General features: G+C 41.2%; 11 protein-coding genes and 2 long non-coding RNA genes across 35 annotated transcripts in view; 6 read left to right on the top strand and 7 right to left on the bottom strand.

The window, feature by feature from the left end:
• Nucleotides 1-7,705, bottom strand: part of LOC129604260 (uncharacterized) — a 15,045-nt gene extending 7,340 nt beyond the window's left edge. Inside the window, exon 1 of the long non-coding RNA XR_008694994.1 lies at nucleotides 6,802-7,705. This is a non-coding gene — a long non-coding RNA (uncharacterized LOC129604260). The remainder of the gene's footprint in view (nucleotides 1-6,801) is intronic.
• Nucleotides 7,706-41,764: 34,059 nt separating this feature from the next.
• Nucleotides 41,765-108,355, bottom strand: kiaa1549la (KIAA1549-like a). Of its 3 annotated transcripts, XM_029152626.3 has the most exons (24): nucleotides 107,845-108,354; nucleotides 82,080-82,796; nucleotides 80,477-81,280; nucleotides 79,965-80,080; nucleotides 77,112-77,334; nucleotides 75,337-75,470; nucleotides 74,364-74,532; nucleotides 69,863-69,922; nucleotides 69,190-69,350; nucleotides 68,145-68,316; nucleotides 66,966-67,126; nucleotides 65,269-65,304; nucleotides 60,295-60,485; nucleotides 56,855-57,000; nucleotides 52,587-52,711; nucleotides 51,035-51,255; nucleotides 49,635-49,767; nucleotides 47,911-48,152; nucleotides 47,559-47,727; nucleotides 46,496-46,593; nucleotides 45,519-45,664; nucleotides 45,295-45,449; nucleotides 45,142-45,213; nucleotides 41,765-44,761 (listed from the first exon to the last, which is right to left on the bottom strand). In XM_029152626.3, exons 1-23 carry the CDS (start codon nucleotides 108,089-108,091, stop codon nucleotides 45,184-45,186), a joined length of 4,656 nt encoding a protein of 1,551 aa, XP_029008459.1. In that variant the 5' UTR covers nucleotides 108,092-108,354; the 3' UTR covers nucleotides 41,765-44,761; nucleotides 45,142-45,183. The 3 variants fall into 3 exon arrangements, with proteins under 3 accessions (XP_029008459.1, XP_029008460.1, XP_029008461.1); XM_029152627.3 differs by lacking the exon at nucleotides 65,269-65,304 and having other exon boundaries at nucleotides 107,845-108,355; XM_029152628.3 differs by lacking the exon at nucleotides 82,080-82,796.
• On the top strand, nucleotides 56,943-60,287 carry LOC121202286 (uncharacterized). Its single transcript, XR_005897788.2, has 4 exons — nucleotides 56,943-57,053; nucleotides 58,473-58,554; nucleotides 59,925-60,036; nucleotides 60,128-60,287. It is a non-coding gene; the product is annotated as an uncharacterized LOC121202286 (long non-coding RNA).
• A 1,963-nt stretch (nucleotides 108,356-110,318) lies between the features above and the next one.
• Nucleotides 110,319-130,939, bottom strand: LOC114857152 (homeodomain-interacting protein kinase 3-like). 4 transcript variants are annotated; one of them, XM_055509976.1, is made up of 18 exons: nucleotides 130,829-130,939; nucleotides 127,792-128,822; nucleotides 127,507-127,698; nucleotides 127,113-127,294; nucleotides 122,341-122,464; nucleotides 120,147-120,266; nucleotides 119,891-119,977; nucleotides 119,579-119,763; nucleotides 119,270-119,435; nucleotides 118,707-118,827; nucleotides 118,426-118,520; nucleotides 117,742-117,881; nucleotides 117,406-117,567; nucleotides 116,899-117,261; nucleotides 116,527-116,688; nucleotides 116,173-116,447; nucleotides 114,760-114,890; nucleotides 110,319-114,446 (listed from the first exon to the last, which is right to left on the bottom strand). In XM_055509976.1, exons 2-18 carry the CDS (start codon nucleotides 128,818-128,820, stop codon nucleotides 113,865-113,867), a joined length of 4,116 nt encoding a protein of 1,371 aa, XP_055365951.1. In that variant the 5' UTR covers nucleotides 128,821-128,822; nucleotides 130,829-130,939; the 3' UTR covers nucleotides 110,319-113,864. The 4 variants fall into 4 exon arrangements, with proteins under 4 accessions (XP_055365951.1, XP_029009167.1, XP_055365952.1 ...); XM_029153334.3 differs by having other exon boundaries at nucleotides 130,520-130,882; XM_055509977.1 differs by having other exon boundaries at nucleotides 110,319-114,440; nucleotides 130,520-130,882.
• A 1,800-nt stretch (nucleotides 130,940-132,739) lies between these two features.
• Nucleotides 132,740-138,904, bottom strand: tcp11l1 (t-complex 11, testis-specific-like 1). The gene is made up of 10 exons (XM_029153945.3): nucleotides 138,591-138,904; nucleotides 138,096-138,245; nucleotides 136,999-137,131; nucleotides 136,785-136,905; nucleotides 136,369-136,589; nucleotides 136,135-136,271; nucleotides 135,606-135,784; nucleotides 135,285-135,466; nucleotides 134,197-134,369; nucleotides 132,740-134,104 (listed from the first exon to the last, which is right to left on the bottom strand). Exons 2-10 carry the CDS (start codon nucleotides 138,235-138,237, stop codon nucleotides 133,884-133,886), a joined length of 1,509 nt encoding a protein of 502 aa, XP_029009778.1. The 5' UTR covers nucleotides 138,238-138,245; nucleotides 138,591-138,904; the 3' UTR covers nucleotides 132,740-133,883.
• A 532-nt stretch (nucleotides 138,905-139,436) lies between these two features.
• On the bottom strand, nucleotides 139,437-144,214 carry LOC114857444 (DEP domain-containing protein 7-like). 2 transcript variants are annotated; one of them, XM_029153944.3, is made up of 12 exons: nucleotides 144,019-144,214; nucleotides 143,588-143,773; nucleotides 143,356-143,497; nucleotides 143,146-143,241; nucleotides 142,632-142,816; nucleotides 142,311-142,503; nucleotides 142,021-142,148; nucleotides 141,661-141,852; nucleotides 141,366-141,508; nucleotides 141,129-141,251; nucleotides 140,669-140,744; nucleotides 139,437-140,364 (listed from the first exon to the last, which is right to left on the bottom strand). In XM_029153944.3, exons 1-12 carry the CDS (start codon nucleotides 144,083-144,085, stop codon nucleotides 140,153-140,155), a joined length of 1,743 nt encoding a protein of 580 aa, XP_029009777.1. In that variant the 5' UTR covers nucleotides 144,086-144,214; the 3' UTR covers nucleotides 139,437-140,152. The 2 variants fall into 2 exon arrangements, with proteins under 2 accessions (XP_029009777.1, XP_029009776.1); XM_029153943.3 differs by having other exon boundaries at nucleotides 141,988-142,148; nucleotides 144,019-144,212.
• Nucleotides 144,215-144,227: 13 nt separating this feature from the next.
• Nucleotides 144,228-179,304, top strand: LOC114857443 (myosin-3-like). 11 transcript variants are annotated; one of them, XM_029153929.3, is made up of 21 exons: nucleotides 144,228-144,246; nucleotides 146,888-146,992; nucleotides 147,201-147,335; nucleotides 149,114-149,185; nucleotides 149,274-149,345; nucleotides 149,428-149,463; nucleotides 149,569-149,643; nucleotides 150,614-150,652; nucleotides 151,598-151,733; nucleotides 156,159-156,238; nucleotides 156,395-156,520; nucleotides 156,597-156,656; nucleotides 156,789-156,893; nucleotides 157,600-157,710; nucleotides 157,798-157,911; nucleotides 159,190-159,373; nucleotides 159,555-161,167; nucleotides 161,396-161,486; nucleotides 161,653-161,792; nucleotides 163,019-163,104; nucleotides 163,385-163,810. In XM_029153929.3, the coding sequence occupies exons 2-21, from the start codon at nucleotides 146,951-146,953 to the stop codon at nucleotides 163,470-163,472; spliced, it is 3,405 nt and encodes a 1,134-aa protein (XP_029009762.1). In that variant the 5' UTR covers nucleotides 144,228-144,246; nucleotides 146,888-146,950; the 3' UTR covers nucleotides 163,473-163,810. The 11 variants fall into 11 exon arrangements, 10 of the variants coding, with proteins under 10 accessions (XP_029009762.1, XP_029009768.1, XP_029009770.1 ...); XM_029153930.3 differs by lacking the exon at nucleotides 144,228-144,246 and adding an exon at nucleotides 144,729-144,793; XR_003786230.3 differs by lacking the exons at nucleotides 144,228-144,246; nucleotides 163,019-163,104; nucleotides 163,385-163,810 and adding exons at nucleotides 178,348-178,474; nucleotides 178,674-179,304 and having other exon boundaries at nucleotides 144,707-146,992.
• Nucleotides 179,305-181,480: 2,176 nt separating this feature from the next.
• On the top strand, nucleotides 181,481-199,239 carry wt1a (WT1 transcription factor a). 4 transcript variants are annotated; one of them, XM_029154715.3, is made up of 9 exons: nucleotides 181,481-182,414; nucleotides 185,020-185,142; nucleotides 186,257-186,365; nucleotides 189,464-189,547; nucleotides 192,399-192,498; nucleotides 195,654-195,798; nucleotides 196,290-196,379; nucleotides 196,801-196,884; nucleotides 197,149-199,239. In XM_029154715.3, the coding sequence occupies exons 1-9, from the start codon at nucleotides 181,943-181,945 to the stop codon at nucleotides 197,268-197,270; spliced, it is 1,329 nt and encodes a 442-aa protein (XP_029010548.1). In that variant the 5' UTR covers nucleotides 181,481-181,942; the 3' UTR covers nucleotides 197,271-199,239. The 4 variants fall into 4 exon arrangements, with proteins under 4 accessions (XP_029010548.1, XP_029010551.1, XP_029010547.1 ...); XM_029154714.3 differs by having other exon boundaries at nucleotides 181,484-182,414; nucleotides 196,801-196,893; XM_029154718.3 differs by lacking the exon at nucleotides 189,464-189,547 and having other exon boundaries at nucleotides 181,483-182,414.
• Nucleotides 199,240-202,318: 3,079 nt separating this feature from the next.
• On the top strand, nucleotides 202,319-208,045 carry LOC114857650 (probable E3 ubiquitin-protein ligase HERC4). 2 transcript variants are annotated; one of them, XM_029154325.3, is made up of 23 exons: nucleotides 202,319-202,599; nucleotides 202,669-202,780; nucleotides 202,847-202,923; nucleotides 203,000-203,221; nucleotides 203,295-203,386; nucleotides 203,534-203,664; nucleotides 203,844-203,968; nucleotides 204,052-204,119; nucleotides 204,194-204,309; nucleotides 204,409-204,468; nucleotides 204,589-204,694; nucleotides 204,789-204,984; nucleotides 205,068-205,216; nucleotides 205,290-205,391; nucleotides 205,541-205,639; nucleotides 205,735-205,857; nucleotides 205,938-206,084; nucleotides 206,273-206,439; nucleotides 206,531-206,597; nucleotides 206,679-206,749; nucleotides 207,000-207,183; nucleotides 207,270-207,372; nucleotides 207,494-208,045. In XM_029154325.3, the coding sequence occupies exons 1-23, from the start codon at nucleotides 202,374-202,376 to the stop codon at nucleotides 207,700-207,702; spliced, it is 2,952 nt and encodes a 983-aa protein (XP_029010158.1). In that variant the 5' UTR covers nucleotides 202,319-202,373; the 3' UTR covers nucleotides 207,703-208,045. The 2 variants fall into 2 exon arrangements, with proteins under 2 accessions (XP_029010158.1, XP_029010157.1); XM_029154324.3 differs by having other exon boundaries at nucleotides 206,270-206,439.
• Nucleotides 208,046-208,409: 364 nt separating this feature from the next.
• On the top strand, nucleotides 208,410-217,711 carry LOC114857652 (probable E3 ubiquitin-protein ligase HERC3). Of its 3 annotated transcripts, XM_029154326.3 has the most exons (23): nucleotides 208,411-208,797; nucleotides 208,890-209,004; nucleotides 209,105-209,181; nucleotides 209,321-209,542; nucleotides 209,616-209,707; nucleotides 209,855-209,985; nucleotides 210,199-210,320; nucleotides 210,407-210,483; nucleotides 210,589-210,683; nucleotides 210,800-210,859; nucleotides 210,940-211,042; nucleotides 211,122-211,317; nucleotides 211,713-211,858; nucleotides 211,965-212,069; nucleotides 212,164-212,256; nucleotides 212,379-212,525; nucleotides 212,611-212,751; nucleotides 212,840-213,009; nucleotides 213,085-213,148; nucleotides 213,251-213,321; nucleotides 213,423-213,606; nucleotides 213,731-213,830; nucleotides 217,150-217,711. In XM_029154326.3, exons 1-23 carry the CDS (start codon nucleotides 208,596-208,598, stop codon nucleotides 217,374-217,376), a joined length of 2,940 nt encoding a protein of 979 aa, XP_029010159.1. In that variant the 5' UTR covers nucleotides 208,411-208,595; the 3' UTR covers nucleotides 217,377-217,711. The 3 variants fall into 3 exon arrangements, with proteins under 3 accessions (XP_029010160.1, XP_029010159.1, XP_029010161.1); XM_029154327.3 differs by lacking the exon at nucleotides 212,379-212,525 and having other exon boundaries at nucleotides 208,410-208,797; XM_029154328.1 differs by lacking the exon at nucleotides 208,411-208,797 and having other exon boundaries at nucleotides 208,940-209,004; nucleotides 209,620-209,707.
• Nucleotides 217,712-218,575: 864 nt separating this feature from the next.
• Nucleotides 218,576-228,743, top strand: snrkb (SNF related kinase b). The gene is made up of 5 exons (XM_029153600.3): nucleotides 218,576-218,906; nucleotides 219,825-220,249; nucleotides 220,431-220,825; nucleotides 225,543-225,684; nucleotides 226,200-228,743. The coding sequence occupies exons 2-5, from the start codon at nucleotides 220,014-220,016 to the stop codon at nucleotides 227,218-227,220; spliced, it is 1,794 nt and encodes a 597-aa protein (XP_029009433.1). The 5' UTR covers nucleotides 218,576-218,906; nucleotides 219,825-220,013; the 3' UTR covers nucleotides 227,221-228,743.
• An 809-nt stretch (nucleotides 228,744-229,552) lies between these two features.
• Nucleotides 229,553-237,187, bottom strand: ano10b (anoctamin 10b). Its single transcript, XM_029153599.3, has 16 exons — nucleotides 237,034-237,187; nucleotides 236,907-236,957; nucleotides 235,914-236,200; nucleotides 234,953-235,126; nucleotides 234,085-234,222; nucleotides 233,691-233,807; nucleotides 233,476-233,592; nucleotides 232,742-233,068; nucleotides 232,473-232,655; nucleotides 232,336-232,391; nucleotides 232,167-232,241; nucleotides 231,769-231,933; nucleotides 231,505-231,696; nucleotides 231,275-231,412; nucleotides 231,086-231,202; nucleotides 229,553-231,006 (listed from the first exon to the last, which is right to left on the bottom strand). Exons 1-16 carry the CDS (start codon nucleotides 237,162-237,164, stop codon nucleotides 230,992-230,994), a joined length of 2,283 nt encoding a protein of 760 aa, XP_029009432.2. The 5' UTR covers nucleotides 237,165-237,187; the 3' UTR covers nucleotides 229,553-230,991.
• Nucleotides 237,188-238,786: 1,599 nt separating this feature from the next.
• On the bottom strand, nucleotides 238,787-258,473 carry fa2h (fatty acid 2-hydroxylase). Its single transcript, XM_029152657.2, is given in 8 exon segments — nucleotides 238,787-240,746; nucleotides 240,836-241,088; nucleotides 241,329-241,501; nucleotides 241,587-241,687; nucleotides 241,870-241,996; nucleotides 241,999-242,011; nucleotides 244,037-244,150; nucleotides 258,189-258,473. Coding segments are annotated over 8 exon segments (1,134 nt in total). The 3' UTR covers nucleotides 238,787-240,678.
• Nucleotides 258,474-260,351: the final 1,878 nt, after the last annotated feature.

The following is a 260,351-nucleotide window of genomic DNA, read 5'->3' as shown; positions in this document are numbered from 1 at the left end:
TTATAGTGAAATGGGAACAAATACATTTCTAGAACTGCAAACAGTATGATGCTGGAGGTGGACGGTTTCCTCCTCTGCTCCTGTGTTTGTAAGGAATCTCCCTGTAGCTAGTGTTTTATTCATGATATCAACTCAAGCTTATTCATATTTGTTTTTTTTATAGAAAGAGGGGTGTCGGATTGAGTGCCACACTGATTTTACTATTATTTCCCTTATCATAAATTGCTACACATTATTTCAGTGAATGACCACTTTATTTTCTGCAATGTGAGCAGTTTAAAAAAGGCTGCATGTGGTGTTTCATCCCTCCACTGATCACAAGCTCTTTCCAAAGAAAAAAGTCAAACCTTTGCACCAAATACAAGCAGTCGGCTACTAAACTGTGTTTTATTGGGGAAGAGCAAACTGATTTCACAGCTGATATCAGTGATGTGTGTTAATGCATACATGTAAATCACACATGGGTGATGCTTAGTAGAAATACATTTATGCAAGACTCATACTACTCTGATACCCAACACTCGACAAATCTTTCTGCCTACTTTTATATTGTCATGTTGTTTTAGTCAAAGACAAGCGCTAAAAAACGCCTGGAAGTTATTGTTCTCATCTTCCCTGACTACAGTAATAGAGATCTGATGGAGACCTTCATCAGGCACAGAAGGGAATTTGAGACATGCATCACTCAGACGTGATCTGCATGAGGAGTGTGTCTACTCTCAAACTGGTCAGTAAAAACAGTGGGCTGCATTTAGTTTTTGCAACAGTTCAACAATATCAAAGATCCTCTTTCATTAAAGCGCCATTAACTAAATCTATTCTGCTCCCGGTTCTGTAAATCTAGAACAATTCAGACAGGACACACTGTCGTGAGCTGTAGTAATTTAAATCCTCTGTACAGTACAAGCAAGAGTTCTGAACATCCTGATAAAAAGAGGTGTGAAGAACTCAAATAATTCTGTCCAGCCTTGGTCAGAGTGATGAGCTGGAAATTGGCCTTAGTCGCTTGTCAAACAACTTTTTCTGAAAATAAACAGCGCAGCCCCAGCCGTGATCATGAGTTTAGTATGTGACCACATGCAAAAAGACATCTTTAAAAATCTTTACACGCCTTCATGCTAACCTGTCTCAATGAACACATTTTTATAAGAGAACTGGATTGCATGATATATAAACATATTTGTTGGCAGGTAACATTTTTTTACCAAAATTTGGGCTCTAAACAAAATATCTATGGTCTTATTAAACTTGTTATAGGATGATTGATTTAGCCATTACAAGTTTGATATGGTATTCACAAAACCATTTAGAACCTTAAATGAAAGATTTCTGTTCTCCTGATGGTTCAGAAACAACCAGGACAGGGACATTGTAGAGTATTATCATAGAGTACAGAGAACTGATTCAGAACTTTGTGGACTGGTGCCAGCGGAACTACAGATTAATGCAGGGAAAACCAAGGAACTGGTGGTAGACTTTCGCAGGCACACACACTCTGCACTAACACCGGTGAACATCCAGGGAAGGGACATTAAGAGAGTGGACTCTTACAAGTACTTGGGTGTTCACCTCAACAATAAACTGGACTGGTCACACAATACAGTCGCACTGTATAAAAAAGGACAGAGCAGACTCTATCTGTTAAGGAGACTGAGGTCTTTTGGAGTCCAGGGACCACTCCTAAAGACCTTCTACAGTATGACTCTGTTGTGGCATCACCCATCTTTTATGGAGTGGTCTGCTGGTGCAGCAGCATCTCAGCAGACAAGAAGCGACGGGATGTATGAAAACGGTGTCATCACTATGCATCTCCTTAGTGACAGACTGATACATCCTAAGTGTCTGAAGGAGCGACACCATGCAGTAGGTCGTTTCTACCTGCTGCTGTCTTTACTTTACAAGGCTTTACAACCTAAGGTGCTCCTTGTAAATCACTGTTATTGTAACTGTTGCTACAATTGTCACCTTATACTGTGGTCACCATACAAAATGTTTGAGCGAACTTTTACATGTGCAATATCCGATCAACCCATGGTGGGATTACCACCGCCTTATCTTATCTTATCTTACAAAATTTTGCTTTACACAGCACTGACATTTGCACACAACAATGTGGACTTTCAGATGCCTGTCAGCGATAGCCACACAATCATTAACATGAAGCAAAATAAAATAAATACGTCTTTATATGTATATTATATGTATATTTCAGAATAAACTCATTCCTAGAATCAGCTGTATAGTTGTTAGGTATGGACCACAGGTAGAAGTAGAAAATGATTGAAGTTACTTTTGATTGATCCATTGAACAAATACTATAAATGTTTATGCCATGTATGTAAAACTAGATTTAAGTGGAACACGATGGTAAAATGGGAAACATTCAGTCTTCTATTGTTTTCATGAACCTAAGACAACTGTCCATGTGTCTGACTCTGAACAGATGGGGAACTGGTGAAGGAGTAAAGTTTTTTAAATATTCTGTTAGCAACTTGGAAGATGGCGTTACAAAAATGTGATTCGATAAAAACTTAAGATGAAAATACACCAACACAGGTTAAGCTGTGAGCTGGGCTGAGTAGCTGATAAAGAGGCGGTCTTCACAGAGTTATCACTATTTTTATAATCCAGGAGCTGCTGGCTCTTATTTACAATGTGCCGGTGCCAAACAGTTTTATTATATTCAGGAAAAATCTCTCCAAGCAGATTTTATTTTTCACAACATTTCTTACACACTTGTTCACTATTAGACTCTCACTGTAAAAATGGTGCATTCATCCTCATTCTGAAGATCATTTCTACAGTCAGACCAGGTGCCCCTGGCTTTAAATGACATCTGTTTTAATCTAGGCTCCATATCAACAGCTGATTTATCACTGCCAGCCGTCAGGGTGTCGCGACGGTAGTGAAACACGTGCCTTGATTAAACATTTTTTTAAACAAAAAGATTAATTGACTGAAGCGCAACACAGATGTAGACACAATGTGTTTGTCGTGCTTGACACTGGTAATTGTAGCCGTGATTGATTGCGTTAATTAAAATAACAATCGCCTCCTTTTGTTTCGCCAGCTACATAACCAAACTTTTTTTATTTTTTGTGTCTGCGTGTCTGTGTTGTTGCAAAAACGCAATATGAGGTTTCCGATTGCAGCAATTTGAGGAAGTTCTTCAAAGCTCTTTCACTGAACCAGATACTGTACGTTGATAGCACAATAGCTTATCAGTGATCACAGTGATTTGCTACACAGGAAATCAAACAATTCTCCGAGTTATAGAAAAAGGCTACCTCAGTGTTTGACATGAATAATGCATATGAAAATCTTGTAAGAAGGCTTTTCATGCAAGATTTATTTCCAACAAATTATGCCCATGTTTTTGCAGCTGTTTGCTTTGTTTCTTTCACCAATACCAGACAGTGTTATGCTCCTGACCCTGCCTGTGTCACTCACATTTTCCCTCTGTTGGTGCCTCTGATTCTGGCCACTCCTAGTTCAATTCAATTCAATTTTATTTACATAGCGCCAAATCACAACAAAGTTATTTTAAGGCACTTTACAAAGTAAGGTTTAAAACCTCACACAACTAAACCCAACAAATCCCACATACAGCAAGCATTTAATTTGACAGCAACAGTGGAGAGGAAAAACTCCCTCGCTAACGAGGAAGAAACCTCCAGCAGAACCAGACTGGATTTGGGCGGCCATCTGCCTCGACCGGTTGGGGTGAGAGGATAGAGAGATAGAAAAGCACAGCAACAGCAACAAGCAACAACAAGGTACCTGTAGGTGAGGACAGAGAGGGATAGAGAGTGGGGGGGGAGAGAGGAGAGAAGCACAACTACTGGAGAGAAAGAGACAAGGTTAGTTAAACATGGGACAATGATGGAAGGTTATTGGACAGAGGAGGTAGAAGGAAACAGAGGAGCTCAGTGTATAAATTAAGTCCCCCAGCAGTCTATGTCTATTGCAGCTTAACTAAGAGATGGTTCCTGTGACTAACAATAATTGCCAGTGACCTGAACCATCTCTAACTATAAGCTTTATCAAAAAAGAAGGTTTTAAGCCTGATCTTAAAGGTGGAGAGTGTGTCAGCTTCTCGAACCTGAAGAGGAAGCTGGTTCCAGAGGAGAGGAGCTTGGTAGCTAAAAGCTCTGCCCCCTGTTCTACATTTAAACACTCTAGGAACCACAAGTAGCCCAGCGCTCTGAGAACGAAGTGTTCTGCTGGGAGCATAAGGAACTATGAGGTCTTTAAGATAAGAAGGAGCTTTATCATTGAGTACTTTGTAGGTGAGTAGGAGAATTATAAATTCTATCCTACATTTTACAGGCAGCCAGTGCAGAGAAGCTAATGTAGGAGAAATGTGATCTCTCTTTCTAAGTCCTGTCAGAACTCTGGCTGCAGCATTTTGAATAAGCTGTAGGCTTTTTAAGGAGCTGTTAGGACATCCTATGAGTAAGAAGTTACAGTAGTCCAGCCTAGAGGTAACAAATGCATGGATCAGTTTCTCTGCATTGCTCTGAGAGAGGATGCTTCTGATTTTAACTAAATTTCTAAGGTGGAAGTAGGCGGTTCTGGAGATTTGTTTAATGTATGATGTAAAAGAGAGATCCTGGTCAAACATGACACCAAGGTTCCTCACAGTAGAATCTGAAGCTAATGTTATGCCATCCAGGGTGGCTATCTGACTCAATAGTGTCTCTCTCAGATTTTTAGGCCCAACAATAAGAATCTCGGTTTTATCTGAGTTTAGTTGAAGGAAGTTTTGGGACATCCAGGATTTGATGTCTTTTAAACAACCCTGACTTTTGACTAGTTGATCTGTTTCATTTGGTTCCAAGGACATATATAGCTGAGTATCATCTGCGTAAAAATGAAAATTAATAGAATGCTTTCTAATAATCTCACCTTGAGGAGACATAAATAGGCTAAACAGAATTGGACCCAGCACAGAACCCTGTGGTACTCCATAGCTAATTCTTATGCATGTGGAGAATTCATCATTAACATGAACAAACTGGAATCTGTTCAACAAATAGGATTTAAACCATCCCAATGCTGTTCCTTTAATCCCGATTCTATGTTCTAGTGTCTGTAATAGAATGTTATGATCAATTGTATCAAATGCAGCACTAAGATCTAACAGGACAAGGACAGAAACTAGACCATTGTCCGAAGCTAATAGAAGATCATTAGTGACTCTAACCAGAGCTGTTTCTGTGTTATGATGTTTTCTAAATCCTGACTGAAAATCTTCATACAGGTTATTCCCAATCAGGTGGTCAGATAATTGTTTAGCTACGATTTTTCCCAGAATCTTGGAAATAAAGGGTAAATTTGAAATGGGCCTATAGTTGGCTAGTTGTCCAGGGTCAAGGGTTGGTTTTTTCAATAGAGGTTTGACCACAGCCACCTTAAAAGCCTGTGGTACATAGCCTAGTTGTAAAGTTTGGTTGATTTGATTTAATATGGACGAGCTGATTAAAGGTAGAACTTCTTTGAGTAATCTGATTGGGATTGGATCTAAAAGACAAGTGGACAACTTGGAAGAGTTAGTTATTGAGGTTAACTCCATATGAGTTATGGGGAAGAAGCTGTCTAGGTAAGACAGAGGATTTAATAAATTTAAAGTTGATGGATCTATACAGTGCTTTCTGTCATTTGGAAGAAGTCAATGCTGAATGTTTTTTCTAATGATGATAGTTTTATTAGTAAAGTAGTTCATAAAGTCATTGCTGCTGAGATTTAAGGGGATAGTAGACTCAATACAGCTATGACTCTTTGTCAGCCTGGCTACAGTGCTGAAAAGAAACCTGGGGTTGTTTTTGTTTTCCTCAATTAGGGAGGAATAATATGTTTTTCTAGCAGCACAAAGTGCTTTTTTATATTTCATTAGACTGTCCTTCCATGCAATGCAGTTTACATTTATTTTGTTGGAACGCCACTGTCTTTCTAGTTGTCTAGTCCTTTGCTGTAGGCTGCTGATCTCTGAGTTATACCACGGAGCTAACCTCCTCTGATTCACTGTCTTCTTCTTCAGAGGAGCCACTGTGTCTAACATTGTACGTAGAGAAGCTGCAGCATCATCCACAAGACAGTCAACCTGTTCATAAGGATTAAGGTGACTGTTCTCTGTGTATCTACAAGACATTGAGGCAAAAGATGATGGAATCATCTGCTTGAATCTGGCAACAGCGTTGTCAGATAAACATCTGCTATAGTAACATTTCTTTCCAGCTGTTATAGGGTCAGTTGTGCTAAATTCAAAAGTTAATAAGAAATGGTCAGATAACAGAGGGTTTTGGGGAAGAACTATTAAATTATCAATTTCAACCCCATATGTCAGGACAAGATCGAGGGTGTGGTTAAAACGATGAGTGGGTTCATTTACCTGCTGTGTAAAACCAATAGTGTCTATTAAGGAGTTAAATGCAGTGCTGAGACAGTTGCTGTCAACATCTACATGAATGTTAAAGTCTCCCACTACAATGACTTTATCTGTGCTAAGAACTAAGTCAGATAAGAATTCAAAGAATTCAGTTAAGAACTCCGAATATGGAGAAGAAGGACGGTAAACAATACAAAACACAACTGGCTTCTGAGTGTCACGATCGCACGGATGAGGACCCACATGCACAGCACAACACAGCGTTTATGATGATAAGAGGACAGTTTATTCCAGAATACAGAATCCACTTCAGGCAGCGCCATACACGGAAGATCAAGCGGAGTTTAAGCAGGATCAGGCAGAGACGGCGTCAGGGACAGGCAAAGTCATACACAAGAGATGGATTACAATACCGAATCGTCGAGCGCAGGATCGTGGTCAGGCAGGCAAGGTTGGTAACAGGCAGCGGTAGATAATCACGGCAGAGAAGGCAGACAGGGACTAGGCAGGCTCAGAATCAACGGTCAGAAACAGGGTACACGATATACGGCAGGACTAGAACAACGAACTGGAATAATACGGGAACACACAAACAACGATGTGGCAAAGAGCTAGGGAAACAGGTGGTGGTTAAATACAAAGTGACTTGATTACTGATAACGTGCAGGTGTGGATAATGACCAGGTGAAGCAGGGACAGCTGTGACAAAACGTAAACCGGGAGTGAAGCTAGAACAGAAACAGAAACCAGGAGACTACCAAAATAAAACAGGATGATATGGTCAATGAACAAAGTCCTTTTCAAAATAAAACTGAGCACAGAGCCAGAACCTGACACTGAGTTTTAGAGTCTGGGTGAGAAAGGCTCAGAGTGGGGCTCTCAAATGAGTTATAACTATGTTTAGGTTTAGGAGTAATTAATAAATCTGATTTATAAATTGCTGCTACTCCTCCACCTCTACCTGTACTTCTTGGAACATGATAGTTGATGTGACTCATTGGAGTCGACTCATTTAAAGTAACATATTCATCCTGCTGCAGCCAGGTTTCAGTGAGACAGAACAGATCTATGTGATGGTCACTTATCAAGTCATTTATTAAAAAGGATTTAGACGAGAGAGATCTGATATTTATTAAACCACACTTTATTAACTTACTGTTGCTTTGTTCTGTAAGAGGAACTGTTTTGAAGTTTATTAAATTCTGGTAAGTCACTCCTCTTTGATTTGTGTGTGACTTTTATAGTTTAGGTGGTCGAGAAGCAGACACAGTCTCTATGCGATAACCAAGACTAAGAGTGGGTCGGGGCTGTAGAGAACGTGCAGAGAGGCGTGTAAGACTGCGACTCTGCGTCCTGGGCTCCACTCTGAGTTGTCACAGAGTGGGGAGGCTAAGCAACATGGCCATGTTACTAGAAAGCAGAGAGGCTCCGTTCAACGTGGGATGGCCAGGAAATATGCTGAAGCGCCCAGTCTCAAAGTCTCTCCGTAGTGAAGTTGGCCATTGAAATACTGGAGGACGGGTTCTGGTGGCGTGAGTACCCCGGGGTGCAGGCGTTCTTTGATGGACTCCGGCTAATGCGGAGGGACTTGACACGCGCTCTGCGCGCATCGTCTGGTCGCGTCTCCGTCGCCGCTCCTGTCGCCGCTCCTGTCGCCGCTCCTGTCGCTGCTCCTGTCACCGCTCCTGTCGCCGCTCCTGTGGTTCACGTCGCCGCTCCTGTCGCCGCTCCTGTCGCCGCTCCTGTCGCCGCTCCTGTCGCCGCTCCTGTCGCCGCTCCTGTCGCCGCTCCTGTCGCCGCTCCTGTCGCCGCTCCTGTCGCCGCTCCTGTCGCCGCTCCTGTCGCCGCTCCTGTCGCCGCTCCTGTCGCCGCTCCTGCGGTTCACGTCTCTGTTCCTGTCACCACTCCTGCGGTTCACGTCTCTGTTCCTGTCACCTGTCCTGCGGTTCACGTCTCTGTTCCTGTCGCCGCTCCTGCGGTTCACGTCTCTGTTCCTGTCGCCGCTCCTGCGGTTCACGTCTCTGTTCCTGTCGCCGCTCCTGCGGTTCACGTCTCTGTTCCTGTCGCCGCTCCGGTGGTTCACGTTCCTGTTCCTGTCGCCGCTCCGATGGTTCACGTCTCCACTCCTGTCGCCACCGCCAATTCGGCATCAGACAAGGGCACGAGGGAACAATTGTTTGAGGAGGCAGCCACTCTCGTACTGAGGGAACCTGCCCTACGTGGAGTCCTGCAACTCCCAGGCCTGCAGCCAGCAGCCACGCCAGTTCCTACGTCTCAGTCAGGTCAGTCCTGTCACGCTCAGAGCGCAGTCCAGCCTTGTCACGCTCAGGTTCCTGTTCCCGTCGGCCCGGTAGAGGTCGTTCCTGTTCCCGTCGGCTCCTGTGAGGATGCCGTTCTAGTTCCTGTTCCCGTCGGCTCCTGTGAGGACGCCGGTCTAATTCCTGTTCCCGTCGGCTCCTGTGAGGACGCCGTTCTAGTTCCTGTTCCCGTCGGCTCCTGTGAGGACACCGTTCTAGTTCCTATTCCCCTCGGCTCCTGTGAGGACGCCGTTCTAGTTCCTGTTCCCGTCGGCTCCTGTGAGGACGCCGTTCTGGTTCCTGTTCCCGTCGGCTCCTGTGGGGACGCCGTTCTAGTTCCTGTTGGCCCTGGAGGGGCTGTCCCTTTCGCAGTTCCGGCGGCGGTTCCCCACGACCTCCAGGAGGAGGTCGCGCTTGTCGCAGTTCCGGCTGCGGTTCTCCACGACCTCCAGGAGGAGGTCGCGCCTGTTGCAGTTCCTGCTGCGGTTCTCCACGACCTCCAGGAGGAGGTCGCGCCTGTCGCAGTTCCTGCTGAGGCGTAGTCCAGCCTTGTCACGCTCAGGTTCCTGTTCCCGTCGGCCCGGTAGAGGTCGTTCCTGTTCCCGTCGGCTCCTGTGAGGATGCCGTTCTAGTTCCTGTTCCCGTCGGCTCCTGTGAGGACGCCGTTCTAATTCCTGTTCCCGTCGGCTCCTGTGAGGACGCCGTTCTAGTTCCTGTTCCCGTCGGCTCCTGTGAGGACACCGTTCTAGTTCCTATTCCCCTCGGCTCCTGTGAGGACGCCGTTCTAGTTCCTGTTCCCGTTGGCTCCTGTGAGGATGCCATTCTGGTTCCTGTTCCCGTCGGCTCCTGTGGGGACGCCGTTCTAGTTCCTGTTGGCCCTGGAGGGGCTGTCCCTGTCGCAGTTCCGGCGGCGGTTCCCCACGACCTCCAGGAGGAGGTCGCGCTTGTCGCAGTTCCGGCTGAGGTTCCCGACGACCTCCAGTAGGAGGTCGTGCCTGCCGCGCCTGCATCGGTTCCTGGTGGCCCAGCTCCGGCCGCGCCTGCATCGGCCGGAGCTGGACTGTCTGGAACCACGTTTCTGTATTAAAGCCCTTTAATTATACCATCTGTCTGCTGCATTTGCACTGCGCATTTGGGTCCTCTCTCTGCCGTTCCGTGACAATCCCAGTTATATAGTTTAGAGTCTGATTTATGATGGTTTCACTGCCACTGCATTCCAAAGCACAGACATTTATCTTTAAGACATTTGCAGAAAGAGACCAGGGTTTACCCTCTTCTACAGTCTCAGTCCTATGCAACCCATTGAGTCGCTATAACATCATCATATTATCAGAACGCTACCATCTTACAGCCAGCACACTGTAACACTAATCCAGTTTCCTCCTGGCAAATCAGTACAACATAAAAACAGGGTTTTCAGGGAAGTTCTTAGAAGCATTACCAAGGCGGCTGCAGAGGGGCGTCACAATTCAATCCTGGCATCAGCAGGAAATTTGAACTACCAGGATACTATCGTGATATCTGTACAGTAGCAATTGTAGGCTGATCTTTCGGCTGCAGTGTGCATTCTTCGTCTGAGCACATCAGATCCCAACATACTATACGGTAAACTTTCCCCTCTCTTCAGGTAGTGGAAATTTGGGTTTTCTTTCTACCGCTAAGAACTGGATGTCATTCAGAGCATCAACAGTTGTGTGGCTGAGGTACTGTAGCAACTGTTGGATGGTGGCAGTGAATATAAAGGCTCTTCTGCACGTGTGCTCTTTCATGTGAGCGACTGAATTTTAATCAGTGTGCTTGTCCCAGGCCGCCGATGCTGAGTCCAAATGTGTTTCATCAGTCAGCTTTTCCAGCATCCAATATGTCAGCAGATGATAACAGTGTCCCACTGAATGGGCCTTATCTGAATCACTACAGATCGAAAGTTTAAAAAAGGGCAGCCCTCACCATCACAGAAAGACAATTTCTGTCCCAATTTCAGACGAGATGAGGATCTGAGATGAGATATTCAAATTGTTGAGCTGACATAGCGATTAAGTACTGATGGGGGTTCATAGTCAAGTGGCTAAATTCCCTGCATTTCATGCAGTAAGCAGTCTGTGACATTCTTTTTGTCTCCATCTATGTTGTGCCTGAGTGATAAACAAATACCCACTCTTGACAGTCAATTTCAGCCACTTTATTACAAAATGGCAGTTGAGCATAAGTAGAATACGATTACAGTGATCAGACAAATGATGTGCATATTTTCCATAACTTGTCTTCACAAAACAATGAATAAATAAAGGACCAGGATGAAATGCTAAACACTTCAACATTTGCTTTAAACTACACATAGTGTAGCCTGAACTGACTGGACCTAGTTTAGAAAGCTACAACCCCATGTATATGAAGCTACACATCACAATGAAAAACAAGATCTGACAAACTCTCTGTAGACCTGCACAGTAAAGCTGCAGCAAAGAACAGATCATTACTAAGAAATTAAAGCATTTCTAAAGCTCCGACTGTTCTCAGGAGAATTGTGGCTTCAATTATTGGAAAATGCAAGAAGTTTGTAACCACAATGAATGCAGAATTGTGCGATTGGGCAAAGAGGGCTTTAGAGAGAGGAAAATAAATTAGCAGCAAGGAAACACCAGTGTAAGAAAGTTGCTGAGCTGCAGATGCGGCAAGTGACTGTTGTCGAAACAGTAATGGAAAATGAATAATAAATCTAGTTTGTATGTAGAGTACAAACTGAAACTGAATCCAGTCCAGCTAAAAGAAACAAACTAAGTACAATGGGAAATTAAATTTAAGATTTAAAAATGTGTCAGTGTATATTTGCTGTTGTTAAATACATAGTTTGTTTTGGATGACAACTGTCTTAACCCAGGGGTGTCAAGCTGGGCCAGTGTCCCTGCTGGTTATCCAACTGTCCCTGCTGATTACCTTGAACAGCTGTGTCAGTTGGCTCATTCAACTGCTGACTGACTTAACACACGTGATTAAGGTAATCAGCAGGCTCTGGGGAAGGGAGAGTTGGAAAACCAGCAAGGGACTTGTTTGAGTTTGACAGCCCTGTCTTAACCCTGCAAAAGAAGTGGAAGTGAAAAGACACTGGACTTCAAAACAATCTGCCATAAATCATGCCAACAGCTGTAACAAAGTGTACAAAAATTAACAAGGGAGGCATTAGGATTGAACCGACATATTTACATCAAGCATGCACACAGACAGACTAATTTCTTATAGAATCAGGAATTTGTTAAAACAGAATAGCAGAATAGCTTTGTTAGGAAACATTTTTGTCTTCTGTGTAGGTGCCATTAAACCCCAGTCCTTAAAACTGATTTACAACCTTTGCATCTCATGATAGGGTGAAATGGAAGATTAATAGCTTGAACAGGGTAAAAAATCACAGTCCTTTTCAACTGACAAAACCTGTGATTCATTGTTGCAAGGAAACTGTCCTCAGGTATGAGAAAGAAAGCGCACTGCCAAATAAATTCTACAGTACACACTGTTGCTCTGGAAGAAAAGCTGGCTACTTCTGAAACAGCTGTAACATTGTCGACATCTTTGTGCAGTCATGTAGTCTCTACGCTTCTCATCCTACACCCTCGTTCCCCCATATCCTTTCATCCTCCTCTCCCTGGCTTTGCAGCTTATGTTCATGCTTAAAGGTCATATTCTGTGCTTGATGTCTTACATACTGTATCTGCTCCCTGGTTTGGAGAATTCCACTGTCTTCCAAAAGGCCATGAAATGTACCACTGTCACCGTTTACTTTCAGACAAGCAGGCTGCATTTATACACAGGGATTCACACTGTAGCTGGCTCATTTGGAGAATGTTTAGAATTATTTTGCAAGCGACTTTCAAGCAATTTTCATGATACAAGCAAGTTGTGTCATGAAAATTGGATATTTTATTAGCCAAAAAATGTGCAAAAATGTTTACTAATCATGGTCTGCGTCCAGAAAAAAAGTATCTAATCACTCTAATTATCCATAATACACGTTAACGACGTGTGGTCGTCTTTCGACTGTGGCAGCCTTGTCCTTCTCCACACGCCATAACTCGCGCTGCTCTCTGGCTCATACAACTAACCACAAATATCAGACTGTACTAATACATGGTAGAACTGCATCATAAATAATCCAGAGCAGGCCCTCCGGTCATTGAATATTAGTGTTGTATGCCTATGCAAGGCAAAACAATGGCAGACAGAGCAGTTGCGCTCCATCAGCCTGGCTCCGCACCCTCTCAGCCCGATCATCACTGGGACAGGCACAGCGGAAACCAGGAAGCGCTAGTTGTATTTTTTGAGCCCACAAAAAGTCGCCAGGGCAGTTGAGAATGATGTTTTACGTCATCTTTAACTGCCCTGGTGACTTCATACATAGGAATAAATCATAATTTATCTGCATATAAAATTATGGAGATAGCGTTCCATAAATCACGTTTTAGCTTTTCAAACACAGGTGGAACTAACAACATAATGGCTGAATTCCACTGGCACCACAGCCCTGCGATCACATGCTGCTTCCCTGGCATAGCCCATTGGTACAGATGTTGTTGTTTTTTGCCAGTACAAGTCAAAATTCTGCAGCGATAAGGGTCTGTTATTCTTGTTTGGAACCAATCAATTTTAGCAGTAGAGCACACTGTAATTTTCTACATGGGGATGTACTGTAATATGAATACTAATCAAGAAACGAGCACTAAAAATACTTACTGTATGATATGTTCCAATGTGTTACATGTGCGTCTTATCATGACGTTTGGGTCAAAGTAAAATACAGTATTAGGACAGATTGAATTATATTGTTCTGTAAAAGTTCATGGAGCTATGCAAGAGGTGCCAATATATATAGAACTGTAGCATTAGTACAGACACCATCCTCACTAACTGCAGCATCTCCCACAAAGGTCTGCTTATTTGTCTCTTACCTCAGCATTACAAGACAGATCTGAGGACACATAGTTAATGCATTATACATACACACAGCACAAATTATATATGAGAAAATCTATTTACCCACTTGTCACTGTACTGTAGCACCTACAGTATCAAACACACAAATATGTGCTTTGTAAAACTAATTAGCGTAATTACTAATAGCTAGAGCTAATGAAGTCTCTCAGATGAAAGAGTGTGTCCAACCTCTAGCTGTGTTGCTGTTAATTCCAGTGTTGAAGACTCTAGTAATGAAAATCAACACTAGAGTAAAAGATGTTGGGCATGCAGCACAAACCTCATTATTAAAATATTATCTATGTTACTGTAATTGCCTATAATTATAGTAATTACACAAATAATTAATCATTAATATTGTTACAAGGCAGCACCCCATAACCAAATTAAGAAATACAGTCTCACAATGTTTTGTTTGCTATTTTGTGCACTGTCAAAAACCACATCTGTTTTCAGCTTAACATGTGATTGACTAAATTTGAATGCAACTCACATAACTTTATTATTCATATTCTTTAATATATTAAAATTGAACATCTTAAACAAACAAAGCCAAGATGCACTCATTATGAAGGTATATGGTCATGCTATACTGTCCATGAGGTTAACCAACTGAGCCTGAGCTTTGCTTTAACAAGAGGAGTATATAAGAAATTTATATATACTCTTCTTGATTAATATTTTATTTTATTTTAATGTTTTATTAAGCTAATCCTAAATATGTGTGATGTTGTTGTGTTGGTGGACCCCCCCCACCACCAAATACATGGTTAGTGTGATTAACCCCCCGAGGTTCTACAGTGTGACTAGAAATGATTGAAAAGCTTTTTTGTCCTTTACAGTGTAGACAGAAGGCGTGTTATCCGCCGTTACAAAAGCAGATAAAGTTATATAAAGCAGGACAATAAGAACTGGATTTACATTTTTGCTGCCTTACTGTAGCTTCTCTTGCTTTAGGTACTTTTTACTCAGAGGACAGCGCTGAAAGGTATGATTACATTCACAATGCTGAATTGTCCAGTACAACCACAGACTGTGGCAGTTTACCACTTCGGCCTGCCGAGGCTCCTTGGGTTATAGTTCAGTTCTGCCTTTTTTGTCCCATGTCACTTCTAGTCTGCTGCAGCAACAGTACAATATTTCTTATCTTTTTTTAAACTGGCAATGCTGATTGTCATCAGGCTGATTTTATTTTAATAGAAATTCTTTCATCAAAGAAACCTGCCAAAAAGGTCAGAGCCATGCAGAGTCTGTAATGAATGATTTTATGATAACAAGATAGTAAGCAGAACATGGATCAGAAAATAGATGGAATTAGGTGCAGTATTGCATCCTGTCTATTTTCATTCTGTCACTTAATAGTTAAAGTCAAAGCAACAGTTTAAGATACAGCACAGTGTGATAAAATGCCATATTGCATGTGTGATGAAAAATGTATTGTAGTGTTTGAGAACCACAGGGTGCTGTATGACATTACTTCATTAAACATGGGAAAACAAGGGGACACAAAGAAACACAAGAACATTCACATTCTGTTTCTCAGAATGTGAAGCTGAAGACTTGTGCAGTTTCATATGTCCCCTTCTCTCTTGTACTGGTGTGTATATTTGCTCAGTCTTCAGCAGCTGTGGTGCCTACTGTATACAAAAGAATACAATGTGGAGCACGGCAACATCATGGAATTTGTAGTTTGTCTTTTGTACAGTACAAACATGTACAATAGCAAGTGATGAATTGTGATTCCTTGACAAAATTGAAATAACTCGCTATAATAACACTATACTCACATTGTCTGTCGAACCTCTGTTCTATCACTGTAAGTAATCATGTTTGAGCCTTTTTCTTGCGTTTGGAAGGTTTCTTTCGCTCTGTTTGTCTACTCTGTGGTGCAGTCAGCCTTCACCCGGGCATCTGCCTGTATATGAAGCACCTCTTACTCAGTTGCTCTGCCAGATTGTCTTGCTTGTTACTTGGCAGAAGACTTTACATCCTGATATTGATCAATACAAAGCTTTCTGTGCAGCTGTCTGTGTTCCCTGCCAGAATAAGAAACCGAATAAAAAAGAAATGCATGCAGACTTAATCTGACACCCTCCCATGCCGACAGGGCTGGCTGTTTTAAAGGCAAAATAAATTGTGGGATTGCCTTTGCTTTGATTATCAAGGTCTGAATCCCAAGGAACAACAGCAACAGTACAGACACAATACCTATTTTACACTTCTGATCCACCATTGCCCCCAAACTGGATTTGAGAAGTGTCTGTCATTTCCTCTGCATCAGGGAGTGAGAAAAGACTGTGTCCAGAAACATAGCTGGGAAAAGGAGTATTGGGTTAGCCCACGCAGGCATGTGATGTGGTTTGTTTACAGTTTTTATTGATCGCTTTGAACTGTTTTAAAGAACTAGGATCCACTCAGTCTTCATCATCACTATTCCAGCAGAGCATCAGATACCGAGCAAATGTGTAAACCCATTCTCATTGGACTGACACATGTTCTTCATGCTTTTGTGAAACACTTTGATGGCATTCAGACAGTCTAACCGCCATTATTTAATTATTTATTCTTTCAAACATTCATATATCAACGCATATAACTTCACACATATACTATATGTATACTAAGAAAGTGCTAATTAGCTTTCAATTTACCTACAGTAGTACATGTTTGAACAGAGTAGGAAGAAGTTTGACTACTTAGACAACGACTAGTTTTAGCTTTGGTGACCAAACAGAAACAATCTAATCCTAACTATTAGAAACTAGCAAGAACAGTATAAAATCACTGAAACGCCTGTTTGACACTCCTTCATGTAAAGCTTCAATTTGCAGTCAGTCTTAGACTTTAGTAATACTGTAGTGCCAGGTCTGTGTTGGTCTTTGCAGCATGGGTGGAGAGGGTCTAAGGCAGAGATTGAGGATGTCACAAATGCAATTGTGTCTAAGATGGCGGACCCAAATGCACGGCTCAGGAGACAGCCAGGTAAGGAAAAGGCGTTTTAATACTGAATCGCAGTGAAAGTACAGGCAATGGTCAAACCAGGTAAGCAGAGTGGCAGCAGTACAAAAGGAGCAGGCAAGTGGATTTTCAGGAGGCAGGCAAAAGGTAATAACGAACAGGCGAGGCTACAGTACAGGCAAGGACAATCCAAAACTCCAAAAGGTGTACAGGCACCAGGAAGACTGCAACCGGTAAGCAGGACAAAGTAAATGCTGAAACGGGTAACAATACTCATGATCTGGCAGAGAACTACGGTAAGTGCTGGTTGTTAAATACTGTTGACAAGATTGAAAACAGCTGAATGATCACCTGACCGGAAGTAAGGTGGGATAACAGCATGGTGGCACGGAACCCGGAAATACAACAAAATAAACTAGGAAATGCAGACATGAAAACCCTGGATAGTGACAGAGGATCAATAGTGGTTATGTCTTATTAAAGTATCACTTTTTTATTATAATAGTACTACTGGTACTAAAAGATTACAGAAAATGCATATACTGTAAACCAAAATACAGTCAAATCTATTTGAGTATATTTCAGTTTTCAGCCACAGATTGAAGAAATTAATGTTATGGATTAAAAAAATGCAACATTTCTTCATCTGGATCCAATTCTTTGGAACTAGACAGTTTTGACACAACCTCTACATGTACTGTATAGAAACACACCAAATGGCAACAGGGTACAGTGACAATCAATGATTCACACAGAGTTCAGTGTTTTGTATTTTGTTGTCGTATAACTGATTGGACATGTTTATATACTTGTTTGCAAGTTGTGCTGTTTAAAGGTAGAATTAGTTTTTGTTGCATGTTTTAAATGTTATGTCACATTTGGGAGCCTCTGCAAACCAAACATGTCATTTTGACCATTGAACCATTTAAGCCTGTGTGTTAAATAGTTTGAAAATGTGGAGTTTCAGCTGACTGAATCTGTTTGTCAATAATATGTAAAGGGGGTCAGACAAAGAAATCCAACACTTTGTCCAGGCTTCATTAAATGATAGTAATCAGACAGCAGGTCAGGTTTTGGTAGTGTGGTTGGAAGGTGTGAGTCTGGAGTGGAACTGACGAAACTGGAACTGACGAGGATAAAGAGAAAAGACAGAGACATAAATGAGGGTGGAAATGGTATAAAACCAGGACAGAGCCTTACACTTATCAGAGCTAGGCCCAGAGGAAAGCTATGAGGTTACTGAGTGCCTGTCACAGTTGGATATTGAGACCACCCTGAGCAGCCAGTATTACTGTATGACTATTATCAGTCTGACGTCCATTCAATGAGGCCAGAATTTGTAGCGTTCTTTTCATTTGAGAAGACTTCCTGTGTTTGGAAGATTCTTCTTCCACTCTGGTGCAGCTTATCCCTGTGCCTACAAAAGCAGCACCTCTGACTGAAGCTCTCTGTCAGATTGCCTCAGCATATTCTCAGTAAGAGTTTTTTGTCTTTAATTATTAGCTGACTCTAACCCTCTCCCTGCAAGACGCCTCTGGCTGTGGCTTTTGTATTTTTTTATTGTGGATAGGAAGCTGATTAATCGCCAGATAAAGTAATGTAAAGTAATGGCAGAGTTAATTGTGTCAGCCTCATTCTTCAGTTCCGTACATAACGCGGACACTTCATTGTCCTCATATATCCACATCCTACTTCTTTTTCCACATGGAGAGCCATTATTGTTGCCATATTATTGAGTCTAAAGATAATAAACAGTATACATTAGTACTATTACATTACATTACATTAGTACTACATACTATTAGCACCATTTTCACATGTGTGTGCTTGTTCTTTTGTGTGTTACTGCATTGGGAGGCAGGATCAAAACCCCAGTGCAATTACTTTTTAATTTCCTTGAAATCAAATTACATGGAAGGGCAATAACCAGCGCATTGGACTATGGGAAAGTCATCTTGGAGATTATAAATCGACCTGTAATAGTATGTGACCGCAGTTTCCTAGTTTGCAGGCCGTACATGAGCATGTACAGTAAACCAGTGGTACCTTGTAGGAGGTACTGAACCCCACCAGTTTCATATGCGCATTCACCGAACCCCCCTCTATGAAAATTTTTTTTTTATTTCAAGACATAGATATATGTTTTACTGGTTCACAAATGCATTATCATCAATGTGTTTAAAGAACAAAACCAAAACAATGCATGAACTCAAAAATTACATACCAAATTGCCATGACCTTTTGTAATACTGCCACATTGAAATGGTTTAATTTTTTACCTTATATGTTCCAATAATGAACTTATCACTAATTTCCATCAGGCTACACTGCTACAGTACAATAATAATGAATAAAGCTGACACACTTGCCACCTTTAAGCTCAGGCTTAAAACCTTCTTTTTTGATAAAGCTTACAGTATAGTTAGAGAAGGCTCAGGTCACTGGCAATGATTGTTAGTCACAGGAACCATCTCTTAGTTAAGCTGCAATAGACATAGACTGCCGGGGGACTTAATTTATACACTGAACTCCTCTGTTTCCTTCTAAAGCACCTCTTCTGTCCAATAACCTCCCATCATTGTTCTATGTTCAACTAACCATGTCTTTTTCTCCAGTAGTTGTGCATCATCCCCGCTCTCTCTCTCTCTCTCTCTCTCTCTCCTCCACTTTGTCCTCACCTACAGGTATCATTGGACTCAAAGTTTGGTGTCTGTGATGGGCAGCTGCGGATCCAACCATCCTGCCTGTATCCAGTCCCTGGTCCAACCATCCTGCCTGTGCTCTGTTGTTGCTTTTTGATGTTGCTGTGCTTTTCTCTCTCTCTATCCTCTCACCCCAACCAGTCGAGGCAGATGGCCGCCCACATCCAGCCTGGCTCTGCTGGAGGTTTCTTCCGGCAAAAGGATTCGGCCTCTTTTAACAGGTTGACTCGGTCCCTGAACCATAGCAGGCAGGCTTATAAAGCTGCTTGGTTTACTCACCAGCCTTAAAAATCAGATCCTGTAAGAAATCAAGCTTGTAACATAAACACCTGACCGTTGTACCATCTATGTACTATTAATTAAATCATTAAAAAATAACTACTACAAGGCAATGTCATGCAGTTTGTATTGATCTGCTTCAACCACGGCAGTTTGTGACACAGTAGTTAATGAAAAGGGTTTTAACTGAATGCTAATTGACAACAAGTCTGACAAGACTGGAGTACTGCTCCCGCTGAGGGTGGATCATTCTGCCAGTGAAGGAGCTGATCAGAGCTCCCACAGTCTGATGCAGTGGGTAAGAGGGATTGTCTATGATGGATGTCACCTTTGCTAACATCCTCCCCGCCTTCCTCACCAGCTGGTTCAGTATTTTCCTGTCCCGGTCTGTGCTGCCTGCTCCCCAGCAGGCCACAGCATAGTAGATGACTGAGGCTACCACAGAGTCAAAGAATGTCCTTAACATGGGCCTGCACACTCCAAAGAACCTCAGTTTGCTCAGCAGGTGGAGGACACTTTGGTGTTTTAGACCAGTCCAATTTGTGGTTCAGGTGAACACCCAGGTACAGTACTTAAAACTGTTCAGAGTCTCTACTTTATGTCCAAGCCCTGGATGTACACCGTGTGTGAGGTTGTGTCTTTATCACACAATCACTATCTCTTTTGTCTTACTGGTGTTTTACTGGTTATACTCGCACCATTCCACAAAGTCAATGATGTGCTTGATAATTCAATGTTAATACCAGTTAATAAATGATAATTTTACTGCAGCAAACAAATATTAGTTATTTGCATGATCCTAGCATTGGACTGATTGCACTGGTGAAGGACATTTAAGGCAGCAGTCTGAATAAGTCCCTCTGTGTCACTTTATAATATATCATTCCCATGGCATTTGTAGACATTTCAAATTACAAGGCTGAAAAGATTCAATTCTGATGATTAAATCTGTCAATATGTGACATTTTAACATTTCCACATTGATGGGCCAGTGTGTGACACGTAGAAAGATAGACACTGAAGCTATGCGATAATTGCTCCACATCTCATTGCCATTCCTAGCCATTCTTACTGTATTTTGGAGAGAATTATTTCACTTTGCCTTCAAAGACTGCAGCAGTGATGCCTTCTCATCAATAAACTGTGTAGATTGTTGCACATGTAAATATTTTTTTACAATTTAATTAAGCAGTATTCTGTAATTTAGAGCATCAGTGAAACCCAATACCTCCCTCTGACCAGCACTGGAGAGGAAAACTCTCTAAGGAACAAGGCCTCCAGCAGAACCAGACTCAGGGTGGACAGCTATCTGCTTCGACTGGTTGGAGTGAATGGAAAGTAGAGGTAGATATATATCTAGAATATGAGTAATTTCACTATGCTTGATCAATTTTTAATTAGTGTTTAGTGTATGTTTTGATTAAAAATGTTTGCTACGAAGTAGGACTTAAAATTAAGTTCCCGTCTCAGTTGCTGCCGGCCTCTCAGAGAGCATGGTTTTTGCCCATGGGCACTTATTTTGTTTCTCGTGCTGTCACCTTGTCCTGTCTTTGTCTTTTTGTTCTGTTTGTGAATATCCTGTTTTGTCTGTCTGTTTTCTTTTGAGCTCTCCTTCAGACCTCCCAACTGGGCTCCTCTGACCAGGGGTTGGGCCTTCTTTGTGAAGGAAAATCACATGATTTATTGATTATCATAGTGTGTGTGTGTGTGTGTGTGTGTGTGTGTGTGTGTGTGTGTGTGTGTGTGTGTGTGTGTGTGTGTGTGTGTGTGTGTGCGTGCGTGCGTGCGTGTGTGTGTGAGTGTGTGCAGGTGCACAGCAGGTTTAGAGTCTGTCACTGTCTCAATCATTCAGTTTAGAGCGTTTATAACTTCAGTAATAAAAGATGAGGCAATACGTCTGAGTATTAAATGTACATTACTTAATGTACAGTCTTGATCTACAGTTTAAGGCTTGGACTGACTTTACAGTATATAATTACACCAGAGTCCTGTGGGGTTGCATCTGCAGAACTCACACATTTCATACATGTTAATCGTTTTTCAACACAGGGAATCTTCCACTAAAAAAGAAAGCAGAACTTCAGTTTCCACTGTTTTACACGACCTAAGGATTTTTATCATTTCTAAAATCAGTCCTGACAAAAATCTACCACCACTCCCACAGCAAGAAAACACCTTTGTCTTATAAATTTGAAGTGTCACTCTGATCCACAACCCAGCCCAGAGCTTACCTCTAAATGGCATGACCAAATGAATTTGTATTGAGCTAGCGCCGTGGGCTATAAGAACCAGGTTAAGCTGCTTATTTCAGAGCTGATGCAAAGCCCACACAGGAAAGTAATGTGAGTCGAACTGTGCAGTGAGTTAAATGGGTAAACATATCAGCGCCTGCCCCAGGGGCCAGAAGATTGGTTGCTTCACTATCTGTAAATTTCCTCTTCAGCTTTTAAAGAATAATGTCCCAGGATAGATAATCTTTTGATATGATCTGGAAGAAAATGTTGTGGTGATCATATATACAGTACATCTGATGTATAAAGTGCACATCCTTCTTTTCTTTCAGCTAATGCAGCTGAATCACATCAGCATGATTGCTCCACTGGGAAACAGTCAGGAGGGCTTTTCAAAATTCCTCATCCTTTAGCACCAGGTTCTGTTATTATAGAAAGTACAGACACTTTGCCACAGTCACTGAACAATTCAAATAATGGCTGTGGTTATTATGGAAGCTCCAGCAGCGTGGCGAGTCTCTTTTTGCTTGGAATTGTTAAAACACTACTTGCTGTGTAATGCCAGTCTCAGACCAAAAGCCTTAAACCAGTCTGCATTACTAATAGTGCTCTGTTAGAGTGTGAGGTGGAGATAACAATATGATCTTAGTCTGTTAACAACTGGTAACAGTTGCAGCTGTTTTAACGAAGCTGAAACACAGCTGATACTATACTACTACTGTAGCTGCTGTCAAATTATTTTGGTGAGAGCAAAGGCAAGAGGTCATGGTGGGATGTTGGATCCATTCAATCCATCCAATTGGATACATTCAAGTACACATTGCCTAAAGTTGGAAGCACAGCTTGACCTTGGGCTTTAAGCCACCAAACAAAACGTGCTGTTTTCAAGAGTGTTGCTTCGTATGCAGTACAAATGAGACTCAATCTGCACAAGCGCATTTGATGTAGGGTAAGTCAGGTCACAGCATCCTTCTTGTCACCGTAACACCAACATACACCAAACCCAGTCTCAGCTGAAGTTGATGTGCCCACCTGTACAAAAATACAGCTGTTATATTTACATTGTATTTATTGTATAATAGCTATGTTAGAAAAAAGCAACAAATAAGCATGAATGACAAAGAACAGTTGACATAAATCTTAATAAGTAAATTAATAAAATAAATTTTTCTCACCATAACCAAAATCCACAATCTTACTTAAGCTTGTGCCATACAGACACAAAACCATGCGTTTGTGCAGTTGTATACAGTACATAAAACCAGGGTAGAACATATGGGATCAAAGCATGCACTGATAAAACAAACCAAGAACATATGAGGAGGACAACCCAAAATACTAACTTACAAGAAATGACAACGATTACAGGTCAAGGAACAGAAACAGAAGTCACATGACACCATAAACAAAGACTGAAGTGTAAACAAGACACAAGAAGTGGGAGGAGTTTAGTTTAGTCAGATTTAGCCTAAATAGAGCTTTCCTTTTATAGAAATCAGTTTTAATACATGTTTGCTCCTCATAAGGATAACAACAAAAATATAATTTACAAAATTTGTAAGCACAATCTTTTGGAAAACTGAAAACCATCAGTGGTCTTACAGCATCGTGGTGAGTCCCTGTGTTAAAGGACGACAGCTGTAAGAACCTGTTTGCTCACAACAACCCTTCAGGTTAAGGCACAGTACACTGTCCTGCCTCACCTGCAAATTTTTTTCAGATTTCTCTATATTTTCTATGCAGAGAAATTCAGAGAAAGCGGTGAAGCTGATATTGCCTACATAATGAAGTAGTAATATTGAATTAGTTGTTGCCAGCCAGTCAGAGCTAATATATAAGCTAGCATTAGCAACGTAGGCTAACGCTATGTCCGACAGACTTAAACAGCATAAACAGCAGCTCGTAACTTTAGTCAATCTTCACAGCGCAAGTCATAACAATAAAAGGTCGCATATATTACTTACTAAGTGCTTACTTGACTATTCTGTCCTGGATGTTTTTTCTGTTTTTTTTTTAGCTAGATTCGAGCTTCTCTAAACAAATGTAATCAAAACCTGATCACAGCATATACAGTACAGTCAACAGTAAAATCCGCAGCTTCATCCAAAAGGAATCGGCAGCGGTAGATTTATTGCAGCACTGGGATATTCAGTTGTGCTTCTATCGGCGCAGAGAGACGATGCATCTGGCGGTCTTTCGTAGGATGCCGGCCTTTGGCTCTGCCCGATGCCGGCTTTGGGCTCTCTGCTGCAGGTGCCAGTTCCTCCTCCACATGGTGTAAATCGGCGGTGCTGTACTCTGGCTCATTTAACTAACCAAGAATATCAGACTGTGCTGAAGTACTTACTGTCTTTTAAACAATCTACAGCAGGACCTCCGGCCGTTGAATATTAGTGCTGTACACGTATGCCAGAAAAAACAATGGCAAACTGAGCAGTTGCGCTCCAGCAGGCTGTCTCCACCCACCTCCTATCCTGGCTACTGGCACCATTGCTGGGGCAGGTACAGAGTAAAACAGGAAGCACTAGTTGTAATTTTAAGCCCATGTCACAACCTCAGCCAATTACTTCACTGTCTTAGTCATTTCCGCTTTTATTTTGTCACCACTTTCTGTTTAGCTTCCATATCCAGTCAGACCAGCTTTACTTCCAGCCCTTGTTAACCTCACCTTTGACCTCTGCCTGTTTTTTCACCACGTCTTTTGCCTACGCCTTGTCGGATCTTGTTTTTGCCAACCTGTGTATTAAAACCCTCATTTACTCAAGCCTCGCTGTGCATTTGGGTCCTTCCACCATTGTGCCATTGTGACAGCACACAGCAAACCATCTGCTGAGGCACCTTACCAGAGGAATAAATGATAACTTCTCTGCATAGACATTATGGGGCAATATGGGAGTCCCTTCATTCTTAAATATTACCCGAGGTTGTTTTGGTCAAACCCCACAAAAAATCTGTGAGGTTTTCATTTAAGCAGGTTATGTTTGTATTCTGCAAACATATTAGTGACAAGCTGTGAAACAAAAATGGACATCTCCATGTATTAACCCATTTTGTGACAGTTTGAGTTTTCAGGGGTGAGACTCTGCTTGTTTTTTTATTAACATATACTGGAACACAGATCAGAGGACATTTTGGATTGCCATTTTATTTTATCTTAATCATATCATACTTTTCAGGAAGGTGAAAGGGAGTGTGTTGCTTCAATTATTTGCCGTATTAATTTTTCATATATGAGATGACTAAATTATGAGTGAACCGTTTGACTGAATAAACACTTTGATTAGTTTACGTAATGAGTTTTCTTGCTGACTAATGTTCTGAATCTTCTCCCAACCTCAGAGGGCGGCACTAAGCAACTGGTCTCTTGGGTGCACTCCGTCCAGGAGCTTCATTGACTGGAGGACTATTTAAGTGGCGCCTGAAGACTCCTCCAGTTTTCAGTGTGTTTTCATGGTGGACCTTGTGTTCGTACCAGTCTAACCTCGATCTCTGGCTTTATTGTGCCACAGTTGGTTACGTGTGAGTTTGTTTGTGTGCAGTTCTGTGATTTTCATTTGTTGCATTAGTGTTTTTGGGGTTGATAGGCAAAGAGCCCAGTTCAGAAGGGTTTGTTTTTTTACTTGCTTACAATTTTTAGTTTAACCTGTTTAGATCAGTGACTCTCAGTTTCCTTATTGGTTTGTGTAGCAACTCCTGCTTGGCAGTGTATTTCTGTTACAGTTTTTGTTTAGTAAACCTTTTCCCTGCTCTCGTAGTGGCCCTCAGTTTGTTGTTATTTTCTGTGTGTTATAAATAAACGCCAATTGGAATTTGCCCATCCTCGCCTGTTACTGCATTTGGGTTCTATGTTCATATGTTCTGTAAAAACTAAAGCCCTAATGCAAATCTCTACTTGTGCTCCAGTGCTGGGAAATGTTTGCTGCCATCTATCATCCTCACAGACAATCGCAATTATGTCCCGAACCATGCAGACAGCAGGTTCTTACAAAACATGACATCAAGCCACTGACATAATTGAATCTTGGCACATTCACGTCTCGCTTAGCTTTGTTCAAATGGTCGCCGCCCCCTTTCTCCTCCAAAGGACTCCAGTTCATATCTGATTGGTTCGCAGTCACTGCAGTATGAGGGAAAAAATACAAAGGGAGATATCTCTTCATAAACATGTCACCTTTCCTATAACAGTAGCAGATTTAATCGTTTTTGTGTTGGCGGTAGATTTGTTTTAAACTATGTTTGGTATTAGTCACATGAAACAATGATGGACACTCAACAAGGTCTTCCAAAAAACGAATTCCAAAATTTGAAACATCCACCATTCAACAGCTTCTTTTACAGTAATCCAGCATAAATTACTTCTGCGGGCTAGTGGTGTTAATGGAAAACAAATTTCATCTCTCAATCATCATTAAGATAGAAATGTTGAATTATGCTTGTAGAGTTATTAAATTTTTGTCAGTTATTTACATCAGATTACACAAAGGATTTATTTGAACCAGCTAATTGAAAGTGTTTAGTACTAATTCATGACTGTCCTTCAGCTGCTATAATTTATTTCAAACTATGTAGTATTAAAAAGCTTCTCTACGAAGCCACAGTTACAACTTCGGGTTTTAATATAAAGTCATTTAACAGCTCCCATTGATTACTAATGTAGCAATACTAAATGGAATTACATTGAGTTTTACATTGTAGAAGTGGGCTTACAGTAACAGTTTCTAAAAGAAATCACCTTTTAACCAACATCTACAACATATACAGGTTATACAGCCATTCTGGTAATGAAAACCCATTATCATCTGAGTCTGTGCCAGAGCCCTCAGCCCTGAGCAGCTTACCAGTCCTTCAGAGGCTGCATACAACCACAAAAAGCAGCATTTATTTATTTATTTATTTATTTAATTATTATTCAGTCAGATTATTACATAATCAGATCATTCTTAAGCATATTAACAGTACTGTTTTTTCTGATCCATTTTCACCATTTATCATTTTCATTTGGCTGCATTAGACCTAAGAGAAATTGCTGGCAAAAACAAAAGAGGGATTGTAGGAAAAAGTAGATCCACATCATTGCATCTGACCTACGTACGATCAGCTAATGACATCATTGCCTGATGGTAAAATCTGCAGATCAGAAAGAAAATTGCACGCAGCTGTGGGAATGAGGCAGAGAAAACTGCTGGGTGAGATGTTGCTATTGTTGCTGGCCTTCCTTCCTTTTCCATCTTGTTTTATTCTTTTTTTAACCGCATCTATCTCTCCATACCTCAACTATGGTATAGAGAGATATATACTATTCACATCCATTAAAAAAACTTTGCCTCCCTGCTTCTTTTTCCAGCCCCATGAATACATTTTGCTGACTTTTATGTATTTGTGAAATACGAAGCAGTCTGGGGTCATGTCACTGACAGTGAAAGACTCCACGAGGGTCCACTCTCTTTTTCTGACTCAATTTTTGGCCTGGCCACTGAATCTGGGTTCATTTAGAGAAAAAAAATACTCAGGTCATACTTCAAAATCTGCAACCTGACAGCTATGAATCTGCACTGAATAATCAGGCAGGCTCACCTCATCACAGCCTGGGGCCTGGAACCAACTCAGCGGGGCTGGCCTCTGTTCTATTCTGGAGTTGTCCACAGTGAGAGGCGGGGGGCTTGCTCATATCCTGTCAGTTTAGCCGCCACATGTTGGAATTTTCCCCGGTGTCATAAATGTGTCTAAGCGTCTGCCAAGTCTCCAGTTCACATCTCAACTCCGGTTTAATGTCCATCTCTTTTTTCTTCGACACGCTTTTCGTCTGACTCCAGGTGAAGCCTCAGCTCCTGTTCCTCGTCCAAGTCCAGTTCATGTTTGTCTCCAGCTTCAGTTCCTGTTTCAGGTCCATCAGCTATGGTGCACTGTCTGGGGCAGTGGACGGAGCCATCACACTGATGGCTCTGTCTGCTGGACCCCTCGGAGAATTCACAGGGTGAATCCTCCATCTGAATTAAAGTAAAAAGCTGAAAATCAAAACATTCTGACTGAAAACCACACTCCCTGCTACTTAGGGCGCAGAGCACCAAATCGCCACAGTTTCTTAGATGAGTTTATCAATGCTATGAGTGACTTATATGTCTTTGCCAGAGATGCTCTTTTCAGTCTTGATTAACATTTGGCTGCCATATTATATGAAACTGCAAAAAGTGAAGCAAAAGAGGATTGAAAATAAATTTGAAATAAAGACACTTTACCACTTCAAATCCCACTGGCCTATGCAGCTTTCTGTCACCAAGTCTGTGTTGTGATGGAAACCGAGCTGCAGTGGATGTTAATTGGGCTGGTTTATTAGAGGGCTGCATTTTTTTTCTTAATGCCTTCACTTTTTTCATGGTCCATTACTCCATTAAGATTCTATGATCCTGTTGTTATTTAAATAATTTTCCTACCTAATTACATAATCGCTGCTTCTGAATGCACTGATCATGTCACCTCATGTCACCTCATGTCTGCATGTTGATGTGCTCCAACCTCCAGCTCTGTCAGCTGCATGATGGAAAACTAAAGAGACAAATTTGTCATAATAATAATAATAATAATAATAATAATAATAATAATAATAATAATAATAATAATAATAATAATAATAATAATAATTTACAAAGGTAATAGTCAAGAAGTTCTACTAGAAATTGAATCAACTTTTGATTTTGTTTGTGTTTTGACTGTAGCAGACATGTGGCATCTCTCATTTTCTGCCTCTTTTCCTGTTTACTGTTACTTTTTTCCCATCTGAACCAGCCATGAACCAAACGGGTCTCAGCAGGAAAGGTGTGGACATTACACAGATAGAAAGGAAGGAGGACATCAGAAAAATAGATGCAGATGGAGAGAAATTGAATTTACCAGAAGAAGAGGTTTAGACGCAGAAGCATGAGGCAAAGGAAACAACAGAGGGGACAGAAAAAAAGGGAGTGACAGACAGTTCATGTGGTTCTGAGGCAAGCAGCAATTCACTTTAGAGTCTCCAGAGGAATCCATTTACCGCCTTCCTGCAATTATGGAGCCTTGTTTCCTCTCCTGATTCATCTGAATGTTTCTGTTTGTTTCTGGTGACTATTAGAGCGTGCACACACACACACACACACACACACACACACACACACACACACACACACACACACACACACACACACACACACACACACACACACACACACACACGTAGTAAATCCCTCATTACTGGCAACAGTTACTTTTTTCTTTTTTCTGTACACTGTGAAGCTGTTGAGACCTCCATATTGTAGAAACACAATATGCAGCCTCCTTTAAACAGGACCGTGTATGAGATAGAAAGGGGATTGAGAGGAGGGGATGTACATTATGAATGTGAGGCTACTGGTAATGACCTGGTAAATAATCAAAAGAATTTTAATTTACTTGACAGTTTTCAAACTATAGTCCAGCTGTTTCACTTGACAGAGGGCTAAATGCTGTAGAACACTGGACTGCTGCACTTACTGTAACATAAAAAACAGAATAAAGCCTGTGCATGGATCCAAGAAAAATAAGTACACTGCAGAATAATAATAATAAAAATGTTACTACAAACCACTGTTTCCTTTTATTTATAGTGCCATTTTAAGAGATTTGTTGCATTTCTTATCTCTGTTCAGATTTGCATTGATTGCTAAGTTCTTTTATTGATTATCGGATCCAAACACTGACTAACGTCCTCTCCGGCACATCCAAACGGTTCTCAGTAGGGTTAAGGTCTCAACTGTATGAGGGCCACATGTACAAATGATGCCTCGTAGCTGCAGAACCACTCTTCCACATTTTGAGCCCAATAAATTCTGTCATGTTGGATTGTGTCTGTACCACAAGGGAAAAAAAGGAATGATAGATGGAAAAGCTTGGTGAGTGTGTGCATTCAGTTACCAGGTGAAATATATTAATCATTGCGGTATTATTGCAATTAATCATGTAGTAATTATGCATCAAGCACCAAAACATAGAATACATGTGTTAAGATTGTTTTAACATATTAGTAAATTCCTCAGCATAGTAAAGTTTTTAACAATATATGATTAGAAACAGAAACATTATTGCTTGTTACAACATGTCACTTATCACAGGAAATATGAGTCATTTCTAACCATTTGTGGCTGAATCTTTGGGGACTATCTGTCACACCAGAGGAAAACCTGCAGCTGCTCCGTTCACAATAAACCTGACACTTTTTAAACTTGGACTTTTTGTGAACCTAATAATTATCAACAGGACCCAAAGGATATTTGACCATATAGATTCCAAGGCTAAACATAACACCAGCCTTTTGGTCTTTGTGTATCCATGTTTGGTGCGTGTCAAATATAGGAATGAGAGAGTGTGATGTGGCACAGTGTTATTGTTTCTCTGTCTTGATCAGTGCCTGAAAGTTCACTTCAGTGAATTTACATGTGTTTTAAGGAATTTGTCTTTTTTAGGTGCAACATATGGAAACAAGTATCCAGTTTGTCAAGATTTTCAAGCAACCTAAACAAATGTGTTGTTTTAAAAAAAAAGGTAGACATTCTTCCTTGCATTTCTATGTACGTGTAGGTGAGTGTAGCATGTGTCATTTGTAGCAAATTGTAGCTCAGGAACACAGAAAACAGCTACAGTATGCTAGCTGCTACTGCCCATGTTAATTACCTGTTTTGCTGCAGGCAAACCATATCTGTGACACAACACATGAAGACTGGTGTAAGAGTCATAGTTGTAGTGCTATCCCTTTAACTCTGAGCAGTAATGACTTTATATGTAACAACTGCCCCTTCGTTTCGGATGAGGGACTCTTGTTGTGGGTTTTGTTGGTCATTTTCTGTGTTGTCCTTGGTTCTAATTGTGTCAATGTGATTCACCTGGGTGTTGTGTGTATTTAAGCCCTGCTCTTTAGTTCTTTCGTTGCTGATGTGTCAAGCTGTAAGCTCAGCCGTTACAGAGTGTCGAAGGAGTTTTAAAGACGTTTGTACTTTCGTGGTGTCTTTGTGTTTAGTTGGGTAGTTTAGCTTGTAGAACAGTGCTGTCTTTAGTTGTAGTTAGTTTTCCTGCTAAGCAGGGATTTTCTGTTTGCTCTGTAATCATTTATGTTAACCTTTATGTCCTGTTTGGGTCAGTGCATTTGGGTTCTATCCCTCTATTCTAGGAATCGGTACAGGGGGAGTTCGTAACAGCATGAATTTCCTTAAAAACTTAAACAAACATAAACTAAACAAAATAAGAAATTATTATTATATAAATTGAAAATCCCAATGCCACGTGAGCCAGAGGGCACTCTGGCTCACGTGGCATTAAGGCCCTTTTGGCTAGTTCTTAGATTTCATTTCCTGTCATGTCATGTCCTGTTATTAGGTTAATTAGAGTCACCTGTTTTAGAAAGTATTTAAGTTTCTGGTTTGGGTACAGTCTTTGTTGGTTCGTTATCCCTATCCCTTGTTGTCTATAGGTGTTACATGGAGGTTGTTGTTTGACGTTGTTTCTGTCTTGTGGTCCAGTCCTGTCCCTGATCAAGGTTTGTCTAGTCTTTGTGCTGTCCTTGTGTTTTGTGCATTGCATGTTACATGTCGTCGTGTCATCGTGCTCTCTGTCCAGGTTTGTGTGTTAGTTCGGAGTGTGTTAGGTTTTGTTGCTAGCATGTTTTGTAGTGATGGGTAGATGAGGCGTCATGAAGTGCTTCGATACATTGCAAAACTGTATTGATTCTGTGCCGAGACTGTGTCACTGAATACTGACACCTGCTGGAAATCCCTACAGGCAACCTAGTTGACGGACTCAGCTGACACTGATTTGATGACCTAATATATACAATAATATAATTTAAGCCATTGTATGTTACATAGTATTTTTTCTTTTCTTCATTTAAATTTAAAATTGATTTTTTTAGATACAGTCGATAAAGTGGACATGTATCATAACATGACAATCTAAGTTAACATGTTGTGAATGAGGATGCCTTTTTTAAACAAATTTGGTCTGCCTCCCCACTGCAATGAGGAGATCTTGCCAAAGGTTATCTAGAAACAACAAACTGGCATTTTAGTACATTTAGTACTAAGTAGTAGATTTTCAAACAACAAGAAACAAATAATGCTAAATAACATATCTGAAGTAGGTGTAGACAGCTGCTGTTCTGACTGCAGTCTACTGACGGCCTCATTGCACTTGGAGGAACCAGGGTGATTTAAATCTGGGGTCTAGAAGTGTTGCTGGGGTCAACACACTGTGAGGTGGTTTTGTTTAAATAGGAAAGTGCTGTCGAACAAATGTGACATTTAACCTGCATAAAATACTGTTATTAGTAAACTAAGAGTCATTTTGAAATTAATCTGAATTCAGATAGCTCAAGTGAAAACTTTTAAAAATTAATTAATTATTTTATGAATACACTTTCACTTTATTATAAAATTAAATAAAAAAATACACCTTATTTTCCGATATGAGATTAATTATAGATGAATTTGACGATGAACGGCAAACGCTCATGGATTCCATTCGGCAGATGCATCCCGACACATGCGCTTCCTTATAAACACAGTCTGGCGCGTCAGACAGTGACTGAAACAGGAACTGTATCGGTCACGTGCTTTCCCAACGCGATGCGCGCACGGACACAGTGTTTCGCTATATGAGCTCGACACAGGCGCCGACGCATCGGCGTTGCCGGACCCATCACTAATGTTTTGTGTTCTTAGTAGGATCTTTTTTTACTCAGTGAGTTGTATGTGTTAGTTTGCATTCATATTTCTGCCCTAGCCTGCATACGCAGTGACTTTAGTTTGTATTGTCCTTTCTGTATGTTTTGATTATTAAACCATTTATTGTCAGTCCTGTCTGTGGGTCGCATTTGGGTCTTTCCTCCTAGTACGGTTTGTAGGCCTTTGTAGCCCATTTCCCACTCATAGTGAGTGGGTTTTAGAAAATAGTTCCAGTCCAGTTTGACCCTCGCCTGTAACATTAATCAGCACGTTCATATTAAACCAAATCAACCAACCCCTGCTAACAAGTTAGTTACAGTACCACAGGCATCTGTCGTCAAACATTTATAGAAAAAACTTACTTTTGACCCTAGAGAGCTAGCAACTATAGGGCAATATCTAACGTACCCTTTAATTTTATTTTTCTTGAAAGAAAATCAGACCTAGACAACTATGTGACCATAACCTGTACAAAGATTTAAGTCAGGATTTAGAAAACATCATAATTTAGCACAGAAACAGCTCTGATTAGAGTCACTAATGATCTTCTATTATCTTCAGACAATTTTCTAGTTTCTGTAATTTTCCTGTTTGATCTTGTGCTGCCTGGGGCGTTCTTCACCCACTGAGCTCCTCTATTTATTTTATCCACTAACCTGCCACCATGGCTCTACTGTACATGTGACGAACTGTGTCCCTTTTTATCTGTAGTTGTGTTTCCCCCTTAGAGCTGTGTTTCCATTATTTAAGTTTCAGGAGTCAAAAAAATTTATTGATCCACCCATCCTAACCTCTTAAGATAGATGGCCAATCACATTAGCACAAAGTTAAGAAATTAAAGTCATAGCCAATCAGGGAAACGTGAAGGAGCAAATGCTGACAAAATGATACTGTCTCACACAAGACTAATCAGAAACAAACCAACATTGTTCACAGAATTACAAGTCATCAGTTAAACAAAACCTTGAGTAGAAAAGCCTAAACTCTACAGTATACGGAGAGCAGGTAAATGGTTTACCAAATTAACAGAAAAAGACATCACATCAACATTTCACTTTTTTCACAGTCTATTTGTCTGCAGTGTGAACACATGCAGAGGAACCAGATAAAAATGTGCTTAGCCTGAAGGTTATGCGTTTTCTTCTCTCCCATGTTTCTTCAGCGCTGCCTATTGGAATAAACTCCATGACCCTGAAAATCATTAAATAGGTGATGAAAATTAAAGTTTGCTTGCAAATGGTATTAGGCTTTTCAACAACTACGCTGTTTTTTCTATACTTCAAAAGCCATCCAAGGTTACTGGCATTGATCTACAGTAAATACAGCCTTCGGCGCAAAGCAACACATTCTTTTGTGGCTGTGAGCGTGTGTGTGAAGACATGCCCAGGCAATCAGATACTGAAAGGTAACACTTTGACGCCAATTAATACGATCGCACTTCACCTTCCTGTCAGAGCATTAGGCTCCTTCCAGCTGAGGACACAGTGGCAAAAATAGAGGAGGATAAAATAAAGTGTTACACTTATAGATAGATGGAGACGAGTGGGGGGAGCTGAAGAGTGACAGATGAAAAGATAATGTGTGACTGTCTGGTTAGAGGAATAAGGTGGTGAAGTGCAGTAGAAGGAGCGCCTCAGGGACATCATGGGGCAAAAAGAGGCTGGTTTCTACGGTACATCACACAGTGCCATCTACTGGGCAGCATTTGCATGTTTGAAATTACCAGTGCAGGGCTATTTAGTGTAAACACAACTGTAACAACCAGGGTTAATAGAGTAAAGGCCCTGAGGGTCATGAAAGGCAGCTCTGCCTTTGTGTACAACAGTGTTAATTATAATCAACAAATATATCAAAATTAAAAAGGACCTCAGAGCCAGAATAAGCCACAGGAGAGACTAAAACAGTCCTTGTTGAATCAGCCAGTGCAATATGAGACATCAGTTCTTTCATACTACAGAGAAATCATTAGACATTGATCAGACATTTTAGCTGCTTCCTAATAGCAAAAAATCTGTTTATTATGGGGTGAGATGTCTATCTTTACTCAAGAGCGTAGTTTTTCAATTCGAGAGTGCACTTTAGCAATTTAATGTTAAGATTTTGTCATGCTTGCTCTAAATACCTATTCTTCGCTTTAAAAATGTCTCTGCTGGCGCTCAGATTTGCGTTCTTTTTTCGTGCTCTCAGATTTCCAGCGCTCGTTCTCAAATCCTCCTCCTCGCTCTCTGTTCTTGCTGCTCACTCCCAATTCGTCTCACGCTTGCTCTCGCTTCTACGACCCGAGACAATACTATCCAAAGTCACCAGCCAATAGGAGACCAAGGCTGCTGACCAATGACATTATTGCTTACTTTCCCATGCGGAAAAGAAGCAATGTGACTTTAGAACAGGTATTTTAGAGTCCGTGTGTTAAAAAAAGTCAACGTTATTGTCAATTTCTACAATATGTTTTGTTTTGGATCTACAGATATTTAAAATCACGTTACTCTCAGACCCTCGGTATAAAACAACGTACGAACACAGAACAGACCACACCCGACCACAAATCCAACCCTCCGTCCCCCCAAAAAACAAAACACAAAGTGGACTACTAGTACATCGTATGATGCTATGATGCATTCATTCTATTTTTCATAAAAGCTGACCTGTTTTTGCATAATCTCATTTTACCTTGGTACAGAGAAAATAAATAAATTCATCCGGGGTCAGGTGGCTGCCTTTAGACTTGTTGATGTCTGACAGAGAGATAGTATAATATAAATAAACCTGTCACCCTGTAAAGTGTAGGTCAAGCCCAACAACATCAGCACCAGGGTTAGATCGCTAAACTGATTTAACCAGTCAGACTGAAAAAGTGATCAATTGCTACTGCAGATCATCGGGTGCGATGGATCAGGACAGACACCAGCTGAAGTCAACGGCAACAACGGCAGATTCTCTGTGTAGATCGTCAACTGATTTGTGTATTTCGCGTTTCGTCTGACCTCTTTCTGCGGCTAGTGTGGGGAATTGAATTAAACATTTGTTTTACATCTGTCTGGAGAATCAAGTCGCCTTGGACTTTGCTCAGCTCAGAAAATACATTGTATTTCCCAGTTAACTCCAAACATCACTAATCTCCCCTTTACCTTCCACATCCATTAAAACAATGAATCGGTTTCCTCCAGTGTAATAAACGGGCGCTGCATAAGGCCCTGTGTTCTGATGAAGTTAAACAGTTTTGCTAAACAGGTTTAAACATATCAAAAATCACAGCTTTACTAATGGTTTGATGTCTCTTTATTGCTCCATTGTGCTGAAACCAACGCAAGAGCTAGATAGACAAACATACATCCTATTAAAAAAAAATCATGTTGGACTGATGCTTTGTATCTAATTGCGTTTAGCTAGCTTAACTGATTACCACAGTTAGCGATGTAATTAAATACAAAATAGCTCAACGATGTTTATAATTTCTATAATAAGTGATATTACTGCTTTCAATTGGAGTTTTAGCCAAAATACCATCACCGTGTTCCTTTTACCTTCTCATTGCTTCTCTTGCGCATGGGAAAAGTAAGCGATAATGTCATTGGTCAGCAGCCCTGGCCTCCTATTGGCTGGTGACTTTTGATAGTATTGTCTTGGGTCGTAGAAGCGAGAGCACGTGTAAGACAAATTAAGAGCGAGCAGCAAGAACTGAGAGCGAGGAGGAGGATTTGAGCATGAGCGCTGGAAATCTGGGAGCGCGAATAAAGATTTGAACGTGAGCAGAGTGAATGTGAGCGCGTGCAGAGACATTTTTAAAGCAAAGAAAGCAAGCATGACAAAATCTTAGCATTAAATTGCTAAAGTGCACTCTCGAATTGAAAAACTACGCTCTTGATTAAAGATAGAGATCTCACCTTATAGTTTCTGAGTTAAATATTCTGACAAAATTATCATAAAAGCACCCAGCAGCTGTCTCCTACAAAGTTATTATAGAATTGAGAATGGAATGGATTTGAGTTTATAATTCAGTGTGTGTGCCTCTAATGGGATTATTGATCACAGGGTAAGCAAGAAGTTAAGCAACCACTGTGTAACCAGCTTCTAGATTGGAAGCTGCCCCTAAGGTGCATAAAAACTCTTTACTTTATTGTATGATGATGGGGCATGTGGATTAGGGCCCAACAGAAGTGTCATTGTGTGAGTAAATGTTTGATCATCACAGCACATGCAGGCTTAAACCTCATGGCCACATTTCTGCAGTACAAACCCACAGTGAAGCTTTTACCCTCAGTGTAGCTGTGAACTTGTCTGTGTGTGCGTTTGGCTCAGGGCACCAGAGGAGCAGAGGGCAGCTGGGAGAATTTCTGACCATCAGACTGTTTCCAGCCGCCTACACACACTGAGTGAAAGGGCATGAGAGTAAATGTAGCTGCACAGACGAGGAGGATTATTGAGTTCACAGTCTGAGGCAGCAATGGTTGTGTAAGTTTTATATCTAAAATTACTTTGAGACGAGTTGGGTGATGTACAGTAACTATGAATTAAATGTGTCGCTCTGGTATTTTGCTACACACAGAAATCGTTTAATAACAGAAATCTGTGATATATTGTATGGGAAAAATCTACTGTGCGTCATTTCTGACATATATAGATTTAGTTATATATTGAATAGTCAAGCAAGACGGTTTTGGTTTTGATTTCTAGGGGTCCAAGACCTCTTGAAACAAACTGTGTTATTAAAGCTGTACACACTAGCTTGTCAAATAAGGTTCAGACTTGGACCAAATGAAGACCAGGACCAGGACCTGCAGTAAAAGCTGAGTCTCTTTAATTTGTCAAAACACAGTAAAATAACAATATGGTCTCTAACAAACTATTAGCGAATCGAGTGTTACAAATAAAGAGATGCATTTCAAGCAAGTATTAAAATTGCTAAACATACTGTACAAAGAAACTGAAAAAAGGTCACAATCCACAATTTTTGTATGTTCATTTCCCATTTATTTTTGTGCATACTTTTTGTCACATCAGGTTTAGTTCTCACTTTACTTACTGTCATTAGTCTCCAGCTGCCATTAATGTGTAATCAGCCTCAGTATTTAGTCACCTGTACTCACACCAGTCCTCTGCCAGATCATTATGTTTTGTACCTTGTTCCAGCGTTAGTCAGCGTCTTTGGTTACCAAAGTAGTTGTTGGATTCTCCCTGTCTATACCATAGCCTGACCTTATCACTCGGCCTTCCTGCCGCTGTGACCTTTGTCGTTTTGTCTACTTCTTTGTGCCAACACCGATCTGCCTCTGTGTACTGAACCTCGCCTGTATCCTGACCACGAGTGTGCATTAAATCCTTACCTTTCACCTGTCTGTCTCCTATGCTGTGCATGTGGGTCCACCATCTTAGAAACTGCCCCCTAGACACAAAAGCTCACAGACTAACTAACCAAGACTAATTGGAAAGCATTGACGAGATACAACACAAAAACTATGGCCAGTGGCTGGTGGATCGAAGACCACAGCAACCTCCCTGAACAGAACCCAGTGACTATCACAGTGGCAGACATCCAACAAAGAGTCTCAGGTATGAAAAACTGGACAGCACCGTGCCCTAACATGCCTACTGGCTAAAGAAGCTCACTGCAATCCATGAGCACCTGGCAGCACAAATGAACCAGCTGCTAAGGGATGGGACCACCCTGAATGGCTAACCGAAGGGCGAACGATCCTGATAATGAAGGATCCCTCAAAGGGTACAGTTCCATCCAACTACTGGCCAATAACCTGCCTCTCCACAACATGGAAACTCATGTCAGGCATCATCGCAGCTAAGATAAGTGGGCACATGGGTCAATACATGAGCGAAGCACAGAAGGGCATTGGTAAGGATACCAGAGAAGTCAAACACCAACTTCTGGTAGACAGAACAGTCGCCCAAGACTACAGAATGCGACACACCAACTTGTGCACAGCCTGGATCGACTACAAGAAAGCCTATGACTCAATGCCACACACATGGATCACTGAATGCTTGGAGCTGTACAACATCAACAGAACTCTAAGGGCCTTCATTGCAAACTCGATGAGGTTGTGGAGAACCACCCTTGAAGCCAATGGGAAGCCACTTGCCCAAGTATCCATCAAATGTGGCATATACCAAGGAGATGCACTGTCCCCACTGCTGTTCTGCATAGGTCTGAACCCCCTCAGCCAAATAAAAAAACAAGACTGGCTATGGATACCGACTCCGGAACGGGGCCAACATAAGTCACCTCCTCTACATGAATGACATCAAGCTGTACGCCAAGAGCGAGCAAGACATTGACTCGCTGATCCACACCACCAGGATCTACAGCTCGGACATTGGGATGATATTCGGGCTCGAGAAATGTGGAAGAATGGTGACAAAGAGAGGCAAGGTAATCCACACAGCAGGCGTCTCACTCCCAGAAGGAACAATAGCAGACTTTGAGGACAATTACAAGTACCTTGGAATATTACAGGCGAATGGCAACCTTGAACAGGCAACAAGGAACGCGGCAACAGCCAAATACCTCCAACGAGTAAAGCAAGTCCTAAGAAGCCAGCTCAATACGCCCTGCCAGTGATCAGATACCCTGCGGGATTAATAAGGTGGCCAAAGGAAGAGATACAGACCACAGATGTTAAGACACGAAAGCTCCTCACCATGCATGGAGGGTTCCACCGCAAATCCACCACCCTGAGACTGTACGCTAGTCGCAAGGAAGGAGGCCGAGGACTAGTGAGTGTGAAAACCACTATCCGGGATGAAACATCCAAGATCCATAAGTACATCAAGGATAAGGCCCCGACAGATGACGTGTTGAGTGAATGTCTCAGGCAGAGGATGAGATGCTGGAAGAGGGACCATCATGGGAGGACAAGCCCTTACATGGGATGTACCACCGGAATATAACTGAAGAGGCTGATCTCAACAAATCTTACCAATGGCTTGAAAGGGCTGGGCTGAAGGGCAGCACAGAGGCACTCATCCTGGCCGCACAGGAGCAGGCCCTGAGCACCAGAGCCATAGAGGCCCAGATCTATCACACCAGACAAGACCCAAGGTGTAGACTGTGCAAAGAGGAGGAGTGGCTACAACAGATCCCTAAAAAAACATCCGACATCTTAGTCCAGAAAAGTGCAGTCCTAGGAACAGCAAGGATACTGCGCAGAACCCTCAAGCTCCCTGACCTCTGGTAGAGGACCTGAGCTTGGAAAGTGGATGAGACCACCCGCGGAGGGTGAGAATAGAGTGGTATAATGATTCCTTACCCACTTCGTCTTTACTTCCCTCCCAGCATCTTCTCCCCTGTACTGTATATACAACTGTAATTATAGTGTCTCCTTTTCCTTATTAGCAGATAGCACTTTCATAATGCTTCCCCGGAGAGCCTCTATAAACCTAATTACTGTAGCTCAGGCTAAACAATCCTCTCCGCTCTCCCTCTGTATTATTCTCTTTTTGCTTCTTGTCCTCTACAGTATATGTCTTGCTCGCTCTCTACCTCTTATTCTGTTTGTGTCTCTCCCTCTTATTAGTGACTGCAGCAGCAGGTAGAAGCAGCCGACCGCGCAGTGTTAAGTACAGAAAATAGAAAGCCCCTTAGGAAATGAAACAATGAAACACTAGACAGAACTGGACAGACTTGACAGAAAACACTGAACAGCAATTTTGGGGTCACAGTTGGTGACACAGTAGGTTGCTGTGTGTGTGTGTGTGTGTGTGTGTTTGTGTGTGTGTGTGTGTGTGTGTGTGTGTGTGTGTGTGTGTGTGTGTATTTTCTTACCAAAGTGAGGACATTTCAACAAAGCGAGGACATTTCGGCCGGTCCTCACTTCTTTGAAGGCCTGTTTGAGGGTTAAGATGTGATTCTAGGGCTGAGGTGAGAATTGAGTTTTTGAGGTTCTCACTTTGATGGAAGTACAAGGATGTGAGTGTGCGTGGGTGGGGGAGGGGTCTCTCCAATCTCTCTGAGTAGTGTACAGTAAGCCCTGAAATCCTGCTCTGATCTTCAGCTGAGTAACTTGCTTTTTTAATTCCCAATTGTTTCACTTAGAGAGATTATCCATTAATTACTGGCTAGAGAACACACACATGCACACACCTCCAGACTACACTCAGATGTAACATAGTGCAGTTAAACTGCACTGATTACACCAGTGCAGCTACACAGGCCAAAAAGTCAAAGGTGTAGAGAGCTGAGGCAGCAGCAGCTACAGGCCTTGCACACATGGATGCAAAGACACAGACATACACAGGCCACTGGGAAAAGTGCTCTGCAGCTGCTGAATTGGGAAGGTTTTAGCTGAGTATAACATCAAGTTCTCGCAAGGGATTAATACCGGAGAGACAGGCTGACCAAAGCCAAGACAGGATGAAGAATATCACAAACACCAGACACCTGAGCCAGCACAAACACAGACTGGTCAGTGCTCCGTAAGAGCGCTCCAAAGCCCTTTACATCATGCTGAGCTTCAATACACACGCCCGAACAAGCCCCCAGCCCCTCAAATAATACAACAAAATTTAATAGAGCTGCACAATTACATTTTTTATGTTAATATTGTTTTGTATGATTGTTTTTTTTTAATTGTTTTCAAGTATCAGTCACGATAAAACTTGTGTCAATCGGTTAGGAGTAGCTGAAGGTACAGTACACAGCTCCTCTACTGTTTGTTTTTTTTCATTCTTCATCTTACAATTTATTACTTTGTCTCCTATACCGTACGTTTCTACAGGTACCATCTCTCTCTATCACTTCTTGCTTCTCCCCTGTTTTTACTGCTTGCTCAAGAGGGAGTTTTTGTACATAATTGTACTCTATTTAGTTGTATTTTTGTTGTTAGGGTTTAAAGCTTTTTTTTAAGTGCCTTTTGAAGGAAGAAGGTAGAAGATAAGCAAGTGAGTGAGTGAGTATAAGTAAATTTATAAAACTAAGCTTAAAGAGTTAATAATGGCTTTATTATTCAAACTGGTCTAGTCTAGTTTATCTGCCTCACCTCAGAACAAATTGAATTTCATTCCTTCAGAGCACAGCTCCTACCAGACACAACTCATAAAGATGAAGAAATAATATGTTTCATTAACTGATTTAGGCTTTTCCAGAGGGTGAGAAAAACTGAAGCACTGTGGAGTCTGAAGGTGACGAGTACCGACGGTCGCTGCTTCCTCCTAGTGGATACAAAATCTAACAGCAATCACACTGTCACTGCTGTAGACAAATACACTCATACAGTTGTCAAAAATTTTGTTTGTCTTTATTGTTTTAATTTACCAAGTTTCTCTGCATCCAACAGCGTTCAAGGTTGTAGTCAGTGTGATCTCATCAACATCCACGTTCTGATAGTATGACATCATCAGAGCCACCTTGATGTCCCGGCATCACGACATGGTTCAAACAGCAGAAAGAAAAACAACTGACAGCCAGTAACTCTCAGAGTCCATCATCATTAAAAGCATCTTGCCACTACCCGTGTAAAGCACAAACATTGCACATCAAGTTATAGCATAGAATTAAGTCCTTGTCTCCTTTTATCGACTGGAGTCAAAAGCCCACCATGCTTTCTTAATATGGAGTGACAAAAAATATAATAAATAGGAGTGGTTCTTTATTCAACCATAAATGGGACTATACACAGAGTGTGATTTAAAATACAGTATCATGGTTGCTGTTCCAGCAATGAAAATGCTAAACACCAATAGCACCGTGTGCATTCATGCTGCTATAATTCTGTGGTTCTGTAACACCACACCACCAGAATCTTTTCTCCAGTATCCACATCAAACTCAACATATGCAGGTGTCGATTCAGACAAGGAACAATTTATCAGCAAATGTTCCAAGTAAAGGAAGACAACTTGTTATCTCTGCTGTTTTCTAAATGCAGGTTTCATTTGACAGACCTTGAATTTGCTTACACGATACAATGAACAGGTCCTTGGCCCCTGCTTTAAGTGTTTTGCATTTTGCTAAAATACAATATTTTAACATTCTTTTAACTCTGATTGTGACTTTAGTCTTTAAATTTGTGTCTCATGCTCTAAAAGAGCATTTTTTTTATTAAATCGGTTCTGTTTCATGATTTGGTGTCTGAATATAAAAGTGCTCATGTCATGTTAAACTACTGTATATGTATTTTTCATTCATCTTTACACTTCTACACTTGTTTCTCTATTCTCCTCTCCACTATCTTTCATTTGGCATCATTTGCACTGTACAGTATATCTGTTTTATGTCCACTTGGTGAAATTATTCATATGGCTATAAACTCCTTTAGTATCACCTAAATGATGAGGAGTCCAATGTACGGTGTGCACACAGATTTTTAGTTCTCCTCAGAAAGACATGAGGGTAAATATAATTCCAACTTTGACATTCTTTGTACTAAAACTTGAAATCCTTTCGACTACTATGGCTACACAGTTTAAGATTAGTTTTAACTTTATGAATGGAAATGCAGGATTAGATATAATGGACAATTAATGCCTTCCTGGTTGTCGATCCTGCCCCTCTCTCACTTCTGTTTAATGCTCCTCAGTATGTTAGCAGGACTATGAAATAAGATGATAGAGAGAATTTCAAAGTGTCAAAACAGTCCATTGGAAATGCAACAAAACCAAAAGAAAAGAAAATGGCATCAGAACAACATCAAGCAATTTTTTCCTTCAAGACTATTTGCATAAATCTCTCTTAATAAATCATCTGATATATACAGTAATACTATTAACTGTTACTTATGCAAGTCCAGCAAGTCTCTTGAACAGTACTATATCATAGTCCTTTGATCAAGTACTGATTCCAACTTCATCAACAATAAAATAAACAAAAGTCATTGGTTCTTATACAGTAAACATCTTAAGGTAAAACAACTGGTTTTTTTTCCTAAAAATACTGGCGTGTTTACATAATCGGAACAGACCTGAGTCAAATCAGAACTTAACTCTATCTTAACCAAATTAATTTCATGATGAATGTACAGATTGGAATGTGGCTTTGTGATGAGTAGAAGAACAAAGACGTAGAAGTAAACCACAAACCACAGAACTCGTCATTAAGGATTCATTATGAACACTTGACTCAGGTCTGTCTATGGTCAATGGACAGAAACATTGTACTCAGAGAGTCGACAGATAATAAAGACTAAATCTTTTCCATTGCTGAAATTGATGAAGGAAAATGATAAAGGAAGAAATTATTTTTTAAATACAGAAATGCCATCACAGCCACAGACATCTAAGCCGCCGTTTTCTCTGCGTCAAAGGTTGTAATGTTTTTTTTGCCTTAAATTAAGATGAGTAAACGCAAAACACTCACTACATCTTTTTGTACAGTAATCCATTGATAATAATCAATGCACAAAAAAAGACAGAAGCACACAAATATCCAAAAACTAAAATTGAGACAGTTCAAGACGAGATTTTTTTTCCTTTTTTCATAAATTTTCCTCAATTAAGTTAAAAACACAAATATTACCAAGTCCTAGATGGTTTACACACTGTAGGAATTTGGATTGATCGAAATAAAAAGCACAGTTTTAAGTCAGTCCAGCTTTCCTGGCTTCATGATGGACCTTAGGGGCGAGTCCAGGATGGTCTAGTCCAGTCCAGCCCAGTCCAGGAGGAGCAGATATTGGCCATGGCTGGGGCACTGCTGTACTCTGAATGTTTTGCTGGGTGCCATCATGTTCTGGATAGATGGCAGTTTCTTTTTGATAACTGCTGGGGAAAGAATTGTACTGTAGTCACCCTGTTCATCCACACCACATGTACTGTATGTGATTCCAGGCAGGGAAGCTCAGTACATCTTAACTCAGCTCAGCTTTGTTCCCCTTAGTTCCGTTCAGCAGTGTGAGGAGCCTCTGGCTGTAGAGTGGTGGTTAAAACAGAAGAGGCAGTCCACATAGTGCCAGTGAGAGTCTGGGGGCTCAGGGAGCAGGATATAAGAAAGAGAATTATGGCTAACGCTATGCTTTGATAAAGGGACTTACTGTATAATGGTTTGAACAGATGAGCGGGGCTTTTAGAATACAGGGGGATGACTCAAAGCTTAGATGGAAAGAAGGGGGCAGATGAAGGACAGCAGCTGCTGCAGGCAGTGTGGAGGGAAGAAGTGGTCCAAAGGTAATGGTAAGGCAGGAGAATGACCAGGACGAGGTGAAGAAGTGGCGTTAAAGCTCCAGAGAGGTTTTAGTGATTGGTTTGTAAGGAGGCCCTCTGCTCATCAAAGGATGTTCCTGTGGATCAGAAGATGATCACATGTATCAGAGTCCTGCCACAGCAATACAGGAGCATTTTTCTTTATTTAGCCTTGTCTTAATTTCTCTTTGTAACAACAGAGGCATTGCTTTAACAGTTATTAGACAGGTGGTTTGTGATTTGTTCATTGTCTAACCTTGGCTGTACTGTGAGAAATTAAAAATTTGCTAACTGATAGGAAAGTGGTTCACATTCTCACATGTAATCACATCGTATTACATTTATCCAGGAAAACAGAAAATCAGGCAAAGTCAACTAACCAGGCCAATGATTTTATTTGAGTAAAAAACTTCAGTAGAAGTTTTATTTTTATTATAACACTAATACTTAGCATCAGCAAAGCAATAAAGTGACCCACCAAGCATTTGGCAGTTTCACTCAGTGTCACAGGCAGATGAATTCAGCAGATGGTTTCAAGGTGACGCGAGTTCTGCAGGAGGACAAGAAAAGCAGTTTCAGCTGATCATGTATGAAACTGAGTGGAGCTTATTGTAGAAAGCAGCTGTCTCACCGGCGTGTCGTTCCATTGCCTCGGCAAGTCTTCTGGCTCAGGAGGATAAGACATCCAGGATGGGCTTCGGTACGATGATGGCGGCGACATCACAAAGTAGTCTGAGTAACCCGGGCGGTTCGCTGATATAGCGTAGACTGCTGTTATTGGGTTTCCTGTGAGATGTAAAAAGGATTTATCCAATTGCACCACTGCATATTTTGTACCTTCACGTTCCATCTTACCTGAGTAGGTGCTGATGGACTGATCAACAGTAACAGCTGGAAAAGGGGTCCTGGACAATGGCAGATAGGGGGCGCCACTGTGCTGTTGGACCTGCAGGTCTGAGACCTCTGGCACGCGAGGCTTCAGACTAACATCAGGAGTGGAGCTGTTTGACCAGAGGAGGGTCGAATGTCAACATAATATATTAACTGCTGCCAAAGAAGAAGTTACTCCCAAAGGTTCTGGACTAGCTTTGCTTCCTGAAGGCGCTTCGAAACTGGCTCAGTTCTGATTGACTGGACTTTACTTCAAGAGGAAAACCAATTCTTGTTGCTGAAGAACAGAACTTTATGATAAAAATCAAGATTCCAAAACAGGAATCTTTTTCTCTCTCTCTTTCCTACAGAACATTTAGTTTGTTCCTGACTACTGTACAGCCAGTGAAAGCTGCTTTGTGTGCCAGACCACTAGATGGCAATGTTGTCCCTAAAAAACACTCAGAAAAACTCAACAGTGGCTGCTCTGCACTGCAGTGCTAAAGTGCCCAGCAACACAGTGCTCACAGCAACAGCATTTAAATCAGGATGCTGTGGGGTTCAAGTGGTGCAGACTAACATATGGGTTTGAGAGATAGGTGAGTGGTATGGAGTGAGAGTGGAGGAGCAGGGCCAATTTACAAATCTTGCTGATTAACATTCTGTTTTCTCCTGTGCAGTTTCTGCTAACAGTTATTTATACTTCTTACACAGGCATCAGCCTCAGCACTGCTTTTTGATTTGCTGTGGAGTTATGACTGATTTGAAACCCTACAGCATGTGTCCCTTCCACATAGATTTTGTAAATCTTTTCTTTTTTAAAGGATACAGACCTTTCTTGGTTATTTTTCAATTGTCATTATTACTTACAAGGACCTATTATTTTTGATGTTGATGTTTTCTATAGATTTTGCTTTTGAAGTGCATGAGTCAATGCCTATTGGTAGAAGTGGGATGGGTACCGTCTTATAGAGGTTCCAGGTGGTGGTCCTGGTCTTGAGGGAATCAGGGGCGGGGGAGAACCAATGCCCATATCAGGAAGCTGAGTGAACCGGAAACCCTACAAGAACATCAAAGGTCCATTACACATGGACTTAACATCTGACTCCCATAACATTGGAGCAAATACACAACACAAGCTCATTTCACAGCTTCTAGTCCTGAAAGGTCTAAAGAATCAGATAAATGTGTGAGTAGGGAAGAACGTGGAGGACGAAACTCAAAAACAAATTTAAAATGAACAAGGTAACTTTGTTAGTGGGGGGTTGATCTCTTCAACCTCTGCAAAACTGTTCTCTTGCTCATAAGTGGCAGCTTTTCAGGACGTTCAAACTTTACAAATATGTTTAAATTATCAGAGTGCACAATATGCACAATATGGATACTTAACGTCAAAATGCTGATAGAACTGGTAATTAGGCCTGACAGAAACATTTGTGTCAAGTTCAGTTTGACTTTCAAAAGTACAATATAATGGATCTGGACGCCACCATACCTGCTACCCGCTATCGTAAAACCCTTGAAACCTTGTTTTTTTGTGCAAAACAAAGACTTTTCTTTTTTTATGAGGTAATATTTAGGATTCTACCTTAGTGGCACCGTGTAATGAGGTGTTGTACTGTGTAAAACAGTGTTTGCATCAAGCAGAAACACAAACAAATCTACGAGGCTAAACAGCACAGTGGAAACTGTGATAAACCAAAGACAGAAAAAAATCACTGACCCGATGATGTGCCCGTCCATCAGAATACATGGCTCACGTGCTGTTACTCTTAGCACAATGTGGATATATTATATAGATTCATATCTAACTGATCACATCAATTTGTTTATTTCAAACTTGTGTCTTTGTCCATGATTTTGATATTTTCATTGGTCAGTTTCGTCCTCAGTGCTGTGGCAACACACATCAATTTCCATCATCCTCCGGTATGCTGAAGTGGAGGTGGAGAAACTCATTTCTAAACCCAAACACATGTCTGCGGACTGTGAAGCCTTAGCTTTTAAGCTCTGTGTAGGGCTTACTGGTTTGGGCAGGCTACACTGATGCATGTCGTCGTATCCTGTACTTCTCTGCCTGCCTCCACATGGATGGTTCATGGTTCCTGGGGCACTGGTTACCCCATCACTGTAGTGGCTGGTGTGGGACGGATTGTATGCACTGTGGGCATGGTGGTAGTGATGGCGGCGGCTGCTAATAAGAGACAACAACATTAACAAGTTAAAGAATCAGTTTTACTTTGTGTTCAGATAAATGTAGTCTACTTTCTACAAAGAGCTTGGGAGTGGGTTTGCAAACAGCATCTCTCCCTTTTCTGTCCTACGCAGCACTGTACAGTAAATAATGCAGATGTTCTAAAAAACAATGTGAATTTACTTAGTTGGAGGGGAAGGTGGGTCATGGTCCGGAGGAGCCAAGCTGAAGGCGTTGCCTAGCAACATGTGCATCTGCGTGCGGACCTCGTCAATGGACGGCTGAGAGCTGAGTGTGGAGGAGTCGGAGCCACAGTGAGCTTTCACCCCCAAGCTGCTGTTCCCGGTGCCAGTGGATCCGCCCCCAAAACCCAGAGAGCTCATCAGACGGTCAACATTGGTCTCCTCAAATGGTTCCGGCTCTCCCTGTGAAGGAATCGTAGCCAACAAAAGACTGCCTTCATCAGCTTGTGCATGAGGTGAAGAGGAGCAAAATGTCAGAAAGCTGCATGGATCTTTGGTTTCCCACTCAGAAAAGGAAGTTAGGAAATCATAAATATTATAAAGTAGATTCCTAAGGCAGTGTGTGTGTGTTTAGAATAAACAGGCCTGCCTCTTAGCTCCTTAACAAAACACACAAACTATTTTGTAATACTTTGTACTACATTACAAGTACAATTACAGTAGTTCATTACCACAATACACATTAAGTTGGGGGTTGGGTACAGTAAAATGGCAGAACAACCAGCGGTGACCTGATCATGCCAAAAAAACATGAATTACTCCTTGTTATAATAATAAATATTTTACACTGTTATTGATAGAAAATAGCAGATTTGTTAAAATATGTCAACTCCTTTTCACATAACAAACTTCAGTTATTCATCACTGTTCTGATGAACAACAACACAATCTGATAATGTCATCTTAACAGGATTCTATTGAAGATAATAAAATATTACACATGCTGTAAATATGGTCACACACTAACCAGAAGCAAACCAATGATCAGCCCAAATGAACACAGACACACGGCGCACTCGCTTCCTTTTAGAAACCATTTAGAAGTCAAATTGATAAGATACACATCTAGTGTTCACGTAAGCATCCATGCTCTGTTCTGCTTGTGTTGTTCCAAACAGTTTGGTGCATCAAAAGCTATTAAACGCTGTCAAATCTCCAATCTGAATCCTTAAATAGGCTATAATCATATTCAGAGTCATTGACATTCAGCTAGGTAGCACAGCTGATGTTGGTGCAGCACAGCAGAGGAGCAGCATGCAGAGATTCCACTCACTCTTTCTCTTGATCAGTCCCCATTTTATCTTTTGCTTTCCCCATCTTTCTTCTTTTCTTTATGGTTTGCTATGTTTTAGTATTTTTTCTAATTCTTTGGTCATTTTCCTTCCTCTCATTTTTACTTTCTGTGTCTTTGTTTCCATTAGCTGCAGAATTATAAAGTTCACCAAAGGGTACGTTGTTACCTCTCTTTCGTGTGACTCTTTGTATCTGAATTACAGTAGAGATAGGGCAGAATGGATTAAAGTGAGAAATGCTCTCAGAAGGTTATTTAAATTGAGTTTTATTTTATTTTTGCCACAGCCAATGGCGTACTTGGACAAAAGTATATTAATCTATAGTTTATCATTAAACCTATCATGAAGCACATGGTCACAGGTCAGACCTGAGCTACTGTATTGTATTAGTGGAAATACGTATGTATCAGAATCACACTATCTATGGTCCTGCTGTTTCTCAAGTAATAAACGCTTCCATTTACAGACCTTAGGAAGGTAAGGGAGGACCTTGCATCTAACATGACCAGATGTACCTCCTTGGCCTTTTACCGTCTCTGTGATCAAACTGAAGATAATTCATTCATGTTGTTTTCTTAATCGAGTTACTTACATCGTATCCATTGTTGCGGATGCCCCTTCTTGATCTTTCTCTTAACACCAGCAGGTCCATCTCCGTCTCCACTGGGCTTGGGCTGCTTAGAGACTGTCTGCTCCAGTAGGTGGGCTCCCGTGGGTGGGAGTACCTGGGGGACAGGAAGAGAAGCCTTCCTTCACAACACTGACAGTGAAACTCACGGCCACCACCAAAACCGAAGCCTAGGAAGGGTAATTTCAATAAAAAAAAAAAAAACAAATAAAGCTCAGGTCAAGGGTTCAGGTCAGGTTCATGTTCAGGACTGGGAATCTAGCGTTATGAATTTGGGTCATGTTTGGTTTCCACAGAGCTCAGATTGGAATTGAAAATAATTATATGGTTCGGTCTATATTTTAGTCAATTAAAAAAACAACATGGATCTAGATAATAAAACATTTTGTCTCCTCTATGAATAATCATTAGACTGTATTTAATGGTACAGGACATGTACTGTAAATAATGTTATTACAGTGAACTATGGCCTGGAGGGGCTGTGATATCAGGACAGCTAGTGAGATACAGTAATGTAACTAGCTAATAGATATTTTAAAATAAACATATATGAAGATAAAAATGTGCTGTCAAATTCCCTGACATTGATATAATTAAGTAATAAGATCTGGTGTGATACAGAGTGACAGAATTCAGCTGAACAAAACAATTGTAATGGACCCAACATAATTGCAAAATTGTACGATGTAAAAAGTAATGAGTAATGTAAGCTTTTTCAGTTTGCAGTTACTGTACCTCAAAAACTGGTATATGGTGTATTGTCAAATCCAGATTTATGAATTTTATGGAATTGAATCCTTTTGCTTTTTTCCATTCCAAGCGACAAACATAAACAGATAATGAACCATGTACAGGCTGAAAAAACAGGCTAATGACAAAGAGAAGCAACAGGAGCTGTGACAGGTAAAATATGATGCACCAAATTTACCTAACACTCAACACTAATGTGTTGCTTAGCAACTACAGCTGCAGGTCTACAGTTATTTGTGCAAAAATACAATGTTCATAGTGCTTTAATTATTTAATAAATACTCATCCTATAACAATTTCATAATAAAGTACAGTCAGAGTATGACTCAGTAGTGAAGCACTTGGTTGAATTGTTTACATCTTGAATGATAATGGATTGAAATGGAGCAAAAATAGAATCAGGTCATCAATAATGAAACGGCCCCTGTGCTTTGATACTGATGTCTAATCCTTAAACTTGTGATTATCATTTTTATATAACTGTCAAAATGTGTGTGATTTGTCTCAGCATTTATAGTCTGCAGTGAGCAGGAGTTGAGGTCGTAGGTTACGGCCGTGTGCATTTCAGTATTTTACAGCTACCTCCTGCTTCTCTTGTATCCGTTCGCTCTCACCTCTTATGACATCCTGCAAACGAGGCCCTCTTCTCCTCTGCAGTCATTGGTTCCTTGCCTCCGTTGTTGTTCCGACTGTGCCTGGTTTCGCGATGACTGTAACCATGGCTGCCGCTCTCAGACAGTGAAAACTCTCCGTAGCCCTTCCTCCGGGCCTTCTGACGCAGTTTGTTCCTGTATTGCTCAATGTCGGATTTTTGCTTTAACCCAACATGGTTTGCCTGCAAACAATGAAGATACTACATTTCTTGAATCTGTATGCTTAGGGGGCCACAACGGATTCCGTTCATAGGGAATTGTTTATTCATTTGAGGTATTTTTTAGGCGTTTCTCGCTACTGTACAGCGATAATGTGAGTAATATGTTTCAACAAATGTTCCCTGCAGTTAGACAATCCCAGAGAGTGTCATGCCCTAATCATGATATTTTCTGCACCAATCAATTACAGATGAACTGGAAAACCAGAGAGATGACCCCCCAGAAGATTTTCTAGTCTCTTAACTACCAGATTGAGATGTAAATGTATCATTAGCCTGGGTATTTGATGTCTTGGCTGCAAGAGGTTAAGGTACTGTAGAATCAGAAGGAATGTGAGCGAAGCATTAGCGAGAAAGGGATGTTTAATTGCAGCAACAGCTAAAAGGTACTGTAAACTCTGTATCTGTACAACAAGTCCCAAAGGTAACTTTATGTTAATCCTACAACAAGGAAAGGGCAGGATAACAGTCACCTGAAGCTCGGGAATTAAATGAATAGCTTTCAACGTTTTTTGCCTACAAAAAAGATGTTATTAAACCCTCTTGGTTTTTGTTGCTACTAAATGTTTGTCTATACTATACGGGCCTCTTGGCTACACAGGGGTGCATAAGCTTAAAACTGAACCTATAAATTGCTTCTAGTTTTTACTTATTACCTTTAAGTAGTTCTGTGGACAGTAATTAAACCACGTGTCCAATACTGCACACCGTGCAGAATTAGATAAACACATTGATATTTTTAATCTAGAAAAGAAAAAGAATGGAGGCTCTGTTGGGACTGGGATGGTTTTCTTTTCTTTTCTTTTCTTTTCTTTTCTTTTCTTTTCTTTTCTTTTCTTTTCTTTTCTTTTCTTTTCTTTTCTTTTCTTTTCTTTTCTTTACTTCTCTTTTCTTTTCTTTTCTTTTCTTTTCTTTTCTTTTCTTTTCTTTTCTTTTCTTTTCTTTTCTTTTCTTTTCTTTTCTTTTCTTGCCATTCTGCAGCAAATGTTGCTGTACTATGAGTACAGTATCTGTGTGACTCGATGGTGATGTGCTACCTAATACTGCACACTGATACGGCCTCCTGGGGTGCACCAGATCGATTGAGGACACAAAAATGCACCAAATAAAACCTGAAACCGGACAATGACCGTAACAGACTCGCCTCAACGAGGGTGAGCATAAGAGAGCCTTGAAATTGTGTTCATTACTGCAACATCAATCTGAAAAATAATGTATTGATGAGTTCATGTCAAAAGTCTTTTCAAAATCATCCCCCCGTGTTACAGCAGCATGAGAATTTCGTCTGGACTCACCTCCCCATTGACGACCACAGAGTCTTGGCTGTGGGAAGAGGAGGAGGGGTAGGAGTACGTTGGCTGGGCCGTCATGGGCTTAATGGTGATGAGACGCAGTGAGCCCGAATGATCTTCATACGGGTCTGAGGAGACCACAAGGGCAAACAGGAAATTAGCGCACAATGTAGCTATACTTCAGACAGCAATCCTTGTCTTGTTAGTCTAACTGCCGCTCTGTGGATAAAGGCTCTTTAATGTATGTATGAGTCTTGGGCACGCTCTAGAGTAAATTGAATTTTCTGTGTCAAATGAGAGTGTTGGACTTGATCTGTGTCCTGTCCTCTGCTGGAGTGCATTTAAAGGATTACAGCTACATTTTGGGAAATGTGGCTATTTGCATTCTGGTGGAGGATTACGCAACAAGATGAGTCCCTCTGTCATGTCTGTGTAGTAAATATGAAACTGGAGCCAAACGCCAGTTAGCTTTACTTACAGTAGTACAAAGACTGCAAACAATGGCAACAAGCCTGTCTCTGTCTGTACGTAGCAACATCCACCCACTGTACCAACACCTGTAAAGCCAATAACGGATTCATCTGGAGCTGTTTGCTTATTAGGTGGTTACTGTACTGGACATGCAGAACCAGCTAAGCTGTTGCCACCAATGTTTACTGATGGTTGAGATCAAGCCAGCTCTCTGTATAGGAGGTGGAACCATTGTGGGCAGGATATGTTGAGAACCACACAGTGATGAATGTGGCGAGGACGCTTTTGATGATAGCTTGTTATAACTACTGTAGGTACTGCAGAGGGACATTCAACCAGTGCAGCGAGAGCGGTGCAACTCAGTGCTCTGAAAAAGATTAATGAGCCCTTCGGTAGCTCTATGGTACAGTACCTGAGCCCCCCCCCCCCCACAACTCTTTACCTCTTTACCACAATCAACTCCAGGCTTTTGCTCCCATCAAGCTTCGGGCTGTTTTTGTGCACAGTGATGCGATCGGTGATGCAGCATTTATTTAACTGACTCATTTTGTCCTCTGAGACATAGGACTGTCATAGCAGACTTATACAGCTTGCTAAAGGGAGGCTGAGCTGCAGTCATGTTAATGCTTAAACCGTTTCAGCCTTTTGTTTCCTTATATCATCAGTTGTGTTGGTGTGTTTTGAGGCTCATCATTTCTGAAATCATAGCTCTATGTGGCCTTTCATTTTAAAGTAGCTGTATTGATGTGCAGTGGATGCAGCAGCAGATGGACGGTGCTGTGCTCTACTGAGTCCACTGTGACTCATTGTGCGCCTGACATCATATGGCGGTGTGCTTTGTTGTAGGCCTACAACAGTCTGTCATTAACTCAGTTCGAAACACATGTTGCCACCATTCATCCTGGCTGCATCTCTGCTGGCTTCTCTTTGTTGAGGTCGTGCTGCCCTCAGACTGTGACAGTTAAGGTCAGGGCCAGTGTCACACGCAGAAGACACTGGTTCAGAAGCCACGACAACAAACATAAACAACACTGAACACAGGCTGCTGCCATGAAAGTGTACAATCAATAAACTATAGTATTCCTTAATTCTGTGTTTACACCTCATTGTGTCTGACTGGAGCAGATTCTACAGTACCAATTCTAGATGGAGAAAAATATATGACCCCACTGATCATGTGTTGACTTGTCTACTGTATTTATCAAATTGTGTATGTATTGATTTATTTTAACTCATTGAATTATTTGTAATTATCCATAGTTTGATTTGTCTTTGTGCAATTATTCTTCTCTGATGTTTCTTGTTAGATTTATATTCATGTGTCTTTGTTGAAGTAGAGCCTACAGTGTATTTCTGAACGACTTCTGCCTATCCAAGCTCTTTCTCAACAGTAATGAAAAAATGAAAGTGAAATCTCTCCTCCTCTCCTCGGAGAGTTGATTCATTCAACTGTTTTGAATGAACAGCTTTTGCAGATTACTTTGTGCAGGCAACAATCAGTGTTTCATCTTTCATCATGCCAGCGTTAACCATGTGTTTATGCTGAACACTCTGATGTTTACTACTATTTGTAACTGAACCACTATGTCTTTTGTTTTTTTTTGTTTTTTTTTTTATCCTGGCCAGCAGTTCAACAAGCAGCATGTATTAGGCTAAATGTCGTATTGTGATGAGCAGTTTTGCTTTTTCCAGAGGAGTATATGAGAAATACATATACTCCTCTCGATTATGGTTTATTCCATGTTTTTATTATTCCATCGTAAATATATGCGATATCGCAGAATGGGTGGACAGGCTGAGTTTGTGCATGTGGGGTGGGGTGAGAGAGAGTACAACCAGCTGCTGAAACCAATCACATTGATTAAGCAAACATTAGGTACAAAATAAATAAATGAATAAGGACATACAGTACCTTAGGCAGACACATTCATAACTAAATAGCTGCTATACTATATTTGGCTGTTATGTTAGATGTTAGATGTAGGCACGTGCACACTGTACACTTACTGTATACATACAATACATTAATACACATACATCTGTGCATATACAGTACTGTACTGTATATTGTATTGTTATTGTTTACAATGTTATTGTTGTCTACGTTTTATCCAGATTGAACAAATTTCTCTTTAAGCCAGAACATAATGTTATTTTGCCTCAATGTTATTAAAAGTGTGATGGTTCCATAATTTGTTGAGGACCTGAGACTATTTATGCATGGAATCACTATTAAAAAAAACTTTCAAATGTGCTGTAGGAGATTAATATCAAAGTGCTACTGTGGTGGATGACCTGTGTGTGCCCTTTACTTCGGAGATCTGCCAAACTGATTAACATGAGAGAGGCTTTTTGTTTCTCCAACTGGACATTGTATTCAATGAGAACAATACACAAGCCTCCAGGTATCGTCTATATTTCCTGCTTGCTCAGCTCTGTAGGAAAAGAATGGAGAGTAACTCGAGTGACGTATTGATCATGTTTTCTGCAGCTTGTCCTCTGGCACCATTTCCTAAAATGCTCGTGTCATAAGCCTAATTTCTTAAATCATTACTTTCTTTTATCTGAAAATGACGTGGAGAATTTTCTGATTGTTCTGATTTTGTCTAATCAATCAGAGAAGGTGAATTATATCAGACTGGTCACCATCACTCACCACCACCCTCATAGAGGTTTTGTAAGTTTATGGAAAGGTTCAAAACACAACAAAAGTTGTGAGACCAGTGAAAATAAATGCTTCCTGTGTGTAGGGTAGCAGCCACATAACCAGAGCATCTATGTTCAGGGTCCAAGTTGTCTTGTGATACTATATGATGGACACATTGATTTTGAAGCAGCCTATCCAAAACTTCATACATTTAACAGTTGAGGTGATAAATGCATAGACTGGTACTGATCACTAGTGATCCCAGCGATGGTCATGGGGCTCGTACAGCACTTTAATGTGTCCATTCCTAATGGTTGCAATGGGGTCTTAGCGTGTTTGCTGTAGACTCACTATTTTTAACGTCTGTATGCCCAATCTTTATGCGACTCCACTGAGACCAAAAGTATGAGAGGTTTTCGTTCGCAATCTAGAACACTTACATAGATTCATCAGCTGATTTTTAAAACATGCTAGAGCTTATAAAGCCTGTCCTGATGTTACCCCAGACTATAGTCATTTAATACTTAACATAATACCGTGTTGGTGCTTTTTATTAGCTGCACAGCGCCTCCACTTCAGAACCTAACCCTCTGAGTTTCACACACGTTTAGTGATTAGTCATTTTTCAAATACACAAACCATATGCTGTGGGTTCCACGGATTTGAATCATACCTAAGGTGACAGTATGCTATCACATCTCCTTCCAACTCCGCTGCTGTCTTTGATCTGTGTTTTGACTTTAATATAACTTGATGCTTAAGAAATATTCTCTAGAAAGTGTTGCTTTAATCTTCTAGGAGTTAACTGAAAACACCTCATTACAAAACCTAAAGGGCCTCTAGTAATTTGGCTACTACACTAGTATACAGTGTGTAGAGTAGAGTGTAGAGTGTGTGTGTGTGTGTGTGTGTGTGTGTGTGTGTGTGTGTGTGTGTGTGTGTGTGTGTGTGTGTGTGTGTGTGTGTGTGTGTGTGTGTCTTTAGCCATCATGTGCATGAGTTAGCTGAGTGTGTCTGTGTCTTGTTATTATTATTAATATTATTTATAATGACCACCACCTTCCACGTCAAATGATGTGACTATGTGGTGAAACCAGCTCTTTTCTCTGTCTGGCTGTTTATCCTTTGTGCTCCTCTCTCTCCTCCTTCTCACCGTTGGTGCTCCTCTTGTGCAGCTCCTCCTTGCCGTTCTTGCTGCTGCTGCCCGTGGCCGTCCTTCGGGCTGAGGAACTCTTGCTGGTGTTTAGCTTCCCGGAGCCTTTACTTGACACTGAGCCCTCCTCCTCACTTGGCAACCGCCTGTAGTCGTCATAGCAACAGAGAGGCGAGGAGAAGAAGACAGGGTAGGGCTTGTGAGTCTCTACTTACATACAAATAGACTATAATCAGAAAACACAAAATTTTCAACAACTTTAATCATAACTTGAATAAAAGTAGCATTAATGAAGCAAAGAATGATCATGGTCATACCATAACATAACATTTTCTACCAATAATGTCTGACCTCCTAACAATGACCTATTTTCTCGGTTTTCTGTATTTTTGAAAACCTTACTTAAAGATACATTTTGTAGTAAATTAATGCTTTATAAAAAGTTAAACTGTAAATTTAACTGAAATCAACTGACACTGAAGCTCCAGTTCACTGTAGGGCAGGTGGGACATACATCCTTCCTGTCCATAAGTCTGTTTGATCTCTTTGACAGCATGTAGCTTCTTTTCAAGGTCCTTTTTAATATGGTTTTGTTCCTCTAAGGTCTTAAAAACCCATCACCTATTACTTTCAAATTCAGGTGGTCACAAGGGCAACAAATGAATATGTAAGGGTGACAGAGTGAAGCTGCTTGTTCTGTCCCAGGTGGTCAGAATATTAAATCACCCTGAGCAGTGATGCAATTGTGTTTTAAAAAACCTGACTTGATTTGTTAACCAGGGACACAATATTACACCTATGCTGTTGATGTGTCTGCCTGTATTGTGGAATTCTAATGAACTGGTTGCACGTGTTGAATGTTTAAGGTATTGTTGTAATCACATAACCCTTTTATTCTGATTCTTGTTCTCTACTTGTGTCATTGTGTGTTAAATGAAGAATGAATTAAATATAAAAGACATGCAGAAGTGAAACAATGCTAACATTGTTGGGCAGGTTGCTCAGCAGCCAACAGCCTTGATAGAGTTCAGCTCACTGTACAATGCATGTACAGGTAAATGTACTGTAGGTCTCACACTCATTCACTTGTGTCTACTGTATATATAGTTGCAGCGATACTCTTTGACATGGTGCATTACTTAACCCTTACTTAACCTCTGCCATAACAACCTCTGTTAATAAATGCCTAATGCCTAACCTTTAAAAAGACCTACTGTAAACACACACACACTGTTCTGTAAACCACATGCTCAGTGAAACACAAACGCAATGCGCACTAACAACCTCGAGGCACCTAAGCCACAGTGGTTCCGCATTGTGACAGGCCTGTCTACAGGTGGTGTAAGATCAGCAAGACCGGACATTACAGAGCCACGAGCGAGGCTAACAACATATACACAGTGCAGCGTGCAGCCACTGGCTGGCTAAGTCACAGTGAAGCTCGTGTGGTATGAAGTGCCAGAAAAGCCTGAGGGAAGGAGGGAGAAATGTGGTGTGTGTGTTCCATATAAATCTGCTGGGGAAGGTCAGAGGAAGGAGCAGCAGAATCAATAATCACAGCGTTGGAAAGTCATGTTCCTCTCACTGCCTCTCTGCCTCTTTGTGCCTTATATTGTAGCTCTCTGGAGGACGCAGTGTGCAGAAAAACGACTCTCCCTGCGATTCCATCCGTCCACTCCCCTGTGGTTAGCATTCAGTCTGTATCCTTTCCTTTCATCAGAAAACAGGACAACCTGCAGCTCCAATGATTGTTCATGTTCAGAACACAGCCTCACTTTACTACAGTACTGCAAACACTGATCACATCCTTCCTACTGTGTTGGGCGCTTGGCTCAGGCTTCAGAAGCCACCAAAAATATTACAATACAGAATTAAATTAAAACAATTCATTATTATTTATCATTATTATAATATTTTATTTTTTAGGTTTTAATTAATAATAATTTAAAAAAGATATGTACTTACTGAATATGTACAGTTTTACTGTCACAAGTATTGTCAGGCATGTGTAGATGCACTCAAAAAATGATTCTCTAGCATTTTTAAGTATTATATACTGTATATGAAAAATAGGATTTCAAATAAACACAATGTGAACATGCACATACGCAAAAAACATCAAATAACCTTTGATTGAAACAGGTTGGTCAGTATACCAACTAAAATGTAATCATTTATGTAATTTAATTACATTTAATTTGCATCTTAACTATTTTATCAGTTAATGGCTATGTGAAAATATAAACTAAAAGATAAGATAATAACCACTAAAAAATTCTATTTCAAGCAGGAACAACTGGGTAAAAACTGCCAACTTCCTGCTTCACATGTAAAGCTACACTGACTGAGCCACCAGAGCACTCCTCATAGAACTGTTGAAGGAAGGAAGAATTTGTACTTTAAAAAGCAATAATGTACAAATTGTACAATTTTATATAATGTTTATACATTAGATTTTTGCTGTTATATTTCAGTGGATATAGCATTGGACTGGGAAGCAGAAGGTTGCCAGTTCAGGCCCAGTTGATCCCAACAGCTCGTTGAGTGAGTTACTTCACAGTAGCTTTCTGAATATGTCTAGTCAGATGTAGAGAATACCGTTTCCCCAAGTGAATCAATGAGGTATAATATTTAGACATACTTTTTTGATCCGCTAGGAACAATTATTGTATTATGTGATGAAAATGCGATGAAATTACATAATGACAGTATTTGGTCTGATTATATATATATATTCATTTTTGCAGTGACAGAAAAACGCTAAGGTTTCGGCTGATAAAAGCTCAGAAACACGGCACCAATTATTTATTTCTGCTCCTTATTCCTCTTAATTCTAAGAAGCCAGCACAGGCTGGCGTCAGTTCACATCCCTCCTTGTAAACCAGTAGCACTTCACCACATCCTAATTTTCTGCTCCTTGTTAACACTAGACTTATCTTCAGATCATGTCAATCTGTCAGAGTCTGAACTGCTTACGGTCGGCTTCTTTCTGGCTTAACACCGCAATGCACAAACAAACACGGATATGCAGGCCCTGCTGAAAAGATTTTTTCTTAGATTTTAATCACAGCGTGTTCACTGACTGAAGCAGCTGCTTGAGATCTTTCCAGGTCCCGTGTCATGAGGCTACAGTACCAGCTGGAAACAATATGTCTTTTCACTCACTTGCCATAATATAAAAGGTAAGATTCCTCAGCATAATGATAGATAGGTTCAAACTCCGATGCACATACTTGGTATTTGAATGTTAATTCATTATATTTATTTTTTCAGACTTCCTATTGTTCCAGCTACATTGAACGTAAGGTAATTAGTCATAATAATTAGTAATTAGTTAGTTTTTCTGCTTTCTCACTAATGTATTGAAAGCTGTTGCTTGCTGCTGCAGCAAGAGCCTATGTTCAGAGCACGACTGTATGCTGTTCAAGCAGCTCTCTTACCCTCCTTTGTGTATGTCGGCAGATGGAGGCCTCTTATTGTTGGTCCCGTCCTGGTGGGCCTTCTTATCCAAAGACAGGGACTGCGGAGCATCTCGTACGGGCAAACCCAACACTAGCGTCTCTTTAGTGACAGAGATGGCTTCATCGGTCCGACCCATGTGCTTTTTGGCGTAATCAAAGCCTTGGACAGGCTACAAAGACACAGAGAACATACAAACAGTCAGAAACAGCACTCGAGTAAAGGATCTTGCACCTTTGAGGTCAATCCATTCATTGATTGATAGTCCACCAACAACACAAAGGCATAAAGCACATGCAAAAAGGCAACACAAGCATCTGTAGAACAGGATGAATGAGAATGAAATACTGTAAGCTAATGCCATTTACAGCCCACAGTAATGAGAAATAGAGCAGCCACAAAATACACAGCACTTAGGAGAAACACCAGCTAATCCGGTGAGAGTATTTGAAACGGGTACAAAGTCAAAGCATTTAAACAATAATCAAAGCCCACAACAGCAAAGTAATTTGCCACAGTCAGGTTCACATATAAAATGTCTGACCTAAACAACATCATAGGAACTAGTCTGGAAGTACGTAGTCTGGAAGGACATAAACTTGCCACTGCATTAACAGAACAGCACCTCCACATACTGTACAGTAGGTTTTGGAGCTTATTTCTATTTACATACTGCTGCTCACATTTACTACAACCTCCCTTTGATTAGCAGCAAGATCCTGATATTGAGCTTTTCAGCGTGAGTTGGCACAGCTTAAACTTGTTTGCGACTAACACGTCGTGCTCTGCTGAATATTAAAGAAGAAACATCCAGATAAGTGTTGCTTCCGGTTTAGATAAGAGTAATTGGCCGGGCCTCCCTCCTTCAACTAGTTTTTATCAGTCTCCAAACACCATGGTTGGCATAATGAAAAAACTATGGAGAAATAAATAAATAATACAGATTAATGGCACCTTTGAAGTCAGGGGATTCAGTAAAAGAACAGAAGATTAAAAAGGCAGCTGAAGATGTGCTTTCCTCCAAGCCCAAACGCATTCTGTGTATCACCAAGCGCTTTTTAATTTACTAACAGACAACAGGAGGGAGAATAAAGAAGACCATTTCAGGTTACACAGCAAAACAGACCAATCCCAGATTTTTGCTTCCCCTATTCTATTTTCGGCAGCTCTAAAATGGGACGCCTAATGCACTTGATGATGCATGCTGAAGTCTGAGTGCATGTGAGGTTGGGTAATGTGGGCATCCAGCTGACAGCGCTCTTAATAATTCATCAGTCATACACACCGCTGTGCCGTCAGCCCGCTCCTGCACACGTGGCTGCGGACGCGCATGGGCATTGGGGAACACACGTGTGCACACGCGTACACTACGCCGCGGCAGAGGGGACAAAGGCATTAATACATAAGTGGAGTGTTTGTGCATCTGCATACGTCCTCCAGCCACTCAATGATGTGCTGCACGGTGACAGCTGTGAATCCTTTTGCATGAAAGATGTATGGAGAGTGCAAGGAACGCATTCCCCCACGGCCTGTGTTCACACGCTGAGGGTGAGTTTAACTGTGTGTGTCTCTTTTTATGATCAACAAAGAAAGAGGAGCAGGCGAAGGGGAAGTACACTCACTGAACTGCACGGGCCAATCATATCTATATTAATTTTCACTATCCACATGGATCTCTGAGGAGAAAGCACACAGAGGAGCACTGTTAAAGATGAGTCCGTGTGCATGGAACCAGTATGGATCACACAGGACTGACAGGGCCGCAGGGTGCAGCCTTAAAAAGACGTGTCAAATCTCAACTGGTATTTTACAGTTTCAAGGTCTTTGTTCTACGGTTCAAATCACATAACCTTCTTTCCTATTCAAACTATTTTTGCTTTTTCCCTTCTACCCATCCTCTCTTTGTATGTCCATCAACCTCCCTCTCTTATCCACCGACGGCCCATTGACTTAACAAATGGCCATCTTTCATCTTGTGTGAGCAGCTCAATTAAATGAAGCCAAGCCTCCGAACCCTCTGTCAGAAGACGTGAATAGTGGTTTTCTCCGCAGCCGATTCAAACAGTGACCAGGAAAGGAAGCAGAGGAGGAGACAGCACGTCAACACGGTGGTCAACAATTTCCTTTACTAAAAGGAATCATAAAGAGAGTGCGAACACAACACTAGGAAAATCTTCTGCACTTTTTTCCTTTCTCGTGCTGTGAAACACAAGCTCCTCTAATTTTAACTTTGAGCAAGAGCAAACAGCGGCATGATGAAGTACAGCAGATGGACGAGATATGCTCCGCTCCCCTGTGGCCATACTGATTTAAATTCACCTCTAGTGGGGTAGATGGCGTGATCACAACACATGGCTGCATGCAAAGCCGCATCCTGAAGAGGCGGTAGGATAAAACACACAGCACAGTACTGTAGATTGGGGTGCACATCTGCATGGGCCAGCGCCGGTTAGATAAGGTCTCGGTGGAGCAGGCTGAGGCATTAAGCAGCAAAATGCAAAACATCTTTGAGCCACTAAGTGGCAACTACTGCACTGTGCTTCCACTGAACGACTTGAAAATAAAAAATTGATCTTCTATTGTCTAATCTCTAGTGTTTAACGTGGAAGGCAGAGATGTGACGTTTTGCTGCTTACAAGGCACAGAGGAAGGAAAAAAACACTTTGAGGAACGTTCTGGTTGAGAATCGTGCAAATTGATGAAGCCAGTTGGACTCGCAAAGTCACTGTATAGCGCTTAAACACATGAAGGCCTGACATAAACCACAGTCCTGATCGGCAGCTTCAGCTTGTTTCTGGTGGCGACTCATAGCAGCACGTACAAGACACCGACTCAAGGCTTGGTTCCAAATTCTGCTCAGTTAAACGGTTCTGTGTGTTGACGCCCAGTAGGGGTTGAGACCCTCTGTTTTTGGATCCATTTCACAAAAACACCCTCCAAACAAGCGTCTTGTAGGGATAAACTCTCCCTGCAGTAACTCTGGGGCTGCCGTGACATGGTGCCACGTTTGCTTCTGTTCATCCTTTGTCTTTGTCAACACTGTTCTGTACAGTAATAAACCCTAAATGACACGTATCTCTCTAAATCGTCCCCATGCAGAAAATGAATTTATTACAGTATTTCCAATGTAGACAGATGTAGATGAATCAAAGACAATGGACTACAACTCCACTGCACTCATTTGATTCGGAGAAAAGGCATCTGAATTTCAAGCAGAGCTTCTCAAGCTAAGCGACTGTAATAAAGTGGATGTATTCCAACTGCCTTTTCAGAATAAATTTGCCTTTTGGGTCCACTGCAGCCCCGAAATCATTATCTGTGAAAAAAGGATTCACCGCCCTTCTTCTGCCTCTTACCGTCTGCCACATCATTTTTACTATGATTACAACAATCAACATGTGGACTCCTAAGTGCTAGAGAAAAGTATGACATTCACTTCAGTTCAGTTGTGTTTCCTGTAAATAACATCAGTTCACAACAAGAGTAATCAAAAGTCAATAAATTGTAATTAAGAGATATTCTGTATTTAAATGTATGTAAAATAAAAATAAACTTTGGTGGTAGTGAAGAGGAGAAACTCTCTGTAGAGGAAGAGAGCAGAACCAGGCTAAATGTGGGTGGTCGTCAGCCTCCATCGGTTGGGGTGAAGGGGTACAGTAGTAGATGCACCATAGGTACAGCAGGTATAAGGGAACACGGTGGTGTAGTCTGCACTGTGCCTCACGTGGTCCCGATTCACAGAATCACCGCCTTTTCCTGTGGCGTTTGCATATTATCCGAGGGGCTATGTGGCCCTGTGACGGACAGCTTACGTTTAACCTGCTCCCTCACAAGGATGAAGTGGTTGAAGGTGAGTGACTGAAAGAGAACACACTGTCGCACTCTCCTCGCTTACAACTGAGAAAGAATAAACACAGCTGTGGATAGAAACAGCGATTGTAGCCAGCACCACTTGTAAAATCTCACATTTCAGCGCTCTTTAATATTTGATGTGCTCGCCTCCAAAACGCAGCATATGTTAAAACTAATGTTTACAAATGGTAGTCAAAGCAAACAGAACTGTAAAGACAGAATATTGAAATGTTAATGTTACAATAAGGAGACGCACAGTAAACAGGGACGGTGGTTGGTCGCGCGGTTATAAGCTGTCATGTTGCCCATCAGCACAACCAAGCCTTCATTTATCCTTGTTCTGCCTCACGTCGCCTCCTGAGGGACAGGGATAAAAAACGCTGGACCAAAATAAGCACCACAGCAACAGTAACCACAGAGATGCCCTTTGCATGTCTTTGTATTGTAAAGCGTTTCATCACTTTTTCCATTTGTCATCTGTGACTGTTACAATGTCGCAAGCACAGTGCAGAGCCTCCTTTGAAAGGAGGCGCTGGGGTCCATCAAGGGTCCCTGCTGAGCCACAGTGGAAGCAGGCTGGCTTCATATTAATGCATAAAGCAGCTGGCTTCAAAGAGCGAGGAACTGACGGAGCGTCACTGTCAGCAGGCGACACGCGCTTGAATCAGTTTTTATGAATGCAACAGAATAAAGATGAGCTCAGGTCTGCAGGTTCTGTGCTTCTTTCCTGGTGGTGAGGTTTATTTGCAACCATTAAAAATGTCTCTTAGTGGTTTGCCTGTTTTTACAAGCCAGCCGCTCCCTGTTAAGTCAGTCCATTGACTCAATATACACCAATCTTAAGGAACATGTTAGCCATTTTACACCCCTATTACGTTTTCTTCCCTCCTCCTTTATCTCCTCACAGCCAATAAGGAGAGTGGAATAAGTCAAAGCACAGCACGCCAGCCACATGCAAGAATTTACCCAGCGACAATGACAGCCAGCACGTTCAGCAACAAGCTGCTGAAAAGGTAGTGGGGTACCAATCAATCAAAACTATGAAGCATTCATTCATTCATCCATCATTCATTCACTGACTGAGTCTGATTCTCAGTGAATACCTGGTGGTGGTAACTGCCCTCCCTTCGATATGAGGTCTAAAGAAGGAAAGAGTTAGGGCAAGGTCAGGGAGGGGTGAGCAGATTAGAAGATAGATTCTGTTAACAGTAACACAGAAAGAGTGTTTCACGAGTTAACAAAAATCTCAGAAGACAATCACATCGCTTTTAATGATGAAGGTTAGATTTTGTTATTATTTCATTGTTACCAAATCTTTTGGAAAGAGCTACTGTAAATAAGGAATTCTTCTCTGATGGACTCAACTCTGTTCCTTTACAATCCAACTGCTATCACACATACTGTAGTATGTTACTGTAGATCGTCTTTGTTGCTTATACAACCATTATGAAGTAGGAATGAACTTTTTTATTATTATTATTTCATAAGTGTAATTGAAACATATCCTATTTAAAGCTACAACATTTGTGACTACATTATAGTGTGCTTATAATTATTTCATACTGTAGTTGTGTTTAGGAGCAGCCTTTAAAACAAATCATTCAGTATATAAATTCTAATTATATATGAAACATTGGCTGATAACCACGTAAAGCAGCTGGAATCATTTTATTGCATGTTACTGTAACGAGGAAAGAGAAAACGTTTGCTGGTGACTCATTGCACACAGTTCATTTGCCATGAGGACAGTAAAACGTGCAGTCTGTACTGTACACCGACGACCACGTGCACGATCAAGGTCATGAAGAGAACGTCATACACTGTAGTGCCACCAGTCATTTTTTTATATTATGTATGGAGTTTGGTGACCTTAAGAAACAATAAGCTGCAGGTTTATGACACATTTCTTGCTCCATTAGAACATTTTTCAGTAGTACACATACATGTACCAGAAACATAACAGATATTTGTAGTGAGGCTTTTTTGTACTGCTGCTCAGTCGAGGAGGGACTATTTTACAGACAGTCAAAGCTTTTAAGTCTACTTTAAACTCTGAATTCTGTACATTGGTTTATTCGTACCACGTGGGAGTTTCTCATGCTCGGTATCAAACGTTCAGCTTGACCCGAGTCAGACCTTACAGTAAGTAGAATGAGCCCAGTGGGTGGTTTCCTAAATGCACGTGCAGCCAATGACAGGAATTCCTCACTGGAGCAGGCAGTTAATGGTGGAACTCTGAGCAACGCACAGCGATGCCAGGAGCCATTTCACATGAGGCTGACCTGCTTGTTGCTCGTTTGTCACCTCACTGACTGCAGTGACACAAGCCGCTGATGTCATGTGCTGCACTATGGGAGCAATCTGACCTGAACAAAGCAGCTGGTAGAAATTACACAGCAGTTTATTCCAGATTTCACCCTCAGATGAGCTGAGTAAAAGCTTTTATTGTGAAACCGCATTATCCTGCTGTAGGTTCACTTGTGGTGCACTGACTCATGCCCATGCCTCGCAGCTGATTAATCTTCAGTTTGCATGATAAACCACGGGCAACGAGAAATTGAGTGAAAGTACACAGAACTGAATTTTGTTCTTAATTATTTCCTACAAATAATTGTTAAATGTTTCGCTTTTTTTCATTTCTAATCTTAGTTGATATTTTACAGTAGCCTGTGTCCTATTTTACTGTTTTGGGGGTAAAACTTCAGTAACACAGAAGAGAAGACTAGAAGGTGTGATACCAACAGAGGAAATATTTGGTGACTATAAGGAGCAGGTGCCAGCGCCCGTTTGAGGGTCTTACCTTGGAGCGGGTCTTGAAGTTTCTGAAGGCCCCCGTTTTGAAGATGACCCTGTTTCTCTTACAAACAATGAAGGCCACCATGCCGATCACCACCACCAACAGAAAGACAGGCGTTAGAACAGCCATGATCCACAGGTTGGTGGGAGGCGTCTTCACAACAGCTGAAGATGAAGCAGACGTCACACAACAGTGAATTATTGTGTGTTCAGACATTTGTGAGATTTTTAGCCACAGAGTAAGAGCTCAAAGATTCAGAGAAACAAAAAACAATATAACATATTAAATAAAGCTTTACTGGTTTTCAAATGGATACAGCATCTAGTGCTCAGACAGAAAATAAATAAGACAAAAATGACCAAAGCTTTTACCTGAAATAACCTCCAAATAATTTGAACTGCTGTCTCACTGAACTGATTGCCAACGGTCTTTTTGTGATAGGTCCCAATGTAGTTTAGCCTTAAATTCAAATTCAATTCCTTTTTTAAAGGAACACTATGTTCTGTTGAGGACCTGCAGAGGTTGCTCATAGTTGCAGTATCTCTCCTATTATTAATTATGGATTCTAAGAAAAACTAGGAGATACAACGACAATCTCCTGTATATGAAAACACCATTTTTGATTTAGAATTTGTACATGTGCAATGTGAAAAATACTCATGGAAATTCATACAAAGTCAAAATTCTGCAGAATGCCAGATCCTACACTGTTACAATTCAGTTTATATTAACCCCACAGGATGCTTCAGCTGGGGGTGTTGTCCGATGTGATGTCTCATGTACATACAAGTACAGTAAGTACTGTCTGCCTATTATTTAAATAATGTAGAATTTGTGAAATAATAATAAATATAACTAGAAACATTTAGATAACACATTAACTGTAAACATAAAATAAATATATATTTATAAAGTACATGCATCATGTTTCTGACTGAAGCAAAAATCCCACCAACCATGGTTCCTCTGCTCATTTGCATATGAAGGCCATATTACTTACAAAGCATAAGTAGGACTATTAGTATTAGAATTCTTTAGATATTAGCGCAGGTGAATAATGTCTAGAAGAGTACGTCTGGCAGAATAAGAAACAATGATGTGTTTTTACTTTATTATAATGGAAGTCCATTTCTACAGTGGATAAGACCTGCGTTTAACGTTTAAAGTAGGGTGTGAGCTTACGTTCAGCCTGCACTTGTACAAAGTATCCTAGTGTCAGAGCCATGGTCTGGGAGTCCAGACTGCTGAGGGTCTTGGCAGCAGTGGTTCCACTCATGGGTTCCCCATTGAGCTGGGCATAGTAGGTCATTTCTGCTGTGTTCTTAGGACCGGACAGTCGGCGAATGCTCACCATCTACAAGGACACAGCCGCAGCCATAGCACTAAATACAAATACGTCAGCAAAATAAATATTTATATAAATAAATAGTAAATATCAGTTCAATAGATAATTTCTGGACAGTTTTCATACAATAGCCTTTACCTTTGCATGTTAGCTGATCAAAAATTCCTTCTTTATTTAAAGTAGTGTCCAATCAAAAATCTAAATCGGCTCAGTTGCTCAGTCTTGAAGACTTGAAGTCCAAGTCTCACTTTACTTTTATCATACATCAGACACCTTTGTTAAATTAACCAACACTTCACATGATTTAATGGAATCTGAGAGATTTGAGTTTGTCATAAAGAGAAAGGATGTGTATTGTGAAATGGCTGGATGATCTTAGCTCACGTCACCCAGTGTAACTTCTCTGTCTCTCTTCTCTCGTGTTCTAATCTTAATGTAAACACTGGAGTTAACTGAGCTTCATTTTAACACTGAATTATCGATAAGAACATTAGAGCCTTGTTGGCTAGTTGCCAACAATATACATAATTATGGTTCAATGGCATCTTAAGCAATATTTGAAGAGACTCTGAGAAACTGATTCATGTTCATGGGCCAGTCTCTAGTCTGATTTGTATCATCACTAAAGGACAAGTAGTAAAATTAAATACAATAAGATACATTATAATATGGCCACACAGTATATGAATTGAACACAGGATCTTCCTCAACTATTTTAGCAGTAAATGATAAATGATGGCCATTGTTAAGGGTTTACTACAGTAAAAATATAAGTGAATTATAATTACCTGTATAATGTAACCTGAAACTGTGACTCTGTAGAAATGAGAACTGTGACATTTTTCGTCTGGACCATAATCAACACATTCCACTCCCGCCTACCTGTACAGTGTACATCCCCACTGTGGTTGCCCGCCGGGACCGAGCTGTCCGAGGGCCCTGCCTTCCGGCCACCAGGAAGAGCTCAGCCAGTCGTTGCTCCATTAGACTGGCAAAGCTCTGGTAGTTGGTCTCCAGAGAGGAGCTGTCCACATCCTGGATCACTGAGGACAGATTAGCAGGACCGAGAGGGATTTAGAACGTTAGCAATAAGGCCAAAGAGGAGTTTGGTAAGAAAACAGAGGATGACAGATTAAATGCAAGGCAAAGGCGAGGGCACATAAGATGAGATAAAATATGGCACGCACGCACGCACGCACGCACGCTCATCACACATCATTCACACACGGCCGTGATGTGATGCAGAGTGATGTCTCTCTCTGTCCCAGTCAGGAAGCCGTGAATTATACATCAATAGGTTTTTCCCAGAAACACAGCAGCTAAAGACACTCTGAACAGAGAGTGAACGACTGGGGGGTGGAGCATAAGAAGTGAGGTCGGGCAGGAGAAAGGAAAACCAGATCCTTTGCTCTGTGCTGAATTGCACAACAGAGCATGCTGGGGCATTTAACTAACTGCTGCTTTGTCCAATCGATGCAGCTCTTGATTACCGCTGATCACCCAGTAGCACGTTTGCCTGCGTGTGTTTGTGTGTGTGTGGACAAAGGCTATTTACCCGTTATCACCCAATAGTTCTTTGTCGCCTTCGATGTGTTGAGATTGTGGTACTCAAGTGCTGGAGAGAGAAAACAGAGACAGGGTTACATGTTTACCTTTCTGCATTATGTGGGATTATGGTTACATTTGTATTTACAGTATTGTGAAATTGTCCCATTTTAACATTTTCTGAACATGCTCTGTAAGCAGTCAGTCAGTGGTCGTCATCATCTTTAAGAACACGTTATAAATCTTGCCTTTAGCTTTGATGACACTTGGTATTCTCAGCCTCAGATGTTGTCCCAACGAATGGTTTCCGCAGGTCTATAGCCCTGTACTGCACTTGTGCGTTTGTTTTTCTTCACTTCTTGCTCCATTTCATTCTAAACCCTCTCAGCTAGACTTCTGCTGTGTGATTGTGGAGGCCAGATAATCTCCTTCCTGGACAGACAGCGCTTTCATAACCTGACAGACTCAGCACCAGCAAACCATGTCCTAAAGTAACCATGGATTGCTTGTTACAGACGCAATAGTCACAAATAAGACCAGGATGGTCTAGCACACAATAGAAAGAACTGTACTAAGACACTGTCAGGAGCATACGTGAATATACCTAAACATGAAAATAAGAACAAATTTAATTGTACTTTATCACTTTGCTGTATGTTCTTCAGAGGAGCTTTCGCTTCGCTTTGTTTCCTTAAACATCCTCTCTGTCCATCCAACTGCCTCCTCCTGTCTTCCTCCACCCATCATTACTCCCCCAGTTCATTGGAGTCCCTTTGCGTCCGCTTCATCCGTCAACCTTTCTCTCCTTATTACCCATCTGCCCATTTGGCCATCTTTCTCACCTAACTCCTCCGTGCTGGCCGTGTGCCGAGCGCCGCCTTGGGCTTCGGTCAATGGTGCTGCGGCAACTTTGGGCGTTAATACCAGCCAACGCTGTAGCTCAGCTCTGACTGTCTGCAGCCGCCTCCCTGGTGCATCTGTACGTGAGCGCATTTCCATTCACTAAGCTCCCCCTTTAACTTAAACAAGCTCACATAAACCCTTAAGACCAGCGTTACGACCGCATTACGGTTCAAACACGTCCCGTGCCCTTTAGAGGAGCAGACAAATCCAGTGCACTCAGTTCATCAACACGCCAGCTGGAAAACGTGGTTGCATAACCCAAAAAAGATGATGCTTATAACGAATCAGATTAGTCTGTAATTCTATGATTACTAACACATCGACTTCCTGACTTTCTCTCTGTTCCACTTAGATCCAAAGTGCCCAAAACACCACTGAACACAATAATCACTACTATGTAGTTTCACCTTTGCAAAAGAAAAGTCCAGTAACAGCAGGACTGGACTAGATAGGGAGCATTATTTCATGATGATGATGGTCTGTTGTAATGAATAGTATTTTTTCAAATAGAAATGTTTATCTTTTGAGCAGAATGTCCTTGTTGGTCATTGTTGAAGCAGCCACTCTCCTGCTGATGCTTGAGTCATTCCAGAAAGCCTGACAATTATGTATTACATGATGTTCAATTTTCCAAATAAGTGAATTTGACTTTCTTCATCGTCCCTTGGGGCTGTCTTTATATGCCACTGAATACTGCACACAGTGCAGCTCTGGTTATTTGGCAGAACACTCTTTATTTAAGTGGTGACATGCTGCAGCCATGCAGGCAGATGCTCGCACCGCTGCTCGGCGCTTAATTTGATAGTGAGAATCAATGTTTAGGCGTTTATGCTTACACGCATCGATCATCTCTTAGTGCTTTCAGTACAGCTACAGTCGATTGTCTGCGCCAACAAACGTCAGGGCGCTCAGCTTGACCGTGAATATTTACAGACTGTTTTATCACGTCACATTATGAATAACCTGTGGTGTGCGTTCGGTTGCTCATTGTTTCAGGATGAGTAAAAGAAGCAGACAGAGTCTCCATAGCGATGCCAAGTGGGTTAGATGTGACTGTGTGAAGTGTGATGTTTTAGCCCTTTGGATGCTGAGAGCATGCACAAATAGATTCTAATCTAATCTCACCAAGCTAAAATTAGCTCATTCAGGGGACATGGACAACAGATTGCCTGTGGCACAATTCAGACGATAGGAGCTATGCAGCTGTTTGCCCTTTCACAAGCTCACAGATGGCACTGGAGTCTGGGATGGAATACAAACAGAGCTCATGTGGCCCGTCCGTGGCTTTTGCAGCCTTTTACTAGTGTTTGGATGTTTTGTCAGGAGGGGTGTGAAAGACAAACACGACTCATGTGAGCTGCTGCAGTCACACACTGTGGTTTATGTCATAGATGAACTATATGAACAAATGTAAATCCAGTTTTTTCCGTTTTTTCATCAGAGTTAACAAATTATATTGATTGGTATATTTTGTATACAATTGTTTTAAAATCGGAGCTTTGTGATTGCTTTGACATAATATCTTACTAATGCAAATAGGTACTCTTGAGAAGCAGGTCAAATGAACACAAAGGCATGAATCATAGTGCCCTGCAGTGTAGTCAGTATTTCTCAGTGATCAGCGTTGTTGAAGGCACCCTGCATTTGCCATGTGAACCTGTCTCAGCCCAGCAGCATCAGCATGACAACAATTGTTATGTAATGACTAGAAATTGGCATGAAGACACTGGGCTTTTCTAATGTCCAGTTGCGTAGGAATTAAATCAAACTGCATCTGTAGCTTCACTGTCATCATTTTCATTTCGACTCCAACCACTGACTGAGATTTTAAAGGCTGAAAATAGTGTTCTGAGTGCAAACGTCCCCAAGGATTCAAGCTCAGTACATGGAAAAGCTCGAAAAAACACAGAAAAAAAACAAGTGGGGTTGTGGGCACCATGTCTATTTTCAAGTCAACCTTTATCAACACAGAGGATAACGTTGGACCTTAACGTTGGATGTTGGATGAAAATATAGCTACTTCATGATTTTCAGGCATACAGTATCAGCAGTTGAGTTTAGGTTTGGTTACTGAAACAATATGATGTGAATGTTAGATCAGCATCAGTGTGGTCTTTACCTGAAGCAAAGGGAAAAAAGGAAAGAAGCAAGATGGAAGGAGAATAACAGTCAGATGTTTAAAAAGTCCCTTTATGAACTATAAATGACCACCTAGTCTGCACCGGGTAAACATCTTCCTTGCCTAATATTGGTTCGAGAAGCTGACACACTCTCCACCTTTAAGATTAGGCTTAAAACCTTCCTTTTTGATAAAGCTTATATTAGAGATGGTTCAGGTCACTGGCAATGATTGTTAGTCACAGGAACCATCTCTTAGTTAAGCTGCAATAGATATAGACTGTTGTGGGACTTAATTTATACACTGAGCTCCTCTGTTTCCCTCTACCTCTTCTGTTCAATAACCTCCCATCATTGTTCCATGTTCAACTAACCTTGTCTCTTTCTCTCCAGTAGTTGTGCTTCTCTCCTGCTCTCTCTCTCTCTCTCTCTCTCTCTCTCTCTCTCTCTCTCTCTCTCTCTCTCTCTCTCTCTCTCCTCCACTCTGTCCTCACCTACAGGTATCTCAAAGTTTGGTGTCTGTGATGGGCAGCTGCGGATCCAGCCCATCCTGTCTGTATCCAGTCCCTGGTCCATCCGTCCTGCCTGTGCTCTGTTGTTGCTTGTTGTTGCTTGTTGTTGTTGCTGTGCTTTTCTCTCTCTCTATCCTCTCACCCCAACCGGTCGAGGCAGATGGCCGCCCACATCCAGCCTGGTTCTGCTGGAGGTTTCTTCCTCATTAGAGAGGGAGTCTTTCCTCTCCACTGTTGCTGTCAAATTAAATGCTTGCTGTATGTGGGATTTGTTGGGTTTAGTTGCGTGAGGTCTTAAACCTAACTTTGTAAAGTGCCTTTAGATAACTTTGTTGTGATTTGGCGCCATATAAATAAAATTGAATTGAATTGAATTGAATTGAATTGAATTGCCACTAGTGAACTAAAATAACATCCATCAGGGGAACATAATGTCAAGGTGGTAGAACGTTTACAATATGAACGGTCAGTGTAGACAAAACCTTTAAGAGGAGCCGTAAACAGTGTTGTTTTGGACAGTGTCATGGAAATAGACTGTGAAAGGCTGCATCTGCTTAAAAAGTGGCTTCAAACACGCGAGTCGTCTATTTATGTTAAACTGTGACTCAGAGCCGCACTGACTCCTCCACAGATGAATTACCCGTTTCGATTCAAACCCGTCACGACTGTCTGACAGGGTGTCTTTGAGACACATTAAACAAATAAATACTGAACATTCTGGCTGGACTCTAATTGGTTTACTCCACATGCGTGATTATGGATTAGACGACGCTAGCCAAGTCTGTATTTGTAGCTGTGAGAGCAGATCAAGCCTTTGTTGCTTTGTTTGCATAAATGTGCGTCGTAAAGCTGTTGAGTCAACCCGTGCCACAGACTGCTGACAGCTCCCGTACTGTGTGTGATGGTGCGTTTGCTGGGCCTAGGAATCACTGACCCAACGCCAAGCGCCTCTTTTCTCACTGACACAGATTTACTTACGCTCAACTATGACCAAGGGTGGGTAGAACAGGAAGTAGCCCACCAGCTCAGCAGTCAGCTGGCTGAGCAGGCCGCTGGACACTGTCCCATTCAGCATCACACCCTGATTCTTCACCACGTACACCAGGGTGACGGCTGGAGAGCCCCGCTCCTGGGAAACGCTCTGGATCTGAGCACAAACACAAAAACACATTTTCATACTTTATTCCAATCAAACAATAACTACGTCCCCCACAGGTGCGATATTAGAATGTGTATTATAGTGTTTATTGACAGCAACCACATAAACAACCAGCGCCGGGTGCATGTATAATTCAAAGCTTCACACAGAAAAACGTTATCAAATGTCTGAAACGCCCATAAAGAATACATAACGGCTCCAGACACAGTATGACACTTTGAATGAGCAATGTTTCCATCTAATATAAGAACTGTGTGGAGCTCTGGAAACACTGCGACTGAGTCACCATAGTAAAGTGGATAATGATACGAGATACGAGGATTTCCCATCGCACTCTTCTCTGAGCGTTAATATTTCAGAGGATGAATTATGAATGGAACCTCTATCTGCTTCTGCTCGCTGAGACCTACTTAATGATCCTGATGGTATACAGTATGCATGTATGTCCTGTTGTCGTGAGAATAGTCTGGCAGCCAGCAAGAGACCTCAACACCAAACAATGGCAAAAACAGCTTCAAGTTAAAACTGCACTGAAGGAGGTTCGATTGCTTCTTTGGCACTAAAGCGTTGTGTCATTTATTAAATACACCCAAATTGTCTGTACTTTTTTTTTTAGTAATACATTAAAATGCGCTTCATGTCTTCATTTACTTTGATTGTGAATCACAGCAGCAACAAAGCAGCAGGCAGGTAAAAGCTCCTGTGAAGACTTTGATTTGTTCTTATTAGTGTGATTACAATGCTGCGTGCAAACAGGTGGCTAAAATATATCTCTATGAAGTTGTGCAGTACCTCCACAGTGAGCCTGTTGTAGGTCTCTAGCACTTTGTCCTGGGCCTCGTCAAAAGCATTTTCCAGCCTCTGCTCCAACATCTGAACAAAGCTGCAGGAGTAGATGTTGTCTGTCGGGCCAACGAACCTCAGCACTGACACAAGACATGCATTAAAGAAAACAATTAATTTACGTTTTAAATAATGATCCACCAGAACATTTAATTTATAAGTTTTATCACATTAATTAACTGTGTTTTCTTCATAAGAACGCAGCCAGAGAAAATGGACCGCATGGAACATTTTTCTATTTAGTGACACCTTATGAAAATGTTACAAACAAGCAGGGTTTAACAAAACAAATAAAGCAAAAAGTGGCCAACTGCATAGGGACCCGAGAAATATTAATGTTAAAAAAGACTGATTTGTGATAAGAACTACTGAGAAAAATCTGAAGTAGGAGTATTTATCCTGACACCATCTATTCATTTTTCTCAAGCTTAAACCTGTATGTGGGGCTTTATTTCAGGTATTAATCAAAGTAGTGCTCTGGATTCATGCTGTCTGTGTGACCAATAAGCCTAAATACCGAGACAGAGAAAGAGGATTATTGCCACTATCCAGAATGAGACTAAAACAGAAAGGAAGAGCGTCACAGCACCGGTGAGGAACGCGTTGAACAATATTGAGTCTATCAGCAGATTATGCAGGATGTTATTAATGTTGTCGTAATCCTTTTTACTGCAGTCGCCCTCCATTCTTTCTCAGCACTCTTCATTTTTAAAAACCTCCGAAAAGGTCTGCAGCAGGAACAATGTTCTGACCTAAATCTCAGACTGTGGTGCGGATCTGTTCTCCTAAAACACGGCTCTTCGCTGGTCTCAGTCTGCAACACATGCTGTACTGTAGCAGGCGTTGACCCACTTACTAATCATATGCAAATTGGTGGATGGTAAATTGCCATTCACTGTGTATTTATGGTTTAGGAGCTGAACGAGCCAGACATGGATTTTGTTCCTGCGTCAAGTGGCTGCTTCATACAGCGCACAGTTGTACACAAATGTCCTGTAGGAAGAGTCTTTTTACAGTTTACACTAACAAATAATGTATGCAAGGATGCTTGTAACTTCTGTGCCATTACTAATATTTTTGATCAATCTCACCTGCACAGAGCAGGGAAGGGTTCAGAGAGTTGAGGCTACTGACAGAAAACTACTAAAGACTGTACATTAAAAGGTTGAATCGACAGACGAGACAAACCACCAGGTGGTTTAGAATAAAGCATAGTGGAAATGTCTGATGAAAAATTGTGTTTCTGTATGTGAGTGAGTTTTAATGTCACTAGAGTTAGTTGAGTTTGAGTTTCAGTCAGTGGAAGCTGTCATTTTGCACATAATATAAAAACCAGTCTATCCAAACTTCCCTTTTACTCTTCCCACCAGACTCACTCCCAGTGTGCCTGTTTTTCTGTTAGTGTCACTGTGTGTTTGTACATGTTCCTTTAAGATGCTTAGGACACTGTCTAAGTGAATGGAACAAACCACAGTTGCTCTGTAATCATGGGAGTTTCTCTGGGATTTAGGGTATGAAGTGAGACAGATCAGACACGTAATCACACTTTTCTAAATTTGTCCATGTTTTTTTTCCATCCCATGCTCTCACTTCTTCCTCTTTTTTGCTTATCCCCACCCACTGCGCGTCTTTATACTTATACACTCAACCTCCGTGAACACAAGCATGCCTTTTTATTGGACTTTAAGGCTGATTTACATTGTCTTGTAAGCAGGTTGCGTCACCTGTTTTCAGCTGCAGGTGAATGCTTGGAGTGGGCACCCAGGTTGCCACGGGAACCAGCACTGCTCTGACCAATGGGGTGTGCTGCCTGATGTCCGACAGCAGCTTGTCAAAGCCATAAAGATTGAGTGCCTCGACCACCAAGGAGGAGATGTAGACGCTTTTGCCGCTGGTCACATAGTAGCCCAGCGTCACGTTGTGGGGGGTGCAGTCGTCACGTTCCACCTGTGCCAGTCAGACAGATGGGCAAATGCTAGATGTAATTATGGGTTAGAACCTCCCTTAACCGCTCTTATTTGCATACAGTGTACATCCTGCATTCAGACTGCAATTATTCCTACAGGATTACAATACAGATGAGAGAAACAAAACGTTGGATGGATTACACTGCACCAGACTATGAATATTCATCACTTTTTTAAGGCCAAATATGCCTTGAAGGCAAACAGTATTTTAGCTGGAGCCTTCAAAAGCCATAAATCTGACAAACTGTGTCCATGAACAGCTCAATACGCGGTGAGTCAAGGTTTGTATTGATGGAAGTGTACGCCGCCCACTTTCCTTATCCGTCTACTTTCAGCCACACCAAGCAGCTGTTACTGTGGCCCTGTCCTTTCTCCTGCATCCTGCACCTCCTCTGCTCTGGAAGCGCCTGTTCGCCCCTGGCTGAGCTTATTCACAAAATCAGAAGCGCATCCCTCTTAGGGAATCTATTTCATTACTTCTCCCCCTCCTCTCACCACTTATCTTTTCTTCTGTACAGTAATTACACATGAACTAGAAATAAACATAATTTATTCTGTTATTAAAACTCTACATACAAGTATCTTTCCACCTGCCCACACAGTATTTCAGCCAATCATTTAAAACCAACTCTTTGTTAATCTAAACATTTCACCTCTGGGATGGATTGAAAAGTTCAATTGTATTTCTTTTCAGATATTTTATGAGCTGGTAGTTTGTTTCTGTTTTTTTTATTTTTGCTCTTAATGTCTTTGCCAACCTCAACAGTCTCTGTTGCATCAAAGCCAAGTGACTGATGTAACAATGACATTTAACAGATATGTTGGACTCTTCTCCAAAAATAACCGGGACAATGTGAGAATTTGTCTCCCGAAAATGTTTACTATCTACTCTGAACAGCCCATGTCAGACAAACGGTATCACTGTGACAAAAAGCAAGTGTGTGTTCAAGTTTAGATAGAATTGGGACTATTGAACAAAGAAATGAAGGATTTTAAAATTACATACAGTATTCAAGAGGATTTTCATGTATAAATGTACACAGCACATGTTCCACTGTGCTCTTCTGAAGCTGTGCGTAATCGGCAAACATCATACACTTATCAACTATTAATACAACATTAATACAACAGTCGGATGTCTCATGATTTAGAATTATGAATAATTCAATTCAATTTCATTTATTTATTTATATATTTATGTAGCATAAATCACAAAAGCTAAGACCTTTCACAACTAAAAACCAACAAATCCCAGATTAGGAAGCTTTTAGTTGAAGCCAGAATAGATTGATTGTTTGCATATGAATGTGTTCACAGATACACTGAAGCTAAAATAATTTTTTTTTGTTTTCTTAGGGTTTCTAAGTGCTGTGGTGGTAAATAATACCATCAATTAGCAATTTTTACAATCTGATGGATTTTGGGAACATATAAATTTGAGCTATAGGGCACAATCTATCTTGATCTTGCCCTCATTTTTCTAGAGATACAGTCCGTAAAACGAGCCAGTTGTGCAATTGATTATGATTGATTATGATTACACATTGGCCAATGATGCAAACACTGCTGCATGCTAATTGTGTGCTGCCTGACACCTCTGTCTTTGCTGAAGGCAGTATTTGCCCACAAACAACGACTCAAAACACTGCCTACATAACGTGGCTTTTAAGGCTTCAATTTTATACCTTGCTGTTGTCCCCACTGTCCATCAACAGGCTGATCCAAATAATAGCCTTTGTTATCTGATAGAGAGCATGAGAGCTGTGTGTGTTTGTGTGCGTGTGTCTTGTGTGCACTTATGTATGTGGCAGGGGGTAGATGAAAGTGGACTGGAGCTTAGAGACACTGAGTCACTGCCAGTGCAGGCTCACAAACAACTGGATAAAAATAGAAAAAGCAGTCGGATGGAGACGGGAGACAGACAGGGAAAAGAAAGAGAGGCAGAGGAGAAGCAGGTGGATGGACACACCAGGCAGGCCGACAGAAAATCAGTCGACCTAACCTGAAAGAGCAATCACATTAGGGAGATAAAGGAGGAACGCAAATATTGATCCATAAGCATATGTGAAGGTAAAGGATGAGATCATTATTGTTTGGGACAGAAATGGGGAAAACCAGATAAACAATGAGCACCACAACTTGACTGAATGTTATGGACTGTGTGAGAGAGATTAGCCCTGTACAGTATGACTGTAATAACCTTTCTATGCAAACAATTAGCTCTCTGCACAAACACGGCCTGGCTGTTCAACAGGTCGCTCCTATTCAGACTCGAACCCTGTCTGTATTAGTCACCACTCTGACTTCATCTAGCGCCATTCAGATGAGTCCTTGTGAAATGACTGAGCAGGAAAAAAAATGATGAATGCTACATAAAACTGACTACATGAACAAGAACAATGTGTCTCTGCTCAATAACAGTCAATTCTATACGGTGCTGCATTCAAATGTAAACTGTAAATCCTAAAATCCTTCTTGCACTGTCTACTAGTTACAGACCTGTGACTTCTGGCTATCGATCATCGGTTCCAAGCCAGCGAGCTGGAACAAGCAGCCTTTACATTTATAGTTACCCCATGATAGATTACAGAGCGTGTAAAGCAGACTGACCTGTGCCGAGGCACTGGAGTCATTCAAGGCTCTCTGCAGGGCATGGCTCAGCCCTTTAAAGAGATTCTGTTTGAGGATCAGGTCCATGTGGTTCCTACGCAGCTCGATGGACAAAACTGTAAAAGAAGGCATGGTCACGGATCGTCATTGTCTCCACACCACAGTGTTTTACTTCCTTAAGGAGCACACACAACCTGCCCGTAACATCACACCATCTCTTGTAAATGTAAGCAAAGGCTGCAGTCTCCAGCTGCTTGTTAATCTAAGTGTTTCTGCCCGAGGACAATCTGCCCTGGCTTTTGTGCAAGTTTTAATTAATTTTTGTGCATGTAAATAAATCTGGGTCACATAACTGGTACATTGTGCCTAAGCCTCTGAAATGGCATTTCAAGTATATTCATCATGACTGTGGAACACCAGAACAATGGCCCGTCGTAAGTTACGGTCACGCTGGAGTCTGTCCCAGCTGTCAATAAGGCAAGAATCAAACAAAAGAAAAGGACTTATCATACCTGTTCTGACCCAGTACTTCTCAGTTACGTTGCATAGTAGAGGTATTTCCTCTGTTGTAGTGCTAGATGGAGACTCTGTAGTCGTAGTAGGAGGTGGAGTAGTATGGACTGGAATGAACACAGTGGTGTCTGCTACCTTGGTCGTTGTGGGTGTGGTTGTAGTAGTAGTGGTGGCAGCAGTAGTGGTTACAGGTGTAGTGATAGTAGTGGGTGCAGGGGTAGTGGTAGTAGTGGTGGTGGTGGTGGAGGTGGTGGTGGTGGAGGTAGGGGCAGGTGTGGTTGTAGTGGTGATCACAGGTGGAGTCCCAATCTCTATGGTCGGCTGGAGGCTCGTAATTTGATGCACGCCTGTAGCAGCGGTGGTATTTAGGGGTGATGTCACCGCACGCCCAGTGATCAGCGCCTGCATCGTCACTTCTGCACCTGCAATCACAATAGCCGTGGTCGCTGAGGGCGTTGTCATGGCTACCGATGTCAGCTGGAAGCTGTCGTTGGTCACAGTGTCCTGGCTCGTGGTCAGTGAGCCCATAGTTGATCCGGGCGGCGTTCGTGCTCTCGCTGCAGTGGACAACAGTAAAGTTGATGTGGTGGGTGACGCGTTTGAGGTGTTCACGATCGTCACTGACGCGGTCGTGTTCCGTGAGGTGGTTCTGGTGCGCACAGGCATGGTGGTGTTCCACTGGTGGGTGGAGAAAGGGCTGGTGACGTTGGCAGGCAGCGTGATGTCATAGTCGCCAACCGTAGACAGCAGCGACTCGGGGACAGTGGGGAGGTCCCAGGCTGGGAGGCTGCTCATGGAGTCCTCTACAGAAGGAGACAGTCGCCATTAGAACAAATCTGTTTGCTCTGTGAAACCACAGATCAATGCTACATTATTACTGTTGTATGTGTGAGAGAAGATAGCATGATGGGAAGTTGATCAGGTTTTTGTACACAGAAGTTTCAATTTTACATAGGAAATAAAAATCCAATTCCAGACATGCAGCAGACTGGGATGAACAACAGAGAGAGGCATCGCTCCGTCAGACAGAGTGATGGCGGATTACAAGATATGTGAGCTCTGGCCATTTTTCTGACTGAAGATAAAGCGTTCTGTACAGCATGTGGAGAAACTGTAATTGTGATAATGGCTAAATAGGACGAGCATGGCCATGATGAGGCTGGTGATAAGGACTGTGATAATGTCAGGCTGATGATGTTACCCAAGACCTTTCTTCCCAATAAATACATTTACCTTATAAAGATGTTGACAGTTGCATTATAAATATTAATACAACTTTTAAAAAAAAGCAATGTTTTTAGGTCATGACCCTAATCCACACTTGGATAGTTGGATAAAATTGGACATATCTTTATCCACACAGATAAGGTCAGACAGCAGGTTTGATTCCAGCCACAGTCCAAAGCCATGCAGTGGTTGACTGGATGCTCCTAATTGTCTGTAGGTGAGAGTGTGAATGAGAATGAACGCTTGTCTGTCTCTATGGCTGGGGATGAACCGGTGACCTGCTCTGCGTAAATCAAGGCAGGTGAGGCTGTGATTACATAACTGGCAAAGACAAATACTGACATGTACTGAGAAACAAGAAACACAGCACAATACCCAGACTGGAGTTACTGTTGCTGTTGGAGGAGCTGCTGTTGATGGCAGTCGGTGAGACATCTGATCCTGGTGTCTGACTATCTTTATTACTGGCTAGAGAGGAGGAGGAAAGCAATGACGATGCTTTTGTTGTAAGGGAGGAGAAAGGCAGAGAGGATGCCTTAATCGTAGAGGAGGAAGAAGAGGAGGCCTTGGATGACAATGAAGAGGAGCTTTTGGTCCAAGCAGCTTTAGAGAGCAGCCCTAGAGGTTTTCCCAGCTCTGCTCCCTGCAGGTCTGCTGTCTCTGCCAGCATGCTGAGCACTGATGAGAAGGCTGCCTGGTCTCGTTTGCCCTCTGCTCGTGTCTGCAGCTTCTCCCGACCCAGCCAAGCTCCCGGTTCCCTGGGCACGATTGGCAGGTCACCCCCTCGCCTTTCTAGAGGCCTCCATTCAGCCCCAACCTCCGCCCAAGCACTGGTTCCGGTCATAATCCCAGCTTCGGCAAACACCTTGCCGTGTGCTCCAGTCTGCACTCCGGCTTCCGCTTCAGTCCAAACTGCTGTTCTGGAGCCAGCAAACACTTTCCCATCAGTCCAAGCTAGAGGACCAGCATCAGTCACATCCACTGCCTCAGCTCTGTCCTCCCCTATTCCAGGAGTGGCTGAAAGGTTGGAGATCACAGCGGGCTCAAGAGGCGAGACAGGCGGTCGCACTGATTCACGATGACCTCGTTCAGCTGCAGCAAAAAGAAAGACGAAGGGGGAAAACGGGGGAAGACAGAGGAACAAGTAGGAAGTGTCTTAATTAAGAGTTCAGACAAGATGGAAGAGTGACCATACAGAAACACACACACACACACACACACACACACACACGCACACACACACACACACACACACACACACACACACACACACACACACACACACACACACACACACACACACACATACACACACTTTCTTCTACACAAATGCGCACATTCTGTCTTTCTCCTCCCGCTCACACACCCTTATCCAGAGGGATTTACAAAGAAATGTCTAAAACTAACTGTGAAAAAATAATAAAAAGTAATATCTGAAGTAGGTCACTTACGTATGTTTTCAGCGGATAAAGCAGGGAATTAGATGATGTTCCAAAGTGCTTAAACGAGGACACGCACACGCACACACACCGCAATCAGCTGTGATTTCACAGATACTAATCTGCTAGGCAGCTAGTAATGCTAGTCTACGGACTTTGTATTCTCAGAACCAACAAATACATTAAGACTCAGCTCATGGCTCAGGCTTACAGTAGTTCTATTTCTAAAACAGATTTGGTGTCAGTTATGTGTAAGTAATAGAGTTATTTTTGGATTTTTTAACGATGCACAAAATCAGAGCAATAAAGAAACGGTCCAGAACTCAGCCTCAGCTTTTATCTCCTGAACCCTGGATGTCCAGAGGACTGAGGAGACTTCAACGTTGGGTTCCTTCATTTCTTAAAGAAAAGCCTTGATTAATTAAAAGACAGTGACACTGAGCAAAAGGGGCTTTACAGAACTAACACCAGGCTTAACGCTGTTCACCAACACACTAATTATTATCAGTAATCTGTGGGTTATGATATTATTATAAATATCAATAAATTAGGACATTTATCATTTGACAGTTCATATTAATGCCTCTCGAGGGTCCACGTCATGTACCCACAGCTCTGTTGGTCGGTTTGAGAGAGCAGAGGACGACAGCGCTGGAAATGGCAGGGCCCATCACTCGAGCACCACAGGCAGACCAGCAAGATAGAAGTCAAGGAAAAGTCAAGTAAAACAAAGACTGCTGTCCATTAGCTAAAATTCTCAAGCTCATACTAAAAACCAATATATGGATCATCAAGAAAATATATTTTAAATGGATGAAGGGACAGTAAATGATATAAACCATGACTGAACATAGAAAACAACACATTGTTATAAATAATATAACATTTACATTGATCCTCTCAATTGATAGCCAATTTGCTCTTTGAACAAGGTACATGAATACTGTACCTTGACAGCTATAAGCAATCAATGTCTGTAATTGGGAGATAAATGGATTAATGGAGGGTTGGATGAATGGATAAAAAAAGTCGATAAAGTGTTTTGAGTGTTTTCTCCTCCAACCGTTATCCACCTGCTCTGGCTGAGAGCAACATATGTGACTTCCATCAGACCTCTGACAAAACACTAGGAAAGAAGAACCTCCGCTGAGAACAAATATGGACAGGTTGGAGGGAGAGATGGATGGAAGGATGGTGCCGAGGACTAGATAATGTGGATTCAAACTGATAAATGTGGCTCAGGGAAGAAGTGACCCACAGATTTTAGTTTTTTTCTTGTTTATTTCTGTGTTAGAACATTTATAGCCGATTATGAGGCTCATCACAGGGAGACATTGTACAAAGCAGTACTGGCCTGGTGCGAGGCTTTAGACCCGTGTCATTTTATGTATTTCCCACTGGCTCGGTGTCCATGATGAAGCCAACACAACCCCGTGAAAGCTTGCCAGGTCAATGGAGGCTCTTTCCAGGTGTCTATGATAATATAATGGCTAATTTCCACAGACTGTGACTGCGGGTTTACCCTCCTCAGCCCTGACTCGCATACGTTGAGCTATAGGCCTGAACACGCTGCAATTCTGAACAGGTGGTTAGGAAGTGGGAGCCAACTGGTCTTCAACTCTAAAAGAGGCTCAGGAGAAAAAGTAATTCTGGGGAGTCTGGGTAATGGAGTCTACCAACCAGCTGACTGGTGGCAATCATTAAACAAGCCTGAAAGTCTTAATCACTTGCTGCACTGGCCCAATGTTTTCCATACCGCATAACGGCTGCAGTAGAGAGAAAACCACATGAACCTTCTTGGTGATAAGACAATAAGACTTTTCAAGTTAAGCTATTCACATTATTAAAAACATGGAGGAACAACTGCAGTTGCCTTAAAGCCTGACTGTATGATTACTTTTATCAATAATTGAAATCGTGATGAATTTTAAATTGTTTCTCATTCATGTTGGTGACAAGCTCTGAATTGAGGTCATTTCTAAAAGGTCATTTTATGCAAAGCTCACCACTGCATTTTGAGCAAGCAAAGGTCATGCCATTAAAGGAATGCGTTTAGAATCGCTGACTGGGTATGAGAGGGAGAACTGTGTTCAGTGCCATGGAGCTTTAATGAGATTTTAACAATGTTTAACCCATTTCAAATAAGGCGTTGCATTCGAGTGTGTCATGATCTGGGTTTTTGTTCTAGTTGTTTCCTGTTGTCACGCCATGTCCTGTTTTATTTTGTTAAACTTCCTGTTCTCTGTCAGCTTTCACTTACCTGTTCCCAGTATCCACACCTGTCAGTAATTACGTAATCACTCTGTGTATTTAGCCACCACCTGTTCCCATAGTCCTTTGCCAGATTGTCGTGTTTCCTGAGTATCTCGAGTTTCCTGAGTTTTGTTAGTTTCATGAGTTTCGTGTCCGTGTTCGTCGCGTATTTTCCCTGTTTGCCTGTACCGTCATTTCCTGTCTGCACCTGGACTAACCACCTGACCGTGAGTTCGCTTAATCCCTGTCTGTACCTTAGCCAAGATCTTCCGTGTATCGAACCTCGCCTGCGTACTGGACTCGAGATCGCCTGCTCCCCTTTGTACCTTTTGCTGAGCCTTTAGTGTATGACCTGGACCGTCTGACTCCGCTTATAGCAATAAACCTGTGTTTGATCATTATCCTGCCTCGGTGCTGTGCATGTGGGTCCTTTATCTGCCGATCCGTGACAGAGTGGGAGTGTTGGTAGCGAGTCCAAACTGAGATACTCAACGTGGTATGAGACTCAGTGGGAGTAAGGATGGTCCAAAGCCAGTTGATTTTGTCCAATATAGTAAGTCCATCCAACAGGACAGACATGCAACCATTTCCTGGAACTATTCAGGGCATCCATCTGTCTGTGTGGAGGCGAGAACAGGAAACTATCTGGTTGGACTGTTGAATGGATGAATTGGCAGGTAAAAAAGCCAGTTGGTGGAAGACGCATCACTAATGAAATTCTTTACTGAACACCTCAGACAAGAAACCCTCTTAGAATTTACTCTGGCCTTTTTTAAGCAGTAACATTTGTGCATATATTTGTCTGTTTCAAGCTGTTGCTTTGAACCTGGTTACTGAGTAGAACATGGAAAACTGCCATGTTTTCTCATTAATACTAGCAAGAAATGCCAAGGTTTGAGAAAGGCTGCCTGACGACAACGTTGTCAGCAGAATTTCACTTTAGCTACACAGTAAATACAAAAGCAAAGAACATTTGGGCATGATGTCATCAGGGAGATGAACGAATTGATGAATCTTTTCTTTTTTCACGCTGATCAGCTTTCTAGGTATGGTTTGGTCTCTGGTTAGAGCCTTAGCAGGGTCAAAACGGATTTATATTGTCCATATCATCAGCAGGATAAAAGCTACATATGTGGCTCACAACAGGAACACAAAAGAAGAACCTTGCGTAACATAATCAATAATAAATCACAGTACAAAAATATTCCCACTTCAAAGAATGCGCAATAAGGCACCACTTGGACTGAAAACCTGAGATTTGATTTGAAACGGGTACAAGCAATGTGCAACTCACGTGAATGTGCACTGAAATCCACCATTATCCTCCATTATAATCCACCACTAGAGATGGAGGGAGGACGAACAGTCATTAAGCTTTGTGTTTCTGGTTTCAGGCTAAACATATTGTAAACAAGTTAAAAACCTTGAACATTTTTCTTGAAAATCCATGTTTAATGTCTCTTTAAGGACACACTCGGTAAAAAGGCTTTGATACTCTACAAATCAGAGGAAATGGGAAAAAATGTCATACAATAATGTTAATCGTCTGAGATTCCCAGATTATTCTTATCATTAAATATGATAACATTAAAGCATTGAAGAAATGGGCTGAGCTTGAAACTTATACGATACGAGAAGACAGAATGAAACGTTGGGTCATCCAGCAGACGAAGGGAAACAATGCAAGACAGTCGACCTATTTGAAGTAACAGCTCCTTTCTGCTCGACAACAGGGCTGCTTCTGCTGCTGGGTCTCCTTAGCAACCACAGGGATACTGTCACCAGGGTAACCATTACCATAAATAAAGAAGGAAACAGAGTGTTCTGTGCCTGTGTGACGTCTGTCCTGTCTGTCATGTATCACCTTGGAATACAGGGATAACAACAAAGAGCTGGAGCGAGGGGATGTGATGTTATCAAAATAAACACAAAGCAGTTTGTGTCATTTAATGGAGAGAGGATTGCACTAACGGGGATTTTAACACTTGCTTATACAATTTGTTTGACAGGGTAATGCATATGATAACTAACATCCACAACCACATGAAGCCCATCCTTTAGGTGGATCAATGACATGCATTTACCCAGTTTGTGGTAAGAGGTTACATTAGACAATCATTTTAATGGCAGGCTTTAATCACATGAGGGTTTAGTACTCTAAGGCAACAGTTCAATGATAAAAACACCTATGAATTGTTTAATAATCTATCACAGTAAAAGCTCCCTGGGGAATGACGAGGCAGAACTCACAGGGACAAACTTAAAAACTAAAGGTCTCCTTCCACTGGAAATTAATTCCATAAACAAACTGTGAGCACTTGTTGTTTTCTCAGCTACAGGAGAAATGTACAGTATGGAGAGATTTGAAAGAAAGATGATCACCCAGGTTTTAAAAACAAAACGAAGAAAAGAGTTGGTGTCATCTTTAGATGACATCAGCATATTACAGTATGTAACTGTAAAACAGAGTGATATACTGTAATTAAACATGCATCTGTAAGTAATACAGTTATTCTCTCAGTTTGTTCATCATCTTTTCCCATAGAAAATTCAACCAGTGAGAAATAGCCTTAAGAAGTCACCGCTCCATAACGTGCTACTGCCAAGTAGATGCACGTGGTCAACAACCTGGAAGAGAGGAACCACCTGTTCCTAGTAGACATTGATCTGTTTGACTCTTTCATTAAAAACGTGCAGGACTACAGTACTGTAGGTGTCCATTATTTTTTAAATGACTGTTTGACGTGGGGGCTCAGTACGTTTAGCCCCTGATGAGTGACCTACATCTATCCCCATGTGCTATAAAGACCCATACATACATATAGAACTATGTTTATCGCCACATGGAAATCTGAAAAAACAGTAACAATTCCCTTCGGTGAGGAGGATCAACAGCATAACGAACACAACAGATGGATGACACCATATCATCTCATGCTAAATAAGATTATGGGGCTCAAGGGTTCAAAGTATTGAACAGATGAAGTGTCCATGTAATCCAAAGTCAATCAAACAAAAACCGAACACATTCTAACCATATTCATCCCATTTAACGAATCAAGGCTTCAGGATCGTCTTATAACCTATATAATATATATATATATATATATATATATATATATATATATATATTATATATATATCTATAGTATATTAATATATATATATATATATATATATATATATGTATATATGTATAGTGTAATATATATATATGTATATATGTATATATGTGTGTGTGTGTGTGTGTGTGTGTGTGTGTGTGTGTGTGTGTGTGTGTGTGTGTGTGTGTGTGCGTGCGTGCGTGCGTGTGTGTGTGTAGTGTATGTATATATGTATGTATATAACATATTACATATACAAATAAATTCAATGTCTAATGTTGTCTGTGAACATTATTATGATAATTAAATACAACAGAGGAAAACAAAGGAAACACTGATGCCATTCTTGTTATACACAATAAAAGTCACTCAAGAGAAGCCCATGCAGTTCAAGTGATTTACAGTAGGTCCTTTGGCACTTGTGTTGATCAGCTATCAAAAAGCTAGAAGCTGATTATAACCATAAAAACCAGTATTGATGATGCTACCTAAACAGCCGGGTGTATAACAGGAGGCAGATAATGCAGGGCACTCAAGGGGTATCTACTGCTTGGTGGCTATCTGGCTGGCAGACTGCCCCTGCACCCTGCACTGCTTTGCTTCATGTCAGCATTTGGCGTTATCTGGCATCACTCCGGCTGCTCGGCTGCTCCCTTCCTCGGTCCTGCATCCTGGGAAGCTTTAACATGTTGGCTTCGACAGCACAGAGCTCCTCCGCTGTAGCTGTAGGTGAGGCCTCGGTGGTGTGTGCTCAAGTCATTCATGATTTTTATGATTGTTATGACATATCATAATAATTCCTCACCAAAACCATCAGATTATTATTATTTTGCATCCTTACATCTGGCCACCGGTTTTAAAAATGTATTGGATTGTGAGGAATAAAATGACTAAATACTAAATGCTCCACAAAATTTTTACATAAACCGTTAAATGCCATTTATATTCTGACAATCACATCTTATTATCCTAAATGGTTAATACACAAGTAAAGTAAAAGCGTTGTTTTGAGACAAACAACAAAACTTAATAAAATCATGGTAACAACCTAAAAGTGTGAAAGGAACTGAGCTTAAGGATTGGGTTGAATAAGCACACCCACACACTTTAGAGGATGGGTAAATGAAGGCGTCACATTAAACCCAAAGATGCAAAGAAACATCAGTACGGCAATAAGCATGCAGTCATGCATAATTAAAACACACACACGCAGGCAGGCAAAAGACGGTGTGACGCCTCATCAGCACCGCTCTGTCTGAGTCCTGTGACGAGCTCTGGGGCATTGGGTAGGTCAGGCAGTCTAGCATAAACAGAAGCAGGGAGACATCCTGGGCTGCTGTGGCATGTGCAATGCATGTACACATGTACAGAAGGCCAACGGCCACACACACACACACACACATACATGCTTAAGTTGCAAAGGAAGGATGCAGCAGAGGAAGCGTTGAGCAATCACAAGAACTCAGACTCAAAACTAGACAAAGTACACAATACAACACTCCATCTTCACCTTCCTCTGCCTTTCACCTGCACATGCTGTACCCACAGCGTCTCCGCTACCGCCTGTGTCATAGGCAAGGATATGAACGCAATCAAGTTCGCAATATATATATATAGATATATATATATATATATATATATATATATATATATATATATATATATATATATCTATATATATATATATATATCTATATATATATATATATATATATAAATTTGTGTTGGGATGTAGGCAAGACCTAAAAGTGCTCGAGAATCTTGAACATATTTGACAGCAACATCTCCAAACTCCAGTAGCGTTTGAGATTACCTATAGATGTGTACAGACAAGCTCCAGCTCCGGCTTGGAGGCAGAGAGGCAGTGGATTCCACATGCATTCTCAGCACCGTCCCAGCTGGCTGGAGCTAATGCTGTCGCCGTGTTCGACAACCTCCCATCTGGACAGTGTTGTCGCTGCTGCAGTTCGCCTGCTGTGCCCAACGAGCACCTAAAAGGCCGCTTGGTGCTAAACCAGCAGCGTCTCACACACAGTGAAGTAGGACAGTCGTCATGGGGCCTCGTGCTGTCGTCTATCAGTCTTCTCCCAACGGCTGTTAAGGTATTACTGGTGCGGACAGACGTCTAGATGCCATGACTCAACTTCCAGCCAGGAAGGAAGAGGTACAAAGAAGGATGAAAGAACCAATATCTCTATATTACTGTATAGATTGCTCTCACTTTGAAGATCTTCTATGGTAAAGTAAGAAACCAAACATCAGTGGAGATTTTAAATGTTTTGGCGGAACCCGTGTCATGCAGGAAAAAAGAAAACACTGCTGTCATAACTATATGTCAGAAATGTAGCATTTTATGGACACGTTTCTACAAAGGAATTGAGTGAGACCAAGGTCAGAACCTTTGGTTAGAAGTGTTGGACATATCAAGCCTCAGTCCTTTTGAGACGTCCCGCCTGCGGGATACTTTTCTAGAGAATGAAAAGCATCTCACCTGCTCGTTTCCATTCATTGGTTCTGTGAAAACACAACGAAGCACTGCCTGCTAGGTACTGTATGATCGTCTACAGTCCTACACACTGGAGAGCCTTCACACTTTCTGCCCTGGGACTGTCTCCCAGCACCAGGAACTGGATGCTGCAGAAAGCATTTTTAGGAAGCAAACAGACGTTGTGTTCAAATGGCACAAAACCCAAAGAGAAAGCAGTTTAAAACGCTGTCATCCCAGAAACAAGTCTGCAGAGAAATGCATTAGGTCAGAGAAGAAGCTTCGAGAATTCATTTGAGACAAGGTTCACTTTTCTAAAGTCTTTGCCAGATGTAAGTTATTAAAATGACTGGTCACATAACAAAGAAGATGAAAAGGCCATTTGTATGTTTTAAGTCACATTTTCCAAACTTTCAGGACAGAGGCGCAAAGAATAGTTTGTGTCAACTTTGGTGCAGGGCGACACAAACAGAGCTCAAAGGAAAAAGTTTCTTTCACCAGCATGTTTCAAAGAATGCACAAGCAGAAGAGTAGAAACATTTTAAATAAACCTGTAAAAAATGTAAAAGACATGCCAGCAGTTCACATACAATCCAGAGGACTGAATTGCTGGGCCTACTATACAATTTATAATAATGACAATACAAACTGATCCTACTGTTGGCCTTCACATCCCACTGTACACACTTTCCCAGTGCATTGTACCCCAAACCTGTCCTCCTGCCAAAGATCATTGAGGTCTACGGTTGCTCTTATCAGAACATTTTGCTGCTTCATCCCATCATCCAGTCCTTTGCTTGAGGAGGTTAAAAGAGGTTTAGTTACTAGGGAAATCCTAGTTCTCTGACAACATGGCTGTGCATGTGTGTGTGTGAGTGCTTGACAAAGAAATCAGTCTGTGGGTCCTTAAATAATGAGGTGTCTGTGAGATGATTGGTCTGTCCCCTTTAAAACCTCAGCTACATTATTCTATGTTAACAATTAAAACCCATAACTGTAATACTGCACTTTACAATTAGGGCTAATGGTTTTGCTAAGCTGAGTACCTTTTTTTAACAAGATGCATCTAGAGCATCTGTCTCTGTCTCTATCTCTATCTCTACCTCTCTCACACACACACACACACACACACACATACACACACACACACACACACACACACACACACACACACACACACACACACACACACACACACACACACACACACATACAGGGCACCAGTGTATCTGCCATACACCCAGAAACCTTTAGCACATACAATTGGACAAAAACGATTACATCATCTGCCTCAATCCATTTACTCAAATGCACGCAAAGCTACACCCACAGTGACAGGGACGACACACGCACACACACACAGACACACACACGCAGACACACACACACACACACATGCACACACACACACACACAGCCTTAAAATCAAGACCACTTACAACAGAAACACAGACACATTTAGATATTTCATCATAAGTGAAGAGACGGTGGAATTAAGAGGCAAACACAAATTTGAGGAAAAACATTTGCACACACACACACACACACATACACACACACACGCACGAGCTGCTGCAGCTCAGGTCTTACACTTTATTTGCACAAGCCAACTTACTCATGCCAAGGGCTTACTTGTGTGACAGCAACAATCAGTCAGCATGATAGCATAAATGTGTCAGGGAGGAGAGCGTTACTTCTTTGGGTGTTGATTAATCTACAGTCTCATTTTATCTCATAATTTCAAATTAACAGGAATAGCATAAAAATGGCAGGAAATGTTGTATAACCCTACGTCAATAACCTTACAGCAAAACTGTGAACTATGTACAGCCAGTTCACTGCTGTGTACAATTACTGTAAGTTGATGACTGCTGATAAACTGCATCATGACCCCAGCATCTGGGAAAAATGGGATTGGTCAAAAGTGAAAACAGCAGAAAAAAAAGCAGACAAGAGAAAAAGTGTTGACACAAAAAGAACTACTGCCTAAGAGAGAGAGAAGCCCAGAATATATCACTGCTGTTACCTTCTGACCAAACTGTATCTCCCCAACAAGTCCCTGAGTCGTGTGGTTTTTGTTAAATTTTCAGCTTTTCCATTAGTGTGTATTGCGTCTGTTAGAGTGCGTGATGTCACAGCTACAGTGAGAAAGTGCGCTTTTTTAAGACAGAACTTCTGTCTCTAACTTGTCACTACAGCCACAATTTTTACTCTATCAACGTAATTACTTCACTAAATCGTAGTCATACTTGTCTTCTTTCTAATGATGTGTCTGGATATACCCTCAGACCTATACTTTAGTCGCTATCAACCTCAAAGCGCAGAGAGATCCTGAATTTCTCCCATAGACGCTAATGATAATTTTCGGCAGACGTCTAGGGAGAAAAACAAGAGGAGAAGTATTTTGAAATTGCGACTGCGGCTACAAACATTTGTCCTCAAACATAAAATTCACACCATTTGCTCATTGAAGACTTGGGACTCGTAAAATGAAATAATTTTTGTGATAACTATTATGGTTTAGCTGGAACAATCCTGTTTATACAGGGTGAAACTCTGCTTTTACAGAGCAGAGTGAGCCTGATTTTCCCGCCTTTCGTCTCCATGGCGACGGCGCAGCTGCAGATTTCACCAACAGGTCAAACTCCTGATGCTCAGTGTAGACAGCAGTTCCATGCATATTACTGATTACTCAACTACACTATTGGATTGTGTAGTAATTAAGCACACGCTTCCTCTTAATCCTTTCAAAATAAAAGCATCAAGCCAAATAATTAGCTTTAATACCAACATTTCTGCTTTTATATGGGTAATTATGATTATTTTAAAGATAGATTAACAGTTTAGTAATTACCCACACATGCTACCTCTATGTCCTTTCAAAATAAAAGCACCAATGCAATTTATTAGCTTTAACTGCTCTGATTTTGCCTTTGAATGGGTAATTATGATTATTTAAAGACTAATTGACAGCTACGCTATTACGCCCACACGTTTCCTCTAAATCCTTTCAAAATAAAAGCACCAATTACAATTTATTACCTTTAATGGCAAGATTGATTAGAATATTTCTGGTTCTGAATACTTACCAATCGTTAATGAGACACTTTAGAGTTCAGCAAATAACCACTCACACTTATTAGGGTGATTTTATTCTGAAAGGGCTTAACCTAAATTTTTTTCTTTAATAGGGCAATTCTTGCTATTGAATGACACATATTATGACTGTCTAATGACTATTTTATAGATTAGTAATTACTCACACACAACCTCTAAATCCTTTCAAAATAAAAGCACCAATCCAGATTTTTAGCTTTAATCGCACTATTTGTGCTTTTGAATGGGTAGTCATGACTGGTTAGTTTGACTGTTTTACAGTTTAGCTATTAAGCACACACAGCTTCTCCACATCCTTTCAAAATAAAAGCCCAAATCCTGATTTTTAGCTAAAGATAGCAATATTTCTGCTTTCAACGGGTTTATCATGACTATTTATTTAGACTAAAATACTGCACACACAGTTTCTCCAAATTCTTTCAAAATAAAAGCCCCATTCCAGATCTTTAGCTAAAAAGGGCAATATTTCTGCGTTCAGCTGGTGTATTGTTACTAGATGATAAGACAATCTTAATGTTTAAGTACCAATCCAAATTTTTAGCTTTAATAGCAAAAACTCTGTTTTTGAATGGTTAATTGTGACAAGTAATGAGACTATTTTAAAGTTTAGCTATAAACACACACATCTCTAAATTGTTTTAAAATAAAAGCATTAAACAAATTTTTTTTGCTTTAATAGAACAAATTCTGTTTTTGAATGGTCAATTCAAATTCAGCAATAAGTCTATACCAGTAATTACTGGTTTATTATTACTAGTTAATGAAACAATTTAACAATTACTCACACAAGCTTCCTGTAAGTCATTTCAAAATAAGAATACTAAACTTTTAGTGCAACTAACTAAGCTCCAAACCTTTTTAATTTCTGCTTTTGACTGCTTTTTTGTTATTTAGGACAACTTAATGAGCGCTTTTTCCAGTTTACCAAGTTAGGACACACACTTCCTCAAATTACTTTCAAAATGAAAGCACCAATCTAATTATTTAGCCTAAATATCGCTTTTGTGAATTTGACTAGTTAATTATAACCAGTTAATGAAACTATTTTACTGTTCAGCAATTATCTGCACACACTTCCTTCAAAGCTTCAACTTTTATCAATTCAAATCCAAATACTTGTTCTGAAGCAAATTTAAGCCGTATTAAATATTTTCAAAACGTTTAGCTATATTTCAACAAATTAATTAATTGATTTTCAGCAGTTTGTTAATCTCAGCAAATCTTTTTCGTGTTTCCTCCATATGAAATTGAACTACTTCAGCTTCTTCTGCAAATATTCAGCAGTGTTTAATCAATTCCTATTTCTCCTTAGATACATTCAACTATGATTTAGATGATTTAGCTATTTCATCTGTTTTAAATGTTTCAGTTACTTTCAGCAACTCTTCAGGAATATTTTCAGCTTGGAAGCATTCACTGTGCATTTTCTTATGGAAATGCTTTTTCTAGTTATTATTCTTATTATTTCGCCCCGTTTTTCGGCCGCTATCTACTTCTCAACGCTTTATCGTAGAATCATCGTTCAACGTTCTAAACGTGCGTCATCGTTAGACGATGCAGGCTATTACTTTTCACGTTTTCAGCTTTTCAACTTTTAACGTTATTCAACGTTTTCCGTCGTTTTTTTATAATGGTCGTCTATGGGAATCATCGTTCAACTTTCTGTCAACTTCCCTCTTTTCATCAGCGTCTATCATCGTCATACTTTGGCGTAGAAACGTCATTTCAACGTCAAAAGCGTCTATCATCTTTCAACGTTCTCCGTGTAAATCAGCGTCCTCGTATCTTTTATAGTTTTCGACTTGTGAGCGTTTAAATATCGTGTGGTTTTTGTTAAATTTTCAGCTTTTCCATTAGTGTGTATTGCGTCTGTTAGAGTGCGTGATGTCACAGCTACAGTGAGAAAGTGCGCTTTTTTAAGACAGAACTTCTGTCTCTAACTTGTCACTACAGCCACAATTTTTACTCTATCAACGTAATTACTTCACTAAATCGTAGTCATACTTGTCTTCTTTCTAATGATGTGTCTGGATATACCCTCAGACCTATACTTTAGTCGCTATCGACCTCAAAGTGCAGAGAGATCCTGAAATTCTCCCATTGACTCTAATGATAATTTTTGGCAGACGTCTGAGGAGAAAAACAGAGGAGACATATTTTGAAATTGCCACTGTGACTACAAGCTTTTGTCCTTAAACATAAAATTCACACCATTTGTTCATTGAAGCCTTGGGACTCATAAAATGAAATATTCTTTGTGATAACTATCATGGTTTAGCTGGAACAAGCCCGTTTATACAGGGTGAAACTCTGCTTTTACAGAGCAGAGTGAGCCTGATTTTCCCGCCTTTCGTCTCCATCGCGACGGCGCAGCTGCAGATTTCACTGACAGGTCAAACTCCTGATGCTCAGTGTAGACAGCAGTTCCATGCTTATTACTGATTACTCAACTACACTATTGGATTGTGTAGTAATTAAGCACACACTTCCTCTAAATCCTTTCAAAATAAAAGCACCAAGCCAAATAATTAGCTTTAATAGCAATATTTCTGCTTTTAGATGGGTAATTATGACTATTTAAAGATAGATTAACAGTTTAGTAATTACCCACACATGCGTCCTCTACATCCTTTCAAAATAAAAGCACCAATGCCAATTATTAGCTTTAACTGCACTGTTTTTGCCTTTGAATGGGTAATTATGATTATTTAAAGACTAATTGACAGTTACGCTTTTACCCCCACACATTTCCTCTAAATCCTTTCAAAATAAAAGCACCAATTACAATTCATTACCTTTAATGGCAAGATTGATTAGAAAATTTCTGGTTCTGAATACTTACCAATCGTTATTTGAGACTACTTTAGAGTTCAGTAAATAGCCACTCAAACTTATTAGGGTGCTTTTATTCTGAAAGGGCTAAATCTAAATCTTTTGCTTTAATAGGGCTATTCTTGCTATTGAATGAAATTATTTACAAATACATTCTTCAAATCAAAAAGCTAGTCAGCTTATTTATGATTGTCAACAATGCACCTTGGTCAACTTTTTAATCTTTGACATCTTTTCAGCTTGGTCAAATTAGGAATTTTTTAAATCGCCATCTTTTGTCATCGTTTTATTCTTTGTCAACGTTTTCTTGTTTTCATCATTTTCATCGTTTTCATCTTTTTGCCGTAGTCAACTTTTGGACGCAGTCAACTTTTTGACGTCAGCAGCTTAATCAGCGTTTGTCATCGCTGCGGCAGCAGATCAGCTCTCCCACGTAATTTCTTGAGAAATTACTTTTTCTAGTTTAAGTTTAAGTTTTGTTTTTAATGACAAAATATACATTACACCACTGTCAAATTGAAACGTGACTAAAAGAGTCATCACAAATTTGACGTATTTCATCAAGGATTGTAATATGGTTTGCTATTTCTGATGACTGTGTTGTAACATCTGCCAATAAGTCTGTTAAAATATGTCACATGAAGATGAAGAATATTCAGTAAAGCAGCAAAGCTTGAACCTGTTTGTGTGGATTAATAGCATGCACATAAAACGCAGGGTCACTTACAGTATGTGCTGTTAACACTATGCATTTTGCCTGATAGTATTGCTTATACATTTGGTTAACTCCTAATTAATTCACCTAACAAACTTAGACTTTTTTGTATACTTGTTAGTTTAGGTCGATTATACTTATGTATAATTACAATCTATAATCATATACTCTAGACAAACATTTTTTTTAGTATATATGTGCATAAAAGTGAATTTGGCTTTTTCCTTTTCAGTTTAAAACAAGCATTATACAAATTGTATGCTTGGCATGGCTAGGTTCACAGAATAAATTGTGGAAACCCAGACGTGGAGGATTGGTCCTGGTGTCTTTACAAGATTAGCTGATGTTTGGTGGATGCCAGCAGACAACCTAGAGATTTGTGTTGGGATGAGTGGGTGTATATACATATACAGCACTAGGAGACTGGGCAGAAACAGGTGAGAACAATCACAGCAAATGAGTCAAGTCAGAGTCTATGATAAGGGGAGCTACAGGAAATTACCCTTTAAGATTAACAGCCTGAAATCGAAAGTCAAGCTGCCAACCATGACACTCCCCACACACCCTCAAGTACTTTACTATACTAGTGCATAGTAAGGGATGTTTAAAGCTCTAGTTCACTTATAAATTCGTATTAACTCAAGTGCACCCTCAAAAACAGTACACACCACACACACACCTGTCGTCACATAAGCGCACACTTACACACACTCAGGCTCTGGCAAACACACACGCATGTGAAAGTATCATCCTGGTGAATTGCTCTGCCACTTTGACTGATGTTTTTTTTAACAGAGTATGTGAATACATGCGGGGCACTATTGATTTTCTAGTGCAACATATTGTTGCGGGACGCACGGTGTGACTGTGTGTGAACCAATGAGTGAAGAGAGTAAATGTGATTGGCCCTGCATCCCCTGTGGTGCCAGGACACGATGCCCCTTCATCACTGACAGGGAAAATCAAAGGCATTTATTTTATTAAGCTTAGACACATGGCACGTGAGAAGTGTTTTCACCACATGGCACTATTTCAACCCTAAAGTATAAAAATGCAAAGCAGAGACTGCTGCTGGCTGTTTGCACTTCTCATCTTCGCCCTCTCAGCGCTTCGAGCCGGGCTCTGGCTTTGTAACGCCTGTGAGGCAAACCAACCTCTGATCTTCACAGTGAACTTCATGCAGCCATCTGAACAAACACGCATGCTGGTTTTCTACATCCACAAACTAATGAGGGCGATGGCGCGCGCATCTTATAGCTTCCTCACACCTAAACTAGGTCTTGAACAGCATGTCTGATTATGCAAAGGTATTAATATTTGATATAGATGTGTTTTTCGAAGCAAGGGGAAGCAGAGCGCGTGGGGAGGTCAGAACCATGCGGCTTGATTTGGATTCACCCAGGGGGCAGTAATTACCTTCCTCATCAAAAGCAATTGTTTCGTTTACACAGCTGAGCAGCTTTAGTCCGTAAGACAAACACCATGAGTGACGTAAGAAAAGTGTTTTTAATTAATATACAGGAAGATTATAAATACTATATTGTGTCAGTTTATAATTCATAACTATTGCCGTTCATCTGCTGTCCAAACACTGACTGTCCTGAATTTCCCCCGTTCTGAAGGCACTCGGGTTAATCTGTTATTTACACGCACTGAGTGTGCAGGATAATAGCTCCAAATCCCGGCTGAGTTCAAATATGCATTTTCATTTTTTCCCATCTCAAATGAGCAAATAGAATATTTCAAGCGTCACCATGGAAACAAAAGACCTACTGCAAAAACATGATCATCTCTAGCGGAAAACTTTGATCATTTTGGGCTAATATCCATCTGCTGCAGCTGTTATGTCATCGTATTGAGACGAGCAGTTGCTTTGTATCTAATGATGGAAGAAGCTGTTTGTCAAGCCAAAAGTGTAGCAGGAAGAGAAGATGTAGAAATGTTTGGAGGTTAGGCTAGTGGGTGGGCGTGTAGCACATCTAGCAGAGAGCGCTCACACTGGGTTCATGCATATAGTTGAGTTGTTGCCACAGAGAATTCAGCATCGTACAATACATAAAGTAGGGTGGCGTGTACATTGTTCTGGCTTGATCCTACTAGTACACATTTTTCTAGCTAGTGGATGTGTAGCTTGCACACTGAGCTAGATTTATATATATATATATATATATATATATATATATATATATATATATATATATATATATATATATATATACAGTCAGGACCATAAATATTTGGACAGAGACACAATTCTTCTAATTTTGTTTCTGTACATTACCACAGTGATTTTTAAATGAAACAACTCAGATGCCATTGAAGTGCAGACTTTCAGCTTTAATTCCATGGGTTGAACAAAAAGATTGCATAAAACTGTGAAAAACTAAAGCATTTATTAAACACAATCCCTTCATTTCATGGGCTCGTAAGTAATTGGACAAATGAAATAACTGAAAATAAAATGGTCATTACTAATATTTGGTTGAAAACCCTTTGTTGGCAATGACAGCCTGAAGTCTTGAACTCATGGACATCACGAGATGCTGGGTTTTCTCCTTCTGAATGCTCTGCCAGGCCTTTACTGCAGCGGCTTTCAGTTGCTGTTTGTTTGTGGGCCTTTCTGTCTGCAGTTTAGTCTTCAACAAGTGAAATGCATGCTCAATTGGGTTAAGATCAGGTGACTGACTTGGCCATTCAAGCATATTCCACTTCTTTGCTTTAATAAACTCCTGAGTTGCTTTGGCTGTATGTTTTGGGTCGTTGTCCATCTGTATTATGAAATGCCGCCCAATCAGTTTGACTGCATTCACCTGGATCTGCGCAGACAGTATGTCTCTGAACACCTCAGAATTCATTCGGCTGCTTCTGTCACGTCATCAATAAACACTAGTGTCCCAGTGCCACTAGCAGCCATGCACGCCCAGGCCATCACACTGCCTCCACAGTGTTTTACTGATGATGTAGTGTGCTTTGGATCATGAGCTTCTCCACGCCTTCTCCATACTTTTCTCTTGCCATCATTCTGGTAGAGGTTGATTTTGGTTTCATCTGTCCAAAGAATGTTTTTCCAGAACTGTGCTGGCTTTTTTAGATGCTTTCTAGCAAAGTCCAATCTGGCCTTTCTATTCTTGCGGCTTATGAGTGGCTTGCACCTTGCAGTGTACCCTCTGTATCTACTTTCATGCAGTCTTCTCTTTATGGTAGACTTGGATATTGATACGCCTACCTCCTGGAGAGTGTTGTTCACTTGGTTGGCTGTTGTGAATGGGTTCCTCTTCACCATGGAAATGATTCTGCGATTATCCACCACTGTTGTCTTCCGTGGACGTCCAGGTCTTTTTGCGTTGCTAAGTTCACCAGTGCTTTCTTTCTTTCTCAGGATGTACCACACTGTTGATTTTGCCACTCCTAATACTGTAGCAATTTCTCGCATGGTTTTTTTCTGTTTTCTCAGCTTAATGATGGCTCGTTTCACCTGCATGGAGAGCTCCTTTGACCGCATATTGTCTGTTCACAGCAAAATCTTCAAAATGCAAACACGAGTCCTCTAATCAACTCCAGGCCTTTTATCTGCTTCACTCATAATGACATAACAAGGAAATTGTCCACACCTGCCCATGCAATAGCATGGAAGTCAATTGTCCAATTACTTACGAGCCCATGAAATGAAGGGATTGTGTTTAATAAATGCTTTAGTTTTTCACATTTTTATGCAATCTTTTTGGTCAACCCATGGAATTAAAGCTGAGAGTCTGCACTTCAATGGCATCTGAGTTGTTTCATTTAAAATTCACTGTGGTAATGTACAGAAACAAAATTAGAAGAATTATGTCTCTGTCCAAATATTTATGGTCCTGACTGTATATATATATATATATATATATATATATATATATATATATATATATATATATATATATATGTGATATAAGTGACTGATACAAAAAACAGGACAGCGAGGTGAGATTCAGCGCCAAAGAAGCACGGAGGCTTTTGACGGTGCAAGTCACAATCGGTCTGGTGTTACAAAAGCCTTATGCGAAGAGTTCAGACAAAAGCAATATAGCTCATTTTTTATTTCAGAGACAGAGGAAGAATTCATCTTCCCGCTCCCTCTTCCTCAGGCTGAAGGCAGGAGCACAGAAGAATCACTCACAGAGCCTGGCTTTGAAAGGAAAGTCTGTTCTCAGGTAACAGAAGGTGAACACTGAACCAAAGCCTCTGTCTTTCCTTCAAATGTTTAATGGTTGGTTCTCTGTAAGATGGTGATGACGAGAGAGCCCTAATGAGGCAGTGTCACACTGTTGTAAGTGGATGTAAAGTCAAAGCCTTCTCAAGCTTTTATGAATTGCTCCTGCTCCTTCCGTCCTGTCAGGCAGCATTCACACGTCCACTCTGAGCCTTCCACAGGAAAACAGCTCTCTTCGGCCGTCACTACCAGGGCCACATGATCTGTCATCTGCTGCCTTTACGAGCGCCTTACCACCTTGTGAAAATCATTTTGTGTTGGGTTCACACCAAAGGGCTTTTGTCAGTTCGGTTCCACGGCTAAGGAGGGGTTCAAACAAACAAAATGATCTCTATTGAGGTTCATTTCAGCGGTGACACACTACTTCAGTCTTGATACAGCGCTTGGCTTTTGGTGGCGTCTCACTCATCTTGCAAACAGGAATAAAATGATAAAAAGGTTGAAGGTTGAGCTGCCCACCTCGTCAAGGCACATGGGTGATTCAAGGACGCCACAGAGGTTGACACACACACTTTTCTTACCTAAACAGAAACCATTATGTCATTTGTTCTGTTCCTCCTGCAACTTTGTTTTTTCCTGTGCAGTTCCTGGTGCTTTGTGTTTGGCAGCAATGCTGTTCTTCGGCAGATCTGGTTCTGCTGGACGCTTCTTCCAAGGCTCTAGTTCTTCCTTTACTGTGCTTCTCAAAGGTTTTCTGTATAATTATTAGAATAACTCACCTTAGCACCTTATCTTTGCAAAGGTATAAGCCAGCTGTCATTCAAACAAGAGGCGGGACACTGGAGAGGCAGCCAGTCCATCACAGGGCAACATGTACCTACATGTATATACTCTGCATGCAGGGCTGACCTGTGAGGCCACCACTGCAGCTCCACACCGCCCATTACATGTAATAATGATAATACTGTACATGTGTATTCTGTAGGTCCAAAACGTCAAGTAAAAAAGCATAGATATGAAAAATACTGCAAATACTTACTGCTACATAGAGAGAGATGAAAATTATTACTACTATTAAGGATGTTTTGTTATGGTGGTTGTGGTGTGTTATTATATGTAACTAGAATATGTGTTATATATGGATGTCATATGGTGTTATTATACTTGTATAAACGTATTTATGAACTATATTATTTTATTTAATGTACTTTTTTGGGGAAAGCTGTTGGTTGTATTGTCTTGATGTCTCAAACGACAACACCAGCTCTTATTACAGTATGTATGTAATGTATACTATAATCCCAGGAAATATTTATCACCTCTCTCACTCTTTTTCGTCTTTGACTTCCGACCTCTCTCTCCCCACTCAAACACACACACGTCCTAGAAATAGATCATGAATTCAGTCAATTCAGTCAAAAACACATGATGACAAATCAAATCATTTTTATGTAATGAAACTGCTTCTGTTTTTCTGCCTAAAGACAGCGTGTCGAACACGCTGAACGGGTCAGACCGTAGAGAAGCGCTAATACCGGTAACGATGTGTCTAATTATCTGTGTCACGCTGTGGTTTTACCAACACACATCCGTCCATTATCACTCAATAAGCTCGTCGTAACTCTGAATTTAACACCAGCAAAACACTCACATTCCATCACATACAGTACCTGCTTCTTTTGTCTGTGTGAGGCTCCAGCAGAATCAGAGCGTGGAGAGCCCAAACAAGCTGCTGTCTGACTGCTGAGAAAATGTGCTGGGGAGATGCAGTGCCCCCTGCATCGCTTCCCCCCTTCCTCACCCCAGCTCAGCTACCCCCTTCGATACCCCTGCTCAGTCCTCCCCCTTCCTCACCCAAGCTCAGCTCCCCCTCCCTTACCCCTGCTCAGCCCCCCCCCCCCTTACCCCTGCTCAGCTCCCCCCTTCTTTACCCCAGCTCAGCTCCCCCTCCCTTACCCCTGCTCAGCCCCCCCCCCCTTACCCCTGCTCAGCTCCCCCCTTCTTTACCCCAGCTCAGCTCCCCCTCCCTTACCCCTGCTCAGCCCCCCCCCCCCCCCCCCCCCCCCCCCCCTTACCCCTGCTCAGCTCCCCCCTTCTTTACCCCAGCTCAGCTCCCCCTCCCTTACCCCTGCTCCCTCCTGCTTCTGGGACTACATGCAAGATGTTTGGCCTCACATTGATTCGCGTACACGTCCCACTACACCTCTGATCACACTAGCTCTTCAAATGGCTCGGTTTGTTTTCATACATGCCAGCATTTCCATGGGAGCCAGCTTACCCATCCTTCAAGGTCCAGTTTGCGTGTGTGCTGAAACTGAAAGGCAGGACTGAACTTAATTTTCCAACGCTTGGTTCTGAACACTTCCTAACACACTCACTCACACACAGAGTGAACTGGGCAGAATTGAACCAGGTTAAATCTAGCAAAATATGACTGACTCGCATTCTGAAGAGAGAACACAGCAGAGTGTGTGCTGCCGTTTATTTAGGTTGTCGTAACTTCTACCGACGGAGTGTGAGCTCGAACATCTAATGAAGCAGGTTGTATCACAGCTAGCACGCTCAACTGTCAGCCACCATCAAGGTTTCCAGAGGTACCGCATCTGACAGACCGCATCCATTTAACATGAGCCTGGTGCTTAAGTGCATCGTGAATTCACCACAATTATGAATAAAACTGCTGTTAAGATTTGACACATGGAGAACACGCAGCAGAGTCATTCTCCTTTCACTCTGCGTTAAGCTCTGTGAAGACTTAGATGGTTTGTTTTCCTCATGATATTTGAATGCAAGCCCAGATGTGTCACCAGATGTGTCACTGTTTTACAGTTTGGTTTTAAAATCAGCTTTAACAGTTTCACGGCCCTGAATGTTCAGTTCTCATCAGGTTCACATTGCGAGATAACAGGTGTGATTCTATGGATATGAAGTGGCGGCACGTATAAAACACCACTTCGCTCCCAATCTGTATTCTCATATCACTATCGCATTTAAATTCAACCTCAGTAAGCAATCTGTCAGATCATCTGCTGCCTTTATCTTGCTTTCATTTTGTTTCCTCATACAGACAGGTACAACATGGAACACAGCTTCATGCTGCATGACCAGCATCACAACGATTTCTCATCTCCTGTGCACGGACGCTACACTGCACCCAGTCAATACGGTTGATCACTTTAATTGATGGCAGCAGATGACTGATGGTTAGTAAATGATTTGTCATTGACTCTGGGACCTCTATTATTGTTGTTATCCTTTCATGAGGCTGGATTTTCAAAGTGAAAGAACAAAGCTGTATCTGTAGAGCGGTACTGGCAACCAAATATCAAATAAAGATATACCATGTGACAGAGGTTTATAGAACTCTGACACATAGATCATCAGAGAATCATTTGGTTCATTCTGTCAGTTGAAGTTGTGAGTAGTTTTGTTTTTTGTTTTGTATTTGGTTTTATGTGAATTGGCTCAGAAATTCTACAGTAAGAATAAATTGTATCAAGTCACTGTACCACTGTAACATCTGTGAAGGTAGAGCTTTGTTATTCTGTGGGACAGAATAATTCTGTTGTTTTTCTTTTCTTTTAAATCCAGCTCTGAAAGTCAGAAGGATTGTCTAAAGCTTCTGGAGCCTTTTTTGAAATGCTTCAGTTCAGAAGAAAGACGCCTGCTCAGGGCAAAAAAATATTCTTCTAGTCACATTGACCTGATCTGTTTGTTCACAGTTTGTGAAGTGGTGGCAAAAACACAAATCAGTGTGTGTGTGTGTGTGAGGTGACCAGACAACTGGATGCTCAAAGGTTTGAGTTCAGAAAGCGTTTTGCCCCTGGTGATTATTAAGCAGCAGACTCTAACCTGGCACTTACTCAGATGTTATTTCAATCCCTAACTGACAAACACAGACAGGCAGTGAGAGAAGTACTAGCTGCAACGTTCCCATGGTAACACAGACCAACGGATCCCTGCTGTTCAGTGAGGACAAAGATCTCTGAAGACACATACACGAAGAATATATGTTCGCTGAGACACAGATTCTCACACATAAAACTTCCTGATCCAACCCCATGTTTTAAGGTAAATACAGTGTGTAGGAGAATACAGAAACACAGTAGGAATGTTGTCTCACCAAACGACCTGAAATAGATGAATGCTTGGTTAACCAGGTGAGAGAGACAGCAACATCTGCCTAACCTGTGCTATGGAAAAGCCTGCTCTTAAGCCGCACAGCAACATGAAATAAAGAAAGGATGTGGAGAGCGAGTGGGTGACTCGCTGGAAAAGCTTGGCAGACAAAGTGGCTTTTTTCTGCATACTTTGGCAATATTGTCCATTTTCTAGCTCCATTCTCAAATTTAGCGGGAAGCTGCATTTAATAAACTGCAACTTACTATACTGCATTAAATAAAAATTATTATTATTATTATTATTATTATTATTATTATTATTATTATTATTATTATTATTATTTCTCCTTAGGTAATACAGACAAGAGCACGGTCTAGAAATGAGCAGAACAGAACCAACAATCACATTACATGTGAGGACAGAGTACGTATAACAATGCATTGATTTAAGTTCAGGCATCTGTTTGATGGTGCCCATGTTTAATAAATATGAAGTGTAATATACTCTCAAATTAGACAATAATAATCAGCAGCCATTAACATAATATTCCTTCAGTCTGTTTTGGACTCACTTCTTATACTTAAAAATCCGTCCCAGTTGTTTGTAAAACTGACTCCGTGTTCCTGGAAAGAGACATTTGACATTTACTTCAGACTCCATCCTCAGTGCTGCCAGTGGCAGTGGTGTGAAATGTTGACAGCTACCTTGAACCGACTGTCTGAGAGTTCAGACTAAACGTGGTCAAGCGGCATTAAGCTATTTCCATTTGAAATTGACTCTTTACAATCCACTTGCATTTCTGAGAGGCAGTGAAGGTGATTTCACACGTTTGGATTCAGTGAATTACCTGTTTTTGTGAATTGAGCTGTGCCACTTTGTGACAATATTAGATAATATTTATTCCTGTTCATCATTTCTTTAACATATTGTAAAAAATTATTTCAAGCAAAAATAAAAGGAGAGAACGAAGTCAAAAAGAAATGAAGCTGTTAATGTTGGGAATGAGGTTGATGAATGCGCAGCTGAGGGAGCCTTCCACTGCTTTAAGACGCGTTAAAGTGTTATGAAACGCGTGTCCTTTAGAACGACGTAGGTCTCTTCTAAAGGTCGTAGATTCACCGCCATATAAATGCTCAACATTGTTGTATGATATTATTAAACTGATTCTAAACGATAATCGGGTTTCGTGCTTCACATAAATATAACTAACCACACATTACATAATTACGGGCCCTCTTCAAGAGCTGTAGCATCAATAATTCATCTGTGTCGATTATGAAAGGTCCCCTGCGGATGTTGTCCGAAGTTGACGACCCCGGGACCAAGGCACCATGAATGGATAAAAAGTTCCGCGTTCATTTAGAGGAACTGCGCCGGCCAGTGTGCCTTTGCGGCGCAGCGCAGTCCTGCGGTCCGGCGCGCTCTCCGTCCGGGTGATCGGGTACGTGGCACCGGTTCGGCTTCGCGAAACTACACAGATATTTAAATGCTCAACAAACCGAACGGATACAATGCAACCGCACTACAATGCTGCATAAACATATAATACTATGACAACAACAACAACAAAGCCCCGAACAGATCCACACGCATTGCAAGCACTTCCATGGTCCATGTTAGAACACAGCGCTTGGTTGAACTGTTGAACTGGTATTCGTTTAGGTGGCCAAATCTGGTAGAAAGAAATAAAGTCTACGTTTATCGTTGCCTCAAGCAGACTTTACTGGGAAAAATCAAGGCACTGACATTGAAATAGGACTGGGAACATTGAGCTCAGCTCATTCACTCAGCCTGCTCATCCTGTGTTTTTTCATGCGATCACAAATAGGCTAAATAGACATTCAACGTGTTAAAGTCATATATGGACAGGAATAGGTGTCCAACCTGAAATGGCCAAGGAGCTCGGTGTCAACAGCATCAGCAGCGCCGTGACGGTAACAAAGCACCGGTCCAGCATCCTGCTCTGCGTCCGTGTCGTCGTCCTGTTCCTCGGAAAGCAGGCGCCCACCGTCTCCCCGTCCGTGATCCATGCCGTCGGAGAGAAGCAGCAGGGCTCTGCTTTGCTGTTTAACCCCCCGACCTCGGGGCCACTGCTGCCGCCGCTGGAGGAGAGTGCATGTTTGGGAGCCATTGGTCAGCCAATTAATCCTTAATGGAAAACATCTAACGGCGCTGCTGTGGTGAAAGGCATCCGATCAACGTGCCCCCGGTGCGGATTAGCAGGGAGCCGCTCTCCATGAGCCCGCCGACGATCACAGTGGTCGGCAAGGAAACAGATTTAGATTTTTTCCTGGCGTCGCTCACTGGCTCCGTTTCTGTGTACGCGCGCGGTATCAGATCCTCACTGCGACCGCTAGACGCTCTCAATCTCCGCTGGCAGCTGCGTCAATGCACGGCTACAACACCGGAAGACAATTGGTGCTGCCAAAATAAAACACGCTACGGACGCTAGGAAGAAAAAGGTCTCAGCGTTTAGGTATCAGGAACCAGGAGACGACAAATATAAGCAATCTCCTTTCATATAATTAACTTTAACCCTTCTAAGAAACATATCATTTTTATAATTAACTCACACATCATTTTTGGGGAGAAGAGATCTTGTTTGACAAAAGTCTACAAACAAATCCAAAGATGCTGAACATTCACACAACACTCATTATTTTTCTCTGGCTGTGATTTTAACAAACATTAGACTCAACAGGGTTTGACTAATCTCTTAGCCTGGTTGTGGTAATGAAAAAAAACAGACCTTACTGATAATTAAACGTTCTACATTTACATGTATGTGTTTTTAGTGTTTAATTAAGTGTACTACACATAAAACCAAAACCTTTAATGATGTAAAGTTTTTATTTACTTCATACTCGAGTATTGAAATCTTACAGCACTTATGTGTATTGAAATATATACTCAAAACGTCTTCAACAAACATGTTTACTCAGCTTTTCCGTCTGCCTACTGTTTGGCTGCAGGTTGGTCTGGTAGTGGTGGACCTTAGCAGACAGACCCACACATATTTCTCTCTCATCACACGTTCTCCAGATTTAATTCAAGGTGTCTGCTTCGCCATTGTTATGGATGCATATTTGATGACAATGGTTTCAACTTGTGTTGAAACAAGGTAGAGATGTGTTGCTGCCATCATATTTGAATTAAGCTAATATTTCCATCAAATGTTAACATTTATCACTTTCTGCATCTCATGTTTGTGTTCAACTGAGGATAGATTGTGCAAACTGCTGCAGTCTCTTTTTGTGATTTGAATTATATCACACAGAATTAATATAAATGAAACAAATATTTATATTTATTATTATTTATATTATTATTAACCCTAACCCTATTAGATGTTGAAGTTTGTACATTTTCAAATTAGAACAAGTGACGTAAACCCAATAATAACCACGTTGTGGTTCTGCTAAAAACTAAACTGGTTCTGTAAAAATGTTATTGATGTAGATGATGATTATTTGCGTCCACATCCCACATCCTGTTGGTCTTCTCACTATCACTGCCCCAGTCTCACAACCAGCTGTGAGAGTCCAACCGCACACTGATTATTTACAGAAGACTGAAGCTCTGTTGTCTAGTCAGAACTTGTTAAATCACAAACATTTTTTTCATTTTTAATATCACAGGTTGATAACGTGTCATTAAAATAAAACCTAACCTCGGCTTTCAAGTTGTGTGTGTAACAGTAACCTGCATTTATAGTATATATTTAATTATTCACTATAATGTGTCGCAAGAGCATTCGGTCTAATAATCAGTTTCACTTCAAAAGCAATAATAGTAATAAATCAGTGTAGTATGACTAGTAGTCCAGCAGTACTGAAGATGAACTTGCGTAATACAATAAAGCTGTAGTTTCACACTGCTATCGCTAGATGGCGTAAAGTCCTCAGGCTTTGGTCTTACAAAAATTCTAATCTCATAATTTTCCAAATAAGAAATCTAATATTATGATTGTTTTGTTTGATATTATATTTATATTTTTACTATAGTGAATTTTGGAATACTTGGATTTTTACTTTAATGCTTGGATTTAAAAAAATCCAGGTTCTATTTTTGGTTAAATAAAAATAAACTAATTATTTTTTTTAGATGTGATGGGAAACAACCATCATAAAAATTGTATTACATTGATATGTTCACTCCCCATGTTTGCAGCACAATAAAATCTTAAATTTGTGAAACCTCAAAAATAGTACAAGGCCTTTTAAAAACAGTGAATGTGCAGTGGCTTTTACCGGATCAGCTCACGGCCACTCGTAGCGTGGCACCTGTTGACTCACTACTTGTCTAGATTTTTGGTTTACATCACAAATTAAATTACAAGTAATTAAAAACAAGACGACTGAAGCAAAAGATATTTTTTAATTCAAAGTGATTCTTAACATATTACACCATCAATTCATAATTTGACACTCACCAATAAGAGTCACCAAGAAGGAACCCGCTTTTTGTGACAAAGTATATAAGGCTTGGTCACATTGAAACTCACTGAGAACTAGAGGGGGGAAAAGAATCGACCGCAAACGGGTAAGACACACATTATTACATCCCAACAATAATCATTTTCCCAGTCCTCATTAGATATTGCACAGTGCAGTTGCTACATGTCAAATTAATGTAGCCGAAAAACAGATTAAAATCATAAAGCCACACAAACCTAAACACATTTAGGACAGTAACAGTTTCAATTGAGCAATTATGCCTAGTGACAACTCAGAATCTACCTAAAACATGTCTTAGGAGTAGAATTTCAGACTATTTATTGTTCAGCCCAATACCTAGATAAGATGACACAACATGTGGGGTCTAATAAGAACAGGTCTGAAAACAAATGCCTTTAGAGGCAGACTACAGCATTAGCAACATTAGTAAAAGCAGAGGGCCCATCTTTTTATTGCCTTTAAGATCAGGCAAGGCATCACATGAAGGTCAAATTCCCCCTCTAAGAATTAAAACCATGGGAATGGGACCATCCACTGACTTTGTTGATCAAGGCTGCAGAGATGCTAGATTATCTACACCTCAGCAATCAAGTGGGGGCCTATGGTGCAGTATATTACTGAGGTGATACATGTGTTCATCCCACAGGTGCTAAGCTGAGCAAAAGCACAGAGAGTGTGGAAAGCTGCACAACACAGTAGTGAAAATTAAACAGTACACATTATTGTGACATAACAAATAGCTATCCATTATATTTCTAGGCTGCACTTCAAGCTGAATGGTACATGCTGCCGATGCGGGATCGTCAACACAGTAGCATATTAGACAAATACACATATTACTAAAGCTACATAGCAAACCTATAACAATGTTATACGATGTGGGCGGTAGGACATGTTTGGACCTAAACTTAGTATGACTGATGTATAAAGCACATTAATCCCCTGACTGAAATACATATTATTTACCTATTGTAAATAGCTTCATACATACTGTCAAAGTCCTAATCACGATATAAGCAAAAAATATGCGAACTGAAAGACTGCAAACTGAAAACAGATGTAAAAGTTCCACAAATACATTCAAGGTGTGAGAATAAAGCTTTGTATTTGTGTATCTTCAGGCTCTGTGTGTCTGCGTACTGCAAGGTGGCTCTTTGTGAACACAACAACGTTCCCTGACTTGACTTTCTTAGGATTATGAAGAAAAAGAACGTATCTTAGTCTATCAAACAAACAACTTTGGGATTTCATGACGTGAAAAGAGACGATCTTCCTAAAAGCAACTAGTCTAGGAATTTTCAACTGCTTTGATATCTATTTATCCGTCAGCCACTTATTTGAAGAAAGGCACTCGAGTTGTACAGTACGATGAGTTGAAAACACAGTCCAATGACAGATAACAAAAGCTACGTCATCAGAGGAAGAAAGGATAACAAATTAATGACACACCAGTTATAGATTCCAAGAGAGAACCTAGCCTATGTCTAAAATACTGATGCTAATCACTCACTCACTCACTCACTCACACACACACACACACACACACACACACACACACACACACACACACACACACACACACACACACACACACACACACACACACACACACACACACACACACACACACACACACACACACACACACACACACACACACACACACACACACACACACACAAGAATAGGAAAAAAAAACTTTCGTTACAGCAGTTTACAATCAGTTCAAAACAACAAAGCCAATTTACGGAGGCACTAGCATAAAGAAATTGCATTTAATATACTCTGATAAAAACAAACCCCGGTTCTATTATATCTAGTCAATAGAACTACATTACAAAACAGAGAATTGCAGACTAGACTGAGATTAATCCTCTAGATTCACAGCTACGAAGTGGCAGATAATCAGTACATAGCAGCTTATTATCTATACATTCCAAATACACTTTGCCAAAACATAGCTCAGAAAAATAAAACCTCAACCTCAATTTTTTTTAAATAGAGTTCTCACAATATATTTCAATGTCGATAACTGCAACAGTATGCTGGAGGTGAAAGGAGAAATCGTAGCGACCATGCTTCAGAAATGATTTTTAAACAGTCTTTGGTGCTGATTAGAGTAATATACCAGATGATATGATGACAGTTAAAGACACAGCTTTACAAGCAACTGGAAATCAAAAACACACGGCTACGCATACACACTGAAGGAATGCATCAAAACTAACAGGCTTTAATACATTAGACAACAGGCTTGTCTAACAGAAACATTTGAAAGAATTATGATATACCTCTAACACTCAATAGCCCAGCAATGATACTATAACTTGATAGGTTAGTTCCAACACTGAAAAGCTTTTAAAAGTAAAAACATAAGGTCATGTTATTTTTTTTACTCTACAACACTCCCAAAAATCAAAACCATAAACTTCATTCATGCAATTCTAACCTACTGTAAATGCCAAATAATAAACACAGCAACCCAGAGGCTATCTAGATTGTATTGCAGTTACAGTAAACAGTGACAATACTGTTACGAATTAAGTACTATAGTGAATAGAAATAGATTATCAAAATATCAGATAACTCTTTATATACAAAAACGCTCAGTCAAAGCCCTAAATGTGCAGCCTCTAGCTAAAGTAAATCTATACTCTGAGTTAGAAAGCAAACTGAAGTCCAACCAACAAAACCACACACACACACACACACATTATCCCCACATTTATCCAATAAGTCTGCTATATTCTGAGTCTGAAGGTTAAGTGCTGCAAGCCCATTTAAATGTACAATCTATAAGCTCCTGAAGTAATGTCATAGACTCATATTTTAAGGCACTGGGAAATGACAGCAGCAAAGTCTACCTCAAACAAGGACAGGAGTGTTCACACCTGGTTAATACAGACTGAGATGCCTTAAAAATAAAAAAACGAAGCAAGACGGGCTAGCATGTGCTACAAGGCGAAGATAAAGGGAAGGAGTGACCTGACAGCAGCAACTAATTATTTTAGGCCTCTATTTAGATCATATTTTCTGAAGTACTCAAACAACAAGTGACAGTGAGGTAATGTGCAAAAAACACAATCTTAATTAGAATTCCTCATCATTTGTTAATTAATTTAGTCTCATGTCTTCTGCTCTTTTATAAAGCTATGTAGTTTGATTTAAATTAGTTTCCTCTATTGTCTTGTGATTTTGAAGGAAGAAAAAGATCTTCTGTCAATCAAAAATAATCTGACTTGTGAACCCCAGATTACAGAGGCTGATTTTAGTTGTCCACAAACATTAGAAAACAACATCTTCAGCACAGTCATTTTTAAGCATATACTGTGACATCCATGTTATAACCATATTTTATCGCTGCTCATCACAAGTATCCATTTTGTGCTCTGCTGCTAGCTCTGCCTGACCAGGTCGCAGACCCAGACCACTTCCCGTTGTTCTTCCTCACAAGAAGGTACTGCTGTGGACCTGTCCTGTTCCTCCAATGTAAGAAAACTGCGGGTGGTGAGTGAGTTTGGTCGGACTCAGAGGAAAGCCTGAGTAGGCAACCGGGGAGGCCATGTATGGGAGAGGAGGAGGTGGCGGTGGAGGGAACGGAGGCTTGAACTGATGGGGGTGGTGGGCGAAGCTGTGCTGATTGATGGTAGGGGAAGGGAGGAGCCTGTGTGGGTGAGGAGGAAGAGGGTGTCCTGGGTGGTGGGGGTGGTTGCCAATGCCCAGGGCCACCTGGTGAACTAAAGCACCTCCTTGAGAGAGACCGAAGCTGTGCTGGAGGAGAGGAGCAGGCCGAGAAGGCAAAATAGGGTGGGGGTGGTGGTGGGTGGCAGTGAGGGCGCCGCTGGGTGGGTAGGACAGCAGGGCGTGCGGGTGCAGGCCCTGTGTGGTGGCTGAAGTGTGGGTGGGACTGTGCGGCAGGTGTGTGAAGGTGTGCGTGTGGACAGTAGGAGGGATGAAGGCGTGAGGTCGCAGTGGCCCACAGTTGCTGTTCCACTCTTTGTTGCTGTAGTTTGAGGCGTACGGCTGCACCTGACAGAAACGCATTGAAATTAGACTTGAACAGATTGCCAAAAAAACATTCTAGCTTTCATGAGCAGGCGTGACAAGAGGACACCGTTCCTTACATTTGTTCAGCAGTAATAAATTTAAATCGCTTCAGACTGTGTATAAACATTAGGTAAGTGTAAGCCTGGAAAGCTTCAGCTATAAAAAAGGTCCTCTATCAACTCAGATACAAACTACATCTTATTCTAGTTACATTGTCCAATAAATTTAAAAAAGGTGTTAGCTCCTGTATTGTTCCCCATATATAAAATAGAATAAAAATTAAATAAAAATTAACCTGTCCAAAGCCCAGCGGATGCTGCTGCTGGGACAGGAGGGGGGCAGATGGGAGGAGGGGGGCAGAGGAAGGAGTGCTCTGTTGTCCAATGAGACTGCAGCGCCCTTTGGACCGGGACCAGGACTCTGAGACTGGGACAAGAAAAAAATCAAAAGTCAGACAAGGAGATTTAAGCTGCAAAAATGGACCAAAGTCAGTGAAGCAGTATATATTAAAAGGTTACCCAACAACATGCACATTTCGAATATATTTTCAACACGTCACATAAACACACAGTCAATGAGAGTCACTATGCAATGACCAAACTGAAAAATTAAACATGACAGCATTATGGGCTACAGTTATGTGATGTATGTATGTATACCAAGACTGTGATCCCTAGACACTGGTCCCTGCTGTATAGGCAATTAAGTGACAGAGAAGAACTCCATGTCTTTATTTGAATACAGACCTTGTGGTGTAGAGAAAATGGCAACAGTCCAACTTAACATCATGTGGATATCAAGGAAACAATATGTTTTTTGTGACATGCAGGTAAACACAGAACCATATATGTCCTTGACAAAACACCCATAAAGTGGAAAAGAAGAGAGTAGAGAGAGGGACTGTTTTCACTCAGAGCAAGCACATGAAAAAGCTGATGATAGATCCTTAGACACTGTGATCAGTTTAATTTGGCTCCACCATTAGCAACATTTTTTAACTTCTGGGGAGAATTACATTTGAAACTGATCTCAGATCACTGACTTGGGAAAACCTGGCTGTATGAAAAGAACCAGCAGAGAGAAGAGGTTCTGACCCATTGGAAAAGGAAATGCATCCATTTCCCCCTAATCCAACAGGCAAAAGAATCGCTATTAGAGTATGTTTTCAGTGTTGTCATTGAGGACTGGTTTACACATTAATACCTATTAACACATGAACTAATATTGCCCTGGTATTTGACGCTCCATCTAATTTTACCTCACCACTAATATAGAGAAATAATGTTTAATATATTATATCACATACAAATCTCTAAATTTTTCCAAAGGGGTCTTTTTTTTGTATCTTCAGCCATGGCTGATTCACCGACAATGTTAGCATTGTCTGGTATGGATGCAAATTAAATACAGTGTGGGGTCAGCTCTCTGCTGGTGTCTCTTGATCACCTGTTCATTCCTCTATGACCCACCAGAGGGCGGTAACCTTCTACCGCCTCCATATGACCTGGAAAGATGACACCACCACAGGTGACAGACCACAAGGCAGGTGGCAAGAGGCATTACATTTATGGCAAAAAGCAATGGGTGTTAGTACACAAACAGCATATGCAAAAGCCGCCCTGAAAAACTATTATTACTTAACTATTACTGAACTATACAAGATGATGTTGCAAAATACATACATGGACAAATATTACTTTAAACTGACCCATTCTCCGTGAACGCTCCTCTGATCCCTGAGTGTTGCTGTTCTGCACTCTCATTGGTGGAACCACCATTGTCCTGATACCACGCAGACTCCTGCCTGGCACTGCAGGGCAAGGTTGAGGCACTGCCATGTCGGCCAAAGGTGGGTGGCTGCTGTGGTTATTGTTTGCAAGGTAGCGATATGGGTTGTTGCTGCACGGCGAAGTTGATGTGTCGGATTTCGGGGAGCCTTCAACTGTGTCACAACCACTCTCATGGCCATCATCCTCAGACATGCTGAATAAAGCAGGACAAAGATCAAGTTACTAGAACTACACATTGTTTAACGTGTCATATGGACACTAAGAAATATTACCTGTTGGGTCTTTTGCATGGCGAGACAGACGGGCTGGAGTGAAGTGAGTTGGAGGCAAAGGAACTGGTGCTAAGGCTGCTGTCGGGGCTGCTGAGGGAACAAATTCTCTCCATAGACACACGGGTGTTTCTACATGCCTCACACACACACGCCTCTTTACAACTAAAAACAGAAAAATAGTTTCTGTCAACATTAGTTGTATCAATCACAAAAGCTTTGGATTTATCTGGCATCGATAAATTGTCATTAAGATACTAAGAACTAACAGAAGGTTACACAAACACACTCATAAGATGAATCAACACTGCCCTCAGCTCTGCTCAGTAAAAAGATCCTCCATGTTCGCAATGATTAAACTCTGACATGACTCACTTGCTCAGATGACACCTCTGAGGGTCTTCATCTTCCCCTTCATCAGTCAGCTCGCTGCGGATGCTAATCACACTCTGGGCAGGGCTAGGTGTGTCACCCATTAGGATTGCCACATCACGTTGCTGGTGACTAGACAGGTCCAGCTGCCTGTTATTATTTGGTGCAACCTCATTATAGCAGCGCACTTCTGCCTCCACATCGTCTTCATCTAAGTCGGTGTTCTGCACTTCTGTAGGCCTTGTTCCCACCACCGGCACCTCCCTTTGAGGTTGTATCCGTTCCTGCACTGCAGGTCCAACAACATCAGCCATCTTTGGAGTTCGACACACTGACATTTGGAAGTTACTGGGATGGGACAAGTTTCTTTAAACATAAAGTTGATATATAAAGTTAAAAACTAGGAAAGTGAGAGTCCAGAAAAATAGCAACATATATTACTTTAATTTTATTATACCTGAAAAAAATGATAAAAACTGTGCCTAACATCACTGAGTTGCAGAATGTTACCTGTTGTGACTGGGCCTGTTCCTTTTATTGGTTGGCTGGGGCCAGACAACATGAGCTATACCAATGTTCATTGGCTGGTGGGCAGAGAGGGCTGTCATCTGATTAGTCAAGAGAGGCTGCTGAATCAATGAACTGTAGTGACTGCTGTGGGGATGCATTTTCCTGAGAGAAAAAAAAAACATTTATTAAAGGAATCACATTTAGGATAGATAAGAAGACAATCAACTACAGTAACTATTTATTTGGTGCAGGTGTTCATTAAAAACACAACTATATCTTAATAAAAACTGCCGAATTCCCTAGTCCAAGTGTGATTGACCCAGCTTTAAAGCTCACCCCCAGTCATTAACTCTCTGTGGGCCAGCTGTCGTGTCAGTGGATGCAGGTGGAGGTGGGTGAGAAGGGGGAGGACACACTGGCGTCATCTGCTGCCAGGCAGCAGGGACGAGTAGTTGCTGTCCTCGAGTGGACCAGACCTGTTATAAATGGTTAAAAAAAAGGAAATATAGGCTGCAGTGTAATTTCAGTGAGGAAAAGCTACTGCTACTACTACTGCTGCTGCTGCTGCTGAATGTTTACACTTTGTGAGGTGCGGATAATTGGGAAATCAGTTCTAGACTCAGGTAACCAGGCTACTGGAAAGTCATACTCTGATTTTTTTCTCCACTGTGGCCTTATTTTAAAAGGATTTTAATCTAGGAGCCACAAATTAGAAAACATTTTGTTGAAATAATTCCTTAACATGAAGCCACATGAATATCTGGAGGCAAAGAATAGTAACCTGGTGATAAATTGCCATGGCAGAGAAATCAACGCTCTCTGGGAGAGATCTACCCAGGGAACTGGGTGTCTAATCGTTCTCCCGATTAGAAAAACCTGGTTTCCTGTTTACACGACAGCTGAGTAATCATCTTACTTTGAGACAGCAGAATAACCGGGTTACTTAAATAGATATAAAGATATTGACTGTGAACAAATGAAGTTTAATAACTACTTTGCCTGTGAGTACAGGTGCCTTACCTGAGGTATCACACCAGGCCTGACTGGTAAGGGCTGTATGGGAGGGGCATGTGCTACCATGGGAACAGAAAACCCAGCTGTTTGATTAAGGTTGCCTAAAAAGTGAAAATCATATTGTGATTTTTATTACATGGCTATATTCAACAACTGACTGGTGGATCTATGACCAGCTGATTTTGTGTTTTGCACCTTACATAATAAAGATACTGAGCAATGCCTCAAAAACAGTAAATTTCAAAATCTGACAAATTATCACTAAGCAGAACATGCAGTTGACATACCTTGTATGGTGGGAGGACAAAGAAGTAGTGCAGGTGGGAAAGATTCACTGCATCCAAACTGACCATTTCCAGTAAGAGCTATCCCAGGATGCAACATTGAAGGAGCTGACTGGGTTAGAGTCTGGATTTAGAAAGGAAGCAGTGGCAGATATAAAGTGGAGAACATAAACAGAGAAAGAGGGGAAATGTTAAGAAGCAGTCTGGATAAAAAAAAAAAAAGGACAGTAAACTTTCAAAAAAGTACAGACAGGGCAAGAAGACCAACAGCAACTCTTGAGAACCATCATCAGGTCACATGACCATTGTTCTGTTAAATGTTATAACAGCTTCTCTCCTGAAGAGAGCAACATAAGACCTATTGTGCGTTCTGATGCAAATAAATATTACATAACCACACTAGTATGGGTGTTCCCTCCTCTGAAGAAATTGGGTGTTTTTCTATGAAGGTACTATGGCATAATGTTCTAATGAAATACTATAATGACTGGTGTGTCACTGCAACAAATATAAAACTGTATTTGCTCACTTATTATACGGTAACACATGATCTAATGCTAGCTGACCTGTGTGGGGACTGGTATGTTGCTGTAGCCCAGTGGGAGGCCAGATGAAGCAGTGGAAGCTACAGAAGGCCTTGGAAAATGAATGGTGTTCTGGTTGAGAGCATCAAAAACTGCATTGTTGTGCCGACCGTGACACATGTCCATGATGCGGAAAGATGACTGAACACTGGTAAAGATCAGAGAAGTTACAATTGGATTAGTACTACACTCTGACGTATTACATTATTTTCTTCTGTATATATTTTTTTATTAAAATTAAACCTTTTAATTAAAAAATGTGCAGGCCAGATTGTTGTGACAGTGCCTTACTGGTTACTGTGTGGATAGTCAAGTAGATGAGTCATAGTGAGGAAGGGGTGCCCGAGGACACTTGAGGGAACAATCCTGTCCTTAGCATCGATCAGCAGCATGCACTTCAGCAGAGACACAAATTCCTTCCTATCCACCTTCTCTGCATGCAAGTCGCTGCTATCAAGACTCAGCATCAGGTTCACCTGATCAAAGGGAGAAATAAAGCAAAGAGGCGACACTTGAATTGTTTAGACTTCAGGTTTTGATATTTTAATAATTATTTTTCAAAGGCCAGTTGCATCTTTAGGCTTAAATTCGCACTATACTCACATGTGCTATGTCATCCAGACAGCTAAAGATGTACTTTCTGGCCTCTTTGGATTTAAGTCCGGTCTCTTTCTCATGCTGTTCAGTCGACTGGAGAAAGAACAAAGATGCTAACTGCAAAGTTCTAAACTGTAGTTTCTAAATGAATGGTCAATTCTTACTCTGAACCCATGTCACTTTCTGTTCTAAATACTCTAATGTCTTTTGCAAATAGAACTTGAGTTATGTGCGTGCGGTTGAGAAATCTGTGAACAAGTACCTTTAATCTCCATGGGGTGTAGGGGGAATCTGACTGTTTAGAGAAAAAACGAGAGGTCTTGGTCCCCTTGTTGAGCAGCTGCTCAGAAGGTAAGCCCTGAGTTTGAGAGATGTACCGGATCTGAAAAGAAAACAGAAAGAGGCAGAGAAAGAGGGAAGGGAAAAGAGGAAAGAGGGACGGGAAGGGGAAAATGTGAAGTCCGAGGGAGAGAAGCAGAGATTACAAGAAATTACCTTTACCTAAACAAAGAAAAAACATTTTTAAGCTTGACCTATAAATCAATAACTTCAGAGTTTCTAATAGCTACATGTAGCTAAAACACATGTGGACAAAATTGGTGATAACCAAACATTCCACAGAAAACTACCATTACCACCACACATGCCAGACAGTGTCGTTTCATGCATAGCTTTATCATTTAAAATGCTCTTTTTCTCTTTCGCGCTCACAAGCATGTACGTACACGTACACACACGTACACACACACACATACAGTTTGACCAACCATGATGTAAAAATACATGATTTATCCTACTGAGTGTAACCCTTATTGTTCTGCTATTTTGCAGATAAAGTCTTGCACCATCTATAAACTTCCCAGACATGTGTCAACTTTCGCAAAATGTTACTCAACTTCCTGGTCTGACATTTCTTGAATGTCCCTCTTTAGAATAACACAACGTTCCTGAAATTCAATAATCTATGGAAAACCTCCAGTCACCAGTCAGAGATAGAGAGAGTGTGTGTGTGTAACAGTTTGTCTGTCTGTCTCTCTGGGCGCATGAGCGCACGTGCACATGTCTACAGCCCAGAACAAACACTGCACTGACTGGCAAGAGGACACTGGACTGGGAACCTGCTGATAATGCACTGATGGAGATGTACGTGTGTGTGTGTTTGTGTGCGCATGTCTACCATCAGGCTTATGTTTATAAATACATTTGCTGTGTAGAGTGGAACTGCAGTGAGCCTTGGCATAGCATTGCATGCTTTTGGGGGCTTGGTGTGCACGTGCAAATGTGTGACTGTGTAAACTGGTGCAGTGGTACAGCAGAGCCATCACGCTCAGCAAAGCTCTATGACACACTGATTGGTAAATGTTCATACTGCTAGCTGCTGGAATCACAGGTGCAACACTACCAAACAATTACTGAAAACAGAATAAAAGCTCCTGTGTATTGTAATTGTCTTAGAATGATAGTATGCCCATATTCTTCTAACAAATGTATCTAATCCTACATAATCACCATGAGATTAATTCTAGTCTTCACAGATCTGCCTATGGTCAAACACAGTCATATCTTGTTGTTCTGGTCTGTGAAAGTGGTTTGGGCCTTTTCCCATGCTCTTTTTCTTTTGCTGGAGGACTCTGCTGGGAGTCCCACTTGTGTCATTTAGACTGCACAGACTTGTGGGAAAACAATTTCTGACTCTACACAGCCAGAATCAATTTCCAAATTTTAAACAGCTCAAATTGGTAAAAGAATTCATGCTGGATTTGCTGTCTATTGTTAGAAAAAAAGAAGGAGATCAAGCTGCAATAATAAACCTGGCTGCAGCTATCAATTGTTTTAGTAACTGAGTATGTCATGGATTAATAAGAAAACAACTAGCAGCTAAAAATAAATGGTTAACATTTTTGAAAATATATTTATGCTTACACTGCAGATATGTGGCCATATGATTTATGTTCTTGGATACAAGAACATAAATAATAATTCTGAGATGTGAAACTTTCAGAATTACCTCTGTTAATTTGCAGTCATCTCAGCTTCACCCCAATGACAGTCAGCCATAATCAGACTTTACACATGCTAAAACTCATCCATGCTGTTTTGCATGCAAAAGGAAGATGTGTCTAGATGAGCTGGCTGGGGATCTGCATACCTTACATAACACTCCCTAAAAGTCAGGATTCTGTATTTTGTCTACTAAAAGACATGCAAAGAAAACCTATTATATGGATAATAGGTATATCATTTAAATGAAGTCCAAATTTTTTTTATCAATCAAGTGGCTCAAGGAAATGTTTCAGCCCTAACAATGAGTTTTACTACATATTGGAGTAGTTTCTTCTTTTAAAAAAAGTATAAACAATTTTTATACATGAGAAATATGATTTGGCCCAGATTTATTATATAAATGTTTTAGTATGTATGTATGTATGTATGTATGTGTTTGTGTGTAATGGTACCTGGTCGTACTCCAGCGCTCCAGGGTAGAGGGGCCAGCCCAAGAAGAGTTCAGCTATCACACAGCCAAGTGACCACATGTCTATGGCCTCACAAAATGGAAGGCCCAAAATAATCTCTGGAGCCCTACAAAGAAAAAAACGTTACATCTGGGAGCTGCTCACCAATGGCACTGAAAAACCAGTCATGCGGTAACAGCCTAGAGTGGATGTTTATGACTTTAGAAGGGTAACTGTTTGATGCTGACTGGATAAAGCAGAAAAAGAGTTGGAAGCTTTTGCCTGGTTAATCTTAGGTTAAATATCTTCAAGAGTTGTGCAAATCCTGTCAACCACATAAAAGAAAAACAATATCTTAAGTAAGACTGCACCGCTATATCTAGGTACGCTTATCTAGGTATGTTAGCAAAGCAAGGACAAACAGAAAGGTTTATTGCTTAGCAGTACCAGGACTGAATGCAATGAAGTGCTATTCAAAAGCAAATTATGGAATAAGGAATATGTAGTTTGTCATAATGTAATCAGTTACTTAAATTGTATCTATTGATATTTATTGCACTGTAAGTTTAATTTGGGCATCTCAAACTTACTAAACATGCAGTGCTGTCTAAAAAACAAAAACAAAACAGAAATAACTTCCAACGAATGGACTTTAACACTTGTGCAATACAAACGGCGCTATTTATCTTGCAGCGGTGGTGTGGCATATGAAAACAATGGATTATTAGGCCCGAACACAGCAGCTGAGCAGCAGTGCTGCAAATAGCAACAACCGCTGTGATGACCACAGGGAAAGACTGTTGCCAAGCAACAACCGGACGCTAATGTAACAGTATTACTGTGTGATAAATGGAGCTCATAGTCACACATGTAAAACAGTGAACAAATGTAAGTTTGTATTTGCGCATTTGCAGCCATACTGTCTGGAAACAGTCTGCTGTGTCCAATTGCTTCTATAGAGGAAAAAGCAAAGTTATGTAACAAACATTGGGAGTGGGTGGTTGGGAGTAGGACAAAGAGGGCCCTACACATTTAAATTTATATGACCATCAACAGAGGTGATGCTCATCGCGCATCAATACACTCCCACCAAACGGACAGCATACTTGTTAATATGGTCAAAAAATATTAAGCATAGAATACACAAATATAGGCTTAGGTAGTGTAGATTTGTCAATCATGACACAAATAAGTCAGAGGATTTAAAAAGGACTCCCAGCTTTAGCCATCCTAAAAGCAACAGCAATGACTGACATGCATGGACACGCACACACTGTTTGGCAGTCAGACCAGGTTCCAGAACAAACTAGTTACAGTAAAGAGCAGCAGGTATGACAAGAACAAGCCCATACTGTCTCACAATATAAACACACACACACACACACACACACACGCACGCGACAAAATAAGACTTCTTATAAGACACACTTTCATCCCTGTATACAAAACTGAACATGATAATCTCATATCCAAAACATCCAGGTGCATTTACAGGCATGTCAAATCTGTAGTAATCTGAAACTCAAAGTACGACAAAAAAAAAATACATTTGATTGAAAGATTACATTTTAAAACCTCATGGATTTTCAATTATTTTCACTACTCTTTTTTTGAGGTTCATCAACATTACACACTTTAATGAGGGGGTTCATGCAAAATAATTACATGGTAACCAGCCCAATCAACCCCATGCACAATAAAAACACATACAATGACTTTCATGGATTTTATCAGAAACACTATAGTTTTTTATAAAAAAAATAAATAAAAAAACAAACAAAAAAAAAAAACAATAGACAGTGTTATTTTCATTTTAGATCTCAAAAATGTGTTGTTTTCTTGTCCTTGGAAACTGGGTCCAAATGGCTCTTTGTTAGTTTAGACCAGACCCTTTAACACCCAGAGTCTTACTTAATATACCAAAATGTGATGGTGAGCTAAGGTGATGGCTGTCTTTCCGACCACCTGATCTACTAAGCTGAATTATTCACATAGCTCAGTACTCCATTTTCACTGTAGGAGGTGGTTTTACGTCACAAATTCCCTCAGGCTAGAACAGCCACCTCAGTGGGTTTTGTGTGTGTCATGCTACCATGCCAACAACACACTGGAGCATGACAAGAACTTAATAGCTTCTTTCAGAGCTACTATCTACAATAGTCATGCTAACAAAATCCACAGTTTAAGTTCTTACATCTAATAATTGGAGAATATGCAAGATCAGTAAAATGTTGTGCAGCATATAGTAAATATCAAACAGATTAAAAGAGCTTAGGTCTAGTTTTGTTTGCCTCCCTATGCACTAACACACGCCAGTTAATCAAACAATAACTGAGACAGTCCATCCCTACTTGCAACACTTAATACAGAAGACCTGACATTATGCATGCTTACCAATGCGGTCTGCAATTTGACATATCAACATTTTTCAAAATGTGCCAACAAACACGATTATGATGCACTGTGTCAATCAAGTTAACAACAACAACAGCAGCAGAAAAACAATGCATGACCATGTACTAAATGGAGCAGTAAACCTAATACAAGAAGCACAGGCCACACTACACATTCACACCACCCCAACCATGTTGGTGTATGATGACTGCTCATCTATAGCCTACAGTCCTGATGATCATAACAAAGCATACAACAAACATACTGATAACACACAGCTTCACTAGAATAAAAAAAAAGAATCCAATGGTCTTTTATATTGACACAAGTTCAACTCCAATTTATCTGAGCATGACGGATGCAAAATCAAATTTCTGGCAGTGGTACTATAAATGGTTCTGGAAAATCCAGATCCAAATGCCAACAGCCAAAATAAAATCCTTCCTACCCTCTGTGGTGAAACCAAATTCTCTTAACAGTTTTGCTTCCCTGTAGTGACAGTATAACACACTGCAGCCATTATGAGACACTTGGTCCTGCTTTCCCAATAACAATGGATAGAAAATTGTGGATAGTGGTGACATAGCTGTATGAACACACATTACCTCAACAAGTTACAATATATACACCAAGATGCTCGTGGGCTATGGTGAAGCATGTTGGGGCACAACATGTAAACGACATTAAATATCCAGCTCTGGCAGCTGCAGGGTGACAAGGGTGCACATATGAACACACCCAGTTACATAGGAACATTTGAAAGCTGTTCCTGCTTCTAAATGTGGGTTTTTACATACCACATTCTTACCTGACATTCTGTGTCCTAAATGAACTCCTAGAAATCAAGAGCGAGCCCCCCTCCTCCACACTGCACTATGATCTCAACATTCTCATGCTGCATGAAGACAAAACACACACAAGAACACAACACACACTTAAGCAGGTCAACTGCAGAGCAAAGCCTTTGTTATGCAACGACCACAGATCCACTTTCCTCATCATCTCTCAGAAAGGCAGGGTTTGGCGAAGCTAGAAAGTGGATTTCTTTAAAGTGGAGTTAACGCTGGTGTTTTGATGTACTCGTGCTTTTTATTATACTTATTTTATCTTAGTCTAAAGTCACTTATTTGATGGCAGGAAGGACATTTCTATATCCTGACCTTTAGAGCACAAGGAAGAATTACAACTGCGACCAGTGAGAAAGTTGCTTCCCTTACATGGATTTTGTCATAGAAGCAAGTATGCAACAAATTACCCAACCCGCACACATACTTGCTGAAACTTGCAAATACAAACTGAGGTTAATAAGACTGCCGGCCATAGTTTATAAAAAGTTAACACATTGTCTAAGAAAAAAGCTTCATCAAATGTGTCACCTGATGCAACTTCCACACGCCAACAAGACCACAACATTTCAGCAACAACTTACTGAATATTTAACAAAAAAGAAAACAGGTCCTGGAGTTATGTGGTTATACTGTTATATTAGAAAAAGTTTTTGTCCTCACCCTAGCCTAAGAGACACGCCAAATATTTCATGACGGTGTTCCTCATAAACATCTCAGTTCCTCTGAATGTTATGCAAGAACAGCAAAGTAGAAGGCGTGATATGCTGAACACACACATGTATACAGGCCTGCTCACAAAGTGCTCACGGACAAGAAAAAAAGTCAGTCGGACAAAGAAAGAGAAAAGCAAACAAAGACAACAAAAACTGTGAGAGAAAAAAAGGTTAGAGCAAATGCTGTGCCTCCGTGACGGTGTGCAGGTTAGTCCAGTGCGATTACATAAGACCACAGGAGGCCTAAACACTTAAAGACGGAACAAAACTTGCTAAGCTCTGTGGGAAACGCACACACACGAGGCCATGTTTGCTCACTGTGTTATTACAACCAGTGATCTTCCTAAAAATATTGTATCCTAGTAATCTCATTTCTTAACTGTGCTATTTGAAAAAACATGTGGCATTTCTTAGGTACGGAAATTATTACTCTCTTTAAACAGTTTTTTGCTTTCATCATAATAAAACTGCCTAGTATTCAAAGTAAATACATTATACTGCTGTCACTGGTAGGCTGTTTGTAACTGTATAGTAAGATTTATTAGGATTTATCCGAAAGGCAAAAAGACATTCAAATGATCATCAAAACCAATTTAATGATTGCTCCTCATCGCAACAGATTATTCTGTGTTAACTCATAAGTAACAGAAGAATCTGTATAAAATAATAAATGAAAATAATGTATTCTAGGTATGGGTAAGTCAAGTTGAATCACCTGCAGAACTTTCATGGTCATTATGACCCAAACACTAATACGGGTTTTAATACATTTTAATTAAATAATAGCATCTCAATAAAAGATTCAAATGAAAGTCATCACCTGTAATATCTTGACTGGAGGTAAGTGGAGCACACTGCCTTGGAGACATGGCTAGCTGAGCCAAAGTCAATGACCTTCACCCTGTAGGGCTGCCTGGTGGGGTCTACCAGCATAATATTCTCTGGTTTCAGGTCTGCATGGATTAATCCCAGAGACTTCAGCTTCTTCAATGCTGTTGCCACCTACAAAAGACAACAGAAAGAAAAGAATAAATATGAATACAAGATAATTGTGTGAGAGTTACTGAGCTTCTGTGATCAAAACTGACTGTGGGAACGGAGACACAATATATTCTTGGCCACAATTGCAGGTATAAAATTTTGCAGATTTTGTAGATGCTCCAAGTGTAAAAGCTCAGTTGTGTTGTGTACGACTCTTAAAAATATCGCTTTACCTGTAGTAGAATAGGCCTGATGATTTTGAGTGGTAGTGGGCTGAACTTGTTTTGTTTAAGGTAGTCATAGAGGTTTTGCTCCAGCATCTCAAACACCAGGCAGGTGTGGCTGCGGTGCTGAAAGCACTCCAGAGCACGCACCACATTGTGTTCGTCTGCATTCTCGCTGCTCAATCGGGTAAGAATCTCCACCTAGGAATGATCAGGAAAAGCCCCTTTTCAGTTTTACCTATAGCACCGACAGTGAAACATTTGCTTTGCGCTACAAAACACACAAAAGCTTACCTCAATCTGTCCCTGACGTGCATAGGATGGATGATTCTTCAGTATTTTAACAGCCACCACTTCTTTCGTGCCTCTCTTCCAGCATTTTACAACCTGACCAAAGGTACCACGACCCAGAAACTCCAACACCTCATAGCTGTTCTTCAATGAGCACAGAACCTCATGCTGAACTAACTTATAGTCCCCATCTACTGATCCAGTTCGTGTCACTGCATCTCCTGTTACTGCCTCAGTACTACCATTACGCCTAATTTCAGTACTGTCCACAACAATCCCAGAGCCTGTCACTCTATCAACCCTGTTGTGTTGAGCAGACACTGTCACTCCGGCCCCTACTCTCACAGTCTCTGCATGGTTCTGAGTGCTGGTTTGCAACATGGCCACAGAGGGAGAAAGTGAAGATAAGGCAGAAACCTCCTCCACTATCTGCATGGTTTCAATGCAGCTGTTCTCCTGCAGATGTTCTCCACTTTCACCGGTCTGTGGTTCACATCTCTGTCTGGCACCTGTGTCTAGAAGGTTTGTGGGTTCACCTCTCACTTGTACTCGTCCGTTTCTGGCTGCCTCCTTGTCTGTTCTTGTACAAGCCCCACTCAGTACCCCACAGTCTCCAGATGGGGTTCCACGGGTGTTAACACAAGGCCCCAAATCCTGTGGGCCTCTCCTCTGGCAAAGAGACGCTTTGCTGTGGATCCCAGCAGGATCTTCTTCTAGCTGATGCCTCTCCTCTCTTTTTAATCCTGTCACATGCAATGCCAACTCCTCTCTTTCTTGAAGCTGATCTCCCCTTAACAATCCTCCTGAATCAGCACCAGCTGAGGATGGGATAATGTTGATTGGATAGGCAATACCGTAATTGACTCCAATCACATAGGTCTTGGGTGGGGGTTGGTGCTGAAAGGCTCTGCTGGTGTTATTATGACAGTGGACTTCACCTATATGTCTGCTGGTACCACTGATGCTGGTTCCTAAGGCACTTGTTTGAGCTGAGTGCGAGTGTGATGGGTAAATCAAAACTTGTGAGTCCATACCTAAAAACAGAAAATAAAACACATTATCTCTTAGTAAAGCTATTACATAGCCAACACAATTACATTGGAACATAATCAGAATACTTTTCTAGCCTAAGCAACCATATCAATAGTGAAAATGAGACAATATGAATTTACTTTAAATCCTCATGACAAAATTCTGTGCACTGAAAAACTAGTCAAATTCAAAAGGGAACTTTGACTATGGTAATGACAGTGGTCTGAATAAAGCAGCTATAAATGCTGCAAAAGGAAATACACACCTAAGCCATCATGTCACCATTAGCAGAAAAGGGAACTAGTCTGATGTAATGGGAGATGGGGAAAGCCCAGCGCATCACAGGCCTGTCCCTGAACACTACTACTACTGGTGGGTCAGGTTCATACAAAGAAGAACCACAATGCTAGCAGTGACTAAGAGGGATGCACCATGAAGCATGACATGTGTTTTATAACTCACATTTTACAAAATTTTAACACTATTTGACTAATGACTGAAACCCAAATTTGAGTTGATGATTTACATGCAAGTACCCGCACAAGTCTATGTCACCTTTATACAGTTGGTTGTCCAAAACACAAAGTTTTGTTTGACAAGTAGGTCCTGTTGAGAGGTATTAGCCTTCCCAACAACTGAAGCTATAACACACAGGCTCAGACAAGCAGATGGGTGTGCCTCAGCGTCAGCACAACACCTTTCACTTCTTGTAACTAGAAGAGCTGGTAATTTTTAACAGAAATACTGCTGACTAGAGGTGAACCACTTGTCACAACTTCCACAAAGCAAACTGGAAGTCAAAAAGTTATTCCTGGATAAAAACGAAAGATCATATGTATTATTCACACACTAAATTTGTAAGTTTGATGAATACTGAAAATTACCTAATAATATAAAGTACTTGTAAGAAAGCAAATGGACAGCCACCATATGGCTGTCTTCACCCCCACGTTTCACACGTTTGCCAAAGGGACCATATCCATCAGTCTTTGGAATGACAAGGCAAAACAGCTGTTCTACCTCCTGCTCTGGCCTGACTGCCAACCTAGGCAGCCTGATATCTCTCAGGGTGACGAGATACAAGCCTGAAACGGAGAACCACGGCACAGGGATGCGCTCGTGTGCTCGCATGTGCGTGTTTGTGGCGCTTCACGTGTAAAGAAACACTGGGTGTACACGCACAGTCACTCATCAGTCTAGAAGACGGTGGGAGGAGTGGTGCTGTGGGGGTAGGGGGCAGCAAAGACACCTGTTGAAACGTATGTTACGTGACAGGCACCTAAATTATAGATGCGTTATACTATACGCACGGATGCTTTTACATTTAGATTAGATACATATACTTCTAAAGCGTACTGTGGCTTTTAAGCAACCGTTTAATATTTTTTGTTACAAAACAATATTGTCGTTTTAGAAAATTCATAGCTGAAGTTACTCGAATTCCTAAAACAGGTGTGTGTGTTCAACAAACCACTGGATGGAAACAAATGCTATTTTCCGTGGCCTTTAACTTATTAATCAGCTTCCGCTGGTAACAGTAACGTTATCTGGTGAAACTGAAGTTGGCTAGCTTAGCATTTAGCAAACTAGCTAGCTGCGAACGAAGTCCGTTCTACGGTAAAATGACACCAAATGCCAAAACCTGCACAACCAACAACGTGTATTCAACGGTGTGTTTTAGTTAGACACGGTAACATACCTTCAGTAGGACCAATAAATCATATCACCCAGAGCGTCAAGGAACAAGCTAGCAACGAGGACTCGCACCGCAGTCAAATCCTGCAACGATGCTGCTTCTGCCATCTTGTTCAACGACGAAGAGACACCGAGCGACTTTTCACACATTTGAAGCAACAAATTACGCGACCAACAAACTGTTATGAAAGCCAGTCGTGAGCCATGGCTTCGACGGGCGCCTCGGGTTTCAGCAAACGTTGCGCTTGTGTCCGCTCAAGACGAGGAATCCGTGTTTCTAAACTTCTGCATGTTAATACTCCTCGTTCCCTACCAGAGCTCGCGTTAGCTGTTGCTGCTGGTTCGGTAGCTTGTTGCTCCTCCGCCCGTGTGGAATGTTGGGGAGGGAGGGAAGGGGTAGGCGTGTTGGAGCGGGGCTTACCCTGTAAAAGCATTTTACGTCCATACTGATGTCATATAGTAATATACATATATATGTACCGGCGCATGTATGTATTTGTTTCCTATTGGGATTTCACATATATTTTGATACAAATAAACATCTGATAATTGTTCCATGCATTTTGCATTCGGCCTGACTCGATACTCTGTAGTACCGTATTTTCCTCGAATTCTGGACTTTGTCTCATGTAAAGATTTTTTGGACACTTTTTTATTGCTGAATTGCTTAAATTCAGTCAGATTGGTCTCCTTTAGATTTAGGTCCTGATTTATGTTTAGGGCCATCATATAGAAGCTGAACCTCTGCCCTAGTCTTTAATCTTTTGCAACCCTAACAAATGTTTCCTTAACATTTGCTTCTGTCAATCTTAAAAAAACGCATGCCCATTCCATGATGCTGCCACCAACTTCTTTTCTTCTTGACACTCTTCCACAAAGGTCAGATTTGTGGAACTACAGTAATAGTTGTCTAGTGGACAGATTCTTCCACCTGATGCTGTGTATCTTTGCAAGTCCTCCAGAGTTTTCATGGGCCTCTGATTTTAGATTTGTCTGATTAAAGTTCTTCTTGCCCGCCCTGTCAGTTGTGTCATGCTCTTACTATTTTCTGATGATGGCTTGAGCAGTGCTCCTTACTGTAATTTGTTCCAAGCTTATGCTATTTTTTTTATAACCTAACCCTGCAATAATCTCCTCAACAACTTGTCTTGACCTGTCTTTCTTGAACTTCATGATACTGTTTGTTCACTAATATTCTCTATCGCTGTACTTATATTTGACATATGGGATTAAATTACACACAGGTGGACTTTAGTAATGAGTTTCCACTGAAGTTTAGTAAAGAGTATCAGGAATAAAAGGGACAGAATACACATGTGCAGCAAATCTTCAGTTATTTATTTGAGAAAAATAAATAAATAAATAAATTGCTTTTACAATTGTCAATTTTACACAATTCACAATTGTGTGCAACTGTGTTGGACTAGAACATACAATCTAAAAAATATGAAAAAGTTGTAAAGTGTAAGTAAATGCTCAAGTACTGTACTGCATATCAACTCCAGCAGCTTTTTGTTATTACTAATTTTATAAATTGCTAAAGTTGTAACCGTTCAGTCAATTAATTGAGATTGACTGGAATTTTGTTTAACTAACCTCGTGGATCAGTTTGCCGTCTGCTACCAAATATCCTCAGACTGAAGCCACTTAGATTAGCAATAAATTATTTCAACCTGATAAAAAGCACAGTTCCTTTAACTCAACTAAATGTTAACTGAGAAACATTAAAAGATGACTGTACTTGACTGACTGTACAAATCTTATTTATCAAAATTATCAATGAGTCAATTATTGTAAGAAATGTGGTAGAAAAAAAAGTAGGCCTTTCTCCAATACAATGCACAATCCATGTACTCTTTACGTGCAAATTGAATTTAAATTAAATATGATTTTACAAATAGACTGAATTTCAATTATAGTCTGCAGTTCATGATAACAGACATCAACATTAACATAGTAGTTTTATGGCACATCATCACATGTGAATTTAAAATTGCTTCAAAATTGTTTGATTTTGGTAAAGTAGAACTGAAATTTAAAACATAATGCATACTAATACTAGTCAGTAGCAGTAACAGCTGTAGTTGTAGTTAACAGGAGTTCTGGCTCCACCTGCCTTTTCTTTAGTGTTATCTATGTAAGTAAATTAGCCAAACAATTTTTTTCCTTTTTTCATGTGAAAAGTACTCTCAGTCCCACAATAAAAAGATAGAAAAACACAACATGCGGGACAACAATGGTTTATTGGCTTGTGGATTTGACAATGAAAGACAGGTATCAGTGCAGATGAGGTGAACAGTCAGTGTGTTGTTTATTCAGGGGAAAGGTGACGTTATTCTGTTAGAAGAGAAGGAATCTTACTGTATTAATGGAAATCACTGGAAATAATCTGTGGTAAAATGAGTGTGTGGAATAAAGTAGAAACGTTAGAGAGCAAAGTATCTAAATACCTTAGAAACCATAAAAAACACTATAAATAAGTCAATCTATTTTTAAAACCCAATAATTCAAGTTGGTCCAGTCCAGCTTCCCTTCTGCACTTTATTCTTCTCTCATTTGATTTTGGTCATGCTTTTTGTATTCAAACTGTGGATATGAAAGGTCTACACACCTTTCGTTTGTATTTCTGACAAGACCATAAATACTACACTGCTCATCAATTTAGAGATAAACCTCATTGATCCCTAAAGGGTAATTTAGGACGAACATTTTGTGATAACATTAACATTGATTTCATGGTCCTTGTCTTGTTGGTTAAATCTTTTATCTGTATTTAAAAGATGGAGGTCCCTTTAAATGCCCTAATTTTCTAGGAAAGCTTTACAAACATAAGTGTCTAGATCTCTAAACATATGGACTATGAAGTAATTCCATTAAACAGCTTTTTCCAATTGCACTGTATTTCTGATGAACAGTTTTAAAAAACGTAAAGATCCTAAATATTTGATGCTTAAACTGTAATTTTAAATCTTTCTTACCTGGTTTTAATAATTTCATATTGTATATAGCCATATAGTCAATGTTTTTATAGACAGTCATGTAGCTCTGCGAAGCATAGTATTAGTTGGATTTTATCGAAAGCAGAAGTACTGTAATAGCTTAGGTTTCAAATGACACCGACTAGCAGGATGCAAGATGACTACAGTGAGGTTACACCTATGAGGCCTGAGTTTTATTAAATAAGCAACACTGTGAGTTTATGCAACTGGGACGATAGGCAGGGGGTTCTGATCATGGACGTTCAACATGCAGTCTCTGAAGAGCTGAATTTACAAACTGATCACCACCTCTCATGTTAAACCGAATCTATTATTAGTGCGAGGCAAATGTGAAACTACAGACCACTCTTCACTTCACTTTTTCCACATTCACGTTTCTTTATCAGGATTCACTTCTGTGACTAACTTTTGAAGAAGCTTTTGGTAAAAAGGGGAGAAGACAAGCTTGTTGAAGTTGACGAGGCGACTGAATCGAACAGCGAGCTCCTTCAGCTCCCTGCTAACTGGGGTCAAGCCACCGGGAAGAGGAGGCGGCGTCTTATGTTGACTGCACTCCAGGGAAACCAAGAGGTAGGCCTGAACCCTGGATTCTGACAGAAGGGAAGGAATACTCAGTCACTGCTCAACAAATATGTGCATAACTACACTCAAACAGCAAACTTTCACAGGCGTCCGCTCTTACCCATCAGCTTGCGGACGGAGTTATCTGGCTGACTGGTGGCTGAGATTTGTCCTTTCAGAGTGTTCATGCGGTCGGCAGAGAATGGAGAGTAGCCATGCTGGCTTAGACACTGACTCAGCTCCACACACAGCTTTTCTCCGATAGCCGCTAAGGCATCCTCCACACTCTTAGACCTTAGCACAGGCATAAAAATTCCAGATATGGTGGTTATTTTCTGTTTAGCTCGCTTTTGGTCTCAGCCAGTGACAGAAAATACCATTTGGAGATAATTTTCCAATTACTATAACCAAAATATATGATTAATAAATCTGTGAAAAGCTTGATAAACTAAGCACCACATGATGGACATAATACAGGACTAATAATCAGAATTCAAACCAATGTATATTGATGTGAAATAAAAAAAAAATATTTATATATTTTATGAGAGAAAACTTTTACTTTAGTAACACCCTTAGATGCAGGACATAACAGAGGATTTCTAAGGTGTGGCTACTTTTTAGTTAAAATTACAGCTCGCAATAAGACAGCAGAGTAGATTGAAGATGACACCAACTCTGCTCTCCAGTGCTGACATAACATCCTACACAACACTCTGTCTAGACACAGGTAGAGAATTCAAAGCAAAGTCATGAGCATGTCCCAAACTACCTAGGCCGACAGCTTCTCTCTACATTATGTTTGGTAGCAAGTCAGCTTTTCTGCTGTTCTTGGCCATGTGGCCCACAGTGTGTTTAACAAAGCACCTTTGTATATAAAACTATGTATTTTGATTAAAATAAATAGATGTTTTTTATGTATATATGTTTTAGGTATAAATACTTGATAGTAGTATATAGTATAAATAGACGTAAACTGGGGGAGTTGTGATAACATGTACACTATTCACTACACAACAGCATCCCTTTACAACGTATAAAACCAGGAGAATATTATTACTATTATATTATTATTATTATTGAATCTTAAATGTAAAGAATCCCTGCCTGGTCGCAATGAACTTAGCGATATGACAAACAGACAAAAAAAAAGTTTTAATACCCATTTCTCCCAAACCAACAATGGACCAAAGCAGAATGTGTACTCACGATGAATGCATGTCTGCAAACAAGACGCTCACTGTGTTTTTAAGCCTCTCCATCAGGCCAGGCAGCCCCGAGATGGCCTCTCCTGTTGTAGTGTAGATAATGAGGAGAACAGATGACAGAAGAACTAACCGATCAACCTCCTGTTGCATCTCCTGGAACCGAAGCTGATCCATTAACACGGTCTGTAGAGATATGAAGTATTGGGTCAGTGTTTGGGTGCAGAAGTAAACACATTAATTAAATGTAAAAACTGTAATACTTTACTAATAACACTACTAACAAAGACACCAAACATCAGGACATCAGGTTGGGGATGTGTACCTCTGGAAAAGGGTCAGACTCAGGGTCCCATTTTAGCAGGCGCAGATAGGCGTGATTATGAATGTTAAGGGGGAGGAGAGAGGAAGCGTTTGATGAAGCAGCACTGGAACCATCAATCCCAGGCACGCTCAAGCTTTTCAGTGTGTCCGCAAGCCACTTCTCTGTGTAGTCTAAGGCATCTAAAGAAGGAAGAATGGTGTTGTATATGTCATCAACACCCAAATCCAACTGTTTCTGTTGCTCAGCATGTGTAAACATCCACATACAAGCCTTTTATTGAAAGGTTGTTACCAGTGTCCTTTTTCAGGAGGCATGGAGCAACTTCAAATATATTGTACCTCACAAATGTCTGGTTACAATGTCAATGTCATTCTTTTTCTAACTCCTTTTTCTAACTCCTAAAGCATTTCTATGAATCACTGATTATATTATATTTGTTGAAATAGTTACCACTATTCTTTGTGTAATCTCACTCACTGGCTTTTTGATGCACCAATAAAATACTATTTTTAGTATAAGTATAACTTACTAGGTTGTTTCTCCAGAAACTCCTGAAACTTGTTTCTCTCATATTCAACAGACTGCTGCATCAGATGGGGCCTGATGCTGCTGAGGGCAAAGTTTGCCATGTCCACTTTCATCAGATCAAGAACAGAAAATATTGCCCTTAAAACAAGAGAAGATGGTAAATTAAAATAGAAAGATATGGTAGAACCATGGTAGATGCAGAGCTAATGCCTACTCTTCTGGTTTCTTGGCTTACTTGAGCAGAGGCACAATATCGGTGATCTCCTTTAGCTTACTGATGTCCTCGTCTCTGCAGGGGGCGCACAGTGAGCCCATCATTCCAACAATAAATTGGGAAAGTTGACCAATGTCAAGAGCGCCATTCTCAGCCTGCTGCTGAATTAGAGGCAGGTCCAGAACCTCTTCAATGTGGGCTCGCAGACGGCCGTGGCCCGGCAGCAAGAAGGACAGAAGTGTCTGATACAAAGTAAAAATAAGAGAGAAATAGATACTGAATTAAATATTAGATCTTCTAAAATCCTACTCTGTAAAAATAGAGTCGTATACACAGGATTATATAAGAAGTGTGCCGTTGGTGCTAGATGAACCTCTTACATGCTGAAGACACTGGATCTGATTATTGTCCAATTAAAATTAAACCACCTTATTCACCTCTTTAATCTCAGCAAGGAGTTTAATGGCATGTCCATAAGATGGTGGATCTTCCTTAAGCTGTCCTTCCAAACAATCCCAGAATGCTTTGTGCATAATCTCCTTCACTCTGCGCTCCAAACTGTATGGGTTGCAAATTATGTATTATTATTTTACAGGCACAAAGAACACAATACAAGACAAGAATTCATATAATTCTGAATCAAATGTTTACCTTCCTTCAGGAAGCTCTGCAGGTTTAACTTGAAATCCCTGGTTGACCACTATTTCATGAGCCAAGGCCATGTTGGTAACTCCTTTTGCCGTCTCCATCAACTCTTCCACAGACAGAAATCTGGGAGGGCTGGCTGTGATGGAAGGCAAATTCATTAAAAGATGCTACATGATCTACTATGTATATCTGAGAGCTGGAAACCTCAGCTATCTTTTAGTTGAGAATAATCTAATAAACTGAATTTAAACTTGTTTCACAACATAGTTAAACAGGTACTCCAAAATAGGTTAAACATAGTAAAAGCATATGCGAACCAAGATATGTTAATCCCCTCCTTCAATCCCTAAACTGAAGTCTCTATGTTCTTGCTCCTCAATTATAATCTAATTTACAACTGTGCATGAACAAGAAGCAACTATTTCCTGAACATTGTAATGGCTACAAATCTGGAGGCTGAAAATATTGGAAAGAGGGAATAAAAAGGCAATGAGGTATTATGTGCCTTCTTAAGATGTAAACACACACAAGAAGTGTGTCAAAATATAATAATCTTAAACCCTCTAAACCTGAACCACTGCTGTTAAAGATTAAGGGTCAGAAGAACAGCTTATTAGTTTCTAAAAGATTATGTTTAAGATAAATAAGGAAAACAATTATTCCTATTTTTTGTATTTACTTCAAGAAAACAATATGTTATCTTTTTCAGGACCACTTTTTTAGACTGCGTTTATATCACATTTTCACCTGGAAGCTGTAGTACAACAAACTAAGCAGCTACACTGGAAGAGGTTGATTTAAACACGTCCAAGCGCTCCTCGTCATATTAATAACCTGTTTGAATAAATTCATCAAAAGACATTTAAAGATGATTGAACCTGCAACCCTCTACTGATGCATTAAGTGGACATCTGAAAAGGGAGTTATGGCCAGAATTTGCTCATATATGGTGCTAATTTCATTAACAATTTTAAATTGCATATTCAGAGAGATTTTCACTGCTCTGTAAAACTATACTCAGTGTGGTATTTGTGATCAACATAGTGTAACTGTAGTGTTACACTACACTTGTTATATTATTAGTTTTGTTTCTCCCTCACCTTGTGGCGTGTTTCCTCTGTGCGGACTTGGAGTATTTGCCCGAACCCTCTTCCTGACCGTCTCCTTAGTAGCATGTTGTACCGTTTCTTCCTTGGAGTCCTTGCCTCCTCCACCCTCAACCTTGTCTACCTCTTTAGGCATGATGGTATCTGCAGGATAACGAAAGACCGGTTGACACGGGGACCTGTAGTGATTTCCCACAGACTAAAAGCCAGATACAGACTAATTGGTGTACACTGTATGTGATAGTTGTCATTGTTTTTCTAGCTGGAGGTGCCATGTTGCTTATATTACAGGTTTAATACGGCTTAATTTCATGTCACAAACGGGACAGATGCAGGACTGATGTTGTGTTCTACAGATGATGACATCATCTAGACGCGTAGAGGAGAGGGAACGGAGAGTGTGTCAGGCCGAGCTGGTGACAGCACAGATGGAAATAGATAAAGCCTCACGGTGCCGTTTCATGGCCTTGTAGCAGTAACGTTACTGACCTTGTAGCGGTAGCCCCGAGAAAAGAGAGGCGTTAGCCACAGAGCCAAACGTGTGTAGCGTTAGCTTTGCTAGCGTCAACACGACTCTGTCAACAACAACAGCGCCGCCTTCCGACACAGTTCCTCCTTCATAAACCGGTCATAGCAGATTTTTCAGTCACACGTCTCCCCACAGCGTCAGTGTTACCAGGCCACGTCTTCAACTGAAGGAACGCATCCTATATTTCTTCCAAACTCCAGCTCATTGACGCCGCAGCTCTCCGCAGATGGTTAGCCCCTAACCGGGGCACACTTCCGGTTTGGGGTGTTGCTGCTGTGACGTACCCGGTCGAGCCCCCCTCCCGTTAACGTTCACGCTCTATCTGTGAGGACAGTTGTCGGATCGAGATGGAGAAACCGAGACTATCTGAAGCCATAGGAAGCAATTGTCTTTAAAATACTTACTTTATCAAAGCATGTAATGAACTTAGTCTGGCGGCATCTGCTGGTTGATGTTTGGGGGCTGTTTCATGAAACTGAAGCTCTAGAGTAGCACAGAAAACATTAGACATCTAGCTGGTCTGTGATTATATTTACAAATTACTCATCGCACCTCCCTATGGTACCAGTACTTTTAGTTTACACATGGGAAAGTTAGCTAAGGAAGCGTTCCAGGATTCATTTGATCAATGTGCTCCCACACAAACTATCATGCTCTTTTGGTGGCGGTCACCCTGTGTTGTTGCTACACAGTGTATATTGCCGTGTATCTATTTATGTAGGCCTAACTGTTTATATGTCGATGTAAATGCATATTTATCTATTCTACTGCATGTACCTAAACTCACACTAACTAAAAATACAGAATTGTTCAGTAAAACCTCTCCATACATGAAAGACCCAACAGGACTGGAGGAGTCTTACAGTACTCTAAGTTTTACAAGCCTGCACTCTAAAGTTAATGAACCCAAATAGAAAGACCCTAAACACTCAGACACAAACACACAGTTTTTAGACCAATTGAATTTGCTAAAAATATCAGATATCAGGAATAGTTCTTTAATTCATTACTAAGAACAAATATTGTGTGGACCTTGGTTCTTGTGCAACTTCTTTAGGTCAGACATAGTCTGAGGAAATCAGGGCTGATGACTGGGTTGGATTTGGGTTCTGACAATGAGGCTGATTCTATTGTTACTGTAAGTCATTCTAGACATTGTTAGATTTCCATTAATGTTTAGTGTGATTGTCCGGCACCTCACAATTTCTTCTGAGCTTCCTTTCACATCCTTAATTTGCAATTGTGTTTGAGAGGTAGACAATTACCTATTTGCAACACTACAACCAATACAAAAAAAGAACACACCCACCCTTCATTTTCTAACCTACACACTAAAGATACAAAAACTTTGTTGACTGGAGTTTATATGACTTACATTAAGAAAAAAAACAATATACATATACCATTTATTTTATTCAAAGTTAAAATGTATATGCCAGCAATGTCAAATATTTGCGTTGACACCCCCCAAAGCCAATATATTTTGCATCATTTGTATCAATTGGTGATTCTCTTCAACAAATTACAGTACACTAATTGCAGAGTCACCAAAGTACTGGCTGAATATCTGTGGGTGGGCCCCGCAAAACTGTCGAAGCAGCCGCTTTCTCTCCTTCTCAGAGATCTTGGTGTCCAGGTGGATGCTCTTCAGCAAAGCCCATAGCTCCTGATTGGTAGTCTCTCCGGTCAAATCTGTGTAATTCCTACTGGAAACCTGCTGACAGACTGTTAAGCCTGTAGGACAAAAAAGAATGACAAGAACTTTTTAAAAACTATTCAGCAACAACAATGCAAAGAAAAACAGCACGTTGGGAAAGAATTGTGCTTCTCCAGGTTTCTGCTTTGGGAACTCCAGACATTTGGAGACAGTATAATACTTACTCATAAATCATTACAAAAAGAAATGACACCTGATGCAAGACACAGAAATCTGTTTTTAGGTAGAAATAGGTAAAAAAAAAAAAAAAAGAGGATGCTGCGTTCCACTGTCTCTAAAAGTGCTTTTCTGTGGCCGCTCCACACCAAACCAGTCTCTTACCAGTCTCATTGGGCGGCTTCCCATCTCCGATGCTGGCTAGCTTATCACTCACTACCTTGTGTAGAGCACCTGGTATCTGAAGCAGAACATTTAAATAGTAGTCCCAGCAAGTATCAGCATCACAATGTCAAGCATGACAAAGCTCAAACACTCTGCTGTAAATCAATGAACTGTCCCATGTAAACGTTTATTGTCAGAACTCAGATTTTTAAGCTATTCAAGTACGAAAAATAAAATCACTAATATATCTGCAGGGCTATTGTATCCGATCTACAGCAAATTTAAATGTTACACATTTGGAGCAGGAGGTTAGTCACAACAGTATGATTTTTTACCTGAACCTTTAGTTTCTCTTTTGTTAGATTGATTTATATTTAGGAAAATAATTACTGCACAAAACTCTGTTCTCTTCATTTTCAATTCCTAAAAACTGTCTTGTGAGCTTCCTGTCTTCCCCTACCTTGAAGATTTCTTCAACATTACTTAGCATGAAGACCACCATGAGTCCCCCCTTCTCTTTTGAAAGGGACTTGTGGACAATGGCTCTGGAGAAAGACCTCACCACCGCCTGCCTGTTCTCCACCTACAGATTCATTAACAGAGTGTCAAATGACAGAGCAGCGCTGGTGGTGTTGAATATTTCTATTTCAATGTAATGTAATGTAAGATCTGGTCAGCCACTGTGTGCATCTCTCACGTCATTGTCCAGTTTTATCCCTTGTGGATCAGCTGCCAGAGCCATGAATGTCAGCAGTCGGCGCAGCTGCTCCCGGCAGCCGTGTGGCAGAAGCTTCAGACACAGCTGCAAAGCCTCAAGAGCTGTGCTCAACTTAGCATTTGCTGAAAAAGCAAAGGCAGTCATATTGAAATCATACATAAGAGTAGGTTAACAAGCAAGATGGGGTTTAAACCATTGTTAGCAGACATGTACAATTAAAAGTTGAAAAAAAAAGTAACTAGAACAAGCATGGTCTGATTCTCGATCATCTTACTCAGCAGGTCGATGATGGCTGTGTAGATGTCAGTCATGAGCTGAGGCAGCAGAGGAGGCCTGTCAGCTTGACTGTAGTGTTTGACCAGAGTCCTATACAGCAGAAGCTTACACCGAGTCAAGCCTGTCTGTGAATACTGAAGCTGCTCGTCACTGCTTTGGTTTGAAGTTGATATGGAGATCAGTGGCTGCACTGAAATCAGAAATAATAACTTACCTTGTGAATTGCCATTAATACAACAGTGATGTCACACATACACATCAGTTAAAAATAAGGCCAGGAAGCTGAATCAAAAGACGAAAGACTGATCCACTCCCACACAGATACCCCTTGTGTCCACATCTTGGTTGCCGCTACCACCTGGAACGGTCTCACAGCCCTTCTCGTACTGAAGAAAAAACTGCGGTAACTCTCGGCTCAGCTCCACCACTGGCAGATCAGGTAGGAAGTCAAGGCAGTCCAGAGCTGCACAGAGCCATTCATCCTCCCTGAGATGAGGAAATGTTTAATAAATAGAACAAACACACAGTACAAATGTAAAATTTGCAACAAACATATTATTTGCCATATAGTTAGTTTGATGTTTAATTAGAAATTTTAGGGCACAGTCACAGTAAAATTAAAAGATACATTTCAAAAGGTAAACGTACTGAGTGTCTCTGAAGACCCTGAGAATCTGTCTATCCAGCTGGTTACTGGTGTAGATCAGGTCTGTTTTCTCATGAAGTTGTGATGGAGGAGATGATGAGATCTGCATGCAGTGAAGTATGCCCTCCAGGAGGGGAAGCTCCACCAGGTTTAGGAGCCTGAGCAAAGTCTGCTCCTGCCATAACTCATCTGACACTGCGGGTTACAGCACAGCGAAGGGAACCCTTCTCTCTCTCAAAAATAATAACTGCAACTACGTGAACTATAAAAGTGTTTGATAGTTAGCTGAATGGCAAAGATGATGAAACATGTGTTTGACTTACATGGCTGAGGCACAACAGCTCCTGCCTGGGCTCTGCTGGGACTCATTCCATGCACCACAGGCTCCAGTGCCAGGCTGCCAGTCGTACACGTTTCCAGCTGACTTGCTTTTGGTGCTATCTGGGTGAATTTGACAGGGGTGCACATCTGAACACGTGACCCGGTGGAACATATTTGATCCTCAGTCCTGAAAGTCCAAACACAGATGACAAGTGACTCGTATGGATGTGATTTCTTAGAGGTTAGAACCACTTTTATCCACTTTCAACTATGTTCATACATCTTCTGTATGAATGGCCATATCCATGCAAACCTATTGTGCAGAATGTTTTATATCAATAAACAGGACTAATGTTCTACTGAAGGTTTTTAGTTTTAGATCTTAGCTATTTTAGCTGTAGTGTGAAAGTAACTTCCATCCAAGGGTTCAATACAGTGCTGTGATGTAACATTATATAGAAAAGGCGTTTTTTTCTTGACTGCATTAATTAAGTGAATGACGTAATTTCTACTTACTGGTCTGAGCAAGGACCACAAAAGAGTGTCTGAACCCCATTCACAAGTAAGATTCTCTCCACTTCATTAGCTGAAGGCATGTGGATGTTTACGAACCTGAACATAACATTTGAAAAGCAAATGACTTGGAGAAATAAATGAAATTGAAAAGGATGAATACAAAAATTTACCCTTCTGGTAAAAACAAACCACGTGTCCCTTCTGTCTAACCTGTAAAAAGCACTCTTGCTGTCCTGAAACCCAGAGTGCTTCTTATCATTCCCAAACACTTTGGTTCCCACCAACTCAAACACACGGCAGTCCAGCAGAGCTTGACACACACACACCACTTTGTCCCGAGACAGGTTTACACCTGTAGTAATGAAGCAGGTTCAAATAACAATTTGTTACATAGCTTTAGGTTAAGAAATTAAAACAGGGAGGATATAAATCAGACACACACCCACTAAGTGTTTAAAAGTGTTGATGTGTTCTGTCACCACATCTACAGCCTCTGAGCCAAGAAAACAGTCACTGTATGTCTTCAGGTGGACTCTGCGATCTTTTACAGTCACCGAAGACCTGAGGTAGAAGACGAGGTCATGCCACAAGGATGAAACCTGGGTTGATGTACTGGTCACTCTGTGGGCTAAGAGAGAAATCACACTGAAACGGGATCCAAGAATCTTGAGAACTATGCTGGAATTTAAAAAAAAATCCTGTATAGGGAAAGAGTAAATGTGGGCTAATTGTCAAAACAATTTCTGTGTCACTACTTAAATATTTATTTCATTCTTGCTTTGGCTTTGTAATTTCAGTAAGAAGCTAGATTGTTCGTTGCACGCACAGGCCTCAACACAATTAATAAGCACCTGGCGTCTTCGTTTAACTTACCCACAGAGCGCGCACACAATTTCTCTGCAAGATTTAGCGCCGCAGCTCTTTCCTTAATCGAAGCCATTTTTTTAAATAATAGTAAACAACTAGGAAAACACTTTTTTGTGATACAACAAAGTGACGCGCGGAAATGACCACGACAGACCCGAGGCGACTTCAGAAAGGATGCAAGTTTCGGGTTTATCCTCCAGATGGCACCAATCGCTAAGCTCCGTTCCCTGTCACGTGAGTTTATTTGGCTGGCTGATTTATACAGTAAATGCTTATAAAAATTGAATGCTGAAATGAACAAGTGCAGACACAGCTGTGATTTTATAGTCTGTCTAATGTGGCCTTCAATTTTACCTGTTTTAGAACCAGGAAATATTATTTTGCGAGGCGTATAGCAGGCATGTAAATTAAACCAAAGCACCATCATTATTTAGTAAAGTGCATCTAAGTTAAGTAATGTAAATATGGATATATTAGAGCGTTAATGCATCTATAATTACAATACTAAAAACGAGAGGAGCCTTAACGTTGCAGTTTTTAAATATTCTAATGTACTTTTACTTCCGTATATTGGTAATGTATCTTCATGATTTTATTTTATTATGACATTTGAATTTGTCCTTTTTTGCTAACGTATTTTCGAACTCCTAATCTAAACTCGCCGGAAGTTAAGGTCATCTTTGCGCTCGTGTCAGTACATCTGAACCTGGACGCGCGAGGGCGAAGCGGTTAATGGCGACAAACTTCTTAGCAACCTTCTTCTGCTTCTCACCATAGATAAGTTACTTACTACCACTGTTTAACCATAGTTGTGCTTTAGACATTTTAAACATGAATTAAATGAAATTTGATCATATGTAAATAATGCTACTTCTTGCTAACTTTTGATAACTAATCATATATGATGCTAGCTAAAATGCCAATAAAGTTAGCCTTTCATTTTATGATAGGTTTTTTTTTGTTAATTAGGTAAAAGGAAAAAAATAACAAATTTAATGACACATAAATAACTACTTATACACCTGAGAAAAACTGAAATTAGAACGTGTTATGGGTTTAATATTATTTGGAAACTGAGTATGTGCTAATTGAAACTGATAAAACTGTGGTTGAATGGCAAAAGTAATAGTTATTTATTATTTATTAATAGAAAACACAAACTACGCCCACATTTAATTACTTTAAAAAAAATCTTTTAGTCAGCCTTTTACTAAAAACATCAAATTAAATTGTTTGGAATAATACAAATTATTAAATACAAAGTCTATTGATAAAAAATATATCATTAGAGTGTTGTGTGTTAATATTAAGACCTTCCTCTATTATTTGAAGTGGAAAACATGTTACTAATAACAATAGCAGAGATTCTGTTTAACTTAACCAGTGAGTCCTGACAGTGGGCCATCATGCACATTACCTAGACCAAAGCTTTAAGTATAACTATTATTATAAGGTAAAATATATAATATTATTTAAGATTGAAGCTTTTTGTCATACTGTGACATTGCAAAATCATTGCAAAGTCATATGGTATCCACATTTCTCATATTGTTTTGCTGCATCCAGTGTGCAGTTGGACTAACTTGTTTAAATTCATGTACCACTTCTGGTGGACTTTTAAATTAAACCTTTGTTGACAAATTCTCAAAATCACCTTTAAGTTTTGAGTCTTGGCAGTATCTGTGATATTAGTTACATATATTTGTGAATGCAAGCTTATTGATTTTATTTGATTTTAAATGCTCCGGAAATTAAGTCTTGCTCGATTCACCTATATTGAGGTGATGCAATAAGTGTGATTCTGTACGGAGTCTTGTGTCATGGTGTTAGGTCGATGCTATTATGAGGTGTATTCATTTATGTAGGACTAAGTGGGACATTTATGAAGACCTAGAAATTAAAATACTGGCCTGCAACTGGTATTATACCATTTTGCATTGCTGTACAACCTCAGGGCCTTGGCTTAACTTTCTTTCTTTGGTGCATTTAATTTACAAACCTAACGTTAACACAGACATCATGGAACGGTCCCATTAAATAAATGGCAGACCTTTTAATTTGGCTTTTCATGGCTTAGAGATACTGTAGTACTTAATACCTGCTCAACTGAATCACAGGAGAAGCAAATCAAGACATTGTGGTTCACTCCCTCATTCATAGCCACATACACATTCACACTATGAGCATAGGAAACACGTACACTATTACTTTGACACACTAACACACGTTTGCACATCCCCTCCCTCCCCAGCCTAGGGTCACAGTGTCATTTTATGATAGTAGCCATTTCTAGCAGGGATCATTTAATTCTCCTACATGATTGATACCAGTGCAGGTTAAATGGGAAGAAAAAGGTCTGTTCTATTAAGAGTTCAGTGGCTAGTGGAGACCTCCCACTTAAATAGTCATATTTTCCAGAAGGTATGTGTTTACGTGTATGCAGTGTGTGTGTCAGTCAGTTTCTTGGTTATGTTGAGGTGATAGAAACAGTTGGATAAAACCATCCACAGGTCAAAGTAAATAGCCTACATAATTTAAAAAGCATTGACACCACAATTTGTCCATTCTGTATTATTGCTCTGACCCCTGTTAGTGTCAATGGACTGGTTCATTTTAACCTAGATAGCTTATGAAGGTGCTGTCTTCTCACTGCATTGGAGGTAGTGTAAAACAAAGACAGAAAAACCTAATAGTCACTTCAAAGCCATTATTCCAGTGATTGAGAAACACTGAGAGACTTTAATGTGATAGCCTGTTATTTCTAATAAAACCATTTTGCAGTAAAAATTGCAGATGAGAAGGTAATTATAAGCATATAGATGGACAGGCTACTGCTCATTAAACAGCCTATTCTATTAACCTTTTTTCCATAAAGTGTTTTTCCTTGATTAACGGGCAGCAGAGTTCCAGTGTGACGGATCTGCCCTGAAACAACCCAATGGACCTCAATGCAGACTCTAAAACACTCTCTAACGCTAGTGTAAGTTATGACCATTCTTCAGCTGTTGTTTGTGTTTTTAAATTAGTTTAAATATTATTATAGAATTATTAGCCTTTGTACATTGTCAGCTTTGTTTCCACTAGCAACATATTTTCTGCACAAATTTGTCTTGCTACAAAAAATGATTTTTTGTAACATGGAAAATAGCTAAATTAGGTGTATTTTTCTTTTCTTTTTCTCTATACAGGTAGGAGGACAAGCAGGGGAGAAAGAATTGTCTAGTACCCACAGTGAAGCGGAAAATGAAGGAGCTATCTTATTACAGTTGCTGGAGTTTAAAAACCATCTACTGGAGGCTATAGAGGAGTTGCATATTCGAAGGGTATGGTACAAATTGTCGCATTTTCTCATCAAGTTTTTCTCTCCTAAAAAACAGTTGTGTAGCATATGTATGCAGTGTATGTATTTCTGCTAGTGGTGACTGGTTAAATGAGAAGTGGTTTTGGTTCAGCTTCTCTTGTTTCATTTATATTTATATATTAATATTAAAGAGTAAAGAGTTTAGGCTACTGTATATAGACTTAGATACTTTATAAGTGTATATTCAGCTAGCAATTCTCTTAAAACCTGTAGGATTTATGAATAAAACAGTTATAGTTTGTATAGAATGAATGTTTTCTCAACCTACCAGTCACCTCTGCACCCCATATATGTTTGACAGATTTTTGGGAGATTGACTTGAAAATAAAAAGAAAACAACATTTTCTAAAACTGTTATGGGAAGCCAGTGGGCCCTCCTGTAGTCAGCTGGGTTTGCATCAAGAGGAGGGTCAAAGAAACCATTTGCCCCATGACCAATATATAGAAATTAAATTTGTGTTTAAAAGTAAATACAGGTTTGTACCCTGCAGGAAGTAGTTTCAATCTGACAGTACATCTCGAGGGTGCTTAAAGGTTACAAGAACAGAATGGGATGTTGATTGTTTGGTGCCATATAGTTTATTTTATTGTTATTGTCATGTTAACTGGGACACAAACATAACATGATAACAGTTTAAACCTCCTCAGGCACTGCTGTTATCAAAGTAGCACTTTGTAGTTGGTCAGTGGGTGGAAGGGCTAAGAAGCAAAAGGATGTCATGATGGTCCCGAACATTCCTGAGCAGGTCAAATTCTAAGTTTTCTTTTATTTAGTAGAACCCACAGATTAGAGGATAAGAATGTAGTTTACTCACAGACGTAACTCTAAATACATTGAACATGTTATTACTTTCAGTATCGTAGTATTATTGTGTGCGATCTGTGATGCCTTTTTCAATATCGAGACAATATACTTATCATCATGAATGAGAAATTAATAAGGACATTTGATGGAAAACTTTAGCATTAACTACATCTCACGTCTTCCAACTAAACTGTCAAAAACACCATCACATGCTCTGATACTTTTCCCTTTTAATGCTCTATAAAAGGCATTCATTTAGAACAGCAAGACGCCAGGAAGAGATTAAAACCCCACAGCAAATATGTGATGTTAACTGCTTTTAGTAAATTGAATTAATAATTTTTTAAGCAAAATCCTAAGTAATGTGTAGTCTTCAGTTGGGATGCAGTTGCCTACTGTACATTTATTTTTAATAGTCTTAGATACATTCAATAGTTATTTCTTAGTGAAAAGAATTACAGCTTTATCTTCCAAGCACTCCCTTTTTGTGCCTTGGTGGTAGCATACTTTAATAAGAACTTATAAAATAAAGTCAGAGAGTTAACCAGCTCCCACATGAACATAAAAACTGCTATAGAGAGTAAATGACTTTTACCTGCCTTCTCTGGGGGAACAGGGAGGATAGGGATGGCTTTCCACAAATATCACCTCCCTTCTAATGTTCTCTTTTATTTTCGGTGCTTCTCCAGAAGAAACACAGGAATGCACCGTGGAATCTAACAGCAGTATGCAGTCTTGGCTAAAAGAGTAGTTTGAATAAGATAATGGCCTTTCGTTTTGTATCATGTCTGCTATCATTACACTGTACTGGTCTTTGCCCCATCTACATAAATTGTATAGCCGTACTGTCTCCTACCTGCCTGTGTTAATAGGCAGTAACACATATTAATAATTGTAGCCAGGCTTTGTGTAACTAATGTCTTTCTGCATGTCAGGACTCTGAGACACGGTTTGAGGATCAGCTCAGTAAACTGGTGCTGGAGAAACAGGAACTAGAGTGGGAGAAGGTTTGCATCGGTATCTTTAATGTCTATATTAGAGGATACAGTATATATAACATTATGTAATACCTAATGTGATGTTTCGTTTTTTTAGGAATCTCTACAACAGCAAATTGAAACGGTAGAAAACCAGAGGAAAGAGTCACTGAGTTATGTTAAAAAGCAGGTAGGTTTTAGGTTAGTTACAGTTACACTTTATTTGTAAACAAGACTTTAAGGTGTGATTAAAACCCTTATCTATTCTCAAGTTCCAGGACAAAATCAGAAACACTGAGGAAGAAAAGGTCTAATGAGCCCATTTCCAAAATGTTAATATACTTATTTTAGAAGAGTGGCATTTAGGTACCATATATTCTTAAACCTTTTATAATATTGTTAAACAATTTTAGTGGAAATACCAGCTCACTTCTGAGTTAAAAGATAAGGAGATTAGCAGCTTAAAAGAAGAGCTAAAGTCACTACAGGTATGTTTGTATACACACACACACACACACACACACACACACACACACACACACACACACACACACACACACACACACACACACACACACACACACGCATCTAATTCCTTCCCTAAAACAGAGTTTCACTATTAAACTACTGAAAGAAATAATGTAACTGTAAGTAAATAAAGAAGTTCATGCCCATCCAGAGTGAAGGTGAGGCCCAATCTGGCTTCCAGAATGGTCTTCTTCAGGCTTGACACTCCTGAGGTGATATATGGCCATCCCTATGGTTCAATGCTCACCCCACAGCTTTGTTACAGAGACAATGGAGACTGTTTTTGATATTCTATCTGGGAGGAATGGACTGTAGTGTTTGGCTAGTAAGCGAGGCCCAGTTGAAGTCACTCTTGTGACATGGTCTGATGGATTTCTTTAATTTGACTCATTTTCATTAGTGGCAGGTGGAACTGAAGTAATTTCATTGTCATACCTTGGTGATTCACTAAATTACACATTTGATGGAAGGGCTTAGTTGTCTTTAAATAATTTATTATTGCAGTTTTTATTCATTCTGATAAATATAAAGCCTTAAAGCTCCAGAATAATAAATAATATTTAGGTTTTACCACTAAAGTATCTGAACATGTGAACAAGTGAAAGCTATGTCCATGTCCAATTATTCAAGTCCATAAATAATTGGCTTGTCAGTGCAAAAGCAAATAAATGTGTCTCACCTCAGGGTTTAGTAGATTAGGACTCATTTATTAGTTGGTAAATTATTATCTATTTTTAAAAATGTGTGGCATCTGACTAGTGTTTACAAAAACATAGTGTCACAGCATACTATCAAAGATGACCGCAACATCATTTACCTTTTTAATTGGGATAGAGATAAAAGAGTGAAAAACCTTTTCAGATTCACATCATTGACCTACACTGCTCTGTTCACCAGAATGTAAACATGATTTTTACTGATATTTTACAGTTGCTGAAATATAACTTGGAAAGGAAATCTAGTGAACTGGTAAGGACGATTTTTATACTTGAACAAGCTGTGGAGAGAGGGTTGGTGGGAGTGAGAAAAATAAAAAAGGAGGATGACAGAACAGTGTTAAGGAAAGATGGGTTTTGAAGGAAGAGCTCATCAGAAGAAACAGATAGGGAGTGTGTGACACTTTGAACTGCCAACACAGTACAAAAATATCTTTTTAGAAAATATCTTACATTGTCTGAGCTTTGCTTTGTGTGTCCTGCTTCACTGAGCAACAAAGCTTGTGTATTAGAGTTATAGGAGGGAGTGAGAACTAGAGTGAGTGAAGTGAGTGAGTGGGAAATTCAGAAAGGAATCTGCTCAGTTTATTACAAACTGCCAAACTATAAGGGCAGTTTGAATAGCAGTGAAGTGCTCGGAAGCATGAGTTATGATTCTGATGATTATGATTTGTAGGACTGTATTGAAGTGGCATCCTGTCTGTCACTTGGCAGCTTTTTCACTATAATACACCAAATGTGTCCAACTGAATGTGTCTTGCCTTTTCTCCTCATTTCCTTCTGATTAAGACTGATTATTTCTACCCTTTAGTTCTTTGTCAGTTTAACACTTTGGAAATTCACTTATGTGCTTATTTCCTAATGTTAGAAGAGATTTATAACAACGCCTTGTCTATTTGCTATTATGGGGCCATATCCAAAGAAGTCTGGAGTTATTTTTAGGGTTTAGATTTACTATTTATATTATTTATGCTAAGTTACGAAGCAGTTGCTGCTTCTTTAGTAACTTGTGGCAAGAGAATTCATATATTTCTAATTACTGCTAATAAGGGATTCCTCTGCTCATTAAGTCACGAATCCTGTACATTCTCTAGGTTTTGGAGCCAACCACATACAGTATTTTTATAATGTTAGTAGTGATTGATGCTGCTCTTGTACAGTAGTTTATTGTTTTCTGTTTTACTTATACCTCTTCTAGGAACAGAAGCTAGCCCTGCAGAGCCGGTCTAAGGACAGTCACTTGGACCAGTTGGGGAAGGTAGAGAAACGGTTTACTGCTCTGTCCAGGCAGTGTGCTGTAATCAAGCAAGCCCATGTTAAACTGGAACAAAATGGTAATGATTCTCTGAAATGTTGTATATACTGTAAGAGGACTGCATGTTTACAGGTTGCACTTGCTGCAGGGTTACTATTTGCAGGGTTCTGCTTAAATAAGGACACTGTACATGTGCTACAGTGACTTAAAGATCTTCATTCTATTAGAGCTTACCAGAAAGGATAAGTGGTCCTCCTGTAATTGAATGAATCAAGAATACTGTAGGTCTGACTAGGAAGACATTTCTCAGGCAAGACACAATGTTTAGAATCAGAATCAGCTTAAATGGCCAAGTTTGCACAGGACAACCAAAGAATTATATGTGGCCTTACTCCGTCTTTGTTCCCTCTTGTGACAAAAAAAATATTTATAATTTTAATTATAGTGATGAACAAAAATGAACAAATAAAGAATATAAACTGCAGCTCGCTGTGTCACAGGGACCAAAGAAACCTTTACCCTGACACTACCAGCTTGTCCTGTTAAAACATTAAATTAAGGAATGTACATAATAGTAATAATGATAATTATTTAACTTTATTGAACCCACATTGAGGAAATTTATTTATTTGTTTATTTATCTGCATTTAACCTATCACCTGGAAGTACAGTGGGTAGAAACGGACCTTCTTCATCCCAAGACAGCACAGTGTACTTTCTACATACTTTCCTATCAAAGTGAGGACATTTTGGCTGGTCCTCATTTATTTGAAGGCCTGTTTCAGGGCTAACAGGTTTTAGGGCTGAGGTTAGAATTTAGTTTTGGAGATTTAAGCAAGGGTTAGACATCTGCCTTTAGTTGTGATGGTGTAGGGTAAGGGGCTAGGAAAGGCATTATATCAATGGCAGTCCTCACTTCCGTGTGTGTGTGTGTGTGTGTGCGTGCGTGTTTGTGTGTGTGTGTGTGTGTTTTATCTGATGTTAAAATAACCTCTTGGAATTGGACACCACAAACCTAGACAGGACGTGTACATGGACCTCTTGGTTCAGTATCACAGTAGCTTTTGTTGTGTACGATGCTGTTTCTGAAGTAGAGTTAATTTAGTTTGCACTCAAACTATCCACTCTGTTTAGCAGTATATAAAGTCAAGGGCAAGATTATTTTTATCGAAACAAATGGTTCATATGTATATACAGTACCTAAAATATGTAAAATATTTATTTATTTATTTGTGTACTTACTGTTTGCCTGTGGGATTACAAGGTATTTGTAGACCACACTTATCCAGTCCAAATGACATTCCGATGTCTTGGTTATATATCCTGTATCCTGGTGGTATGTACTGTATCAGCAAGTCAATATCTTGTTCACTCTTGGCATAGTGCTTGATGTCATCCATGTAGAGGAGGTGTCTGACGGTTGCGTTATTCTATTGTCGGTACCCGAAACCAGTCTGGCTGAGGGAGTCCAGGCCTATGCAGAACAGCAGCAGGGACAGAGCATCTCCTTGGTATATGCCGCACTTGATGTTGACTTCGGCAATCGGCTGGAGGTTTGCCTCTAGGGTTGTTTTCCACTTTCCTATTCTGGATGAAGGATCTTAGAGTCTTGTTGATGTTGTATAGTTCCAAGCATTCCATGATCCATGTGTGAGGCATTGAGTCATAGGTGAGGAGACCGTTAAATTGAGAGCTATTCCTTTCAGCTCAACTCCCTCTTCACCACGACAGACCGGTACACTGACCGCATTACTGCAGCCACCGCACCGATCCATCTGTCACTCTTCCGCTCCTTCCTTTCCTCACTCGTGAACAATACTCCAAGATACTTGAACTCCTCCACTTGGGGCAGAGCAAACCACCCGGTCGAGAACCATGGCCTCAGACTTGGAAGAACTGATTCTCATTCCAGCCGCTTTACACCCAGCTGCAAACCGCCCTAGCGCATTCTGGAGGTCCTGGCCTAGTGAAGCCAACAGGACAACGTCATCCGCAAAAAGCAGAAATGCAATCCTGTGGTTCCAGAGCCCCTTCTGCCCCTGGCTGCGCGTAGAAATTCTGTCCATAAAAATAATGAACAGAACAGGTGACAAAGGGCAGCCCTGCTGAAGTCCAATATGCAACGGGAACAGGTCTGACTTACTGTCGGCAATGCAAACCAAGCTCCTGCTCCGGTTGTACAGAGAGCGAACAGCCCTCAGCAAAGAGCCTTGGACTCCATACTCCCGGAGCACCCTTCACAGAATGCTACAAGGGACGCAGTCGAATGCCTTCTCCAAGTCCACAAAACACATGCAGACTGGTTGGGCGAATTCCCACAAACCCTCGATCACCCTGGTGAGGGTATAGAGCTGGTCCAGCGTGCCACGGCCAGGTTGAAAACCACATTTTTCCTCCTGTATCTAAGGTAAAGTTGGAACATACTCTCCTGTCCCCCTTTTTATAAAGATGGACAACCACACCGGTTGTCCAGTCCAGAGGAACTGTCCCCATCGTCCATATGATGTTGCAGAGGCATGTCACCCAGGAGAGCCCCACAACATCCAGAGACTTGATGTACTCAGGACAGATCTCATCCACCCCCGCTGCCCTGCCATCGAGGAGCTAGCGAACTACCTCGATGACCTCAGCCTGGGTGATGGGCAAGTTCACCTCTGAGACCCCTGCGTCTGCTTCCTCATCAGAAGGCGTGTCAGAGGGATTCCGGAGATACTCGTACCACCGTCCGATAACATATTAGTGCCAAAGTACTTCTTCCACCGTCAGATAACATATAAGTGCATGTGTGTGGGTGGGTGTGTGCGTGCGTGTATATTGTATATACAGTACAGACCAAAAGTTTGGACACACCTTCTCATTCAAAGAGTTTTCTTTATTTTCATGACTTTGAAATTTGTACATTCACACTGAGGGCATCAAAACGATGAATTAACACATGTGGAATTAAATACAAAACAAAAAAGTGTGAAACAACTTCATGCCCTACTCATTATAAACAGTGAACGTGTGGAAGCGATCCCCACCATCAGATTCCTCGGCTCCCAGATCTCAGATATGTCCTTGTCCCCAAACATCAAGATCATTGTGAAAAAAGCTCAGCAGCGGCTGCACTTCCTGTGGATCCTCAGAAAAAACAACTTAGAGAAGAATTTACTATTGTCCTTCTACAACGCTTCTGTGGTAAGCACTCTGATTTATTATCCATGGGGGGGGTTTGCAGGGTCCACTGCTGAGGACAAGAAAGTGGTACGAAGGGCGATAAAGCCCACAGCTCAGAAAATCATCGGTTGTCCTCTGCCCTCCCTGGACGACTTAGCCAGGTCCTGGTGTCAAAGCAGAGTCAAGGCCATCACAGGAGACCCCTCACACCCTGCCCATAATCTGTTTGACCTGCTGCCATCAGGACAGCATTTCAGGTCAATAAAATCCCACACCACCAGACAAACGAACAGCTTCTTCCCCTGGGCCATTCGAACTGCAAACAAACATTGAGTCACCTATACAATCCAGATGTGAAATATAAACACAAACGTGCAATATTATCTTGTACTGTGCAATACCACTGTGTAATTCACGGTATAATTTTGGATACCTCATTCACACACTTGTAAATACTATCGTTTGATCATGCGGTTGGAAATGCGAGTACTTCTGATTTTTATATTATTTTGTCTTATTATATCTGTCATTATTTATTTGGTATTTTTATAAAGAGCTTTCATTCATTTCTGTGAACTGTCGCTGGGGAAACTTGTACAAGGTACTTGTACAATGACAAATAAAGTTCTATTCTAATGATTTTTCTTTACTTAGCTGCATAATACAAATTCTAACAGTCTATTCAGTGGGACTATCAGCTGTGTATCCACCTGAACACTGGACAACACAACTGATGGTCCCAACCCCATTTATAGGGCAAGAAATCCCACTTATTAAACCTGACAGGGCACACCTGTGAAGTGACAACCATTCCAGGTGACTACCTCTTGAAGCTCTTCCAGAGAATGCCAAGAGTGTGCAAAGCAATAATCAAAACAAAAGGTGGCTACTTTTGAAGAACCTAGAATATGACATATATTTGATTTTGATATATCAGTGTGAATCTACAATTTTCATAGTCATATGTGTGTGTGTGTGTGTGTGTGTGTGTGTGTGTGTGTGTGTGTGTGTGTGTGTGTGTGTGTGTGTGTGTGTGTGTGTGTGTGTGTGTGTGTGTGTGTGTGCAGGCATATGTGTGTGTGTGTGTGTGTGTGTGTGTGTGTGTGTGTGTGTGTATATGTATGTATATATATATATTCAGATGTGAATGTGAACTGTGCTGTCTCGTACTGCCAAAGCAGTTGCTTATTAGAAAAGTAAAGAATGTATTCAGCTAAATGGCCTTTGCCTGGAAAGTGTTTGACTAACAAGAAAGGAATTTTAAAATTGCATCATGCAGTATGATAAAAGTGGATAAAATGTTTGTGTTGTAGCATTATTTATAATTGTCTGTAATTCTTTATAGTTAATGAGGCCATGAGCATCAATAGAAAGTTGTCTTCTACAAATAAGAATCAAGAAGCAATCATTGTTTCACTGAAGAAGGTAAGTAAAGGCAATAATAATGTTATTCATTTATACAGTGCTTCTACAGAATTACGTCACACATACTGTGGTACTAAAAGTGTTGTTTCGACATCAAGTAATCAGTATTTTTTTTTTACTTTCCAAATCTCTCTAAATAAATTATTGTTTCCTCAGGAGTTGGAAGAGATAAGCAAGCAGCTAATCAAAGCCAGGATGACATCATTCATTCACACAGAAAAGATTCACAGTTCGACAGGCATAGAGCAGCATATACAGCTGTTGAAGCAGAAACTAAACACGGTAAATGGCAATCATCAAAACAAGAATTCACCATTGAACTAATGGTGTTTTAGTCATCAACTTTTCTTACTTTAAGGAGACTGCAATCAACAAAAAACTTTGTAAAGAAAATGAATCTGTAAGAGCAGAAAAACAGGTGAGAAACATGTATAACAGGAATTGTGGTAAGTCTAGAAATTTCAGTGTCATATGCAACATGTCTTAAGGCTTTATTGTGGATATACTGTATAGAGGTGTTTTTTGTGTTTGTTTATCTATGTTAATTTAGGAGATAATAAAATCTCTGCAGCAAGCTGAGCATCTTCTACTGAATCAGACACAGACTGTCACCAGAGTAAACCTGGAGCTGCAAACACAGAAAGAGCAGTACCAGGTAAATGGAATGATATTGGTATTAACGTATATGGTTTTACTAGATTATCACTAGCAACATTGATTATATAATTAAAAACAAATGTTTATTTTTTTTCAATTTTAAATACACAACTCAATGGAAAACCAAAAATAAAACACATCTGTACCACACATCTGTTCTTCCTTCATGAACTTGTTGTTCAAATGCATATGTTTCCATGGTTTAACTGAATTACTGCAAATGTTAAAATGCATTTGAATTACAGGGGCAATTTAAAACCTTTAGTATCTGTCAATATTGGTTCCAAACAGCTGAAATTAGTTTTTCAGAGTCTGTTTAAATGATTATGCAGTGAATTTACACAAAGGCAATGAATAAATAACAACATTTGCATCTCATTAATGTGATGAATGTTGTGTTGTATATCAGAACATGAATGTATATGGTCGCTTCTGAAACTGAATGATAGTGTGTTTATTCTCCATTTATGGCTTTAAAGTTTATTATTCTCTTTTCTTTTTCTCTGCCCCCTTCTCATTTTTAATTTACCTATTCATTAATTTATTAAAATCATTATTACGGTGACACAGGCCAACTGATTTGTATTAGCAAGAAGCCCTCTCTTACTCCCTGCCCTATTTAAGACCTTCTGTTTCACGTTAAATAAACACATAAAAATTTAGTATTGCATTAAAAATCCTATGGGTGATTAATTTTACTGCAGGCCCTTAAACAGGAACATGAGATGATGCGAGAGAAAAGCAAGGCATTAGAAGACAAGATGGCCAAACTGATGGAGAGCAATGCTGCCTCCAAGACCAGCTGGGACAAAGAAGTAGAAAAAATATTTTAAAGTCTAGGAAGTCTTACAATATAGTCTGATAAAAAAACTGAATAACTTTTTTATGTTTGTCATTAACAGAAGACAGTGTTGCTGGGCCGCATTAAAAAAGAGCAGCAAGACCTTCAAGCAGTGGAAGAAGCTCATGATGCACTTAGTGCAGTGAAGACAGTTAGTGTTTCTGCCAAAGTGCAGGCAAAGCAAATATATGAATTAGAGGTTCAAACCAGTCAAAAGTTTGGACTCGTAGTAGTGAAGAAAAAAATGTTAGCTATAACATAGCTTTATATTTTAAATTTTGAATTTTATTTTTGCTTTGATTACTGCTTTGCATTCTCTCAAAGAGCTTCATGAGGTTGTCACCTGAAATGCTTTTCCTATCACAGGTGCCTTGTCAGGGTACATTTATGGGATTCCTTGCATTAATTGGGTCTTAAAAAAAACGAAAACCATGAAAATGAGGTTTGTCCAAACTTTTGACTTTTTGGCAGTGTATGTGCTTAGAAACATACAGTATAGTATAAAATACTCACGTGTGAATCAGTTTACCAAAAAGGAACTTAACCAAGCTTTTAAAGAAGACTGCTTATATTGCTTTTCATACCAAAGAATATTGACTTCAGTGTCTGATGTCATAGGGGTCACCGCATCCTTCTTGCTGTTTTCCAGCTAAAGCCAGCACCTAAAAGTGTGCTAATGGCTAGTGATGTGCGAACAACCTGTTAATGGCCAAAACAACAGCGGGTGGCCGGTGGTGAATGGACCTCATGATTGTAGCTGGAGAGTGTGACACTGTAAAGGACCTGAGCCCACGTAGCACCTTGCAGCACAGCAGTAGCTGCTTAGCTCTCTGTCACTGGAGCACATTGCTCCACTTTGTCCAATTGTGTGCGTCAGGAATAAAGTTTAGTATTATGCGTTTGTCTTGGCAGGACCGGAGGTGGTTCTGTGAGTGGCCTGTTTACCGTCAACGTAGGCAATAATTAAACTATGACAAATATTGTTTATAGATGGGATTGGCTAAAGTACAGTAGCAAAATGTGAAATAACTAGCGAGTGCGCTTCATGTGTAACATGAACCAGAGAGTCATAGTAATGTACCAGAATGCCCAAAAAGTGGATTTTGCATGTGCTGGCACCTTTTAAATTACATTTGTTTTTATGTTATAACAGGCCAAATATTTCAAAGGACAAAATTTATTCAGTGAAATGACAAATGGCCATTGCTGAAGAAAGACGTGCGTATTTTGCTGTAAAATATGTCCTGCTATTGTGGACTTATAATAATGACACATTTACCATGTGCATGCTACTTTAGTGCTGCTGGTGCTACTGTGCTGTTACAGTACTGTTACAGTACCTACAGTACATGTACAATAGTTAATTAAGTTTAAAACAGCTTAGGTTATCTAACCTAACAGATAGCAAGTGTAGGTAGTGTCTAACTAACTTTATTACTCTTTCTGTCTACAGATGGGAGACAGTAGTCCAATTTTCAGTATTTCTACGCAGCTACCTCTTGATGAACCTATCCCCACCTCTGAGCTGTGTATAATTGGCAGTCTGCAGCACGTGACCCCATCTCTGACCGAAAATTCAGTCTGTCTTGAGGACACAGGAGTCGTGAATGAGCTTGTTACTACTGGTGCAACTGGAGGTCAGTCACCTGAATATTAATATACTGAACAGTGGATTTGTGTTACAGGATTTGTATTAAGAATTAAACAAATAATTTAGCATTAAACACAGAATTTTCATGGTAGTCTTTACATTTGTACATTTTATACAAAGTAATGTTATTTTTTCCTATTAAGTTTTATTCTGTTTTTTTCTTTTAGAACAAGAAACCCTAAACCATGATCAACAATCCCAATATAACCTTTTAAACCTGTTTTTGTGCCCACCTATCCCCAAAAATCTTTTAGGCACCTGTACCAATGTATTTGATGAATTCACATGCAAGTATAACCTAAGGAGGACTGACCCAGTCGCAGTTTCAGATTTAAGTTTCAGCTCTTCCTTTGTCTCCGATTACAATCTCCACATTTTCCAAGCTGCAAGTGAGTCACACCAGGACCACAGGACTGTTTACGGATCTGTAGATTTATTAAGCAGTGATAAATATAAAAATAGGAACGTAAAAATTAATGAAAAAAACAATATAGTTAATAATCATTGTAAACAAGAAAAGAACAGCAATAAAGAGTACAAAAACACAAAACAGCAATGTAATAGAGAGAAGCTCATGAGAAGAGATGTTAATGGAGGTGGAAGTTATGGAGAAGAAGGAGAAATGCTCATGACCAAAACAGCAGATAGAGCAGACAGACAAGAGGATAACCAGAGGTCAACAGAGGATGAAGGGGACACCAAAAACTCCAAAACAGAAACAAGAGATAGAGTGGAGGGAGAAGCGATAGATGGCGTAGAGGAGAGAGGAAAGACAGCAGCATACACATCAGAAACACCAGGAACACAGATACAGGACCAGACGACTACTGATACAACTATCGCAAAGAGCAACCAACATCAGGTCGTTGACTTCATGGATACAGAGCCAACAGTGACTGTCAGTGAGGCTTCAGACCTCTCACCAAGTGTTTCGCTGAAAGCCATGGACACTGACTTTAGCCATGCAAACGAAGAATGGGGGGATTTGAGAGAGGAACAGTTTTTTCCCAAATTCAATACTTTTGATAGTCAAAGTGTCAACACAGAGCCCATCTCCGTGCAAAACCTTTATTGCCTTGACGTCAAAACACAAGATGCTAATTCATATCCGTCACTAGATCTTATTCATCAAGATCCTGAGAGGACGGCTGCAGAGGTGAAGCTATGTATGAAACCGGCAGCTGATTTCACCACAGAACATTCTGAAACTCTGAATGAGTCAAGTATTTGTTGCCTACAGAAGGATGCTGTACCAGCACCAACAGTACCTATGGATCCTCCTGACATGTGTGTAATGAATATTGCTGAAAAGGGTTCACTGGGGAGCATAATGGTTAAATCAAACTCATTACCAATCTTACAACATGAACCTCAATCAAATATAGCTACACAGGAAAACAGTGTTCAGGGTCCTATGAGCTCTAATTTGGAGGATACGTGGGCTTATGGCCTACTAAACAAAGTGGAGTTTGAATCTGACGTGGGGTCGAGCAGTTTTAAGGCTCATCTGAGAACTGTCCCGATAGAGGACACACTAGATGTACAAACCACTGAAAGTGAAGCTGAGTCAGAGATTCAAGGGGAAAATGAGCCAACAGAGGCTGGATGCTCAGATTGCTATAAGCAGCCTCCAACTAAACAAGTTCTGGGTTTTAATACTAACAAGTCCTTTCTACAAAGCAATGAGGCCTACAGATCATCATTCTGTAGCATTGAACAGAGACAAGCAACAGTGTCCAGAATTCAGTCTGACATTTCAACCCTGAAGCCGCTTTTTGAGGTATTGCAATGAAGAATTCCAAAAATAACTCCTTGTAGAATTATTTTTTTTTGTTTTAGGTTTGTATTTACTTATTGTCAATTTCAAGTGTATATAATTACATTTAGCATTGTTTGTATTTGGGTTTACAGTGTGCATGTTAAAATATTCACATACTGTATACAACAGACTTACTGTACAGTGTCTTCAATGTCTTCACTTCACAACCGTTTTGTAATACCTTTTCAGGGAAAAGAGCTAAATTCAGCCTCATCCAAGGTAAACCTCGGGAATCCCTTCAGCAAAATGCCTATGTTTCTCAAAAGCAAACACAACAAAGGTGACAGATAAATCTGCATGATTGTAGTCTGAAAACATTATTTAATTGTGGGACATTGTACTGTGGTGCTGCACTTTGCTCCACTGGGACTTGGTTTATTTGTAAAGTCATTGTGCGTCTGTAGTTTTTACCAATACTAATAATTATCTCACCTCATCCCTCTCAGTCCCCTTGGTGATTACTAGGGTTTCAGGGCTGTTGAATGCCTCTTCTGCCTCTGGAACTGCAGCTTCTTTGAGCAACCACCCACAAGGAGAGTGGAAAGCTTTAGCTGAGACCTGCATAGACACAACAGCAGCAGACACGGTCAGTTATAGAACCTGTTAAGTGTGAAGTGGTTCGAGAGCTTAAAGGTTAGGCTTAAAGCTTAGGTTGTTTAATATAAGACTCACAGGGATATTAAAAAATGACTTGAATGTCCACACTGTACAACATCAACCTCTGCATGGAACTATTTTAAAACAATCCCAGTGTGACAGGCACCAGAGGTAAAACATGATTTACATGAGCCTTTATTATAATGAGTTAATAATTCCTTATTGCATGACTCAACTTACAGATATGTGGAGCAGTTTAGCTGTTCACATATCACCTAGATCCTTCTGCATCACAGACTGATATTGAACAGCAGGACATTGCCACAGTATAATGTTTACATAGAAACAGAAAGTAAGAATGGGCCCTAACGTAATGATTACAGTATATCATTTCAAAGTTTATACAATTAAAATAATTTGTCTATCAAATAAATCTAATATATTGTATATTAATTAAGGTAAGTTTGATGAACATTTCCTTTATAACAGCCTGATATGTTCTCTGACACCCCAGATAATGCCCTATACTATAGGTCACATTTTAACATTATGTAAATAATACCTAAGCAGGTTTTATGGTAAAGTACAGTATAAGAAGTTTGATTGTCTAGTCAGGTGTTGAGTGAGAAGATAAAGGTGAAATATGCTGAACTCATGGACAATCCTGTAGACAGCCAGACAGACAAAGAATGAATGATCTGTAGAAAAAAATCTACCTAATGATGCTTGGGTACTGCTTCTGTCTCACTTCATCATCTGTCCCTCACCCACTCACTTTCTACTTTCTCTCTTTTTCATTCTCTACAGTTGAACTTTTTTCTCTCTCACACGCTCTGATTCTCTCCTTTGTCACCATCACCACAAACTGTCATTCTGTTTTATAAGATCCAGGTGCTGGCAATTGAGGGAGATAAAGTGGAAAATCCCCCAAGAATGAGAGGAAAAAAAGCTTGTCCAATAGTTTAAAAATTGTAGCAAAGGCCAAAGCCTTTATTTTCTGTTACCTCTGAACACTGGGAATTTCACACAGAGTTCAGCCTGGGCCTGGTTTCTTTCTCTGGGCTGGATATTGTTACCTATCAATTAATACATGTCCTTTTTAAATGCAACACTGAGGCTTGACAACAAATAAAAATGTCTCACAGGCTAAATATAAGTCAAACAACACTCTTTGAATATAGATGAGTCCTATGAATTGGTGTTATCTTTATGTAGAAGAGCAGGACCTCCCTGTTGAGTTCTTTTCCATCATTCGCATCCACTAGCAGAGTCAGCAAATTGTCATGGCAAGACTCTCCAGGGTGAGTACTCCCAAGTGCTTTGACCAAGATAGATGATCTGCCTTCACTAGAAAAACCAAGGGTTTTGTAGCTACTAAGCTGTATGAATTATTAGCTTTTGCAATATACATTGTACTTAACAAGTCATTCCGTTTTAACTCATCATTTTAGCAGTTATAGTTGTTCTATGACGTTTGATAATGTTTATTGTAAAGTGTAATTTCAAAAGGCTTTCTAACTGTAAATCACAGTAATCCCTGTGTAAAACTAACTACTGTACGAGGCTTTCTTCTTTCACCAGGTCAAGCAAAGATCTGACCTCAGCTGCAGCTTTTATTACAGAGTCTGACCAGAAACCTACTTGCTCTCAAGAGCATCTCCAAAATTGAACAGTTTCTTAACAGAGACTTTGTTTACCCAAAAGACAAAAGAATGACAACTAAGCCACCACGGCTGTTGTTTTATTAAGTTGTATTACATTACACAAGTCTTGTTTGTAAGCATATATACTGTACAAGAAAGGTTCTAGATGTTCTGAATTCTACTGATCTGTAACATGTAACATGTAGATGTAACAAAAGTTAAGTATAAGCTATGAAGTCTGTGTTTAAGCAAAGAGTGTGTAGTGTGAGGCTCAAAACCCTGATAGCACGACTCTTATAAAATAAGAAGTGATTTGTTCATATTCAGTTCACAATTGTATGTATATAAAGTTTGAATCTATGCAGTCACGTGTAACATTTATGGATTTATTTAACTTGGAATTTCTTGCTTAAAGACATTGTCAGGCTGCTTTTATACAGTGCATTTTAATTAAATAGTGAAGCTTCAATAAACAGGACAGAAAGTTGCTCAAACCTACTACAATATAGGCTACTATGTGCCACAGTATGTCATGGATTACACAATAAACAGCCAAATATATAAACAGCAAAGGCCAAACATTTTTAACAATACACCTATTAACATGCTAATTAACATTAATTAACTTCATGGTTAATCAGGGTTGCATGTCTCCAAGGAGCTCTAAAAGTGCTTCAGTCCGACACCATGTTGTTGCTATTGTTGCTGGAGCAATTACAACTGGCTAGCTAAGGGCAAAATTAATTAAGAGATAACAATTAACACAAACCTCCTAACCCCAATTAACAGAACATGAATTAAGCACTCTGTACAGTAATTAGCACATTCTAACAAGCTTCTTGTTAATTTTATGTTCCATGTGGGGTGATGACTCCATGTGAGCAGGAAGCACCTGACTTGGGTACATGGTTTGCGTCCTCTGAAATGTGTTCTGTAGCATGTGCTATACAAAGCTAAAATGAATTTTACACACAACAACACAGTTGAGTAGTTTGGTTTCAGTATCAGTCTATGGCATAAATAGTCTTTGTTTGTTTTGTAACACATTTATGAATAGTTCTGGTGTTTCCACTCAGGTATTTTGTTGAATGAATGTTTGTAATATATTTTACTGGAGCCTTTATGTGTACAGCCAAAAGCAGATGCTTTTCCATCATTAAAGTAGGGAAAATTTACACAAACGTCTGACATGAGTAACATCTTATCACTGCTTTTCTGTTCATTCACAACAAGGATAGATAACTGCCTTAATAACTATGATACATAACAATAAATAATAACTTTCACCAAAATTGAGTATGAGGCTGCAAACCTTACTTGAAAATTACGTAACGTCTTTTATTCAAACTGCAATACATCATGTATCAACCTTTGGCTGACAGCATGAACGTCAAGGCTAAGTGCTCATTTGGCTGCACTTACATAATTTAATAGCAGCATCACTGTCTGAGCTGAGACTAAATAACCTAATTTTACTTTTAAAATACATTTTCAAAATGTTGATATACATTGAATTAGTGGTGCCAAAACGTCTGCTTCCTTGAGTTTTCATAAACACGTTCATGTTCCTAAATTAACAGAGCACTATTTCACTGTGGCACAAGTACTCTACTTGAGCCATCTTACTACACTTACTGATAATGAATACTCCTGAATGTTAATGCGTGCATAAAGAAATCTGGAGCGTTTGAGTGGCTGTGCCCAATCGCTGCTGACCCTTATCCTTCTAGGGAGGAGAGGAGGTGGGGGGAGGTGCAGAATATAAAGGAGTTCATTTTAATACACTGCACACATACACGTTTTCTCTCTCACATACAGTTTCCGCCTTTTTCTCGCTCAGTTAAACACACACACCCCCTGGGTTATGAAGTGTTGGCACTTTGAAACACTCAATTACCCTCTAGCTAGGGAGGATACCTGCTGTTAATTACTGCTCAGTGTTTTATATAGAGAGTAAATAAAGGGACCGCTGACATTCACATTCCATCAAAGTGTCCCTCAGCTGTGTGTGTGTGTGTGTGTGTGTGTGTGTGTGTGTGTGTGTGTGTGTGTGTGTGTGTGTGTGTGTGTGTGTGTGTGTGTGTGTTTTATCTGATGTTAAAATAACCTCTTGGAATTGGACACCACAAACCTAGACAGGACGTGTACATGGACCTTTTGGTTCAGTATCACAGTAGCTTTTGTTGTGTACGATGCTTTTTCTGAAGTAGAGTTAATTTAGTTTGCACTCAAACTATCCACTCTGTTTAGCAGTATATAAAGTCAAGGGCAAGATTATTTTTATCGAAACAAATGGTTCATATGTATATACAGTACCTGTATGTATTCATGTGAGTTCAGTAACTGTGCCCTGTAGCAAACACACAGGTCTATACAGCACAACTAAAGTTGGAATTCAACTCTGATTTACTGTTCTATTTTATTGAAATTCTGTACAAGAGAAGGGAGGAAAGCAATATATTTGCCAATCCTCCAGCTAAACGGGTCTCACCACTAAAGATTGTTGAATATCCTGAGGTTATGGAGTCATGTTTTGTCATATTATACCTCTTTGCCTCAAAAGCCATCACAGTAAATCTGGCTAGGAAGTCACATTAAACAGTGCAATCCATGTCTGCTTAGATGGAGGCTGAGTGCAATCCTGGCACTCTGCATGTATGCTGTAGTCTTAATGTGAAGAATTGCAGCTGCTCCTTTGGCCTTGTAAAAATACTTACAGTAAATGAGCAGATTATTATGGGGAGAGTGGGTTCTGCTCCTCTAAAGCTTGCTTTAATCAGTAGTATATTTCTGTATTTTTTATATGTGCCAACATTTCTCATAATGAACATTATCATTACATTGGTGCAAAAGAATTTTCATTTCACTTTCACCCTTTCATTTTTTGCATTTGGGTCACAGTTAAGGTGAAGTTAAAAAGGTACTTATTGTAACATTAAATAAAGCAAAATCATTCACTACTTAGTTAAAAAATGCACATTTTTAGCTACTTGTTTACATCAAACTCACACTTACAGTAACATACTGTAGCAACCCCAAATACTCCATATCTGTAACAAAGCAAGTATTTACCATGAACTTTTTAATTTCAAAGTTACCTACAATTATGTCTAGCATTTGTGTACCACATTGCTTTGTGGGTGAGCTATGTAGAATGTGCAGGCTTTGTTAATTAACTTCTTTGTAGCACGAGAATCACAATTAATTTGCTACAGCCACTTTAATTACTGCATATTAATAAGAATGCTGAAAAACAAAAAGTATATTGCCTTGTTTACACTGTCTAATTTACTTCCACAATCAGGCGCTTCCTAGTCTGAAACAGTGCAGAGAGATCAGTACCATGCAATCCTACTACCTGACAACCATCAACTACCATCCTTGATTTTGTCCTTCTTCTCTGTTCTTCTAATAGTTTCATGATCCCCTGCCTGATCCTATACTTCTCTCATATACTCCTGCCTCATCTTACCTAAAGCTCCTCCCACTTCATGCTACAATAAATAATAAATTAATTTTATACATTCATATATTGCTTACACGATCTCTGAACATCTGCCAAATTGTTTAATATGGCATTAAAGGTTTCCAATTGAATTAGATGTGGATATTTTCTGTATCCAGTGCACCTAATGAATTCTGTGCCTTTTGGGATGAATTTCCTATTACCATATAAGTTGAGAGGTCATAGAGTCATAGATGGTAAATGTGTGGAAGAGCCATTTAATATGGTCACTGAGTGCTCTGGGGCACTTTATTATGAAGTAAACTTAATATATTTCCTGTGCCATCCTTCTTTCTGATTAGGGTGTATCTACCTAAAAAGCTTGGTCACACAGCCAACTTAACTGTACAACACCAAATATGTTTTTTACTGTATTAATTAAACAAGAGGATATATACAAAACTAAACTATACGACCAATTCAATGAATAAAATACAGGGGTTATGAAAAAGCCTGCATTTACTTCTTGTGCACGTTATGGCACTGACGTAAATGTAAATAAAATAACGGATTAACATATCTGTATTGGTGGTTTTGGTACAGTATGAGGAGTTTGCTACTGTATAGGTATTTTCCAGGACTTTTGACAATGTTTTAAAAGACTAACTTCATAAAGTAAAGTAGAAGTAGACCAACAAATGTGCCTCCTAACAGTAAAGAAAAGATCATGTGGATTATGTATTTTGTTAATTCAATCTTTGTGCAATACCTGTTTAAAGTCACTTCTCCAAAACATCATTGCTTGAAATGCACCCTTGGTTATGTGTGGGTTTTACATACAGTAAATCAGTTAACTACCTATTGGGCAGCAATACATATTAAAATAAATGAAAGAAAAGAAAACACCAGACATCTAAACTGGGAATTCTAAGTGTTTTTTTTCCACATGGCATTTTTTTACTCTCAGCTTTGAAATATAGTTGTGCCATTTGTCTTCTGTGGTTTCTACCTCTGCACATTTTTACTGTGGTGAAACCTCACAACACTGATAAATAACAAGCTTCACCTTACCTTAGCGGGGCTTAGCATGACTGACTGTCTCTCTGAGACTGTGTCCTCAGCTGTGAATTACTTGCATTCAACATACATTTGCATTCACAAGGGCGCAAGCATACATGCACGCTCACTCACTCACTCGCTCACACACACACCTTTCACCCATGTAGAAGGAGTAGAGCCGAGCAGATAATCTCTGAAACGTCACCCAAAGGTCAGAGGTCAACAAAGTTGAAAGGTCACCCTGTGCATCATTTATAGGTTCTTAAATAAGCCCAGACCTTATACTCCAGCCAACTCTCCCTTCAGACACTTATCATGTTCTACAAGCTATAAATTATCCTTCTGACATCCTCCACGTCTGCAAATTCAAAAGAAAGAAACCATTGTACGAAGACGACTAAGGAAGCTCCTGCCTCTCTAGGCTTTTTTTGGATTGTTATTCACATCTGTGTAACGGACATACTGTAGCGTAGATGTGCTCCGTCAATACTAAAGGACTCTACTGTTCCTGGTTATGCAGCTGAGAAATCTAGATGAAGTGTGCCTACATTTTTTTCTGCGTAATTTAGTGACACTTTTTTGAGAAAGACAGATGAAACAAAACGGCTTAGTTGTTTAGTTTAAATAGTGTTAAAGCAACAGATAATTTTTCATTTGATTATATAATTAGCATTCATGAACACAGGGTTGTAGTTTGATACATCCTAACAAATGATCAATGTCATTGAGTGTTATTTTTTATTAATAAATATATAGACATAAGTTGTTTTAACATTGTATTGACAATATCTCACCTGGGGTTCCACAAAAAAATGAGCATTTATTAGACTTAGGATCTTAAAAACTGAAACATTTTGTATTTTGTACGATTTTACATTTAAAGTTGTTGAATAAACGTTCAAATAAATCACATTATCACCTAAACTACTTCCAAACTTTTTAAAGTACTTTTTGCTCAACTTATAAGAAGTAGTTCACAGTTTCTGTTGTCACTTAATATTTATTGTATTTCTTTATAAACTAAATAAACTTTCTCTTCAGATTAAGCCACAATGTAAGGGTCCTGTGACCTTTAGTGCTGTGAGTGAAGCAGAAGTCAGCCTCGTAAAATAAAAATCCTAAAGAACATGCCAGGGGTAAAGACAGAGTAAAGGATAAGGCGAAGAGTGGTAAAGATCAGTTAAAGTGAGCGATAGAGGAGTTGGCTGGCTCCATAATACTCTGTACTGTGGTCGCAACTAAATTATCCTCCATGGGAGACCACCGTGGCAGCGCACATACGTTTCTGATTTCCTGAGACGTCTTAAACATCTTATGGTTACATGGTCCTCCCACAGATCAACACTGTCGCTGTTACCTATATATCTACTGGAATGTTTGTGTGTGTGTGTGTGTGCGTGTGTGTGTGCGTGCGTGCGTGCGTGCGTGCGAGCGAGCGAGCGAGCGAGCGTGTGTGCGTGTGTGAGAGAGAGACACGTAGAGCGAGAGAGAGATTGCCTGTACACGTGCTTTCCCCCTTGAAGATTAAGCTATTTTGTTATTATTGGAGTTGGGGACACACACATGCATTCACAGACTATAGGAGGTGTTGGCTGGTGACCCTTTCCTTCAGTGTTGTCCTGGTGGTGTGATGGAGAACTCTTTTTTTCATTCCAGGGGATTCTAATCTCTTTCTCTTGTCTGTTTAGTCTCTCACTGTCTTTTTCTCTACTTTTTATTGTCGTTGTATTTCTTATATTTGTTAATGAGTCAATTAGATGAGTACTCTTTGTCTCTTACATGCTGACTGTTTTAATTCACCAGCCTTTACCAACATGCCAAGCTCTATGTACTACAAATGTACTATAGCCTTTAAACATTTAGACATTTAATAATTGTCTTCATACAGTAATATCCGAGATGGAGGCTTTTCTCTACAGTTTGTTTTGACATTGAACTATATCATAAATTGATAGATCATAGCTGCTCTCTCTGACTTTGTTTTCTTATATATTGTTTCGAATAAATGGGACCTTTGAGGCTCGAACATTACACAGTGGGTGTCATGTAACAAGTGATTTTTGTAAGTAAAATATCCTTATTCATTAAAATAACTAAATCGTTAAGTGTGTGACGTAAAAACGTAAACCTATTCAAATCTGACACTCTGAGAAATAGATACTTTACTCAAAATGTTTACACATAGCTGAGTTATGATTACCAGCTAGACGCTGACATATGAGATCAGTGAGACTGGACACAAGCAAACACAGGTTTCTTTTCAGTACAGGATGTTAAGAAAGCAGACAGTAGAGCAGAAAGTGATGCTGATCACTGTGACCGGCCCATTAACCTCTTAGATACATCTTAGGGCTGTTTGTTATGATAGTAAAGCAGAATTGACACAGATTAATGTCTTTCTCTGTTATGGGTCCATTAGCAAAGGTAGTTTAACTTTTTCACTCGCTACGTTTTAGCCTCTATGGTATGGACATAAACCCACTGCCCTGTACAAGACCAGAGGGACACCTCTGTGTGATCCCCTGCTCGAGTTGACTGGAGAGACAAAACCCAGGTTAGAAAGTGTAAATGAAAGATTAAAAAAATCTTAATATAATCAAAAGCTGTCTTGCTAGAGGGTGATATTCTTCGCCTTCTAAATTACCCACAGTTAAAACCAGCAATCCCAAAAATGACTGAAATGTCCCAAAATCTAAACTGAGGGCCAAGACAATTGTTACTGTTAACCCAATGAAACCACAGTCCAAGTTGTAAACTCCTGAAGAAGTTCCTATATGCTAAAATGTAATTATTTTGTAGATTCTGTGGAGTCACACTACTGTATGTGGTCTTCAAATGTTGCAAAGCCCTAAAATATCTGCAAAATTTGTGGTTTATTGGTTTTAAAGGCAAAGTTCTAACTATTTTTGTCTTATTGTTAACATTTTGGTAACAAGTAATATTAGACATGACTCCAGTGGCTGATTTACTGATATACAGAGGTCAGTGTTTTGATTACTCACTTCCTGTGGAGTCTGTTATTTGTTCTTGTAATTTTCCCCATTCTTAAAGGTTTTCCATAACTGGTAAACAATTTTTAAGAGAACTAATTTCCCAATGTTATCTGACTGATTAGTAATGTTTTTATTGTTTTTTAATAAGTAATTGATAAAATGATGAAGTGTTTTTGCTTTCAAATAACTATTTAGAAGGATGCAATATTGCAAATTGATGGTTATCTGTTAGCTGTTGACTGATGACATTTAGTCCGATCCTTAATGGCCTGTCAGATGACAGAAAAATGAGGTCAAAGGTCACTGGATTCAGATCAGTGAAACTCCTTCCCACTGCCACTGTGGTCATCTCTCCATCCGTGTCACCGATAAAGAAGAACAACATTTGTTTTTTGCGTGGTTCTTCATGGCGGAAGTAAAATTGGGCCTTTCTCCAACAGCAACAACTAGAAATAGAAGGTTGAGATTTGCAAGGGAGTTCTGGTGGAAAGAAAACAGATAGAAGATAGAGATGTTAAGAAAACTTCAACAAAGTAGAACAATCTCCTACTGTGCAGATTTTATTTTTCCTAGGTTATTATAATGAGTATCTACTTATTACTGAATGACCACACTAAATGTTCCAAATGTTTACATAAAACAATACAGTATATTCAGCCCTGTCACACTTGGAGACCAAATACCACCAAACTGCAGTTTTAAATAATTATTATGCTTGATGATTGGACCTTTACCCTGCCACCATCCTTCCCTGTCAGCCCATTTGTTATTAAAGTGCTGGAATGTGTCTGGTACTTCATCAAGGCCAACAGTGCTGAGTGGTCATTACAGCAGGAGGTTGCAGCACACACACACAAACACGCACACACACACACACACACACACACACACACACACACACACACACACACACACACACACACACACACACACACACACACACACACACACACACACACGTGCAATCAACAAAACTCAAACAAATACTATCCACAACACTACGTAGTAGTATTAGTTTTAGTATTAGTATTAGTATTAGTGTTAGTAGTAGATTAGCTATGTCACCTTTAATTCTCCTGCTTTGCTGCTTATTATTTCCTTTATAGATATATTCTGTTTGTACTAGCATGAAATTCAAAATGAACCCGCTCTGCTTAGCCACTCTCCTCATGCTCTTATACCAGCTTTTCGACTGTTTTCTTCCATGCTTTGAAGCTATTCATCAAACAAAAATCACTGAGGAAAAGAGTCTCATTCAAGAAGTAGTACAAATATCTGCACTCCAGGCTGTTGTGTTTAAATTTTAAAACTTTATCAGCAGACAACTTTCCACTAGAGGTTATGAGACATATTTTTGCAAAAAAATGAAAAAGGTCAGCATTTGACTGGAGTGAACCTAAATTTGATATGGATCTGGTGATTATAAAGTATATTTCGTATTAGAGTGAAAGCTGAATCAGATTACAATAACTGTAGGTCAAATGCTTTAATGTGGTAATTAAGATTAATAACTGAAACAGCATAAAGGAAAGGGTAAGGTTTTACTGGTTTAGGAAATAAAAGTGTGGAACCTCATTTGTGCGTGAGGTCATTCCAAGGCTATTACTTTTTTACTTGTTTTTGTGAAACACTTTCATTTGACCAGCTGCTGAACCCAAGACACATACGCAGTCCTTCGTCTGTCTGATATCTATTTCAGTACTCTCAGTTTTCCTGCCAGATGTTTCGTTGCCAGCAGGGTCGTCTGCTTCGCTTTGACTCCCTGTTTGCTACTTTATTGTGGCGGTTGGCCGACGGACTCTGGCTCATTATGAGCAGGTGACAGGGACAAGATGAAGATGGAGGGAAAGTTTAGATCAATGATGCGTGAGAGTAGAGTAGTTACTCCACTGTGAAAGTGTGGGAGGGTGCGGATATTTCAACAGATTTAGGTGTTTTTTATATTGTATGTAGTGTGCAGGTTTACGTAAGAGATATAATGGGATATAAAGCTGGCTGTATCAGAAAATTAATGTTAAAGGAATAGCCTGACATTTTGGAAACTAGAAGTGCAATTCATGTCCTTACAGTGCACAGCACTTAAACTTAAACTAAAACTGAGGTGTTAAACTAAGCTATCAGGATGTCGGCTTTTGCTCAGTACAATACAGATCAGAAGTGGTAAGGTTCCTCTAGCAGTGTTTAACCTATTGTAGTCGAATATAATTCAGTGGAAATGTTGTTAGGATTTCATTATACTACATGGATTTATTTTTCTCGTACTTTTCACCTACTAAATTGAAACTACCCTCAGTCTCACGTTTGAGATCCTGTCAATAATAATATCGTGTTAGTATTAAATATTATTAATCCTTCTACTAATTCTCTTTTTTGCCTATTTTAAATCATTTTTCCCACTGGTGACATCCTATATCCAGTATGTACAGTATGTGTGAATCAGGGGTTTCTATGGCGACGTGTGCACAACATGAAAACAGGCTCCCTCACCTCCCACACATCAGGTCTTGCTTTGGCCTTGTGTAGAGCCTTTTATCAGCAATCGACTGTCTTTCATTCTTTCTTTCCTTCTTTCTTCGTGTATTTCACCTTCTCACCTTGCAGAAGAATGCAGTCAAAGAAAGGTTAGAATTAGTGATGAATGATATGAGAACAACGGCATCTTCTCATGAGACATTTTTAGGCATATAGTAGTTTAGATATAACTTAGTGTATTTTTTGTCTACAGTGTCAGATTGTGTCTGCTGAAATTGGCTGGATTTTAGCAGCAAACCAATGATATATGTACATACTATACTGATTTGAAGGTCGTTCTTTTAGTCTCAAACGCAGAGACGATGTCTTTGAAGCATGTCTGCAACAGCCAGAAAATTGTGTACAGTATTTGGTGCATGTGTGACTGTATATCAAACAATTAAATGTCTTACATGCTTAAAATATGTTATTCTGTCATTATAAAACATGATTAATAATGCATTGGACTTGTCATGTTGATCAGAAACAAGAATAGTTTTTTGGTCTTGTGATTATTTGCCATCGTTCAAGAGTAATGAGATACCTGTCTAGAAAGCTCCACAAATAAATTATTTTGTGTTGTCATGTTGTCAATAGATCCTATTGTGTGTAAAGTGAATGGAATCACTTTATCAAATCAAAGCACCACCTGACTGTATACAGTAAGTCAACTGAACTTTTAGAAGTTTCTATCTCATTATTTTGGTTATCGTAGTTCGTATCTTTGCTTTTAGAATATTCTGAACATTGTCATGAGCACTTGAGAAAGTATTTTCAGGACCAGTTCAAGTGTAAAAATAAAAAGAATGCATGGGAAATGATTAAACCTACTGTTCAAAAGTCCCATGATCATTTTTTCCATATGCTGTAAACATCAAGTAATTCTAAGATATTTTATTATAATATAATTGTAATGTAGCTCTACTTTTAAAAATTGCTAACAGATCTACCTGTTGTGTAACTGGCTAACAGGCTAAGCTTATGTGTGACAACTTTTCAGTACAACCATTTAGTTCAGTAGCTTTTTTTAATTGTAGCTTTTAATGTGATTCCCCCTTAACATACTTTATCACAGAACAAGTTAAAGATTCATCTCATTTTCTTTTGTTACGCATTTGTGTCCATCTATCTGAAATTCTACTGCTGCCTAAGGCCAGGTCCCGAGTCCAGTTCATCATCCTTGTTTACAGGCAACATTTTTATTTACTGATTAAGACCATAAAATGTGCAAATGCCTTTTAAATGTGTTTTGTAACAAGGTAGCTCATCTTTCTTTATAATTCAACCTCCCTCTTGACATCACGTTATATTTTCTTCTCTTTCCTCTGAGAAAACACACAAGATAAGTGTTTCCCCAGCTGTTGGACTTCACAAGTTTTGCAACCTGTCCTGATATTCATAATTATCATGGGGGGGGGGGGGCACCTACAATACAGTATGCTCTTCAATAGCTATTTGGACAAAGCAGTACAGAAAAACGAGGTCCTTGTTGCTACTATCATTACCCAGGTGTGTGTGGGAGAGCTCATCCTGTCTCCTCTCCTAAATATAAACACATAGGAAGTTAACATACTGTGCAATATATTTTACACACATAGTGTTTCAGAAGTGATCTCAGGGCACTAATACTGAGTTTGTGACTCTGGTTTGTTGACTGTGTGGTTTTAAATCAGGATATGTTGAAGATATGTTTGTCAGATTCTGTAACTAGTAGGTTAAGGAGAGAAAAAAAGGAACCAAAAGGCTTTGTGACAGTGATGTAGTCTTTAATTTAAACGAGCTCCGCCTATATATGAGTCCAGTGCATATGGAAAAACAACATTTTTCCCGGGTCACTGAGAACTCAGTTTCTAGACAAAGCACTGAGGGTAAGGTAGACGAGTTTTCATTTGAAGATAATTTGTTGTTCGTAGAGCAGGAATGTGTTCCATTGGCCGTGGGGACCATCAATCTCTTGGTCGACTGGTCAGATGCTTGAGCGCTCCTCTGGGATAACAGGCAGCCATGTTAATATGGAGAGAGAAAGATGTCTTATTGTCTTCTTTAGGTACAGTGTCTGTGCTTATGCATTCCAGAGGAACAAATAAAACACTGTAGGCCAAGTGAAATAGATCCCTGACACTGACTTTGTTTTGTCCCTGTGACTGACCACTGGCGTGTTGCTGGCTTGTTTCTCCTTCTGAGTCCTATCAGAGATCACACGGCTTATCATGATGGATCTGTGTACATTTATCAGCACAAAACAGAACAAAAGAAAAAAATTGTCTTTGCTTTCACTGAGGTTGACTGTTAGGCCATAGTGTGCTACAGAGGTAAGAGTTGCTTGTTTGTACAGGACATGATAGAGCTCTTCTACAAAAAATATGTACATTAGTATTACATGTAAGTTAATGAGTAGAATATTGTTATTGTGAAGCTGAATTACTTCTGCTTGTCTCCTCAGCTATGGAGAGAAAAAAAACACAGAGCTTTCCTACAGTTTTAAAGGCCGTTTGACTTGACAGAGCAGAAATGCACAGGTGTAATAAATAACATTAATTCGAACATTAATGGTACTGCAGTAAGTCACAGCAGTGAGCCAGAAAACACAGCATCAGAGCCCTGGATGTGGTTCACCTAAATGGAATGCAGCCATCGTTGTTGATAATAAGTATCCAGCTCAGTCTCAGTTTATGCTGTGGTCAGTTTAAAGTTCTTTCATTCAGTCAGGAAAAATAAAGTAATATAAAATGGCCCATTGCAGTTGAAACACAAAGCCAATCAAAACGGCTATGAGATGTAACAAGTATTGTACTGTATGGGAGAAGTACAGTAGCAACATTTCACATCTAAGCCCCACAACAAAGTCGCTAACAGCTTACTGGCACCAATAAAGTTATTGCAGCTAACATAGTAGCAAAAGACTGTTTCTTTGTATTAACAACCACAAGGCTCAAAATTACACTGAAACAACTTCTGGAGTTGAGCTTCTTCCCCCGGGAAATCTTTGCTGATAATTTAATTGTCTACTCATCAGTGTTGAACAAAGCTTTATTGTGCCCACTTCAAACTGAAGAACCAAAACATGTTGCTGATAAAGCGTTACCGTACATCTGAGAGCGTTTACATATAACGGTGTGATCTTTGCCATCTTTGCAGGATTTAAACTATTGACATACATGATGGGGTAAAGCAGTATCATTCCAGTGCACTCAGTGTACTATAGCATTACAGTACCATCAAGTCACATGACATCTGCAACTGAGCAAAAATTATTAATGCAGCCTTTTTTATATCATGAACATAGTTTGGAACAATATGTTAGCCAGTGGAATAAAGGTCATATGATGGTAACAGAACCAAGTTGGCTAATAACTTCAGTGACATGTTCAAAGAGGTGTTGACACTGTTATCAGGGAATCTGATTGTAAGTACAGAAGAAACTAGCTCCTCATCTTGTCTTTCAGGATGGACTTTTGGATGACTTTATCAAAACTTTGATACATTACACTTACTACATTTGTTTGCATGTTTATACATCAGATTATGTCTTGAGGATAGACTGTCAGCATCCCACTCACACTTCATTACCATAACATCCATTTCATACCATACATGTCAGCGACTGTCTGGCTCTGAAGGAAACAACCTAAGTCATTTACGCAAGTAAAACAGCAACCAGACTGTGTGTGTGTGTGTGTGTGTGTGTGTGTGTGTGTGTGTGTGTGTGTGTGTGTGTGTGTGTGTGTGTGTGTGTGTGTGTGTGTGTGTGCGCGCGCGCGTGCGTGCGCGCGCGCGTGCGTGCGCGCGTGCGTGTGTGCGTGCGTGTACACACGCGCCTGTCCTTGTGAAAGTGTTTATGCATATGTGCACTCTTGGATGAACAAAGTAGAGACACACAGGTTCTTCATGACAAGCACTTTTAACACAGCGCTCCATCTCCCCCCCTCCGTTTCTCTCCTACACTTTCTCTCTGTCTCCCTCGTTCTCGTTCCACACGGAATTGAAGAGTTGAATCATGGGTCAGCAGTTCTTTTTGCAAAGAGCCAGACTAGATTTCCAGATGCTTAAGTCACCATCTATCTCTGCTCCTCGGTTTCACACAGATACACCCAAAGTCACACACATGAACTTATGTTAAATACAGCTTCGGGTCTTTCTGCCGTATGTGCTTGTGTATACACAGTGACATGCACTTCTGCTGTTCAGCTGTACTGTACTTGCTCTGCTGCCTTTCGACGTGCAGAGCCAGAGATATGTCAGTGCTGGAAGGAGAAGAGCATGATGGCAAGAAAAGTGCTGAGTGGACACTTCCGTTAAGACCTGGGGGAAAACCCAATTTAACTGTGATGCTCGATAGCTTCGGACAGTATGTAAACGTGTGTTTGTGTCCACTGGTGGCGGTTCGCCAGTATCTTTGCTGAACATCCATTTATCTTCAATAGGAAGGACTGCAATCAGGAAAACACAATCAGTCCCAAAATGGAGACATCATGTTTAAGTCCAAGTACTTGGTTTAAGAAACACGGTAAAGACTAAATTTGTCCGGCTGTTAGAAAGACAATTGTCTAGACCAGTGGAGTGTCTGACTGTACATATCTGGTGTTTGTTTACAAACCTATTTGTTTTACAGTTTAGGAAGAAATTATATGTACAGTACATGTACATACTGTACAGTATACTTCAGTATACTTATATATACAGAAAATATAATATAATATAATATAATATAATATAATATAATATAATATAATATAATATAATATAATATAATATAATATAATATAATATAATATAATATAATATAATATAATATAATAAAGAAAACATTACCATATAACAATCAGATTAGCTGAACTGAATGAATCCAAATATCTTACTTCTCAAAAGAAATCTTTGTTTTTATGTCAACAGATGCCACATACTGTAGGCTTTCAGCTGAAGAATCGATGATGCACTGTAACCGAAGACTCGCATGGGAACATACACACATGATTGGTGCTACAGGAGTGTAACCGCATTTGTACAAGACATTTCTCTGGTTAGTAGACATTTTATTAATGCATTTACTGCTCCCTACACATAACTAACTCACTTAATTAAGTCATGAACATTGATTTAACATCATACTGTATATTAGACTTTACTGATAAATATAAGCCTGATTAACACAATGTATGTTTAGAGATGATGATAAATTCTAGTAAGCAGATAAACATACAGTACCCTGCTCTTCACAGGTCTGCTACAGCGCTGGCACTTATTGGTGTCGGGCTCCAGACTGTTTATTGGCCATTCCTGCTGCGCTGCACAGGGAAATAAAACTTCACCATGCTGGCAGAGCAGTAGAGCCACTATCTGAGAAAACATCGTATCACTGTGACTAAGTGTTGGACAACCATTCATCTGCAAAACCTTTAGGACACAGGACGAAGATATTTATTTTACAAGGAGGATTAATACATTGTAATTATGTTTTCTAGTACAACACAGCAATGTGAATTCATGACTGTTGAACACAACAATCTCTTAACCTCTTTAGTACATCATACTATGATGTTTCAGAGTTTGGCCTGTTTTCTGCTTGGGTTTCACAAAAAAAGGACAGAATGCAATGCACTTCTGTCTAACTTTGCATATGTCCACACACACATCATTGCCATATAAAAGTACTAAAATTGACAAAACATTTCATTCTTACCAAACAGACTGTCCATAAGTGTGTGCGTTCATTTGTTACAATGACCACAAAACACCTGGCAATGGCATGATCATTTGTGTGTGGGAGAAGATAACCTGCATTCAGATCAGAAGCAATAGCAATGCTCAAGGACAACACACACACACACACACACACACACACACACACACACACACACACACACACACACACACACACACACACACTCTCTCTCTCTCTCTCTCATTCCACCACCATCATCCAGCAATGGTAGCCTTGGTATGTGTGTGGGCAACATTTTATTATTAAAATATTAAAAACAAAGGACAGCCACACAGTTTCATTCGTTATATTACATTATTATTACTGTTATTTGATCATCAAACCATTAAACCAATGCATAAGTGAAACAAAGTAAAGTCACTGCCACAGAAAGGATAACAGCACATTTCTGCTCATGTGGTTCTCTCACTCTTTCCTTCAAACTTAGTTAGTGTGTGTGTGTGTGTGTGTGTGTGTGTGTGTGTGTGTGTGTGTGTGTGTGTGTGTGTGTGTGTGTGTGTGTGTGTGTGTAAAATATAAGGTGGATTAATCCACTTTCTGTCCATTTGAATCAACCGGTTAAAGCTGCATTGAACATTATGATTTTACTTTTTTTTCTTTTTTGTCGTAGTCTTGCACGTTAATTAGAATGTGGTCGTTATTTGTGGCGTAACAAGGCTAAGTATTTGAAGATGACTCCGTTCCCCTCCGCAGCCCCTCGTGTTCCCGCATCGGGACGCTGTGTTTTTTCCGACTGACTCGTGACAGTGAGTAATCAGATGCTTCATATCCGTAGGAATCTGAAACATTGAGTCGCTGTTTGTGAAGGAGATCTGCTGCTCTCAATCTGCAGGCTGCGAAGTTATTTTATTATGATGTACAGTAAAGGAGCCTGAGGTTTAGCCCCAAACACCTTTCTTTGAGTGGTTGAAAAAACAATTAAATGTTTCTGTGCTTAAGACAATAAATATTGGAAACGCATGATTAAAAAATTTAATGACACTTAATTTAAATAGATGTATTTTGAGATATGAAAAATAAATACATACACAAATGAGATGCCGGACAGTGTAATCTTTGTTAATGAAGGTTTGTGCCGCAGTTTGCCGACGCTTCGTCATAGTTGTCCTCCTCTCTCCTACTGTACGCCTCTGCGGCGTCAGGTCAACCTGAAATAAGGCGGCAGTCAGGTCAGTTTGCCGACGGCTTGTTTTGGTTTGATTAGATCGAATTAAAGGAGCCTTTTAAATCTTTTATTTGTGTACCGATCAGATTTGACCGTTGTGTAAGAATTATAAAAAAAAATTCTAACATCAAATACATTTATCAGCATTTTATTCTGTTCTTTTCTGACTATGGAGCAGAATCGTTGTACCCTTCGCAGATCGAACCACCGACCAACAGGCAGAGACATAAAACGGACATTTCACGTCGCGGTAACGAACGGTTATAAAATATAAAATAATAATTATAATCATGGCACTAATCGGATTTTTCTGTCAGCGGCATATTGGGAACTTCGTTGTATCTGACTGTCTAAAATACATGTCTGTACATTAAGCTTTCCTAATAAATTACAAAATGAACAATCAAGCCCGAGGCCTTGAAGGCCCCCTCCTCTAGATTTATCGTGCCTCGGGCCTTTGATACGTTTAATCGGGAGCCCGTTATGTTTGTTTTTATCTAAATGTTTATTTGTTCTAATTAATTAACAATTAAAGCCTTTTTATCTGGAGTGCGAGTCGGACACAGCCGTTGCAGTTTGGCTGGGGGGGCATCATCAGTTAAGCTGTCTTCCAGTGGGAGTCCGGCGACGGAGAGGCCTCTTCACCCACTGCTAAGGTATTTCTTCCCGTGTTCACACCTTCAGTACTGCTTGCGCTACAGTCTATACATGCTATAATAATATCATAGGTTGTGATTCCCTTTTAAAAATAATAAAAATAGTCATACATTAAGTAGCCTATATTATTAAATATGTTATTATAATATGACATTATTAATAATAAAAACATAAAAATCGTATTTGTCTTATAAAAAGCACAAGCTTCTAAGCAGGAAAGTTGTATGGCTCTTTACAGCCTTTAGTGTAGGTCTCAATGTAAGAAAATTACATAATCTTTCCTTCATACTTCACAGGACATGATAGAGTAGTGAGCCTGTTTAAGAGACTAGTGGGGTTGGTTTTGTAGTGTAAGTCAGTGTGTACTGTTCAGCATACAGTAAATGAATGGAGTCAGAAGGCTCCTGTCCCTTATCGCCCCTGACTCCACCCCCTACTCGCCTCTAGCACAGGCAGCAGGCTGAGAACATGGAGGGAAGAGAGGGCTACTCCTCCTCACTCCTCTGTGTCCATTCACACAGCTTCACACAGCTCTGAGTGCAGACCTGCTGTCTTCCTTCAATGGACTCCAGCTCTTTGGGCCAAGCCCTCTTTTACTGCTCATGTGGATGAAAATCGCAGCTCATCACCGTTTTTGATTTTTGCTGCTGTTGCTGCTGTTTTTGTTGTTCTCCCTACACTGCTGCTGGGGGAAGTTAACTGCTGAGACTTTCCTGTGTTGCCATGAACTTCTGTCGGGCTTAAAGTTTCCAGAGTAGCTCAACTAATGAGCAACAGCTCAGTCCAAGGCTTTTAAAGGAGAAGACGCAATTCAGTGAGAGGAAAGAAAACTGTGACGCTGAAGGATTTTGGGGGTTGCTGTTTTGGGTTGGCCACATCCAAAGGCAGGGAGATAGAAAGATACACGGAGGCACATCACATTTTTTCTCCTTTCTTGGACCACCATGGCTTCAGACATACGTGACCTGAACACTCTGCTACCTGCGGTCCAGGCCAGCCCCAGCCCTGGCTGCCCAGCCTTACCCGTCTCTACGGCCCCTCAGTGGGCTCCTGTTCTGGACTTCCATACTGCTGCGTCCCCTTATTCCTCGCTAGCTGCACCCCACTCCTCTCTGGGACCACACTCTTTCATTAAGCAGGAGCCCACCTGGGGAGCCACCAGTGACCCCCACCACCATGACACTGACCCCCACTGTGGTCTCAGTGCCTTTACGGTCCACTTCTCGGGACAGTTCACAGGCACAGGGGCCTGTAGGTACGGGGCAGCCTTTGGGGCACCTCCACCTGCTCCAGCAGCCAGCCAGCCCCCGTCTGTGGCTGCCCCGCATCACCACCAGCCGCCCAGCAGGATGTTCAGCAACACTCCGTACCTGACCAACTGCATGGATACACAGCAGGCAGCCCGCAACCAGACAGGTAGGACTGGGGGAATTACCCAACTCTTAAATTAGTGAGGTTTTCTCACCTGTGTAACATAAATGTGAAGCATTATGATGTCTAAACCGCAATACCTGAATATACTAAATATGAAGCCAGATTTACATTTACATGGGTTAAGGCTGATTCTTTGCCTTGAATGAAGACCTCAAACTGGCTCAAAGAATATGAGCAACAAGGAGATGACATTTGTAATAAATATAAGTATAAACATGAGCGCTAACACAACAGCAATTGCAATTGTTATCAGTAAATGAACTCATTATATCCAAGCTTAAAAAGTAATCTTCCTTTCAGAGTGTAACTACAAAAATGTTGTTTAGTTGAGTTATAATATAGTGGCCTCAGAACAATAAATGGCATGCGCCTGGTTAAATACATATATGAATATATATATATATATATATATATATATATATATATATATATATATATATATATATATATATATATAAATGTAGTAAATATTAACAGATACTGTACAGTGAGTACTGGGATGTACTGAGGCCTAAAATACAATATTGCTACGGACCCTGGTAACGTGTGAGGAGAAATAGGCTCCGGGGTCCATAGGTTATGCAGAAATTTTTTAGCAGATATATTTTGTCAGAAAATCAGAACACGTGTATTGCTCATGATCATACAAGTTTAATCATTGTCACATTGGTGACAGGACTTTTAAATAAAAGTCTTCTTTTAGAGTAAAGTAAAAATTTTTGATCTCTGTTACTGGTTTGTGTGTGTCAGACACCTGTGGAGAAAAGTTTACAACAGGCTCAAATTTCACAGAAAAATATGAAAAACTGAAATAAACAATCTTTAAAATTATTTTATCCCTTTTAGAAAAATCGTTTGGCAGCATAACTGGTGTTAGATTTGAATGCTCTTTGACTAAGTTGTTCTTTTGCTAAAGGTGAAGCAGAATTGATCAAGTAATGGGTTTTATGTGATGAGTATAGATTTTACTCTTGTGTCAGACAAAGTATCCTGCTATTTAACTCCTGCTGTTCTCTATGTACAGTAGGATATTGGATGTTGTTGGTTGCTGGTTACCCGCTAGATGAAATAGTAATAACTTGCTTATCAAGCAGATAATTTAGGAATAACATGATATTTAAAGAGCTCAGCTGACCTCTAACCGTTGTATCTGCCACCCTCCTCCCTCCTGCTGTGGCTGGATGAGCAGAGACAAACAAACCAACAGAGGCTTTAGGTCACACAGTAGAGCTGATAGCGGAGCAGGGTCGCGCAGGGAGCATCACGTCATCACAAAACTCCCTCCAGGAGGGATTTCATTTTGTGATGCGTGACACAACTCTCATATTTTAAAATGTCACCAGAGGTCCTATAAACAGAGGCCAGTGGAAACATTAAGGTAAATGTTGAAGATTTTAATTGTATTTGATTTTTATAACAAAACATGGATAATGATTTTTTAATGTCTTTATGTTTAATACCAGTAAACTGTTAGTAGCAAAGTCTAATCTTCTAATATAAAGTGCTTCCGATTAATTGACATTGATGTTAGAAATGACTAAAAGAGGACAATCAGTTAGAAGCCAAGAAACAAAATAAAAAATATATATAAATATAAAGGGATGAAAGACATGAGAAATTCTATTAAATGTTATAATATAATGTTGGAAATGTTCATTTTCCTCTCTCCTCAAAAAACAGAATTAGAATTACACACACACACACACACACACACACACACACACACACACACACACACACACACACACACACACACACACACACACACACACACACACACACACACACACACAGAGGTCAGACAGAGGTGAGTGGAAGATGAATGGTGAATTTTAATAAGTCCTTCTCTTCCACCAACCCATAGAGTAAAGTCAGTGAAAGTGCTGCATTTTAATTAATGAAGCATGCATGTGGTGTGTGTGTGTGTGTGTGTGTGTGTGCGTGTGTGCGTGCGTGCGTGTGTGTGCATGCGTGTGTGTGTGTGTGTGTGTGTGTGTGTGTGTGTGTGTGTGTGTGTGTGTGTGTGTGTGTGTGTGATTTATGGTGGAGTGTCTTGTGCTCTTGAGGTCAGCCTCAGTCATGAGTCACGTCTGATTGGGAGGGTCAGGCTAAGATCTAGGTGTCGTCTGAACTGCAGGGTGTGAGCTATGTGGGCACAGGCCAAGTACAGACTCATGATCAGTTTCTAGAAATCAACCTTAACGTCTGTCCAATTTCACTTTCTTTTTTCTTTTTTTTCTTGACAATCAAATCTCTAAATCTTATATAAGTGATGTAATTAAAAATATATATTATCTCCTCTGCATCTCCTCTCAACTCTTTTGTTGAGTCTTCAGTTTACTTAAATAATTTGCAAAACCAAGCTATTTTAATGGGGCAGAATTACCGACTAAAAAATAACTGATTTCTGTGATTCAAGTGATTTAAGTAGAGGAGATACAAAAAGTTAACCGCCTATGCATGACATGAATTTAACGTTTGTTTGTTTGTGTGTTTGTGTGTGTGTGTGTGCGTGTGTGTGTGTGTGTGTGTGTGTGTGTGTTTGTTTGTTTGTTTGTTTGTTTGTTGTTTGTTTGTTTCATTGCAGGTTACAGCACGGTTGCATTTGATGGTACTGGTAATTACAGTCACACTCCGACGCACCACAGCTCCCAGTTTTCCAACCACTCCTTCAAACATGAAGATGCACTAACTCAGCAGAATACTATAGGTCAGTACAGCAGCACTGTGTTTTCTTTCTCTGATGCTGGACACAGCTGAAATAAGTGAATGTCCAGGGAATGTGAGGATAATGATGTGTATTTAGCTTCTAATGTAACTAGCCAAACAATATGTGCTTATATTGATTATGTACTGTACATTTTCTCCATGTGCCTTGTTTGTCTTTGTCTAGAAAAGGTTTAAGGTATAAGCTACTTTAGCATGAGTTTAAAAGTCCTTAATATTGTAACATTGCTACAGTACATATCACTATATTGCACAAAATACCTAACAAGCAACTTTATTTTTGCAGATACTTTTTCGTCTGATTTCTAGTAATTTAACAAACCTCTTTTGTGTATGATTCCTCTTGGCCAGACACAGTGACATAAGGCAGGTTTAGGATGAACCCATAACCTTTAGGAACACACTGACTCCATCTGAATCTGCTGGAGCTTAGAGGCTTTCCTGTACCCTACAGGAGTCTAACCTCACACCTAGAGAAAGCACATCACATGTAGAATCATTTTTTTTATCTTTTCATTAGTCACTCATGTTCGTGATGAATCTGTTTTGAAAAAACAAAAGCAGATGTTCATATGTGCTCAGAACCGCCATGCGGGTGCACAGCTGTGTTAGTGTGGCAGCTTCGTGGCCCTCACCCGGGGAGTGTCTTGTCTCTTGCTCTGACATCTCTGCAGTGGCCTTGCCTGTCGGAGGTATAAATCAGACAAATCCTGATTTACTAACTCCCTCTTTCCTGCCTCCTTTCATCCACCCACCGATCCTTTTAATCCCACGCCTGTGCATGTTATTGGTAAATATTTAAATGTGCGTGTTTTATGAAGCTGTAAATTTCCGTAGCATTTTACAGCAAAGATAACTGAGAGAACTGGAGCACAGAGAGATTTCGGAATGTGGAAAAATGTCAAGGGACCCATTCGCCAGACTGCTGCACCGAAAAAGAAACGATAAGCTGAGTCGACCTTGGTAAAAGTGGAGAAAATGGGAGAAGGCAGGGTTCAAAAGAGACTCGAGAAGAATAGGGAGGTTTAAACGTACCTTCATTTTCATGTGTGAAATATGCTGCTAGCTTTGTATGTGCTTGTGTCTACGCGTCTCAGGTGAGCAGCAGTATGTGCCCCCGGTGCCTCCTCCGGTCTATGGATGCCACACGCCTTCAGACAGCTGTACAGGCAGCCAGGCCCTGCTGCTGAGAAACCCGTATAACAGGTGACACACACACAGGTCTATTCATATGACGAACAAACGACCAAAGCTGAACAGCTTTCAGCAACCATTGTTAGATGCCCTGCGTCAGACAGCGCTAACTTAGTAAAAGGTACAGCGGCAGGATGCAGATTTGAACAGGATGTCTACCTTCAGACAGGTCTGTCTGCCATCGCAGCTTCCTCTTCTATTTCCTTTTTTTGTTTTGTTATTTTACCTTGAGAAGTGAAGATTTCTACATAAAGTGAGATATCAGCTGATCACAAGCTGTGCAATGTAGGCTGTACCTACAGAAGTCATGGTGCCACTGAAGGAAGAGAAGCAACAGTGGCAGGAAAGTGACCCCCACCACCGTGAGTGGAGTTCAGGAAAGTTGTTTCCTGAAACATCGACTGCTTCTAGACCAGATAGCAATCCCAAAATAAAACCATTTAATTTATAACCTCCTGTGCAAAATGTCCCTTTAATTAGGAGGATAAGGGAAAGTATTTTGGCATTACTTTAATCAGACATTTTATTTTATGTCATATTATCAATACAACTGTTATAAATGCCCCACAGGCACTCAAACCTCTTGTTTTTGTAGAATTACATGAACCATGTGTCTGTGGACAAATACCAGGAACATTCTGTCGGTTAGAACCAGACGTACAGCACCAAGCTGCTTTATTTCTTATTAAACATGTCAATGGCCAAGCTTCACTAAAGCTGGTGATGTAAAGCTGCTTGGCTCATGTTTCTAACATTTGACCTCCCATCAAACAGTTTGACTTGTCATACAAGTGCAGCTGTATTTTTTTAAGAAACTATTCTTTGATATTGTTGATTATCACCAAAATCTTCTCAAACCTGTTCCCACAGACACGTCTCATGATGACACGCTTGCTTACTAACCTAACCTTTTATCAACCTCTCATTTCCTCCTTGCTTTTCAAACACACCACAGGTTCTCAAGAACCATTTACCATTTGTAGCCAGACGGAGGAAAAGACATTTGCAAACTATTAATTACAACTATCCTATTGTTGTATTAGAAGTATTAGTATTACACTTCTGCGTGGCTGCATACGTACCACTCAACCCACGGTGCTTCTGCCCTCTCCGAGATGTTTACTTATGTTTCTAAATGAAACATTGCTCACTTGTGTTTTCCATTGATAAAGGAACTAAAGGAATCATCTAGATGTAAAACCACAAGAGAGATGAAAACTAAAGTGAGTTCTTCAAACACTCTTTATTCATAATACATAATTTACTATAACTATTGCTATACTATTCACTGAATCAGACATTATCATTCTCCTTCATTATCAAATTAAACGTTGTAATTAAATATACGACTTTGCAAAGTGTTTCAAACTTTTTTTACAGTACCCTCTATCCATGATTTGCGCTTATGCTTTCAAATGTTTTTCTTTCAACAGAATCCTTCCTTTTTGGAAGGATTCGTGGTTCATAAAAGGTTTACTGAAGTTCCCAATTTTAATTGTTTCAATCATTTCAAATGACCTGAAGACCTGAACTTTTAAAAAGCATAAATGACAATTTTTATGTCCCCTGAACAAGACATAAATATAAAACCAAATCAATAGTTTACCAAAATTAAAAATAATGTAAATGTGTTCAACATACAAAAACTAAACTGCTGTATTTAATTAACTCCTTCCCTGCCTAAATTTCACAGACGGTTTAATGATAATATTATTGTGAGCATTTGTACATCTTCAGGTAGCGACATACTGTAAAGAGAGAGAGAGAGAGAGAGAGAGAGAGAGAGAGAGAGAGAGAGAGAGAGAGAGAGAGAGAGAGATTTTAAGTGTGAGTGTGTTTTTTATCACGAATACTGTATAACTGTATATCTGTTCAGAACACACACACACACACACGCATGGCTGGGATTGCTCATACAGTATGAGTTGAGTCACTCTAATCTTACAGCCTGGTACCAACTGGACTGTATTTACTCTGCACATCGTCTGCTTGGCCTGCTGGAATGGCACAGAGCTAAGAAACACTGATCTCTTCTTATTACACAGATACACACACCCACACACCAGAGCTACAAGCACTATAAGGAAGGTTTACTGTTGCACAATATTACCCAAGTTCTTTATGTTTTGAAAGTTAAAAGAGTAGCTGTGTACATAAAGGTGACAATATGACATAGTAATTTTAAAAACACATGCATTCTGGGGACTGGTATTAATACTGGTTGTACTGATCGTGGACGCTGTATTGTGTGAGACAAGAACAGCACATTTAGGCTTTTGGGATCTGAGACAGAACACTCATCAAAGGTTCCTGTTTCCTCTTGGTACAAACATGTTAACAACTACTTGTAAGGATAAACAACCCAATTTGTTTTTTCAGAGGTGGGAAAGATGTACTGCACAAGGCTTTGGGTGTCCAGGGCAATAAATTCGGACACAGAGCTGCCATTAAATCAAAGGTTGTATGGCTGATTCAGGGATTCCGTCAGCAAGCAAAACAGAAGAAAAGCAGATGCTCATTTACTTGAGGATGCCATGGATCATTGCTTTAAATCTTGTGCCCTGTCACATTCCAACAATGTTTCAACAGAAATACCATTTGTGCTCTGTTGGCTTCATGCCCACGTTGTACTGTAAAGTAATAGCTGTATAATGAACTGGGTACCAGGCACCAAATACACTGTACCACATCCAGACTCAGAGCTCCAGGTGGTGTTGGGGGTGAGAGCTATAAATCCACTGTGTGTGCGCGTGTGTGTGCGTGTGTGCATGCGTGCATGCGTGCGTGCGTGCGCGCGTGTGCGCGTGCGTGTGTGTGTGTGTGTGGGTGTGTGTGCACTTGCACTTGTGTGTGTGGCACTGCATTTAATCACATGGAAGCTTTGAGAAATGATTTTGGCGTCTGCTGTGTTTAATAAAAGTTGGCCAGAGAGAATCTCTGCGTATCTGGTAGATTTTTACTTTTTTTTTTTGATACCTTTCAACGTGCACAGGTTTTTGCGTGCACGTGTGCTGGCAGTTTTTATTAGCGTGCTTCAGAGGCAACAACCCTATCGTGGTCCACTGCACAGCTCACAAGCTTCTCTTCTACGTCTTGTGTTTCTTCCACAGCGGAGAAAATTTATATCAAATGACCTCTCAGTTGGAGTGTGTGGCATGGAACCCTGTCAATACACTGGCATCCACCATAAAGAGGTAGGAACTCATCCATCGCTCTCTTGAACCAGCAGCAGTCAGACAAAATCTAAAATATAAAAAATTAAAACGACATGGTCCCAAAAAAATATTATATATATATATATATATATATATATATATATATATATATATATATATAAAACTACAAAACTAAACAGACACATAAAAACTATGGGTCTTTTCTGGTTTTGTTATGGTTAACCCTCGCTCAAAAAGATTTAGCAGGTAATGCCACTTACTTTAGTGACAGTGTTTGTTTACATTTAGTTTTTTAAGTAAAAAAATTGCTACATCTAAAGAAAAACCTTCCCTCAATTAATCTGTCAAAATTTGTTTTTCAATTAATTCAATAAATTTGAATAATTTTGTGTTATTTATTTAACACTGAAAATTTAAATTTCATTAAAACAAGTCAAACTGATCTGTGTTATACTGTAAACTGATAAAAACTTTGGGATAAGCCTTTCACTTTAACCTAAAAGAATGTGGTGTAATCTGTATTTGGGAAAAATGCTAAAAAGGACACAATTCTGAAAAGTCAGTTTTTAGTCAGTTACTAACCTGCATGGAGCTGGTGCTGCTGCGATGAGCCATTGCTAACCATATCAGTCATCAGTCATATACATACCATACACTTCACTGGGGGGGTCCTCCTTTAGGTTTGCTTTGCATCTTTGCGTTTCGGGGGCACAGTTGGTGACCCCCGTGTTGTTTGGTACAGTATGTTACTATCGTAGCTGTGAAGCATTGACACACATTTTGTAATTTGTTAATGTTGATAGGCCAAATGTCATATTGTGATAGATCTAGAAGAAAATAACTATTTTTTGAAAAGTAACCAACTGAAGCTGCCACATACTGTACTGTCAGTGTAGTAGAATAAATGTACAATATCTGTCTCTGAAAACCTTTGTACTTTCGTGTAAAACCCCAATAGGTTTTCATTTTTATTAGATGTCAACAACTTGAAAGGTCAAATATCCTTACTTTTATTATAAAACGCTTACTACTGTGGACCACAGCAGTATTTTACACATGTAATGACACTGACGCTAGGAAAAGGTCATAAGGATCTCAATGGTCATGATTTATGTACCTGGTGGCCATTAATGTCACATCCGTCTGGCCAATATTTGTTAGAATATTTGAGTGGAACCAAAATATTGTTTTGACAGAAAGATGGATGAACTGCAGGCTGATGAGCAACAATAAAACCTGCGTCTGTTTCCAGTTTTGGACTAAAACAGTGATGATGCTGGAGTTCTGTGCTCAGTCTAAGTTGTAATTTAGTACACACTATGATTTCAGATAAGAGTCTTGTTCTCGATCATCCAAGTTCTCTCGTCCATCTCCATTTCAGTTCAAAATAGAACAGAATAACTTCCATCCAGAATAATCACTGAAGTATCAGCATCTATTGTTCAGAGTTAAATAAAGTCAGTTTGCGCTGTACTGTATGTCACTGTGACCTGCAGGGCTGCCCACTGGTCCGCGTCTGCGTTGGCTCACAAATACCTCGGTGTTCTCAGCCAACAGGCATTCATCATCCTGTAGTTAGCAGACTGTGTGTGTGAGAATGTTTGATGTGTACAGTACTTGCACAAGGAGTAGGTGGGAAGAAGGAATATATTTGGGGGGTGGTCGCTGCTGCATCGTGAGTAGATTGTTTTGTTTTTTGTTTTTTTCAAACTCTGTTTCATTGATAAACTTATGTGCACCTTGGTTGTGTCTCCGTCTGTCTCTGTCTGTAATTTCACTGTCGGGGAGGGAAAGTAACTGAAGGGAGAGGGAGTGAGGGAGTTGTAAGGATGAGGAGGAAGGGAAGGGAAGGCAACATTAGGATGAGGGAGTGAATGGAGATAAAGAGGAATGAGGCAAGGAGTGGGAGATGAGGAAGAGGAAGTGTGAGGGAGGGGAACTTGGCGAGGAAGAGCAGATAGGCCCGTTTCTAATGTTAACACTGAACACTGCACAACATGTCACCTACACTACAACAGAGAGGTGCAAATTATGTGTTTCAGAGGAAACACATAATTTGCTGAAATTTGCTGAAATTGTAGCAAAGAAGTCAAGAAAAGAAAGAAATGGTCATCACATAATAACAAGGAACATATTGTATAGTACCATTAACCATGGCTGTCCCAGTGTCTAGTCCCGTACCAGGGAGGAGCAAGTCAGATGAAGGTCAGCTTATGACTGAGCTGTGTTACTATATATTCCACCCAACAATCCAAACTCCCACCCTTCTCATTTAGTCAGTATGTTTAGTTAATAAAATCTGAATTAAGTTTACACATAATATAACGCTACACTAGGTGTACATTACACCTTTTACTGCAAGGTTCTCAGCAAGCTATTTCCTAGTTCACTGAGAGGTCTCCACAAACAGTACTGTTTAGAAACTTCACTCTTTGACCTACAAAGGCTCTCAGACACTGCTGTCCTTAAATCATGGCTCTATAATAATCACACTACATAGCAGCAGAGGTGCTGCTTAAAATCCTCCACCTCTGTGTTTTATGACGGCCTGTGCTTTGCAATGTGGGCTCTACAGATACTTTCCTCCACAGACAAGTGGGATCTTTTGTGACTTTATCTGACTTTTTCTTGAAGTTTGTTACACTTGGATTCGTAGACGTTGCTGTGCTTTACTGTATGTTCCTGCTGTACCTAAATGTAAATTCTATTTTGGATTTTTTCGCTTTCATACATTCTCTGAGTGAGCATAACTGTGTGAGAACTGTTCAGTATACGTTTTGAATTACAGTGAGCATTTACTCTGTGTTTCTTTGCTTTAAGAGTGTGCATGATTCACCGTCACTTCTCTTCTCCCTTCATGTCTTTGCAGCCACACAGCCGGCTACGACAGCGACCCCAGCGCGCCCATGCTGTACAGCTGCAGCACGCAGTACCGCATACACACACACGGAGTCTTCAGAGGCATACAGGTAGGACATCCCCTCAAAAACAACTGATGGTAGTTTATAGTTTCATGGTGTGGCATGCTGTGACTATAGGAGCATGTGACAAAGCCACTACAGTCATTTACACACACGCGCACGCACTGACTTCATCACATGCTTACATCTAGACAAACATACTGCAGACACACGCATGTTTTTAAAGACAGGTTTGAAAACCGGAGGAACCTTTTTCCACTAGTCCATTAAGACCTACTCACACACACACACACACACACACACACACACACACACACACGCACACACACACACACACACACACACACAAATAGATACATGCTGGGTTGCAGTGAGTAAAGATACCGTTTCCATACAAGGATCAGCATGTTAATAAATCATTGGCTTTTAATTATGGTCTGTCAGTGGCTCTAAAGGACAGGGAGCAGAGATTGTCCAGACCTGCTTTCAGTCCACAGCAGTCCTTCTTTTCTTTCTTTGCTCCTTTTCTCCTCTGTTCATCGTAATACACACTTGGGTCTAGCTCACGCCTCTGTTTTTGACATTGTCGTTTTAAAGATGCTAAGAAAAAGCACATTTGTCTTGTCTTATTTATAACATAATAAACAGCAATTATACACAACACAAATTCTCGCCTGATGCCAAAGAGAATTTGGAAAGCTATGGGAATGTACTTACAAAGTGTCCAACGTTAATTATGTAAATTCTAGATTGTACATGTAAGTGATCTAATGGCCACCTAGAGGCAACGTAGAGTGACCAATTAACCCTAATGCATGTTTTTGGACCGTGGGAGGAAGCCGGTAGCACTGTCGCCTCACAGCGAGAACGGCCTGGGTTCGATTCCTCGGGCAGGCCCACTGCACCACCGTGGGTAGCACAGTTGCATATTACTTTAGATATTACAGTGGTACACTACTTTATAGTTATAGTGAGGTGTTGAAAGGTAGAACTGTATCCTTGATGAAAGCAGCATCAGTGTCATTGCCAGTCTAACAGCTCCTCTCAGTTGTTCAACATTGTTACTGTAAACAGTAAATGTGTCAGTCATCACTTGATGTATAGTGATGACTGCTGGTGAAGATTCCCAGTCATCCAGGGGATGTGTTAAGTTAAGTTAAGGCAACTGGGCTTCTTCTAGTGCAATGCTTCACTGTGTGTTTCACTGGCCAGAAAACTTTCCAGTCTTAAAACATCTAAGGTTTATGACACGTTCATGGCTGGTTGCATGTGTTTTTAACTATTGGATTTATTTAACAAATTCTGTTGCCATAAAAAGCTTTTTGGATGTAGCAGTTCAAGAATCAGAGAAGTAACAACAAATTATCGTTTGCATCAACTTTAAATTTAAAATCTTACAGCTTTACTTCAAGGAAACTATTGTAGTGATTTAGGTACGCTGCACAATCCACTTTTTCCTGTCTAGTAATAAAGATCTAGATATGAATAGAAAACGAGTCATTTAACAGTTATCCTTTCTGAAATATGAAACCTTATCTGTCCTCATAACAAACAATGTATCTGCTGGATACAGTCATGAATTTTTCTTAGCTGTGGTTTGAACTAAATAAAACAAAGTGAAGACGTAGTGAATACAGTACATAGACATGATTTTATCCTACCATTGTCTGGTGTTTATTCAGGGATGGTCGATTAGCCTGATACGTGTGAGGTTCCTTACAGTTACCTGGTCTTTCCTTTACCAGTACTGGCTCTTGTTAAAACAACAGAACAGCAGCTGGTTTCTCAGCAAATCAGATGGGTTGTTCTTAGGGCCACTTTGAGAATCTTGTAGCTGGTGGGTTAGGGTTAGGGTTATCAACAGGTCTGGTGCCTGTTGATGTGCACTAATGTGTCCACATGAAACCACTAAGATAATTTGTGTTGGTCTCGAACCCTTACGCCTCCTTTTGTCCCTGGGAAGCTGGCACCATCTCTGGCTGTTCTCTTTCCACTGTGGTTCGTGACATTCTTCAGGGATACATCATAGTATGGTGTTGGGATGCTGAGCTCACTACATCTTGTTTTCTTCAGCGTCCCTCCACCATCATACTTTATAGCTCACTGACCTCCTTTTTCATGTTGCAGTCAGCTCAGCTAATTGTGCTTATCCTTGTTTTCTTCAACATCAATGTTGTCTGATCTTGTATAAAACTCATGTCTTCCACATTACACGTGCCTGCAGCTTCAACCAGCTACCCTGAGACCTTTGTGTACAGTATGCTAGATCTTAACTTAAACCCAATGTAACACTCACTGCAGCATCAGTTAACGTTCCACGGGCAGAGGTTCTCCCAAAATAACACTAATAATTTACAGCACTTATCAAGAAGAGTTAGCTGTACTCTATCTACAAGAGAGCTGACCTCTCAGTATATCAAACCATCGTAGTAAACTCTGTGGAAGTGAAGCGCAGATGGCTGCAGGGACAGAGAGGGGGAGAAAAAGAAAGGGCTGGGATCAGACAAACTTTATTTATAGTGTTAAGAGAAAATAATTTAAAGAAGAGAGAGACTCGAAAAACTGTGAATAAGATACTGGGACAATACTCACAGCTACAGTATATACCTAACATACCATATGAGGTTGCATATGGTCTTAGAAGTGTGAACAAAAATTAGATAGGGTATATTGTAAATGAAATGAATGTCAGAAGGTAGAGCCGTGTGGTGTTTCCTGTTATTCTTCTCCAGCAGCGTCTGCAGTGAGCAGTGGGCCTGTAATGGGATGCTCTAGAAGGGGGTCTGTTCAAAAGGCGTGACTAACGGCTCCCTATGGGCTGGAGTCAGTCTGGGGTCACTTTACTGCTAATTCATGTGCGATTGTTCGACCATGTAGTTATAATAGTGTTATTTTGAGCTGATTTAATCGCCAGTTTTCTAATATACATTTTACTCATTCAATTATTGACACCTAGAGTGTTTGCTCATTCTGTCTAAGTGATCTAAATTTAAATAAAGGTGTGTGTGTGTGTGTGTGTGTGTGTGTGTGTGTGTGTGTGTGTGTGTGTGCGTCTGTGTGTGTGTGTGTGTGTGTGTGTGTGTGTGTGTGTGTGTGTGTGTGTGTGTGTGTGTGTGTGTGTGTGTGTGTGTGTGTGTGTGTGTGTGTGTGTGTGTCTGTGCGTGTGTGCGTGTGTGTGTGCGTGCGTGCGTGCATGCGTGTAGGATGTAAGGCGGGTTCCGGGCATCGCTCCTGCCATAGTGCGTTCCGAAGGCAGCGAGAAGCGTCCGTTCATGTGCGCCTACCCTGGATGCAACAAACGCTACTTCAAGCTGTCGCATCTGCAGATGCACGGTCGGAAACACACAGGTGAGTCCAACATTTGTGGAGCTGTCTGAAAGATACGCAGTTACTGAAACTGTACATGTGCATCATTTATAACCTCCAACTAACATCAAGAAAACAAAAAGTGCTTTGTTCTTCTTTTTTCAAAAATACAGACAAATTCATTAACACAAATGTTATATCTTATATATTTATATTCATATTTCTGCTTCCGTCTAAAAAACACTTTCTTCATATCACCGGCACTGGTATAACCTGGTGGAGTTTTTAATTTTAGGATGAGAAGGTCAACCCAAATACAATGCAGTATATACAACGCACATCATGTGGAGGAGTTTACTATCGAAAGCAGAGACATATTTCATTAGAGTAGAGGAGCTAAATAGCTTTATAGTCTGCAGTTAAACCAGTAGACCATTATATCTTATTATACGGCTTGTATATTTTTAACTATCGCTATAGAAAAATAAGCTCAAATTATTCCTGTTTAAGTTTCCTCTATGTTTTTCATCCAGGAGAGAAACCTTACCAGTGCGACTTCGCCGACTGTGGCCGAGGTTTCTCTCGCTCTGACCAGCTCAAACGGCACCAGAGGAGACACACAGGTTTGGTCCATTTCACTCAGTGGCTCGCTCTTGTTCAGTTTTATTGTTCCTCTCTACCTGCTTCTCCACTTGCTGTTTGCATGACAGCCATTTTGTGAACAGTTTGCATTTTGTGGTGCGGTGGATTCTCATCATATGAAATAACTACAGGCTGCCTAACTTTGGAATGGCTTCCCTGCAAACCTCTGCTCTACTGTATTTTTCTATCTCCCTCTGTGTGTGTGTGTGTGTGTGTGTGTGTGTGTGTGTGTGTGTGTGTGTGTGTGTGTGTGTGTGTGTGTGTGTGTGTGTGTGTGTGTGTGTGTGTGTGTGCGTGCGCGCGCGTTTGGGCACTTGTGATGTTGAACGTTGTTGTGTTTTCTGTATGCGTGTGTGTGTGAACATGGGGTTGTGTGTGCATGCAAACTGTACATGTGTTTAGGAGTTAAACCCTTCGAATGCGAGAGGTGTCAGAGAAAATTCTCACGGTCTGATCACCTTAAGACACACACCCGGACTCATACAGGTAAAACAAGTGCGTAAACTTTTTTTTTTCCATTTCTTCTTCATCCATTTGATGTTTACATTTAAATAGATTGTCATAAATTTTATTGATATTACAATTGTGTTAGCTATCCTGTGCTAACTTGTACAAGTTGAATTGACTTTCCCATACACTTTATGATCAGCATAACATTCTAACATGTGTCTCATGTCCTGATTCTCCTCCCTAAACCTTCCTCATTGCTGTGCCACCCTCCCTCCTCTCCGTCCATCCTGCCGCTCTCAGGTGAGAAGCCCTTTAACTGCCGGTGGCCAAACTGCCAGAAGAAGTTTGCCAGAAGTGATGAACTGGTGCGGCACCACAACATGCACCAGAGGAACCTCACTAAGCTCCAGCTGGCCATATGAACCCAGTTCCAAACACAAACATCTGGGTTGTGCTACATCTGCTTCCATTTTGAGACTCTGCCTATAGGCCATGCCTCTGCACCTGCTAAGCCAGCCTCTGCTCTGTCCACTGTCTGAATACTACATATATATTACCTGCAGCATTGCTGTATTCATCTGCGTTACATTATACAGGTGTCCCTAATAAAGTGGCCGGTGAATGTCTGTACAGAGCACCAACATTTTTTTGCCTCCTCGATTCCATTGATCATAAAACTTTTCAGAAGTCCCATGTTTTTCCCATAATAAATACATTTGTCAGAGCATAATAAGCTACTGCTGTCGCCTCATCATGCACTCGCCACTGCATCCTTGGCTTTCCCGCTCTAAATTGTGAATTTATTCCTATTGAGCATGTAAATGATACGAATCAGATCATACTGTGTAAATGTTAATTAAACCAATGCAAATAGCTTTTTGCTGGGCTGTGTAACTGATGAAGGAACAGCTGACTCAGCTAACTGATGTCCAGGAGTAGGACTAACTGACTGCTAACACTGACAGGGTTGTTTACAGTACTTCTAGACATTTGACCATTTAGAGGAAATCTCATCCCTGCAGAAGTGTTCACGCTCTGATATTGATCCTAAAGGAATGAGAAGCTGTTGTACAGGCCACGTTAGATTAAGATTTCCCGGCCCAGTATCAGTGTCAGAGTCTCAAGCCAGTAAAATGCCTCTTTCCCCTTGTTCCCAGTTAATGTGTGGTTTCCTACCACCGGCTTCTCCCTGTGTACAGACCGATCAGACATTATTGTTATTATTTATATTATTATTATTATTGTTATTGCTTTTCACTGGAATGCTTTTGAGGGTGTCGCAGTCGTCTTCTCTGCCTGTACCTGCAGTAGAGTTGTCACAGTTGTTGTGCAAAAGATAACGCTGACTTTCATTTCAAATTAAGTCAAATGAATTGTTCGCCTCCTAAGCAGCGTTTGACGTGTAACCCTGTGTTTTTCTCTACCGTTTTGTGGTTAATTTAAATGTTGGACGTTGGTCCCAGCAGTGCTCGGCGCTCCTGAAGCTGCAGCGTCTCTCGTCCCTGCGCTGTGTACATTTCACTGGACCTCTGCAGTGATTTAGACACTGCAAGCTCTAAGATATGTCTGCTGGGTCACACTGGCTCTGTGGCCCAGACTTTATGGTCAAGATGTAAATAACACTTCTTCACCATGGGAACAGAACTCTTTCCATGAGGGAACACATGTAACTTAACTGATAAATTCCTTTCTCTTTTGACTGATCCAGGAACTGTTTATACTTTTTTTTCCTTTTTTGATGTGTATTAATGTTGAGTCATAAACAACAAATGTGAGTGAAACATTTTGTACTTCACAGTGTGAGATCATTGAAAATGATCATTTCTCTCTGTGTAAATGTACTGTAAGTGTTTTGATACACAAGTGGTTTGTCCCTGTTGTCTTTATTTATTCAGTTTTGATTTTTAATATTAAGTAATTAGTATCTATACTTTTGATATTTGGACTTGTTACAGTACACAGACTATTATTCCATCATCACAAGGATGTTACTCTAGTTAAATGTGAAATATGCAGCATGACTTTGTAAGTTAAAATAACTGCATTCAACGAATGTGAAAATACTAACTTATCAGCTTGTCAGATGACCTTGACCACTGTTTCCTCTCATAACTCCCTAAAGAGAGAGCGAGAGGGGGGGTCGGTGCAGTATATCCTGCCTAGCTTGGAACAAAAACAACAATTATTAATTTCAAAAACTGAAATCCATAATTGGTTTTGTAGCTGGAACTGTTTAGAACCTTTAGATCAGGCTGTGTTTACGCAGCAGTTGCACAATCACGACACACGCAAACTGTACAACACCATCAACTTTGCTCCCTTTATCTCTCACCAGATTCCTTGTTGCATTCCTTGGCTCGCCCCTCAGTCAAATAAAAGGGGGGAGCGGTGAAGCCAGATAAAAACCAACGTGTTTTCCTTCAGCTTCTTTCCAGCGCTGGTCATTCTGACATCCTTCATGCGCACAATTAGCTAGTTATTTGTGTAACTTTGTATAACATTGTTTTTTACTGAGGACATGCGGCAGCCGCTCACATGGTCATTCACGAAAACAACAACTGGCAGCTTCAAACTGTTGTCTGCCAGTGGTCAGCACCATATGCAGACAGAGCAACAGAGCAGAAAACACAGATGGAGACATATTGAGGCAGAGATGGATACACACAGATACAGCAGTGTTTCTTTAGTGAACCTTTATCATAAGTTTAGCCAAAGTGTTAGTGTAAATCAGACAATGTGTCTGATTACCTCTGTGGAAATCCCCTGAAACTCCCCAGGGCTTTGTGCTATATCTCAGCTGTTGGACAGGGTCTATATCTCTCATCTCTCGCTCTTTTTCAGTGTGTGTGTGTGTGTGTGTGTGTGTGTGTGTGTGTGTGTGTGTGTGTGTGTGTGTGTGTGTGTGTGTGTGTGTGTGTGTGTGTGTGTGTGTGTGTGTGTGTGTGTGCGTGCGTGTGTGCATGCGTGTGTGGTGTTTAATGTCTGTCGAGCTTCATGCCGCTGAAGACCCTTTGAAGCAGAGATAGCTGCTCAGTGTAACTGGAGTTTTTTGTCCATTTTGTGCAGTCACATTAGTAGTTACACTGTATCTAAATGTTCTACTTAAGGCAGATAGAGGAGCATGGATCAGGCTTCTTGTTATGTTCAGAGAAAAAACTAATCCCATACAGTACTCAGAGCACCATGAAAGCATGCATGGCACATTATTACAATCTAAGTGTATGTTTACAGATAATAGGTCTATAGGTTGACCTGCTTACTGTTGGTGGATTATTCACAAATTCAAAGTCATAACTCTTCAACTCCCACCCCAGTTATCCCAGTTTCTTCTCATCTTTCAGCATGGCCAGCAGCAGCACCTGCTTTTTATGGCTAGGTCTTCTTGTTAGGGTTAGTACATGATAGAATAGCTTAGTGCCTGCTGAGTGGGTGTAAAGGCAGTTTGTTAACATTATTGACACACATTATGTGTGTCTATTATTTTGGGGGGGATTTTTAAGATTTTTAGTGCCCCCTAGCTGCCCCAAACTAGTTTGCATATCTTTTTAAATGCTCCTTCTGTGTTAAGAACAACCCTTTCTGCTAAACGTAATGACACTTGAAATGCTGCAGTTCTACCAGACAACACACATTGTGAATGGATGGTCATTTATGGAATGCAACTTGGCCAAAAAAGCTGAGAAAGGGTGTCACACACATCCAAGGGATTAAGTCAGGATGTTCCAGATATCCTCGTTGAACTTATCCTTGACTTGGTTGCACAGAAGCAGATTGAATGAAGCCGAAGATAGTTATATGGAAACATGTTCTCTGTACATACTGTAGTCTGGTCCAGAGCAGCCTCACATCCAACATAAGTTCATTCTAGTCATGTACCTTTTAGTTAAGTTGCCTGCTTAATTATAAATAGATTCTTTGCTTCATTTTTATTAGTCTGCAATAAATTTATTTAAGTTTGGCTGCTAATGAAATCAGAATATCTGATTGCAAAAGCTCTATGCAGTCTAGTACCATATGTACAACTGTGATCTAGTCAGGTTCGATCCTTCTGCAGGTATTTCATTATGTGCTAAAATCAGTACATGACATATTATTTATTATTTTACATCTTTTTGTAGCTTGGACCAGATCATACGTTTTCAAAATGTATGTACAAACACAGTTATTGTACAAAACCTCTCTGGGTCATCCTAAGTCCTCTCAGGATAACAGCATCAGAACGTGACCAGTCCCAGCTTCCATAAAAACCAAAGCTAGATGTGAGGAACTTCAAGAGGACAGTAGGCTGTTTGATTTACAACCACAGGTGTTCTCACCTGGGAAACGTACAGGCTGAAAGCATTTTATATTTCACAGGAGAGCTTTGTCTCTAATTCCTATAATAAAACCTTTTGTATTTGCATGAACATAAAACACATTATATAGCTGGGTAAATCACATTTTTACAAAGCATTCTTATAATTGGACATTTGTGCTGGTAAAAAGCTCCAAAGGTTTTTCTTACTTTTCTAATAATAAGTTATAATAAATCCATTATCTAATTATTCGACATGAAAATTCTTCTACCTTTCAGTGACTTTATTTTTGGCTTAGCACCAAACTAACACTGAGAGAGAGCTGCATCTTCAGTTGTGCTGTGGAGCTATGGGTCAGAGACACAAACCTTTTAAGATGATGTGCACATGATGAACACACCTACACACCAGCTGCTTTCACCTGTGATTAGTTGCTTTGGTGGGAGAGAAAGAGGAGTGAGAGGAATGTGATCACCGGCAGAAGACATGGTAATAAAAGAAGAGGCTGTAGTATACCTCCTATATTAAACCCATCTGAAAGCTACTAGTGCAAAATGAACATCAAAGTTACTGGTGATTATCAATTGAGCTTTATATTGATCAAGTTGACAACTTTTAGTCTCTTTTTTTATGTCATCATATTCTTACAAAACCAAATTTCCCAGGAGCTTGTTGTTTCCTGCATCAGAAAAGAATGAAAGCTGCTCTGGATTTGAATCAATGACACAATGGACCTGCCTCAGTCTGGACTCAGTGCAGCCTCTGTCTCCACCTTGTGGTTCATTTGTGCCACTATCTCAGAATGCAAACATGCATGTTCATAGTCACAGATGGCCCACTAGTTTTCTATTTTTTCTTTACTTTAATACTTCTTTTACATGTGAAACCTGTGAAATCAGCTGTTGTTCCATTGTAGTATTTGTTGTGTCGTTTCTTTTGTAATCATGTAAACAAACGTATTATTATAACGTATAAAACATTATAAATAACGAGTAATAGTGCACATTCATCAGCATCGGCAGTTTCCCGGTCTGAGGTCTAACAGGACGATCCAGGATCCAAACTTCGTATTTTCGCTTTGTGAAACGCAAACCTCGCCGTCGTTTCGTTTCTGTCTGCGTGCGTCACCTTTTGTTTTCATGGCGATCAGCTGAGCTCCGCAGTAGGTTTCGTTTCTGGCACAGACGGGTCAAAAAGCAGCTGCTCGCTCTGGTGAGGCAGTGAGACAGCATGTTCACGTGGGGGGAGGAATGTCAGCGGGGCTTCTGCCCTAAAGGCGGCTCCGGAGCGGCCAGCGCCGGCAGCAACGCAGGGGTCCATCACCTGAACCTCAGCTATCACATCCGGGACCTGGCAGCGGGTCACAACGTGCTGGTGTTCCTCAAACCCAATGGAAACTCCTTCATCATTCGTACACATGAGAGCGAAGATGGGATTAGAGTCCGACGAAGGCAGAGTGAGTGTCGGCCTTGAAATCCTTTGTTTGTGATGGATGACATGTAAGCGGCTGTCACCTGTTTGCCAGAGTTTGTTAAATGTAAAGAGAAGATCCAGGCTGTGAGCTGCGGGGATGAAGCCGTCACTCTGCTGTCTGACAAAGGCTGCGTCCTCTGTGTGGAGGCTGCTCTCCCCCCGAGGTAAAGAGACGCCATCCATCCAGTTACTTGAACCTTCCAATTTGTAAGAGTTTTATTTTTTCTCAGGCCTCTGGAAGGTTTGCACAACATAGTGGTTTCTCAGGTTGCTTGTGGGAGCCAGCATTCACTCGCTCTGACCAAAGGTACAGACGCCAGTTTTGACACTAAACATAAAGCTGGACCAAAAGCTAATGAGCAGCCGTGCTGATGTGTCCACAGACGGCCGGGTGTACACGTGGGGGCAGGGCTCCAGGGGCCAGCTGGGTCTGGGTACCAGGAGGCTGGGGGCCAGTCCTCCCCAGCACCTCAGAGCGTTGTCAGGGATCCCCCTGGTCCAGATCGCTGCAGGTGGAGAGCAGAGTTTCTGTCTGTCTGTGTCTGGAGCCGTGTTCAGCTGGGGCAGGAACCACCGCGGGCAGCTCGGCCTGGGAGACACCACGGGTAGGAAAGGGCTTCTATGTTTACACGAAACGCGTGGTGGGGAACGTTCGACATGGTGACATCATTTCTATAGACAGAGATGAACCTGTTGCTGTTCATTACCTGGACATGAAGAAAACGGTTTCTGTCTCCTGTGGAGAGGACCACACCGTCGCTCTCACCAAGGTTAGTGGAGCTTTCTAACCTTGTTACTACAGTAACTGTGGCACAAATCAGGGGAAATGAGCCCACGCACAGAAGTGTTCTGTCCCACAGACGTAAAGGGAAGCGAAGGATGAGCTTTTAACTGGAGGCTGTGTGGTCTCTCCTTAGGATGGGGCCGTGTTCACCTTCGGATCAGGTCGACACGGGCAGCTGGGACACAACTCCTTCAGGAATGAGCTGCGTCCGCGGCTTGTTGCAGAGCTGTGGGGGTCAAAGGTCATCCAGGTTGCATGTGGACGGTAGAGTACATTGTCTGCTTGTAGACTGTACTGATATCATACATACATAAAGCTATGTAAAAAATGTTCTTGTAAATATTCAAGATGCTGATTGAAAAGAATTTCACTTCATCAAACGTCTGCTGACGTTGTATGTAAGTATTTCTGTGTATTTTATTCCCCCTATTTGTGTTCACCAGACGTCACACGCTAGCGCTCACAGACTCGCGGACTGTCTACTCCTTTGGTAGCTGTGAACAGGGGCAGCTAGGACGCGGAGAGGACACTCATCCGTCTGTGCCACTTCCTGTTCATCTGCCTCTGGGTAAATGATTGTACAAACACTAAATTAGCATCATAACTAAGTCCTGCAGAGATGACGTTCTTATTGCCTCCCTGTCATTTTAGATGGTGATAATAGCCCCATAATAAGAAGAGTCTTTGCAGGAGGAAACTGCTCATTTGCGACTGTTGAGGTACGGACACGGCCGCGTGGTTCTGTGACAAACATGGAGACTTGAGACTGGAGCTCTTGTGGTTTGTTCTGCAGACTCACGGGGAGTTAAACACAGACACTGCCGCCAGCGGAACACGGCTCTGTCTTGAGGACATGATCGATCATTGGACATCTAATTGCGATTCAAAGTCACGGAGAAAGAAAAAACTGTGAGTATTGTGTAATCATTTCGTATAATTAATATTTTTTAAAATCAAATTTCGATTCCTCAGTGTCATTTTCCAAAAGAAAACCATCATTCTTTGCAGGGACATTCGCCGGATGTTCTCCTCAGCGTGTTGTGTCAATCAAAGCTTCCTTGAACAAAGGTAAAGACACGTGTGAGCGCCTCCTTTCATGATCCTTAACTTTAGTGACTTAAATGTTCCGTCTTTTCCATTCAAATACCTGCCTTTTAGCACAAACATGTGTTTGGTCTGTGTTCTTAGGAAAGACAAACACTTCCAGACATCACCCACGTACCACGGCTTGAACCTGTCGATGGCACGACTCGCTTTCAAGAAGCTGGTGCAGAAGGAAGACGTTGTGACGGAGGTTGGTTCTGCGTTGTCTTATTGTCCAGGATCAGACTCTAAATGCAGAACCACAGTTACCTGAAGCCCGTCACACCTGAGTCCCATCCCGACAGGTGGAGGAGGCCGTGCTGCTACTGCTTCAGTCCCTGAATACAAAGCCTCTGGCGGTGGAGGGGCTGAGGCTCCACCTACTGCTCACTGAGCTCCTGCACGTGATCCAGAAACACGGACGGAGACATAGCGAGCGGCTCCCTGAGGCGCTAGCTGCTGCCGTGCTGCGCCTCCCGGCTGGAAGCCTTCAGGTCCTAGGTACCGTCACTCACAGTACAGTAGATACAGAAAGAAGAAGTGGTTGTGTTTCACTTGTGGGACCTCTCTGTCTCTGGACTCAGGTGAGTGGTGGGCCTCCCTGCCTGCCTCCACCATGGTGAGCTACGTGAGGCTGTGGAAGAAGGCCCTCTCAGCGCTTCTGGCCTCCGATCTGTTTCCTTCTGATTCCAGGGTCAGAAACCTGCTGGGCATCCTCCAGCACATGTACAACGTAAGCACCCGCTTCATCCACGTCACGCTGAGCCTCAACGTCCGCGCACTCATTCTCCTCAAACCTGTTTCAGGTCAACAGGAAGCTCACAGAGCCTCGGAGGGTGCCAGACACCCATTTCTGCTTATGGTTTGACACAGAGTTTCTTAAGAAAGAGCTGCTGCTTTGGCACATGGTACAAAACTATATTTTAGTCATTAAAATCAATAATTAAACCTATAGTCTGTGATTCTCACAGATGTCTTCATACTGTAGCTGACATGTGTTCATCTGCTCCTGTTACACTGTATCATTTGTCATAAACTGTGTGTTTTTTTCCTGTAGGGGGTGTCAGAGGAGTCACTCATCCTTTTAAACTTCCCCATCCTGATGGACCTGCAAACAAAGAAAAGGCTTTTTGACTTGAATGCTGAATTCTGCAAGGTAACTGAAGCCAACACCAACAAGCCTCTGGACACAAAGCCATCAGAGTCAGGACATGGTTGATATTTAGTGTTGACTCCGTATAAATATTCCAGATGACTCAAGCTTTCTGGTTCCACTCGACACTTGAACTGTACCTGAGTCGAGGAAAGGTTTTGAAGGACACTCTCCACCAACTGTCTGCTGCCCACCACAGCGACTACAAGAAGTCGCTGATAGTACTGTACTTCCTGTGTGTATGCTGATTTGTGTCATGTTGTAGTCACGCTTGTATAAGTTTGACTTTTTTGTCTTCAAGGTGTATTTTGATGAAGTCCTTCAAGAGGATGACATCAGTGTCAACGTCAAAGACTTTTTTCATAAAGTCTTTCATGAGATGACATCAGTAGAAGCTGGAATGTTTATGTTTAACGACTCTGAAACGCTGGCGTGGTTCCCATCTAATGTAAGAGCCCAGGCACTGAATAGCAAACAGCTTTTGACCCTGTTGTACCCATTCATTCTTTTATTATTTCATATTTGGTGCCATCTGTTTATACCATTAAATAGACCACAAAAAAACTACAAAACCCAGGCTCCCCAAATTTGTGGACCTTTATTTCTGAGGTTTTCTGTCGCTCCTGTCATCAGCAGGCAGCGCTGGAGCACCAGACATACTTCCTGTTGGGGCTTCTGTGTGGCCTGGCTTTGTACCACCAGTGCATTGTACACCTTCCGTTCCCACTGGTTCTGTTCAAGAAGCTACTGGGCATAAAACCTTCCCTGGAAGACATGATGGAGTTCAGCCCATGTGTTGGAGGGTCAGTGTCCTAACTGTGAGCTTTCTGTAAATACTGTACAGCATCTCTGACAGCACAGCTAAAATGCCTTTGCTTTTCTTCTCGTTTGAAGCAATCTGAAGCACATCCTGGAGAAGTATGACGACGACATTATAAAAAGCCTGGAGATCGATTTTTCAGTAGGTGTTTAGAGATCGTCAGTGATGTCCAATCCAGTTTATTTTGTCAGATAATGAATGAATCTTCTTTTCTGTTAACAGATTGACTGGGATGGGAAAAAGGTTGAACTTGATCCTGAAAATCCTGAAAAGCCAGTAACAGGTCAAAACAAGTGAGGACCATGAAGCTTTTATTACTTTACTTTGTGTTGTCTTGTTTCAACTTAAAATTGCTCTAACTGACTTAACACTAAATTATCTCTGGTGGTTCACAATTAAAGAATCAGTTAATCTTATTAATCATCTTGTTTTTCCTAAACTTATCACTTAATTTGATTAGCTCGGCAACTTGCAAAAAAGGAAAAATGAAAAGTTTGACTGAAAAGCTTTTGTGTTTATCTCAAACAATAATCTGCCGAACAGAAGGGAGTTTGTTGAAGCCTACGTGAACTACGCCTTCAACACATCAGTGGCCGGCGTGTTTCAGGAGTTTAAACAAGGCTTCTTTCAAGTGTGTGACCAGGATTTGGTGAAGCTGTTTGGGCCGGAGGAGCTGCAGGGAGTTCTGGTGGGTGATGACTTCCATGACTGGGCAAAAATGAAAGAGGTACATTTCAAACCAAGGGTGTATTGCATTGTTAACTGATTTTTAAACAGCAGTGACTGTAACTTTACTGCATTTTCTGTATTTAGAACACAATTTATGAAGGCGAGTACCAGGCTGACCACCCAACTATAAAGATGTTCTGGGAGGTGTTTGAAGAACTAACTGAGCATCAAAAGAAAACTTTTCTGTGTAAGTATAAAGTATATGCGTATATAAAATAAAACAAAACTCTACAATAATTTTAGGAAAGGAAAACTAATTAGTGATATGTTATAATGTGACTCACTGACTATCATGTTTCTTTCATTAGGGTTTGTGACAGGTTTTGAAAGGGTGTCTGTTTTCACCATGAAAAACATCACGGTGGCGGTCCGAGGTAAAGAAGCAGAGGAAGACTCGTATGACCAGTACTACCCTGAAACACACACGTGCTTCTCAAAGTTGGAGCTGCCCTTATACTCCAGCAAAGACATGATGCGAAGCAAGCTGACAGAGGCCCTGAGCAAGAAACGAATCTAAGAGGAGAATCTCTGAGTGATGATAGGACTCACTGTGTGTGAAACACTGTGGAGAAGGACCTCGTAAATGACTTAATAAACAAATGTATAATGAACCGGGTACCAGGCACCACATACAATGTACCACATCCAGACTCAGGGCTGCAGGTGGTGTTGGGGGTGAGGGGTGAGAGCTATAAATCCACTGTGTGTGTGCGTGTGTGCGCGTGCGTGCATGCGTGCGTGCGCGCGTGCATGTGCGTGTCCTGTGTTGTAGGCTGATAGCAATTAAAACCCTTAATCAATCAAATATGAAAATTAAACTACTGTAAAAACTATTTCCTTCATTAAAGCATTTAATTAAACCGCATAATTTATTTTTATATATTTCTAGACGTTATATTTGTGAACACAACAATCTATCATTTCTTTTATCATATAGACAGACAGACAAATAGAGATTTATTTATTTACTCGTTCTCAGTGCCCTCAGCAGTAATACGCAATAAATAAAAACTAATATAAAACTAATAAAATTATCTAAAAACACAAAGAATAAAAAATGACAAATGACAACAAACGTGGCATTTTATTTATTTTTTGGGGTTTTTTCATTGTAATGTCACTATAAACTATAACAATAACACGACCCCCCCGACACAAACACACACACACACACACACACATGCGCGCGCACACACACGGATATCCGCCCCACTGTCTTCACACTGTTTATTATTCGTACGTTTGCGCTTAATACGTGGAGCATCACTTTCGGTTTCCTTTCGTCATAACTGCAACACGTCTGAGCTTCTGCTTTCCCTTCAGCGTTGCTGGCGTCATGCTCTGGTTTCGTTTCTGGCTGACGGAGCTGCGTCATAAGAAGCAGCTGTCGCTCCCTGCAGGCACTTCAACATGTTTTCGTGGGGAGAGAAGTGTCAGCGGGGCTTTGGCTCTAGAAGCGCTGTGAACGTGTCGGATGCTGGAGTTCGCCTCCTGAACCTCGGCCGTCACGTCGGGGACCTGTCTGCGGGTCACAGCGTGGTTGGCTTCGTTAAAACCAATGGAGACGCATTCATCATTCGCACCAGCGAGGACAGTGACGGAGGAAAGCAGAGTGAGTGTCAGTCTTGTGTTTCTGCTCTCTACTGTCTACATGAACCTGATGAACGGCCTCTGTCCTTTTGATCTGTCACCTGCTGGCCTCAGACCTGGTTAAATGTAAGGAGAAGATCCAGGCTGTGAGCTGCGGGGATGAAGCCGTCACTCTGCTGTCTGACAGAGGCAGCGTCCTCTGTGTGGAGGTTCCTAAGCTCACTACACGGTAAGAATTAGGTTTAGGTTGTGCCACTTTCATAATCGTTGTTCATTTGACTTAAATATTAGAAAACGTGCGTAATCTTTGCTGCTTGTTGCTGTTTCAGGACTCCAGACGCTCTGTGTGGAATAGCAGTTTCTCAAGTGGCTTGTGGCAGTCAGCATTCACTCGCTCTGACCAAAGGTACAGTGACCTGCTACTGGTGAAGTTTAGAAGTTTGTCAGGTTTGTCCTCCATCATTTAATTGTGCTAAGGAAAGTAGGTATAAACACAGACCACACAGAGCCCAGGTTTTGACTCAGCCGTGCTGATGTGTCCACAGACGGCCGGGTGTACACATGGGGGCAGGGCTCCAGGGGCCAGCTGGGTATGGGTACCAGGAGGCTGGGGGCCAGTCCTCCCCAGCACCTCAGAGCGTTGTCAGGGATCCCCCTGGTCCAGATCGCTGCAGGTGGAGAGCAGAGTTTCTGTCTGTCTGTGTCTGGAGCCGTGTTCAGCTGGGGCAGGAACCACCGCGGGCAGCTCGGCCTGGGAGACACCACGGGTAGGAAAGGGCTTCTATGTTTACACGAAACGCGTGGTGGGGAACGCTTGACATGGTGACATCATTTCTATAGACAGAGATGTACCTGTTGCTGTTCATTACCTGGACATGAAGAAAACGGTTTCTGTCTCCTGTGGAGAGGACCACACCGTCGCTCTCACCAAGGTTAGTGGAGCTTTCTAACCTTGTTACTACAGTATCTGTGGCACAAATCAGGGGAAATGAGCCCACGCACAGAAGTGTTCTGTCCCACAGACGTAAAGGGAAGCGAAGGATGAGCTTTTAACTGGAGGCTGTGTGGTCTCTCCTTAGGATGGGGCCGTGTTCACCTTCGGATCAGGTCGACACGGGCAGCTGGGACACAACTCCTTCAGGAATGAGCTGCGTCCTCGGCTTGTTGCAGAGCTGTGGGGGTCAAAGGTCATCCAGGTTGCATGTGGACGGTAGAGTACAATTCTTCACCTATGAAAACATTATTAATTAGTTTGATGAAGCTGATGTGATTTATTGATGATGATTGATACCGGCATACTGAAGTATAACAGAGTGGGATGATTTAAAATCTTTCTGGTTTAAGTCACGTCCCGTATTGTTTTATTTGACCACACACATCTGTGGTGACGCTAAAACACTTGTTTTGCTGTCTGCCTAATCAGACAACACACACTGATGCTCACAGACTCTAGGAGGATCTACTCCTGTGGGTGTGGTGACTTAGGGCAGCTGGGCCGCGGAAAGGAGACTCCCTGTGTGCCTCTGCCTGTTCAACTGCCACAAGGTAACAATGCTTGAACTCAAACTGAACTGTTGTGGCATCCTGTAGTTAGAGGAGAAGATGAGCTCAACATGCTGGAACTATTTCAGACTCCAGGGATGATCTCAAAATCAGAAAGATCTACGCAGGAGGAAACAGTTCCTTTGCAGTATGCATGTCTAATGAGGTAAACTTAGAGTCCAGCCTGGACGCATTTTAATTATTGGAAAGATTAATAAACTGCATTATTTGTGTATATAAATTCACTATTTCATTCTCTCTTAATCCACAGAAACTTCATGAAAGACCAAAGATTGACTGCATTGAAGGAACAATGACTAAGTGGATGTGTGAACGTGATTCAAAGACACGGAAACAGATTAAACAGTGGGTTTGGTGGTGTGGTGCAGCGGTGCTCACTGATCTCTGAGTATGATTATTGCATTGTTCAGTGTTACATTATGTCTTAAATGTTAGTGTCAAAACATGTGAATCCTTCACAGGAAAATCCTGAGGATGTTTTGTTCTGCATCCTGTGTGAACGGGAGCTTCCTGGAGCAAAGGTAAACACACATACTCTTCTGAGGACCTCTTCTTCCCTTAAGCTGTTTTATGCAATTTACTTGTACTTTCTTGTTTTCAGACAGGATAAACATTTCCAGACCTCTTCAAATTACTCTGGTGTGGACTTGTCACTTGTTAAAAGCAAACTGGAGGAACTGATGGAGAGAAATGTTGTGGAGAAGGTGCACATTTATTGATCATCCATAGATCAGGGGTTAAAGAGACAAACCTTCACTTTAACCACTTGTGTATTGTTAACAGCTCGAGCTTGCTGTTGTGGAGTTGCTTCGCTCGCTTGATAAAAAGCCGGTGGGAGTAGAGGGTCTGAGGATCTACCTGCTGGTCAACGAGCTGATGCATGTGATACAGGAACACAAGCTGCATCCATGTGTAGAGCTGGCAGCAGCGGCGGCCGGCGCCATGCAAAGACTTGGTGGCCAAGGCCTCCAAACCCTAGGTATCAGAGAGGGGTCTGGGTTTTATAGAGTGCATCAGTGTCTTCTTGTCAATCACTGCTGGGAAACAGACTTTTTGCTGTAACCAAATCCTCTGTGCCTTGGTGCTATTGATGAGTGGATGGCAATAAGGGTAAATTATAACTTTAGAAACTTCAAGTTGAAAATTAATCCTTTTCTTATTCTATTCTTACACACAGTAAATATTTTAAACAATCTTTTTGCTTTTATCACAAGTACACAGTAGAAAACAACAGGGCCCATAAGGCTGCTCCACAAGGATCTACCCAAACCTGCACTGCACTCCCCTTCCAGGGCCAAACTACTAGAATTGTTACTATGTGATGATGATAAGAAGATAGGCCTCATCTGTTCTCACTAACTTGTTGTTTCCCAGGCAACTGGTGGTGTTCACTGTCAGCGCACACTATGAGCAGGTACGTCAAGGTATGGACTCAGGCCCTCTCAGCCCTCCTCTCCTCTGAGCTTTCAGACACCTCAGGAGTGAAGAACGTGCTCAAAGTCCTCCAGCATATGTACAATGTTAGTATCATTTTTCAAAGTGACACGTGAAAACGTAAACTAACCTTAGTTTTATTTTATGTAAGAATCTGTTTGGTCAATCTATATTAAAACAAATGTTTTAAAGGTGAACAAGGGGACTGAAGGACGCCAGAGGATCCCTGATAGCACATACTGTCTGGAAATAAAGCAGGAAGTTCTGAACAGGGACGTAACACTTTGGCGCTCAAAGGTAAAAAGAAAAGCAAAACTGACAGATTCATTTTCCAAACATCTCTTTTTTTGTTCAGATAACATTCAGTATCAATATTCTCTTCTTCAAAAAGAATTTTCCACCACTTCTCCTCTGTAACTTCCAATTTGTGATGGATCTCAAGTCAAAGAAAATGGCATTTGAAATCAACGCTGTGCTCACTCAGGTACAGTAACTGAAGCCATCTTCTCCAATGAGCCATTAGCAGGTTCATGTTGACACTGCAATAATCACAGTGAATCAAATGAGAACTCATGCTGGACGCTGATATTATGGGTTGTTTCATAGGTAGAGCGCCAGAGGAGAGCTTTGGGTCTGGTCCCTTTACCTGAAAGTAATTTCTTTGAACTAAAGCTGAAGCGAGCATCACTTTTGGAGGACTGTTTTGAACAACTGGCTGGGGTTGATGACCATAGCCTCCAGAAGCCACTGGTGGTCAATATTTTGCTTTGACTTGCTGCTAAGAGGATGCTTTTATTCTGTGTGATCGCCAGTGATGGGAGTCTTTTCTGTCTGGCAGGTGTATTTCGATGGGGACCCAAAGCTCACAGATGTCTACAAACGAGACTTTTTTCACCACCTGTGTCGGGACTTGGTGTCCACCAAGTCTGAGATGTTCATGTTTAACGACGTCAAGACGCTTGTGTGGTTCCCCTCCAAAGTAAGATACACATAGAAAGAGTATTAGAGCCACAAACTCTGGATTCACTTTTACACGGTTCTGACTGTTTTGCTTGATAAACAAACAGGCAACAAAGGAGTTCAGGTCCAATTTCTTCCTGTTGGGGCTTCTGTGTGGTTTGGCCTTGTACAACCAGTGCATCATAGACTTATCCTTCCCACTGGTTCTGTTCAAGAAGCTACTCAACATCAAACCGACACTTGAGGACATGATGGAGTTCTGCCCAACTGTTGCAGAGTCAGTGTAATAATAATGATAATAAATCATGCTGTCTGCTGTAGTTCTTTTGGTGAATGTGTTATTTATCTTAAGGAGCCTGCAGTGGATCCTGGAATATGAAGATGATGTCTTAAAAGAACTGGGCCAGGAGTTTACGGTTGGTCTTTTCTTGTAAACTGTGGCCTGATGGCCAACTCTACTCCTCACAACTCGCCAGCTGCAGTGATATTTATCACAGCCTCCCTTTCATAATTAACAGATCTGCTGGGATAATAGGGACGTTAAACTTGATCCCCAAAACCCTGAAAAGCCAGTGACAGGTCAAAATAGGTAAGACTGAAGACTTGTTATGTAACTATCCAATACAAGTTGTGTGTATTCCCTCTGTGTCGCGGTCAGTTATCTGACACAAATGTCTGTTGATTAAACAGGAAAGAGTTTGTTGAAGCCTACGTGAATCACGTCTTCAACACATCAGTGGCCGGCGTGTTTCAGGAGTTTAGACGAGGCTTCTTCAAGGTGTGTGACCGGGATTTGGTGAAGCTGTTTCGACCAGAGGAGCTGCAGGGAGTTCTGGTTGGTAAAGGTGTCTACGACTGGGCCAAGCTGAAACAGGTACAGTATAACAAAAAAAAAATACTTCCAAGGTACAACTGTTAAAGCCTCCAGTGTGTCGTCAGAACACACAGTATGTCACTAATTGTCTAAATGTCACGGATTACTTTATTTATGCCGTCAGAACACACAGTATGAGACATACAACGCTAGGCACCCCACCATACAGATGTTTTGGGAGGTCTTTGATGAACTCTCTGAAGAACAGAAGAAAGATTTTCTTTGTAAGTAGTATTTTCGATATATATATTTATGTGTGTGTGTGTGTGGATATATATATATATATATATATATATATATATATATATATATATATATATATATATATATATATATATACTATGGTGTAGTTGTTTTTATATATATATATATATATATATATATATATATATATACACACACACTCTATTCTCACCCTCCGCGGGTGGTCTCATCCACTTTCCAAGCTCGGGTCCTCTACCAGAGGCCAGGGAGCTTGAGGGTTCTGCGTAGTATCCTTGCTGTTCCTAGGACTGCACTTTTCTGGACTGAGATTTCGGATGTTTTTCCAGGGATCTGTCGTAGCCACTCCTCCAGTTTGGGGGTCACAGCCCCTAGTGCTCCGATCACCACAGGCACCACTGTGGCCTTCACCTTCCAAGCCTTCTCCAGTTCTTCTCTGAGCCCTTGGTATTTCTCTAGTTTCTCATGTTCCTTTTTCCTGATGTTGCCATCGCTTGGTATTGCCACATCCACCACTACGGCTTTCCTCTGCTCTTTATCCACCACCACAATGTCTGGTTGGTTCGCCATTACCATTCTGTCAGTCTGGATCTGGAAGTCCCACAGGATCTTGGCTCGCTCGTTCTCTACCACCTTGGGAGGTGTTTCCCACTGTGACCTTGGGGTCTCCTGTCCATACTCTGCGCAGATGTTCCTGTATACTATGCCAGCCACTTGGTTATGGCGTTCCATGTATGCTTTGCCTGCCAGCATCTTACACCCTGCAGTTATGTGCTGGACCGTCTCAGGGGCCTCTTTGCACAGTCTACACCTTGGGTCTTGTCTGGTGTGGTAGATCTGGGCCTCTATGGCTCTGGTGCTCAGGGCCTGCTCCTGTGCGGCCAGGATGAGTGCCTCTGTGCTGTCCTTCAGCCCAGCCCTTTCAAGCCATTGGTAGGATTTGTTGAGATCAGCCACTTCAGTTATGTTCCGGTGGTACATCCCATGCAAGGGCTTGTCCTCCCATGATGGTCCCTCTTCCAGCATCTCATCCTCTGTTCTCCACTGCCTGAGACATTCACTCAGCACGTCATCTGTCGGGGCCTTATCCTTGATGTACTTATGGATCTTGGATGTTTCATCCCGGATAGTGGCTCTCACGCTCACTAGTCCTCGGCCTCCTTCTTTGCGGCTAGCGTATAGTCTCAGGGTGCTGGATTTGGGGTGGAACCCTCCATGCATGGTGAGGAGCTTTCGTGTCTTAACATCTGTGGTCTGTATCTCTTCCTTTGGCCACCTTATTATTCCTGCAGGGTATCTGATCACTGGCAGGGCGTAGCTGTTTATTGCCTGGGATTTGTTCTTGCCATTGAGCTGGCTTCTTAGGACTTGCCTTACTCGTTGGAGGTATTTGGCTGTTGCCGCATTCCTTGTTGCCTGTTCAAGGTTGCCGTTTGCCTGTGGTATTCCAAGGTACTTGTAATTGTCCTCAATGTCTGCTATTCTTCCTTCTGGGAGTGAGACCCCTTCTGTGTGGATTACCTTGCCTCTCTTTGTCACCATCCTCCCACATTTCTCGAGTCCGAATGACATCCCGATGTCCGAGCTGTAGATCCTGGTGGTGTGGATCAGCGAGTCGATGTCTCGCTCACTCTTGGCGTACAGCTTGATGTCATCCATGTAGAGGAGGTGACTTATGGTGGCCCCGTTCCGGAGTCGGTATCCATAGCCAGTCTTGTTTATTATTTGGCTGAGGGGGTTCAGACCTATGCAGAACAGCAGTGGGGACAGTGCATCTCCTTGGTATATGCCACGTTTGATGGATACTTGGGCAAGTGGCTTCCCATTGGCTTCAAGGGTGGTTCTCCACAACCTCATCGAGTTTGCAATGAAGGCCCTTAGAGTTCTGTTGATGTTGTACAGCTCCAAGCATTCAGTGATCCATGTGTGTGGCATTGAGTCATAGGCTTTCTTGTAGTCGATCCAGGCTGTGCACAGGTTGGTGTGTCGCATTCTGCAGTCTTGGGCGACTGTTCTGTCTACCAGGAGTTGGTGTTTGGCTCCTCTGGTATCCTTACCGATGCCCTTCTGTGCTTCGCTCATGTATTGACTCATGTGCCCACTTATCTTAGCTGCGATGATGCCTGACATGAGCTTCCATGTTGTGGAGAGACAGGTTATTGGCCGGTAGTTGGATGGGACTGTACCCTTTGAGGGATCCTTCATTATCAGGATCGTTCGCCCCTTCGGTTAGCCATTCAGGGTGAGTCCCATCCCTTAGCAGCTGGTTCATTTGTGCTGCCAGGCGCTCATGGATTGCAGTAAGCTTCTTTAGCCAGTAGGCGTGGATCATGTCAGGGCCAGGTGCTGTCCAGTTTTTCATACCTGAGACTCTATGTTGGATGTCTGCCACTGTGATAGTCACTGGATTCTGTTCAGGGAGGTTACTGTGATCTTCCCTCAGATCCACCAGCCACTGTGCATCACTGTTGTGTGATGCCTCCCTTTCCCATATACCCTTCCAGTACTGTTCAGTTTCCAGCCTTGGTGGGTCTGCTCTGTTGTTATTACCCTGCCATTGAGAGTACACTTTCGCAGGTTGTGTTGCGAACAGCCGGTTTATTCGTCTGGCTTCGTTATCTCTGGTGTATCTCTTTAGGCGGCTGGCCAAGGCTTGTAGCCTTTGCTTGGCAGTTTCGAGTGCTTCAGGTATGGTCATCTGGCTGTACCTCTTGGGCATCTGTCTTTTCATTGCACCTCTCTGGGCCTCTGTCATTTGGCTCACTTCCCTCCGAGCTGCCTTGATTTTTGCCTCCAACCTTCGTTTCCATGGTGGGTATTGTTTCTCATGGCTCCCATGGTTGCTCTTATAGCCAAGCACCTCTAGGATCACTGATCCTGAAGCGTATATCAGGTCATTGGTTCTGTGATTGTTGTGGTAGGGATATATATATATATATATATATATATATATATATATATATATATATATATATACGACTATAAAGCTTCCTGGCCTCTGGTAGCTCGGAAAAAATGGATGAGACCACTCGCGTAGGGTGAGAAGGGAGTTTTTTATATATATATATATATATATATTTATGAGTTTTTATATATGTATATATAAAACATATTGATCGTATACTGTACTGTATATTCTCATTTTGTTCCACATGGGCGACTTTATACTCAGACTTTACAGCGTTTCCACACTGTACATGGATTCAAAGATGCAGCTCTGCAATTGTTGTTGCTGAAGGACGGAAGGATTGAATGTTGTTTACTTGTTAACATGTTTTGGTGAAGGTTTGTCGTAACCTGCCTCCACTTGCATTCTCTCAGGGTTTGTCACGGGTTTCAGGAGGGCTCCTATTCTTGGAATGGACCAAACGAAGATGTGCATTCGTATGAAGTACATCTGGAGCGGCTCCTGCGATCAGCACTTCCCAGAGTCTTTGACCTGTCACTCCATTCTGGAGCTGCCCTTGTACTCAACAAAGGAGATCATGAGGGAGAGGCTTACACATGCCCTGATACCAGAGAGTGCTTTCTTCTTAAAGGCTACATGAAGGCACACGTATAGTGTACAGTAGTGTTCATGCTGACCCTACTTCACAATGACAAACCAGATCATTGCACTTTAAAATTTAAGCAAAGGCTAAAATTCTTAATCATTCCACCGACATAAATGTGTAACTATATACTGTGTACAAACTGTTTGTTTGTAATTTAACTAATTATTTTATTTATGCCTGTATACATCCTTTATATTTGCACTACAAATCTACATAACTGTGTGATACAATTTACTTTGACAATGTTTAAATTAACTTAAATTGAATCCAGAAAGATCTAATATAACACTATGACGACCCATAACACAATAAATCTTATTCTTGTGACAGTGGAATTGTTTTTCTTGTGTGAAGCAAGTGTGAACAGTGTCAATTTTGAAATGACATTTCTCTGTTTTAGAATTTTATTATGTATTGCATTAATCAAAGTTTTATCCTGTCCTAAAGGATGTAACCACTTACTGACACGTTCGCCTAAAGCTGTCAGTGGTTCACGAGAAACTATAACAAGTGCGTGTTGTGTTCCAAAATCAAACACAACGTTTACGTGCGCTGTCGAAAAACCTGGGCCACGTGGCATTGTAACACATAGAACCACTAGGTGGCCCCACTATTCTGCTGCTTAACAGGTAAGACGTAACAAAGAGCAGCTGGGATGAGCTCACCGCGCAGACTGTAGCAGATTTACAGGATAACAATAGTAGAAATAACCCAATAAAAGCAGAAATGGCACATATGACACAAGCGAACATGGAAACAAACTATTATGACTTATTGTGCACACAAAGGCTTACATTTAGCCCGATGACATCATTAGTTATTATATCTTGACACTGTGGCTCATTATAGAGACCATCCTGAATGACATCTGCATTTTCCTTATTACATTCCAGTTACTTAAAAACCTGGGGGTTCAAAGAGAAAAACTTTTTAGTTTAAGTCTTTTTCCGCGGCGGTCCTTTAGATAACGGTGTGAATTGCAACAGAAGCATGCGAGGAATGCCGGCTGCCGTGTATACAACGCTATATTTCATTGAAGCCTGGTATTTACAGCGGAAAAAACATTAGTTATGTAATTACTTGGACTTGGAAGCAGCCATTCAGTCATTTAGCCCCACCTCCCCCACTGCGTGCGAGAGGCTCGCGCTCGCGGACTGCCGCTGCGCCGCGGGAGCGAGTTGGAATGTATTGACGTCAGAGGGAAGCTGGAGGCACACGCGCGCATCTACGTGCACGCGCGAGAAGCATAGTTCGGTCCTCTGCTCGGTCCGTGCGTGAGTCGGAGCGGGCGCGCGCAGACACGGCTCGACGGTGTGGGGATGAATCAAAGCAGGCGGACGGTCGTGGAGAAAAGTGTGGCGCACGCGTGGACCGCGAACATGTGAAGTGTTGTGGAAGGAGACGGCGGCGTTGTTGGCTTCTCCCATTGAATTCAGCGCTGACATTAAGTGCGAGGCTGTGCAGCGGCAGAAAGCAGCGTTGGCGGAGCGGACGCGGCTGCTGCGGGATATCCGTAGAACAATGGTAAGTTAGCACCGCGGTCACTGCGCTGTCGTAGTTGTGTGGCCGCTCCGGCAGCTGCTGGCGGTCAGTGAGGGCGCGTTGTAGTTGCTGAGCTCCAAACAGTGCGACAAATGGAAAGTATTTGCCAACTCGTACCCGCAGTTGAGGCCAAGTAGAGAAGAACTGGCTTCAGCGCACGAGCGTGGCGGCCCGTGGCGAGACGACGTAGTGCTCGGGGTCTGAAAAGTGTGTGAAGCCGCGGACGTCAGCTTCTGACCGGGGCAAGGCCCGCTAGGGTCCACTTAGCCCGGTGGAGCTAATGGGGGGGGGGTCTGTGCTTTCTAATAGTAGTAAGCTGCTGCTCTATAGTGATAAGTGTAATTCTTTAGACGTTGAGATGACAGGAACACAGAACCAACAGCAAAGTTGACTGAGAGATAAACTGAGGATGATGAGGATGGTAGTGGCTGAACTTGTTACCCCCTACGGTGGTGACATCATTAGGTCCAGTTCCACCTTCTGACCCTCTTAGCCAAACTAATCACAGACACACACACACACACACACACACACACACACACACACACACACATTATGGTTTCCTGTTACACTATTGATCTGACGTACATTTGTGCTGGATGAGTGATATTTGAGAAAGAGCCAAACACAACACTTAAACATCATATAAGGGATCATTTTATCTTCTGCTACACTCATTGTGCTGTAACTATCATAAAGAGTAAGCAGATGTTTACTAGTGAATTCAGTCTTTTTTTTTTGATTTGAATATGTGAGTCTATTTCTGGTGCAGTGTTTTAATTATGAGGCATTAGCAGCAGCTGACCTCATCTAAAGCCCTTGTCCCTCAGGGCAAAGGCCACATTTATCAACACAACAGACTTTTCGTTTCATTGTGTTGTCTTTTCTTTGTCCTGCCAGGCAACTCCCCACCCTTGAGGAACTTTGCTACCCAGCACCCTTCCCCCGGCATCTGACACCTTCAACCGGCTATCTTTCATCTCTTTCTTCCATTTGTACCTTGCTATATTCCCCTCCAGCTTTTTGAAGCTCTGGAGTTCAGTCCCTCCTTTACCCTTCACTATTTCAAAGTCCTTCTTTGTTTCAAACATGGACTCCTCTGGAAAGATATTCACAGCCAAAGATGCGCACCTCAAGCCCAGATGCAGCCCCCCTCGCTCTGACCTCAGCGGACTCTACCATCTGGGTCGAACGCTGGGAAGGGGCCACTTTGCTGTGGTTAAACTGGCTCGTCATGTCAACACTGGGCAGCTGGTGGCTGTCAAGATGATTGACAAGACAAAGCTCGATGTCATGGCCACAAGCCACCTCTTACAGGAAGTCAGGTAAAGAGATACAAGTCGCTTTGGAAGAAAAAAGTTTAAAAAAAAAATACCAAATGTTCTTTGGAGTTGGTTATTTTTAGGTCCGGTTTCCAAGCAGACATACTCTTTATTCTCATCTGAGCTAAAAATGGGACAAAATATGGATTCTTCTTCAGAAACACTAACTTCCCCCTATTCTCAGGTGCATGAGGCGGGTTCAGCATCCCAACGTGGTCCGCCTGTACGAGGCCATTGACACACCCACCACCCTCTACCTGGTGATGGAGTTGGCTGAAGGCGGAGACCTCTACGACTACATCCTTCGCCACGAGGGAGGCGTGGCTGAGAGCACTGCCAAGCGCCACTTTGCACAGATTGTGCGTGCTGTGGCGTACTGCCACCAGCTTCACGTCGTGCACCGTGACTTGAAGCCTGAGAACGTGGTCTTCTTCCCCCAACAGGGGGCTGTGAAGCTAACGGACTTTGGCTTCAGCAATTTATTCCAACCCGGGACAATGTTGGCCACCAGCTGTGGATCGCTGGCGTACTCGGCTCCAGAGATCTTACTGGGAGAAGAGTATGACGCTCCATCTGTTGGTGAGAAATATTTACTTTTTGCAATTAGAACCATCAGTGGTTCTCAAAATGGGGAACCCTCACCCCCAGTCTTAACAGAACCAGAGGTAACAAGTAGATTTGTCTTTAAAGGTTTGTAAGCACTGGTTAAGATAAGCTATGTAGCTACACTCCTAGGCTTCTAGTTGTTCTGCTGGGGCTGACATAACCACTGGTCACTCAGATCCAGTCATATTGTAGGCTATGAGTAGCATAGAGTAGAGTCCAGAGCAGTCATACCTTCAGTTCCTTTAGTAGCTGATTTGAAGCTTTATATCATTTGCCAAAGTCCTCAACACATTCCAAATGAGAGTGTCAGTCAGTTGACCATGTTCATGATCCTAACCTCAGACAAACTGTTCTACCTTGGCATCAGTGTAGTAGGGGTTCTGATCTGTGGTGGAGTACGATACTATGTATTTTATTATATTTCAGTGTGTGTGTTTTACAGTACTTTCCCCGTGTGCCCTTGGTTGCATGTGTTAAATCCTATGTATACAGGATGTATGGATGTGGGCATTAGTATGTGTCTGTGTGGGTGCATATCTCTAAAGGATTAGTGTGTGTGTGTTTGTGTGTGTGTATCTGGGTCAGTCTGGGAAAGACAGTCAGTGTTGAGCTAACTGGACACGTTCTGCAGTGGAACCTAATACTGCAGCTCACCAGGCCTCTGCACAGCAGACTCACCTGTGTGCTGTTCGTCCGTGGAAAGGATGGTCCGTACTGACGTGACCTGATATTAGAGGTGTTTCGTGCTTTGACGTTGTGTTGCGTAGAAACAGATTTGATCTGATCTCTTGGGGGGAGACGGCATGTTCGCTTCAGGGAGGTCTGTGGGTTTTATCTACTAAGCAGGACTAGCATGGACTTTGGCAGCGTTTGTGTGCTATTTATTCTGGTGATTACAAATACATCTGCACTGAATACAAATGCACCCGGACTGCAATTAGTGGCTGTTTCTTTGGAAGAGTGTCTTCTCTACAGTGTTTGTTAGTGTAGAGAAAACGCTGCCTCTTGTGAGGATGAGTTGCACATTGGTCTAAAAATGAAGGTTTTTCCTTCTGTCTCTTCTGTTTAGAATTGTCTCTGAAGGATGGTTCCTTTGACACACCTTTTATTACACATGCCCTGCCCTTGGTTAACAATAAAGACACACTCTTCACATGCATCTGTAACCTAACAGTAGAATGTCTGAGTTGCATTAGTTCCTTCTTTTTATTCTTGTTCCTGTTTCTAAAAGTATCCACACGTGTAGCAACCATTTAAATCGGTTTGCATTTCATCATTACCTCTAATCGACTCTAGTTTTCTTCAAATTGTGTGTGTGTGTGTGTGTGTGTGTGTGTGTGTGTGTGTGTGTGTGTGTGTGTGTGTGTGTGTGTGTGTGTGTGTGTGTGTGTGTGTGTGTGTGTGTGTGTGTGTGTGTGTGTGTGTGTGTGTGTGTGTGTGTGTGTGTGTGTGTGTTAGTCCTAATATGTCCCTCAGTGATCTCAGCTTAGTAAGGTGACTCATAAACTCGTCTCCACACTGCCCTGTCTCTTTAATATTTCTGTCTCATACAAACAGGCTGTTGTTGAATTCACTGTGGTTCCCTCAGTGCCGAGTGTCTTTGTTTAAGGTGTGTGTGTGTGTGTGTGTTGGTCATATGATGTGGAGGAGATGCAGTCAAGTACACAGGGCTTGTTGGTTTTCACAAAGAGAAACTAGAGTTATATAACATCTGCGTGCATGCATGGGTGTGAACTTCCTGTAGTCTGGGTATTAATATTATGCCTTCGCTTCACACATAAAACACTGTTTAAATCGGTATACAGCTCATCATTACTGTAGCACTTTGAATAGCACTGGGTCAGTTTGTCTTGGTGGCTACAGTGAATGTGACAGTGAGTGGTTATGACACAAACGTGGGCCAACAAGTTATGTAAAAAGACAGATACGCAGGGAAGAAGGCTTCAATTAGACAAGCGTGTTCATTGTAGAAGGAACTCTTGCATCTGACAGATACTTTAGATAATTATTTATTTATCCTGCCGACAGTGTAGCATGCAGCTTGTCCTTGGTATATAAATATAAGTCAGACTTAATAATATACTCCTTCACTCTGAGGCTTATTAATCTTGTTGAGAACTATGATTGATAGTAAAGTGATTTCCTAATGCTGGTTTTGTGATAACTGCCTTCATTGCATGGATAACCTTCATTTTCACGTCAGAATTTATTCTGATGGCAGACAATCTCTCTTCCAAAGCTCTGAAACAATAAGTGGAGTAATACTGTCCGTGTGAATCGCAGTAACCCACACAAAGGCATTCTGAGGTTAGGTTGAGTTTAGATGTCTCTGATTTACTGTTGTATTGTGTGTACAAAGACTTGTATGACTGTCCTTAACTCTCGTTCTGGCGTGCCACCACATCTTATATGGTATGGTGTTTCTCTGACAAACCCGCCCCTTTGTCAATGTTTTTATATGGTTATATGGAAGGTTACAGGACTGTTTATATCAACAGGGACTTCTCCAAGGCCTGAAAAGCACAGCACAGTAGCACTGTGTATGCTTCAGATGATATTCATCTCTCTTAGCAACGGACCCACAAAACGGACGTCAATTTAGGAGAATAATTGCGCAACTCTTATGAAAGACCTATTTATTTTCCTAATGCATGAATGACAGTGAAACTGTCCACTTCACTCCTAAAGGTCCCAAAGGGGTATCGTTCACTGTTAATGAGTCTTAATGTCTGTCAGTATTGAAACAAAATATTGTTATTACTATTTTTTTATATTTCAAAAACACCTATATATCTATTTTTCTCATAAACCATAATGCAACTAATTCTGGTGGTTTAATGACTAGGGCTTTGATCTGGGATGCAGATCGTTACCAGTCCTCTCACCAGGTGTGTCCTTGACAGTCCACACTCTGCTATGTTTAATGCAGAGAAAATTTGTAACATTGTAAGAAATGTGACATATGACCAATACTCATTATAATTTATTAACTGTGAAACAGTAACTATACAGTCATAAACTAGTGGGAGTGAAAACTATAGGTTATAAATCCTATTCTACACACTCTGTACACACTTGTTGACTAGTAAAAATGTGCACAGTAAGACAGACAACCTCTAAACGGTCCTATGTGACTCAGGAGGCCACTAATGCACGGTGAGAATGTGTGCTGTTCCCCAGTGAGCAGAGAAGCGTACACTGTGACTTCTCCGCCCTGTTGCATAACGCATCTCTAGACTCAAAGCGTGCTCGTGAACTTGCATGTGAGCGTATATTACCCGAAGGTTGTTGTTTTTTCGACCATCATGAGTGTAATGTTGGACAATGGTTTTGTTCATCGCACATGGGACTAGTATGCTGTGAGAATAGATACATACAGTGTTTGGATCTGTATTGTGCTTTGACATGTAATATCCATGAAAAAATTCTGACCAACTGACATTATTGCCCATTAATAATTAATTGAATCTGCTGATTATTTATTTCCTAAGACTTACATAATATCTATAATATTGTAGTCATGTGCTCTTAAAATTGGTGAATGAATTTGCAAGTATCCACACAAGCAGTGATGCTGCCAGCGTATCTAACAGTGCCTAAATTCTCAGAACAGAATGTTGACAGAAACATTTCACTTTTTCAAACAAGTTGACTTGAAATAGCACCATTTCCATTTAGTCAGCTTGTTACACAATAGATGCTAGCATTAATGTTTGTAGTCAGACTCTCTGTAAAACTCTAAAGTGGCACAAGGCGTTGGGATAAAACAATCAGCGATTAAACAGCATTAACTGCAAAAAGACAAAGGTCAAAACTGGAAATGTCTTTGCACTCAGTCGTATAAAGCAAATGTGATAGAAGCAGAGGCAGAGTTTTTTTTTTTTTATCTGTGTATTTCTAGTGTTACATCAGGGCTAAAGCACAATATGAACAGAATGTGCAACACTCTTCTTTCCAGTGTTTGAGAGAGAGAGAGAGAGAGAGAGAGAGAGAGATATTATTCTCAGAATAGCACACCACCACAACAAGCCCTCTGTTTGCTGTGGCCTTCAACCCTCAGCTCTTCCTCTTGTGCGTGCCTGCGTGCGTGCATGCATGTTCACTGGTTCTCGCCTGGTTGAGGCCGTTTTGAGCTCCTCTTGCTGAGCCTGCATGAAGACACAGGCGAAGAGAGAAAGGGAAGGAAAGGGAGGAGGAAAGAACACTGTCAGCACAGTCGGTCAGAACCAGGAAGCGTGCGTGCGTGCGTGCGTGCTTGAAAGAGCACCAGGCTCATACACTTTGGACACATTAAACCAGACATCCAGCTATTACTCATGCTCTCTGCTCTCATTTCTTCACTTCACTGTGGAATAACCTAATGTAGCCTTATTCCCATTTGTGACTGCTCGGTTGCTCACACTGACCTCTGACCTCTATCAAGGATGTGCAGGATGCAAAATGAAATAGAACTAGGTTATTTATTTTAACATTCATTTTTGTATGTAAACCCATAGAACAGGATTATATTTCCACATGTTCTGTAGGTGGACTACTTTCATGCTTTAAAGCAAGTATTTTTAGATATCCTCATGAACTGAAACTATTCTAAATTTGACTAGAGAGCAGCGGGATTTAATGCTATTTTAAGGCCTTGGTGATTTAGCTGTTTAAGGCTAATTTTTTGTTTTCCTGTGTGTCTGTGTTCCAGATATCTGGTCTCTAGGGGTGATACTGTACATGTTGGTGTGCGGAGTCCCCCCCTTCCAAGAAACCAACGACAGTGAGACTCTAGTCATGATCCTTGACTGTCGCTACTCCATTCCTGAACACATCTCACACAACTGTAGAGAGTAAGATCAAACACACTGTGCAAAGTATACAGTAGACATGAAGGTCACAAAAGAGTTCAAATAATGTAAGGTTATTACCTTTGCTTGCGTGTAAATTGATTCTTTTTACAGTGCTATTCTCTCGTTTTGTGCTGTTAAGTAGAAGTGGGGGATCGACCTGTGTCAGGAATCTGCTGACCGTAAAATCGACTTATTAGTGTGCGTTTCAGTAGATAATTTTAATGTCCTAGTTGTCTCAGAGTCTAAAGCCTGTTTGAAGCCTGAATGAACAGGTTCTGGCACAGTGTCATCCATCACATTCTGGCTTTTGCTTAATGCTAAAATATCTGTGGCTGTATTCAAAACAAGTGTGATAAGCACAGAAGAACCTTTTGGACATAAGACTTACTGGTTGATGTAAGGTTTCCCCAGTTAGCTAAACTAAGCTCAGACTGTAATCAATTTGTTTAAGGATCACTAAATGGTGAAGCACGCAAACAGCATCCCTTTTATTAAACAACGTTTCTTTCTGACAGTCTGATCTCCAGGATGCTCCAGAAGGATCCAGTTTGCCGTGCCTCACTCGAGGAGATCGAGGCTCATGACTGGCTGAAGGGGCTGGATAATGTCCTCCTTAGCCCAGAGGCACCGCCACACTGGCTCTCGGGGGCAATGTCTCCCAGCTCCCCCCGCTCTGGCATGCCTGAGTGTGGGGACCTGCTGAAGAGGTCCACTCTTCAGCACCCCTCCACCAGGCCATGGCAACCCAGCATCAGCGTCACGCTTCGTGCACCGCCAGCTGAGGAGCCTACAGCTACCAAGAATCTACCTGCGCTGCAGCAAATCTGTGAGGAGAGGGAGGAGGAGGAAGAAGAAGAGGAGGACAAGGAGGAGGAGGAGGAGAGGGGTAGTGTGGCTTCTTTATTAGCAGCAGAATCAGAGAAAGAAGCTCAGGTGCAGCTTGATGAAGTAGATCATATGGGGCACACACGAGAGGAAGAAAGAGAAGACAGTTTAGGAAGCTCAGTGTTGATAGTGGAGGATGAAATGGAAGAGGAGAAAGACACTGGGTGTGTGATCTCAGATCAACCAGTTAGTCATGGGGACAAGGCAGTGAGACCCAAAACAGAGGTTCCACCTTCGTCGCTGCCTGGTTTGGTGGTCCCGTGCTGTCAGGGGCAGCCAGACAACACAACTACAGAGAAAGAACGTGAAGAAGAACCCAATAACAACACTAACAAATGTCCTCCCTCTATCTCTGCATTCCCGGCTATCCTGAATGGTAGGGAGGCAGAAAGAGGAGGAGAGGAAGAAGGGAAGGCAGGAGAAGGGACAAGAGGTGAACTTTTCACTGACAGATGTCAACACCACAACACACCGGGGAACCGGGGTGACGCTGCTCCGAGGGTGGAGCAGGGGAAACGCCACAGCATAAAGCTGCGTGAGAGACTCTTCCAGTTTCCTCTGTGTGAGAAAGCGTTGGCCTTCAACCTGCCCACACATAACAAGCCCAAGATCCTCCCCTTGGCTCAGTACAACTGTTGCCATGTGCTCTAAGTGGAACCAGGCTTGGTGCTGTCTGTCATGCTGCCCTCTCACTTGAGACTCGCAGGATGTTTAGCAGTCAGCAGGTGGTTGTGGACTGAGCACAAGCCCTGTGAGTGGGCAGCCCACTGAGCTCCCTGCTGAGCCTCTCACTGCAGCAAACAGGTGTACAGCTTCATGCTCACAGACACTCGCTTTATAGAAGCCTTTTCATGTCATCAACATCGATTTATGCTAGACGTGTACAGGTATAGAATAGTCTAATGTGTAGCTTAGACCAACAATGAAATGAACTGAAGGCAACAGATCCACGTTATGACTGCAGCAGTGGTTACTTTTAGTGAATAAGCTATTTAATGTGTTCAAAATGTGCCTAGAATGATCAAATGAGTTTCATACTGTATGTGGTCACTGTCATTTCAGTTCTGACTGAAAAATCTCCAAAGGTCAGAAAGTTCTCGCACGTGCACTCAGCAGATCCGTAGCTGAATTGGAATAAAGTTTTAACCAGCTTCCGCTGTAGAGTCGCACCGTTTCCTCTTCTTGTTGCACAACCTGATTCTCATGTTTTTTTAAAAGCTCTTGATATAAGATGTTCAAAGAAAGGCTGCTATGCTAGGATAAACCATAATATAATATACGCTTCACAGCTTAATCTTGAAGTCTTATCGATATGGTGACCTGTCCTGATATACTGTATGATAATGTGTAGGTTCATTACTGGGATGCAGGTCTTCCATGGGATGCGAAGGTTTTTATTATACCCAACATTTTTAAATATTTAATTGTAACTTTTATTTTGAAAGGTGTTCCATGATATCCATTTTTATACAGGGTGACAAAAATATGTGACTTTGTGCATGTGTTATGGTTAATTACCACAGTATACCTCCATGTGTCTTGAATCTGACAGGACGTTGTTGTTGTGTAACCTGCTGAATGACGCTTTGCACAGTGTGACTACTGTACCTAGTAGTTCTCTACAAGCAGCATCCTGGGATTCATTAATAGATTTATCCTTTAGACAACATGAAGAGCGATGTTACTTTCATAGCTCAGGGCTCTCCTGCATGGTTGTATTTGACCATATGGTGCCTCCTTGTTTTTATTTTTCCAAACGTTTTTCTTTCTCATTCAAATGTGAAGTGTACGGTTGTGTAGAGCACAGACACATCACTGGACAACAAACTGCATCCTCCTGTTATAATTCAGCCAACGGCTTGTTTGTTGCTCGCCAGGGCTTCATGCAACTGCATTTTAAACTTCTGATCGGACGGTCTGTACCAAATAAACAGCGGTTATCACATGAGATCGGATTAATCAATCCAATGTCATCAGCTGTGAAAGCAAGAAATCTGTGCAGAAAAGAGTGAGAGAGAATCCCATTGTTTGTTCCTGTGTGATTGCAGCCTGTCTGCCCTAAGTGTGTCTGTCTGTCTGTCTACTGACCTGCATCGTAACTAGGACTACATCCATATGGAGCTATGACCTTATTTTTCTGTATTTATTTATTAAAATGGGTCAAATTGATGAGACAGATGAGCCCAGCGTGTTTATTTCACAAAAACACAATGTAAATACAATCAGGAACAGCTACTCTACCTGTCAGATGAGCCCTGTGTTTTAAACACGATGCTGTACATTCCCAAACACGGCACCTTGGTGCGAGGGATTAGCGTCCGTTCCACTTTGGTGCAACTTTGATTTCCATAGATTCTCTCTGTATACGTGGCCCTATTATGGACAGGTGATCTGCCCAGGGTGTGTCCCGCCCCTTGACTGATTGACAACCCTTACCCTACAACCCTTATGAGGACTTAATAGAAAGTAAAAGCATGAAGTGATTTACAGTTTGCTCTAAACTGTGAACAACTTGCAAACATAGATCTTATATTCACTGTTTCTGTAATTGAAAAAACCTAAAAGGTTAAATACCCAACCTTTACTAAACTACTTTTCCCTTACTGTCCCATACTGGGTTAACACCATCACCAGCCCTCAGCACCTCCGGTTCAGTTATTCTGAAACACTGTATGAACAGGAAGTTCCTGTGAGGATGAAGAATGTCAAACGTACACTGAATAATCTTACAGGCACAATGGAAAATACTCTATTTGAAATAAAATTTCACAACACAAGATGTGTTGTCACTATTTTACATCTGTGACTACTGTGCCATGTTATAAGCCTTTAAGATTTAATGTAGTACTCCGTCATCTCACTCATTTAAGGTGTCCACAGTCAGACAAACTAAGCTTAGACAAATCCTAGTTAATCAGTGAATATTTTTCAAAAAGGAATCACCATCATCATGACTTTTACAACATTATATATACTACACAACTGGAACAACAACCAACCAAGTTTATTTAATGACAACTAGCATTATCAGCTCTCAACTGAAATCCTGGATCCACATCAAACCAAAGGTTTATGTCCAATAATTCATTACAGGCCGTCATACACAAGTTTTATGATGAGTGTCAGGAGTAATAATATGCATCTGAAGCCTCACCATCTATCAGCACCTTTGCATCCTTGTGCAGACTTGCTAAAACTAAACATACTTTACATGGATGTATAGTGCTCCCTGGTGGTCGGCAGCATTATTAATTATTAATGAACTGTGGATAAAAGGGTTGAATTCCCAAGTCACTCTGTTTGCATAAATTTCCTATTATTTCAGCACAATACCACTATAGGATTTTGAGTATTGGCCTTTACAGAACATTGGTTGTTGCAGCACAGATCACAGGTAGTGAGGACATATTAAAAAGGTATAAAATATATTGCCAAGCACAAAGTGGTTCTTTGGTTGCTCTCTATCTTAAATATTGGCACAAAAATGATTTTGCAGATTATGTTAAGCAAATGACAGTATCATCAATAGAGCAGGAATAGATATAAAATATGTTCTATACCTTCCAGATATTCATTTCATTTGACCCCCTTTTGTTCCTTTGATGTGTAGAATAATTTCTGAAAAGCAAAAGTTAAGCGATTTTAAAATAAGCTTTTTCATTTTTGAGATCACTGTCACGCTAATTGCCCTTAGCTATCCCAGCTCAGCACAATACTTCTTTCTTAAGGTCTGAAATAGCAGATGTTTGTCCACTTAGGGCACAGCCCTGGTGTATGTTACTGTATAATCAAATGAACCACAAAAGCCACAACAAACATGGAGCAACATTAGCAACAGTCATTTACAGTTGCTGCACGTTATCTATACCACTGAGGATACCAGTCCTTATTGGATTGACAGCAGGTTTATTAGAGTTTTTTTTTCCTATAAATGATAAATAGCAGGAAGGGAGAATCAAATGGGCCATAAATTCAAAACAGCTGAGCTGAGAAAATGTGTTTCCTTTGTCATGATCTCTCCAGTGATGATACTGTCATGAATCCTGTGGCTACTGTAGGTGGTAGCACTGAGCATACATCCCTGAATACACATTTCTTCAGGAAAAAGTCTCTTTATATTTAAAATCATCACAGTAACCGTGATGATTTTTCACACCGTCATTGCCCTTGTTAAATTTACGCAACCAAGTTCTTTCAATCTGTAGTAATTTCCTTACGGGGCATCAGCACATGGACCCTGTACCCATCAGGCCATTTACAGTATATGTGGTATTAATAAATGTGAGCAGGATCAGAGGTGAGCACTGGGCATCCTCCCTCCTTCTGAGGTCCACTGAACACTGAAGGCGATGCTGTATCTGCTGCTAGTAGCGTCCCAGCACAGGGTGAAAATAGCAACACGCCAACACTTGAAACTTGAAATCAGGACTGCAGTGTCTGGAAGGACGAGAATTAGGTGTCACATGGATGAAAGGAAACATTAGAATGCTGACAAACATGAAGCACGTGGGAGAACCTGCTGCTTCAGGGCCTGCATAGATTTGTACTCGATGCGCGCTCTCTTTTGCCAGATCCACTCCGGCTCATCAGGGATCAAAAAGGCCAGAGTGACTTTGACCAAGATCAGTATATGCTGCCAAACACAAAGGGAAACGTGTGAGGGAAAAGCACAGTCTGGCCTTTTCCTCTCTGTTCTTCTTCTTACCTCTACAATCACTGCCACCAGGAAAATGTTTACACTGCTCAAACTGGTGTCTTGATACAGCGCTTGTAACTGTGGCGACAGGAGCAGCAGCCAGCAGTTGGACACGACGGAGACGAAGCTCAGGACCTCGAAAGCTGTCTGAACACACATTGAGCGAGACAATGTGACGAGCTGTTCTCTGGAAGCGAGTGGAGCGTGACGGAGCCGGGGCTCGTTTCTATTGCGCTGACCTGCCACACGCCCAGGTCGGCCACGGGGGGGGCGAAGGGTTTGCGGAAGAGCTTGCACATCTTGTAGGCGTCTGTTCGGATTTCTGTTACGTTGTTGATGAGCAGCAACACGGCCGTCAGAGGGTACACACAGGAGAAAAGACTCAAATACCCAAACTGCACCAGGAGTTCGATGTACTCAGCGAACAGGCCCTGTGGGAAAACAGCACGTTGCTGGTAAAATTCTCACAGCTCTTAGAAGGTGTTAATGTACTGCATACACACAGGGAAAGCGGGCAGGCTGCATTGGTTCCTGAACTTATCCTCCTGTGGGTCATCTTCAGTCTCGGCTCTGAGCGGGGTGCTGATGTACCGGTCTACCAGGAAGGGTACCACCACCTCAGTCACCTGGTTCACAACCTGGCTCACTATGAGCAAAGAGGCCAGGCGCTGCAGGTCGGCACACACAGATGTGATGGAAGCTCAATAAATTATAGCAACAGATGGTGAAGTGATGTCTGTTAGATGCCTGTAACAGTCATATGGTCTTTTTATAATTGAGGGGAAGCTGATGATTGTGTTTGGACAGAGAAGCTTGTGTTTTTGTCAGGTTAAGCACACAATACAAACTGTTCATGAAGGTGTGATATTGAATGGTTGGAGGACCGGAGCTCAGCTGTTACCTTACGAAGTAAAGGCACATCCTGCTTGAAGAAGGCGATGTGGAAGAGCACGGCAAAGTTGTTGAAGAAGGTAAACTAGGAGAGAGACGATCGTTACCTTCATAGAAACAGAAGCCCTTTTTGTGCATGTACATATGAAATGATGCTCCAAGAACAGAGTGGAACTAACCACCAAGACTTTGGCTGTTAGATGGTTTTCAAAGGCTGATTCCTCTCTGTGGTTCTCTGAAGAAACACAATAAAAACAACTGTTGCTTTTACTAATACATAGAATCTTTGTGAAGCCACCTCCTTTCCCTCACTCACCATATTCAGTAAGAGACTGAGCCACTGTCCTGTAAACGGTGGCTAGCATGTTTGTATAGACAATGTGAACCACTGAGGGCAAGTAGAGCAACGTCTGAGACACCAGGGAGTTCCAGTCTTTGTGCAACTGTTTTATGTGGGCCTCCCCCCAGTAGAAACAGATCATTCCCAGAACCACCAGCCCTGAAGGAGACACACAAACATCTGGATTTCACCCTCCGCTTGCTTCTGCTGACATGAGCAGTGCTTATAGCAGAACCAGGTGCTACCTAGAAACAGCCCCACCACCGGCACCGACACCAGCGCCATCCGCAGGTCCCTCTGCCATCCGGGGAAGAGGGGCTCCTTGCGGCCAGTCACCGGGTTGAGCCCCAGCTGGCCGTGGAAGCCCGGCCGAGGCTCTGCAAAGCGCTCGCTCAGGTTGAGGGTCCCCCAGCGGTAGGACAGCGTGGCGCTGCGCCGCTTCCAGAGCTCCATGACCACAGTGGACCAGATCATACTGAACACAGCCTGGATCACATGACCGCTCAACACTGTTTGCGTCTCCTCGTCCACACGCGAGCCTGAGACCGACTCCATCTCCTTCTGCGCCTCGCCTGTGACAAGCAAGGAGAATAATGCTAATTACTGCCATGCCTCATAATGTTACAGTATGGAGCACACAGACAGTGACGGAGACAAAGCCCAGATTGCTCCTGTACTGACAACACTCACACATCTACAGGAGAGTGTGTTGAATACTAAGAATCCATCATCAAGATGGAACAACACGCAGTAAAACACCTTCCATAAAAATATGAGAATGTTAACTGGGTTGAAACCTGATGTTTCTCTAATTACCGTACTTTACCCACATGTTGTAGCAGAGTTAAGCATGTGAGCGGTTCTTTTTGACAGATAAAAAGTGTTTGAACTTAACTGTTTTCTTATTGCATTCTAGAGGTTTGTTGTGAGAAATGCTTAGTCATTCATATATAGGATGAAAACATATTTGCAGACCTACCTGAGTAGAAGGTGAGAGACAGGCCTAATATGGCTGGTGGGAGCAGAGACCACGTGTAGAAATCAAGGAAGCTGAAGTAGAAGCCCACAGGGCTTCCAAAATACTCATTGACTGAATCTGGACAAAGCAGCAGACAGGGTCAGATGGGAGCTCTTCCCACAAGTATGGGCCCACATACAGTACATTCATCTAAAGGGTTGTGTGTGAGCACCCACCCAACGGCTGACTCAGCTGACTCCCAGAGTACCAGGCTTTACCCAGGGCCTTCAGCTTGGCCCGGCTGTGGAGCGGAGTCATGTCTGCAATCACACCGGCCGAGCCCAGCTTCCGCCCTGCATCAACAGACACAGCATTGATTCTCTAATTCTATATTATGTAATACAAGGTGCTAAAGGCTGGAATAATATCAGCCTTATCCTCCGAAGTGGTGACCCTCAGCTGCTGAGGACGCTGTTTGTGTGCGAGTCTCCATCTCTGTCCCGAGGCATTCGGGACAAAGACTGTCATTTACAGGCAGAAATCCTCAGCCTCACCAGCAGGCAAGCAATCATTCGTTATTCGTGTGGGTGGATCCTTTGGTTAATCTGGACACGTGCTGAGGACACTCACAGACGTTGTCTCTGCTCTTCAGGAGGAAGCTGTCAGGCAGACCGGGGACTTTCACTTCCCTCTGTGTGCGCATGTTCTCCAGCCCGTACTTTACTATGTACTGGCGTTCCGCGAGCGTCAGGAACGCCTCCATGTTGTCTGTCACACACGAATAGACAAAATTAGACATACAGAAGAATACAGTCTGTAAAAGAAAACTCTTAAAGTTAGTCTTATTGATACTTGTGCAAGTATTTCTTGTGTGGAGCACGGGTAATGGAACTACTTTAAACTACTACAGGCTCAGATTGGTCAAATAAAACGAACCTCTGTTTGATTTATTTGAGATGGGGTCAAGGGTTAAGGAGGTCCTGGGTTTGATTGATCAGGGTTGCCCGTCACTGCAGGAGTGAAAAGCTTGCCTGTCTCTATATCAGAGCCTGCCTCTTGCCTGATTGATAGCTGGGATGGGCTCCAGGACTTAAAGGTGAGTAACTGGGTAGACATTGTTTTCACACACTTCCATTACTCTGATTACACCACCGAGTCCAATTATCTCACTCTTAATGATTCCTGTTGTTTTCATGTTGTCTACACTAAATACAGGTTGGACAGAGACACCAGAAGTACCCAAAGACCAGGGTAACACTGGCAAGGCAACCATCACCACCACTAGACAGTAATGATGAGACTCCCGAAAACTTGTTAAGCTACAGTATAAACTGGGGCAGACAGTGTTTTAGTCTTAATGCAAGGCCAGCAACTGATGTGTAACTGGACACTGCTCACACGTCCAGAGTGACACTAGGAAGGAGAGACAGATGCTGTACAAGCATTTAAACCAATGGGAAACAGTAGCTTGCCTCCTTTTGTTGATAAGCTGCCTTACCTGAGTCTTTAAAGTTGTCTTTGTCATTGTGGGAGAAAGCCGCCATGTCCCCGTCGCTGTATAGTTTGCAAAGGCCTAACTCTTCAGTGCCTTGTAGTAGCGTACAACGTGGAGCGGAGACCACGATGATGTCACCGGCTGTATCCTCGCCCGGGTGGGCCAGCAGGGCGGCGCCTGCAAAGAGTGGGAAAGAGGAGCAGGGACAGCGTTACATGTCTCATGTAACCTGTGAACAGAGAGGGGAAGTGTGTTTAAGGACAAAGTTATGAACAATGAACAAGCCGAAGACAAGAAAATGTGCTGTAAGCTACAGTATCCGTTTCAGGATGATTTACTGTGACAATCAGTCACTAACAGACAACAACATAACACTGAGTGTCATCAGCAAATACAAGATGGAGGAGCCTGCGCTGTCAAAGGGGTGGGGCCAAAATGCCTTCTATTTATTGGACTCTAAATACAACCGTTACATAGGTTTTGTGCACTTAACATTTTTATATCATTCGTTATTTGGTTATATTAATTTATATTAATTGTTTTCAACACATTTGTTTCTAAAACATAATTTTTAGGTGCCTTCTGTCATAAAAAGTTGAGACACAGCCGTTTTTTCTGGGCTGTTTGGTGGATGGAGGACCAACAATCTGACAGTGGCTTCGAGGTGTTGAAGTGACATATATTAACCCTTTACACACAGTTCAGATGTTTATGTCATAAATGTTTAATTAATGTTATTTTTATCATATGTTCTATGTCTGAGCCAATGTTTAATTTATTGTGAATGCAAATGCTTTATGCAAATGTTTATATGTGAGAGTCTTTACAGACAATGACTATTCTGTTCAATAGATGTTCTATATGAAAGTAAGAGACTTGCTCATAAATGTTAGACCTTGTTTTTCAATCGATAGGCAGAGGAAGTCGATCTCCTGCAGCTCATGACAGTCATTTGAGCCCTCACCTCCATCACTATGAGGAGTTCCTATCAGTTTGATGAGCCACCTCTTTGTCTCGGGCCGAACCTTGGCCCCGAGCTTTACCAGAACCAGAGGCTCCACCTGTTCTGACACACAGCAGGGGCAGGTGACCTTAGTCCAGCCGGGTCCAACGGCGGAGGTGCTCTGTTTGCCTGGCAGCTTTCCTTCTACATCCTTATCTGCCGGCTGCTGGTCTTTTGCAGTGCTGCTGATGCTGCTACCACCGGCTGCACCTTCACCTTCATCACCTCCTGCCTTACTCATGGTGAGACTGGAAAGACATGTTCACAAAAGGTGTTTTACTGTGATGCATTCACTTCTAATATCCATCCACCCACCCATCCACCCACCCATCCACCCATCTAAAGGATGAGCTAATAGTTCCAGCTAGCTACCAGCACTATGTGGGCAAATTTTAAAAGCTAGTATGCTAATGCAAACTAAGATGATTTAATATAAAATATTGATTTATTTTTCACATTATGTCCATATGTCATATAGACCAAACATAAGCAGGAAGACATAACTGAAGCTTGTAGTCTCGATTCTGAGACGCAAGGCAGACTATTTATAAACCACCATTTACATGTGTTAGTCTCATGTTGACAGTTAGGATTTCCATTTTCATCTCTGCATTTGCATGACTAACTACTAAGTTATGGTCCTCTTTTCTCTGTAAGTGGGACTAACTATTTTTTACACGTTTTACAAACACAACTTTCCAGAGATCTGTTTTACGACTCAGATGTGTATCTACAGTAACAGTGTCACTTTGTCAGAAGGAAACAGCAGCTGGGCCTAACAACGCTTTGTTGTTGCAAAGAGGCATGAACATGCTGTAAAGCGACTCTGCAGACAGCGTAAAGCTGTCAGGGACTGAACTCAAAGCAGTCACTTCCTGTTGCAGCTAAGTTCTGTTCGAACAGGGAGGGACAGACGTCTCAGGTGAAAGTAAGGATGAGTCAGGAAATACAAACCCTGGCAGAGAGTTGATGAAGAGGATCTGGTCTCCACGTCCTACAGCAGTCCTGTGAACACACACACGCACACACACACATTAACATCTTTTCACTTACACACTTGCACCAATACACACACACTTACCCAGCCTCAGTGTGTGTGCGTTCTCCCAGCTTCTGTGTATTATATTTAGGTGTGAGTGTCTTTGGGGCAGGAATGCGGAGGAACTTCCCAGAGACTGTGTAGGGTGTGGAGGCTTGTTTGGTTTTAGACATGCTCCTCCCTTCTGCTTGTTCGATGCTCAGTGCTGCACCGCAGGGTCCTACTGCACCAGCGCCAAGTCCCAGTAAAAGTGGCTCCAACCCAGTGGCCAGCAGACGCAACTACGACTGTGATTCCCTTCAATTCAATTCAGTCATTTATATAGCACCAAAAAGCCTTTCATTACAATTTGATAGCAACAGTGCAGAGGAAAAACTGGAGAAGAAACCTCCAGCAGAACCAGGCTGGATGTAGGCGGCCATCTGACCTGACCAGTTGGGATGAGGGAATAGAGAGAGAGACAGCAACAACAACAAGCAACGACAGAACACAGGCAGGATGGTTGGACCAGAGACTGGATACAGGCAGGATGGTTGGATCCGCAGTTGCCCATCACAGTAGCTCTGAGTCTGATGATACCTTTAAATAAGGACAGAGTGGAGGAGAGAGAGAGCAGAGGAGAAGCACAACTACTGGAGAGAAAGAGACAAGGTTAGTTGAACATGGGACAATGATGGGAGGTCATTAAACAGAAGAGGTAGAAGGGAACAGAGGAGCTCAGTGTATAAATTCCCCCAGCAGTCTATGTCTATTGCCGCTTATCTAAGAGATGTAGCACAGTGGCTAACACACCTGGAACAGGACAGGTTCCATTTGAAACAGGCCAGGTTTCACACAGAACAGCCAAGGTTCCACACGGAACAGTCCAGGTTCCACTTGAAACAGGCCAGGTTGTTGCACATGGAAAAGTTCAGGTACCACTTGAAACAGGCCAGGTTCCACCTAAACAGGTCAGGTTGTTCCACACGAAACAGTCCAAGTTCCACCTAGAACAGGTCAGGTTCCACCAAGAACAGGCCAGGTTCCACCTGGAACAGGACAGGTACCACCTAGAACAGTCCAGGTTCCACCTAGAACAGTCCAGGTTCCACCTGGAACAAGCCTTGTCATGGTCACACACGCAGCCTCATATTCAGAGGTTGTGTTCGGGAACTAGACGTATGAGTGTAGAGGTTTTAAAGATAATGGAAAAAAACCCTAGAACCCCAAAACCATGTGCTTTGGTCTGATGAGACCAAGATAAAATTGTTTGGTTCAAGAGTGTGTGACAGCAAACAGGTGAGGACTACAAAGACCAGTGTGTCCAACCTACAGTCCAGTGGTGGACTGGGGGTGTACTGGTCTGAGGTTGTACGAGTGCTGCTAGCGGTGGGAGCATGATGGAAACCATGAATTTCAACATTTACTGAAGCAGAGCATCATCCCGGGCTTTACAGACTGGACCACAGAGCAGTCCTCCAACACAAACAGGCCCAAACACACATCAAGGCGACCACTGCCCAGCTATAGGAGCTGAGGGTGAAGGTGATGGACCAGTGGAGGAGCACAAGGCGTCTGACATCCACCAGCTTATGATGAGGTCATGGAGGACACAAACCTGTGGAGCTCTGGTGAACTCCAAGTGCAGGACACTTTGGGCCCAATGTGGACATTTTAACTTAGGAATATACTGATTTTTAACCATTTTTAACCATTTATTGACGTTATTAGCATTAACGTGACGTCACCAATGGCTCTTTTTTGTGCTGATGAAAAGAAGCTCTTCTCGTTGATGAATTTAGAACGCCATAAAATATACAGACAGAAACATAGAGACATTTATTTACAAACAGGCATTTAGAATTCCAAAATACAAAGTTCTATTAAAGTAAACACATTTAGGAAACATTATTTAACCCCGCATTGTTTCGCAGGAATCAGAATCACAGTGATCAGCTGAAGCTTTCGCCTGATTCATATCAGTGTTACTCCGACAGGCGAAGCGGTTTCACGTTGTCGAGCAGCTGTCACAATCACAGGCATTACACTTATCTACAATCTCATCGTGGTCATAATTACGCTCGCTGCCCTTTCCTTCATGGGTACAGACAGATTAGTACCGTATACAGACTGTATACGGTTCTGTGGGTCGTACCCACCGGGCACCGAGTCCTGGTGGAACTTCAATTCAAATAAAAGACATTTATTATGCATTTTGGCTTTAGTTTAAACCTCAAGAATTACTGTTGCATCGTAGAGAAACTTGCAAATCTCATCAGTGCATTATCATTATTTTACTCTTTTCACAAGTAGACATTTTGTAAAATAGATGTTATTTTACATAAGAATGTATTTATATAATATTACACAAGTGTGAGTCTGTGCTGCAGCATCCTTAATCTTCAATCATGTATGAAAATAGTTTGTTCTGCTCTAGTCATCAGTGCTGTCTGGTGTTTGAAGGAGACACTGTGAGGATCCGCCAGTCCTGCTGCTGTCCAGTCAGATGCTTCATAGATCGTCATCCTGAGGGATCTGCAGGCCCCAACGCACCAGGACCCAGCAAGGCGGGTCCCGCAGCTCGTTAGGAGCCCGACATCCCCACAGCAGGAGGTTCCACAGGCCGGCTTCATGACTTCAACTCTGTCACACTGTCACCATGACAACATAGTGTACCTACTGTACAATCAGGCTACCGACACTATCTGCACACGTAAAAGCTGTCGCAATTAAAAGGATCTCCTCTTATGTACAATGCATCTTACAAAATAGCTTTTTACATATTTTTTTGTTGTGTTATTAAAGATAGAAAGAACAAATTACTGCAAAAATAAATCTCCACAGTTGCTCTGAACATTAAAAACTCTGCCTTACATGAGTCACATTAGTACACAATGGCAAAATCACTTCTGTGTGCAAGTTTGGTTTTTTGCGCTCCACTGTTAAAAACACTACATTAGGACTATGTTGGAGTAGACAGTTCCAACCTGAGCTGTGCTAGAGCGTACCAGCATAGCAGCGTAGCAGAGCACGGGAGAGGACGGCTGCACTGAGGACACGAGGAACGTTCAAGCAGCAGGTTAAAGACGGGTTTACCTAAGTTACTCCATCTGGTGTTTGACAATTCTCTCTGACTTACATAGTATCCACACACACACACCTTCTGTCACAGTGCTCTACTCAAACTATATTCCACATTCACCTACTCTCTCTCACTTCCTTTTCCTTCTCTGTCGCTCGGACGGAAGCTACAGTGTGAGTGAACGGTGTGTTATGATGCTGCTGCACAGGTTGAAGGCCATTTGGGCACTACGACTATGATGGACAGGATCCACAGCAGGAATCCTTGGAATCAAACTGCAACATAACTATCAAAAGACAAACATGTGCATTTTGCATTATTCATCTGTATGTGTGTCTTTCAGATAAATATTATGATGCAGTTGGCATGCAGCAGTAACAGATGTGGATTTATTTATAAATAGTGGAACAGAGGACACAGGCAAATGTTGGTGTTGGTGGCTGAAATCAAAGAGCAGGTTAATATGAGTTATGGCATGAATGGACTGATTAGTCCTCAGGTGTAAAGCGTCCTCCTTGGTGGGGAAGCTATGGCTACAGAGTGTGAACTACAAGCATCTCGGTTGTTCCAGGGTCAGGGTTGGTTGCTATGGAAGGTGGAGACAAGTCCCGGAAGCTGCTCCCGTTTCAGAATTTCTCATCAGGTATGACTGTGTTGAAGGGATAGTCCCAAAACTTGGTGGTAATTCCAAAACCTGGAGAAAGCAAGCATTAAATGAGACACAAAAGGAACAGGAAGAAGGCCATGCGTGCCCATCAGAGTCTGGCAGGAATCAGTAATCACCTGATCGCTGGTGCTCAAAGTGGTGTTTTACATGGTAGGCCTTCAGGCTGTACAGATACGAGCCTCTCTTTGGTGAGCCATAGTGGCAGTAGTAGTGGATCATATCGTACACGACGTAGCCGCTGAGTCCCCCGACAAACACGGACGTGCTGATGATCTCTGGGAGGGTGTGTTGGAGGATCACGTAGAAACTCCCCACCACTAAGGAAGCCAGGCCAGGAGGGAAGACCAGGCGAGAGCCATCGAACGGAGACTGTGGGAAAAGAAAAGACCCAGTTATGCTATTAACAGTTAACATAAATTTCCCCGCTGTGGGACTAATAAAGGCATTCTATTCATAAAGCTTATGACACAGTGAATAAACATGTATCTGCAATATAAACTGAATCATTACAGTGACTTACACCATTGAGGGGAAGCTGACTAATCAATGGGAAACAAAAGAGTCGTATGTTACTGCCGCTCCTATGATGGCGGGTGGCTGTGTGTGTACCTTGTGATGCTGCCCGTGCAGCAGGAAGTGCAGCGTGATGAGGTAGTAATTATGAGCTGGTGGTTTCATGTGAAAGACAAAGCGATGGATGCAGTACTCGATGAGCGTCCACAAGATCCAGCCCATCAGAAATAACACTGGGAAAATGGACATATGGACCGGGACAGAGATGTCTGGAAACACGCGTGCAGACACTGGAATGAGCATGGTGCTAATGACACATGATGCTAACTATGACACACAGTAAGGAATGAGTACCTGACGTCAGAGCTATCCTGGCTGGGCCTTCAGGCAGGGTGGTGTAGCAATACCAACAGAAATAAAAGATGACTGGAAGCCACACCACTGGTACCCAGTACCTGCAGGGAGGAACAATGCCCACATTTTAACTCCGACAAGCGGTGAGTGGAACAAATGACAACTGAACAACAACTGAAGCTGCAAACACCAAATCCATCACTCTCCTCCACCAGCACCCAGAGTATCAGCCCATTCTAGACAAAACAGTCTCTATCCTGTGATACAATATAAATATATCTACCAGGAAGTCTTGGTGCCGGCCTCCAAGAGAGGATTTCCAAACAGCCTGATTGGCCGGTCAACCGGCTGGTGAACCCACGCGTCATATTTCTCTCTGAGGTGGCCCACCTGCCAGGCCAGGGGCTTCCCCAGTCCACCAAGTCCTGTAGAGGCACACACTAGTAAGATACAGACAGTAAGGAGGGGATAATCCTATTGTCTCCACCAGGAGGCAGCAGAGAGTTAAAACAGCTTCTGGTCAAACCAGGAAGAGTGTGTGCGTGTGTGTGTGTGTGTGTGTGTGTGTGTGTGTGTGTGTGTGTGTGTGTGTGTGTGTGTGTGTGTGTGTGTCTTTTACACTTTGAGCTCATTTACACCTCGTGTGACATGTGGCACTTCTATGCGGCACTTCTATTCTAGACATGCAGTCAGCTTCCACGCTGATTTCCGTGCTCGTCGTTAAATTTCAATATTTACAGGACTTTAATATTGTTCAGTTTCCATCTTGTGCTTTCAGGAAGTAAAACCAGGAAGTTATGGTCAACCTCCTATTACAACAGTGGAACTGGAGACTGATTCACTAATTACAGCTCACATAATAGCAATAATACGTGTTATCCCAATATTACCCTCCACTTCCACAACCATCAGCACACAAACTACAGACAACCAGTCACAGGCGTTTTGCATGCAGAGGCATTTTTTCTGGCCTTGACTCATAAGCTGCTCATCATATCAGACCACATATAACCCTATGAACTCCTGGGAAGCCTGATCTTTACTACCTCAGTTCACTCATTACATTATACATTACTCAGTCCACAAAGAGCAAAGTGACTAACGCAGCATTTTCCTACTCTTGTAAAGTCACTCTGTGAAATAAATCATGGGCAATAAAGAACTGCAGTTACATGTGGACTAATGGAGCACGCCCCCCTGTCAACTCGTACACATAGAACACACACACATCAAAATATTACATCTAACGTGACTCTTTGACAAACAGTTTAATTAAAAAGCTTCATCACCGCTGTAATTGTTATTGGCAATACTTTAAGTCATAAATCACAGTTACTTGCTTGAGCTTGAGTGAACTAACAGACTATCTACTACTAACTAAACGTATGATGAGATTAAGGAGATTCATTGGAGGTCTGGGTGTGTTAGTGACACGTTTAGCCTCAGTCAGAGCTGCAGAGTTCTTCATCCACAGCTTTACACCATTCAAAAATTAACAGTAATTTCCCCTCTACTGTATCTGTTAGGTAAAATGTGTAGCTATAAGACGAATATGTCTGACATGGCTGTGCATCTTTAGTAAGTTAGTATGTACAGCTGCAAGTTGGACGAATGGAAGTAAACATCAGTGTAGGGTTAACAGTTCTGGTACGCACAATGAAAGTAATGTCACAAGAAAATGTAAATAACTATTAAATGTACAGTGGATGCCACACGCGCACACGTGCACGCACACACACGTGTTTGTCATGTTTGTCATCAACATGGGAGTTCCCCATTGACATAAGCCCCTAGCCCCTTGTCCTCACCTTGATAGCAAAAACATGGTTAATGGTCCCCACGTTGGAGGAGAAACATGTGTACACGCACACATGCACGCGCGCGCAGCTTAACTAAACAATGTCTGCTTAGTCGGAATACACAGAGACCCTGTAAAACATGCTTTGAATATTTCTATACATTATATTGTCAATATTCTATTAGTAATATTAGTTATTAATTAACTATCTCGAGTTATTGATTAAAAACTGAAAGAACTGACCTGAAAACATGAAACAGGGTTACACAAGAATATCCCTAAAATAACGTTTGTTTGGTAAAGTCAGGAAGACGCATTAAGGCTACCAGGACACATTTATAACCAGGGCAGTCACACGGACACCCTATTCAATACACTGGTGCCTGGCAACAGACATCAGGCTGGTTGACTCAGTCAAGACCCGGTCTGCTGACATAACTGAATAAATAGGGGGAATGACCTGAGGGCTGTTCACTCTGCATCTACACCCACCTGCTAGAGCACACACACACACACACACACACACACACACACACACTCACACACACACTCACACACACACACACACACACACACACACACACACACACACACACACACACACACACACACACACACACTCTCACACACACACACACACACACACACACACCTTCTCCAGGTCCACCGAGCTGCAGAGCTTGTATGGGTCTTCCTCGTCCTCCTCACTGGCTTTCAGCATCTTTCCTTCTGTCTGTTCCCTTTCCTTCCTCCTTTCTCTCAGAGTCTGCAGAAAAATGCATCAAACATAGACATGAATAACAGAAAGCCACAGCGTTACAGAATACAGGTTAGCAGATACAGTATTTCCTTTTGGTTTTCACAGTAGCAGGAAAGAAAATGTGAAGTTGTTCGTAGATGAACAAATCTAAGCACTATACACAGAACCAACAGCTTCTTCTACTAACACTAATAAATACAAAAGCAAATTAGTAGTAAAAATAATTTGTTTGATTTGAATGAATACAGTAATATTAATGTAACACATCTGTCATGTGTTCTAGGAAGACAGTAGTTGTAGCAGCAGTACCACAGGGTGTGGCTGCTCTATGGACCAGGGAGGAGGTTTACTGTAGAATGCTGTAAAATAAGTCTATTTACACACCCTATGTAAAATATATGTGTCCTGCTCCTGTTCATCTCTTACTCACTGTAACACTCTTTAGGTGTCGTCATTATTTCCCCGCGGCTGCTGCTCATCTGTGGAGTCAGCGCACGTCAGCGAGGTGAAATATTTATCAGCTGCTTTGGTTCAGACACATGCACACAGCAGCACTAGCACACAGAGGTCCCCTATGGTTTGTTACCAACATCACCCTGGCAATCCAACACCTCCAGAGGCAACGCTACACCCTCCATTATGAAACCGTCTCAAAACAAAGACTTTCCTAACTACAGCAGCTCAGCACAAAATGTGGCAAATGACCAGAACAATTTATTCAGCATGTGTTCTGTAGCTCATTAGTAACAGCTTGCACTTACACAAGTATGCACAAAGGTTTTGAGCCACAATTAATAAACCGAAAAAGGGCAAAAGACAAAACAGCGACAGCCTTTAAGTCTAAATCAATCAATACCAACTTGGGTGAAATGAAATGTTTAGTGCTGGTATGTTTGATGATTCATGTTTGATGAACATGTAACAAAACAAACGAGGGCAGAACAAACAAACACACACACACACACACACACACACACACACACACCTTTCCCTGTTTTATAATGGGGCTGTGAGCCATCGGTCAGAGACAAACACACCACCAGGTCCTCATCTGAATATGATGATAACTGAAAGCTGACCCGCTCCAGCTGAGGTGAAACTATTCAAAATATAAACCAGTGATTGGGGCAATCACTCACATACTTCACAGAACATGCATGTCATGGTGGATGAGTTTGCTCATCTGATGATGAAAACACATACCTCACCGTGCTGCCAAATAGGACTAAACTTTGACATAGCGCTTAAAAACACATTTTTAAAAAGTCACACGCTCTCCTGCTGTTGTACGACACCCTCATGAAGCAGACCTTCCCCACAGAGCCGCACAGAGGCTCAGCTCTCTGAGGAGCTGACAATGAAAACAAACATGTAACTAGGTCCTGACATCACCTGGCTCATGTTAACCTAACCAAGTAACGGAAGGCCTTAATTTTCTTTTACATGAGAATGAAAATTAAACAGTCAGTTTTGATAACAGCCGGTTAGTAATATCATGACAACAGCATCAGTACTGCTCAGTGATTGGATCGGGCTCTTAACCAGAACTACGCTGCTGTTGTCAACAGTCAGTGTCAGCAACTAATGAAATTAGTTCACAATGAGAAACGCATGAAACAATCCTCTAGATGCCATTTTATGACTGACTGCACCTTTGTTGTCATTGGTCACACACATACTCACAACTGAAGCGGTTGTGTGCATTCAAGCCACACGCTGGCGTTGTGGATTAAATGTAAAACCTCAAAATGCTTCATGATTATCACTATTAGTATTCAGCACATTTCATTTTTAATACTGAGTTGTCTACAGTCCAAAACAACAACCACACACCAACTGTAACAACCACTAGTGGTGAGTAGTAGTGGTTGGAAGATTTGTGACGTCTGAAACTACCAATATTTGCCTGTGCATTTGTGTTTGTTTGCCAAAGCTAAACCAAGTGTGTCAGCAGGTTCTGAGAAGAGAAGGAGAACAATAAAACTAAAAAAGAGGGTCAGTGTCCTGCCACAGGTCACAGAGTATCTGGCTTTGGGTGTCTACACTTATACTAAGAGTGTCTGACAGTATAAATGTCTGGGCTGATCTTTTATTGTTTAAATACCCAATGTAATGCAATGCTAAACTGATGGAACACCACACCGTTCAAAATTATGTCCTCACAGAATGGAAGTAAGAGGCAGACATGTGTCTTTGTGTGTAGGAAAGGCAACAGACCGGACTAACTGTGTTACAGTGCTAATGATACTGTAAATGAGGTCATTTCAAAATGACCTGTAAAGGAGGAGGATAAGGAGTGAGGTGTGGAGCAGCGTAGAGCCGAGTATGACGGGGAAACAGTCATTGCGAAACTAACTGAGACTAGGAGTGAGTAGAGGCTCAAAAGAGCAACAAATGACAACACAAGCTCAAAAGAATGAGGATTCTTGTTTGTAGCTAGTTTGTCCTGTAGCTTGAGGAAAATGACAACCTGTCATCACCCTTTTAAAATTCACCAGGGAGAGAGGGGGGATTGATGATATTACTGGTGCTTGACCCCCACAGGTTTAAACAGGGCTAATACTTAACTAAAAGGATTGTAATCCACATGTTTAGATGACAAACTTCCTCTGGAAAACCACCACGGCATCTGCTGAACTCTAACCAACAGCAATCAGCAAAGAAACAACCTTAATCCTTTATCGTTATACGACCTCATCTTTGAACAGCATAAAACAACGTCGCACAGGCAATGCCATGTTTCACGTGCCCCTAATTCAAATTAAATATCTATCTGCATTATTATTATTAATCTACACGATGATCACTTTTCATTTTAATTCACTTTGCATTCTGCAGTTAGGACGGGCACTAGTAACCTGCTTCAATATAAAAATACACAACTGAGGAATACACATACGGTTTCAGCATCACATGTCAACCATTGACTAAATATGCTTCTTTCTGCTGGTCTCCAATGAAACCACCAATAAAAGGTTTTAACACATTTTGTTCCAGTTTTATCTTCAAACACTGACACTTTGGCTTTACAGTGGACATAGTAATCAAGCGTTCTGCTCATTCAAAGTCCATGGTAACCAGAGAAATAGACAAGGAAGCTGCATCTATACCAACCCACAACAACATGCCGTTTTCCAGATAAACAAACATCGCTGAAATGACTGACACTGAAGTCACAGCCTGCTCGACTGACTGTGGAACAGATGAAAGCATCAGAACCATGAACGACAAGGGTGCAAGCACGTAGAAGCAGAAGAGGTACAAGCTGAGGTCTAAGAGGTAACACAAAAGTACTCCATTACTGTACAATTAATTAAGTCACATTCTTTTATATTAGAATATTGTGATAAAAATATTATAGAATTTAGTTAGACAAATGTTATGTATAATGTTAAATCAATATAGCTTTTTTACCATGAGACTAGCTGGCAGCTGGTCAGAAACAGTGTTTCAATTAGGATTATTAAACAGTTTTGTGTGCACCTCGCATGTTTTTACTGTGAAACCTCCTTAAATTTACAAACCTCACATTTGGCTAAACTGCAACAAAAACAAATGTGTGTAATTTGTTTGATTTTTAATTGATTTGTAGCTCTGAACTCATTCAGAGTCGGATGCTTTACTCTGACCCACGCTCTCTCTCCATCCCACTCCTTTGTCCTTGCCTACAAAACATTTTGTACTTCTAAATGCTCACATGTGGTCAATGAGAGGGTTGAAGAAGATAATAAGCGGGAGGTGCATTTTGGAATTGTTAAGTAAACACTGAACGCTGGAAGGCAGTGCAGTAACTTAATAGTTGCCTTTCATCTGAGTCTCTGTTGACTCAGGAGTGCCTGTGTACACCGAGCACGCAGCTCAGACAATGGCTGATACAACTTCACTGACGTTACTCTCACCCTATGCTGGGCATTACAACTATAGGCTGAGACCTGCTTGTTGTAAACTGGAAATGAAAATGGTTTTAAAGTCACCAAGCTTCCACGTTTGAAATCCATTAGTTCAAATTAACAAATCAATTCAAAAGGTGCTCGGTAAAAACATGGCACGATGACCAAACAGTCTTATGTTAATGGGAGAACAAAATTGACAATTACAACATAAGAAGGCCCTGTCCCAGCCAAAGAGATGCAAAATAAAAGAAGTGGCGACAAACAAAGGGGACGTTATAGTGGAGCGGTGATGTGCCCTGGTACCAACACAGCCTCTGAGGAGGATGGAGGAGGATGCTGGGGGGGTAAAACACACTTTGAGGGCAGCAGGGCACTGAGTTCATTTGGGATGTAACAATTATCCTGATGAGATGAAACCCAAGTGATGCTGCAAACAATCAATCAATCAATCAATCAATCAATCAATCAATCAATCAATCAATCAATCAATCAATCACAAACACATATACTGACCAACCACTTTATGATTGGTGGGTCATTCAGGATGACCCTCAGAGCATATGAAGACGGCGGAAACTTTAGTTCATTTCACTGAAAATCACAACTTGCACTTCCACTTTTTCGCACTTCCAGGACCCTGAATCAGCGATCATAAATACTAAGGGGAACTATAATCAGGTCTGGCAATCAAGTGGTTAATTAATGAACAAAATAATTTGAGGATTTTCTATATAAATGAATCCTTCAGCGTTAAAAGCATCCAGTTTTTGATTAGAGCAGGCAATTGTCCATAATCAATGTCGACATAACAACAGTTCCCAACTACAAAGCCATTTTTTGGCTCCTTTGGGGTTTTTTCTATTATTATGTAAGTTACCAACATACATGTTGTTTTCATTGGTGTTTGTCAAAGAAGCAATGTAATATTAAAATGAATAGCAGCAATATGCCTCATAGAAGCTCATATACAGCCATTTACGGACCCTTACTGTACACCAATGATGACTGTAGAAGAATAATTGGTTGTAAAAGCAATTCTTTCTTCCTTATTTGCATTGTTCAACAAACACAAGCAACAAATATGACACAAATGATTAGTTCAATGAAACAAAAGCTCTTGTTTCCATTAGTCAGCTCGGTTTACTTGCATACATTTTTGAACTTAATATAATTTCTGATGAACTGAAGTCAATCTTATGCTGGTGGCTGTAAATCATCTCTGACTTCCTGTTTTTTGTTTCTAGCCCAACTGCTACTGCACTTCTAAGGATCTAAGGTGCTGATGTCTCTGTAGTCTGAAGTTACTGCTGTTAGATGCTTTAATTTGTTACCAAACCTGAACATTTCCACTTTTCTTCTTTGACTTTCGAATCATCAATAACCCACGGCTGCTGTCTGACATTAATACTGGTAAAACTCAAGCACAGTCTTTGCTCAGAGACATCTCTATCAGTGTAATCTAAAGTTTGGATGTTTCATGTTGAGGCCCATTATTCTCTTTCAGTATTCAAGTTATTTATCGTCTTATTGATGTACTCGGCACAGATTTGTGGACCATCGGACAGACTCTGACTCATTCATGATACTGACTTGTTGCCACTGCGACTAATTAGCTGCAAAATTATTCTTTTCACGTCCTGCTTTGTAAACATTTGCTTAAACTTAAAAAACGAAAGACTTAATTATCAGTAAGCCAGAACAAATCATCTATGACTCATTGTTGGTAGGACAGGTCATAAATAAAAACGTTCAGGGCGAATGAATACAGCACTTTTAAAAGGCAGTGTAATAATACAGTAGGTTTGTTTCCATTACCAAGCAATAACTAGTGTGTTTATAGGCTCAGTCACCTCGTCCTGCGCCTGAACGTGCAAAAACAGTCAGTCATGTTTAAAATATTGCTGTAACCTACTAATAGCACACACTGATTTACCTTATTTGAAATAACATGTTAGGCTTAAGATTTGAGCTGGAATAATATCATGAGTACATATGATCACCTTTTCTCCAGGGTGTGTGTGGGTTTCCATTATCACATTTACTGAGCTGATTGTGACAGATCCTAAAGGTGAAGGAGCAGTGTGAGGGCTTCACTGTGACTACGGGAATGGAAGATAGAGTTGTCAGTCAGTTACTTCTGCTACTGTGTGAAAGAGATCATGTTTATAGATTACTCAGCTACATATTCTGAGTAAGAACATATCAATAACATTATGTAGTGCAATATTGTATAGTGTGATACTGAACTGATCTTTAAAACTACAACATTAATTGTTTAATCCATGTTGTGTTTAAACTCCAGACCACTAGATGGCAGTAGGGGACACATGGTTGTTTCTTTCACACATCGCTGGGCGTTGACCTGTACCCCCTACATTGATGAGGTATCGGCAGATTTTGCCAGTACACAGACTTACAACCCACCAGCCATAAGTTAAGGAACCCAAACAGATGTGCAGTTATAAACATCTGTTTTTTTAAGTTACTCTTTAAAATGGTGTGACACAGACAAACTAACTAATGCAAGCCGTGAGGCACTGCTGGGATCCATAGCAGCTCCACCTACTTTATATAACGCCGTGTTCCCTGTACGTGAGGACGAGGGTGTGAGGCCTGAGGCTGCCGTGAAAATAATGCCGTTATATCTCCCATTATCATGGTTGCATAAAGTAATTGTGCAACGCAACATGACAAAGACTTAAGAGTGAGATGGCTGCGTGCTTGTGAGGGTGTGCCGGTGGCAGTTAAAAATCACCAGCACCGTGAGTGGTTCATCGACCCTGAAGGACACTGAACTCTGTCACACAGACACACGGATCATTCACACGTTACAGTACAGAACATGGAGGTTTCAAAGACGACCAGTAAACCACAGTACAGCTTTAACCACTACCGGAACTCCACCCGTCAGCGTCGGGTCCTCAGCTCCTATTAAAACAGTCAGAAGCATAATTTTAACTCCTGTCGACAGGAGTTAAAATAATGCATCTGATGTTTAAAACTCCTTAATCGATCACAAACAATCAAACAATGCAATCAAATCAAACAATGCAATCGTGTTGTTATTTAATTAATTACTCAGCCATTGAACAATGTTCTGTCAGTCAGATTCCATAATGATGACATCACAAGCTTAGCAAGGCAGATGACAGTGTGTGTCAAGGTTGAAAGCTGTCAGCTCACAGTCAGCCGGATGAAGGAGAGACAGACACACCTGTCCTCTTCACTGCCTCTGCCCCAAATACTAAACATGTCCCCAAGTAGCCATACACAGTTGGATGGGGGTAAATATGGCCACGCCTCCTGGTCCTCACCAGGTAACTCAGCACTGCTACCTGAGAAACAAAAGCTTATGACGCGTACACATTCTACGCCGTGTGACACTAAATGAATCAGCCAGAAGTAAGAAGCTATTGTTAAAGCTACTGTTCTGTATAAACAAACTGCTGTACTCCAGGGCTGCATGACTTCATTGTCACCATCACTAAGGTTCCTTAATGGCCTACCTGTCCACAGCCTGGCCTCCCGCTGTCGTAGGTCATTGTCTTAAAGACATTGTGTGGTGATTGTGTTTCCACCACCTCTGCACTGTCACTTAGCCACATGGAAGCTACCACATACTCTACAAATTGGGACATTTAGTGGTAGATTTAATATCTTAGATCAAAACTTTTTGATAACTACGGAGCTACATTATTGGGCATCTAATAATAAAAATTATTAATTCAATACAGAAATTAATTTGGCCCAAGGAAAGTGAAACTGCAAAAATGCTGAGTCATCTCTTGAGTCGTGCCCTTTGTTCTGACCCAAGTAAACATTATCAAAGCACCATTCTAACCAAAGACAATGTTGCTTTCTGTCCCTGGCATCATAAAATGAGAGTCAAGTCTGTAGTACGATTCTGTGTAAACCTGTCATCACACTCTCCCATCACAGACAGCCGCTCCCAACCCACCGACGGGCTCCAGATCGGAGGAGGACCATCCCAGCAGGGAAGACCTCTCTACTTTCACGGCAGACTCACGAGTGAGTGATGGTGACAGGCGTGTGCCTGTGTGGCAATAAGGTTCAACCCCCTCAAACTCAGAACTTGTTCAACCTGAATAACAGAGACCCACGACTGCAGCCTTGCTCTGTATCTGCCAGAGAAGGAAAACACTGACGTGCCCTGTTCCTCTGCTACCACGAGGGCACGCTCACACAACAGGAGCATCCTGAACATCCCGAACATGCAGAAAATGCACAAGGAGGTTGCTTTTCCTCTTGCTTTTTAAAAAAGGTAAAAATGCGGAATAAGCTAATTAAAAAAATGAATTTACTTTTATTGACATAAACCTCCCAAAACACAAACAATAACAGCGGTACAGGCTCTAAAACAACTGGATTTCAGGATTATTTTTTCAACGAGCAGCCAAGACGTAGCGTTTGCAGAATCCTCACAAGGCCTACAACACTACAGAAAGCACTACTTCAGCCAAATGTCTTATTCTGCCTCCCAGTGTGTCTGTGAATCGTTTTTTCCCCCCACACCTTCTAAACGTTTGTCTTTTTGCAACAACACACCTCAGAGTGTCTGTTGGTTTTCCCCTGGGCTATACACCAGCCATCACATCCACCAACACTGTGTCCACACAGCGTCCCAAGGCCCAGCTGCAAACACTGCTTTTGTACCATTATAGAAATTATACAACGGCTTAGAATTATACTAATATAATAATACTGCCTTTTACAAACAGACGTAAACAACCAGGAGTTTGTTTCCTCTTACAGATCAGTTATGTTGATTATCTGCTGTACTATGCAGAAGCTTCTCTTGTTAGATCCTTTATAAGTCTGCGAGTCCATAACCTTCCATTTCTTCTTGATTTAGTTCATGGATCTCGACATTTTCCTGTAATTTTCCCTTGAACAACTCAGATTCCACTGCTTCATCACTGATGCCAGACCAGACTGGACCAGAGGCAGCACATCGCTACCACGTTCCACAGATGCCATAAGGCTCTTCAGCCAGTTCAATCACACCTTAAGCAAGCTGTAGGTGGAGCAGCGTTCCTTTTGGACCCCAGTGGCTTCATCCTCCTCATTATTAGGATTTGAGCAACTAAAAGCCTTTAAGGGTGTAAAGAAAAATCCCCTGGTGGCCTAGTGGCTATTACACACCTTGTCACATTAATTGAAACACCTTCCTCTGATGTGTCCTTTAAATTAACCAATAATCTCCTAAATGGTTCTATAATATATAAATGTTTAGCAAACACACCAGCATTCATTTTATGCAGCATATGCACAACATTTCCTTTGGCTCCGTTCTAGCATATCTAGCGTATCTCCATCACCCCTGAACATCACCCATCCATCATTTTACCCTGTCTCTGTCCCTAATGTTACCATGGTGAGGAGCCGCCCGAGGCCTGTCCCGGAACAATAACTACCATGTCACTGGTGTCTATGGCAGTAAAATAAAAATAAACAATGCACATGGTAATGGATCACTATCCTCAACGGATTGTTGGCAAAACTGATCCACACACACACACACACACACACACACACACACACACACACACACACACACGGACAAACTCTTTAATTAACAACCACATTTTATGTTGAATGGCTGCCAACATTTGGCATTTAGCAGCTGTTAATATTGAACTTAACAAAGCAAAGTCCTTCCACGGCCCCTTCACGTCGCTTCACCCCCTCGTCCTCATGAAACACAATCACATCATTGAGCGCTGAAAGATCCATGCAGCTAAGTCTGCATTCCAGTCCTCCACCAGTCCGACCCGGTCGCACTTCAACATTCTATGCCCAAAATGCCCAACACCCGCTAGCAGAACCACACAGATCCACTCTGGACTCTAATCTTCCAGTTTTTATTCTATTACTTATTATTTTTCACTCATTATATTGTGTGCTAGGTATACTGTTTTAAACTTTTCATCTTTACTCATATATCTTCCTATTGTTCTGAGCTCTCCCAAAGTAACTCTGTTGTTCATTCATTCATTCACTCACTAATTTGTGACTGGGCTCATGTATGTATAACAATATGCGTACTATCCTCTGTGGATCATGACTATGTGACTATATGACCCCTTGTCGTCTGCATTAGGGCACAAACATGACTCCTTGTGCCCTTCACCCATTATCAACTGGTTCACATTCCTGGTCCATGTATGGAAAGAGATCCAAGGAAGCAAAAAGCCTCAAATTAGTCAAGTCCCGAGAAGAATCTTCCATAAGATTCCTTCTAAGCAAGGTGACAGAAACACATCAAACTAAAGTGACTGATGTCCTGATTAAGGTAGGGAGCAGTTTCAGTTGATGTGATATAAACACACAAAACAAACAGATCATGTTTCCTGAGAGAGTGCACATGAATTCATTTTAACCCTAGGATCAATATTGCTTAATGCAACACCGAGGTGTCTACTGAGAACAGCTTCCATCAGACATCTATTTTCCTGATTTATATAAAACAGAGCCACAACCATTACACACGTGAATATGGGTTCACACCAGTCAGCCTGTTTTCTGTGGCCTCGCCGTTTCTGGGAAAATGACCCTGATGAGCAGATAATGATGCCATCAGGTGTGGACTCTTCCAGGTAGGTAGGCTCTGACACAGAGATGCTATCTTCATGGAAAATGTAGGAAGTAGCATTTTTTTGGCTTAAATCCTACGCAGTTAGGGGGTGGGATTTTGATGCAACTTCCCTCAGACTTGATTTACATGTTTGCATCTAAACAGATCACAGGGTTCCCTGCACCATTAGTTTCTATACTTTCTACAGTACCGGTGGAGAGTTTTGTTTTCAAATTCAATATAATATATATTAGAAGTAAAGGACATATGTGTCACCTTGGGATCTAGTGGTGACCTCTCGCCCAGCAACAGGTGGGACAGGCTCCCACCACTGTGACCCTTATGAGGGCAAGCAGATTAGATGATGGACGGATGGAGAAAAGTGATAAAATTTTAGTGAATGAATGCATTTGTGGTGCTTGAAAACACACGAGTCAAATTCCAGGCTAACAGTTCCGTCATGGAAAACCAGACAGAATCTGAATAGAAACACTCATTATCTATAACAAACCAGTTTAATGTGTTGACGGTGTAAGCAGCACCTCTGTTTGATTGTAAATTTACTGCCAAATGCATCCTCCCACACGCTGGAAGCTGGAGCTACTCCTCGGTCCAGTCGGGCTGACCGTGTCCAGACTGGAGCGACTGCTCTTTGCTATGGGACCGTATAATCAGCCTCCACTGCCTCAGAGAGATGACGGTCATCTGGCTACAGTGGAACTCAAATAATACATAAGCGTCAGCTCCATCAGGTTCAAATGTCACAGCAGAGGACAGGACTTTCAGAACAGAGTGAATAGGTGCGATGACAGGCATCTACTCGAGGTAAACTATGGCTAAAGAATAAGAATCTGTGTTCATTTACAATTATCTTTTCAAGGTTCCTGTGTCCAACAAGGTAAATGATGGTAACTTGAAACAAAAACTAGTCTCCGTAATCAAAGAAAAGTAAAACTACTTTTATAGCTTTGATGTCAGAGAAAATAAATAATTCAGAGACATTTTAATATAAAGTGCGAAAAAGCCTGTGGATGAGATCAGTCATTCGTCATGTGGCGGTGCAGAAATATCCACTTTCAGTGATCCTCCAATTCTGGAGGATCACTGAATCACGATCACAACTTCAAATCACTCCTCTCGGTTTGATACTTCCTGTGCCCATCCGGTAAAACGACTGTAGCATATTTGCACTTCTTAGCATACCTTCCATCACAGTGTGATGCAGTGTGTTCTAAGAAATAAGTACTGAAACCTCTGACCCTGAATAAAAATAAAATAGTGATAATTCATCCAAACAGGTTTCATGTCATTCATCCAGGTCCTGTTTATCCCAACAGTTCTGTTCACTGGCATCTTTGTTCAAACTAAAGAAACATTTTCAGGTACTATTACTGCATTTGTAGCAGGTGAAGATCAGTTTGTATTTTTTTTTATTAGCACATGAACACACCTTGGCACATTCTCCTGCTGTGGGAACAAGCTCAGTTCAGAACAAGCTCTGAACTGAGACATTTATCGACGTGATAGGAGGCCGGTCCCGCTGAAGCGTATGTATGTGAGATCAGCTGGTTTTACAGGATTCCTCAAATAGTCGGAGTTTCGGAACTTGAAGTTAAAGTGGCTGATGTCATCTCAAACAATCACAGGTTTACAGCTTGCATTGTTTTGTTTCCATCTCCCAACCTGACCCATTGTTTAGCACAAGTACATTCAACCCAGAGAGTAGTTTTACCCACAAAATTAAGTTGGAAGAAATGGCTGTAACATATACTGTAAGTCTCCTGCGTGATTGTGTGTACTATACAAACAAACAAGGGTCTGGTGAAGTAGTTATTTGGGCTCCTGGCTGCTCTCAACCTGCCAGCCTCTCTTTACTCTCTCTAACTGACCTTTCTGCTCAACGCGCCACCAAAGTCCCACTGTCTGAATGTTTGGACATCCTGTTTGTGCGCTGGTATTTGCCTGCCTGGTGAAAATCCCATTAAAAACCATCAGGCCGACGATTAAATGACAGAAGGTGGATCGGGTTTGACATTTTTGCTCAGTGGAAGTGACCAGAGCAGACGAGGAGAGAAAGCGAGCATTATTTATTCTCTGGTCGTACCAGCAGGACAAACTATGCATGACTAATATTTCATTAACTCCTGACTAATAACTGTTGCCTGGAGGCAGTCTCATGACCTCCAGTGCCACGTCTGACCAAAGTTTCACACTCGAGGCAAACATGCAGCTTCCTCTTTAGAGCTTAAGGCGTTTTTATATCATTACTAGAATTATCTTCTCTTAATATAAGCAGGACGATGGCCTCAGTTAGTAAGTGGTCCAATAATTCTGTATTGTGAGGTTCTAACAACCTGACCTACGGTTATGGTTGTGGCTCCATGGGTGCTATGACCATCAGACCCAGTACCTGACAGACATGCTGTTAGCTTAAGTTGAGCTCGAGATGGAGGAAAACTGCCTTCTGTATTTACAAGAGTGGGAACGAAACATGCACAATTGCAGCATGTAACACAAAACAGTGCAACACATACATGTGAGAGTGGGCAAGTCATGTAAATGTCAGTCTGGTGAGATGAGATTTATGCAAACAGGTTCTCTATCCTCACACAAAAAGACAACACCTGGAAACTGGGTGTGGATTCATATGGAAAGTTTCCAGTTTCCCTCAAATTTCACCTGTTTGTTGTCCCCCTCTGTGGCAGATCGGACAAGACAAACCAGTTTCTCTCTCTCTCTCTCTCTCTCTCTCTCTCTCTCTCTCTCTCTCTCTCTCTCTCTCTCCTCCCTGCCTCGCACACCCTTTGAATCATTCATTAACGCCACTAAAAACACCCACCCAGCTTGAACCGTGCCTGCCGTATCACCCGCACCGCCCCTCCCTCGGCTCTGCTCCTTAACGCTCACATCGCTAACCTCTGCCCCTTGTTCCACAAACTGCACAGTCCCTCCCCTACAATCAATACTGGCTGAAGGAGGGCGAGGAGGAGATGGAGAGCCAGGAGCTACCACCTCTCCTCCGCGAGAGTCTCTCAGGAAAGGAAACGCCCAGTAAAGTCAAGTAAGAGGCGATTACACCTGTTACACCCTGAGCCAACACACTCCAACACTCCTCCTCTGTTTGGTAAAGTCACTTTCTCATGTGAAACCACAAAACACCAAAGCAGCCAGAAGCAGATAATGACTGACACCTCGCTCCTCAGTGAAGATCAGGGGGCATCAAGTGAAGCTAAGTCAAACGCTTTTAAAGACACAATAGTCAAGATATGAGAAATTTAATTGACCATGATTTGGTTAGTTTTTTGCTCCAAATCCAATCTTCTCCCTAAGGATCTACTACCTTGCTTAGAGGGAACTGTTTTCATGACCCTGGATGTTAGAGACGCCTTAAAAGTAGGACAAAGACTCCCACAAAGGACAAACTTCTCAATGTGACGATGAGCTACACTGTGTACTTTCCACGTTGTGTGTTTAACTAAACTAAGACAAAGTTCCATCTAGCAACTGGTTTTTCTCCTCCAGCGTCTCGTGGTGCGGTGTCAAACACCTGCTTTACCTGCTCAGCCTCGTCGGGGCCGCTCTCCGCCTCCAGCTCCCCGACGTAGTACTGCTCCAACCACCGCCGGGCGTTCTCCGAGTGCCGGTGCGGGGGTCCCTCCAGCTCGCCGCTCACGTCCCTGCCCGACCGGCGCAGGATCAGCGCCTCGCCGCCCGGGTGCATCCGCAGGAAGGCGGTCACGTCGTACACCCTGGTACCCAGCAGCACCCAGCAGGAGTCCTTGGTGCGGTGCTGGGCCACTTCCCTCTGCGTGAACGACCGGGGGGCCGTGGAGGCAGACATCCTGCCAGTGAAGATGCAGAGCTCCTAAAGCGAAGGGTAAACACAGGGAGACCTCCTCCGAGGGCCGTCGACCTGACTACTGGCCTGAGCTCAGCTCCGCTGTTGACACCCAGCGGAGCTGAAACACGGCAAAGCGTTCATTAGCGGACAGAGACCGGAGGGGCGGGGTCTGTGGGGCGTTCAGGCGTCGGAAAACCTCGCACCGTGCAAATATGTCACTGTCACACCGTCGCTTTAACGCGCGACATGATTGATTTCCTTACTCCGCAGAAGATTTACTGCTTTCTTTCGTATTTTTTTTCTTTAAAGCTGCAAGATAAATTTGACACACGAATGTGAAGTTTTCCCCATTCTCACGTGTGTCGTGAATGCGCAATACGTTCGAACTCACCTGTTGCTGTGAAACCCGCGGCAACAGCCAAAACTTCAGACTGCTTTCACTATAAAGTCATTTGAATCCAGAAAGCAGGTTCACTTTCAAAAGTAATAAAACTCTATATATTGACGTCATGTGAGATTGGACACATCGTGTTGACATCGTCGGTACTTCCTGATCAATATTTCATTAGTTAAGGCTATTCACTTATATGTCATAGAGGTAATTATAATCGGTTAACCGTACACATATCCAGCTGCCCTAAATTCGGGTAGAACCTTTGTAAAGCAATTTCTCAGTACTTGAACCTCTGAGAATCTTAATGCGACTTTGCCTTCAAATAGCTTCCTTAATGACGGGTTTGTCATCTCTAATGCACGTAATGACAAACGTAAAGAGCGTATTGTATGAAAAAATAAAAATAAATAAATAGCAAAAACAACAGCATTCCTAACCTTGTTGTCCTGTTGGTAGGTTTTCTTAAAAACCGAGGGTGTTTTTGTTTAGACGAGCGTCCGACTCAGCTGTTGGAAGCTGCTGCCTTCACGGCGCGTCGTAATATATTTTTGCACTTAGCAAAATAGTCGATTTTTGTGCCAATACGTATCTGTAATAGGCATTGTGTTTTAAACGTTAAATTATTATGTTAAAAGGCATCAAATTTAAAATCTGAGCAGCACACAATTTATTTGACAAAATTAGTCTTGGCGAATGGAGACAAGGCTTGTCGAAGAGCGCCGTCCTGTGTGTGGCTGTGAATATGCAAATCAAAGTGGTTATCAGTTATCATGCAACGTGTAATAAACATGCAAAATAAAGTAGCTATGAACAACTGGCTCCACGTATATTAACGCTGTTCACATAACGTAATTGACAGGAAGTTTATAGATTGGCTGAGACAGTAAAGGCTGCAAAATGCAACATTGAACTTATTTAAATAAATTAATGAGCTTAAAAATATAAATATAAATGTTCAACTTAAAACAAAACAATTCCATGCAACAAAATGAAACAGCGATCTGCTTTGTGAGAGTGGTGCACACAACAGCAGAGGGCAGAAGAGGAAAGACAGAGAAGAGTTGTGTTGTGTAAAACAGAAAAGAAAACTGTTCAAACAAAGCCTAAAACCTGTTGCATGTGTTTGTGACAAATGATTCATCGCCTTACTGATAATCAAACCCAGTCCCTCGGTCGATACTGAAAGGTTCCATTAAAAATGGAAGCGAAACTCCAGAGTTCAACCGAAAATGTTCACACATCTACATGAACCTAAGAAACGTGTAAAAGACTGTGCGTGATAAATGCCTGTCTGCCTGACATGTTTAAAAAACAGTCTAAATGTTTGTGATACATTTTGGCCTCAGATGTAAAAACACAAAGAGAAAAGCTTGATTTTGAGAAGCAGTAAGGTTAAGGTTGTATTAGCATAATTACTGGAAGTGATAGTAATAGTTTAAAAACGGAATGAAATGAGTTTAAGTTAGTTACAGAGTTGCTGTTGT

This window comes from Betta splendens, chromosome 6, assembly GCF_900634795.4.
Source record: "Betta splendens chromosome 6, fBetSpl5.4, whole genome shotgun sequence".
Taxonomy (NCBI): Eukaryota; Metazoa; Chordata; class Actinopteri; order Anabantiformes; family Osphronemidae; genus Betta; species Betta splendens.
Note: the sequence above shows the minus strand (reverse complement) of the source record. Positions and strands in the feature narration are given on the sequence as shown.

Coding starts and splice junctions, on each gene's coding strand:
- kiaa1549la (XM_029152626.3), bottom strand. CDS start 108,091: ATGGCTCCCAAACATGCACTCTCCTCCAGCGGCGGCAGCAGTGGCCCC. Junction 65,305..66,965: donor ACTTCAAGACCCGCTCCAAG/GTAAGACCCTCA, acceptor TTCCTTCTTTAG/ACCTCATATCGAAGGGAGGG. Junction 45,450..45,518: donor GTCCATCAGCACCTACTCAG/GTAAGATGGAAC, acceptor TACATCTCACAG/GAAACCCAATAACAGCAGTC.
- LOC114857152 (XM_055509976.1), bottom strand. CDS start 128,820: ATGGACTCACAAGTTTTGATTTACCCATCACACTCGCACTCAGCTCAA. Junction 127,699..127,791: donor CACGTCAGGGACAGATTGAG/GTAAGCTTTTGT, acceptor GATCATTCCTAG/GTGGAGATTCTTACCCGATT. Junction 119,764..119,890: donor GTCTGGATGACATAGCACAT/GTGAGTATAGTG, acceptor CCCTTTGATCAG/GTGAACCTGATGCTGAGTCT.
- tcp11l1 (XM_029153945.3), bottom strand. CDS start 138,237: ATGCCTAAAGAGGTAGACAAGGTTGAGGGTGGAGGAGGCAAGGACTCC. Junction 136,272..136,368: donor GATATTGTGCCTCTGCTCAA/GTAAGCCAAGAA, acceptor TCTTGTTTTAAG/GGCAATATTTTCTGTTCTTG. Junction 134,105..134,196: donor CTCCGTCCGCAAGCTGATGG/GTAAGAGCGGAC, acceptor CCCTTCTGTCAG/AATCCAGGGTTCAGGCCTAC.
- LOC114857444 (XM_029153943.3), bottom strand. CDS start 144,085: ATGGCTTCGATTAAGGAAAGAGCTGCGGCGCTAAATCTTGCAGAGAAA. Junction 141,252..141,365: donor GGATAAAACTGGACAATGAC/GTGAGAGATGCA, acceptor ATGAATCTGTAG/GTGGAGAACAGGCAGGCGGT. Junction 140,745..141,128: donor ATGTTGAAGAAATCTTCAAG/GTAGGGGAAGAC, acceptor GTTCTGCTTCAG/ATACCAGGTGCTCTACACAA.
- LOC114857443 (XM_029153929.3), top strand. CDS start 146,951: ATGGACCTCAATGCAGACTCTAAAACACTCTCTAACGCTAGT. Junction 149,644..150,613: donor AAGAGCTAAAGTCACTACAG/GTATGTTTGTAT, acceptor GATATTTTACAG/TTGCTGAAATATAACTTGGA. Junction 161,487..161,652: donor CAAAAGCAAACACAACAAAG/GTGACAGATAAA, acceptor CATCCCTCTCAG/TCCCCTTGGTGATTACTAGG.
- wt1a (XM_029154714.3), top strand. CDS start 181,943: ATGGCTTCAGACATACGTGACCTGAACACTCTGCTACCTGCGGTCCAG. Junction 186,366..189,463: donor CTGAGAAACCCGTATAACAG/GTGACACACACA, acceptor TTTCTTCCACAG/CGGAGAAAATTTATATCAAA. Junction 192,499..195,653: donor GAGTCTTCAGAGGCATACAG/GTAGGACATCCC, acceptor GCATGCGTGTAG/GATGTAAGGCGGGTTCCGGG.
- LOC114857650 (XM_029154324.3), top strand. CDS start 202,374: ATGTTCACGTGGGGGGAGGAATGTCAGCGGGGCTTCTGCCCTAAAGGC. Junction 203,387..203,533: donor ACACCGTCGCTCTCACCAAG/GTTAGTGGAGCT, acceptor GTCTCTCCTTAG/GATGGGGCCGTGTTCACCTT. Junction 204,469..204,588: donor CAAAGCTTCCTTGAACAAAG/GTAAAGACACGT, acceptor CTGTGTTCTTAG/GAAAGACAAACACTTCCAGA.
- LOC114857652 (XM_029154326.3), top strand. CDS start 208,596: ATGTTTTCGTGGGGAGAGAAGTGTCAGCGGGGCTTTGGCTCTAGAAGC. Junction 209,986..210,198: donor ATCCAGGTTGCATGTGGACG/GTAGAGTACAAT, acceptor CTGCCTAATCAG/ACAACACACACTGATGCTCA. Junction 212,752..212,839: donor TTGTGTGGTTCCCCTCCAAA/GTAAGATACACA, acceptor ATAAACAAACAG/GCAACAAAGGAGTTCAGGTC.
- snrkb (XM_029153600.3), top strand. CDS start 220,014: ATGGACTCCTCTGGAAAGATATTCACAGCCAAAGATGCGCACCTCAAG. Junction 220,826..225,542: donor GTATGACGCTCCATCTGTTG/GTGAGAAATATT, acceptor TCTGTGTTCCAG/ATATCTGGTCTCTAGGGGTG. Junction 225,685..226,199: donor ATCTCACACAACTGTAGAGA/GTAAGATCAAAC, acceptor TCTTTCTGACAG/TCTGATCTCCAGGATGCTCC.
- ano10b (XM_029153599.3), bottom strand. CDS start 237,164: ATGTCTAAAACCAAACAAGCCTCCACACCCTACACAGTCTCTGGGAAG. Junction 234,223..234,952: donor AGACAACTTTAAAGACTCAG/GTAAGGCAGCTT, acceptor CGTGTGTGACAG/ACAACATGGAGGCGTTCCTG. Junction 233,808..234,084: donor GAAGAGCAGAGACAACGTCT/GTGAGTGTCCTC, acceptor CTGTTGATGCAG/GGCGGAAGCTGGGCTCGGCC.